This window comes from Ctenopharyngodon idella, chromosome 8 (assembly GCF_019924925.1).
Source record: "Ctenopharyngodon idella isolate HZGC_01 chromosome 8, HZGC01, whole genome shotgun sequence".
Lineage (NCBI taxonomy): Eukaryota > Metazoa > Chordata > Actinopteri > Cypriniformes > Xenocyprididae > Ctenopharyngodon > Ctenopharyngodon idella.
In genome coordinates, this window is record NC_067227.1 from 808,736 (window position 1) to 1,097,093 (window position 288,358).

A 288,358-nucleotide genomic window follows, 5' to 3' on the forward strand; every position below is an offset into this window, starting at 1 on the left:
ATGAGCAGCAAGCTGTGATCATCAAAATGAAAACAAAAAAGTCTGGAAATATTTTACTTTATGTTTAATAAATCTAGAATATATTTAAGTTTTACTTTTTGAACTAAATTACAGAAAAAAAAAAAAAAAACTTTTTCATGATATTTAATTTATTGAGATGCACCTGTATGTGAATATATAGTAAACTGTAATTTATTCCTGTGATCAAAGCTGAATTTTCAGCATCATTACTCCAGTCTTCAGTGTCACATGATCCTTCAGAAATCATTCTAATATGATGAGGGGTTATGATGCTATTTCATGTATTCTGACTTATTTACACTGTTAAAGAGTTGGATTCTCATGCTAAACATGGCCAAAGTTTCATGAGTTGGACGTATGACGGAGTATTTCTGTTCTAAAAATTCTCTTCCAAATCGTCACAGGAGGTTTCGGATTTTTTTTTCGTCAACGGGGGTGGAATTCCTTGTACGGGCACTTCTCCCGGAAGGGCGTGCGCGCACACGTCGACCAGAGCGAGAGAGCAAAAGCACGCCCATCAACTCGCGTTCGGGTTTGCGGAAGTCGTCGAAAGCGCTGCACAGGTTACGGGACTTCACGAAATCAACAATGTCACCAAAGAAGTGTGTTTTTGGTTGTGAGGGAAAGATAACCTTGCTTCCCAAAGAACCCAGCGGAGCTGAGAGTTTTGTGCTCACACATTACATTGACGCGCTCTCTATATTTTGTTATTAAAATAACCATAGAAACTGATAGTTGCAATCGCGTTTATATTGGTTAAAACGAATGGAGAATATCTCGTGTTTTTCCGTGGCTGTTCGGGCCCTCAGGATCGGTGCTTACGGTTTTATAAACAAGGCCTAGTTCTACACTGGATTTACAGATCGTTTAAAACTGAAAGATGGAGCGGACACAGCGGGAATTATCCCGGTCATGAGACGGAACCACAGATGGTGAGTAAAACTGCTTCAAATGTCTGTTTTGTTGACTATAGGCGCCTAAGTGCATATAATGTAAACAACACGAAGGTAGTGAATTAATAAATTCATTATTCATCATTCACTATACGCTATATTCATTATAATGATTCAAAAGTTATCCATGGATAATGCGATGGTGTATTGTGTTTAAATACATATATTTAGCTGACCATTGATAGCTTGTACACAATCTCTACGCAAAAGCTGCGCGTATTCGTGACTCTAGCTCCACAGGATATGCCTCCAGTCGCTCGGCTGTTTTCGGAAATACTCGGTACAGCGTATGTATCTTTTATTCTCCTAACTGAAATTCTTAATTTATTTGGGAAATACAAAATACATGTCAACAAATGGTAGACTGATTTTTTTTAATTTTTTTTATGACTCTTTAATCGCATTAAAGAACAATAGATTATAGACATGATGGTTTTATAGTGGCTGCAGTGGCGCAAAAATGGGGTATGCAGTGCATAGGGGCGCCGCACGGAGGGGGCTGTTACGAACAGTCACATGTCCAAAATGGACAGAGGAGGGAAGCGTTTCTGGGGCGCAAAACAGAAAACGCAAAAAAGAAAATGAAAATGAAAAACAGTGTCTTAAAATGAGGACATCGATGTCCATGTGGACAAGAAATTGGTAAGCGTAACCTATATCACTGTAAGTCTTTGATGTTATACACCGGTCGGTCTGCGTGTAGCGCCGCTTCAAGTCTTTTATGAATGATCCGCTGAATCACTTCTGTTAAATTCAAAACGCAAATGAAACACTGCTGTGTGTTGCGTGGAGACGTGCTTTGTCTTTATAGTTTCATTGGCAAAATTGAACAAACCAGACAATATTTTGTCTAAAATAACACAATATAAAGTTATTTTAAACTTACGTATAAAATAAGTATTGCATGTTGCACTCATTTTATTTGGGACAAAAACAGCACTCGTGTAATATTGAAATCCGTTACTTTTGTGATACTGCTTAACTCATATGATAAATATGAGACAAAAACTCAATAAGGGGCATTTTTGCTCCAGTATCTTGAGTTTTATGGCCATTCTAACTGCATTCTGTAAGCTCTATCCATCGCATAGTGAGTTGTTGCCCTGCATTATATTCCTCATCAGATGACCTACATAGGTTTGGGGCGGGGCAAGTGCATTCAAAAATGTAAAGTTTTTTTTTATTTTTTTTATCGTAATTAATTAATCTAATTAACGTGTTAAATCGACAGTAAAATGCAGGAAGTTTTCTGTGTGTGAGGGTTAGGGGATCTAGAGTGGCAAGAATATTGAAAAATTAATTAATTGATCATATCAATTGCTCAATGTCATAAACATTAAAGTCACAAGTAGACAAAACACAATGTAGGCTAGGAGGGGCGCCAACCATGATCTTGCATACCCCTCAGCAAATGTGCAGTTGCGCCCCTGAGTGGCTGTATCATATGATATGAAAAATTCTGTTAAATATGATTTAATTTGTAATCAGAACAAGAAATGTAATTTCAAAATTTTTTACAAAAATTTATCTTAAAATTCCCTTTAATGCCCAATGGTAAAGAAATTCATCTTAAAATTTTAAATGGTATATATCCATCCAGTGAATTAAAAAGATTTGGAACTGATAATTAATTTTTTTATGACAATACTGAAACTACCGATCATTTGTTTTTCTATTTCCTATGTGTCATGATTCCTGTCTTGTGTTTTGAGCCATGTTTTGTAGTCCTGGGCCTATGTAGTTTTTCTTGTTGATTATGGTGCGCAAGTCCTCCTGGGAAGTTCGTATTACAGCAGGTGTGTTCTAGAGATCGACCGATATATCGATTTACCGATATTTCCCCTGATATTTAAGCATTTTACCATAATCGGATATCGGTTTTGTAATATCGGATTTACCGATAAACGCCGCCATCTTGTGGGTATTTTGAGAATTACGCGCAGGATCGCCATTACAGCGCATCTAAGGGGGGAGACGAGACAATGGCGTGCACAGGTAAAGCATACTTACCTGCTTTGCTGTAATTAGTAAACTTTATTTAACATGACATCCATTAATGCACAAATTAGATGTTACATAAATGCCTGAAATGTAGCTAGTTTATGCAGTTTGTTTTTAAGAATTGGAGACAAGCTCATGGAGTCACAAGATAAGCCGTCAAGTCCTGTCACAATAAAGATGTAACTTTGCATGAATTAAATACTACAGCCATGAATGAGCACATGTTGGAAATAAAAGCGCTGAATTTAATTGTCTCTCTGTTGTCTATGCTCATCATTAGTCTCGTGAAGTCATCTGCAGTTTGCTGTTCACTCAGCGGGTTGATGCTCAGCCAGAACGTGATTGTTAAATAAAATGGTTTGTTCAGTTCAGTGGTGTTGTAATCGTGTCAAAAACAGAAGCATAACAGTAAATAAACATCAGTTCTGCATATCGGTTATCGGTCACATAAACACACAAATTATCGGTATTGGTATCGGTTCTAAAAAATCAATATCGGTCGATCACTAGTGTGTTCAAGTCACTTTCGTCGGAGTAAGATGGCAGTGTACCTTCTCTTAAGTAATTACACAAAAATACAGCACTTCTAGAAACTGAAGAACAAAGAATGTGCCTCAGGTGCGTTTTGCTTTTTATGTTTTTAATTAATTTATGAAGCCACTGTACTTTATCGCAGTGGTGGAAAGAGTACTGAAAAATTGTACTTAAGTACAAGTACTGTTACATTGCTGAAATAATACTCAATTACAAGTAAGAGTACTGGTGTCAAAATAGTACTTAAGTAAAAGTACAAATTACTAATTACTTTTTAGCCGGCGATATTTAATAAATTATCAAAAAATATTAAATCAAATCATAGATGTAAGTAGAAAATAGCTACTTTAAACAAAGCACTTTCACCTTATTGACGAAGTGCATGAATTAGTGGTCACAATACTGGAATTTCTAACTTCAATACAATGCCTTGAAAATGATCAATATTTAGTATCATTTTAAATACCATGGGGAAAACCACCACGTACTGTATACCGTAGGTATTTTAATATCTAACTTTTTTGTCCATCCATTTTGTCAAGTCAATCATTATTTTCAAGCTTCAAAAAGCACAAGACTCGAAACAGTGATCAACTTAAATGGAGCGGTTTAATTCAAGTCTTCTGAAGAGACACGTCCTTCATTCATCTTCAGAACACAAATTAAGATATTTTTGATGAAATCGAGAGCTTTCTGACCCTCCATAAACAGCAACATTATTACCACATTCAAGGTCTAGAAAGGTACTAAAATTATTGTTAAAATAGTCCACGTGACTACAGTGGTTCAACCTTAATGTTATGAAGCGACAAGAATACTTTTTGTGCGCAAAAAAATAAAATAAAATAAAATAAATAATGATTCTTTATTCAACAATTTCTTCTCTTCCATGTCAGTCTCTGATGCTGTTGATGTAGTAAACACAGTGCAGCACTTCCAGGTTCTACGTCAGAACGTCGGCTCATTATTGGCCGGATTCTGCGTCAGCATCACATGCATGCATCGTGATGATCACATGAACAGCAACAGAGAGTGACACGGAGAGAGGAAATCATTGAATAAAGTTATTTTTGCACAAAAAAAGTATTCTCGTCACTTCATAACATTAAGGTTGAACCACTGTAGTCACATGGGCTATTTTAACAATGTCTTTACTATCTTTCTGGGCCTTGAAAGTTGCAATTACGTTGTAGTCTGGGGTCAGAAAGTTCTTGGATTTCATCAAAAATATCTTAATTTGTGCTCTGAAGATGAACAAAGGTCTTATGGGTGTGGAACAACATGAGGGTGAGTAATAAATTACAGAAATTTCATTTTTTTGGTTGAACTAACTCTTTAAGAGCCATATAATATGTTGTTTATCTAGATAAAAAGAACATCAGAGGGGTTTGACCTGTAATGTCTGTACAATATAGTGATGCAGTTAGACAGACTAGGTTATTTGTATGTACAAATCATACAAATGCCCCATTCTGAAACATATATTTACATTGTAAAGAAATAAAAGATCCACCTTTGATTGTTGAGAGACTTTCTGGTGCATTTCACTTATTGCCAATAAGATTTCCTGTAGCATTTTCATTGGTCAGGCATGGAGTTCTATTCTGATTGATAACTTTTGACAACGATTAATTTAAGAGCACGGAGAGATTCGTAAGACGGCATAAAAAATAAATAAAGACGTACCTCATTGTTCCTCCTCGGCTAAATTCAATTCGACCATCAGTTTTCACACTTTTATGTGGAAAAAAAGCTTCAAAAATTAAATAGTTATTGTGCACTTTAGTTGGATTAATTGAATAAAATGTGTGTTTTTACAAGTGTGCTGAAATCATGATCTTGCGCTGCAATGACTGAGAGCTGCTGTAATTATGAAGGGAAAGCGCGGTGCTCGCTTTCTGTCATGAATCACAAGAAAAGTTATTGCTTTTCTTAAGATTTTTTGAGTATTTCATACTTCACGTTGACAAAATGTATTTTTAAACCTAGTTATTTTATAATGTTTAATATTTAGTCAAAAACGAAGTGAAAAACGATTAGAGGAAATGGCTGATAGGCGCAAATAAATGCTACTTTGCCGCCACCTGCTGGTTAAAGTGGTAATTATTGTCTTTTTTATTTTTAAATGTGTTTTCTATCAAATGTTGAATTTCCTACATTTTGAAACGTTCTGTTTTACAATGGGGACAATCTCAGAAGGATGAACAAATAATGTTTGTGGTCATCACATTAAAAATAACATTTGAAGTGCTGGGAGAAAAAATGTGTGTGCATGTCTAATTACAGACACAGCGTTTTTTAAACGGTCCCAATAGCTTCGTCTTTATTGCAATCAATAAAACTGGTTTATTGGAAAATTAGGTAAATGTGATAAGTGCATTAAAATATGAATACAACATTAAAAAGTCAACCGTTGATGGTTTTGTGTCAATGTACAGCGACTACAGAATGAACAGCTAACAGTTCACCGGAAATGCCCGAGCTGGCTTAACGACAACCAGGAAGTAACCGTGCATATAGCTCATTATGCGCAATACCTGCAATCTTGCGCTGACATTCAGGCTCTGTAACTGAAACATGTGAGTGACAGGAGGAGGCGGGTGTGTGTCAAACTCGCTGTCTGGGAGATTATGAGAAATGAGAATGAGAATGCGCCGCTGGTAAAATATCAGGGTTTTCATTGGTCCGTTTATGATCGGATTTCTTTATTGGCTACCGATATGCCGGTCAAAGGTTTGAATATTCAAATTGTTGCTGTACTCAGTAATGGAATGTGATTTTACAAGTAGCAAAGTAGATTACTTAGCTTAATTTGTACTTACAAGTACAAGTACAATTACAGATTTAAAAATGTACTCAAAAAAGTACAAAAACCTGAAAAAGCTACTTAATTACAGTAACGTGAGTAGTTGTAATTCGTTACTTCCACCTCTGCTTTATCGTTACATATTATTATTATTATAATGCTATATATTTTGTGCAGGTAATTAGCTTACTTCGTTGTAAATAGAAAAGCCAGACAATGTCACTGCTAAATACCTATATATTGTTTTCCGCCATGTTTCTCACTGACACGCCCCCAACTCATACAGGTCCGGGCTTATAAACAAAAACTCGTGCTTCCCACTCATATTTATGGCATTGTGGTGGCATTCATGTGCGTTCAGCTTGTGAATACAATCTTTCCGACATGATTTGAAAGCACTTGTGTGTCTTGTTTGCCAGTCACCCCTTGTGTTGTGTATAGAGGGTATGCATTGACGTCACTTTCCCGCCAAAACACGCCCCCTCAGCCGGACTGAGTGGCAAAAGAGCCTGCTGCATGACTGGATTTAATAGGGGAAACTGCAAAAACATGAGTAAAACAAACGATTAAACTAAAAGTTTATGATGTTGACATGCAGCCAGGAATCGTGTGTTTCCTTACATTTATATGTGCCTGATTTCGACGCCGGGTAAATACATAAAGCAAATTTGCCTGTGAACGTTTTATATAAATAGAATATAGGTAGGTCTAAATCCGGTCGTTCACTTATATCAATGATATATACACTACCGGTCAAAAGTTTGGAAACATCGCTATTTTTAATGTTTTTGAATGTTTTTGAGTCTCTTATGCTCATTAAGGCTGCATTTATTTCATAAATACAGAAAAAACTATAATATTGTGAAATATTATTACAATTTAAAATTATGGTTTTCTATTTTTATATATTTTAAAATATAATTTATTTCTGTGATGCAAAGCTGAATTGTCAGCATCATTACTCCAGTCTTCAGTGTCACATGATCGTTCAGAAATCATTCTAATATGCTGATTTATTATCAATGCTGGAAACAGTTGTGCTGCTTAATATTATTTTATAACCTGTGATACTTTTTCAGGATTCTTTGAAGTGGTATCATAGAACCAGGAAGTCAAACCGGCCATTCAAATGACAATGGAAACAGCGGTGTAGAATAAAGGTCAAATATATGAAAAATACAGCGTTTTTTTTTTTGTTTTTTTTTTTTAAACGAAGCATTAAGACATGTTAAACTGCGTCCCATGAACACAATCAAGGCTAGAAAAAAAAAAAACAGTGAACCACCCCTTTAATTAAACAGCATACTCCATATTATGGGGAAACATCCACCTGGATTCTGTGAGCATTGTCAGACCCCAGAAACGGTTGAGCATGTGCTTGTTAAATGCAAAAAAATGTGAAACAAGGAGAGAGGACTAAAAATATGAAAATGACTAACTGGACGTGGACTAAAGGACATACTGGAATGTAGTGAAAGAGAACAAGGAAATATCTGTTTTGCTTTCTAATAAATACAGGACTAGGATTTGACATATTTCTGTGTGTAGGAGTTAGTTAATTCCAGAAGATGGCAGTAGTGAAACATGAAAAATGCAAGCTGCCATTAATTTGAAGACATTGAAGAAGAAGAAAAGAAGAAGAAGAATGTTCATGGTTTGGTGTTGTCCTTCTATGAATGTTACCTGCTTGTTGTCAGTTTTGTTTGCCTTCCCTGCCTGTGTCTTTGCCTGGACTTACTATTATTATATTTGTTTTGTTTGAATAAATAATTGCTGCATCTGGATCCTACTCTCGTTCCTCTGAAACAGCCAATGATACAGAACACCAGACAACTTAAATGGATCCAGCAATAAAGTTTATGTGTCTGCTGAGTGGGTCTGCTTTTACTATGTGTGTCGTGGAGGACGAACACGACATTCACGCTGTACCCGCCACGCCAGAGTCTCCAGCTGTCACGACTGCCATGCCAGAGTTTCCTGTTGTCACGTCTACCATGCCAGAACTTCTTCAGTCCCGTCTGCTCTACTGTGGGGGTCTTCTGCTCCACCGTGGGAATCTTCAGTCCCATCGGCTCTGCTCTGGTGGTCTTTTGCTCCGCCGTGGGGATCTTCAGTCCTGTCTATTCTGATGTGGTGGTCATCTGTTCCGCCATGGAGATCTTCAGTCCCGTAGGCTCTGCTGTGGTGGTCATCTGCTTCACCATGGGGATCTTCAGTCCCATCTGCTCTGCAGTGGTGGTCTTTTGTTCCACCATGGGGATTTTTAGTCCCATCGGCTCTGCTCTGGTGGTCTTCTGCTCTGCCGTGGTGGTCTCCATCCCCACTGAGATGGTCTTCAGTCCCGTCACCTCAGGCCACCCAGTCGGCCCCACCCTGGCGACCTGCTCTGCCTGCTCTACCCTGGCGACCTGCTCTGCCTGCTCTACCCTAGCCACCTGCTCTGCTGACTCCTTCTTGGCCACCTCCTCTGCTGGCTCTGCCCTTGCTCTCTGAGCCTCCTTAGTCTCCTGTTTCACCACACTGGCCTGGCGCTCCATCCCTCCCCCTGTTCCACCTCCACGCCACCTCCCCCCTGGACTTATGTGTTTGTTGAGAAGCATCTGGAATTCGCTTCTTATAAGGGGTGGGGGCTCTGCCATGATTCCTGTCTTGTGTTCCCCTGGTCTGTGTGGACTTCAGTCCCATCTGCTCTGCTGTGGTGGTCATTTGTTCTGCCGTGGTGGTCTCCAGCCCCACTGAGATGGTCTTCAGTCCCATCACCTCTGCCCAGGCCACCTGCCCTGCCGACTCCGCCCTGGTGCCCTGCCCTGGCCGTTCCGCCCTGGCCACCTGCTTTGCCGATTCCACCTTGGTGCCCTGCCCTGCCCTGCCGACTCCGCCCTGGCCACCTGCCCTGCTGTTTCCATCCTGGCCACCTGCTCTGCCGGCTCCGCCCTTGCTCTCTGACCCTCCTCAGTCTCCTGTTTCACCACACTGGCCTGGCGCTCCACCTCTCCCCCTGTTCCACCTCTCCCCCTGTTCCACCTCCACGCCACCTCCCCCCTGGACTTATGTGTTTGTTGAGAAGCATCTGGAATTCGCTTCTTATAAGGGGTGGGGGCTCTGCCATGATTCCTGTCTTGTGTTCCCCTGGTCTGTGTGGACTTCAGTCCCATCTGCTCTGCTGTGGTGGTCATTTGTTCTGCCGTGGTGGTCTCCAGCCCCACTGAGATGGTCTTCAGTCCCATCACCTCTGCCCAGGCCACCTGCCCTGCCGACTCCGCCCTGGTGCCCTGCCCTGGCCGTTCCGCCCTGGCCACCTGCTTTGCCGATTCCACCTTGGTGCCCTGCCCTGCCCTGCCGACTCCGCCCTGGCCACCTGCCCTGCTGTTTCCATCCTGGCCACCTGCTCTGCCGGCTCCGCCCTTGCTCTCTGACCCTCCTCAGTCTCCTGTTTCACCACACTGGCCTGGCGCTCCACCTCTCCCCCTGTTCCACCTCTCCCCCTGTTCCACCTCCACTCCACCTCCCTTTTGGACTTATGTGTCTGTGTGTTGAGGAGTTTCTGGAATTCGCTCCTTATATGGGGGGCTCTGTCATGATTCCTGTCTTGATCCGCTGGTCTTGTGTGGACTTTTATGTTATTTCCTGTTTTGAGCAATGTTTTGTAGTCCTTTGTAGTTTTTCTTGTTGATTAGTTCTTTGATTGTTCCCAGATGTGTCTTGTTTGCCAATCATCCCTTGTGTCATCACTCCAGTGTTTCTCATGTTCCTGGTCTGGTGTTGTCCTTCCATGGATGTTACGTGTGTGCTTGTTGTCAGTTTTGTTTGCCTTCCTTGCCCGTGTCTGGATTAATCAGTTTTGCCTGGATTTACTACGTCTTTAATCTTCTCATAATCACAACCAGTGTGAGAAACCTGAGGAGAAACAGAGAAATTATTTACAGCTCTGAAGATTGTCAGGATGGAAGGCATTAGACATTAATAACATTTTATACAGTAACTGGACTCACCACTTCATGTTTTCTTGGTCCAGTCTGAGATGACGAATCACTGCCTGCCAAAAACAAGCGTCCTAAATTAATTACATTATATCGCAATTCAACACTGATGTCTATTGTAAGTTCTTTCACACAATCATAAAATATCTGTATTTTGCTCATGTATCATTGCAGCCTACAGGTGATGACAGAAAGTGGGAAAACAGATCAAGAAATCTGTTTTAATCTCAGTATAAATGATGAATTTCTGCATCTAAAGAAGTTAACAATGAGTTTTACCTTGAGACTGACGCTTCTTACAGAAAAACAGTAATAAGAGTCCAGCTGTGATCAGAACCAGAAGAACCAGAACCAGAGGGATGATCAGAGAAGAGCCTGAAAACACATGAGAAATAATGTTAGAATCTGATCACTGTTAGCTAAATATCAGATCAGATCATTGACATTTGAAATAGGATTGGCCAGACCATGATACTGGATTTCAGGGTTGCCAGGTCTGCGTAACAAAACTAGCACAATGACCAGCCAAAACTAGCCCAAAAACTAGCCCAAATGACCATACACAGTTTTATCATTGGTAGAATGTAGAATATTTCAATATAAGCTTTTCAGTCAAACACAATATATGCAATATGCCAAACTTTTAACAAAAATAAATAAATACATATAAATAATAATAATAATAATAATAATTGGTACTGAGGTTTTAAATTTTAGTACTGATTCAGGTGAATTCAAACCCCTGCAGACAGTCAGTCAGAAATGTATGATGATTTCTGATTTGAAGAATTCACTCCAGGCTACAGAATGTCATTAAAGCGTTTACTGAAGGCAAAGTTTTGGTTCTGGAACAAAATACAAAATAATCTTACACAAGTAATTATTTAAGTAAGACTTTACAATCACAAAGCCAATAAGAATCTTTATAAGTATAAAATTTAACCACAAAATAAGACAGTTTAACACCATGTCTGTGTAAATAATAAGAGCAGTCATTCTATGACTGCCCATAAGATGGCGGCATTACCACATTAGATGCGACTGAGGCACATTTATATGATATGGTAAACAGGTAGTTACTACTCACAAAATAGCTCGTTAAAACATTAACATCTGTCATGGTAAATAATTTACATTACATGCATCAGCTATAATGAACATGAAAGCAAGCCTAACGGTGACAAAACAATAAGCATCAAGTCAGTTAAACTCCTGGGATATTGATCTGGGCAGCGTTTCCCAAAAGCTTTATAAGCTTAAGTTGATCGTAGCGCCATTGCCACCAATGAATCTATGATCAACTTAGGCTTACGATGCTTTTGGGAAATGGAGGAGATTCCAGGAGACAGGCAGAATGTCTGTGAATGTCTCTGACCAAACAATCAGAAACAGACTTCATGAGGGTGGCCTGAGGGCCTGACGTCCTCTAGTGGGCCCTGTGCTCACTGCCCGGCACCGTGGAGCTTGATTGGCATTTGCCATTGAACACCAGAATTGGCAGGTCCGCCACTGGCGCCCTGTCCTTTTCACAGATGAGAGCAGGTTCACCCTGAGTACATGTGACAGACGTGAAAGGGTCTGGAGAAGCCGTGGAGAACGTTATGCTGCCTGTAACATCGTTCAACATGACCGGTTTGGTGGTGGGTCAGTGATGGTCTGGGGAGGCATATCCATGGAGGGACACACAGACCTCTACAGGCTAGACAATGGCACCCTGACTGCCATTAGGTATCAGGATGAAATCCTTGGACCCATTGTCAGACCTTACGCTGGTACAGTGGGTCCTGGGTTCCTCCTGGTGCATGACAATGCCCGGCCTCATGTGGCGAGAGTATGCAGGCAGTTTCTGGAGGATGAAGGAATTGATTCCATTGAATGGCCCCCACGCTCGCCTGACCTAAATCCAATAGAACACCTCTGGGACATTATGTTTCGGTCCATCCGATGCCACCAGGTTGCACCTTAGACTGTCCAGGAGCTCAGTGATGCCCTAGTTCAGATCTGGGAGGAAATACCTCAGGACACCATCCGTCTCACTAGGAGCATGCCCCGATGTTGTCAGGCATGCATACAAGCACGTGGGGACCATACAAACTACTGAGTACCATTTTGAGTTGCTGCAATGAAATTTCAGCAAAATGGACTAGCCTGCTGCATCATTTTTGTAGGCTGATAATTTTCATTTCCATCAAACGATGTGGCATTCTTTCATTCCTAACACATTACCCAGACCATATCAGTATAGATATCCAGCATGATATTTTCCCCTATTGAGATCTGATGTGTTTTCCAAGTGTTCCTTTAATTTTTTGAGCAGTGTACATATGACGCTATGGCACTGGATGTGTCTCACTCGCGGCATGAGAACAATTGGCAGATTTAAATGAAGAACAACCATATACACTTACTTTATATGCACGCACAGCTATATTACATCAGTAACTTTGGGATGCTGCAGACAAACGTGAGATGAAGCGGATTACTCATGAAAAGATTTCCCATTCTGCATGTCTGCTCAGCGCAATGACAGAAATATCTGAAGAGGTGTAACCAAGAGGTTTTGAGTTGAAAATCTCTTCAATTTCAGTCAAGACTATTCTCAGGACTTCTTCCGTCACAGTCTGCGCGCCAATGGTAACTTGGAGAGCTGTTTTGATTGAACGGATCTCCCTCTCCCAGCATCCACCACAGTGGATTAAACACAAACTTGATTTGCTGGGAAGTGAGGTGACCTTGTAGCTCATGATGCAAGGCAGCAAAGGATTCATTCAGTTCTCGTTCTCCACCCTTGAAGTTAGTGCCTTGATCACATAAGGTTTCCCAAATCGAAAGATGAAGGGCCATCAGGAAGGAGTCTGAATCTATGCTCGCCAACAGAGCTATATACACTGCCCTGGTCATAATTAATAATATGCCCCACCTCTTCTCATTTTGGCGTCCTACCTTAATCATGTAGGGACCAAAACAGTCCATGCCAGTTGAGAAGGCAGGCAGGCTTAAAGAGCTGTTGTCTCGCAAGTGGCAAGTCAGCCATACGAGGAACTTCTGGTTGTCCCTTCCATCTTCGACACTCCACACAATGTCGCTGGTGTCGCCAAACTGCTTCACGGCCCTGCAATACCCAGTAGGTTCTCCTTATCTCTGCGAACACTCGTTCTGACCCAGGGTAGTGCAGCTTCTCATCATAATCCTTGATAATGAGTTTGGTCACAGGATGTTGAAGAGCAAGGACGATGGGATGGACACAATCCAATTCTGTCTCACTGCAGCATCTTAAACAGCCACCCACACAAATAAGTCCAGTGATAGGGTCAAACTCAGGAGAGAGAGAAGCCAGCCTGCTTGCACCTGATACTGGTTTCCTGAACTTCAGTTGGACCATCTCGGTAGGGAAGGACACAATCTGCATGTGACAAAGCACTGTTTGTTCTACCGCTCTGTGTTTGTCAGTGCATGTAATGTTCACCACCCCGTAAAGCTGCTGACTGCATCTCTTTATGAAATCGGCCAGTGTGTCATACTGCTGTGGATTTGGCAAAGGTATAACTGTAGTCGATCCACAAAATGCAGACTGCCTTAGCTCGTTACTCTCTTCTTCAGCAGGCCAGGAAGGTTGCTCGGGACAATTCGCTGGTGGCAGTTTGAGAAAATGAAGGACTTTGATTCCACTGGCTTCCTTAAACTAGGTCACACAAGTATTTTATCTTGTGATGCTGTCAGCAGGATTGTCCTTGGATCATATGTAACAGGTAACAGATGCTGTGAGCTCTTGTATTTCCGCCACCTGAGTTCCCACAAACACCTTGTAACAACAAGAACTTGACAACAGCCAGGCAAGCACAGTCGTAGAATCTGACCAGAGTGTTAAGGAACAGATGGGGATGGTGAGTTCTGTGACAACGACCTTGGAGGGCTAGGCACCACTCAGAGCTGCACATAGTTCAAGGCGAGGTATAGACTGTTCCCACACAGCAAAAGTATTCTGTGGCGGATCGGCCACGGTGGTATCGCGTACGGAACGTATGGAACGTATACGCGAATGGACCCGTATCGGCGTCCACTTGCACGCAGTGACGGATCTGCAATGAAGGCGGATCGCGGACCCGCCGTGGCTCCGCGCTGCATCCGCTCCGCATCCACGATTAAAACCTTACTTCCGCGGCGGGTCCGTTTGGGATCCGCAAATTGATACAACCGTTACAGTAAAGGTGTGTGCGCGTCTGCGGATCCGACATGGGTCTGCTCAGGATCCGCTGATTGACAATAGAATTTACGGTGCCGCCCGGAGGCGGAGCTGATCCTCTGGGCGGTGCCAAAACGAATGTGACAGTCACACGGGTTTGGCGACTTGAATGCGGATCCACCTAGGAGTCTCCTGCTGTGTGGGTTGCTTTCGGGGGGGTAACACGTGATCTGGCCACTCAAAATGCAACTTCAACTTGGCCTTCTGTGTTTTCTATTCACAAATCTGCCACAGATTCATAGGCCTGCTCAGATGAGTCACAGAATACGTGTATATCACATCTGCTATTTGGGAAATCCATGTATGGACTGGAATAGCATCTTGGCAGTGATATTTTTCCAGATTACCCAGTTTCTTCTCCCATGAACTCCATAAGCTGAGCAGATCTTCTGGCTTTTTATCCCATAGGCGCTGCACCAGTGTTTTCGCTCTGATTCACTTCCCTGTGTAGTGCAAAGTGTCTGACTCACAATGCAAGAGCAGTCCAAGGGTAGATTCATTGGTATCTTGCAGTCCCTGACGAAGTCGCAAACCGAATGACACAATCCACTTTAACTGTCACCATTTTGTCTTGTAAAAGTCTGATGGCCTCTTGATCAAGTTGACTGCATCAATACTTTCTCACTGTTGTATGGAATTACATCCACCTGCCATAGCTTTGCCACTTGGGCAAACAGATCAGCATTGGGGGAGATGGCAAGGTGAGTGTTGAGCCTGTGCTTGATCTTGTGTAGGGCCTTGTAGCATCCAGACTAGCCAAGTTTAAACTGCAGCAGGTCCACCTGGAGAGCCTAGGCGAACAGGCTCAACTGGGGTAACAAGGTGTGGACACTGTGAGCCAATTAGCAGTATAGGCTGAACTCTGTCTATTTGCTGCAAAGGCAATCCAGCCAACAACAGGGTGAGTTTGCTCAGCGAGACCAAGCCTTTCGGCTGTAAAGGCACCTTGAATGGGGAATTTCTTGTGTCGGTTAGTGACAAGAGACACAGTGAATGAGACTGCCATCCCATGAAGGACCTCTTGGTCCTGCCTCACCGTTCGCAGTATTAGGTCCTCAGGCTGCCCCTTCAGATTTAACTGCTGTGCTGCTGTATGGAGCAGTATGGTCCTCTCCACCCCATCGTCTAATACAGTATATGCCTCAATAGATTTGTCCCTGTTGATGATGACTTTGCTCACCTTTAGAAGAACCTTGTGGCTGTAGATAGAGCGATCTACATACAGGGTGTCCTTGGTGGTGTTAACCAGACAGGAGTTGTCTTTAGTGTCCATTTCAGTTTTGCTATATGCAGTCCATCCATTTACATAATGAAGTATATACAGAGGTGTTTCCTATAGCACGTCTTACAGGGTGCTTTCAGGTTGCATTTTGAGGCATGATGACTCTGTCCACAGCACCAGCACTGATTGTTCTTACGGATCCAAGATTCCTTTTGTTCTTTAGTGAGCTCTTTAAAATTGGCACACCCATTTAAGAAGTGATTGGCATTGTCACAATAGGGGCAATATGCACGCAATCTCCCTTTGAATCTGACAGATTTAGATATTACCTCTGGAGCGGCTGCTTGGATTTCACTCCCAGTCATGGGTTTCTCTGTGCCCAGCAAGATGCAGGTTGGTTATCTAAAAGCCCTTGGGTTACGGTGGTCCTGCCTTTTCTTACTACTGTGTTCTGCTGGGAGACCTGTCCTCCTGGAGCTATAATCTTGTACTTGGAGCTCGTACTCCAACCAGTTAGAGGAATCAAGGAGAGTAGGTATAGTTACCCTCAGTGAGTGTATGTATCTCTCGAAGCTAGTTCTCAGCTCATGAGGGAGTCTACTTTGAAGTCATGACACATGTGACCCACAGTCTAATTGTAGATGATCTGTGAGGATCTGATATGTGAAACGAGGGTTCTCTAATGCCATGCACAACCTTGAAAACTCTCTTGGATCTGATGTCGTCATGGAGGGTATAGATGGCTTCGGTCCTCTGTAGGTTCTCTCCTGGAAGCATGGCACTGCAGATCTGGGTTCATCCTCAGATCGTCGTGTAGGATAGGATTCTCTGACACCCAAGTATAGATAATAGTTGTCTCAGTCTGGACTCTTCCTCATCACAGTGGATGGTTTCAGCATATGGATGAGGCTGAGCATGAGGAGGAACATCGAATCTCTGAGCAGGGGTACGATACCTTGACGTAGCTTGAGGCTGATCATCTGGTATAGGTGAAACAGTGCAGTCCCTCACCTGCTCTGTTATCTGCCTGATCTGCACAGAGAGGTGCTGATGGAAGTCTCTGCTTCATAATAAGGCAGTTTAACACCATGTCTGTGTAAATAATTATTTATAAAGCATACAGATGAGCAGAAGAACCCAGAATATGAAAGCAACAAGCTTAACTGGACTAAAATGTTTAACATGCAGTTGAGCTTGTTGCTTTCATATTCTGGGCTCTTCTGCTTGATTGTACAAAGTATGCTTTTTTTAATAAGTTGTGTACTAAATTTGTTTTTTTTATACTGTCTTGATGTACGCGCTTTTGTGTCTGTCATCAGATCTGTTGAAGATGCCATTTCTGTTCATGTGTGCCAAGACAGTTTAGAAATCCTGACTGGACGATTTTTTATGGCCATGTCCAGGATAAAGAGTATGTATGATCACCATATAGGCTATACATACAGTTACGGTGATATTAAATTACTTAAACCGTGATATAGGAATTTGGCCATATTGCCCATCTAGTCATTCATCAAGTCATTCATTCCCTGTGTAACTTGCAAAGGCATGTCCACAAACCACTTGCATTTCGTTTGGTCACACCACAAGTGTCACTGTGGCCTCAAAGCTTCCCCCTTGAGCTTGATTGCTATGTCTGAAGTAAAACGCGCCCCCTTCATTACCATACGGACAAAGAAATGTATAAATAAATAAATGTGGAAAAAAAAAATGAATAAAAACATATTAATAAATATAAATGAAAAAATAAATAAATGTGGGAAAATACAATTAAACAAATAGGGAAATACACATTTATTTTATTATTTTTTTACATTTCTTTTGACTATTTCTTTATGTATTTTCAGGCCTCCTCACAAGCTACACCCATTGATCATGTTTGTATTTCAGCACAAGATCACCTGCTGATGTGTTTGGAGACGCCAGTGATGTAGAAGTTCTGGAAACGCCTGTGCTTGGTGAAGTTTTGACTGATGAATGGCTTGTGATGATGATGTTTCTGAGAATTTTTAAATTCTGAGAATTTAAAAATGAAAAAATGAATTTCTAAAGAATGCTTTTTTTTTTCTTTTTACATACAGAACTTGACACCACTTTTCTCATGATACAGATACATGTTTCTGATGTCAGAATTCATGTTTGCTGATGCACAGACACTTAGAAAACAGAACTGCAAGCTGTTTGAGTTTTCAGAATTTAAGCTTGTGGTTTCACACTGAATAATACAGTGCATTGCAGGGTCACTGGATAAGCACCATTAACTGCAGTTAACTACAGTACAAGTGTGGTAAAAGGACTCACAGCAGCACTAAAACCTGCACTTCTACTCCATCCAAATGACCACACTAATGCTGCAACACCAGACACTGCAGTGATCCGAGATTAACAGACACAGAGAGAACTAAACACTAAACGCTTTCAAACCACAAGATCTTCGAGTCCTGCATTCATATACTGCTGTAGAATGACAACAAAAACAGCCATTTGCAGATGCTGACAAAGACAATATAAGTTGCATGAACAGTAAAAAATTAGTATATAAATGTGGAATGAACAAATAACTATAACTGTATAAAAATATTAGAGTGTATTAAGAAGTATTAGAGTTTTTTATACTTCCTCTTTTTAACTGTAGTTTGTGGTTTTGCTCTGTTAAACAGACATATCATCTAAATTAATAATAATCCTACTTGAATAGAATCTGCTTCAAACTTCAATGATTTTAAGCAACATGATAAATAACACAGTGATCTGCTGAATAGAAATTAGTCATGGTTTTCAATAAACTGATGATTAATATCACTGAGAAAATCATCTGGACTCGTGTGATGAAGCTCTATCTTCTGCTCTCCTTCACAGACGTCTCTTCAGCACAGGGATCAGCTCCAGATCTTTTATTCATAAAATTTTAGAAATTTTATTCATAAGGTTTCAAATTGTAGTCTTGTTTAACATTATGTAATCCTCCGAAACGAGCAGCACAAGTCACGAACAGAAATGTTATTTCATATTAAGTAGCTAGATGAGTAAACTGCTTTCAATAAATTCGACTAAAAACATCATTAACGCCACGATTTTAATATTAATACATAGGAATTCATATACATTCACACTTTACGTTACATGATGTACGTTTTATTTTTTGCTGTTAATAAAGTATTTTTACGTTTTAGCGATATAAATACGTCAATATTTTTTGTGTATGAAAACGTAAGTAAATGTACGTGTGGTAGAGCCACAATTACGTAAAAATACACACGTATTCCCATGAGATCACGTTGGACTGACACACAAAACTCCCGTTTTATTCAACGAATCTCTTAATTATATCGCGTTTGTACTGTTAGTGAAGATGAAAGCATTTGTTAGTGTGCAGAAATTGAGTCGCAATGACGAGATCACTGCTTTCATGCGCTCAACATGTCTGTGATAGGCTACAATGTTCATCACTGCAACCTTTCATGCCACAATCTAAATATAATGCCATAGATCTAAATGTAATGAAGTACTTTTCTATGGAAGCATATGTATAGCAAATTTCAGTTTGAAATGTAATATGCAAAATGGCAATGCAATATGTAAAATGGCAATGCATTTCTGTATTTGAATTTAAACCATTATTTTTTTTTTGGGAATAGAAATTATTATTATTATTACATAAATAATACTCATTAGCATCCTGGACTATATCGTTTTATTAATATGATGGATAAACAATCAGAACGATAAAAAGAGAAAAATATACAACCATACTGAGCAAGCAATAATCTCGGACAACTTGTCTAAGATTATTTCTCTGAGTAAAGGAACCTGCTGTAAATCACCGCTCACTCGACGCGTCTGTTTCAGCATTTATACAGACACGCAAGCGCGCTCACCTCACGATAAGGTGCACGAGCACCAGGCGCGTTCTCTACGAGTCGTCCTAACAACAATAAATATCTATGCCTCTAATAACGTACCTTCTATCACTGACGGACGCGCATAATCTTCAGAAACACTGACATTTCTCTGTTTTTGCTCAGCTTCATCAGTTTATGCCTCGCTCTTCTTAGCTCTGCTGCCGCCATGTTTCCAACACCTGGCCCCGCCTTGACGCAGTGATCGACAGGGCGGGGCGGAGACGTGATCGGCTCAGAATGCATTTTCAAATTCACATTGAATTTTGCTACATTCATTGCGGGACATTTAATGAAAATGCAATCGCAAGTGTCTTAACCGTGAGTGCAAATGCAATTAAAAAAATAACATTTAAATGATAATTTTGCTACAATTTTTGCTTGAACGTGTTAAACATATATAATAATTTCTGTAATACATTTTCATTTTAATTTTGCAACTTATAAAGCGTTAAAATATATGTTTAAATTATATGTTAAAACTATGTTAGGAAATAGCAAATGTAAATTATATTGTTAAATTTGAATTATCATTTTGCTCCAAACATTGCACATATGGTATGGAAAATGTAAATTCAAATACAGAAATGCATTGCCATTTTACATATTTCATTTCAAATTGAAATTTGCTACACATGTTTCCATACTTTTCACGATTAGTTAACCTTGAGAGCTGTAATAGTAAAAACGCGCTAAAAGAGAGAGTAATACTTAAATTCTATTTCAAATGGAAAGATGTCAGCCAATCACAGCAGTGGGCGTTTACACTGAAGTCTCACAGCAGACACGCCCCTTAAAACAGAGCGTTCAAATCAGAGGATAAATCAGGGTAGGAAAAAATTTCTTTTATTTATAAATTATAACAATTTTGGATGTAAAAAGCATACTATCATTATAAGTGCACCCTAGGAAACATTATAAAACAATAAAACAACACAGTTCGTGACCCCTTTAACTCCAACTCGCCTCAACACACCTATATGGAAGTTTCTAGTACACCTAATCAGACCTTGATTAGCTGCTTCAGGTGTTTAAATGGGGTTGAAGCTAAACTCTGCAGGACAGTGGCCCTCCTGGAGCAGGATTGGACACCCCTGCACTATGGAATACCAAAGCTGCCAAAATAATAAATAAATATATACATAAATAAATATAGAAAGAAATGGAAAATAATAATAATAAATGAATAAATACATAAATATTTAAAGTGTAAAAAAAACAATGTGTATGTATACCTTTTATACATTTTATATTCTTTATACCTTTTATATACTTTATATATGTATTTATGTCTACATTTATTTATTTCTACATTTCTTTGTCCATATGGAAATGAGGGAGGTGTGTTTTCCATCAGACATCAGCAATCGAGCTCAGAGTGGCAAGGGTGAACCTTTGAGGCCACAGTGACACCTTGTGGTGTGACCAAACAAAATGCAAGAGGCACGGGTTTGACTGCTGTTCTAGTGCACTTTCATGGGTAGAAGGTTGGAAAAACACGGGTTACGGGTTGCCTGGAACGCGGCATTAGCCCAAATCTATTTTGTCCAATGACATTTTAATTTTCTGGTAACAGCTTTACTGAAATGAAAGGAGCTTGTTGTAGTATTCTTGAGTAAAGTTCATAAAATGTCCATTGTCCGTCGCAATATGATATGTTATAAGCTATAAGTATTATTATTCAGTAATAACCAGTTACCACTTTTATGCACATACATGTTCAAATGAAGTAACTGGTAAACATCTACAAGGACTTAAAACAAATTGACCTTGGATATTGGATTGATATTTGAGCATATGTTTACTATTTAAAAGTGGACACGCCTAGAATTAATTGCTGCAAAAGTGTCAATAATGTCATCATAGGACATCTGCCTGGAAACATCCCTGTTTATGCTCATACAATCAGACATGGCATTGCCACATACCATTTTAAACCCTTTTGAATCTATTCTATATAGCTAAAGCTGTAAACACTTACAGTTAGGACTGGGGCGTGCCTCTGATGCTTGTCTTCCTACAGTAGCATCTGCCTTGTGATTCTCCAGATATTTGTTTAGTGCACCTGTCATGATTGTTTGTACCATTAATATAAATCTCTCCAGCATAAACAGATTCTCATAATCTGCACTCCCACAACACAATGCCTGTCTGTCTGTGACTTCAACTGCACTATTACAGCATAAAGAAATGCATTTATTTTATGTTTTTAATTTATTTCTTGATATGCACTGAATTCATGTAAAACTAATTTTTATTTATTTTTTTTCTGTTGAAACTATGTTCGTTTGGCAGGTCCACGCTGGTTGTCGAACTTGTCATAGTTATGACACAATCACTTGGTCATTTTACACTAAACAGCCATCTCTGATAATGATTTTTCATTCAACTTTGCTATGCTATAATATTCCGCTTCTGAAATGACCATGACGTGGTAAATCTGTCCCGTGCTAACATGCAGTGTCATGTTTTGCTCGTGATGATGGAACGACTAGCTTGTAGTAGAACAGAACAATTAACCACTTAGTAACCAGTGGTGTGCGATGGTGTTTTAAAATGAGGAGGCAAAGTCCTCATTTATGTCCTGTTACACAATTTTAAGTTAACATTACACTGTAAAAAATATTCCGTAGTTTTTACAAAATAATTTTGGCAGCTATGGTTGCCAGAATAATTTTGCAAAAAAAAAAGAAAAACTGTAAACACATTTACAGAACTGTCAATTTTACAGTATAAAACTGTAATTTACAAACAAGAAAATTTGAATGTAGACAAGTAAATTCAACAATGCATACTACTACTAAAATCTGTTTTGTACCTTTAACATCTATTTGTTACATACAGAAGGGAGCGGAGACACAGGTAAGGATTAACAGGTTTATTTCAGGTAATGCAGAGCGTGAGCAGAGTGCAGGTGAGTGATGGCAGATGAATAGATCGATGAGCCGATGAACTGGAACTGATACTTGTCTGTGTATTCTTAGGGAGCGTGGATGTCAGGAGACGTGGAACAGACAACACACCGGAGAAGCACAGGAGACGAGGAGACACTGGGAATCACTGAGGACGCTGGAGACAGGTAAGTAGATGAGCAAGGGAGTCCTGGAGGTAAGTGAACACTGGTATGTGTTAACGAGACCAGACAGTGACTGAGTGATCTGGAGTGTCTTTTATGTGGCTGTGGTGATGAGTGCAGAATGAGCGTCAGCTGTGGCTTGTTAATACTCAGGAGAGGGAGTGCGTTGTGATTGGGTGAGTGTAGAGCCTGGCGTGTCTGTGACTTTACCCCCCCCTCCACGGTCCGCTCCTGAGGACCGCGGACCCCGACGTCGTGGTGGTCGACCTCTGCCTCGGGGAGCTGGCTTGCTGGGATGTCTGGCGTGGAAGTCGTCAAGGAGGCTGGGATCTATAACATCATTCCTCGGGACCCATGAGCGTTCTTCGGGGCCATAACCTTCCCAGTCGACCAGGTATTCAAGGGACCCACCACGACGCCGGGAGTCCAAGATGTCTTTCACCTGGTAGGCTACTCCGTCTTCTGCGATGAGTGGAGGAGGGGGATCTTCGGGGTTGCCAGGCTCTGTGGAGGGAAGGACAGAGGGATGGTGAGGCTTCAGGAGTGATACATGGAAAACTGGGTGAATGCGATACTCAGGAGGGAGTTGCAGGTGATAGGTGACGGGGTTGACTTGCCGGATGATGGTGAAGGGGCCAACGAACCTAGGACTCAGCTTCCTACAGGGCAGGCGCATCCTGAGGTCCCTGGTTGACAGCCAAACTTTCTACCCTGGCTGGTAGTTGGGTGCGTGGGAGCGTCGAAGGTCGGCTGTCAACCTGCGCCTGCGTAGGGCTCGCTGGAGTTGCAGATGTGCTGAGTCCCAGACCCTCTCGCTCTCCCGGAACCAGTAATCCACCGCCGGAACGTCTGATGGTTCCCCATCCCAGGGGAAGAGTGGGGGCTGGTAGCCGATCACGCATTGGAAAGGTGTAAGGCCTGTAGTGGGTTGACGGAGTGAGTTCTGGGCGTACTCGGCCCAGCCCAGGAACTGGTTCCAGGAGTCCTGGTGGCCGTGACAGAAGGTACGTAGGAAACGGCCGATCTCCTGTATCTTCCTCTCCATCTGCCCGTTCGTCTGGGGATGGTTTCCGGAGGAGAGACTTATGGTCACACCTAGGAGTTTGAAGAAGGCCTTCCAGACTCGGGAGGTGAATTGGGATCCACGGTCTGATACAATGTCTTCAGGTAATCCAAAGTAGCGGAATACATGGTTGAATAATAGCTCTGCCGTTTCCATGGCAGTGGGGAGTCCAGGCAGGGGAATTAAACGACAGGACTTGGAAAAGCGGTCGACGATTACCAGTACACATGTGCATCCATCGGAGACGGGAAGGTCGGTAATGAAGTCCACTCCTAGGTGTGACCAGGGACGAGTGGGAATGGGCAGAGGCTGGAGTTTTCCGGAGGGAAGATGGCGTGGACTTTTGGAGACGGCACATTCCCTGCACCCTTGTACGTACCTCCTGACGTTGGATGTCATGTTGGGCCACCAGAAGTGCTGTTTTAACAGCGAGAGGGTTTCGTTGACCCCGGGGTGGCCAGTGCCCAGTGAAGTATGAGTTGAGTGGATGAGGGGTGTGCGTCGTGACCGGGGTACATACTTCAATCCGGGGGGACAACCCGGCGGAATGCTGGTGGAGGCATTGGACTCGGGGAGCGTCTCTTCCGACCAGGAGATGGGACTCATTACGAGTCGTTCGGGGATGATGGGCTCTGGATCCTCGTTGCTCTCATCGAGGCTGTGGATACGGGAAAGGGCATCGGCTTTCACATTCTTTGATCCGGGGCGGTAGAAGATGGTGAAATTAAATCTCGTGAAGAATAGAGCCCATCTGGCCTGGCGGGGGTTTAGTCTCTTGGCTTCTCGTAAGTATCCTAGGTTCTTGTGGTCTGTTAAGACTACAAAAGGGTGTTTAGCTCCCTCAAGCCAATGCCTCCATTCTTCCAGGGCAAGTTTGATGGCGAGGAGTTCGCGGTTGCCGATGTCATAATTAACTTCCGCCGGGTTGAGTTTCCTGGAGAAGAAAGCGCATGGATGGCGTCTGCTGGGATTCCCCTGCTGCTGGGATAACACCGCTCCCACTCCGGTGGTTGAGGCGTCAACCTTGACGATGAAGGGGAGCTCTGGGTCAGGGTGAGCCAGGAGGGGAGCGGTCGTGAAGGCGGTCTTGAGGGCCTCAAAGGCTTGGGTGGCGGCTGGGGTCCAGGACAGAGACTTGGGCTTACCACGGAGGAGGTTGGTGAGTGAACCGGTGATGGAACTGTAGTGCTGGATGAAACGGCGGTAGAAGTTGGCAAATCCTAGGAATCTTTGTAATTCTTTAATAGTGGAGGGAATGGGCCATTCTTTTACTGCAGTGACCTTCCTCTCGTCCATGCGGACGCCACTGTGGTCGATGTTGTAGCCGAGGAATTGCACGGAAGGCTGATGGAAGGTGCACTTCTCGGCTTTCAGGAAGAGGTGGTAATCTCTCAGGCGTTGGAGGACCTCCGCAACGTGTCGGCGATGTTCGGCCAGGCTCCGGGAGTAGATCAAAATGTCGTCAATGTAGACCAGGACAGACCGGTGCAGGAACTCCCGGAGCACCTCATGCATGAAGTCTTGGAATACGGAGGGGGCGTTGACCAGTCCATACGGCATGACGAGGTACTCATAATGGCCAGTAGGGGTCACGAAAGCCGTTTTCCACTCGTCCCCCTCACGTATTCTGATGAGGTTGTACGCGCTGCGGAGGTCCAGCTTGGTGAACACAGTGGCGCCGCGTAGATGTTCCAGGGCTGCTGGGACGAGAGGAAGGGGGTAACGGAACTTAACGGTGATTTGGTTGAGTGCTCGGTAATCAATGCAGGGCCGCAAGCCTCCGTCCTTCTTAGCCACGAAGAAAAAGCTAGAAGCAGCAGGGGAAGTGGACGGTCGGATGTAACCTTGCTTGAGAGCCTCGTCGATGTACTCCTCCATGGCTTTCTCCTCCGGAACGGACAGGGAATATATCTTCCCTCTGGGCACTGGCTCACCTGGGATGAAGTCAATGGCACAGTCCCATGGCCGGTGGGGGGGCAGCTTGGAGGCTTGTTTAGGACAGAAGACATCTCTGAAGTGGGAGTAACAGGCTGGGATGTCCGTGGAACGTTTCTCGAGAGGGCTTTCCACTGTAGTAGCCCCGACTTGGATTTCTTGGGAACTTGGAGAACTGGACACGGGGAGTTCGGGGAAACAGTCATGGAAGCACTGGTTACCCCACTTCAGGATTTCTCCTGTCCTCCAGGAGATGGTGGGGTTGTGCTGCTCAAGCCATGGGCGCCCTAGGATCACGTCAGATGTAGACTCCTCCAGAACCAGCAGCTGAATCTCCTCGGTGTGGAGCACTCCCACTTGGAGACGGAGGGGTCCCATGCTGTAATGTACTTTCCGTAATGGTTTTCCTGTTATCGCGTGGATCTGGTAGATCTTCTGCGTTGGGGTGGTCTTGAGATGCAGCTGGCGACAGAGGGCTCCGGAGATGAAGTTTCCAGCTGACCCAGAATCGAGGAGCGCACTGGCTGAAAGACAAAGTTCATGTCACAGACACGCCAGGCTCCACAGTCACCCAATCACATCGCACTCCCTCTCCTGAATACTAACAAGCCTCACCTGACGCCAATCCACACTCATCACTACAGCCACATAAAAGACACACCAGTTCACACAGTCACTGTCCGGTCTCGTTGACACTTACCTGTGTTCACTTACCTCCTGGACTCCCTAGCTCTCGAACTACCTGTCTCCAGCGTTCTCCGTGATTCCCTGTGTCTCCTCGTCTCCAGTGTTTCTCCAGTGTGTCTTCGTTCCCACGTCTCCTGGTATCCACGCTCCCTGAAAGAATCATCCAGTCAAGTATCAGTGCCAGCTCTTCAACATTCTGTTCTGTTCATCTGCATTCACTTACCTGCATCCTGTTCACGCTCTGCATTCCCTTCAATAAACCTGTTAACCCGTATCTGTGTCTCCGTCCCCTTCTGTACGTAACAGTTCAGCGGCAGTAAGTGTTATTACAATTGTGAGCGGTTTCATTTTATTCAGAGTGGGCAGGATGGCACTCACCAAAGGCCGGGCAGGACGTAGGGGGCATTCAGCGATATAATGCCCGGCACCACCACAATACAGGCAGAGATTCTGGGTCAGCCTCCTCTGTCGCTCAGCTGCTGAAAGGCGTGAGTGCTCAACTTGCATGTTGTCGTTTGCTGGTTCTGGGGAGCTGACAGACTCTGGCTGGCGGGGAAAGGAGGGGAATAGCGGCTGGCCCTGGTGCTCTTCTAAGCACAGCTGCATACGAGTGGCAAATCTGATGGATAGCTGAATGAATTTCTCGAGCCCGATGGAATCCTCGTATGCAGCGAGATGCAACCGCACACGTGGATCGAGGCCTTGACAATATGTAGTAATCAAAGCCTGCTCGTTCCAGCCACTTGCAGCAGCGAGGGTACGAAACTGGAGGGCATAATCAGACACAGTTAGTGCACCTTGCTTTAAATTGCATAATCTCTCACCAATCGACGAGTCCCAGGCGGGTTTACCAAAAACTTCCTTGAAGTGGGTTGTAAAACTTGACAAGGATGATACTACGGGGTTGTTTAAGTTCCAGAGAGGTTCAGCCCATCGCAGTGCTTTTCCGTGAAGCTGAGAGATTATGAAAGCCACCTTTGAACGATCGTCGGGATATAAGTGCGGTTGCATCTCCAGGACCAGCGAACATTGCAGGAGAAAACCGTTGCAATCCTCCGCCAGACCAGAGAAGGGCACCGGTTTGGCCATGGGACTGGCGACCACGGGAGGTGAAGGAGCTGCGGCGGTGGATGCGGAAGTGTTCGCTGGTGTCGTTGTCGTGGAGGTGCTGGCGAAGGTGCGACGAAGTGCAGTGACCAGCTCTTGAATGGGATCCGGGGTGCTCATGCTGTTACCTGGGCGGTGTAGGTCCGGTCTTCTGTTACATACAGAAAGGAGCGGAGACACAGGTAAGGATTAACAGGTTTATTTCAGGTAATGCAGAGCGTGAGCAGAGTGCAGGTGAGTGATGGCAGATGAATAGATCGATGAGCCGATGAACTGGAACTGATACTTGTCTGTGTGTTCTTAGGGAGCGTGGATGTCAGGAGACGTGGAACAGACAACACACCAGAGAAGCACAGGAGACGAGGAGACACTGGGAATCACTGAGGATGCTGGAGACAGGTAAGTAGATGAGCAAGGGAGTCCTGGAGGTAAGTGAACACTGGTATGTGTTAACGAGACCGGACAGTGACTGAGTGATCTGGAGTGTCTTTTATGTGGCTGTGGTGATGAGTGCAGAATGAGCGTCAGCTGTGGCTTGTTAATACTCAGGAGAGGGAGTGCGTTGTGATTGGGTGAGTGTAGAGCCTGGCGTGTCTGTGACACTATTGACAACCACCATAATAATTCAGGTGGTAAAAGAGAAAGCCACATGAAGAATCAGAGTTCATCACAAGTAGCTTTTCCACGAGCTGAAGTATATACTAATGTAAAGAGGGTGCAAAGAGTCATTCACGCAAACGCAAAACACCATCACGGTAACCCACAACACTTACATAATGCAATAAACATTCATTAAACAACAGAAGATGTAACATAAAACCCTAATGTACATAACTGATAACAAAAACTATAAAGAAACATGATTTTTTAAACAAAATACTTTCAAATATGGAGTGTCACACAGGGAATTGTGGGAATATCAGTTTACAGTTTTTGACTGTAAATTATACATTGATTTGTTCTTTTTTACTTCTAAAAATTGTAAAATTTACAGCATTTTACTGTGAAAATTACATAAAATGTCTGGTAAGAGCTTTTACAGTTTTTCCCTGTATATAGTACTGGAACTTACTGTTAACCTATTTACATTTTTTTTCCGTAGCGTTTTTACAATATTTCACTGTTAAAATCACATTCATTTTTTACAGTGTACATAAAAAGAGAGACCAAATACAATTCTATTTTGTTATTTTTACACTGTATAATGTTCTATTTATTAAAACCAAGTATAAATTTCATCAAGTTAGTGTTTCTACTCATTTTTACACTTATTCCAAAATAATAACCTTAAGGCAGTAACAATTTAAACTATTATTTATATTATTATTAACAAAAACCCTTCAACTGGACCGAACGAGAGTCTCGAGGCCTGCCGCTGCTCTGAGTGAGTGACAGGAGGCGTGGCTCTGTACAACTGCAGTGTGCGTGAACTCACTGTCGGAGAGAAGAGAGAGAAAGCGCTGCCGGTGTATGGATACTGTAGAAAAGCGGTATTGAACTGTTTAACATATTTTAATAGAGAGATATGTTTAGAAAAACTATATTTTGACAGCACTGTTAAGAAACCTCAAACCTGAAAAGATTCAGGGCTTTTGGAAAAACATTCGGGGCTCCAGCCCCCTTAGCCCACCCAAACCTACGTTTTGCAATGTAAAATAGCAGACAGGGACCATCTACAAAGTACAAAACGAAGAGGGAAAAAAAACGCTCAGTTGTTTCATCCATATGCTTTACTCTGGAAAAAAGGCGAACAAACTGAGCACACAAAGCCTTGAAACATAAACACACTCAGTCTCACCTGGTAAAAACACTGTAAATGTTACATATTGGAAAGAATAAAACTAGTAGTAATAGTAATGTTATTGAGAAAAAGAAGTTTTACATTTTAGTAAAAACCATTAATTCAATCCCAAATTCAAATCGTGTGATCTATTACTATGTCATAAAAGAACTGCTTTCAGTTGGTTTTACTATCATAAGTGATGCAAAAACAATGCTATTGACATTCAGATATGATTATAAATTTGTATAAAATACATATAGAGTATTTTTTTAAATATAGAGGTGTTCTAACTCAACTTTAAATGCCGTGTGTCATTACTGGTTGCTAGAAAAACAATTTGATGTTGGTTTTACTGTCAAAAGTGATGCTGAAGGTATGTTATTGAAAGCAACAATTGCGAAAAATCTCACAAAGCCTCCTAAAGACTGAGCGATATTACTGCCCCCTAGAGGAACATGATGCAGTTGTCTTGACTGAGTTTGATATTCAACATTTAAATAAATTCTTTATAAATTCATACAGTGCTCAATCTTAGCTTCACAGGGTGTGTCTTGTTACTGGATCCATTGTGGGATTGACAGCGGACCGGAGAAAGCTTTGAGAGCGGCCGAGAGCGTCAAAAAGGTTGGGCAGTTCTGGACTTCATGCAAATAGCAAGCGGAAAACGCAGGCGGCAGCCAATCTCTGTGAGGTTCAGGTGGTGACGTCTGACTTGAGCGTTTAAAAATATGCAGACTTGTTGGAGTTTATGCTGATTTAGTGCGTAAATCATATTGTTTACACAGTGGACGTTTTGCAGTCGTTATATGTTAAATATTGCCGTTTGGATGCTTTCATTATGATTATACTGGCTGGGTTTATAAAAGTTTACAAAATTGACAGGATATCTTTAATTGGGACATTTGGAAACAAAGCTTGCCTATTTCCAAATGTAATCTTGTGCATCTCTGATGATTATATTGTCCGTGCTTTGAAAAAAAAACATAGATTAAACACACTTGCTGCAGACACACCCCAAAGTGGAGGTGTTATAGCGTTGCCAGCGGCACTGAGCGGAGTTTTCCCACTGTAGTGGACACCCACCGTAAGGACTGTGCGGTATTACTGCCCCCTAGAGGAACATGTTGTAGTTGTTTTGACTGAGTTTGATATTCAACATCTAAATAAATTTATTTAAAAATCATAGTGTTCAATCTTAACTTCACAGGGTGTGTCTTGTTACTTGGACCTAAAAAGAACATTTCTTTTCATATATTTATATCATTTGTAATTCAGGATAAATGCTATTGAATTAAATAAAAGCCAGTTAATGAATTCATTTTAACCAAAATTAACAAAGCTTATTAGCTATTTAAAGGAACACTCCACTTTTTATGAAAATAGGCTCATTTTCCAACTCCCCTAGAGTTAAACAGTTGAGTTTTACCATTTTTCGAATCCATTCAGCCGATTTCCGGGTCTGGCGGTACCACTTTTAGCATAGCTTAGCATAGTTCATTGAATCTGATTAGACCGTTAGCATCTCCTTAAAAAATGACCAAAGAGTTTCAATATTTTTCCTATTTAAAACTTGACTCTTCTGTAGTTACATCGTGTACTAAGACCGACGGAAAATGAAAAGTTGCAATTTTCTAGGCCGATATGACTAGGAACTATACTCTCATTCTGGCGTAATAATCAAGGAAATTTGCTGCCGTACCATGGCTGCAGCAGGCGCAATGATATTACGCAGCGCCTGTGACCCCCTGTTCGCTTTCATAGGGGGCACACATTTTTTTGATCCGAGAAACAGACTCACCAAAACAATAATATCCCATATTTATTGTTAATGAAATAGACTATATTAACACCAAAACACAAGATAGTCCATCCTAATTTGACCAAACTATACCAAAAACTAGAGAATGACTCTATTTTATTACATTTGGTGTAAATGGGGATCGATAGTGCATAATAATGTAGGCCTTGCACTGTTGAGGCTCACACAGCTCATCTCGAGCAGAAATCAAAACAAATGAGAACAGCACACACAAAGAAACTCAGTTAACATGTGGTAAAAATTCAAAATGTGGAGTTTTTAAATTTATAACGTATGATACAGTTAAACAACATCACACGACCAAGAGTGCTGTGCTCCCGATCACGATTGAAAATGTGACACTGCTTTCACGACAAGTAAGCTTACAAAAAACGCATGTCACTTACAAAAAAAACCCCAATATTGACTGTTTTTTCTATTTCAGCAGCAAAAACAGATCCAAACAAAGATCACAGCAGAACCATTGTGCACATACTTCACAGCAACACTCAGCCTAGTGATGGGGAGTCGACTCCAAAAGAGTCGATTCCTCGACTCTGAATAGCCCCAGAGTCGGGGTCGACTCCAGCACAGGAATCGACTCTCGGTGTCGACTCTGTTGCTGTGTCCGGAATCGCTCACTTGTTTACTGATACTCGAATCCATAGCCTACATAATGCATGGCATTTAAGTGCATAATGTCTATGGTTAAGTGCACTAAGCAAGGAGTGAACGAAATGAAGCGAGGAATTCGGACATTGACGAATCGCGCCAGAGAGCTGTCGCAGAAACTTTGTCACATACATTTATGTAGTTTACTTTAGAAATAGATAACAGTCATAGTGACTTTAGTTTGTAATTATACATACCTCTGTGTCAGCTTTAGTATTGATGGTAGCTTATATTATTGCAATAAATATAGATTTGATTTTCCATAGTTAACCGTGTTCATTAAACTAACCATACATAAAAATAATAAAAAACTCACATGAACAATAAACACATTAATAAGTGTACATTGTATGCATTTTTTATGTATTGTATTAATTTTAGTATCTTTAACTCTCGTGTCCAAGCACTTTTAAGACAGCGATCATGTGCGTTAGCGCCATCCCTCTACCATTATAATGAGATTAATTCATTAAAGAATTCCTGCTTTCTCGTTTATTTAATTCTGACATAATATTCGACCACAGATGTTTTTCATGACTTTTCTCTCGGTAAAATTAGGTATCGGCAATTAGCAACATTGATAGGCTACTCATCAAGTCATCTCTAAACTGGACTAATTTGGACAGTCTTGCTAAACGTTTGTTGTTTTAATGAGGGGATTTTAAGGCTTCGCGTTGGGGAAAAATAAATGAAGTGTGTAAGGACTGCCATCTTGCCTTATTTATGACCATTTTGATGTACAGTAAATGGAGTCGAGGAGTCGATTCCATTGACTCCTACAGTGGGAGTCGGGAGTCGGAGTCGACTCCAAAAAACCTGGAATCGAACACCCCTAACTCAGCCGTCTTTCCTTACTGAATGACTCAGCGTTTTGAACGAATCAGTTGAATCAAAGATTCAATGACCCATTCATAAACAACTGCCTCATTCTTGAATGAATCGGCCATTTGAACGAATCGTTTGAATGAATGACTCAATGACTCAATCATGAAGGTGGTCAAATGCCGCCACCTACTGGCGGTTTAGTTTCATGTTTAAAAGTCATAATTTTCTCCCCAATATTTCTTATTTGTATTTTCAAAAAATATTAAAAAAATCTCTTATTTAAAGCAGCTGTCATTTATAAATGTCAGTGATTTGATTTGATTTGATTTGATTGATAATAGCCCTGTGTGTCTAATTATTCTAATTGAATTTATTGATCAAATAAAAAAAAAATAAAATTAAAGATGCAGCATACATTTAATAAGGTTAGGGGGGAAATACCCTTTATAAAGGTAAAAAAAAAAAAAAAAAGTCTTCGGGGTGAATATCACAAAAATGCAGATTTAAAAGTTAAAGTTGACAGAACACTGATGAAATATTGCTTCAGAATAAGTTATATTTACACCACACACAAAAAACGTCCTGCATTTGTAACATATTAATGTGCAACAAAGATTTTGAGTGTACTCACTTTTAAAATAGTTGAAGGTGACGGGTCTCAAGTGATAGTCATTTATAAATATAGCCTAATTATGTTTCAAGTTCCGTTTTGTGTAATAATCTGTTAACTATGAATTTTCTGATCATAGGCGGAGGGTGAACCAACTCCAGGGTAAAGAGGTGCGATTCCCATTTAAAAACACATTTAAATAGATTTCCTTGAAATAGTTTTAAGTTACTTGCCTCTGTACAACCTACATATCCCAACATAAACACTGCTGATAAATTTTTTGTTAATAAATCATCAACGTTCACAAACCACTGTTAATTTGAACAAATTACTTGCTCAGGATTTGGCAGAAAGCGTGCAAAGGGCGCTCCCTAAAACTCATTAAATTTAGATCATCTCGGATAATGTGTTATTTAAAGATACCGTTGTAGAGATAGTGTTCCTGTGAGATACATGCTACTGAAGACATTTCGTTATGGAATACGTGAATGGCCAGATCCACAGAAATAAGGTTTTTGCTCTCAATCGTAAATTTGCTGAACAACCATAAGATTAGGGGGGCACGTTGTGGGGCACTGCCCCCTAATGCCCCTCTTGGCGATGGGCCTGTACCCTATTGTTATATATTGTGTTGACATCTCATCAATTAAATATTTACCATCTTATATTCTGCATAATTGGGTGTTTTTAAATAAACACTGACAAAAACTATACAAGGTTTAGGGCTGGACGATATGACGAAATATATAACGTTGATATAAGTGATCACTCCGATTTAGACCTACCTATATTGTGTTTATATACAGTGTTCACAGGCAGATTTGCTTTATATATTTCCCCGGCGTCGAAATCAGGCACATATAAATGTCAGAAAACACGATTCCTGGCTGCATGTCAATATCCGTGGATTAGGTTTCTTTGACATGTTATAAGAAACACTTTCGAGCCCAACCTTTAGCGTATCATTTGTTTTACTTGCGTTTTCGCAGTTTCCCCTATTAAATCCAGTCATGAAGCAGGTTCTTTTGCCACTCAGTCCAGCTGAGGGTGCGTGTTGCGGCGGGAAACTGACATCGATGCATACCCTCTATTGGCTGATTCAGAGGTTGAGGGCGGCCATTTTGTGTTGACATCATTGTAGTCCTTAGTTCACAACACTTAAGTCAGCACTTAAGAATCAGTCTTAAACTTTTAGTAAAGTTGCTTTTAGCTTCTTTATAAAAAGTCTCCTACTCTTAGAAAAGTCCTACTCTTTACTAAGAATTTTTTGACACTTAAGTCAAAACTTAAGACTATTCTTAAGAGCATTTCTGAGAAGTTTTATACATACGGGCCCAGATCGATGTACTTTGTAGACGGTCCCTATCTGTTCTAAGCGCTAGCGTGTCACCGCTAGAGATAAAATACTGTAATGGCACTCTTATCCAAGTTTGAAAATGTACCATTCGATCAAAGCAACCAGTCTGACAAGTTGTTATATTCCTTTTTGATTCTTGTTTATTTTGTACTGCAAAGCAGGAACAACCTTTTAAACTTTATATAACAACACAACATGGAACGACAGTGTTACGTGTGGTGCTGCAGGGATCAGGCAATACACGGAAATCCACAAAGTAAGGGTCTTTAATGAACGTAGGAGCAGAAACAACACTAACACACAGAAGGCTAACAATATAACGGACAAGGAGTGCAGGGAGTGAGTCCAACTTAAAGGGAGTGCTGACGAGGACAACAGGTGCTGGGAATCCGTGGAGATGGCTGGAAGACTGATGAGGGAAGTGCAAACAGGAGTGCGGAACAGGAGGATTCTGGGAAACGGAGTCCGGGAAGGCGTGGATGTGACATTACCTCCCCCTCCCCGGAAGGCGTGTCCTCACGCCTCAGATGAAACAGCGGGGAGGGGGGGTGGGCACCCTGGAGACCTACAGGCAGGTGCGGGGGGTGCAGGCGGGTGCGGAGGTCTCCAGGGCGGGTCAGGAGCCCTGGCAGGCCACGGAGGGTCAGGAGCCCTGGCAGGCCACGGAGGGTCAGGAGCCCTGGCAGGCCACGGCGGGTCAGGAGCCCTGGCAGGCCACGGCGGGTCAGGAGCCCTGGCAGGCCACGGCGGGTCAGGAGCCCTGGCAGGCCACGGCGGGTCAGGAGCCTTGGCAGGCCACGGCGGGTCAGGAGCCTTGGCAGGCCACGGAGGGACAGGGGCCGTGGGCGGCCCTGGCGGGTCTCCTAGCCCACCCCCATCTTTCCCACCCACAGATACCCTTCCCCCCCCAAAAAAAATATTTTGGGAGACTCAGGGGTTCAAAGGGCTCGTGGGCTACTGGAGTGGGTTCAGCGGCGGTTGGGGTGGGCTCGGCGGCGGCTGGAGTCGGAGCGGGCTCGGCGGCGGCGGCGGCGGCTGGAGCGGCTGGCTCGGCGGGAGCGGGCTCTGGGGCTGTTGGAGCGGGCTCTGGGGCTGCTGGAGCGGCAGGCTCGGCGAATACTGGAGCGGCCTCGTCGGCAGCCGGGGCGGCCTCGTCGGCAGCCGGGGCTGGCGAGGGGTCTGAAAGCGGGGTCCAGTCCATCCCCTCATACTCCACCAAAAGACCCACTGACACTGGAACGGGCTGCTTGGAGGCAGAAAACTCAGAAGACTGGGGCTGCACGGAGGCAGAAAACTCAGGAGACTGGGGCTGCATGGAGGCAGAAAACTCAGGAGACTGGGGCTGCACGGAGGCAGAAAACTCAGGAGACTGGGGCTGCACGGAGGCAGAAAACTCAGGAGACTGGGGCTGCACGGAGGCAGAAAACTCAGGAGACTGGGGCTGCATGGAGGCAGAAGACTCAGGAGACTGGGGCTGCACGGAGGCAGAAGACTCAGGAGACTGGGGCTGCACGGAGGCAGAAGACTCAGGAGACTGGGGCTGCACGGAGGCAGAAGACTCAGGAGACTGGGGCTGCACGGGGGCTGCACGGAGGCAGAAGACTCAGGAGACTGGGGCTGCACGGAGGCAGAAGACTCAGGAGACTGAGGCTGCACGGAGGCAGAAAACTCAGGAGACTGGGGCTGCTTGGCGGCCTTCTTCCTTTTCCTTCTTGGCCGTTTCGGCCCGCAGAGGATCTTTCATAGCCCATCCGGGGTTTTGGGTCCGGCAGGACACCAGGGGAATGCTTACTGGAGGGGCAGGCGGAGGAAAATGGAGATTGGCGAACTGGCCAGGCCGCCTGTGTTTCTGGGGTGACTGGACGAGGAACGTATGATCTATCACGAACCTCCTCAATTACAAACTCTGAACAATTTAGAAACAAAATCAGATTGATTGCATCGACTAGGGAAAAATAACAGGCAGGTTCCTTAAAACGAATCATGTCCTCATCCAGCCCCGCCAGAAAACAGGCGTTCAAACATGCATCTGGCCAATTCGCCAAATAAGCAAGCTCGACAAATTCCTCCACATACCTCTCCAGCGAACGACCGTCCTGCCGGAACCCAACGAGGCGATCCGAGGCTGTCACCGGCTTGGGAGGCATGGGAGACGCAGGGATCTCAGAGACGGTGAACAAGCCCATCTTTGTTGCAGATTTCCAGTGGTTTTCGGTCCGTTATTCTGTTACGTGTGGTGCTGCAGGGATCAGGCAATACACGGAAATCCACAAAGTAAGGGTCTTTAATGAACGTAGGAGCAGAAACAACACTAACACACAGAAGGCTAACAATATAACGGACAAGGAGTGCAGGGAGTGAGTCCAACTTAAAGGGAGTGCTGACGAGGACAACAGGTGCTGGGAATCCGGGGAGATGGCGGGAAGACTGATGAGGGAAGTGCAAACAGGAGTGCGGAACAGGAGGATTCTGGGAAACGGAGTCCGGGAAGGCGTGGATGTGACAGACAGTCAAAAACTGTATTGCTCCGTCCTTGCTTACGATCCACTAACCCGGATGTGACGTTTTTAATCACCTCATCAGTTAGCAAGGGCATAATAAAAGCATATATAATTATAGTATAAACGTTCTTAATCTTTACAAAAAATACAAGTACAATAAGTAATAATCTAACAACACTTAAATATTATCAGATTTGCACCATATGTATTATGGCTCTAACAAATACATTGCTACACATTGAAAAGTATTAAAACTCATAAACTGCAATGTGTGTGTCACGATCACTGTCTGTTCCTGGACTCCATTTCCCATAATCCTCCCTTCCAATCACCTGCACACTCCACACCAATCACCAAGTGCCACACACACCTGCAAATCATTACCTGGACTATAAAAGACACACACACACACACACCCTTTGCGAAGTCTTGGTTTGCCCCGGTGATCACTTCTGAGCGTTTTCTTGTGGATTGTATTTCTGTTGCCATTGGACTGTTTATTGGACTGTGTTTGTTTGCCGCCTGCCCTGATCCTTGCCTGTTATTTGGACTCTGCTTGTCTGCCGCCTGCCTCGACCATTGCCTGTCCCTGTTTGTGTCTCTGCCTTTGCCCCTGTCTACTCTGTAAGTACTTTTAATAAACAAGCTGCAAATGGATCCTCACGCATTCGACCCATCATTACAGAAGACTTCGCCATCAAACGATCCAGCAGCTTCTACGAGCGCTTCCAGCCTTAGCATGGACCCAGCAATACGTCTCGTCCGCCTTCGGCAAGGTAATTGTACACTCGAGGACCACATTCAGAAGTTTCTAGACATTGCCTATTTCTCTGACCTGCCTGACTGTGCCCTCATTGACTTCTTTGGCTATGGATTAAACGAACCATTGAAGGACTACTTACTTATTAATGGTCCCCGAGGGTCGTTCGTGGAATTTCTGGACTTTGCCCTGCTTACTGTTGGTTCACTTTTTACTGTGGGTGTCGCGGAGGAACGCGACACCTCGTCCCCCCATGTAATGGCTGCCTCTAAAGAGAGCATTCACAAAATGGCAGCCACAACATCATCACATCATGTCTCCGTTGATCTTCCAGAGCCAAGTCAAGTCTCCGTTGATCTTCTAGAATTACATCACGTCTCTGGATCTGTTTGGGAGCGGAGTGGGTTGCGTTCCAGTGTGGCTGATCCAGCGCTGACTTCAGTACGAGCGGCTGGCATTCCTAAGCCTCCGCCGGCCGCTTCACACTCAAGCTCGCCGGTTGCTACGCACTCAAGCTCGCCGGTTGCTACGCACTCAAGCTCGCCGGTTGCTTCACACTCAAGCTCGCCGGTTGCCACGCACTCAAGCTCGCCGGTTGCCACGCACTCAAGCTCGCCGGTTGCCACGCACTCAAGCTCGCCGGTTGCCACGCACTCAAGCTCGCCGGTTGCCACGCACTCAAGCTCGCCGGTTGCCACGCACTCAAGCTCGCCGGTTGCCACGCACTCAAGCTCGCCGGTTGCCACGCACTCAAATTCTCTGGATGCTATGGACAAGATGGCCGCTTTGCCAGTGCCCACGGGCAAGATGGCCGCCCCGCCAGTGTCTGGGAACATAGGGGTCGTTCCAGCCAGTGAGCCCGCTGCAGCGCCCTCAGAGGAGGTAGGCAAAGAGCCACCGCCTCAACCATGTAAACGGAGGAGGAGGAGGAAGAAGGCTTCCTCCATCCCTCAAGGCCCGGAGGCCTTCCCAGAGCCCGCTGTAGGCCCGGAGGCCGTCCCAGAGCCCGTTGTAAGCCCGGAGGCCGTCCCAGAGCGGTCCGCTGCCGTCCCAGAGCAGCCCGCTCTTCCTGATACGGCCACGGAGGCCGTCGCCGAGCTCCTCGCCCTGCCGGCGCCACCCGAGCTCCTCGCCCTGCCGGCGCCACCCGAGCTCCTCGCCCTGCCGGCGCCACCCGAGCTCCTCGCCCTGCCGGCGCCACCCGAGCTCTTCGCCCTGCCGGCGCCACCCGAGATCCTTACCCACGAAACCGCCACGGCCTCCGTTGAATTCCCCAAGAACTTTTTTGGGGGGGGCCATATACCTGAGGGTGGGGAGCTTGTGGGTGGGGACCCTGCACGGCCGCGATCATCAGCGGCCTCCGAATTGCTTGAGCTTGCGGGTGGGGACCTTACACGCCCACGGCCTTCAACCGCCTGTGAACTGCTGTGGCCAGCTACGGACCCTGATCTGCCGTGGTCGCCCAAGCCACCTGACCCGCCGTGGCTGCCCGTGGCACCTGACCCGCCGTGGCTGCCCGTGGCACCTGACCCGCCGTGGCTGCCCGTGGCACCTGACCCGCCGTGGCTGCCCGTGGCACCTGACCCGCCGTGGCTGCCCGTGGCACCTGACCCGCCGTGGCTGCCCGTGGCACCTGACCCGCCGTGGCTGCCCGAGTTCCTGGACCTGCATTGGAGACCCCGTTCCCGTCTGCCAACAGGTCTCCAATGCACCCACCCCCCCTCCCTATCTGGGCCATTTACGCCGCGAGGACGCGCCTTCCGGAAGGGGGCGTTATGTCACGATCACTGTCTGTTCCTGGACTCCATTTCCCATAATCCTCCCTTCCAATCACCTGCACACTCCACACCAATCACCAAGTGCCACACACACCTGCAAATCATTACCTGGACTATAAAAGACACACACACACACACACCCTTTGCGAAGTCTTGGTTTGCCCCGGTGATCACTTCTGAGCGTTTTCTTGTGGATTGTATTTCTGTTGCCATTGGACTGTTTATTGGACTGTGTTTGTTTGCCGCCTGCCCTGATCCTTGCCTGTTATTTGGACTCTGCTTGTCTGCCGCCTGCCTCGACCATTGCCTGTCCCTGTTTGTGTCTCTGCCTTTGCCCCTGTCTACTCTGTAAGTACTTTTAATAAACAAGCTGCAAATGGATCCTCACGCATTCGACCCATCATTACAGTGTGTTTAGTTCTACGCTATAATACTTTTCAAATAAGGCACTTTCTTTACATTTATAATTATTCACAAAGAATCTATTGAAAATTTTTGTGGCTGAATATCTGTCGAATATCCAACATCCAACATCAAACCAACTTTATATCGGTGACAATGTGTAGCCGCCGGCGCTGGACTACTGCATTATGATGAGGCAACGGCAGAAACATAGGAGGCTGTTATGGGCGGCTTTATTCTGTGCTGTCGTCTCCCCCGGTCTCAAAATATGTCTCAGTTATAGCCTATTGCTAATTTCTGCTTATCCGGCAATTTGCAACAACACAGCCTTGTTTCTGCAGTGACTTTCAGCATGTTTCCTAACGTCTGACGTTTACATTTTACATTGCGTGAGAAAGTCACATAAACCAAGCAAAATCTGATCAGAGCGGTCAGACTGAAACAGATTTCCAGAAATGCGATTTGAATAGGATTCCAAGCCACATATGAATGTAGTTATAAACTTGTGATTTTTGGCCGTCGTTCAGACTTGATAAATCTGATCGGATTTCAATCAGATATGCACAAAAATCGGATTTGGACTGACAGTCTGAACGAGGCTTTAGAAAACAGAATTGCAAGCTGTTTGTTTGAGTTTTCAGAACTGAAGCCTGTGATTTCACACTGAATAATACAGTGCATTGCAGGGTCACTGGATGAGCACCATTAACTGCAGTTAACTACAGTACAAGTGTGGTAAAAGGACTCACAGCAGCACTAAAACCTGCACTTCTACTCCATCCAAATGACCACACTAATGCTGCAACACCAGACACTGCAGTGATCCGAGATTAACAGACACAGAGAGAACTAAACACTAAACGCTTTCAAACCACAAGATCTTCAGCCATTTGCAGATGCTGACAAAGACAATGTAAGTTGCATGAACAGTAAAAATGAGGACAGTTCAAAGAAAACTGAGTATATGAATGTGGAATGACTATAACTGTATAAAAATATTAGAGTGGTCACATTTATAAAATGAAGTGAAGAATAAATTGGTTAAACAAACATTGACAATTGCTTTACTATGTGCGCCGTGCAGTTTCTCACTGTGAAAGTGACATGACGTGTGGTCAAGTATCTCACACTCAGAATTCGTGCTCAGCATTTGGAGAGGAAGAACACGATATTCATTCGACTCTCTAACTTACTTTTTGCCCAGGGCTGTTTGTGTATTACGACTTCTAAGGATCAGCTGCGTATACCCACTTGTTTGTTTGCTTCGATAGTCCATAATCTATTGTCATGTTAGCTTCACCTTTAACTGTGTGTCCAATGCTGTTGTGATTCTTTGATGTAATTGGTGTATTAAGCACTTCCATCATTCTACCTTTTCCCGCCCATCATCGACTAAAAAATCAGCCTTGAGAGAACTTCGATCAAAGCCGCTCGGTGTTTTGAGCTTTGCATTGAGTGCAGTTCTCTCACTGCAGCGGACACGGCGTGAGAAATATGGTAGTGAGCGAATAAGACTATTAATTAATTATATACATCATGAGTTCGGAGCTTTTATAAGCGCTAAGTTCCCGTATACGAACTGAAAAGACCAATTATCAGCGCAACTGAAGCCCGGTTTATTTAATGCGTCAGTGGCGCGCGAATCATAAATCTTATCACGCTCCAAAAGTGTGATAAGATTTCCACGAGCCTTTCCTATCGTGACACTGATGATAAAATGTGCGATCCATTTGAATTCTATTGAGAGTTAAACACTTTAAAACGCTATAGAGAGAAAACATGATCTAGACTGATGAACAAAATGAACAAAAGACTGATGAAAAGAGGGAAAAACATCATCTTGGGCCAACAATTATTAGAAAGATTTTTAAACTATTCATGACCCACCCTTACTAGAATTTATCACGTTTTATTGTATTAATTGTGGTCAATTTGGCTAACTTGTAGAATTTATAATCTATTAAGGGAATATATTTTCACTAGATTTATATTACAACTGTGACATGTTGTAGCTATTGTTTCTATAGGCTATTGTTTCTAAGGTTGCAGTTTTTCATAACAAATGCTATGATAAAAAAAGGGAAATATTATAGTTTGATTTCTCATGGCACATTGAAGTAGAAAATTCTGTCAAACTGATAAGCTTACGGGTGCTGAAATAATATAAAACATCATATAAACCATGATGCAATCTCTGACGGTTAGCATATCACAGTTTAATATTTTTAATCATCATTAAAATGATGAAAGTAAGCAACAGTCTCACGCAGACACAGGCATGTAGCGTATGTGTCGTTTCGTTTAAAAAATGACGGAAAGGAGGAGAGGTTTTGCAAGCGAGTGCTGAGGAGAATTATATGAATTAAAGTAATGAATTCTATGAATGTATCTCTGAAGGGAAATGACTGAGTTGAGAAAAGTTTCGATGGCATTTTCTTTTCATCTTCCCTCCATGTAACGCATATGTGTTTATCCACAAGTTTCCTACGCCCCATTAGGGCCTTGCGTCAAAACTGGGAGTGTCTTCTGGTTCGAAGTAAACAAGCGGTACCTGACACTCTTTTATTCAACTGTTGACAGTCATTCAAGATTTAGTGATCCAAACTTGCAAACGTTTGGCTTTTACTTAAAGATTTAAGATTCCAGTATCAATATTTGAACAATTTTAAAACACTTAGCCTATTTGCTAATTAGCACCAATTAATTAGGTGGGGGGGGGGGACCTGGGTGTGCTCTTTGATACCAATCTTTCATTTGAAGGCCATGTTTCTAGCATCTGTAAAACTGCTTTCAGTTTGTTTTTATACTTCCTCTTTTTAACTGCAGTTTGTGGTTTTGCTTTGTTAAACAGACAGAACATCTAAATTAAAAATAATCCTACTTGAATAGAATCAGCTTCAAACATCAATGATTTTAAGCAACATGATAAATAACATACAGTGATCTGCTGAACAGAAATTAGTCATGGTTTTCAATTAACTTATGATTAATATCACTGAGAAAATCATCTGTACCTGTAACGCTGATCTGGACTCGTGTGATGAAGCTCTTGTGTCCTTGATCAGACTGAACTCCACACCAGTATTCTGAATGTTGTTCAGTCACATGACTGATTCTTCCCGTCAGGAGCTGCTTTTCTCTGTCATCATACAGCTGGATCTTTCCCTCATGGATCCATCTTCTGCTCTCCTTCACAGACGTCTCTTCAGCACAGAGATTATCTCCAGATCTCCAGCAGAGAAACTTCACATCACTAATGTGGGATTGTGGGTATTTGCAGCTGATGTTCACAGATGCTCCTGCAGCAGCTGATAGACTGATGCTCTTCACACAACAATCATCTGTTTCAGATCCAAATCAAGTGCAGCAATGTTACAATTACCAGATATATTCATGGATTCTGTCAAATAATGCAGAAATGAATGAAAGCGTCTCACCGTCTCTGATGTCCAGATTAAACTCAGAGAAGATACTGTAGTCTTCAGAAACTTTGACTGTAATGTTATATTCTCCAGAGTCGTTCTCATTCAGCTCTCTGATAAACACATGTAAGAGACCTGCAGATCTGTTATTATAAACAGAGAATCGTCCGTCATGTTTCTGTTCTGCTGCTCTGTTAGTGTTCATTACAGTAAAACATTGATCTGCTGCAGTTTTACAGACTTTCACATGTTTCTTGTGTTTCATCTTATATTTGAAGTTTATAATGACGTTTCCTCCTGAATATCCTCTCACACTCCTGTTTTGTTGATCTGTTAAACACAAACTCAGATAATTTGTCATTTTGTTCTCAATATAAACACATATCTGCTCACTGCTGCAACATTTATGAATGAAGTCAAGATTATGAGTGTAAATCTTACATCAGGAGATCAAAAGGTTATTGATGGCGTCTGTTATGAGTTTCACGTGTGAACGGCAGTAATTACAGTCAGTGTTGAGTATCGTGATGTTGTGGAGATCATCATGGGTTTGAGCTCTCAGTTACTCACCTCTTATAACCTTCAGAATCACTTCAGTGTAGGAATCTTTTCCTCTAGTTCTACCAAATGTACAGTTGTACGTCCCAGAATCCTCTTCACTCAGATTTCTGATGGTCACTTTCAAGACTGCTGAACTTGTGTTGTCATACAGAGAGAATCTTCCAGAATTAACCCATTTATCTTTAGTCTCAGTCTCGATGAGGTCAGAGCATGTGGACCTCTGATCACCTCGACAAAAAGACTTTGCTGTATTTTTTGTCTCATATTTGCATGTGATCCTGACTCCTCCTCCTGAATATCCTGTCACACTCATGGAGCTCACGACACCTACAACAAACCAGCATCTTAATACAACACTAACATATACTGGAGTGAGTTATTTTAAAGTGTCCCTAAAGGTAATTTCACCATATTAGGTGAAGATAAAAGTTGCGTCCCAAATGACACACTATACACTATGCACTATGCAGCCTACTAAACCGTGTAGTGTGTGAATTTTATAAGGTTATTTTGTCATTCAACATCAGAGTCTGATGCCCCTCCCCCTCCACTACATAATTAAAGCTGCGACAGTCGAGTGCATGAAGTGTCCAAGGCCCCATTTACACTAGTGCGTTTTTGTTTTAAAACGGCGTTTTAAAATGAAAACGATCTCCATCTACACTAAACGGCCGAAAACGCACGTCACATGACCATTCATGCACACTGGGAATGCGTATATAAGTGTAAACAGTTGCCTCTTGCACATGTAGGCAGCTGCAGTATTAAAAAATGCAGAGTTTAACTGCACAATGGCTGCTAAAAATGACAACAAAGCCAGCAAAGATTGCAGTTCAGTCTCCATGTTATTGTTTACATGGTCGTCAAGGATACGCAGAGCGAACGTGGGCAACCAAGGCATCGCTTTCAAAACTCTCTGATTTGGTCCGTTTATACTGAAACACAAAACCAGCGTTTTCAAACTAAAACAGGATCTGCAGCGTTTTTGAAAATCTCCTTTTTCGAAAGTCTTTCGGTTCGAAAATGCCGGCATAGTGTAAACGACAGGTGTAACCGTGGCAAAACTTACGAAATCTCACTAGTGTAAATGGGGCCAAGATTCTGTATTTAAAGTGCACTATTTCTTTTTGAATTTTCAGTGTGAACATACTCATGCTATTTATGGAAGTAAATGAATGACAAATGTTTGGAAATAAAACAGCTTGTTGAATTGCACTAACTAAAAAAATATGCATTACTGTCACAGACACGCCAGGCTCCACAGTCACCCAATCACATCGCACTCCCTCTCCCGAATACTAACAAGCCTCACCTGACGCCAATCCACACTCATCACTACTGCCACATAAAAGACACACCAGTTCACTCAGTCACTGTCCGGTCTCGTTGACACTAACCTGTGTTTACTTACCTCTTGGACTCCCTTGCTACCGACTTACCTGTCTCCAGCGTCCTCCGTGATTCCCAGTGTCTCCTCGTCTCCTGTGCTTCTCCGGTGTGTCTTCGTTCCCACGTCTCCTGGTATCCACGCTCCCTAAAGAAACATCCAGAAAAGTATCAGTGCCAGCTCATCTGCTCAGCGATCCATTCATCTGCATTCTCTTACCTGCATTCTAATCACGCTCTGCATTACCTTCAATAAACCTGTTAACCCGTATCTGTGTCTCTGTCCCCTTCTGTATGTAACAGAAGACCGGACCAACACCATCCAGGTAACAGCATGAGCACCCCGGATCCCATTCAAGAGTTGGTCACTGCACTTCGTCGCACCTTCGCCAGCACCTCCACGGCAACAACACCAGCGAACACTTCCGCATCCACCGCCGCAGCTCCTTCACCTCCCGTGGTCGCCAGTCCCATGGCCAAACCGGCGCCCTTCTCTGGTCTGGCGGAGGATTGCAACGGTTTTCTCCTGCAATGTTCGCTGGTCCTGGAGATGCAACCGCACCTGTACCCCGACGATCGTTCTAAGGTGGCTTTCATAATCTCTCAACTCCACGGAAAAGCACTGCGATGGGCTGAACCTCTCTGGAATTTAAACAACCCTGTAGTATCATCCTTGTCAAGTTTCACAACTCACTTCAAGGAAGTTTTTGGCAAACCCGCCTGGGACTCGTCGATTGGTGAGAGATTATGCAATTTAAAACAAGGTGCACTAACTGTGTCTGATTATGCCCTCCAGTTTCGTACCCTCGCTGCTGCAAGTGGCTGGAATGAGCAGGCTCTGATTACGACGTATCGTCAGGGCCTCGATCCATGTGTGCGGTTGCATCTCGCTGCATACGAGGATTCCATCGGGCTTGAGAAATTCATTCAACTATCCATCAGATTCGCCACTCGTATGCAGCTGTGCTTAGAAGAGCACCAGGGCCAGTCATTATTCCCCTCCTTTTCCCGCCAGCCAGAGTCCGTCAGCTCTCCAGAACCAGCTAATGACAACATGCAAATTGAGCACTCACGTCTTTCAGCAGCTGAGCGACAGAGGAGGCTGACCCAGAATCTCTGCCTGTATTGTGGTGGTGCCGGGCATTACATCGCCGAATGCCCCCTACGTCCTGCTCGGCCTTTGGTGAGTGCCATTCTGCCTGCTCTGAATAGAATGAAACCACTCACAATTGAAGTAACACTTACTGCCGCCGAACTTTGTTTTTCAGCCTGTGCGCTCCTCGATTCTGGGTCAGCTGGAAACTTCATCTCCGGAGCCCTCTGTCGCCAGCTGCATCTCAAACTCACTCCCACGCCGAAGATCTACCAAGTCCACGCGATAACAGGAAAACCACTACGGAAAGTGCGTTACAGCGTGGGACCCCTCTGTCTCCAGGTGGGAGTGCTCCACACAGAAGAAATTCAGCTGCTGGTTCTGGAGGAGTCTACATCTGACGTGATCCTAGGGCGCCCATGGCTTGAGCAGCACAACCCCACCATCTCCTGGAGGACAGGAGAGATCCTGAAGTGGGGTAACCACTGTTTCCAAGACTGTTTCCCTGAACTCCCCGCGTCCAGTTATCCAGATTTCCAGGAAATCCAAGTTGGGGCTACTACTGTGGAAAGCCCTCTCGAGAACCGTTCCACGGATATCCCAGCCTGTTACTCCCACTTCAGAGATGTCTTCTGTCCTAAACAAGCCTCCAAGCTGCCTCCCCATCGGCCATGGGACTGTGCCATTGACCTCATCCCAGGTGAGCCAGTGCCCAGAGGGAAAATATATTCCCTATCCGTTCCGGAGGAGAAAGCCATGGAGGAGTACATTGACGAGGCTCTCAAGCAAGGCTACATCCGTCCGTCCACTTCCCCTGCTGCTTCCAGCTTCTTCTTCGTGGCTAAAAAGGACGGAGGCTTGCGGCCATGCATTGATTATCGAGCACTCAACCAAATAACAGTTAAATTCCGTTACCCCCCTTCCTCTCGTCCCAGCGGCCCTGGAACATCTGCGCGGCGCCACTGTGTTCACCAAGCTGGACCTCCGCAGCGCGTACAACCTCATCAGAATACGTGAGGGGGACGAGTGGAAAACAGCTTTCGTGACCCCTACTGGCCATTATGAGTACCTCGTCATGCCGTATGGACTGGTCAACGCCCCCTCCGTATTCCAAGACTTCATGCATGAGGTGCTCCGGGAGTTCCTGCACCGGTCTGTCCTGGTCTACATTGATGATATTTTGATCTACTCCCGGAGCCTGGCCGAACATCGCCGACACGTTGCGGAGGTCCTCCAACGCCTACGAAGCCACCACCTCTTCCTGAAAGCCGAGAAGTGCACCTTCCATCAGCCTTCCGTGCACTTTCTCGGCTACATCATCGACCACAGTGGCGTCCGCATGGACGAGAGGAAGGTCACCGCAGTCAGAGAATGGCCCATTCCCTCCACAATTAAAGAACTTCAGAGATTCCTAGGATTTGCCAACTTCTACCGTCGTTTCATCCAGCACTATAGCTCCATCACCGGTCCACTCACCAACCTCCTCCGTGGTAAGCCCAAGTCTCTGTCCTGGACCCCAGCCGCCACCCAAGCCTTTGAGACCCTCAAGATCGCCTTCACGACCGCTCCCCTCCTGGTTCACCCTGACCCAGAACTCCCCTTCATTGTTGAAGTAGACGCCTCAACCACCGGAGTGGGAGCGGTGTTATACCAGCAGCAGGGGAATCCCAGCAAACTCCATCCATGTGCTTTCTTCTCCAGGAAACTCAACCCGGCGGAAATAAACTATGACATCGGCAACCGCGAGCTCCTTGCCATCAAACTCGCCCTAGAGGAGTGGAGGCACTGGCTTGAGGGAGCTAAACACCCCTTTACGGTCTTGACAGACCATAAAAACCTAGGATACCTACGTGATGCCAAGAGACTCAACCCCCGCCAGGCCAGATGGGCTCTCTTCTTCACCAGGTTCAATTTTACCATCTCCTACCGCCCCGGTTCTAAGAACGTGAAAGCTGATGCTCTTTCCCGTATCCATTGCCTCGAAGAGAACAACGAAGATCCAGAGCCCATCATCCCCGAACGACTCATCGTGAGCCCCATCTCCTGGTCGGAAGAAACGCTCCCCAAGACCAATGCCTCCACCAACGTTCCGCCGGGTTGTCCCCCCGGATTGAAGTATGTACCCCGGTCACGACGCACACCCCTCATCCACTCTACGCATACTTCACTGGGCACTGGCCACCCCGGGGTCAACGAAACCCTCTTGCTGTTAAAACAGCGCTTCTGGTGGCCCAGCATGCTATCCAACGTCAGGAGGTACGTACAAGGGTGCAGGGAATGTGCCATCTCCAAAAGCCCACGCCATCTTCCCTCCGGAAAACTCCTACCTCTGCCCGTTCCCACTCGCCCCTGGTCACACCTAGGAGTGGACTTCATCACCGACCTTCCTGTCTCTGATGGATGTACCTGTGTACTGGTCATTTTCGACCACTTTTCCAAGTCCTGTCGCTTAGTTCCCCTGCCTGGACTCCCCACTGCCATGGAAACGGCAGAACTGTTATTTAACCACGTCTTTCGTTATTATGGGTTACCTGAGGACATTGTTTCGGACCGTGGTACCCAGTTCACATCCCGAGTCAGGAAAGCCTTCTTCAAGCTCCTAGGTGTGACCGTAAGCCTCTCCTCCGGTTACCATCCCCAGACAAACGGGCAGACGGAGAGGAAGATACAGGAGATTGGCCGTTTCCTACGTACCTTCTGTCACGGCCACCAGGACTCCTGGAACCAGTTCCTGGGCTGGGCCGAGTACGCCCAGAACTCCCTCCGCCAACCCACTACTGGCCTTACACCTTTCCAATGCGTACTCGGTTACCAGCCCCCACTCTTCCCCTGGGATGGGGAACCATCAGACGTTCCGGCAGTGGACTACTGGTTCCGGGAGAGCGAGAGGGTCTGGGACTCAGCACATCTGCAACTCCAGCGAGCCCTACGCAGGCGCCGGTTGACAGCCGACCTTTGACGCTCCCACGCACCCAACTACCAACCAGGGCAGAAGGTCTGGCTGTCAACCAGGGACATCAGGATGTGCCTGCCCTGTAGGAAACTGAGTCCTAGGTTCGTTGGCCCCTTCACCGTCATCCGGCAGATCAACCCCGTCACCTATCACCTGCAACTCCCCCCTGAGTATCGCATCCACCCAGTTTTCCACGTATCACTTTTAAAGCCTCACCATCCCTCTGTCCTTCCCTCCACAGAGCCTGGCGATTCCGAAGATCCCCCTCCTCCACTCATCGCAGAAGACGGAGTGGCCTATCAGGTGAAAGACATCTTGGACTCCCGGCGTCGTGGTGGGTCCCTGGAGTACCTAGTCGACTGGGAGGGATATGGTCCCGAAGAACGCTCATGGGTCCCGAGAAATGATGTTCTAGACCCCAGCCTCCTCGACGACTTCCACGCCAGACATCCCAGTAAGCCTGCCCCCCGAGGTAGAGGTCGACCACCACGACGTCGGGGTCCACGGTCCTCAGGAGCGGACCGTGGAGGGGGGGGTAATGTCACAGACACGCCAGGCTCCACAGTCACCCAATCACATCGCACTCCCTCTCCCGAATACTAACAAGCCTCACCTGACGCCAATCCACACTCATCACTACTGCCACATAAAAGACACACCAGTTCACTCAGTCACTGTCCGGTCTCGTTGACACTAACCTGTGTTTACTTACCTCTTGGACTCCCTTGCTACCGACTTACCTGTCTCCAGCGTCCTCCGTGATTCCCAGTGTCTCCTCGTCTCCTGTGCTTCTCCGGTGTGTCTTCGTTACCACGTCTCCTGGTATCCACGCTCCCTAAAGAAACATCCAGACAAGTATCAGTGCCAGCTCATCTGCTCAGCGATCCATTCATCTGCATTCTCTTACCTGCATTCTAATCACGCTCTGCATTACCTTCAATAAACCTGTTAACCCGTATCTGTGTCTCCGTCCCCTTCTGTATGTAACAATTACATAACCGTGCTTGCATTTTAATGGACTGAAATTCAACATGGTTGTATATTTAAACAGTGAATATTTCAATTCAAAACATTTCATGCACATTTTCATTATTAAAAATTCAATGATCCATATTCACCTTTCAGATTTCACTTCCACAATATTTGGTCTGTTTAAAAATACAACCTATAATATCTAACAGGCAATTTCTAACAGGCATGTGTTCTTGCAGTATTAAATAAGGTTATGACACTCAATATTTTAGATCCCAGTGAAATTTAACAATTCTCGATTCCATTTTCGGTACCACAGCTAAAACTACTAATATAAGTTTCAAAGATTATTAAAGACAAGTAAACAGTCATTAATAAAAAAGAACAAATAACTAAACTACAAGCAATAGCACAAATAAATAAATACAACAGAACAAAGATACGGGTGTGAGCGCTGCGCACACAAATCTCCTCACACAGCGTGCGCGAGTTCTCCCTAACCCGCTGTAAAGTGTTCATGTAGGTGTATGTAGATTTTGTATTTTTATTAAAATAAATATGAGCCCATATGCTAGTGTAAAAATATTTACACAAGATTTGACAGTTTATTTCTATTAAATATCAAAAATCTAAAAGGTATGAATGATACTTGACATCTACATGAACACTTTACAGTTGGTTTTGTGACTGTAAGTCATTCTCCTAAAATGCTGTTTAAAGTTAGAAACGTGTATACCGATGTTGTATGTATTTTTAATAATGAAAATGTGTGTGAAATGTTTTAAAATGAAATATTCATTGTTTAAATATACGACCATGTTTAATTTCAGCCCATAAAAATGCAAGCCTTAAAAATACATTACATTAAAATACAAGCACGGTTAATGCAACACATTTTTTTCCATTAGAGCAATTCAACAAGCTTTTTTTGTTTCAAAAACATTTGTCATTATTTTACTTCCATAACTACTTACTCTACAAAATGGCGTATAGTGCATAAGTACACAAATTGAGACGCACCTAAAGATTTTTGGTCATTCTTTAATCTCTGTTCTAGTTCTTCTGATGTGATTGTTGGATCAGAACGTGATTCTTACCAGGAATCATCAGCAGAGTGAAAGTCAAGATGATCCTCATCCTTCTCTCTTATTAAATGATCTTCTCTGTTGTCAGTAGATTCAGTTCTTCTGAAGCTCTTCTGAAGTGTTCAGATGAGTTTGAATGTTTCCTGGAAGCATCCTTAAAATGAACTGCTAAATGTGACAGAGATGCCCACTTCCTCTGAGAGAGATAAAGTGAGAGAGAGAGAGAGAGAGAGTGTGTTAATAGAGAGGGAAGTAAAACTATTTCACACATTTTTAATGAACACGCAAACCCAGACAGAACAGACACGAGCAGATAAAACTCATTATTAAGTGTTATTTTACACAGATTTTCACAGAATGATTCTATTATTTCAAAGGCTTAGTTTTACAGGGTTTTTTTTTTTTTTTTTTTTTTTTTTTGTCAGAACCGTAATTTTTAATGTTTTTAACTGACTCAAGAGTTTAATGAAGTGTTTCTTCAGTGCATCACAATCATTTTAAAGATAGAGATCAGCGGTTCCCATGGTAACTGTATAAATACACTGCTGACTGATTCATTTTGCACATTTATAAAATGAGGTGTCACTCATCTTTAGCTGTGTGCTGATCCATCAATTATATATTATGTTTATAGATTTTATTATTGTGATCTCTATTATCCCAATGTGACCTTTAATAGTTTCTGCTGGTATTTTCTAAAGTGCTTTTGACTAAATTAATTTATTCTCTATGTCAGAATCAATCAATCAATCGATCAATCAATGATTAAAACAGGAACTTTAGAGTTTAAATTGACTGAGCTCTGCACATAGACTGTAAAAAATATGGACGAGGACGACACACCTCCACTCTCTTCCATAGGCCTTTAGCCAAAGACTATAGAATAACACAAGACGTGTCACTCGTATTGTTTTGAATGGGAGAAAGTGCAACGCGCAATATGGCGGAATAAGTCCCGCCTTCTAAATAAGAGCCAATCACCGATTGGTAAAGTCACTGCAGCGGCCGTTAGAAGCTCCGGTTTCTATAGAAACAGTCAGAGGCGCGCCTCCGAAATAAGGCACACGAGACGCGCATTTAGGACTGGGCATGTGCATTAGCTTGATCCAGCCTGAAAAATACAGTTTTTTGTCATGATTTGAGCGTTTAGAAACAACATTTATGAGACAGTTGTTATCAGATTTCATTGGTGATTTCAAATATGAAATTTAATCGAAAGCTTGGCAAACAGCTTTGGAGAATTTGATGTTTCCCCATTCAAAGAGAGATAGGAGCTGCACTTGGATGCCCGAGAGGCGTTTCAAAGATGGCCGCCGAGTGAAATGACTTGTCTTAAAGGGACTTTGCTTTAGCACAGTACACGTGTCGTCACATCCGGCTTTGATTAGAAGCGTAAAGGAATTTCCGCCTGCATTATTGTCAATGGACAGGCGCCAGTTTTGAGAAGAAAATTATACTTGCTTAGTTTAACATAACAATAAACTTCAATATTTAAAACTGTTTATTTAGACTTACATGTTATTCTACTATGTATGTCATCTTTCATATTAATGTGTAACATTATCTGAGCGAGGCGATCATCAGCGCTGCCGGTGTACTGACTGCATGAGATTAACGAGCAGCGCGCAGCTCGAGTTACTGCCAGAGGAATCAGCGGACTGATTTCATTTTATTTGATATGTTATTTTGTTTATTTTTGCAATATATAACCACCCATTATTGTCTACAGCATAATGCTATCCAATATTGCACTCAAACACGGAGGATATGATTTGTTTACAATAATCAATAATCGTCTTTGCCTGGACATATTCCTTTATTTAAACAACTTCAGTTTGATGGCAGAATCGTAAAGTAAATCCATGAAAAAAATGTGAACATTTTTGTTTAATAGGCTAAAATTTTCCCCAAACCTTTTATTTAATTCACCCAAAATAGACTTTAGTCGTAGTTAATAATTTAAGCTTTGTCTAATTGAAGCTCTTTAAAGTGATATGTTGTTTGTATTCTATTTTTGCAGTTCTGTGATAAATTAAGGTGATAAGACTCTGAAGTTTTGCGCATACAGATACAGAATGGCTTGCGCTCCCATTTAAATAACGAAATATGCATCGGAATATTATGACGCCTTTTTTCTTTGTTTCACAATACTCAATAGGCCTATTTCACACTTCCGGCTTTTTGGGTTCCGGAATGATCCACACCGGGTAAAAGGTTTTCCGGTTACAGTGATAGATAGCCTCGATCAGAACCAGCTCGGGAATCAAAGTTGTTTTACGAATTAAATGTCATGAAAATGTTTGAATGGTCTTGGTGAATTATTGGTGAGACTACAGAGCTCTCATTAAGAGCTAAATTTAATAAATAATTCGAAGTTATGGCGGTTAAACTGATTATATTCTCCGTGTCTGTTTGGCGCGGCTGTAGATTATTGCGCTCCATGTGCTGTAAAGACAGTGCCTGCGTGCATACTATCCATCCTAAATAGTCTATGTGACATTAGTAATATTCAGTACTATTTAGGGTGGATAGTATGCACATTGGGATAGAGTGTTTTTCGCGACGTGCTGGGGAAATGATCAGCTGGCAGCTCCATCATGCAAGCCTGATCCTCTGATTCATGAAACAGGACCGCTCGCACCCTGGATATTTCTGGATATATATAAACACTTCAGTCATCTCTCACTCATACTTTCCTGTCCTCATCATCTTAAAGAGTGTTTTATGCACGTTATTGTGCTGTTGCAACATTAATGCAAAGACTGATAGTTGTGTACAGTGTGGTGTTGAAATTAATTATGTCTTAGTTTAATCATTTTAATCCATCAGGATTAGTTATAACATGCTTGAATGTGGGATGTAATGCCATATGAGATTAATACATGCTATATATTTTTAAAACGTATTAAACTCACAACAATATTATGTATCTCACGACTTTATCCCCCATTGAAGTATATATTGGGAGTTAATTTTTTTTTAATGAATAAATTATATAAATAATGTTGAGTATATATTATTATATTATATAATGTTGAGTATATATTATATTATATAAAATACGTGATACGATCGGGGAATTGCTGAATGAGTAGCTGCGTAGCCTTTACTGTATGACAGCTGGTAAAATAAATCCAGCTGCCGGTAAATTCGAGCAACGGTCTGAGTGGCCGTATAAGCTACAAACAAGTAGAAAATAATTTCTTTGTAGATTATACAACAGCAACTTGGAAAACAGACAAAACAGAAAAGGTAAGAAGCGATATTTGAGAAAAGAGCATATCAATCTAATAGCCGTAGACTCATAGCGGAACTAACTTTACCCCACGTGATTTCCGATTCTTGTGAAAAAGGCCTATTAATGGTAGTAAACAGAGGTTGGTATCTTTAGAATAAGTATCTGTGCTAAATTTTACAAAAATAAATCACAACATTCCTGTGCTATGGGCACGGCCAATGTTAAAGGCTGCAGCGGAAGTTATTTTACACTAATACTTGAAGCTTGTGATAAAGGCCTATTGTAGAAAAGTGAAGCCGTCAGTGTCTCAATATGGCACTGATTTGGGATCCGATTCTGCGGAGTAGTAAACGAGAAGTGGAGCCGTGTGCTATAAAGGTCGCGCCCACACTCCCCACAGGATCGTTTAGTACAGTTTACTGCAGAACAACTCATTATGTCGGTGTGAAATAAACAGTTCTGGAAATGTAGAAATTGAAGTTGAAGCTCCAATCTCCTCCTGAAAATCCCGAAAAAAGTCAGTTGGTGCCTCAGTGACTACTTCGCTCAGAGAAGCTGTCAATCACAGCTGTCAATCATGATGTCAATACCTATGATTTTATAGCATCAAATAACTAACTAAAAACAAACATACTTAAAAAAAAAAAAAAGCGAGACAAATCGCGGAAGAACGAACCTTTCACATCAAACGCGAAACGACTGATCCAACACTATCTCACGACCAATTTGTACGTATTTTACGAGGTGGCTAATTTGTGTGAATTCATACGATTTGTCTTTAGGGGCGGGGTTTGGGGTAGGTCATTCGTACGAATTCATATGAATTTGTCAACTCGTAAAATATGTACGATTTAGCAAAAAACGTATGAATTCGTACGAGTGAGGTCATATGAATTTGTACGAATTAGCCACCTCGTAAAATACGTACGAATTGCCGTGAGATCGGGTTGACTGACCATATTCTGCTAATTCACGCCTGCACGCTAGGTGGCGCGATCAACAATGCATTTGTCCTCATGTATGTGTCTCGTATATGGCTTTAACATCAGCGTTAAATTAAGATGAATAAAGTTTGGTACTACATTAGAAACACAAACTATCTATAATGCTTACAAGAATAGATCTTAAAATATAATTAGAGGTACAATCAAGCTACATTTTAAAATTAATTTGATTAATGTCTTTGCTCAAAACGCACTTTAAACTATCATCGAGTTATTGTAATAACAGACATGCATTCTTTGTATGTTTTATAATGGATTGAACGATAAATCTGCTTATCATTTGTCACAAACATCCTTTATTGTTATAAAAATACCATGAGCTGCATAAAACACACAGAAAACATGCTGTCATGATCATATATCTATTTGCCTTCATATTTCATCTGTAGAAAAATGTTTCTCTCAAGGCGGGATCCCGGCAGAGTTATTTCTTAAATATTTTGATTTACTCGGTCCAGTCTTCCTGACGGCCATCCACAGCAGTAGAGGTTGGTGTCTCTCACCCACAGATGAATACGGCACTTATATCGTTGATACCCAAAAAAGGGAAAGATCATTTGGACTCTGAAAATTACAGACCCATTAGTTTGTTAAATACAGATATAAAAATGTATGCCAAACACACCCAAAATCGGTGAATCTCACAGCCAAATCAGAAGCGCAATAGAAAACTTCTCAAATTAAGTCATCATTAAATTTTAAACAAGTTATTACTTCTACGAATCCATTTTGGACTTTCCGTGAGAGCGCCCTCTGGCTTCGAGTATGAATTAAACATACACTACACGAGAGTGTGCGCTCCGTAATGTTCAGATAGCCTTGTTGCAGATAAGAATAAAACGACTATCTTGTCTCTTTGAATTTAAATCTAGATTTATTTACATTGGCCTCTAAGTGAACACACTTGCCTGAAAAAAGTACCGGTGACAAATTTACATTTAATTAAAAGTGCGTGGATGGCTGAGTAACGCGAGACCTCACGAGACCCGGTGCGAGATCTAAGATGGCGGCTCCTGTCTGCTAGATTGTAAAAACAACTCCAGCTGAAATACCTACAACATTTTGTTTTGTTTCATTTTGTTTTTCTCTCGTCCCCCCCCCCCCCCCCCCCCCCCCCGTTTCTCCGTTTCAAAACCGGATTATAATATTATACAACCTGGATCATCTCGAAGAATATATCGACGCACACTACAACACATTCTGCTGCACCATGAACAGGGACAAACCAGATCACAACAAAAAAAGTAAAGGTAACCCCACTCCAAACTCCAAGAGACCTCGTCCCGATTCACCTTTCAGCCCAAGTACAACACCATCCACATCACCCAAACCGCCGTGCTGCACTGAGGTAAGCGACATTTTGCTCTCAATTGAAAATAAACTCACCGGACTTGATACAAGGATTGCACTTATAGAAGTCATACACAAGGAATTCCAGGAATTGCGGCACAGCTTAGAATTCAGCCAAGAACAGATCGACACTCTCACTAAAGAAAATAACTTTTTAAAGGACTCCGTTCAAGCACTTACCATTCAACTCACTTCCGTTGTCACCGAATATAAAACCATGAAAGAAAACATTTTGGACTTGCAATCGCGCAGCATGAGGGACAATTTAGTTTTTACAGGCATCCCGGAACAAACTCCAGACGACCCCGAAAAATCAGTCAAGGACTTCATGATAAAACAACTCAAATTACCAGCAGAAACAGTACAGAGCATCACCTTTCACCGTGTTCACCGTATCAGATCCAAAAACAACAACAGCCGACCACGAGCGATCATCGCAAAATTCGAACACTATAAACACAAAGAACTGGTTCAGAGGCAAGGCAGACAACTCAAAGGCACAAACTATGGACTCAATGAACAATATCCAAAGGACATTCTCGAACGCCGGAAACAACTCTTTCCAATCAGAAAACAAAAAATAAATGAAGGAAAAAAGGCAATCATTACAGTGGACAAATTACACATAGATGGACAACTATATCGCGATAAGGACATTACTCCCTGGCTTTTCTGAACACTTCACTTCTATTCCTGAGTCAATAACTGCCATAATCATAAACTGAACTAAACACACTCACTTCTTTCTTTCTTTCGTTAATCTATTAGATGTGCTCCTTCTTTTGCACCTAGGTCTCGTGTCCCCCTTCCCATGTTCCACCATATGTTTGTATTTAATGGTTTCTGTTTTGTTGTTGCTGTTCTGCTGTGTATATTCTGTCAGTTGTGTTTCTGTATTTTTGTTAGTCTGCCAACAACATTGCATTGTTATGCACACACACATATACACTACTACACCCACTCGAGTACATACACTCACATGTATACATGTACAGTACTAACAGGCCCACACATGTACATTTGTCTATTTTTCACTAAAACATGTCATCTATCACTTTTGTAACCTGGAACGTTCGTGGATTTGGTTCTCAGACAAAGAAGGTCAAAGTTTTTAATCATTTAAATAAACTACAAGCCGACATACGTCTCCTGCAAGAAACGCATCTATCAGAATCAGATTACAACAAAATTAAATCATCAAATTACAGTCATTTATTCTCTGCTCACTACAACACAAAACAAAGAGGAGTATGCATTCTAATAAATAAAAAAATCTCTTTTGTTCATAATACCACCATTACAGACCCTGAAGGACGTTTCATTATCATAAACATCTCCATTAATAATAGCCCAGTCACAATTGGCAACTTATATGGCCCAAACACAGATGACCCATCCTTTTTCCAGACCTTTTTCTCCTCAATTTCAAATTTTTCTAATTGTCCAGTCATAATTGCAGGTGATTTCAATACAGTTCTGGATCCAACAATAGATAGATGTAATAGTTTAGGCAATAAACGCATTCGGAAATCTGCAGAAACCATAAAACAGTTCATGAGTGATTTTGGTCTTGGCGATAGTTGGCGTCTACAGCATCCTAACAGTAAAGAATACTCATTTTTCTCACCAGTCCACCACTCATATTCCCGCATTGACTTCTTTCTCACCAGTAATTCTATCATATCAAATATTTCTGAATCAAAGATCCATCCAATAGTCATTAGTGATCATGCCCCAGTAACATTAAAATGGAACACAACTAGTCAACATAAACCCACTACCAGATGGCGATTTAACACATCTCTTCTGAAAGACCATGATTTTGACAGTTATTTCAATAGAGAGTGGGCATGCTTTCTAGAGATGAATGACTCCCCAGAAACATCTCCATCTCTTCTGTGGGAAACAGGGAAAGCCGTAATAAGAGGAAAAATAATTTCATTCTCCGTTTACAAAAAAAGGAAAGAAAAGAATCAACAAGTAGAATTGAAACAAAAAATTAAACAACTAGAAGACATTAACATAAATAACCCAACAGAAGAAACACAGGATTCATTAAGAAAATATAAACTCAAATTGAACGAATTAATCAATAAACATACACAATTCCTAATTCATAGGCTAAGACAAGAAAACTTCCATCATTGTAACAAATCTGGTAAATATTTGGCAAATCAAATCAAACAAAATAAGGAAAAAGCTACAATACCACTGATTACAGACACAGCAGGGAAATCCACCAACTCACCAGAAGAAATAAATCAAATCTTTTAAAATTTTTACAGTAAATTATATTCCTCCAATAAAGACCCAGATCAGAAAGACATTGACTCATTTCTCAACAATATCAACTTACCTCAGTAAACATCAAATAAATACTCTGGATTCTCCCTTATCAGAACATGAACTTTTTAATGCCCTTTTTAATAAAATCATGCCAAACAATAAAGCACCAGGCCCCGACGGATTCCCTGCTGAGTTCTACAAACACTTTTGGTCCATTTTATCACCACTCTTCATCCGTATGATTACTGAATCAAAACAAAAATCAAAACTCCCAGATAATATGAACACAGCCACAATTTCACTCCTTCTTAAACCAAATAAAGACCCAACATTACCGTCAAGTTATCGTCCGATTTCCCTAATCAATGTAGACATTAAAATCATCGCCAAAGCACTAGCACATAGAATAGAAAAAGTCACACCATTTATAATCCATCCAGATCAAACCGGTTTCATCAAAGGTAGACTTTCATCCAACAACACGCGTAGACTTTTTAACTTAATGCATTATTCATCAACTCAAAAAAACAAAACCATCATAGTTACTCTCGATGCAGAAAAAGCTTTTGATAGGGTCAACTGGAAATTCCTGTTTTCCACATTAGAGAGGTTTGGTTTTGGGGAGTCATTCATTAATTGGATCAAAATTCTGTATACATCACCTTCAGCCAATGTCATCACCAATGGACTAACATCACATATCTTCACACTGCAACGGGGGACTAGACAAACACTAAACATGCACCACAAAATTAGTCTTTACGCTGACGATATATTACTATATTTACAAGACCCACCATCATCATTACAAGAAACGATTAAACTCATTGATTCATTCTCAAATATCTCTGAATACTCGATCAACTGGAGTAAATCTGCCATACTCTCATTACATTCCAACAGCTTGGATGTGGCATCCCAGACACCACCTATTCCTTTGTGCACCAACTATATCACATACTTAGGTATTAATGTTTCCCCCAGGCTGTCAGAGCCGTTTGGACTCAACTTTACTCCATTACTTAAAACAATAAATGATGACCTTCATCGCTGGATGAATTTACCACTATCCATTATGGGCAGAATATCAGTAATTAAAATGACTATACTCCCTAAATTAAACTATTTATTTACAATGACTCCAGCACTACCCACCCTCACCTGGTTTAAATCACTAGATTCAATCGTCACTAAATTTTATTGGAAAAATAAGACCCCAAGAATTAAATTAACTACACTACAGAAACCAAAAACACAAGGAGGACTGGAAGCACCACATTTCTACCACTACTTTTTGGCCAATCAGCTCCAAAATATATAAAAATGGATTCACCCAAACCCATCAGAAAGCACATGGCAAGATGTTGAACAGTCAATTTGTAAAGACATTAAAATTTCAGAATTACCTTTCTATAATCAGACAATCAAAAAGCATCACTGTTTTAAAACCCCAACAATAGCCACAGCTCTGACAGCCTGGTGGAAATTTCATCAAATCACGAACACCCCTCTTGCACCATCTAAATACACCCCAATCTGGAATAACCCAGATTTTATAGTTAACAAGAAGCCACTCAACTTACGCACATGGGTAGATAAGGGCATCACACAACTTCAACACATCCTGCTTAATAACAACTTGGCACCATTTTCCCACTTGGTCCAGAAATACGGCATGGGAGTAATTGTTTTTTGGAATATTTACAAATCAAATCATCTATTCAATCAAAAATCGATACTCAGACAATTAATCTAGACCTTCCCCCTTCAATCTCAGAGCTAATTAATATAACCTCCCCAAAAAAACTACTCTCCAAAATATATAAAATAATATCCAAATCAGACAATACATTAAGCCTACCCAGTGCAAAATGGGAATCAGACTTATCCATTGCTCCCAATGCCGCTTTCTGGACACAAATCTGTAAAAATATCTACTTCATGACAAAAAACGCCAACTTACAACTTATACAGTATAAAGTACTTCATAGATTTCACCTAACTGGATGGAAATTATTTAAAATGGGTTTTTCTTCAGAAACATGCTCACATTGCGCACAAAACACTCCAGACACCTATTTACATGCTATTTGGGATTGCACCTCAGTTAAATTCTGGGAAAACGTTACTGACTCACTATCCAACCTTATGGGATGTCACATCCCGCTGTCTCCCTCCCTCTGTATATTAGGTGACATATCCATAATCAATTTAAACAGTACACACAGTCAATTACTCCTAGTGGCTCTAACTATCGCCAAGAAAACTATCCTCATGAACTGGAAATCAAGGAACACCATACACATTACAACTTTACTAATAGAGTACATCTCCATGGAAAACTTGTCTACCTCCACTCAAAATAATACATCAGAATTACACCCTTCTTGGTCATCTCTCTTTAACTTCCAACAGTCATGAATCCATTGACCTTCTTTGTCTGAAGCCATCCTCAATGGTACACCATCAATATTCACACATGATTGGGGGGAGGGGGGTCAGGAAGAGGTAGCAACACCGACTAATATCAAATATAAATAAAATACTTATAAGATTATATTTAAATCTCTCTCTCTCTTTTTTTTTTTTTTTCTTTTTTGCTGCTTCTGGACCCTGGTTGGCTGTGGCATACCAGTCCCTGCCATGTGCGGTTTTGATTAGGTGTGGGTGGGTGTGATGTGGGGCCGGGGGCCTTGGGCTTTCGCCCTCCAGCTTGTACTTTCACCTGGGATTTCTTGTCTCTGGCTGGCTCAGCACTTGTCTCGCTGTTTTAATGCTTCACATATTAGATGAGGTGCACACACACATTCATTTGGAGCATAAAACAAGTTTAAAGCAAAAAAAAAAAAAAAAAGCACACACATAGGGTAAGTGTGGCGTGGGCGTGGCGGCCTGGGCTTTGCACTGGGCTGGTTCCATGCTGCACGCCATGCTTTTTTATTGCATCATACACTAGTTGACATAAACATATCATGAGTATAACAATGAAAGCAGCCATATTTATTAAAAAAAAAAAAAAAAAAACACAGACAGGACCGCACCTTGATAGCCCGTTGCAACATGACGCTGACGGGGGTCTATCCTATGCCATGGCCATGAGGGGAACAGAGGCAGCTTTATAATATCTTATTATTAATAGCTGTATCAATATTACCATTATTAATACTATTATTAATACTATTATTATTATTATTATTATTATTATTATCACTGCCATTGCAACTACTACTATTATCATTACTATTAATGGCTGTATCAATATTACCATTATTATTATTATTATTATTATTGCTATTACTATTATCTTTATTTTTCTTCTTCCTGATCCTTTAACCTCCCCCTCATTCCAGATGAAATGAGTATATTTGTTAATGTTTATCATTACTACTACTGCTAATACTATTATTACTATTTGTCATTTCTTATTAATTGGATTTATCATTATTATTATTGTTGTTATTGTTTTTAATGTTATTATTAATACTGCTATTACTGTAGCTATTGTCACCTTCCTCATTTTTTGTGTGTGATACTATTATTATCTTCATCATTATTATTGTCAATTTTTTTATTTTTTTTTATTATTATTTATTTTTTTTTCCCTCTTTGATATATATTTTTTTCTTAACTCTGGTTATGTCTGTTGTACTTTCCTACATGCTCCTTTATTCATATATTTAAACTCCAACACCAAGTCACACTTAGTTACACACACACACACACACACACACACACACACACACACACACACATACACACACACACACACACACACACACACATACCCAAATCATACTGGCTGTTATGTATGTTTTGTTGGTCTTTGTATTTGTATTTTGCATTTAATTTCTTTTCAGCAACCAAGCAGCATCCAAGATGAAATATCTGTCAGAAATATCTTACCAGAGCAGCTGAGATTTAATTGGAGTTAATCACTTCAGGTGAAAAAATGTGTGTACTATTTCACATGAGCTTGATGATTCTTGAGAGACGAGAGTTTGATGGTAGTTCATTCTGAACACAGAGGCCTACCCAGTTATTAACCCTCATATGCTCCTAGTTTCCTGTTTACACTCCGTGTATTTGGGGTCAGTATTACCCCCAAAATGTAGAGTGATTGTTATATATATACATTTTTAATAATACAAATAATATATCAATTTTTTTTTTGTTAGTTACTTCTCATCTCTACATTAATGTTGTGTTTTGGGAGATACAAAGTACTTTTGTACCTATTTACCACAAAATTCCTCAACTACACCATTAGCTTGCCTGTGAAATATTACATTTTTATGAAAAAATCACTTAAATGATGATCTAAATTAAATATACAATATAAGCTGTTTCTGGATATTGATCCAGGTGTTAGGTGTAGAATTCTGCCATCTGCTGGTTAGAGATTAACCTAAAAGAATTACAGTTTAAGAAAGAAATTGTTTTGACCAGCAGGGGGCCATAGAGAGCCATTCATTTTACTGGATGTGGCTCATCATAACTTCTGTGATACATTTTGTGATTGTTTATATATATTTTTTACAGTTTTTGATGCGTTTTAAAATATGTTTTTACAAAATACCACAGAAATTTGACAAAAAAATGCCACATAAGAAACACTTAAAGGACAAGACTTAGAGTCGGATTGTAGTTGCATATTATTTATTCTAATGAACCAAATGTGAAATAATAATAATAATTACCTTTAGAATTAAGAAGAAATTAATTACAGATTTTACAATCGCTAGGACCCATTTCTCAATACTTGAGAAACAGAAATCTCTGTGGGCTAAACTATGAGTCATTTATCATTTCTTTGGCACAGGGGTGTAGTTTGTGGGGGGGATGGGGGTAGGTAACCCCTCCAATATTCAATTCCATCAGTTACATATTCAAATCCCCCCGTTAAAAAGAATAAAACATGTACTGAAAAAGAGGTATGAGAATATTGTGTAATAGCTACACTCCACATATATTTTAGCTAGCTAATCCATTGCAATGCCATAACTATCAGTATAACAAGTTACCAAAACAGCCGTCTGGTATGTTAGTTCACTCTTCAATAGTGTCTGTAATTATCAATGACAAAATTATTCACATCCGTGTTTGTTTTCTTTCTTTTGAACGAATTGTCTGAATGAACGATTTAAGTGGCTCACTTATTAAAACAGCGAATCGCTGCCGCCTACTGGCAGATTAAATTTTTAACATAATTTCTTTCTTTTTAGAAACTCTATGTTAGAATTTGATGAATGATTATACATAAATTTCATAAAGTTATGAGGTGTATAAGCTCAAAATAATTGTTACCTTTCATATTTGTATATGTTGAATTTGTAATCAGTTAAAGCATGTGTTCATTTCAACTCATTTTAATCATAAATGCTTGTAGATAGATAGATAGATAGATAGATAGATAGAAAGGAAGAAATAAATTATCCAATAACACTACTCATAAAACAGATTATTATTATTTTAATAAAAAAAATAAAAATAATAACAGGCAGCGTTTGACGTTTAACCCACCTAATGTTCAAACCAAATCTACGCCCCTTGCTTTGGCACAAAAAACATTCAATGACTTCATCTTTCAAATTACATTAATTCTTTTCTCACTTCGACACAACAAACGGCAAAACTCAGTGTACCTACAGGCCAATTTGCACATGCTTATATACTGTTTTCAAAACTTCAAAAGATCAAAACAATAGCATAATACAAAACTGAATAAGACAGAAATATGCTGCATTTCTACAGTAATACTGTAATGAAATATATTCTGAATCTAAAAAAAATCAAACAGCATCAAAGCAATTAGATGAAACTGAACACCTACACAAGTGTTAGACTTTCAGTTTCATCATCCATTTAAAGGGGAAAACTTCAGAATAATTTTGTACTGTTTTTTTTATATGTAAACATGGTTCATGTAACATAAACTGCAGTGAATTATAAACAACAGAGAGTGTTATTCTTTTTGTGGCAGTTTTTTTTTTCAACTGCTTTCACACAACTTTGCCTCTTTTTTTCAAAACTTTACACACAAATCCAAGAATTGCACAAACAAAATTCAAATTGCCTCACTTCTCTTGCAAAATGCACTGCATTTAAAATATCACAAACACATCTCAAAAGCAAACATTTGTCTTACGCAGCAAACACTTTTGCCATCATATTCTATTTTTGGATATATCATACACACAGTTATTCAAAACCTAAAGCTCTTCTTTCATGAGATTGAAGATTGAAAGTAATTGGCAGAGAGATGCTGAAAAATTCACAGTAAACATGAAAGCAAGATTGAAACCAAACTATTTATTGTTTTACTGTAAGCATTTGTGGTTGTGAATACAGTATTACAGTATGAAAGAAAAGAAATACATCATCCGTGTGTAGTTGGACAGAAACAATGGTTGTGTTTGAAAAGGAAATCAAGATTTTTGTGTGTTACATAGAGAATTGTGTGTTGTGTTTTGTGTTGTTGTGTTTTATGAAATTGAAAACTGAGTCGAAGGCTGAAAATTAGTGTATGGTTTTGCAGATCTGGTGTGTGGTTCTGGTGTTTGAGTGTCAGGTTTCAGAAATTGTGTGAATTTTTGTTTTTTATGAGGACACAAACTTGTATAATGACATGGGTATTTCTGTAATGAAGGGTCGGCAGAATGGGGATCCATTTGCAGCTTTATTTAGAATAAACACCAAGGCAGACAGGGGCAAAGGCAAGGACATAAACAGGGACAGGCAATGGTCGAGGCAGGCGGCAGACAAACAGTATCGGGTCACAGGCGGAGATCAGGACAGGCGGCAAGCAAACACAGTCCAGTACACAGGCAAAGTTCAGGGCAGGCAGCAGAGAATCACAACGAATAAACAGTCCAACGGTAACAGAATAAACAGTCCACAAGAAAACGCTCAGAAATGATCACCGGGGCAAATCAAGACTTCGCGGTGAGTGTGTGTGTGTGTGTGTGTGTGTGTGTGTGTGGCTTAAATAGTGTGAGTGTGATGGGGTGCAGGTGTGTGCGCAATCAGTCCCAGGAATGAGGGCCTATGGGAAACGTAGTCCGAATGGGAACAGTCAATATTCGGGTGATGGCTCCCTCCGGTGGTGCAGAGAAGGAGGCGAGGGAGCCACATTCGTGACAGAGCCCCCCCTGCGAGCGGCTCCAGACGCGAGGAAGCGGGCGCCGGGGTCTACCACGTGGTCGAGGGGCCGGTCTCTCCGGATGCGTTCGGTGAAACTCGTCTATGAGTGATGGGTCCAGGATGTCATCCGCATTGACCCAGGATCGCTCCTCCGGGCCATACCCCTCCCAGTCGACTAGGTACTGTAGTCTTCTACCCCGGCGCCGGGAATTGAGTAACTCTCGAACCTGATAGGCTTCCTCGCCTTCGATCATCAAGGGCAGGGGGTTGTGGGCCTCGGCTCCCTCCGGCTCTCCTCTCGGACCACCAGAGGGGTTCAGCAGCGACACATGGAAAGTGGGAGAAACACGGTAGTTAGCAGGTAAATTTAGACGAAAGGATACAGGGGTAATTTGTTTGGTAATTTGGAAAGGCCCTACAAACCTGGGACTGAGCTTTTTGCATGGAAGTCTTAGACGCAGGTCCCTCATTGACAGCCAGACCCACTGCCCCACGGAGTATTCAGGATTGGGGCGACGATGTCGATTGGCCTGTATTTCTTGCCTTCTCACAGCACGTTGAAGATGATGATGGGCCAGGTCCCAGGTCTCCTCTCTTCGTTGCAACCACTCGGTTACCGATGGCAGGTTGGATGGTTCCCCGGACCAGGGAAAGAGAGGCGGTTGAAAGCCCAGGACGCACTGGAAGGGTGTAACACCAGTGGCAGGTTTCCGCAGGGAATTTTGAGCATACTCGGCCCACAACAGGTAACGGCTCCACTCTGATTGATTCCGCTGACAGTATGTGCGTAAGAATCTGGTGAGTTCTTGATTCATGCGTTCGGTTTGTCCATTGGATTCTGGGTGGTACCCTGAGGTGAGGCTGATGTTGATGTTCAACTGCTTAAAAAAGGCTGTCCATACCCGGGATGTGAACTGCGGGCCCCTGTCAGACACGATGTCCTCTGGAAGACCGTAGAAGCGGAAGACGAAGTTGCATAGGGTCTCTGCTGTCTCGAACGCGGTGGGTAGCTTGGGCAGTGGTATGAGTCGGCATGCCTTGGAGAATCGGTCGATTACTGTGAGGATCGTGGTGTGGCCACGGGATTCAGGGAGGTCGGTGATAAAGTCAATGGCTATGTGGGACCAGGGGCGTTGTGGAATGGGCAGCGGTTGTAATAGCCCTGCTGGGGCTTGGTGTGAAGTTTTGGAGGTTTGACAGTCTGTGCACTGGTTGATGAATTGGGTGGTGTCTGCTACTAAGGTGTCCCACCAGAACCGGTTCTGTAGTAGGTGTAGGGTGGCAGTAATGCCTGGATGGCCTGAGCTGGGGAAGTCGTGAACTTGGTGAAGCAGTTTGTTGCGGAGGTGCACAGGGACAAAAGTGCGGTTAGGTGGACTGGTTGGTGGTGGTGCGGTTTGTTCGTTGGCCTGTGTGATTTCGGTCATGATGTCCCACTGGACTGGAGCGAGCAGCAGCTTGGCAGGAATAATGTTCTCTTCACGCTCCGTCCGCTCCACCACCTCTGCCTGGCGAGATAATGTGTCTGCTTTGGCGTTCTTTGAACCGGGTCTGTAAGTTACCGTGAACTGGAAACGGGTGAAAAACATGGCCCATCTTGCTTGCCGGGGGTTCAGACGCTTAGCAGACCGGAAGTATTCCAGGTTCTTGTGATCTGTGAGTATGGTGAATGGATGTTGAGCTCCCTCCAGCCAGTGGCGCCACTCCTCCAACGCCGCCTTCATAGCCAGAAGCTCCCGGTTGCCTACATCATAATTGTGTTCTGCTGACGACAACTTTCTGGAGTAGAATGCACACGGGTACATTTTTGGTGGATTACCTTGGCGCTGTGAGAGTATAGCCCCGATGCCCGTGCTGGAGGCGTCGACCTCGACTACGAATGGGAGTTCTGGGTCTGGGTGGCGGAGAATGGGTGCAGAGGTGAATCGTTCCTTCAGTGCTTGAAAGGCGCGCACTGCCTCGTGGGTCCAGGAGAGGCGTGTGGATTGTCGCTTAGTCATGGAAGTTAATGGGGCCGCAATACCACTGAAGTTTCGGATGAATCGCCTGTAGAAGTTGGCGAACCCCAGGAATCGTTGTAGTTCTTTCAGCGTGCGTGGTTGCGGCCACTCCAGCACCGCCCTGACTTTGCTGTCGTCCATCGCCACCCCCTCCTGACTGATGACATAGCCCAGAAATGAAGTAGAAGTACGATGGAACTCACATTTCTCCGCTTTGGCATATAATTTGTGCTGGATGAGTCGCTGCAGTACGGCCCGGACATGTTGGACGTGTTCCTCGAAGGTTTTGGAATATATGAGGATGTCGTCGATGTAGACGATGACCCAGCGATTGAGCATATCCCGAAAGATGTCATTAATGAATGATTGAAAGACGGAGGGACTATTGGACAGCCCGAACGGCATAACAAGGGTCTCATAGTGGCCAGTGGCAGTGGAAAAGGCCGTCTTCCATTCATCACCCTCTCTGATGCGAATCAGGTTGTAAGCGCACCGGAGATCTAGTTTAGTGAAGTACTTGGCTTGCCTTAGCTGTTCCAGGGCTGCGGGGACCAATGGCAGAGGGTAGCGAAATTTAACGGTGATGTCGTTCAGTCCGCGGTAGTCTATGCAGGGTCGAAGACTGCCATCCTTCTTTTTGACGAAGAAGAAGCCAGATGCTGCCGGAGATGTCGAGGGTCGGATGAACCCCTTGGCCAGTTCTTCCTCTATGTATGCTTTCATAGCTGCTGATTCTGGTTGAGACAGGAGAAATATTCTGCCCTTGGGGGGGCGTGGTACTTGGAAGCAGATCTATGGCGCAGTCACTGGAACGGTGAGGAGGTAATTCGGTCGATTTGCTTTTGCTGAAAGAAACCGCCAGATCGGCATACTCAGCGGGAATGTCGGGCTCGTCAGGGTTGGGCTCGTGAACTGAAACGGCCTGGACTGGTATGGGAGTGATCTGTTTCAGGCAGTGCTCGTGACAGATGGCGTCCCACTGAACGATCTGGCCCTCCTTCCAGGAAATAAGCGGGTTGTGAGTTCTGAACCACGGGAGACCAAGGATAACTGGATTGTTGGGTGAGTGGATTACGTCAAATCGGATGCGTTCGTGGTGAAGTATTCCCACTTGCAGTGTGAGTTCAGCGGTGATGTGCGCTATCCTTCCTCCTCCGATGGGTCTCCCATCTAGCGCCTCCACTGTCAATGGAGAATTACAGTCCGTTAGTGTGATATTGTGTTCACGGATGAATGTATCTGACATGAAGTTACCCGCTGCCCCAGAGTCCAAAAGTGCGTGCGTAGTTATGGATAGATCATTCACCGTTACTTGAATGGGTATTTTGAGGCAGTTGAAGGAATAGTTGGTGGAGAGTGGAGGACTCACCGCTTTCGGGTTGGATGGATTGGGTCGGATGGGGCAGTTGATCTTGACGTGGCCTGCTTGGCCGCAATACAAACACAAATGAAGCTGTCGTCTCCTCTCCCTCTCCTCTGGATGAAGTGGGGTGTATCCGAGTTGCATGGGTTCTGACGTGGGAGTGGTCAGAGTGGGAAGACGGACAGAGCGTCGAGATCGGAGGAGATTATCGATGTGAATGGCTAGTTCAATGAAGTTGTTGAGCGATTTTCCCTCGTCGCGGCACGCGAGCTCGGCTTGAAGCTCCAGTGACAGTCCCTTGCGAAACAACAGTTTCAGCGTGTCTTCGACCCAGTTTGTCTGTGCGGCGAGGGTTCGAAAGCTGAGAGCGTATTCGGCGGCTGTGTTTTTACCTTGACATAGCGACAGCAGTTGATCTCCCGTGCTTTTGCCTCCCTCAGGATGGTCGAAGACCTCTTTGAAGCTTTGCAGGAAGGCCGAGAAGGTGGGAAATACAGATCCATCCTCTCTCCATACGGCCGTGGCCCAATCCAGCGCTCGTCCCGTCAACAGGGAGCAGACCAAGGAAATCCGACTGGACTCGGTGGGGTAGAGAGTGGGTTGTTGGTTGATGAACAGAGAGCATTGCAGGAGGAAACCCTTACATCTCGCGGGGGTACCGTCAAACTTCTCCGGGAGAGCGAGGCGTGGATTTACGGCAGGAACGGCTGTGACGGCCTGGCTGGCGGGAGTCGCTGGCGGCAGCGTGGCGGCCCTGGCGGCGTCGAATCGAAGACTCTGCAGGGTTCTCACCAGCTCCTCGGTAAGAGAAGTCAATCGATTCAGTTGGTGTTGATGTACCGCGAGCTGGTTGGCCTGAGCAGACAGCTCGGTGGAGATCTGCATGATTGCTGCTGGATCGCTGTTTGGCGAAGTCTTCTGTAATGAAGGGTCGGCAGAATGGGGATCCATTTGCAGCTTTATTTAGAATAAACACCAAGGCAGACAGGGGCAAAGGCAAGGACATAAACAGGGACAGGCAATGGTCGAGGCAGGCGGCAGACAAACAGTATCGGGTCACAGGCGGAGATCAGGGCAGGCGGCAAGCAAACACAGTCCAGTACACAGGCAAAGTTCAGGGCAGGCAGCAGAGAATCACAACGAATAAACAGTCCAACGGTAACAGAATAAACAGTCCACAAGAAAACGCTCAGAAATGATCACCGGGGCAAATCAAGACTTCACGGTGAGTGTGTGTGTGTGTGTGGCTTAAATAGTGTGAGCGTGAGTCCGAATGGGAACAGTCAATATTCGGGTGATGGCTCCCTCCGGTGGTGCGGAGGAGGAGGCGAGGGAGCCACATTCATGACAATTACACTGGTATTACGACATAAACATGAAATATGGGGACATTTCATGAGTCCTCATATTTAAAATAGCTTTAAAAACATACTAAACAATGTTTTATTAAATGCAGACAGTTTTCTGTGATGGGTAGGTTTAGGAGTAGGGGTAGTGTACGGGGACAGAGTGTACAGTTTGTACAGTATAAAAACCATTTCATCTATGGAGAGTCCTCACTTTGATAGCAAAACAAATCTGTGTGTGTGTAAAGATAGATAATTTAGAAAAAGTCACAAAATCTTACTGAGATGAAGGGAACCATTTTTTTAACTAAAGAAAAGTCGATTAGGGTCATATTGATTCATCTTTTTAAAGAAATCAGAGTGATTTCTGTCCCTCCATAGACTGAAACTTTGACGCTTCAAAAAGTTCATAAAGAGATCGTAAAACTAATCCATATGAATTGGTTTAGTCCAAATTCTCTAAAGAGACACGATCACTTTATATGATGAACAGACTGAATTTTAGGTTTTTATTGACATATAAACATTCATCAACTCACATCAGTTATGATAAACAACAGCTCAAGCATGTTCCCTTGAAAGAACCAATTAGGTTCATTATTCTTTAAAAATATCTTTATTTGTGTTCTGAAGATGAACGAAGGTCTTACGGGTGTGGAACAACATGAGGGTGAGTAATAAATGACAGAAATTTCAATTTTGGGTGAACTATCCCTTTAAATTGTGATTAAATTATATACAAAGCAATCAGAGAACCATCCCTTTTTATAAATCCTGGAGCTGTCAAACAGCTGTAGTTTATCAGTGACTCCCATTATAATCAGTGAAGAAATAGAAGGCCATTTTCTACCCTGATTTTGTCCCTCTGCTTTGAACGCTCTGTTGGAAGGGGCGTGTCCGCTGTGAGACTTCAGTGTAAACACCCACAGCTGTGATTAGCTAACATCTTTGCATATTAAATAAGTGTTACATGTGGAACTGAGAGGGAGAGGAACAGTGGACGAGGTAGAAGGAGATGAGAGGAAAGGATAGAGGTATAGGAAGAGGAGATGAAGCAAGAAGAGCTGAGGATGTAGGAAGACGAGAAGAGGCCGGAGTAGAGGGAGAAGATATGGCAGAATGGACGGCAATGGAATTAGTGGAAAGAGCAAGAGAAGAACATATAAAAAGACATGGACAGAGGGAAAGAGAAGAGCAAGGTGTAAGAGGGAGGAGAGTTAGAAGAATAGGGTACAGACAAGTTTCAAATGAAATCAGAGCCAACCTAATTGCCCATGTCATAAATTATAGTTTTTCCTTGAGAGAAGCTGGACAGAGAGTTCAGCCCAATATAAACATTGTGCCACAGTCAATGTCCCTGGACAACAAGTGCTCCAATCCACTGATGGTGTGGCACACAACGCTGTCTTGGGGCCGCACAACACAGAAAGGCTTCTAAATTGTTTAAACTCCCTCAATGAAATCAACTTTCCACAGGGTGATCAGGAGCAAACTGAGCAAAATTGTGTAGTTGTGGGACAATGTCCACTTTCACCATTCAGCACCGGTACAAGAGTGGTTTGAGCATCACCCACATTTCAGGATGGTGTTTCTTCCAGCATATTCTTCTTTTGTAGATGGAAAGCATATGATCACAACCCTTACAACCAAGTAAGTCTTCTTCAAGTGATAGAAGAGGCTTGTGGAGAAGTCGAGGCACAAGGATGGATCTAACATTCATTGCTTTTTTCTCCACGATGCATGACTCATGAAAATATATGCTGAGATGTTGACTTGCCAAATTCTTTGGCCAGATGTAAATGAGAGGCAAGATCTATAAAGTTCATTGATTCAATGATTACAGTACATTTAATTATTTACTCACTCATTTATTTTTTGCTAAAACTCATCATTATACAACTAAACTTTTCATTAAAGAACATTTTTAATGCGGATACCAAACGTACCTGAGAGCGAACTCCACCACAAACATGCCACCAGCTCTGCTATAATTAAACTATAAATAGTTCATATTAGCCTTGAGCTGAACACATCATTACTCCGTCAGCAGAGTCTCAACATACCTGAACACGTACAAAAACGGGAACGGAAATGCCAGGGAGAGGAGAACCCAGAACCAGCAGGACACGTACACACTCGCAAAAATAAGGGTCCTTAAATAGTATGGCTGCTTCTACCTCATTGGTCTGCCCAAAACCATACCCCAAACAGGCCAATAAGATAAATCACTTATCCTGCCACATATGGATCTCAAGCTGAGCTCAAACGAGTCTCCGTTACATTACAATTACATCAGTGGGGAGTCCATTTTCTGGAATAAACATTTTTAGGTCAAAAGCTAAAAAGACCTCAGGCTTCACAACGGACACTCATAAAGCTCAGACATTGTGCTTTTATGTGCATTTCAGCTTTCCATAATTCATGCATATCACATTTGCAAACAATATCACAACCTCATCTGGATTTTTTTTAAGTTATCAGGTTAAGTTATCTGTTAAAATGAAAACTGAGAAAAAAAAAACAACAGTTGCTGCATGTGCTAAAGTTATAAAATTGAGCACAGCTGTATATTCTGCTTTAATTTTACACTTTTGTCTGAAACATTCTGTACTTATTTACATCAAACTCTGACCAAAAGCTTCTGATAATTTCTTTCATTGTCATCTGCAGAACAAAACACTGCGCTGTCATTTAAACATTCATCAGACTTCATGCCAACAGTCAAAAGTCTGATTCACAAGACTGACTAAAATATAAGGAAAAGGAGCATCACTGAAGACTAACAAAAAACACCAAACACACAAACTTAATACCAAAGACAAGGTGATAAAACATTCAGCTCATTTATATTCTCTGCTGTTGTTCGTCAAGCGGTGAGATGATTGACAGCAGCGTATTCACTGTAATCCTGATTATTCCTGATACTGACACTGTCATGACAGTCAGATTTCTTGTGGAAATTCACCACTGCGTAATTCAGATCCTCAGCAGATGTGATGCAGCACTGAGAGTCACCAGTGGCTTTCTGAACTGTAGCGTAAACGCAGTTAGAAGAATCAGAGGGGTTTGTGGGTAACTGTTTGTGAGTGACTTTAATCTCCTCATAATCACAACCAGTGTGAGAAACCTGAGGAGAGACGGAGAAATTATTTACAGCTCTGAAGATTGTCAGGATGGAAGGCATTAGACATTAATATCATTTTATACAGTAACTGGACTCACCACTTCATGTTTTCCTGGTCCAGTCTGAGATGACGAATCACCGCCTGCCAAAAACAAGCATCCTAAATTAATTACATTATATCACAATTCAACACTGATGTCTAGTTTTAGGGTGTTTTCACACTTAGTCCTTTTCAGGGGTCTGAGCGCGGTTCGTGTGATTTTTGGCCCATATGTGAACACTCCAAACGATCTCAGACCCCTCAAAAACGAACCGAACCGAGACCATCTCGGGAGATGGTCTGAGTACGGTTCAATTTCATCTTATGGTACGGTTCGCTAAAAACATGCAATCTGAACACAAACCGCTCCGGGCTCACTTGATTTTTTCCATTCGCGAATTCCAGTGTAGATTGGTCATTCCAGTGTATTCCAGTGTAGATTGGTCAGTGTAGACTGGTTCGAATAATTGCGAACGAATAATACACTTGTTTATTGTGATTTTTACTGCTTTCAAACTGTGTAAGGGAGACACGCCTGCATGCCTTGACAGTTTTTATATATGGTTTTACGAGCACACACACCTAGCACATGCACAGAAAACCAGCCGTCATAGCGCGTGTACTGAACTGAATTATCTGTAGCGTCTTATGCGTTTAAAGTGTCAAAACACTCTAGGTTCACATAAACAGGCTTTGTCTTAAGTGAATGTATCTGGGAAAGAAATCGTGTAGGTTTATCAGTATATTCGATCCATACATTAGGCTATTGTATATCTTAAAGTGCCAGCCTAATAAAACAATCAGTAGAATCAGTATACGTTTTATTCATACAGTGAAACTGATTATTACGTTTCTTACTTGAATGCTGCTATTCCTATTTTACCTGAAAATTTAAAGCAGTTTCATTTGCATCTTTCATTTATTGTATTTGTCCATGTTTTTTTCTATGCTAATGTAATTGCCTTCTGCAAAAAAAAAAAAAAAAAATGATTCAAGGAAAACAATTCAAAACAAATGTTTTTTACAAAGATGAATCTGTGATATAGTGTAAGAATACGTTGTAATTAATGTTTTTGTTCAGAGGATAAATAAAGGGTTAGTTCACCCAAAAATGAAATCTCTGTCATTAATTACTCACCCTCATGTGGTTCCAAACCACAAGACCCCCATTATACCGTCGTTCATCTTCGGAACACAAATTAAGATATTTTTGATGAAATACAAGAATGTATATTTTTCTTAATTTGTGTTCCGAAGATGAACAAAGGTCTTATGGGTGTGGAACGACAGGAGGGTGAGTAAATAATGACAGAAATTTCATTTTTGGGTGAACTATCCCTTTCAGCTCATTCAAAAGCATTTGTAGCAGTGTCGTTTTACAAAATAATAATTAATAATTATATACAGAGCCCTGCACATTATATGCAGTAAAAAAAAAGTAAATTGTGGTCATGATGTAGCAAATTGAGGGAACGAATTAGTAAATCGTGCACGATTTAGCCTATGATTTTTTTTCCCTGCATGTCAGGTGCAGGGCTCCATAATAATAATAATCTTTACAAACAAATTTCTTGTTTAGTGAGGCACATGCAATGTAAGTGAATGGGATCAAATTTTGAAGGCCATCCAAAAAGCACCAGTATGAACACAAAGAGGTCTGAGACCGTATTCCTCCTTAAGTGGACCAAAAAAGGATCTGAGTCCTCTTTCAGGGACAAGAACAGTGTGAACGTAAAGAGAACTGGGTCCTTTTTCACTGGGTTCACCTCTTGGTCCAAATAAAGGGGTCTGAGTTTGGTTCTTTTAAAGAGGACCCAAGTGTGAAAACACCCTTAAATTCTTTCACACAATCATCAAATATCTGTCTTTTGCTCATGTATCGTTGCAGCCTATGGGTGGTGACAGAAAGTGGGAAAACAGATCAAGAAATCTGTTTTAATCTCAGTATAAATGGTGAATTTCTGCATCTAAAGTAGTTTTATTTAAAGGAGTTTTACCTTGAGACTGACGCTTCTTACAGAAAAACAGTAATAAGAGTCCAGCTAAGATCAGAACCAGAAGAACCAGAACCAGAGGGATGATCAGAGAAGAGCCTGAAAACACATGAGAAATAATGTTAGAATCTGATCACTGTTAGCTAAATATCAGATCAGATCATTGACATTTGTAACAGGATTGGCCAGACCATGATACTGGATTTCAGGGTTGCCAGGTCTGCATAACAAAACTAGCACAATGACCAGTCAAAACTAGCCCAAAAAGTAGCCCAAATGACCATATATCAAATATCAAAACTCATAATATGCCATTCCCATACCTAAAATACATATTTTACAGTCAGTGTTATGCAAATTGAAAACCACTATATCTTAGCGATTATAAACACAACTCAAAGGCTCCTACCAGTGGCCCTCCTTCACAAAACTCTCCATCTAGCACAGTTTTATCATTGGTAGATTGGCGGCATTACCACAATAGATGCGACTGAGGCACATTTATATGATATGGTAAACAGGTAGTTACTACTCTTGAAATAACTCGTTAAAACATTAACATCTGTCATGGTAAATAATTTACATTACTTGCATCAGCTATAATGAACATGAAAGCAAGCCTAACGGTGACAAAACAATAAGCATCAAGTCAGTTAAACTCCTGGGATATTGATCTGGGCAGCGTTTCCCAAAAGCTTTATAAGCTTAAGTTGATCGTAGCGCCATTGCCACCAATGAATCTATGATCAACTTAGGCTTACGATGCTTTTGGGAAACGCTGCCCTGATCAGTTAAGTAGCAGAGGGGGTTGTTAATCAGTTTCAGCTGCTTCGGTGTTAATGAAATTAACAACAGGTAACAACAGGGCAACAATGAGACGACCCCCAAAACAGGAATGGTTTTACAGGTGGAGGCCACTGACATTTTTTTCCCTACTCATCTTTTCTGATGTTTTTCACTAGTTTTGCATTTGGCTAGGGTCAGTGTCACTACTGGTAACATGAGGCGATACCTGAACCCTACAGAGGTTGAACAGGCAGTCCAACTCCTCCAGGATGGCACATCAATACGTGCCATTGCCAGAAGGTCTGCTGTGTCTCCCAGCACAGTCTCGAGAGCATGGAGGAGATTCCAGGAGACCGGCAGAATGTCTGTGAATGTCTCTGACCAAACAATCAGAAACAGACTTTATGAGGGTGGCCTGAGGGCCCGACGTCTCACTGCCCGGCACCGTGGAGCTCGATTGGCTTTTACCATTGAACACCAGAATTGGCAGGTCCGCCACTGGCGCCCTGTGCTTTTCACAGATGAGAGCAGGTTCACCCTGAGTACATGTGACAGACGTGAAAGGGTCTGGAGAAGCCGTGGATAACGTTTTGCTGCCTGTAACATCGTTCAGCATGACTGGTTTGGTGGTGGGTCAGTGATGGTCTGGGGAGGGACGCACAGACCTCTACAGGCTAGACAATGACACCCTGACTGCCATTAGGTATTGGGATGAAATCCTTGGACCCATTGTCAGACCCTATACTGGTGCAGTGGGTCCTGGGTTCCTCCTGGTGCACGACAATGCCCGGCCTCATGTGGCGAGAGTATGCAGGCAGTTCCTGGAGGATGAAGGAATTGATACCATTGAATGGTCCCCACGCTCGCCTGACCTAAATCCAATAGAACACCTCTGGGACATTATGTTTCGGTCCATCTGACACCACCAGGTTGCACCTCAGACTGTCCAGGAGCTCAGTGATGCCCTGGTCCAGATCTGGGAGGAAATACCCCAGGACACCATCCGTCTTCTCACTAGGAGCATGCCCCGATGTTGTCAGGCATGCATACAAGCATGTGGGGACCATACAAACTACTGAGTACCATTTTGAGTTGTTGCAATGAAATTTCAGCAAAATGGACTAGCCTGCTGCATCATTTTTTCAGGGTGTCTTTGAATTCAGTCCTCTGTAAGTTGATCATTTTCATTTCCATCAAACGATGTGGCATCCTTTCGTTCCTAACACATTACCCAGTCCATATCAGTATAGATATCCAGCACGATATTTTTCCCCATTGAGATCTGATGTGTTTTCCAATTGTTCCTTTAATTTTTTAAGCAGTGTACATATGACGCTATGGCACTGGATGTGTCTCACTCATGGCATGAAAACAATTGGCAGATTTAAATGAACAACAACCATATACACTTACTTTATTTGCACGCACAGCTATATTACATCAGTAACTTTGGGATGCTGCAGACAAACGTGAGAGGAAGCGGATTACTCATGAAAAGATTTCCCATTCTGCATGTCTGCTCAGCGCAATGTCAGAAATATCTGAAGAGGTGTAACCAAGAGGTTTTGAGTTGGAAATCTCTTCAATTTCAGTCAAGACTATTCTCAGGACTTCTTCTGTCACAGTCTGCGCTCCAATGGTAACTTGGAGAGCTGTTTTGATTGAACGGATCTCCCTCTCCTAGCATCCACCAAAGTGAGGTGCTCCTGGTGGATTGAACACAAACTTGATTTGCTGGGAAGTGAGGTGACCTTGTAGCTCATGATGCAAGGCAGCAAAGGATTCATTTAGCTCTCATTCTCCACCCTTGAAGTTAGTGCCTTGATCACATAAGTTTTCCCAATTCGAAAGATAAAGGGCCATCAGGAAGGAGTCTGAATCTATGCTCGCCAACAGAGCTATATACACTGCCCTGGTCATAATTTATAATATACCCCACCTCTTCTCATTTCGGAATCCTTTCTTGATCATGTAGGGTCTAAAACAGTCCATGCCAGTTGAGAAGGCAGACAGGCTTGAAGAGCTGTCATCTCGCAAGTGGCAAGTCAGCTATACGAGGAACTTCTGGTTGTCCCTTCCATCTTCGACACTCCACACAATGTCGCTGGTGTCGCCAAACTGCTTCACGGCCTTGCAATACCCAGTAGGTTCTCCTTATCTCTGCAAACACTCGTTATGACCCAGGGTAATGCAGCTTCTTATCATAATCCTTGATAATGAGTTTGGTCACAGGATGTTGAGGAGCAAGGGCGATGGGATGGATACAATCCAATTCTGTCTCACTGCAGCATCTTAAACGGCCACCTACACAAATGAGTCCAGTGGTAGGGTCAAACTCAGGAGAGAGAGTAGCCAGCCTGCTTACACCTGATACTGGTTTCCTGGACTTCAGTTGGACCATCTCGGTAGGGAAGGATTCAATCTGCATGTGACAAAGCACTGTTTGTTCTACCTCTCTGTGTTTGTCAGTGCATGTAATGTTCACCACCCCGTAAAGCTGCTGACTGCATCCCTTTATTAAATCGGCCAGTGTGTCATACTGCTGTGGATTTGGCAAAAGTAGTAGTTGATCTACCTTTGTATCAATGTCACCATGCTATCTGGGTTACCACCACCATCACCACCATCACTATCATCACCACCATCGCCACCATCATCACCACCATCACCATCATCACCACTGTAGTTGATCCACAAAATGCAGACTGCCTTAGCTTGCTACTCTTTTCTTCAGCAGGCAAGGAAGGTTGCTCGGGACAATTTGCTGGTGGCAGTTTGAGAAATGAAGGACTTTGATTCCACTGGCTTCCTTTAACTATGTCACACAAGTGTTTTATCTTGTGATGTTGGGGTGTAACACATGATCTGGCCACTCAAAATGCAACTTCTACTTGGCCTTCTGTGTTTTCTATTCACAAATATGCCACAGATTCATAGGCCTGCTCAGATGCGTCACAGAATACGTGTATATCACATCTGCTATTTGGGAGATCCATGTATAGACTGGAATAGCATCTTGGCAGTGATAATTTTCCAGATCACCCAGTTCCTTCTCCCATGAACTCCATAAGCTGAGCAGATCTTCTGGGTTTATATCCCATAGGTGCTTTACCAGTATTTTCGCTCTCATTCACTTCCCTGTGTAGTGCAAAGTGTCTGACTGACAATGCAAGAGCAGTCAAAGGGTAGATTCATTGGTATCTTGCAGTCCCTGGCAAAGTCGCATACCGAATGACACCATCCACTTTAACTCTCACAATTTTGTCTTGTAAAGTCTGATGGCCTCTTGATCAAGTTTTGACTGCATCATTACTTTCTCACTGTATGGAATTACATCCACCTGCCATAGCTTTGCCACTTGGGCAAACAGATCAGCATTGTGGGAGATGGCAGTAAAGAGGCATTGGTGAGTGTTGAGCACATACTTGATATTGTGTAGGCCAATGTAGCGTCCAGACTAGCCAAGTTCAAACTGCAGCAGGTCCACCTGGAGGGCCTAGGTGAACAGGCTCAACTGGGGTAACAAGATGTGGACACTCTGAGCCAATTAGCGGTACAGGCTGAACTCTGTCTATTTGCTGCAAAGGCAATCTAGCCAACAACAGGGTGAGTTTGCTCAGCGAAACCAAGCCTTTCGGCTGTGAAGGCACCTTGAATGGGGAATTTCTTGTGTCGGTTAGTGACAAGAGACAGAGTGAATGAGACTGCCGCCCCATGAAGGACCTCTTGGTCCTGCCTCACCATTTGCAGTATTAGGTCCTCAGGCTGCCCCTTCAGATTTAACTGCCGTGCTGCTGTATGGAGCAGTATGGTCACTGGTTCTCCTCACACAACTCAGTATGTCTCCTCTGACCGTTGTTCTGTCTAATCCTGGCCTGTCCTGCTCTCTTGGCCGCATAGCAGGGTAATTGTATGGCTGTAGTCTGTCATATGAGTATGAATAAACATTTAGAATTTCCTCAACGTCCGAACTGTCATTGCGATCCATTGTTTTCCTATTGTTTATATTGACCGCACTCCCTCCTGTTACGTCACTTCCGATTTTTCAGAAGCCTCAGTAGCGTATTTATACGTGTATTTTAAAGAAAATCTAGTTCCTACATTATTTTTCTATACATTGAGTCACTGAAGCTCTAACCTGCAATATGCACTTTAAATTACTTAAACCGTGATATAGAAATTTGGCCATATTGCCCATCTAGTCATTCATCAAGTCATTCATTCCCTGTGTAACTTGCAAAGGCATGTCCACAAACCACTTGCATTTCGTTTGGTCACACCACAAGTGTCACTGTGGCCTCAAAGCTTCACCCTTGAGCTTGATTGCTATGTCTGAAGTAAAACACGCCCCCCTCATTACCATACGGACAAAGAAATGTAGAAATAAATAAATGTGGAAATAAATGTATACATAAAACATATATAAATAAATAAATGTGGATATAAATAAATAAATGAAAAATAAATAAATGTGGGAAAATACAATTAAACATAAATAGGGAAATACACATTTATTTCTTTTGTCTATTTCTTTATGTATTTTTGTATTTATTATTTCAGCAGCTTTGGCATTCCATAACAAACCACCAAAATGCAGATTCAACTCAATATGCAAACAAGAATGATTAGGTTATACAGGTGCTGGTCATATAATTAGAATATCATCAAAAAGTTGATTTCACTAATTCCATTCAAAAAGTGAAACTTTATATTCATTATATATTATATATTATATTATATATTATATTCATTCATTACACACAGACTGATATATTTCAAATGCTTATTTCTTTTAATTTTGATGATTATAACTGACAACTAAGAGAATCCCAAATTCAGTATCTCAGAAAATTAGAATATTACTTAAGACCATTACAAAGAAAGGATTTTTAGAAATCTTGGCCAACTGAAAAGTATGAACATGAAAAGTATGAGCATGTACAGCACTCAATACTTAGTTGGGGATCCTTTTGCCTGAATTACTGCAGCAATGCGGTGTGGCATGGAGTCAATCAGTCTGTGGCACTGCTCAGGTGTTATAAGAGCCCAGGTTGCTCTGATAGTGGCCTTCAGCTCTTCTGCGTTGTTGGGTCTGGCATATCGCATCTTCCTCTTCACAATACCCCATAGATTTTCTATGGGGTTAAGGTCAAGCGAGTTTGCTGGCCAATTAAGAACAGGGATACCATGGTCCTTAAACCAGGTACTGGTAGCTTTGGCACTGTGTGCAGGTGCCAAGTCCTGTTGGAAAATGAAATCTGCATCTCCATAAAGTTGGTCAGCAGCAGGAAGCAGGAAGTGCTCTAAAACTTCCTGGTATACGGCTGCGTTGACCTTGGACCTCAGAAAACACAGTGGACCAACACCAGCAGATGACATGGCACCCCAAACCATCACTGACTGTGGAAACTTTACACTGGACCTCAAGCAACGTGGATTGTGTGCACCTCCAGCTTCAGTCCACTCTTTGTGAATCTCCCCCACATTTTTGAATGGGTTTTGTTTCACAATCCTCTTCAGGGTGCGGTTATCCCTATTGCTTGTACACTTTTTTCTACCACATCTTTTCCTTCCCTTCGCCTCTCTATTAATGTGCTTGGACACAGAGCTCTGTGAACAGCCAGCCTCTTCTGCAATGACCTTTTGTGTCTTGCCCTCCTTGTGCAAGGTGTCAATGGTCATCTTTTGGACAACTGTCAAGTCAGCAGTCTTCCCCATGATTGTGTAGCCTACAGAACTAGACTGAGAGACCATTTAAAGGCCTTTGCAGGTGTTTTGAGTTAATTAGCTGATTAGAGTGTGGCACCAGGTGTCTTCAATATTGAACCTTTTCACAATATTCAAATTTTCTGAGATACTGAATTTGGGATTTTCCTTAGTTGTCAGTTATAATCATCAAAATTAAAAGAAATAAACATTTGAAATATATCAGTCTGTGTGTAATGAATGAATATAATATATTTTTCACTTTTTGAATGGAATTAGTGAAATAAATCAACTTTTTGATATTCTAATTATATGACTAGCACCTGTAATTGCTATTTATTTTCACATATTAAATGTAATATTTATTTTAGAATGGAAAATATAATTTATTTTTATGTTTAGTAATATATTTCAGCCTCTAGGGGGGTCAGGCCTCCTCACAAGCTACACCCATTGATCATGTTTGTATTTCAGCTCATGTTTGTATTTCAGATCACCTGCTAATATGTTTGGAGATGCCAGTGATGTAGAAGTTCTGGAAACGCCTGTGCTTGGTGAAGTTTTGACTGATGAAAAAGAAGAAGATAATGATGGTGGAGATGATGGAGATGATGGTGGTGATGGTGGTGGTAATGATAGTGATGGTGGTGATGATGATGGTGGTGATGGTGGTGATGATAGTGATGGTGGTGATGATGATGGTGGTGATGGTGGTGATGATAGTGATGGTGGTGATGTTGGTGATGGTGGTGATGGTGGTGGTAATGGTGATGGTGGTGATGGTGGTGGTAATGGTGATGGTATTGATGTTGGTGATGATGGTGATGGTGGTGATGATGGTGATGGTGGTGATGATAGTGATGGTGGTGATGGTGGTGATGATAGTAATGGTGATGATGATGGTGGTGGTAATGGTGATGACGATGGTGGTGATGATGGTGGTGATAATAGTGATGGTGGTGATGGTGGTGGTGATGATGGTGGTGATGATGATGGTGGTGATGATGGTGATGGTGGTGATGATGGTGGTGATGATAGTGATGATAGTGATGGTGGTGACGATAGTAATGGTGATGATGATGGTGGTGATGTTAGTAATGGTGATGATGATGGTGGTGATGATGGTGATGGTGGTGATGATGGTGATGGTGGTGATGATGGTGGTGTTGATAGTGATGGTGGTGGTAATGGTGATGATGATGGTGGTGATGATGGTGATGGTGGTGATGATAGTAATGGTGATGATGATGGTGGTGGTAATGGTGATGACGATGGTGGTGATGATGGTGGTGATGATGGTGGTGATGATAGTAATGGTGATGATGATGGTGGTGATGATAGTAATGGTGATGATGATGGTGGTGATGATGGTGGTGATGATAGTAATGGTGATGATGATGGTGGTGGTGATGGTGGTGATGATGGTGGTGATGATAGTAATGGTGATGATGATGGTGGTGATGATAGTAATGGTGATGATGATGGTGATGATGATGGTGGTGATGATGGTGGTGATGATAGTAATGGTGATGATGATGGTGGTGATGATGGTGGTGATGTTAGTAATGGTGATGACGATGGTGGTGATGATGGTGATGGTGGTGATGATGGTGGTGATGATAGTGATGATAGTAATGGTGATGACGATGGTGGTGATGATGGTGATGGTGGTGATGATGGTGGTGATGATGGTGGTGATGATAGTAATGGTGATGATGATGGTGGTGATGATGGTGGTGTTGATAGTGATGGTGGTGGTAATGGTGATGATAGTGATGGTGGTGGTAACCCAGAAAGCATGGTGACATTGATAAAATGTTGAGTTTTGATCCAAACCATCATTTTGGTTGAGATTGACATTTTAATGTTTAATGTATGTTGGATCAACATTGAAATTTTGATAAAAGTCGACAGCACACATGGGTGGAAGCAAGTCTGTTGAAAAATGGTTGAAAAACATCCACTGTAGTTTGAAATTGGCCACTAATTGGTAAAAGCCCATTTTGGTTTTGCATGTGCACTTCTCAGTAGTCCAATCAATTCCTCCTCATTCGAGAGAAAATGTCCTATACAGTAGTGTTGTTTGTTGAACCACCTGACTTCTCTGGGTTTCAAACAATGGTGCATCTTTCTTATTATTTCTATGTTCTTTTGTTTGTTTGTTTTTTGTGCTTGTTATTTGCATTTGAATTATTGTTACTGAATCTAATAAGATATTATATTTATATTTATTTAAAAATTATTAAAGTTTGAATAAACCATCCATTTTGTAAATTCTTAAAAAGTGCATGCATCTTGCTTTAGTAATATTTATTAGGATATATTTATTTATTAGTGCAAGTGACATAAACGTGAGCAAGAATAGCATACTTTATACATAGCACATTTTGCATTCTATTATCAGTATTGCATCTATTACTCAATGCTTGCAGAGCACCTTGACTTCTTTACTTTAATAGGAATGAAGGCAGATGAGGATGGACAATAAAAATAAATAAATAAATAAAAAAATGAGAAGCACCCTCTTGATAAATGTGACATTGATAATATATTGAGTTGTAGTCTATAGGATTATGACCTGACCTGGGACTTGACTGTGCCCTAACTCCTGCTCCCTCATTACTGCTTGATCAGGTAATCATTCGTATTCCTGAATCTAAATTTGAGGAATGCAACTAATCTCCATTCTGTTTAGCCCGTTTCCACTGAATCAAAAAAAAAAAAAAAAAAAAAAACTACACCTTGTGTTTGAGAATGTGACTGGCATGGCTATTTTATGATATTTAAACAGATTAAGGTCTACATAAGGTGAATCTACAGCTTTAAAGAAATTTTCATTAAAAGTCAACCTAAGCTTTTTTATTTACAAAATAAACTTGTTACTTGAATGCAATGTAGTTTCACAGAAAATGAACTGAGATTTATGTAATGGCCATAGTTCAGAGGTGTTTATTCCTCTTCATGAGGAGTTTAGCTCAACACTCCTGCCTGGAAGTTTTCATTGATCCTAATGACCTTGATTAACTGCTTCAGGTGCGTTTAATTAGAGCTGGAGATAAACTTGGGTGGAAAGATTAGACACCTTCCCATAGTGTTATTGAAGTGTTGATAAATAGATTATACATAATTTAAGTATTATAAATATAGTTAGAATATTCTGTGTTTAGCAATTTATAAAAAGTGAATCATATTGTGTTTAGCATATTAACAGTGTTGAATGTGACTGTATGTATGACAACTGAATTGACTTGCTCTTAAGTAACATCATGCTTTCTTTTTCAGATTTCAGAGAACCCATAGGAAGAGAGGCAGTAGTCTGATGCAAGCCAGATTTTGAAAACTTGAGCCATTGGACTACTTGTAGTAATGATAACATAAGACTTCTGTAATGTTATGTTATTTTTAAAGATAAAGTAATGTTATTTTTAAAGGTTGTAATGCTTTTGTCCTTTTTGCCCCACTCTTAAAGAATTCAATTTTCCATCTCTTTGTCCCTGATTGTGTTAAACTGTCAAATAAAAGAAACTGACTCAACTGCTGGAAAGGTGTCATTTATGTTTTAAAAGGTTTTCCCAAAACTTCAGAATTTTCATGGTCAGAAATTTGTTGACGTACCATTGAAGTGTAGCTGAAATATTAATGTTGTTCAGAACATTATTTTATGTTGACTTTTCAGTTCAATCAACATCACGTTAACATTGATCATACAATATTACTAATAATGTTGATTCACTGACGTTACCGTTGATCATTTATGTGAATTTCAGTATTGATTTCACAGCAGTGATGTAGAATCAACATCATAGTTTAATGTTGATTCAACAATATTACCGTTGATTATTTTTGTCAATTTCAATGTTGCCTCAACATCAGTGATGTAGAATCAATCATAGTGTAATGTTGATTCAATAGCATTATCATTGATTATTTTGTTCACCATTGTTTCAACATTAAATGCGGGTGCAAACGTGATTTTGAACCAACGTCACTTCATAATGTTGATTCAATGATATTATCATGGATTTTTTGTTGAAATCTCAACATTGTTTAAACATTAACTGGGGGTGCAAAAGTGATGTTGAAAAAATATCACTTTATAATGTTAAATCAATAATATTACCATTGATTTGAGGTTGAAATCTCAACATTGCTTCAACATTAACTGAGGGTGCAAGAGTGATACTAAAGCAACATCACTTCGTAACGTTAATTCAATCAACACAGTCGACACATCAACACTGACTCAACATTGTTTTAAGGATTACATGCTATCTGGGAATGATGATGGTGGTGATGATGATGATGTTTCTGAGAATTTTGTATGTAAAAATGAAAAAAAGAAAAAAAAATCTAAATGATGTTTTTTTGTTTTGTTTTGTTTTTTACACACAGAACTTGACACCACTTTTCTCATGATACAGATACTTGTTACTGATGGCAATCACTACCCAGAATTCATGTTTGCTGATGCACAGACACTTAGAAAGCAGAATTACAAGCTGTTTGTTTGAACTGAAGCCTATGATTTCACACTGAATAATACAGTGCATTGCAGGGTCACTGGATGAGCACCATTAACTGCAGTTAACTACAGTACAAGTGTGGTAAAAGGACTCACAGCAGCACTAAAACCTGCACTTCTACTCCATCCAAATGACCACACTAATGCTGCAACACCAGACACTGCAGTGATCCGAGATTAACAGACACAGAGAGAACTAAACACTAAACGCTTTCAAACCACAAGATCTTCAGCCATTTGCAGATGCTGACAAAGACAATGTAAGTTGCATGAACAGTAAAAATGAGTATATGAATGTGAAATGAACAAATAACTAAAAAAATGAAAATAACTATAACAAATAACTATAAAAAATATTAGAGTGGTCACATTTATAAAATGAAATGAAAAATAAATTGGTCAAATACAAACTGACAATTGCTTTACTATGTGCGCAGTTCAGTTTCTCGTTGTGAAAGTGACGTGACGTGTGGTCAAGTATGGTGTCTCATACTCAGAATTCGTGCTCTGCATTTTGGTTGCGGTTGGAGGTTAGGTGCCTTGCTCAAGGGCGCCTCAGCTGTGGGTAATGAGAGAGGAAGAACACGCTATTCATTCCGACTCTCTAACCATTAGGCCACGACTGCCCCAACAGCATCACAAACACAAGGCTGCAGTTTGTTTTTATACTTCCTCTTTTTAACTGCAGTTTGTGGTTTTGCTTTGTTGAAGAGACAGAACATCTAAATAATCCTACTTGAATAGAATCAGCTTCAAACATCAATGATTTTAAGCAACATGATAAATAACATACAGTGATCTGCTGAACAGAAATTAGTCATGGTTTTCAATAAACTGATGATTAATATCACTGAGAAAATCATCTGTACCTGTAGGGTTGATCAGGACTCGTGTGATGAAGCTCTTGTGTCCTTGATCAGACTGAACTCCACACCAGTATTCTGAATGTTGTTCAGTCACATGACTGATTCTTCCCGTCAGGAGCTGCTCTTTTCTGTCATCATACAGCTGGATCTTTCCCTCAGGACTCCATCTTCTGCTCTCCTTCACAGACGTCTCTTCAGCACAGAGATTATCTCCAGATCTCCAGCAGAGAAACTTCACATCTCTTTTATGGGATTGTGGGTATTTGCAGCTGATGTTCACAGATGCTCCTGCAGCAGCTGATAGACTGATGCTCTTCACACAACAATCATCTGTTTCAGATCCAAATCAAGTGCAGCAATGTTACAATTACCAGATATATTCATGGATTCTGTCAAATAATGCAGAAATGAATGAAAGCGTCTCACCGTCTCTGATGTCCAGATTAAACTCAGAGAAGATACTGTAGTCTTCAGAAACTTTGACTGTAATGTTATATTCTCCAGAGTCGTTCTCATTCAGCTCTCTGATAAACACACGTAAGAGATCTGCAGATCTGTTATTATAAACGGAGAATCGTCCGTCATGTTTCTGTTCTGCTGCTCTGTTAGTGTTCATTACAGTAAAACATTGATCTGCTGCAGTTTTACAGACTTTCACATTGTTCTTGTGTTTCATCTTATATTTGAAGTTTATAATGACGTTTCCTCCTGAATATCCTCTCACACTCCTGTTTTGTTGATCTGTTAAACACAAACTCAGATAATTTGTCATTTTGTTCTCAATATAAACACATATCTGCTCACTGCTGCAACATTTATGAATGAAGTCAAGATTATGAGTGTAAATCTTACATCAGGAGATCAAAAGGTTATTGATGGTGTCTGTTATGAGTTTCACGTGTGAACGGCAGTAATTACAGTCAGTGTTGAGTATCGTGATGTTGTGGAGATCATCATGGGTTTGAGCTCTCAGTTACTCACCTGTTATAACCTTCAGATTCACTTCAGTGTAGGAATCTTTTCCTCTAGTTCTACCAAATGTACAGTTGTACGTCCCAGAATCCTCTTCACTCAGATTTCTGATGGTCACTTTCAAGACTGTTGAACTTGTGTTGTCATACAGAGAGAATCTTCCAGAATTAACCCATTTATCTTTAGTCTCAGAGCATGTGGACCTCTGATCACCTCGACAAAAAGACTTTTCATTTGGTGCATATTTTGTCTCATATTTGCATGTGATCGTGACTCCTCCTCCTGAATATCCTGTCACACTCATGGAGCTCACGACACCTACAACAAACCAGCATCTTAATACAACACTAACATATACTGGAGTGAGAGTTATTTTAAAGTGTCCCTAAAGGTAATTTCACCATATTGGGTGAAGATAAAAGTTGCGTCCCAAATGACACACTATGCACTATGCAGCCTACTAAACCGTGTAGTGTATGAATTTTATAAGGTTATTTTGCCATTCAACATCAGTCTGATAGCCCCTTCCCCATTTGTTCACACATTTACTATTTTCTACATGGTGAATGGCTCATAGTGCACTATATAGAGGATAGAGAACGATTCAGACAGGGTAAATATGTTTTCCATTGACACGAATCAAGTCCATTTTCGTGTGTCACATGAACCACTGCAGCGCGAGCACAGTCTTTTCCTGTCCAGACACACAAGAGCACAAAGCGGATCATATGTGCGAGTCGGCACAGACCACAAAACGTATCGAACCCATTTGAATTCTGTAAAGAATGCTGTATTTTAAAGTGATATAGAGGAGAAACGGTTAGAGATTAGAGGGAAACCAAAGCTTTACCGAGCTCAACAGCACTGGCTGAGCTGTGATATAAACAAAACGCTATTGGCTATTTTAAAAAAGGGGCGGGGCTGTTCAGTATATCCCGACTTGTCTTTCTGTTTCAGTTGAAATTACGTCAACACACTGAATAATGCTGCGCGTTCCAAGACACTTCAGTGGGCCTTTAAGCCCTGAATAGGGGTTTTGCGCAATCCAACTTCCGTGTAAAACAGATCAGATCGCTTCCGGTTTAGGTCTTTTGTATGTGCTTCATTAAAAAATTAGCTGTTTTATTCAAGATAACTTAAAAGGAGCGAGCAAAGATGAGCATAACTGATTTCCCCCGCATATGCAGATTGATATTTAAAAGCTTTTTTTAATTTTTCTTCTTCATGCTAACGTTTTGATATTTAATAGAATAAAACACCTATAACAATGTGAACTAGGTGGTTTCGCTGATTACCTTAAAAGTCCATAGATATGCCGTCAGTTCATACTGCTGTTAACACTTTCTCTGACAAGCGGATGCAATGAGACCAGTTTTCCGGTTTGGTCATGTGACGTTCGACATATACCCTATGAATGACAGGGTCCCCGCTGTAACATCACGCAAGGTAAATAAGAGGATGACATCTAGTGGAGACTAGTAATAAGATTAACGTCAATCTGATATTATGTTCAGTGTTTGCAGAAATATATACGGAAAAAATCGATTCATGGCTTTTGCGAATTGATATCAAATCGACCATATTTTAAAAAACGATTAATCGAAAAAACTATTATTTTGCCCAGCCCTAGTATCAACATAATGCACAAAGTTTCACACTAAGCGTTTCCCAGTGAAATACTGTCATAAAGTTGACGACGCTGGAAGTTTTATATTTGCAAATGTAGGGGCCGTCTGTGAAGTTACATACGATAAACGATTCCAGCTTCAATAGCATTTAAAGAGAATGACTTCCTGTCATAAAACCAGCTGTAAAGTGTTCATGTAGGTGTCAGGATTGACGCACACCTTTTAGATTTTTGATATTTATTAAAATAAATAAGAGCCCATATGGTAGAGTAAAAATAGCAATATTTACACAAGATTTGTGGACCTCTGATCACCTCGACAAAAAGACTTTGCTGTATTTTTTGTCTCATATTTGCATGTGATCGTGACTCCTCCTCCTGAATATCCTGTCACACTCATGGAGCTCACGACACCTACAACAAACCAGCATCTTAATACAAGACTAACATATACTGGAGTGAGAGTTATTTTAAAGTGTCCCTAAAGGTAATTTCACCATATTAGGTGAAGATAAAAGTTGCGTCCCAAATGACGCACTATACACTATACACTATGCAGTCTACTAAACTGTGTAGTGTATGAATTTTATAAGGTTATTTTGTCATTCAACATCAGAGTCTGATGCCCCTCCCCCTCCACTACATAATTAAAGCTGCGACAGTCGAGTGCATGAAGTGTCCAAGGCCCCATTTACACTAGTGCGTTTTTGTTTTAAAACGGCGTTTTAAAATGAAAACGATCTCCATCTACACTAAATGGCCGAAAACGCACGTCACATGACCATTCATGCACACTGGGAATGCGTATATAAGTGTAAACAGTTGCCTCTTGCACATGTAGGCAGCTGCAGTATTAAAAAATGCAGAGTTTAACTGCACAATGGCTGCTAAAAATGACAACAAAGCCAGCAAAGATTGCAGTTCAGTCTTCATGTTATTGTTTACATGGTCGACAAGGATACGCAGAGCGAACGTGGGCAACCAAGGCATCGCTTTCAAAACTCTCTGATTTGGTCAGTTTATACTGAAACACAAAACCAGCGTTTTCAAACTAAAACAGGATCTGCAGCGTTTTTGAAAATCTCCTTTTTCGAAAGTCTTTCGGTTCGAAAATGCCGGCATAGTGTAAAGGACAGGTGTAACCGTGGCAAAACTTACGAAATCTCACTAGTGTAAACGGGGCCAAGATTCAGTATTTAAAGTGCACTATTCCTTTTTGAATTTTCAGTGTGAACATACTCGTGCTATTTATGGAAGTAAATGAATGACAAATGTTTGGAAATAAAACAGCTTGTTGAATTGCACTAACTAAAAAAATATGCATTACATAACCGTGCTTGCATTTTAATGGACTGAAATTCAACATGGTTGTATATTTAAACAGTGAATATTTCAATTCAAAACATTTCATGCACATTTTCATTATTAAAAATTCAATGATCCATATTCACCTTTCAGATTTAATTTCCACAATATTTGGTCTGTTTAAAAATACAACCTATAATATCTAACAGGCAATTTCTAACAGGCATGTGTTCTTGCAGTATTAAATAAGGTTATGACACTCAATATTTTAGATACCAGTGAAATTTAACAATTCTTGATTCCATTTTCGATACCACAGCTACTAAACTACTAATATAAATTTCAAAGGTTATTAAAGACAAGTAAACAGTCATTAATAAAAAAGAACAAATAACTAAACTACAAGCAATAGCACAAATAAATAAATACAACAGAACAAAGATACGGGTGTGAGCGCTGCGCACACAAATCTCCTCACACAGCGTGCGCGAGTTCTCCCTAACCCGCTGTAAAGTGTTCATGTAGGTGTATGTAGATTTTGTATTTTTATTAAAATAAATATGAGCCCATATGCTAGTGTAAAAATAGTTACACAAGATTTGACAGTTTATTTCTATTAAATATCAAAAATCTAAAAGGTATGAATGATACTTGACATCTACATGAACACTTTACAGTTGGTTTTGTGACTGTAAGTCATTCTCCTAAAATGCTGTTTAAAGTTAGAAACGTGTATACCGATGTTGTATGTATTTTTAATAATGAAAATGTGTGTGAAATGTTTTAAAGTGAAATATTCATTGTTTAAATATACAACCATGTTGAATTTCAGCCCATAAAAATGCAAGCCTTAAAAATACATTACATTAAAATGCAAGCACAGTTAATGCAACACATTTTTTTCCATTAGAGCAAGTCAACAAGCTTTTTTTGTTTCAAAAACATTTGTCATTATTTTACTTCCATAACTACTTATACTACAAAATGGCGTATAGTGCATAAGTACACAAATTGAGACGCACCTAAAGACTTTTGGTCATTCTTTAATCTGTGTTCTAGTTCATCTGATGTGATTGTTGGATCAGAACGTGATTCTTACCAGGAATCATCAGCAGAGTGAAAGTCAAGATGATCCTCATCCTTCTCTCTTATTAAATGATCTTCTCTGTTGTCAGTAGATTCAGTTCTTCTGAAGCTCTTCTGAAGTGTTCAGATGAGTTTGAATGTTTCCTGGAAGCATCCTTAAAATGATCTGCTAAATGTGACAGAGATGCCCACTTCCTCTGAGAGAGATAAAGTGAGAGAGAGAGAGAGAGAGAGAGAGTGTGTTAATAGAGAGGGAAGTAAAACTATTTCACACATTTTTAATGAACACGCAAACCCAGACAGAACAGACACGAGCAGATAAAACTCATTATTAAGTGTTATTTTACACAGATTTTCACAGAACGATTCTATTATTTCAAAGGCTTAGTTTTACGTTTTTTTTTGTCAGAACCGTAATTTTTAATGTTTTTAACTGACTCAAGAGTTTAATGAAGTGTTTCTTCAGTGCATCACAATCATTTTAAAGATAGAGATCAGCGGTTCCCATGGTAACTGTATAAATACATTGCTGACTGATTAATTTTGCACATTTATAAAATGAGGTGTCACTCATCTTTAGCTGTGTGCTGATCCATCAATTATATATTATGTTTATAGATTTTATTATTGTGATCTCTATTTTCCCAATGTGACCTTTAATAGCTTTCTACTGGTATTTTATAAAGTGCTGTGAAACGTCTGTAATAGGAACACAGTCCCACAAAGGCTCTCACCTTAGAAGGAGAACGGGGAATTGGCCTGAAGACCTTTTTGAGAAATGATATGGCCCAGAAAGACCATGTGATGTCTGGCAAAGTGACATTTGCTTGGATTTAGTCTCAAACCAGCAGATTGGATTCTCGAAAACACCTCTTTCAGACTCAACAGGTGCTCTTCAAATGTTTTGTTATAAATCAAAATGTCATCGAGATATACCATGCAGATGTGCCACGGGAGCCCCCTGAGGACCAGCTCCATCAAACGTTGAAATGTGGCGGGGGCGTTGGATAGGCCCATCGGCATGGACCCCCACTGATAAAGGCCCTGTCCTGTCGTAAATGCTGTCTTTTCTTTGTTAGTTTTATCTCAGGTCCATTAAATAAGTTCTTTTGATTTTAGTAATGTTATTAAACAGTAACTAAGAAATTAACATTAACTAAGAATAATTAATGCTTTATAAGTATTTTTCATTGTCAGTTTGGTAATAATGATTTAACATATTAACTAATGAAGCGTATGTCTCAAAGTTTTACTGAACAATAACAAATAATCAGAACATTTCTAATCATTAGGGCATGTTGTAGTCCAGATTAAAATATAAAAATGTTTAAGTTTGAAAATAAATAGCCTATTAAGTCTTTAAGTACTAAGTATTTGGTGCTGTGATGAACAACACTGAGATTACAAAAAAATGAATGGCTGTTTGAAGCATTTTAAAAACTTCACTAGCGCAGTTGCTTTGTTTACGGGGTTTCCGGGGTAACCGCTGCACTTCTGCTGTTCTATCAGCGCCCTCTGCTGTCAGAGAGTGAACGTGCACTTTCATTCAGCGCGTCTCCTTCACTTGTTCCGCCATGTGCTTCTCAAGCACGTTGGGATTGTTTACGTCTGAGCGCGTGTTCTTTTGACGCAGAATACAGCGGTGTTGTGCATTTTATACGGTTGATGGGGAAAGTATTCTTAAATGAATTATAAAAATTTTATAAAATTGGTAATAAATTATTATTTATGGTATTTTGAAGTGCCCACGATAACAATATCGTGCATATTCATTATCGCGATATCGCATTACCGAATATCGGCACAAGTCTAGTAGAAATTAAAGTTAAAGCTCCAATCTCCTCCCGAAAATCCAGGAAAAAGTCTATTGATGCCTTAGTGACTAATTCACTCAGAGAAGCTGTCAATCACAGCTGTCAATCATGACGTCATATCACCGTTTTTATAGCATCAAATAACTAACTAAATCCAAACTTAAAAAAAAAAAAAAAACAACAACAACAAAAAAAACCGAACACTTTAACTTACATCAGTGTGATAAAAACTACAAAAAATGACAGAGACCCTCTTTGGAAAAAAATTATTTAAAGTGTAATTTAATTGTTTAGTTTGTCTCATGTCACATTAAATTAAATGTTGAGGACCTATACTGGGATCAACCACCTGGGGGCGATCGAGACACTTTTGAAAAGTGTTCAGGACTTGTGCGGCATTTTTGGGCTCTACATAACTTTGGCTCAACCAATGGTGTGATTTTGGGGCGGGACTATCAGTTTGTCTGACCAATGGGCATGTTTGAAACTTGTTTGCAGTGATGCCAACTTAGGAATTTTGTTTAGATTTAGGAACTTTCAAACTGCCCTGGTAAGAGCTATTATTGTCCTGTTCTCCTTCCGCCGTGTGCGAGATGGCATCTGGTGGGCTGCAAGAAGAAGCGAGTATCTGGAAGACAATGGCCTGCATCTTACAGAACCACTGTCTCCAGAAGACAGGGCAGCGAGGGAGAAACTCTGGCCTCTAGTTAAAGCAGCAAGGGATGCTGGTAAGAAGGCTTCCTTCCGCTTCTCGTTCGCATTGATTGATGGAAAGAAACACTTCTTTTCGGATGTAAAGTAGTGTTGACTTTGTTCTTCGAGGAATATCTCTTTGATTAATAAGCAATGCAATAGTTTTATAATTACATAACTTTGACTTAAAGGTGCAATATGTAAGAATTTTGCAGTAAAATATCCAAAAACCACCAGGCTAGTGTTATATATTTTGTTCACTTGAGTACTTACAATATCCCAAATGTTTCCAACTATTTGTAAATGGTGAGAAAATTGCAATTTTAACCAAGGCTCCGGGACGTGTGAGGAGTCGCCTGTCAATTGCATCATACCCGCGTTACCATCGGTTTCCGGTTTTATTTTGTAGAAACCATGGAAACACCAAAGACGTTTTAATATTTACATGTTTTAATAGACAAGGCAACAACTGTTTTGACATATTTATAGACAGAAAACTAATTATTGTTATATAGCTCAACACGTTTAGTCTTATGGTTTAAATCTAATTTTCTTGATTTTTTGCGAGTACCATGCTTTACCATGCCTCAGAGAAAAACACAATTTTGTGAAGTAGCTAACATAGCATAATCAGATGCAGCTTTATTTTTAGTAACAGTAATACAGCATTTTCTCCATCATACAATACGTTTTAAAATGAATTGCATGCCATTTATCAACACAAGCCATCCAGCATTTAATGATATTCTAAAATCGATCTATCTTACTAACAGTGTCTCACAGCAGCCGCCGAGCGAACGCACAGAGTAAAGTTATAACATCATTTTCAACACACTCAAATAAACAGAGCTGTGTTACCTCATACTCATGACCTGAAAAGCAGAAGCAGCGCCGGCGACTGTGGCATAATAATAGTTCCGCTGCTCGCGGCGTGTGTTGCGCAATCGCTCCAGCGGCCTCGTTCAGCTCCCACAACACTCGGTCCTGCTCTGCTTCATACTACAATACCATTAATAATTGCATCCATGACCATGATTTTGTTCCCGAGTCCTATCCCAATTCTTTTCCACCGGCCGTTGAGGTGAATACCACATGTCCCAAGATTCCATTGTTCACCTCTCCGTTGTTGTTTGAATTAAGAATTTCTTAAATTCTTGGGGGTTTTCTTATCTGTTGTGAATTTTAAAAATATTCTTCCTTTCAGTTTCCAGGTTTTTCATATTTATTTGTTTTAATGGATTATATGTTTAGGTCTTTGTCTGTTCTGTCTCTAAATGCCAAAGGGATAACGTGACATGGTTAAAAGGAAAGCAATTTTTTTATTTTGTAAGAGACGTGATGCAGATTTTATTTTTCTGCAAGAAACTCACTCTGAAGATGCAGATCTAAAATTTTGGAAGACACAATGAGGAAATATGATTTTTGCCAGTCATGGCAGTAGCCATTCTGCAGGGGTCATGACTCTCATACACAAATTTAAAGGGAATATTCTAAAAGTGGTGGAATCAAATGATGGCAGGTGGATCACAAAGGTTATTAAACAAGACAACACTTTTTCATTTTATGCAACATCTATGTGTTTAACTCTCACTCCTGTAATGAGATTCTTTTTTCTCACATTTCTGCTAAAGTCAAAGAACTACTTACTGAATATAAAGGTTCTTATGTTATTTTAGGAGGGGACTTTAATGAGTGCATGGATGATGCTTTAGCATTGCAATGTTGCACAACAAAATGACTTAATTCTCTCTTTGTGTTCTGATCTTTCTTTGACTGATGCATGGCGATTTTACCACTCAGATTCCCAGGATTACTAACAAAAATGTATCTCTTCATTCTAAAATAGATTTTTTTTTTTTTTTTTATCTCCTCTTCAATTCTCCATCTTACTCAAAACATTTCTCATGCCTTTGAGACTATCAGACCATAAGCAAATTTTCTTAAAACTCGGCGGCCTGCAGTCTAATTCTAAATTGCGGGGCTACTGGAAATGTAATATTACTTTATTAAAGGACAGCAAATTCAATAATAGTTTTATAAACCTCACAAAATATTTATGTACTGATGTACATAATGTTTACAAAGAAAAATGGGAATATTTCAAATATAAAATTAGACTAATTGCTATTACAAGATGTAAAGAATTGAAAGCCTGAACTCTATTTAGATTTAGCCAAGGGGGCGTTTATAAAATCTAGAGCCAAGTGGCTAAAAGAAGAAGAAGAAAATTTCTTTGTGCTTGAAAAAAGAAATGGAAAGAAAAAAGCTCTTACTGCCCTTAATATTGATGGAGTAATTTGTAAAGATCCTATTCAGATTTCTAAATTTGTTACAAAATTTTATAGTAACCCTTACTCTTCTAATTTCAATGCTAATATAAATTTATTGACAAAATACAGTGCTTTATCCCTGCTATTAATGATCATGATAAATCTTATTATGAATTGGATATTAATTGTGATGAAGTGTGGAAAGCACTTCATTCGATGAAAAAAGGGAAATCTCCGGGCATCGATGGCCTTACCATAGAATTTTACACTCACGCGGGGCACAAACTAACACGGGGTTAGTTGTAACACACAGTTTAAATACTTCCACACACGCTAGCATAAAGAAACTTAGTGTATTTACTAGTTGCCATATCGACAATGTATAGAGAAAAAATTGCGCCAAAATTCAAAAATCTTTGGAAGATATCACTGAACATTTATTTAACAATAGCAAAAGTAAATTTCTTACTTAAGCTATTTTTTCATCTATATTTTTTGTTTTTATTTAAAATTAGACAAATCTGATATTATTTTAATATCCAATCGTTTGGGTAGTTCTGTAATGCTTCACTAACTATCAGAAGACACTAACCAGGTTTAAAGTCCAGTGTCGCAGAGAGGGTTCGTTGTAACACTGCGTTACAATCTGCCCCGCTATTACAACTATACTATTCTATACAGTTACGATACAACTGGCATAATCAACTTTTATGAATTTCTGTTGATAAACTATGGAAAAAAAGGTGAATAAAGACTGAGAGGAAGAACCTGAACATCCAGAAAATATTATTTCAAGAAATGTTCAGCATTTGTACTGTCTCGTCTATTTGTCTGGTGTTCTGTGAGAGCTGTGAGTGGAGTTAGGAGTGTTTTCTTCAGCTCTGTGTTTTTCTGAATGTCTAATATATTTCTTCATCAGTTTGCCTGTATTGTTTTGACCAGTGCTGTATGTGTTTTGCAGTGTTCATTGTCAAACTACAAAATTATTTAAATTTTAATTTCTAAAAAAATGCTATTATTTTATATGAAAAAAATAATTATTGTCTTTTATTGACAAAATATTTTAGTTTGTCATGTATATTTTTTTTAATTAAGTCAGATACAATTTTTGGCTGTCATATGGTCATGATACAACATACCCCATCACATGTTACAATGTGCCCCACCTATGGGCATGTTGTCACATTTCCCTTCCCTTCTTTCGGGGTAAATAAAGAAAAAAGTATACACTGTATTAATGAAACAAAGCCACATATTGTACCAGACATGTGTGAAATGAATGTGGAACAAAAGAAATTCCCTGAACCCTAAGTAGATTTACACAACTGAGAAAGTCAAAAAGCGTTAGGTTGCGTACGGTCTCCCCTATTATTAAATGCCCTTTACTCAATATGTGTCAGAGATCGGCCAGGCTCCATCACCCAGTCACAGAGATCACTGTCACCAGAGAACTAATCAGCCGCACCTGATCGTCATCTCCTCATCATCACTGCAGCATATAAGCACACACTTCACCCTGGCACATTGTCTGGTCTCGTTCTTGAGTTGGACTCACTTACCTGCTCTACTTACCTCCATGTGTTGTTGCTCCATCGTCTCCCTGATCCTCTGTGTCTTCAGTGTCTTCATTCCCCCGGACTCTTTCTATGCTCCACTCACATCACCGAAGCGTGTGCTCGGCTGCTCACGTCCGCGACCTCCTCAAATCACCTGCAAAACAAAGAACTGTCAGTATTACCATTCATTATTGCATTGCTGCTTTGACTTGCTTTACCTGCCACGTCCAATAAACTCTCATATTCATTTCTACATCGTTGTGAGTCTGTGTTCTGTAACAATATGTATAAAGAATGCATCACTCAGAGAGATGAGAGTAACTATGAAACAAGGGATTATTTCCCTCATCCCTAAACCCAACAAGGATACTCTTTCTATTGACAATTGGTGCCTTATTACACTTCTTACTGTAGGTTATATTTATAGATTATATTGCTAATAGATTAAAATTGAATATGAATTCTATTAAATCTGAAACACAATCTGTTTTTTAAAGGCTGTCATATATCCAACAATATAAGATTGGTCCTGGATTTGTAAGCAGATTCCATGCACTCTCAAGGTCTTATTCTTTTTCTTGATTTTTACAAAGTCTTTGAAATGATTGAACAACATTTTCTTTTAAAATCGCTTAAGTTGTTTGGTTTTGGGGATTCTTTTATTTCCACTATTTCTATGTTTTATAAAGGAATCAACAGTTCTGTTGTTATTAATTTTGACACTTCTCATAGATTTGATGTACAGCGTGGTGTTAGGCAGGGCTGCTGTTTTTCTCCTTTTTTATTTTTATTAGTCACTGAGTTGTTATCTGTGAGCATTGTTCAGAATCAGAATTGAAAGGAATTTCTGCTTTCAGGAGGGAAATTAAAATTTCACAGTTGGCAGACGACAGCACGTTGTTCTTAAAAGATGAAAAATATGTGTCAAAGGCTTTAGATTTAATTAACCAGTTTTCTTGTGCTTCTGATTTAAAATTAAATATCTCAAAATGTGAGATCATGATTTGGTCCGATTTGAACTATGATTCAATAGAAAATATTCCTGTTAAGCCCACGGTGAAATACCTAGGTATTTATATTACTAAAAATCTTCTGGAAAGACAACACTTAAACTTTTCAGCTAGGATAATTAAATAAAAAAATATTCTTAATATCTGGCTACAGCGGGACCTGTCGTTATATGGCAGAGTCCTATCAAAGGCAGAAGGTCTTTCTCATTTTGTATATCCATCTTTATCTTTATTTGTTGAGAACAGAATTGCCAAAGAAGTCAATAATATTTTTTTAGATTTCATTTGGAAAAAGAAAAAAGATTTTTTAGATTTTTCTGACATGATAAACATCTTTAAAATAAATTGGCTTAAATGTCTTGCCAATCCAAGATCCATTTGGTATACTTTATCCCCAACCAAATATTTGAAAAAATTGGTAGCCTTTCCTTTATTTTAAACTGCAGCTATTTACCTTCTAAGCTACCTATTACCTTGTCCAAGTTTCATCAGCAGTGTCTCTTTGTTTGGAAGCTGTTATGTTCATAGTTTTTCACCTCATAAAACAGTGTTATGGAATAACAGTGATATAAATCTTTATTTTTCCCAGGTGGTTCCAAAATAATATTAAAGGTATCCTCTCCTTTGATGACTCGGGTAACCTTTTTACTTATGAGCAAATTATGACTTACCACAATTTCCCGATTCCTCCAAAAGAATTTAACACAGTGGTTGAAGCAATCTCACCTGGGTTAATTCATCTTGTTAAAAGCCACTCCCTATATAATCCAAGGAGAACAGTCACAATACAATCTACTTTGTTCTCGGATGGAATTGATCTTTTGGACAAGAAATGTACCAATAGACATGTACGCCATATTTTTCAATTCAAGAAAAAAATTCTCCAAGAGGAAAGGGCCTGGCTTTCACCTGGAAAATACTGTATGTCCAATAAAGCTAAATAAATACATTTCAAAATTTTACATAAAATATATCCTGTCAACACTAATATTTCTAAATATCTGGACATTGACAGCTCATGTTCTTTTTGTAAACCATCAGAAGAGACATTTGCACATCTGTTTTATGATTGCCTATATCCAAGCAATTTTGATCCGACCTTGGCTCCTACATATTCCATTCTGCCAATGTTACTCATTCTTTCAGTCTAAAAGACATTATTTTTTTATTATATTAATGATAAAAATAGACCCCTAGAGTACATTGTTGTCACGATTGAGTCACCTGCACCAGATCTCCTGAACCGCCAGAGGGAGCCGTCACCCGAATATTAGCTCTCATTGGACTACATTTCCCATGCACCCACATACCTGGGACTGATCACCCGCGCACCTGCAGCCAATCATCTCTCTCACTCTCACTATTTAAGCTGCTCTCACACTCACTCTCATTGCGAAGTCTTGATTAGCCATGGTTGTCATTTCTGAGCGTTATTCCCTGTTTGATTTATTGATACTGACTTGGACTGTTACCTGTTTTGTGATTCTTGCTGCCTGCCTCGAACTTTGCCTGTTTCTGTTCATGCTGTCTGTCGCCTGCCACGACCCTTTGCCTGTTACCTGGTTTATGTCTTTGTCTGAGCACTTCAATAAACTGCAAATGGATCAACACCGTTCTGACTCGTCACAATTGTTATTTCTTTATTTTATATGGCAAATTCTTTATTCATAAACAAAAGTTTGCAAATAATATTCCATCCTATCCCCATTTTAAAACTGAATTAATACCACTTCTTAAATCTCTTTGTTATATAAATAACAAAATCCCTAAGATTTATAAAATATTATGAAGAAATGTTTAAAGAAAATACATGTATTTAAAAGCTTTCCCTGTATATTAATGTTTGTATGTTATTGTATCAATAGTGGTAGTGTATGCATTCTTGTGTCTCTTTGTCTTGTCATCTTTTATTTTTATTTTTGTATATTCCTTGTTTTGTTTTTGTTTTTTATTATGTATTTGTATGTAATTCCTAGACAATGGTCTTATGTTATTGAGCATTAATTAAAAAAAAATAATAATAAAAAAAGGCAGCAGGAGCAGCAATCATGTCTGACTGCAGCAGGTTACTGTATGTGTTCGACGATACAAATGTTCAGTTCAGAGCATTAAACAGTACAATTGTTTGGTTAGGAGATCACAATTAAAAGGCCAATTTACATTTTAACAAATAAAATTGTGATGATAAAAAAACTAAATATTTCACGTATATTTTGCACCAAGATGAACAGTTCATTTGAGAAATGTCATTTGCCATGTCTGAAATTGCATACTGTATAGTAGCTACTACATTTACTTTTGCGAACGTTAAAGTATGTTCTATATCAGGGTGTCCAAACTCGGTCCTGCAGAGTTCAGGTTTAGAAGTGGTTTAGAAGTGTTTAATTGGGGCTGGAGCTGAACTCTGCAGGACAGAGGCCCTCCAGGAGCAGGACTGGACACCCCTGCTCTTTATAGTATGAATGTGTAGTATGAATGAAATTCGGACTACATCTGCCATGTTGTCATTGTCATGTGACCTCCTACGGCATCAGTTGCGTCGCTTTACCACCATCATGGGATAGTCAAGGCCCAATTCAGAGGCTGCATCATTCGTACATTAACAATTCATACATTATACATTAAGGTCGAAATGTCAGGTGTGCCCTTCTGTGCTGCGCGATTGTGCCATTGTGATTTAATGTGCTGAGGCGTGGGCATTATCAATAAGGCTTCGAGATAGGAAATTAAATTCTTCTGTCCAGCTGTTGTTAAATTTACATGTATATTTTGATTAGTTTTTTCCGGCGGAGCACCACCGAGTCTTCTATTCCCATTTCTACCAGTGATGCTTGATTCAACTTCCCGCTTCTACTACCTGCGCAGACATCAACAGCGCAACTGGGGCAGGAGATGGGTGTGAAACATGGGAGACTCCCAGGAAAAACAGGAGTGTTGACAGGTGTATGTGGAAGTCTTTCCTGTTGAGAAACCTGACACACGTATAAATTCTCTTCCACCTTCACATCCGTCACATTCATTTTAATTTATGTTTTGCCTTTGCAGTTTAAATAAACCATACATCTCATATATTTCAACAGCATCTTGATTTATTAATATTTATTATGCATTTCTCAAATAATCACACTTCAACAACATAAGAGCAGATCGCTTGAGCGCAGCTGAAGTGACGCTCGAGTGATCAAGAATATTCCAGTATACAAATGAGATTTCCTTCGATTCCTCCGTCCTCATTTTCTTTCCTTGCATCTTTCTCTCACATCCTGAGAGGGGCGGAGCTGAGGAGCGAGGGAAGGAAGTGAGGATGCACAAATAAGAAATGAGAAGCACTCTTATGTATTCTGACATACTCTTGGTGCACTGTTTCCACACACTACATAGTATGGAAGTATTCAATTTCCATTTTCCACCTTGAACCAAGAGTCGCGGGATCTTTGTAACACTCAAACGCAGGAATACCTGACTTTTCCATCGCGTGCAATCAGTGCTAACATCCAGGCTGCATCCTCGTCGCCAATGTTGTATATCTGTTCTTAGTGCACTCAGATGTCTCTCATACGCTCTACTGAATTAAATCAGTCACACACTTGACAGTTTTCTGGATGGCAACATTTACTTCCTTATGCGCACCTCATAAACTTAACATCCGGTCACATAATGCATAGTGCACTTAGATCTTAAAGATACAGACCATCATTCTAATATATGACAACAACCATGTAGTTAAACAAGCCAAAACGAATTTATTTGAAAGGTAACTGAAGGTAAACCTGCGTTGCTCTCATGGTGGTTATACCTCTCTCTTTCGGTGAAGTGGAGCAGTGCTATTGCTGAATGGCACGGATTGCACTACGGACTATTGTACCTTTTATGTTTTTTTTTTTTTAACTGTATTTTATTTTTTATAATGAACAAGCTGAGATGTCATGTTTAAAGTGCTTTGTTGTGTGTGCGTGAGGCGCGGGCGCGATCAAACAGCTGTTTTTGTAGGGGACTTGCCTTATCCTCATAGCAACGGTTCGTGGCCAGGTCAGATTACTTCAGAGTTTGTTGCCGTTTGTTGGAAAACTGTTCACTCCGCTCAGACATTCCACGACATTCCATGGAAGCTGCATAGGTATCCTTTTAATTATAATTTGACTAAAATTATAATTGTATTCATATCAGCAGGCACGTGCACAGGTAGGGCTCAACCTGTGCAGAGCACATGCCCTTTTTGTCCTTACACTCCGAAGTGCCCTTTTTTTTTGGAGGAGTTTTGTTTTATTTATTTATTTTCTTCAATAAATCAATGCTATTGGTCACCTTTACGTCTGTCTGTCTGATTTACAAATATATTTAGCCAATTAAAGGTATTAAAAAGAGCTTGTGACAAAATCTTTTTGGATCCGCTCAAACTGTCAGTCAAACCTCTTAACTCCGCCCCCTCAGTGCAGCGAACTGAAGTTCCACAGCAGAGCAGCTGAACGTCTTGCAACGGCAAATAAATATCTTGTTGTTTGAATAAGTACAACGTTGTCTTTACGGAAGAAACACTAGTATGTCTATTAAAGGCTCATATTTTATGCATTTGAGGCCTGAGACCGGACCGGCGGCGGAGAGAGAGGGAGGGGGGCTAGCATTTGCCAGCTAAGTTAGTCATAGCCAATACCCTACAAATAGCCTTAAATAGCCTGTGCATCAGCGTCGCCAAGGAATTAAATACATTCTAATAATGTTCTAAATAAATAACGGTTGCCTCAAAAAACTCACCCTGGTGGCTAATATATAGAGCCCATAGAATACAGAGATATCCCCAGCCAACACAAACAAATTCAGGAATAGTGATTCAAGGTTTCTCTGAAGAATAAAGCTACGTTTTTCAATTGCGGTTTTGCACCCACACAGAAGACCGCTTGCACTACTTGAATTAGGTCTTTCGACACGTAAATGTTGAAATGTTCTAAAAACTTGGAAATGTCCAGTTTGCTTAACGTTGCTGAAACGTTATCTTAAGGTTAGCATAACGTTCCTGCAACGTTCTTTCCATCTAAATTTTACCATCAATACAATGTTCCGAGAACGTTGATTTGTAACGTTCAAAGAATGTTAAAATATCCAGGTTTTTTAATGTTAGCAAAACGTTCCTGCAATGTAATTTCCACCTACATTTCATTAACAACAAAACAGTCAAAGAACGTTGATTTGTAATGTTCTAAGAACGTTAAAATGTCCACTTTCTTTAATGTTAAAATGTTATGTTAAGGTTAGAATAATGTCCCTGAACCATTCTTTCAACGTTATTTTTTTGATTAACACAAGGTACAAACATTTCAAGAACACAACGTGAATTACAAAAGGTAATTATATAACTGCACACTTAAAAAAAAACTCATTCATATATAAATTAAGCTTAATCAGTAAGAATGTGTGTGTGTGTGTGTGTGTGTGTGTGTGGTGGGGTGGGGTCTGCCAAACTAGCAGGTCCAGTCTCTTCATGCTCCGTCTGTAAAGTGAACAGATTGACTGATGTTACTAATGGTTATTTATTATTTCATAAGCATTTAGTAATAACATTCATTCATTTACTTTATTTATAGAGCACGTTACAACTGCACCTGCAGACCAAAGTGCTGTACAATCAAGAAACACTTCATTAAAACAACACACATCCTACTAAACAACAAAGAATAGCCCGCCCTCTCAAAGGCTAAAGAGAGTGTGGCTACTCCATAAAAGTTAACCCTTAAGTTATTCAGGGTACTTAAGTACTATAAATATTAAACTACACAAGATTCAAAGGTAGCTTCCAAATGTTATACAATGTAAAATTTCATAACAGATTGTAAAGGATTACACTTGAGGTAAAGTGAGGTAATATGCATATGTACATATACAAATAAAAAAAAAACGTAACAATACTTTGTTGATTAAACTGCCAGTAGGGGGTGGTAATGAGTGAATCAGTAGGTTCGACTTAAAGCAGTGCTGTGCAATACAATTGGTGATTAAAAGATTAATATGAAGCAGAAGTACAGAATGACACATTTTATTATTGGCTGTTTCAACACAATTTTTTTTTACCAACTTAAGGCTGATTTATACTTCTGCATCAAGTGTACGCCGTAGCTACAGCGTAGGCTGTGTGTACCACACATAGCCTACGACGTAGCCTGATGTGCACCTCTTCAAAAATGTAACAACGTGTCAATTCTACGCAGACCGCAAGCGCTGTGATTAGTCTGCTAGAACCCCTCCCTCAGGTTAAAAAACTGGCACGGAGTATTCGGAGAAGAGCGAGCATTTTCAACTTCCATGGGAATGAAAAAAAAAGCTCTGATTCAGAGGACACATGCAGTCAAACTGCAACAAAAGTCATTACATATTTGCCGCTTCTCTGCTGCTTCTGTTTGTAAGTGTCTCTGACAACGTACATGACGAGCTGCTTCTTCTTCGGCTTTTGCCTTGATACTCAACATGACCACGGACGCTGCCCACTAATGGTCTGCATGCACGTCGACGCGGACAACGATGCAGAAGTATAGATCAGCCTTAAGAAGAACAGCACTTTTACAGTTTCATCCCACTGCCTAATGTGAGCTTAAGTATTGGGACAGTTTAACTTAAAGTAAATGTAAAAGAGCAAAAGCTAATATTTAGTTGTAAATCCCTTGCAAGCAAACACAGGAGTGAGTCTGTGACCCAGAGACATCACCAGACTCTTGTACAGGAAAAACGTTAATGCCCTGTATACATGATAAAATCCAAGGTAACTCGTCCATGGACAGCAATATAATCAACACTTTCAAGGTCCAGAAAGGTACTAAAGACGTTGTTAAAACAGTCGATGTGACTGCAGTGGTTCAACCTTAATGTTATGAAGTGACGAGAATACGTTTTGTACGCAAAAACAAAACACAAAATGACTATAATGACTTCCCTGTCATTATCCTTACACAGTAAGCACAGTGAAGGCTTCCATGTTTACGTCCGTATTGGCCGACGCTGATCATGTGATCAGCACGACGCGTGCGTGTGATGCTGATGCAGGAGCCGGCCAATAATGAGTCGGCGTTCTGACGTAGAACCTGGAAGCGCTGGACGTAAACAACGTATGAGAATGACACAGAAGAGAAGATATTGTTGAATAAAGTCGTTAATTTTGTTTTGTTTTTATGCACAAAAAGTATTCTCGTCTCTTCATAAAATTAAGGTTGAACCACTGCAGTCACGTCGACTGTTTTAACATGTCTTTAGTACCTTTCTGGACCTTGAAAGTGTTGATTATATTGCTGTCTCAGATTTCGTCAAAAATATCTTGATTTGTGTTCTGAAGATGAAAGAAGGTCTTACGGGTGTGGAACGACATGAGGGTGAGGAATTAATGACAGAAATTTCATTTTTGGGTGAACTAACTGTTTAAGATTTTTCAGATTCTGCAATGTGATGTAAACTTTTGAGCACAACTGTATGTGTGTGTGATACAGTCAGTACAGCAGGCTAACATCAGTGAGATATCAATAGGGGTCTATCATCCTCTACCATGTCCTTTCTCATCCGGTGGAAACTGCCACTTGTGGTTCAAAGGGTTCCCATCGCCGCAGTTCTTCAGATGAGTGGTTGGAGCTGGGAATGGAGGATCCTGTGACCAAACAAATAAATAAAAACATTTTCTTTAAATACATTACAGTTCTCATTGTTTAAGCACAGGTTAGAATGATGCAACATGACATGTCATAGTACAATGTAATGATAATACAAAACAATTTTGTTAGTTAGACAGCAATAATAATGGAAAAAATCAAAACAAGTAAAAGTGCTTTCTTGTCGTTTCAGTAGCTGAATAAAATACAAGGTAACTTGTGTAACTGAATGGTATTCAAACAAAAGATTTTCAATGTGCAAGTTACCTGACTGATGACTGTGTTCTTTCAAGAGCAACAGTATTAGAGAAGAATAGCAGCATTTACCACCTGGCCTAAAAACAGTCATATATATATATAGCGAGATATAAATTACATTATAATATGACAAAGTAAATTGTAGATTTCTACACTTAAACAAGAACAACAGGAGTGAAATTTACACTTTAACAAATATGATATATTTTATTGTAAGTATGTTGGTAAAACACCTTTTCTGTCCTTGTCTGCCTCACAAGAATCAAGTCAGCTGCAGCTCTTCCTTCAGTGCTGTATTTGAAGCATCTGTGGACAGTTGAGAAGAAAGTGTTTGCTGATTTGTCAAAGAGAGAAATAAGATAGCAACTCAAGCACACTAGCTAGACTAGCATTAATTAATAAACGTTAATATTTTACTAATAGCTAACTTCTTATAAATGTGTGTGGCAGTTGCTAAGTACCAGTTAGCACAACATACACACACTCAATTTATATCAACAACGCGTAATCTTATGTTTTGGTAACAACTCTATTTAAAATTGTTTTATGAATTTGCACTTATCGCTTCGTCTGATATAAACCTCTGAAAATACAGGACGCTGTCAGCGCACGCAATAACTGAAAGACAGCGGTCTAGAAAATGCGGTTCACAAAAAAATGATTTAACACTGAAAAACTTTTGATGTTGTGTTATATAAACATGTTATTTACAATTATTTTGTGAATTCACACTTACCTTCTTATGATGTAAATCTCTCTATGATGAAAATACCGGACCCTGTCAGCGCGCGCAAGATTTGAATAGAGCAGGAGCGTATGGAAGGCCAAAAGGGCCAAAAACACGTGAATTTTAACACGTTAAATACGTGTGGAATACGCGTGAAAAATCAACGCGTTAAATACGTGTATTTGACATGTATTTCACGCGTAAAATATGTGTTAAATACGCGTGAAATACGCGTTAAAAATCTGTTTGAACGGGTCAGTGTCATTGGCTGCTGAAAACTTGGGTCAAACCATTTCTGTGAGCTTAAGGGGGTGTACCATTCATTTACTAGGATGCCACCATTTAACATGCTAGATCAGCTTATTCAACCCTTTTATTTATTTTTTTATATAACCTATAGAAATAATATATTTAAATTGCCGTTTCATGAAAAAACTAGATTTAATTTTTCCACTTATGCCATTTATTTCTTTCTTTATTTATTTATTTTTAACAACGCCCTTACCCTTACTGACAATAAAATGCGGCATTGTAAGCTCACTGAATGTGAGTATGCTCTCTCTCAGCCATATGACCTGCAAAGTTTTTTCTCTGGTGTGTGTTGGGGTGGGACACTAGCTGAAGAAGATTGGGGTGTGACTAGAGATGATAGACCTGTAAAGTTTTGTTCTAAAGAAATAGTGCAGGTTAGTCGTACACAAATAAAAATTTAAACTGATAATAATGTACGATACTCTGTGTGTGTTTGTGTCAGAACATGGGAGCGGAGCGCAAGATCAAACCCTTGTGACATACTGGATCGAAAATATGTGAAATTATTTCTAGTCGACTAGTAGTAGTTCATTTAAGCCAATAGTTGACTAATCACATTTATATTAATTTAATTTCTTAAATACTGGAGAGAATAAACCATACTAATGAGCGTTTACGTAATATCTATATAGCAAGCGCACGCATAAAGCTTGCCATAAAGAACCGGCAAAAGTTATGATTATGAATGTGACAAAAAACAGCGAGGAGACATTTTTTATTGTTTAATAATAAACAAATGTTTTCTGAATCAGTGTCGGCTGCAAAGATGTTGCCATTACTGACTCCGCAGAGATGCACATTTCATTCGGATTAGGCCTACATAATCAGAGAGTAGCTTTTCGTTTTGAATTATTTCGTTTAAAAGTAGACATTTCACGCTTTCTATAGATATATTTCTCATGTCTGTGAGGCAAGCAGCCTGAGTTTCGGTTCATTTAGCCTACAAGACTCGCTCCAGTTCACGCGCCAGTGATCGCGCCCGCGCCTCCATGTCAGGATTATATTGTCAGCTATACTTGCTTCTTATTTATTAAATACAGGCAATTGGTTGATGAAACATTGATTAAAATTAAGATACAATTTTTACAGAACGAAATTCACTTTAAAGAAAGGATTTCTACAAAACAAAACTTAATGAAGTGGTCAAAATCATGTCTGACCCACTCCATGTCTCCAGATATATTGCGCATCAATAAAAAAACTCTTATAACTTAAAATACTCCGTCATACAGATACGAGTAATACATCATAAAACTGTATATAAAAAAGGCCTAAATATCTACTATTTGTGTATGCCTATACTCACAATAACAACAAAATGTCGTGCTTTTGTAAAATAAAGCAATCAAGGATGCGCTTTCTGACGTCTGTCTCCATGTGAACTTGAGCGCGCCACTATAGGCCTAAATGAACCGAAACTGAGCGTATATTTGCCCCACAAACTTAAGAAATATATATATCTATTGAAAGCTCTAAATTTCTAATCTTAAATTAGAAAACAGTTGCATTTCTCTCCAAAGGCGTGTCCTGCGGACATGAGAGCTTCGTCAACTCAAAATTATGCAGAAAATAAGAGTATGCATGTGCATGAATTAATAACGATCTATTTGCTGAAAATGTGACTTTCGTAGAGCAGTATATATCACGACCTCATGTCCGCTTTTAAGCATTCTCCGTGACGACATGAATGGCTGTGTGCATTGCCCTTTTGCCAAGTTAAAAAAAAAGGCTGATACAGTAAAAAGTGCTCAAAATGTGTTATAATGTTATTTTTTATTTTCATCTATTTGATTATGAAAAGTGAACTGCATGACTAAGACCAAAATATCATAAGATGCGCAATATATCTGGAGACATGGAGTGGGTCAGACATGATTTTGACCACTTCATTAAGTTTTGTTTTGTAGAAATCCTTTCTTTAAAGTGCATTTCGTTTTGTAAAAATTGTATCTTAATTTTAATCAATGTTTCATCAACCAATTGCCTGTATTTAATAAATAAGAAGCAAGTATATCTGACAAAATACAGGTGCTGGTCATATAATTAGAATATCGTGAAAAAGTTCATTTTTTTATTGTAAATTATTTTAAAAAATGAAGTTTTTTTTTTTTAAATTTGTTGATTAGAGCGTACAGCTAATGAAAGTCCAAAATCCAGTATCTCAAAATATTAGAATATTTACATTTGAGTTTCATTAAATGACCATCCCTACAGTATAAATTCCGGGTATCTTTTGTTCTTTGAAACCACACTAATGGGGAAGACTGCTGACTTGGCAATGGTCCAGGAGACAATCATTGACACCCTCCACAAAGAGAGTAAGTCACAGAAGGTCATTACTGAATGGGGTGGCTGTTTACAGAGTGTATATCAAAGCATATTAAATGCAAAGTTGACTGGAAGGAAGAAATTGGGTAGGCAAAGGTGCACAAGCAACAGGGATGACCGCAAGCTTGAGAATACTGTCAAGTAAAGCCGATTCAAACACTTGGGAGAGCTTCACAATGAGTAGAATGAAGCCGGAGTCAGCACATCAAGAGTCACCACACTCAGACATCTTCAGGAAAAGGACTACCAAGCCACTTCTGAACCAGAGACAATGTCAGAAGCATCTTACCTGGGCTAAGGAGAAAAAGAACTGGACAGTGAACAGTGGTCGAAAATCCTCTTTTCAGATAAAAGTAAATTTTGCATTTTATGTTGAAATCATGGTCCCAGAGTCTGAAGGAAGACTGGAGAGGCACAGAATCCAAGCTGCTTGAAGTCTAGTGTGAAGTTTCTGAAGTCAATAATGATTTAGGGGGGCCGTGGCGTCTGCTGGTGTTGGTCCATTGTGTTTTATCAAGTGCAAAGTCAATGCAGCCATCTTCCAGGAGATTTTGGAGCACTTTATGCTTCCATCTGCTGACAAGCTTTATGGAGATGCTGATTTCCTTTTCCAGCAGGACTTTAGCATCTGCCCACAGTGCAAAAACCCCTTCCAAGTGGTTTGCTGAGCATGATATTACTGTGCTTTATTGGCCAGCCAACATGCCTGACCTGAATCTATGGGATATTTTCAAGAGAAAGATGAGAAACAGTCGATCCAACAATATACAGATGATCTGAAGGCTCAATAGTGCCTCAGCAGTGCCACAGGCTGATCACTTCCATGCCACACTTCACTGATGCAGTAATTTGTGCTAGGAGCAAGTCGTTTGCTGTAATATGTCCTGCCGATCAAGTATTGAGTGCACAAAAGAACATACTTTAAAGAACTTTAACTTTTCTGTTTTGCAAATCCATTTTTTGATTGATCTTAGGAAATATTCTAATATTTTGAAATACTGGATTTTGGACTTTCATGAGCTGTACGCTCTAATCATCAAAATTAAAAAAAAAAAAAACTTTTGAAATGTTTTACTTTACATGTGGGGAATCTAGAATATATGAAAGTTTCATTTTTAAAAATAATTTATAATAAAAAAATGAACTTTTTGATGATATTCTAATTATATGACCAGCACCTGTAATCCTGACATGGAGGCGCGGGCGCGATCACTGGCGCGTGAACTGGAGCGAGTCTTGTAGGCTAAATGAACCGAAACTCAGGCTGCTTGCCTCACAGACATGAGAAATGTATCTATAGAAAGCGTGAAAAGTCTACTTTTAAACGAAATAATTCAAAACGAAAAGAAATAGGCTACTCTCCTAATCCGAATGAAATGTGCATCTCTACGGAGATGATGAGAGGCAGTAATGGCAACATCTTTGCAGCCGACACTGATTCAGAAAACATTAGTTTATTAATAAACAATTAAAATGTCTCCTCGCTGTTTTTTGTCACATTCATAATCATAACTTTTGCCGGTTCTTTATGGCAAGCTTTATGCGTGCGCTTGAGTGCTATATAGCCTGTATTACGTAAACGCTCATTAGTATGGTTTATTCTCTCCAGTATTTAAGAAATTAAATTAATATAAATGTGATTAGTCAACTATTGGCTTAAATGAACTACTACTAGTCGACTAGAAAAAACTTATTTCACATATTTTCGATCCAGTATGTCACAAGGGTTTGATCTTGCGCTCCGCTCCCATGTTCTGACACAAACACACACAGAGTATCGTACATTATTATCAGTTTAAATTTTTATTTGTGTACGACTAACCTGCACTATTTCTTTAGAACAAAACTTTACAGGTCTATCATCTCTAGTCACACCCCAATCTTCTTCAGCTAGTGTCCCACCCCAACACACACCAGAGAAAAAACTTTGGAGGTCATATGGCTGAGAGAGAGCATACTCACATTCAGTGAGCTTACAATGCCGCATTTTATTGTCAGTAAGGGTAAGGGCGTTGTAAAAAAAAAAAAAAAAAAAAAAAATAAGTGGAAAAATTAAATCTATTTTTTCATAAAACGGCAATTTAAATATAATATTACTATAGGTTATACAAAAAAAAGACAAAACAAAAGGGCTGAATAAGCTGATCTAGCATGTTAAATGGTGGAATCCTAGTAAATGAATGGTACACCCCCTTAAGCTCACAGAAATGGTTTGACCCAAGTTTTCAGCAGCCAATGACACTGACCCGTTCAAACAGATTTTTAACGCTTATTTCACGCATGAAATACACGTATTTAACGTGTTGTTGACGTGTTAAAATTCACGTGTTTTTGGCCCTTTTGGCCTTCAGTAGGAACGGGAACGAACGTCTAGTAACGCCAGGTTAAAAAATAAACAGTTTGGAAAAAGAAAAAAAAAGAAAAAAACATACAACATTGAAATTCTGATGTTATGTTCTGGCATATATGTTATTTAAAATAGTATTACGAATTCACGCTTACCATTTACGTGTTCTCAGCCTCAGAAAATAACGGACGCTCTCTGCTGCTGCGCGCGCAAGAGCTGCAGTGAGGGGAAAGAACAGACTCGAGAGTCAAGACAGTAAACGATTCCAAAAAGATTCGATTCAGTGGCGTCAGGAATTGAGTCTCGTGATTCAGCTCAAAATGCGAGGCCTGAAATGTCCGTGCGTGATATGAAAACATAAATACTAATAACATTATATGAACGTTCTGAGTATGTTGTTCTAAGAACGTTTTCTATCAACATTATGAGAACGTTCATCAAGTACAAATAACGTCCTAAAGATGTTCCAAGAACATGTTCCCAGAACGTTTTATTATAACATTATGAAAACATTCAGAAAATACTAATAACATTATAAGGACGTATAAGGAATGTGTAATTGTAATTCTGCTCAATTTTGTCTGAAATATTCTGAAATATTTCATTGTCATCTGCAGAACAAAACACTGCGCTGTCATTTAAACATTCATCAGACTTCATGCCAACAGTCAAAAGTCTGATTCACAAGACTGACTAAAATATAAGGAAAAGGAGCATCACTGAAGACTAACAAAAAACACCAAACACACAAACTTAATACCAAAGACAAGGTGATAAAACATTCAGCTCATTTATATTCTCTGCTGTTGTTCGTCAAGCTGTGAGATGATTGACAGCAGCGTATTCACTGTAATCCTGATTATTCCTGATACTGACACTGTCAGGACAGTCAGATTTCGTGTGGAAATTCACCACTGCGTAATTCAGATCCTCAGCAGATGTGATGCAGCACTGAGAGTCACCAGTGGCTTTCTGAACTGTAGCGTAAACGCAGTTAGAAGAATCAGAGGGGTTTGTGGGTAATTGTTTGTGAGTGTCTTTAATCTCCTCATAATCACAACCAGTGTGAGAAACCTGAGGAGAGACAGAAATTATTTACAGCTCCAAAGATCCTCAGGATGGAAGGCATTAGACATTAATATCATTTTATACAGTAACTGGACTCACCACTTCATGTTTTCTTGTTCCAGTATGAGATGACGAATCACTGCCTGCCAAAAACAAGCGTCCTAAATTAATTACATTATATCGCAATTCAACACTGATGTCTTGTGTACATTTTTTCACACAGTCATCAAATATCTGTATTTTGCTCATCTCGTTGCAGCCTACAGGTGATGACAGAAAGTGGGAAAACAGATCAAGAAATCTGTTTTAATCTCAGTATAAATGGTGAATTTCTGCATCTAAAGAAGTTAAGAATGAGTTTTACCTTGAGACTGACGCTTCTTACAGAAAAACAGTAATAAGAGTCCAGCTGTGATCAGAACCAGAAAAAACAAAACCAGAGGGATGATCATAGAGGAGCCTGAAAACACATGAGAAATAATGTTAGAATCTGATCACTATGAGCTAAATATCAGATCAGATCATTGACGTTTGGAATAGGATTGGCCAGACCATGATACTGGATTTCAGGGTTGCCAGGTCTGCATAACAAAACTAGCACAATGACCAGCCAAAACTAGTCCAAAAAGTAGCCCAAATGACCATATACCAAATATCAAAACTCATAATATGCCATTCCCATACCTAAAATACATATTTTACAGTCAGTGTTATGCAAATTGAAAACCACTATATCGTAGCGATTATAAACACAACTCAAAGGCTCCTACCAGTGTCCCTCCTTCACAAAACTTACCATCTAGCACAGTTTTATCATTGGTAGAATGTAGAATATTTCAATATAAGCTTTTCAACACAATTTATGCAATATGCCAAACTTTTAACAAAAATAAATAAATAATAATAATTGTGACTGAGGTTTTAAATTTTAGTACTGATTCAGGTGGATTCAAACCCCTGCAGACAGTCGGTTAGAACTGTCTAATGATTTCTAATTTGAAGAATTCACTCTAGACTCCAGAATCTCATTAAACTCATGAAAAGATTTCTCATTCTGCATGTCTGCTCAGCACAATGTCAGAGATATCTGAAGAGGTGTAACCAAGAGGTTTTGAGTTGAAAATCCCTTAAATTTCAGTCAAGACTGTTCCAACATGCCAGTTGAGAAGGCAGGCAGGCTTAAAGAGCTGTTGTCTCGCAAGTGGCAAGTCAGCCATACGAGGAACTTCTGGTTGTCCTTTCCATCTTCAACACTCCACACAATGTCGCTGGTGTCGCCAAACTGCTTCACGGCCTTGCAATACCCAGTAGGTTCTCTTTATCTCTGCGAACACTCGTTCTGACCCAGGGTAGTGCAGCTTCTCATCATAATCCTTGATAATGAGTTTGGTCACAGGATGTTGAGGAGCAAGGACGATGGGATGGATACAATCCAATTCTGTCTCACTGCAGCATCTTAAACGGCCACCTACACAAATGAGTCCAGTGGTAGGGTCAAACTCAGGAGAGAGAGAAGCCAGCCTGCTCACACCTGATACTGGTTACCTGGACTTCAGTTGGACCATCTCGGTAGGGAAGGATTCAATCTGCATGTGACAAAGCACTGTTTGTTCTACCTCTCTGTGTTTGTCAGTGCACGTAATGTTCACCACCCCATAAAGCTGCTGACTGCATCCCTTTATGAAATCGGCCAGTGTGTCATACTGCTGTGGATTTGGCAAAGGTATAACTGTAGTCAATCCACAAAATGCAAACTGCCTTAGTTCGCCACTCTTTTCTTCAGCAGGCAAGGAAGGTTGCTCGGGACAATTCACTGGCGGCAGTTTGAGAAATGAAGGACTTTGATTCCACTGGCTTCCTTAAACTAGGTCACACAAGCGTTTTATCTTGTGATGCTGTCCGCAGGATTGTCCCTGGATCGTATGTAACGCCAGGTAACAGATGCTGTGAGCTCTTGTATTTCAGCCACCTGAGTTCCCACAAACACCTTGTAACAACAAGAACTTGACAACAGCCAGGCAAGCACAGTCGTAGAATCTGACCAGAGTGTTAAGGAACAGATGGGGATGGTGAGTTCTGTGACAAGGACCTTGGAGGGCTGGGCACCACTCAGAGCTGCACATAGTTCAAGGCGAGGTATAGACTGTTGCTTTCGGGGTGTAACACATGATCTGGCCGCTCAAAATGCAACTTCAACTTGGCCTTCTGTGTTTTCTATTCGCAAATATGCCACAGATTCATAGGCCTGCTCAGATGCGTCACAGAATACGTGTATATCACATCTGTTATTTGGGAGATCCATGTATGGACTGGAATAGCATCTTGGCAGTGATATTTTTCCAGATCACCCAGTTCCTTCTCCCATGAACTCCATAAGCTGAGCAGATCTTCTGGGTTTATATCCCATAGGTGCTGCACCAGTGTTTTTGCTCTGATTCACTTCCCTGTGTAGCGCAAAGTGTCTGACTGACAATGCAAGAGCAGTCCAAGGGTAGATTCATTGGTATCTTGCAGTCTCTGACTAAGCCAGAGCTCACACCTGTTCGATCTTGTATCGGAGGGAAGGTGAGCAACCACTGTTGAGCAATTGCTGACTCACTGTCGCAATTCAAAGCCTCCCTCATTTAGGAGGGCACAGAGCTGATCAACAAGGTCTTTGGCGACATATGTGGATGTGAGACTGCGTAGACAATTGTCAACATAGAAGGACGTCTTTCTATCACCACCCCCATCTGATCTCCTGGTTGACTGTGGTCTAGCACATGCTTTTGCAGGGAGAATGTTGCACAACAGGGACTGCAGGGGAGTCCCAAAGGGAAGTATCTGCCACTGGTACACATCTGGTGCTTGATCTAAGGTTATATCTCTCCACAGGAACCGAAGTAAAGGTTTGTCATCAGGAAGTGGGACCTGGAAGAAGCAGCTCATTCAAGTTTTGGCCCTCATAATGGAATGAGAAGTTGTAAACAACACGATTCTTGCCATTATGCATGACCATATGGTGAGGGATGTACCATGATTTTTGTAATGTCTCAGCCTCGCATGGTTGCAGTTTCTCCACATAGCCAGCATTCTTAAGTCTCTCAATCTCAGTTTTGTAAGCACAGGCCTGATCAGGGTTCTTCATCAGCTTTCGCTCAATGCTTCTTAGCTGCAGCATAACAGCTTCTTTTGACATGTGCAGAGTTGGCATGTGTTGTATGCGAAGGAATGGCGTCGCATACAGAATGACACCATCCACGTTAACTCTCACAATTTTGTCTTGTAAAAGTCTGATGGCCTCTTGATAAAATTTTGACTGCATCATTACTTCCTCACTGTTGTATGGAATTACATCCATCTGCCATAGCTTTGCCACTTGGGCAAACAGATCAGCATTGGGGGAGATGGCAGTAAAGAGGCATTGGTGAGTGTTGAGCCTGTGCTTGATCTTGTGTAGGGCCTTGTAGCATCCGGCCTAGCCAAGTTTAAACTGCAGCAGGTCCACCTGGAGGGCCTAGGCGAACAGGCTCAACTGGGGTAACAAGGTGTGGACAATCTGAGCCAATTAGCAGTATAGGCTGAACTCTGTCTATTTGCTGCAAAATCCAGCCAACAACAGGGTGAGTTTGCTCAGCGAGACCAAGCCTTTTCAGCTGTAAAGGCACCTTGAATGGGTAATTTCTTGTGTCAGTTAGTGACAAGAGACACAGTGAATGAGACTGCCGCCCCATGAAGAACCTCTTGGTCCTGCCTCACCGTTCGCAGTATTAGGTCCTCAGGCTGCCCCTTCAGATTTAACTGCTGTGCTGCTGTATGGAGCAGTATGGTCCTCTCCACCCCATCGTCTAATACAGTATATGCCTCAATAGATTTGTCCCCATTGGTGATGACTTTGCTCACCTTTAGAAGAACCTTGTGGCTGTAGATAGAGCGATCTACATACAGGGTGTCCTTGGTGGTGTTAACCAGACAGGAGTTGTCTTTAGTGTCCGTTTCAGTTTTGCTATCTTCAGTCCGTCCATTTACATAATGCAGTATACAGAGGTGTTTCCTATAGCACGTCTTACAGGGGGCTTTCAGGTTGCATTTTGAGGCATGATGACTCTGTACTTACGGATCCAAGATTCCTTTTGTTCTTTAGTGAGCTCTTTGAAATTGGCACACCCATTTAAGAAGTGATTGGCATTGTCACAGTAGGGACAATATGCATGCAATCTCCCTTTGAATCTGGAAGATTTTGATGTTATCTCCTGAGCGGCTGCTTGGATTTCACTCCCAGTCATGGGTTTCTCTATGTCAAGCAAGATGCAAGCTGGTTTCCTAAAAGCCCTTGGGTTACGGCGGTCCTGCCTTTTCTTACTTCTGGGTTCTGGTGGGAGACCTGTCCTCTTGGAGCTATCATCTTATACTTGGAGCTCGTACTCCAACCAGTTAGAGAAATCGAGGAGAGTAGGTATAGTTACCCTCAGTGAGTGTATGTATCTCCTTAAGCTAGTTCTCAGCTCATGAGGGAGTCTTACTTTGAAGTTGTGACACATGTGACCCACAGTTTAATTGTAGATGATTTGTGAGGATCTGACACTTGAAACGTTCTGTGGCTTGGTCAGGGAGGAGGTTCTCTAATGCCGTGCACAACCTTGAAAACTCTCTTGGATCTGATGTCATCATGGAGGCTATAGATGGGGTACGATACCTTGACGTAGCTTGAGGCTGATCAAGCTTGGTGAAACAGTGCAGTCCCTCACCTTCTCTGTTATCTGCCTGATCTGCGCAGAGAGGTAATGATGGAAGTCTCTGCTTTGTGTGGTGGTGACTGGCTGACTACAACATGTTTCTGGCAAATAAAAATGAGGAGCTGGTACTGGAGACACTGATTTGCATGGGGTGGCCATGTTTGTGGCTAGGATCTCTCCTTTCATGACAGCATTCTCTGTTTTAAGGCCTTGTAATGCACTTTAAATTTAAAAGTTGTCAAATGCACCTGCAAAGCTCATGATTCTCCCTCGGCATCTCCTCCCAGGTAGAGTGTCGAGCCCGAGGATGCAGCTTGTCCTTTGTATCTTGCCATTTATCCTGTAGCACCAGATCACTGGAGGGTGAACACTGACTTATTGATGTGGAGACACTGGACTCACGGTTTGAAGACAAGTGGAGGATCTTCAGCATTAGCTTCATCATCACTGGAACATGCAGGTTGCTTGGATCTCCTCTCAGATCCAGGTCTTTGCACTTGGAAGTCTGCTAGATATGCAGATGGCTTTACAAGTCGTCTAGGGCAGATAACTGCAAGCTCTGACTCTCAATTCTCTGTAGTAATTCGAGCTCTGGCTCGAAGGACCACTTGTGACTGAGGTTTTAAATTTTAGTACTGATTCAGGTGGATTCATACCCCTGCAGACAGTCGGTCAGAATTGTATGATTTCTAATTTGAATCCAGGCAACAGAATCTCATTGAAGCGTTTTGCTGAAGGCAAAGTTGTGGTTCTGGAACAAAATACAAAATAATCTTACATGGAGTAATTATTTAAGTATAAATATTAGGTTTTGGATTACATGTACATTGGTTACATGTGTCTACCAAATTTCATACCTGCGCTTAATTGAAATTTTGTAGGTGGCGCTATGAAGCCATTTTGCCAGACCTAATTCTGAAACCCATATCAGATGTCAATTTTCACCACTTCTGACGCATGTGCAAAGTTTCATGAGTTTTCAAACATCTTTATGCCCTCAAAAATGTGATATATTTCGGAGAAGAAGAAGAATCGACTGAGCAATTACAACAGGGTCCTCACACTATCGGTGCTCGGGCCCTAATAAGGTAGTTTAACACCATGTCTGTGTAAATAATTACATTCTATGACTGCCCACAAAATGGCGCTATTAACACACTATACGACTGAGGCACATTTATATGATATGGTAAACAGGAAGTTATTACTCATGAAATAACTTGTTAAAACATTAATATTTGTCATGGTAAATAATTTACATTAATTGCATCTGCTATAATGACAATGAAAGCAAGCCAAACGGTGACAAATCAACTATATAATGCCGTAAACATAAATATACATATGGTGCTATGTGTCTCATTCGTGGCATAAGAACAATCGGCAGATTTAAATAAAGAATAACCAAATACACTTACTTTATAAGCACGCACGGCACAACTATATTACATTAATAACTTCAGAATGCTGCAGACAAACGTGAGATGAAGCAGATTACTCATGAAAAGAGTTCACGTTCTGCATGTCTGCTCAGTGCACCTGCTCCACTTCCTGACAGCACATGATGCAAGTGATTGTGACGTTGCAAATGTTGATTGATCACATGAAGAAAGTTCAAGAAGCCTTTTGAACAGTAATAATAAAAAAAAAAAAAAAAACGGTTTCTAGGTACATTGTACATTCATGCGAATGATTTAAATAACAATCTTGTTTTGCGCGTGCACATCAGTTTAACTGAATGTACCAGCCAGTTTGTCATAAATAGACTTTTTGAACCATATGTAACAGCAAGTATGTAAAAATGGCATATTCTTCACTTAAATCAACAAGTTTTCCACTATGGAATGCCAAATCTGTCGAAATAAGAAATAAGTAAATACATAAATAAATATAGAAATAAATGGAAAATAATAATAATAAAATACATAAATAAATATATAAAGTGTTTATATACTTTATACCTTTTTTCACTTTTATTTTTTCATTTATTTATACATTATTTATTTATATATGTCTACATTTATTTATTTGTTTATTTATATATTTCTTTGTCCTTATGGAAATGAGGGGGGCGTGTTTTACCTCAGACATAGCAATCGAGCTCAGAGCGGCAAGGGCGAACCTTTGAGGCCACAGTCTGATTAGTCAACCCTCCCCGTCCTCTTACATACATTTTCAGTAGGAGAGACACGGCAGACATGCCAAGCTGTTCACGAGAATCCTGCGCTTACAGCACAAGATTAAAAAATTAAGATTATACAATGAAACTTTTTGTATGGAAGAAAACAGGAAGAAATGCACTTTCGCTAAAGATTTATCAGTTATGCCACGCAGCGATTTTGACTTGCACATATCAGAGGATTATTATGAACCACGAAGGCAGCTGACATTAATGGAGGAATTTTGCAGCTTTACTCGCAAACTACAATTCCTGTTCATCAATAAGGTGAGAACCAGACCCGTTATAAACCCAAATACACTCTAATTTAGTACATGAATTGAAAAGTGTACTATCAAAGTAGTAATAAAGATGTTTGCCGTCGTAATGATGACAATAGCGCACACAAAAGTAGTAGCTGTTCCGTGCTCCAGCATGGTTAGTGCTCACACTGCATGCGAACCGCACTCAAGCCCAACCGAACGGTGCTCTTCCAAACGGGCCAGGGACGGCTAAACGAACCACGCTTGGGCACGAAACAGAGCGATCACACTTGTCAAACGAACCAGGCTTTGGGGGTCAAACGCGCTCGGGCACGGTTCAGAGCGCCTGTGTGAGTACACACTAAGTCATTCATTCCCTGTGTAACTTGCAAAGGCATGTCCACAAACCTCTTGCATTTAGTTTGGTCACACCACAAGTGTCACTGTGGCCTCAAAGCTTCACCCTTGCCACTCTGAGCTTGATTGCTATGTCTGAAGTAAAACACGCCCCCTTCATTACCATACGGACAAAGAAATGTATAAATAAATAGATGTGGAAATAAATGTATACATACAAACATATATTAATAAGTGTGGATATAAATAAAAGTGGAAATAAATAAATACATCTATAAATAAATGTAACGCCACGCCAGCAGAGGGAGCCCTCTCCCGAGTACTGACTGTATGCCGCTCCCTCTGCTTCACCTGTTTGGTGGACATTTAAGCATGGCCTTGCTCCTAGTACTTTGCGAAGTATTGCCAGCCTGTCTGCCTTACCGAGCGTTTACCCATTGCTATTATTTGCCTTATTGTGTATGATCATTGCCTGTTTCACCTGTTTACTGCCTTTTGGATTGCCCACTGTTCTGTTGCCTGGTTTGGACTGCCTTATTGTGTTTGTACCTCTGCCTGCCTCACGTTTACGATTATTTGCCTGCTGTTTTGGATTTGTTTGCTGTGGATACATTAAACACTGCACATGGATTCTAATGCCGCCTCAGCGTCCTTACATAATACTTCGCCACCAAAGAATCCAGCAGATGTTACGAATCTATAGGCCGCGTTCGCTTATCAGAGCGACGTTCTCAAGGAGTACCGTGATCAACTGGCTAAAGCTCAAGCGGCTAATGACTACCTCACTCAGTATTTGCGATCGCTACCACCGCCTATGCCCAGAAAGGTAAGCTTTGCATTACCTGACAAGTTTAATGGTTCTGCTGAGCAATGCAAAGGTTTCATCCGCCAAGTAGAAATCTTTTTCATGCATCAGGGATGTGACTTTGATTCTGACGAGAAGAAGTGTGCATTCCTCATGTCATTGCTAACGGGCAAAGCGATCGAGTGGGCCGCTGCAGTTTGGGAAGCTGATCGCTTGTTCCAAACATCCTACCCGTACTTCATAAAACAACTTAGAGATGTGTTTGAATACCCAGCAGGGGGCAAGGATGTTTCCACTCGTTTAATGCAACTAACTCAAGGCCGCAAATCCGCCGCTGAATATGCTATTGAGTTCAGAACGCTTGCTGCTCAGAGTGGTTGGAACGATGTGTCACTCAAGGCCCTGTTTCGTCGCAGTTTGAATATGGAGTTACAGGCAGAGCTTGCATGTAAGGGTGAGGAGCACTCCTTTTCTGAGTATGTCACATTAGCCATCAAGATTGACAATCTCATGCGTACTCATCGCCCTCAAAGCAAGTCAACAAAGCCCATGCATACCTCGCAAACTACACAGATTTCCGACTCAAGCCACGCCAATGATCATGCCAGTCCTGAGCCCATGCAGCTAGGGGTCACGAGATTATCTACTGATGAGAGATCAAGACGATTGATTCAGAATCTATGTTTCTACTGCAGTAATGCAGGCCACCGCAATGCAGTCTGTCCTCTCAAAGCCCGGAGAAACTATGCTGACAACAGCCAAGTAAGTGTGGACAATATTTCCGTTACCAACGCTAAATCTCTCACTACTACTGTCACGATTACTGCTGAAAATGGCTCCTTTGAATTCACAGCGCTGATTGACTCTGGCTCAGCATTAAACCTAATTCATCAGGACCTCATTACAACATTCAACATTCCCGTCTAACACTGTGAACCTCCACTCAAGGTAAACACCGTTAACAACAAACCCATCGGAGATGGCATCACTCAACTAACTCTGCCCATGAAAATGCAAGTAGGACTATTTCACCAAGAAACCATCACCTTCTACGTCCTTGATTCTCCGTGCCATGAAATCATCCTTGGATATCCATGGCTATCTGTTCACGACCCAGTCATCTCTTGGCAACATGGTGAGATCATACATTGGTCACAATTCTGTTTTTCTAATTGCCTGAGTAACACCATTACCAAGTCTTGTTTTACCACCAGCATAGAGAGTCCAGAATGTAAGCCGGTCACCATACCATCATGCTACCAAGAACTTCAGGAAGTCTTCAGCAAAACCAGAGCCACTCAACTGCCACCTCATCGTCCATGGGACTGTGCCATAGATCTCCTACCAAATGCCATACCACCGAAAAGTAAAGTATATCCTCTGTCACATCCAGAAAGTCAAGCTATGGAAGAATACATCGAGGAAGCTCTCAATTCTGGCTTCATTTGTCCATCCACTTCCCCAGCAGCTGCAGGCTTCTTTTTTGTCGAAAAGAAGGATGGAGGACTTCGTCCATGCATTGATTATCGAGGTTTGAACAATATCACAGTTAAGTTTCGCTATCCTCTACCACTAGTTCCTGCAGCACTTGAACAACTCAGAGAAGCTAAAATATACACCAAGCTAGATCTTAGAAGTGCTTATAACCTCATTAGAATCAAGGAAGGTGACGAGTGGAAGACTGCATTTTTGACCACTAGGGGGCACTATGAATACCAGGTCATGCCGTATGGGCTAGCCAATGCACCTGCGGTCTTCCAGTCCTTCATTAACGAGATCTTCAAGGACATTCTGAACCAATATGTTGTGGCCTACATAGATGACATCTTAATTTATTCAAAATCTGAGGAGGAACACAAGGGTCATGTCAGAACTGTACTCACCAGGCTGTTAGAGAATCAACTCTATGTCAAGACAGAAAAATGTGAGTTCCATGTCCAACGAACATCTTTCCTTGGGTACAACGTCAGTCATCAAGGTGTGGAAATGGACAACTCCAAGATCACGGCAGTCACTGAATGGCCCCAACCCACTACAGTCAAGGAGCTTCAGCGCTTTCTGGGGTTTGCCAATTTCTACCAACGCTTTATACGCAACTACAGCATCACAGCAGCACCACTAACAACCCTACTGAAAGGTAAACCGTCAAAGTTGAAATGGACAGATCACGCTACACAAGCATTTGCCAACCTCAAGCACAGCTTTACGACTGCACCAATCCTAAAGCATCCCGATCCCAATTTACCATTCGTCCTGGAAGTCGACGCATCCGACTGTGGAATAGGTGCAGTGCTCTCCCAATGCCACGGACAACCAGGCAAGCTTTTCCCCTGTGCTTACTTTTCTAGAAAACTCACGGACGCTGAGCGAAACTACGATGTTGGCAACAAGGAGCTTCTAGCTATGAAGGCAGCCATCGAAGAATGGAGACATTGGTTGGAAGGCTCCACTCACCCCTTCCAGGTAATCGCAGATCACAAGAACCTTGAGTACATAAAAAGTGCAAAAAGATTAAATCCTCGCCAGGCTCGTTGGTCCTTGTTCTTTACCAGATTCCAGTTCACCGTGACCTACCGTCCTGGTAGTAAGAACAGCAAAGCTGACGCTCTCTCCAGGAGACATGATCATCCACAGGCAGAGAACCAACCTGAATCCATCTTGCCGCCATCCATCATCATCGCACCAATCACTTGGGATCTGATGGATGAAATCCAAAGAGAACAGAGCAATGAACCCACACCACAAGGCTGTCCTGCTAACAAACATTATGTTCCTTCCAGGCCTCGACTCCGAGTCATGCAATGGGTCCACACGTCACTTTGCTCTGGGCATCCAGGTATCTCACGAACACTACACCTCACGCAAAGTTCCTTCTGGTGGCCATCTATGGTTAAGGATATAACAAATTACGTCAAGTCATGTTCAGTGTGTGCCCAGTCTAAAACTCCCAAAGAACTTCCATCTGGTCTATTACAACCATTGCCCATCCCTCAAAGACCTTGGTCACACCTTTCAGTAGACTTTGTCACCGACTTGCCCCTATCTAATGGGTTTACCACGATCCTTGTAATCATTGACCGCTTCTCTAAAGCTTGCAGACTCATTCCTTTAAAGGGTCTTCCCACAGCTATGGAAACTGCTCAAGCGATGTTCCACCACGTCTTCAGGGTTTACGGTATCCCCGAGGATATTGTTTCTGACCGAGGAACCCAGTTCACGTCTCAGGTATGGAAAGCATTCTGCAAACAACTTGATATTAATGTCAGTCTAACTTCAGGCTACCATCCGGAATCCAACGGACAAGTGGAGAGGCTGAACCAAGAGATCGGCAGATACCTCAGATCATACTGTGGGCGTGAACAGCATCGGTGGTCAGAGTTTCTACCATGGGCAGAGTATGCACAGAACTCATTGAGGCACTCATCCACTGGTCTTACACCATTCCAGTGTGTCCTAGGATACCAACCCCCTATGTTCCCGTGGTCTGGAGAACCGTCCCTTGTACCTGCAGTCGATGACTGGATTCGCCGTAGCGAGAGGGTGTGGGACAGCGCTCACGTACGTCTACAAAGAGCTGTCAGGAATCAGGAGATTCAAGCCAACCGACGACGTCGCCCACATCCTCCCTACCAACCTGGACAAAGGGTCTGGCTCTCTACACGGGACCTCAAGCTACGGCTGCCCAGCAGGAAGCTCAGCCCAAGGTACGTAGGCCCATTCAAGATCTTGAGACAGATTAATGCGGTCACTTATGAGTTAGAGCTTCCTGTTAATTATCGCATCTCTCCCTCCTTCCATGTTTCCCTCCTGAAACCGGTCCACCCGGATGCTGACCCCAACGTCGAGAACCGAGAGCCACCTCCACCGCTGGACATTGATGGAACCCCGGCATATGCGGTAAAGGAGTTGTTGGACTCCAGACGGAGAGGGGGTCAGCTCCAATACTTGGTGGACTGGGAGGGATACGGACCTGAAGAGAGATCCTGGGTAGCCGCTCACGACATTCTGGATCCATCACTAATTGAGGAATTTCATCGAGCCAGACCCGATCGTCCAGCACCGCGACCACGGGGACGTCCACGTAGAGCGCCAGGAGTCGCTCCTGGGGGGGGGGGGGATTCTGTAACGCCACCGCCAGCAGAGGGAGCCCTCTCCCGAGTACTGACTGTATGCCGCTCCCTCTGCTTCACTGGTTACTTCCTGTTTGGTGGACATTTAAGCATGGCCTTGCTCCTAGTACTTTGCGAAGTATTGCCAGCCTGTCTGCCTTACCGAGCGTTTACCCATTGCTATTATTTGCCTTATTGTGTATGATCATTGCCTGTTTCACCTGTTTACTGCCTTTTGGATTGCCCACTGTTCTGTTGCCTGGTTTGGACTGCCTTATTGTGTTTGTACCTCTGCCTGCCTCACGTTTACGATTATTTGCCTGCTGTTTTAGATTTGTTTGCTGTGGATACATTAAACACTGCACATGGATTCTAATGCCGCCTCAGTGTCCTTACAATAAATAAATGACAAAAAAATAAATCAATGTGGGAAAATAAAATTAAACATAAATAAGGAAATACACACTTATTTTTTATTATTATTATTTTTTACATTTCTTTTGTTTGTTTATTTATTTATTTATTTATTTTACATTTCTTTTTACATTTCTTTATGTATTTCTTTATTTCTTATTTCGGCAGCTTTGGCATTCCACAGCAAACCACCAAAATGCAGATTCAACTCAATATGCAAGAATGATTAGGTTATAATTGCTATTTATTTTCACATATTAACTACTTAAAATGTATTAAATGTAATATTTATTTTAGAGTGGAAAATATAATTTATTTTTATGTTTAGTAATATATTTCAGCCGCTAGGGGGGTCAGGCCTCCTCACAAGCTACACCCATTGATCATGTTTGTATTTCAGCTCAAGATCACCTGCTGATGTGTTTGGAGACGCCGGTGATGTAGAAGTTCTGGAAACGCCTGTGCTTGGTGAAGTTTTGACTGATGAAAAAGAAGAAGCGGATGATGGTGGTGGTGATGATGATGATGATGTTTCTGAGAATTTTGTATATAAAAATGAAAAAAAATTATTTCTAAATTATGCTTTTTTTTACACACAGAACCTGACGCCACATTTCTCATGATACAGATACTTGGGTAACACTTTACAATGAGGTTAGTTAACATTAGCTAACCATGAACAACACCTCTGTTCAGCATTAGTTCATCTTTGTTAACGTTAACTCACACATATATTAATGCATCTATTCATGCTAACAGTGCAATTAGTTAACATTAGTTAATTCATTAGATAACATGAACTAATCATGAATAATGCCTGTAAATAGCCTTAATGTTTGAAGGTTAATGTACTGTACATATTTACATTAGTGTTATCATTGATTTTTTGTTGAAATCTCAACATTGTTTAAACATTAACTGGGGGTGCAAAAGTGATGTTGAAAAAATATCACTTTATAATGTTAAATCAATAATATTACCATTGATTTGAGGTTGAAATCTCAACATTGCTTCAACATTAACTGAGGGTGCAAGAGTGATACTAAAGCAACATCACTTCGTAACGTTAATTCAATCAACACAGTCGACACATCAACACTGACTCAACATTGTTTTAAGGATTACATGCTATCTGGGAATGATGATGGTGGTGATGATGATGATGTTTCTGAGAATTTTGTATGTAAAAATGAAAAAAAGAAAAAAATTCTAAATGATGTTTTTTTTTTTTTTTTTTTTTTTTTTTTTTTACACACAGACACCACTTTTTTGACACCACTTTTCTCATGATACAGATACTTGTTACTGATGGCAATCACTACCCAGAATTCATGTTTGCTGATGCACAGACACTTAGAAAGCAGAATTACAAGCTGTTTGTTTGAACTGAAGCCTGTGATTTCACACTGAATAATACAGTGCATTGCAGGGTCACTGGATGAGCACCATTAACTGCAGTTAACTACAGTACAAGTGTGGTAAAAGGACTCACAGCAGCACTAAAACCTGCACTTCTACTCCATCCAAATGACCACACTAATGCTGCAACACCAGACACTGCAGTGATCCGAGATTAACAGACACAGAGAGAACTAAACACTAAACGCTTTCAAACCACAAGATCTTCAGCCATTTGCAGATGCTGACAAAGACAATGTAAGTTGCATGAACAGTAAAAATGAGTATATGAATGTGAAATGAACAAATAACTATAAAAAATATTAGAGTGGTCACATTTATAAAATGAAATGAAAAATAAATTGGTCAAATACAAACTGACAATTGCTTTACTATGTGCGCAGTTCAGTTTCTCGTTGTGAAAGTGACGTGACGTGTGGTCAAGTATGGTGTCTCATACTCAGAATTCGTGCTCTGCATTTTGGTTGCGGTTGGAGGTTAGGTGCCTTGCTCAAGGGCGCCTCAGCTGTGGGTAATGAGAGAGGAAGAACACGCTATTCATTCCGACTCTCTAACCATTAGGCCACGACTGCCCCAACAGCATCACAAACACAAGGCTGCAGTTTGTTTTTATACTTCCTCTTTTTAACTGCAGTTTGTGGTTTTGCTCTGTTAGACAGAACATCTAAATTAAAAATAATCCTACTTGAATAGAATCAGCTTCAAACATCAATGATTTTAAGCAACATGATAAATAACATACAGTGATCTGCCGAACAGAAATTAGTCATGGTTTTCAATAAACTGATGATTAATATCACTGAGAAAATCATCTGTACCTGTAGGGTTGATCAGGACTCGTGTGATGAAGCTCTTGTGTCTTTGATCAGACTGAACTCCACACCAGTATTCTGAATGTTGTTCAGTCACATGACTGATTCTTCCCGTCAGGAGCTGCTTTTCTCTGTCATCATACAGCTGGATCTTTCCCTCAGGACTCCATCTTCTGCTCTCCTTCACAGACGTCTCTTCAGCACAGAGATTATCTCCAGATCTCCAGCAGAGAAACTTCACATCACTAATGTGGGATTGTGGGTATTTGCAGCTGATGTTCACAGATGCTCCTGCAGCAGCTGATAGACTGATGCTCTTCACACAACAATCATCTGTTTCAGATCCAAATCAAGTGCAGCAATGTTACAATTACCAGATATATTCATGGATTCTGTCAAATAATGCAGAAATGAATGAAAGCATCTCACCGTCTCTGATGTCCAGATTAAACTCAGAGAAGATACTGTAGTCTTCAGAAACTTTGACTGTAATGTTATATTCTCCAGAGTCGTTCTCATTCAGCTCTCTGATAAACACACGTAAGAGATCTGCAGATCTGTTATTATAAACGGAGAATCGTCCGTCATGTTTCTGTTCTGCTGCTCTGTTAGTGTTCATTACAGTAAAACATTGATCTGCTGCAGTTTTACAGACTTTCACATTGTTCTTGTGTTTCATCTCATATTTGAAGTTTATAATGACGTTTCCTCCTGAATATCCTCTCACACTCCTGTTTTGTTGATCTGTTGAACACAAACTCAGATAATTTGTCATTTTGTTCTCAATATAAACACATATCTGCTCACTGCTGCAACATTTATGAATGAAGTCAAGATTATGAGTGTAAATCTTACATCAGGAGATCAAAAGGTTATTGATGGCGTCTGTTATGAGTTTCACGTGTGAACGGCAGTGATTACAGTCAGTGTTGAGTATCGTGATGTTGTGGAGATCATCATGGGTTTGAGCTCTCAGTTACTCACCTGTTATAACCTTCAGATTCACTTCAGTGTAGGAATCTTTTGCTCTAGTTCTACCAAATGTACAGTTGTACGTCCCAGAATCCTCTTCACTCAGATTTCTGATGGTCACTTTCAAGACTGTTGAACTTGTGTTGTCATACAGAGAGAATCTTCCAGAATTAACCCATTTATCTTTAGTCTCAGAGCATGTGGAGCTCTGATCACCTCGACAAAAAGACTTTTCATTTGGTGCATATTTTTTCTTATATTTGCATGTGATCGTGACTCCTCCTCCTGAATATCCTGTCACACTCATGGAGCTCACGACACCTACAACAAACCAGCATCTTAATACAACACTAACATATACTGGAGTGAGAGTTATTTTAAAGTGTCCCTAAAGGTAATTTCACCATATTGGGTGAAGATAAAAGTTGCGTCCCAAATGACACACTATACACTATGCACTATGCAGCCTACTAAACCGTGTAGTGTATGAATTTTATAAGGTTATTTTGCCATTCAACATCAGTCTGATAGCCCCTTCCCCATTTGTTCACACATTTACTATTTTCTACATGGCTCATAGTGCACTATATAGAGGATAGGGAACGATTCAGACAGCGTAAATATGTTTTCCATTGACACGAATCAAGTCCATTTTCGTGTGTCACATGAACCACTGCAGCGCGAGCACAGTCTTTTCCTGTCCAGACACACAAGAGCACAAAGCGGATCATATGTGCGAGTCGGCACAGACCACAAAACGTATCGAACCCATTTGAATTCTGTAAAGAATGCTGTATTTTAAAGTGATATAGAGGAGAAACGGTTAGAGATTAGAGGGAAACCAAAGCTTTACCGAGCTCAACAGCACTGGCTGAGCTGTGATATAAACAAAACGCTATTGGCTATTTTAAAAAAGGGGCGGGGCTGTTCAATATATCCCGACTTGTCTTTCTGTTTCAGTTGAAATTACGTCAACACACTGAATAATGCTGCGCGTTCCAAGACACTTCAGTGGGCCTTTAAGCACTGAATAGGGGTTTTGCGCAATCCAACTTCCGTGTAAAACAGATCAGATCGCTTCCGGTTTAGGTCTTTTGTATGTGCTTCATTAAAAAATTAGCTGTTTTATTCAAGATAACTTAAAAGGAGCGAGCAAAGATGAGCATAACTGATTTCCCCCGCATATGCAGATTGATATTTAAAAGCTTTTTTTCATTTTTCTTCTTCATGCTAACGTTTTGATATTTAATAGAATAAAACACCTATAACAATGTGAACTAGGTGGTTTCGCTGATTACCTTAAAAGTCCATAGATATGCCGTCAGTTCATACTGCTGTTAACACTTTCTCTGACAAGCGGATGCAATGAGACCAGTTTTCCGGTTTGGTCATGTGACGTTCGACATATACCCTATGAATGACGGGGTCCCCGCTGTAACATCACGCAAGGTAAATAAGAGGATGACATCTAGTGGAGACTAGTAATAAGATTAACGTCAATCTGATATTATGTTCAGTGTTTGCAGAAATATATACGGAAAAAATCGATTCATGGCTTTTGCGAATTGATATCAAATCGACCATATTTTAAAAAACGATTAATCGAAAAATCTATTATTTTGCCCAGCCCTAGTATCAACATAATGCACAAAGTTTCACACTAAGCGTTTCCCAGTGAAATACTGTCATAAAGTTGACGACGCTGGAAGTTTTATATTTGCAAATGTAGGGGCCGTCTGTGAAGTTACATACGATAAACGATTCCAGCTTCAATAGCATTTAAAGAGAATGACTTCCTGTCATAAAACCAGCTGTAAAGTGTTCATGTAGGTGTCAGGATTGACGCACACCTTTTAGATTTTTGATATTTATTAAAATAAATAAGAGCCCATATGGTAGAGTAAAAATAGCAATATTTACACAAGATTTGACAGTTTATTTCTATTAAATATCAAAAATCTAAAAGGTATGAATGATACTTGACATCTACATGAACACTTTACAGTTGGTTTTGTGACTGTAAGTCATTCTCCTAAAATGCTGTTTAAAGTTAGAAACGTGTATACCGATGTTGTATGTATTTTTAATAATGAAAATGTGTGTGAAATGTTTTAAAGTGAAATATTCATTGTTTAAATATACGACCATGTTGAATTTCAGCCCATAAAAATGCAAGCCTTAAAAATACATTACATTAAAATACAAGCACAGTTAATGCAACACATTTTTTTCCATTAGAGCAATTCAACAAGCTTTTTTTGTTTCAAAAACATTTGTCATTATTTTACTTCCATAACTACTTACTCTACAAAATGGCGTATAGTGCATAAGTACACAAATTGAGACGCACCTAAAGACTTTTGGTCATTCTTTAATCTCTGTTCTAGTTCTTCTGATGTGATTGTTGGATCAGAACGTGATTCTTACCAGGAATCATCAGCAGAGTGAAAGTCAAGATGATCCTCATCCTTCTCTCTTATTAAATGATCTTCTCTGTTGTCAGTAGATTCAGTTCTTCTGAAGCTCTTCTGAAGTGTTCAGATGAGTTTGAATGTTTCCTGGAAGCATCCTTAAAATGAACTGCTAAATGTGACAGAGATGCCCACTTCCTCTGAGAGAGATAAAGTGAGAGAGAGAGAGAGAGAGTGTGTTAATAGAGAGGGAAGTAAAACTATTTCACACATTTTTAATGAACACGCAAACCCAGACAGAACAGACACGAGCAGATAAAACTCATTATTAAGTGTTATTTTACACAGATTTTCACAGAACGATTCTATTATTTCAAAGGCTTAGTTTTACGTTTTTTTTTTTCAGAACCGTAATTTTATAATGTTTTTAACTGACTCAAGAGTTTAATGAAGTGTTTCTTCAGTGCATCACAATCATTTTAAAGATAGAGATCAGCGGTTCCCATGGTAACTGTATAAATACACTGCTGACTGATTCATTTTGCACATTTATAAAATGAGGTGTCACTCATCTTTAGCTGTGTGCTGATCCAACAATTATATATTATGTTTATAGATTTTATTATTGTGATCTCTATTTTCCCAATGTGACCTTTAATAGCTTTCTACTGGTATTTTATAAAGTGCTGTGAAACGTCTGTAATAGGAACACAGTCCCACAAAGACTCTCACCTTAGAAGGAGAACGGGGAATTGGCCTGAAGACCTTTTTGAGAAATGATATGGCCCAGAAAGACCATGTGATGTCTGGCAAAGTGACATTTGCTTGGATTTAGTCTCAAACCAGCAGATTGGATTCTCGAAAACACCTCTTTCAGACTCAACAGGTGCTCTTCAAATGTTTTGTTATAAATCAAAATGTCATCGAGATATACCATGCAGATGTGCCACGGGAGCCCCCTGAGGACCAGCTCCATCAAACGTTGAAATGTGGCGGGGGCGTTGGATAGGCCCATCGGCATGGACCCCCACTGATAAAGGCCCTGTCCTGTCGTAAATGCTGTCTTTTCTTTGTTAGTTTTATCTCAGGTCCATTAAATAAGTTCTTTTGATTTTAGTAATGTTATTAAACAGTAACTAAGAAATTAACATTAACTAAGAATAATTAATGCTTTATAAGTATTTTTCATTGTCAGTTTGGTAATAATGATTTAACATATTAACTAATGAAGCGTATGTCTCAAAGTTTTACTGAACAATAACAAATAATCAGAACATTTCTAATCATTAGGGCATATTGTAGTCCAGATTAAAATATAAAAATGTTTAAGTTTGAAAATAAATAGCCTATTAAGTCTTTAAGTACTAAGTATTTGGTGCTGTGATGAACAACACTGAGATTACAAAAAAATGAATGGCTGTTTGAAGCATTTTAAAAACTTCACTAGCGCAGTTGCTTTGTTTACGGGGTTTCCGGGGTAACCGCTGCACTTCTGCTGTTCCATCAGCGCCCTCTGCTGTCAGAGAGTGAACGTGCACTTTCATTCAGCGCGTCTCCTTCACTCGTTCCGCCATGTGCTTCTCAAGCACGTTGGGATTGTTTACGTCTGAGCGCGTGTTCTTTTGACGCAGAATACAGCGGTGTTGTGCATTTTATACGGTTGATGGGGAAAGTATTCTTAAATGAATTATAAAAATTTTATAAAATTGGTAATAAATTATTATTTATGGTATTTTGAAGTGCCCACGATAACAATATCGTGCATATTCATTATCGCGATATCGCATTACCGAATATCGGCACAAGTCTAGTAGAAATTAAAGTTAAAGCTCCAATCTCCTCCCGAAAATCCAGGAAAAAGTCTATTGATGCCTTAGTGACTAATTCACTCAGAGAAGCTGTCAATCACAGCTGTCAATCATGACATCATATCCCCGTTTTTATAGCATCAAATAACTAACTAAATCCAAACTTAAAAAAAAAAAAAAAAAACAACAACAAAAAAAACCGAACACTTTAACTTACATCAGTGTGATAAAAACTACAAAAAATGACAGAGACCCTCTTTGGAAAAAAATTATTTAAAGTGTAATTTAATTGTTTAGTTTGTCTCATGTCACATTAAATTAAATGTTGAGGACCTATACTGGGATCAACCACCTGGGGGCGATCGAGACACTTTTGAAAAGTGTTCAGGACTTGTGCAGCATTTTTGGGCTCTACATAACTTTGGCTCAACCAATGGTGTGATTTTGGGGCAGGACTATCAGTTTGTCTGACCAATGGGCATGTTTGAAACTTGTTTGCAGTGATGCCAACTTAGGAATTTTGTTTAGATTTAGGAACTTTCAAACTGCCCTGGTAAGAGCTATTATTGTCCTGTTCTCCTTCCGCCGTGTGCGAGATGGCATCTGGTGGGCTGCAAGAAGAAGCGAGTATCTGGAAGACAATGGCCTGCATCTTACAGAACCACTGTCTCCAGAAGACAGGGCAGCGAGGGAGAAACTCTGGCCTCTAGTTAAAGCAGCAAGGGATGCTGGTAAGAAGGCTTCCTTCCGCTTCTCGTTCGCATTGATTGATGGAAAGAAACACTTCTTTTCGGATGTAAAGTAGTGTTGACTTTGTTCTTCGAGGAATATCTCTTTGATTAATAAGCAATGCAATAGTTTTATAATTACATAACTTTGACTTAAAGGTGCAATATGTAAGAATTTTGCAGTAAAATATCCAAAAACCACCAGGCTAGTGTTATATATTTTGTTCACTTGAGTACTTACAATATCCCAAATGTTTCCAACTATTTGTAAATGGTGAGAAAATTGCAATTTTAACCAAGGCTCTGGGACGTGTGTCAATTGCATCATACCCGCGTTACCCTCGGTTTCCGGTTTTATTTTGTAGAAACCATGGAAACACCAAAGACGCTTTAATATTTACATGTTTTAATAGACAAGGGAACAACTGTTTTGACATATTTATAGACTGAAAACTAATTATTGTTATATAGCTCAACACGTTTAGTCTTATGGTTTAAATCTAATTTTCTTGATTTTTTGCGAGTACCATGCTTTACCATGCCTCAGAGAAAAACACAATTTTGTGAAGTAGCTAACATAGCATAATCAGATGCAGCTTTATTTTTAGTAACAGTAATACAGCATTTTCTCCATCATACAATACGTTTTAAAATGAATTGCATGCCATTTATCAACACAAGCCTTCCAGCATTTAATGATATTCTAAAATCGATCTATCTTACTAACAGTGTCTCACAGCAGCCGCCGAGCGAACGCACAGAGTAAAGTTATAACATCATTTTCAACACACTCAAATAAACAGAGCTGTGTTACCTCATACTCATGACCTGAAAAGCAGAAGCAGCGCCGGCGACTGTGGCATAATAATAGTTCCGCTGCTCGCGGCGTGTGTTGCGCAATCGCTCCAGCGGCCTCGTTCAGCTCCCACAACACTCGGTCCTGCTCTGCTTCATACTACAATACCATTAATAATTGCATCCATGACCATGATTTTGTTCCCGAGTCCTATCCCAATTCTTTTCCACCGGCCGTTGAGGTGAATACCACATGTCCCAAGATTCCATTGTTCACCTCTCCGTTGTTGTTTGAATTAAGAATTTCTTAAATTCTTGGGGGTTTTCTTATCTGTTGTGAATTTTAAAAATATTCTTCCTTTCAGTTTCCAGGTTTTTCATATTTATTTGTTTTAATGGATTATATGTTTAGGTCTTTGTCTGTTCTGTCTCTAAATGCCAAAGGGATTACGTGACATGGTTAAAAGGAAAGCAATTTTTTTATTTTGTAAGAGACGTGATGCAGATTTTATTTTTCTGCAACAAACTCACTCTGAAGATGCAGATCTAAAATTTTGGAAGACACAATGAGGAAATATGATTTTTGCCAGTCATGGCAGTAGCCATTCTGCAGGGGTCATGACTCTCATACACAAATTTAAAGGGAATATTCTAAAAGTGGTGGAATCAAATGATGGCAGGTGGATCACAAAGGTTATTAAACAAGACAACACTTTTTCATTTTATGCAACATCTATGTGTTTAACTCTCACTCCTGTAATAAGATTCTTTTTTCTCACATTTCTGCTAAAGTCAAAGAACTACTTACTGAATATAAAGGTTCTTATGTTATTTTAGGAGGGGACTTTAATGAGTGCATGGATGATGCTTTAGCATTGCAATGTTGCACTACAAAATGACTTAATTCTCTCTTTGTGTTCTGATCTTTCTTTGAATGATGAATGGCGATTTTACCACTCAGATTCCCAGGATTACTAACAAAAATGTATCTCTTCATTCTAAAATAGATTTTTTTTTTTTTTATCTCCTCTTCAATTCTCCATCTTACTCAAAACATTTCTCATGCCTTTGAGACTATCAGACCATAAGCAAATGTTCTTAAAACTCGGCGGCCTGCAGTCTAATTCTAAATTGCGGGGCTACTGGAAATGTAATATTACTTTATTAAAGGACAGCAAATTCAATAATAGTTTTATAAACCTCACAAAATATTTATGTACTGATGTACATAATGTTTACAAAGAAAAATGGGAATATTTCAAATATAAAATTAGACTAATTGCTATTACAAGATGTAAAGAATTGAAAGCCTGAACTCTATTTAGATTTAGCCAAGGGGGCGTTTATAAAATCTAGAGCCAAGTGGCTAAAAGAAGAAGAAGAAAATTTCTTTGTGCTTGAAAAAAGAAATGGAAAGAAAAAAGCTCTTACTGCCCTTAATATTGATGGAGTAATTTGTAAAGATCCTATTCAGATTTCTAAATTTGTTACAAAATTTTATAGTAACCCTTACTCTTCTAATTTCAATGCTAATATAAATTTATTGACAAAATACAGTGCTTTATCCCTGCTATTAATGATCATGATAAATCTTATTATGAATTGGATATTAATTGTGATGAAGTGTGGAAAGCACTTCATTCGATGAAAAAAGGGAAATCTCCGGGCATCGATGGCCTTACCATAGAATTTTACACTCACGCGGGGCACAAACTAACACGGGGTTAGTTGTAACACACAGTTTAAATACTTCCACACACGCTAGCATAAAGAAACTTAGTGTATTTACTAGTTGCCATATCGACAATGTATAGAGAAAAAATTGCGCCAAAATTCAAAAATCTTTGGAAGATATCACTGAACATTTATTTAACAATAGCAAAAGTAAATTTCTTACTTAAGCTATTTTTTCATCTATATTTTTTGTTTTTATTTAAAATTAGACAAATCTGATATTATTTTAATCTCCAATCGTTTGGGTAGTTCTGTAATGCTTCACTAACTATCAGAAGACACTAACCAGGTTTAAAGTCCAGTGTCGCAGAGAGGGTTCGTTGTAACACTGCGTTACAATCTGCCCCGCTATTACAACTATACTATTCTATACAGTTACGATACAACTGGCATAATCAACTTTTATGAATTTCTGTTGATAAACTATGGAAAAAAAGGTGAATAAAGACTGAGAGGAAGAACCTGAACATCCAGAAAATATTATTTCAAGAAATGTTCAGCATTTGTACTGTCTCGTCTATTTGTCTGGTGTTCTGTGAGAGCTGTGAGTGGAGTTAGGAGTGTTTTCTTCAGCTCTGTGTTTTTCTGAATGTCTAATATATTTCTTCATCAGTTTGCCTGTATTGTTTTGACCAGTGCTGTATGTGTTTTGCAGTGTTCATTGTCAAACTACAAAATTATTTAAATTTGAATTTCTAAAAAAATGCTATTATTTTATATGAAAAAAATAATTATTGTCTTTTATTGACAAAATATTTTAGTTTGTCATGTATATTTTTTTTAATTAAGTCAGATAAAATTTTTGGCTGTCATATGGTCATGATACAACATACCCCATCACATGTTACAATGTGCCCCACCTATGGGCATGTTGTCACATTTCCCTTCCCTTCTTTTGGGGTAAATAAAGAAAAAAGTATACACTGTATTAATGAAACAAAGCCACATATTTGTACCAGACATGTGTGAAATGAATGTGGAACAAAAGAAATTCCCTGAACCCTAAGTAGATTTACACAACTGAGAAAGTCAAAAAGCGTTAGGTTGCGTACGGTCTCCCCTATTATTAAATGCCCTTTACTCAATATGTGTCAGAGATCGGCCAGGCTCCATCACCCAGTCACAGAGATCACTGTCACCAGAGAACTAATCAGCCGCACCTGATCGTCATCTCCTCATCATCACTGCAGCATATAAGCACACACTTCACCCTGGCACATTGTCTGGTCTCGTTCTTGAGTTGGACTCTCTTACCTGCTCTACTTACCTCCATGTGTTGTTGCTCCATCGTCTCCCTGATCCTCTGTGTCTTCAGTGTCTTCATTCCCCCGGACTCTTTCTATGCTCCACTCACATCACCGAAGCGTGTGCTCGGCTGCTCACGTCCGCGACCTCCTCAAATCACCTGCAAAACAAAGAACTGTCAGTATTACCATTCATTATTGCATTGCTGCTTTGACTTGCTTTACCTGCCACGTCCAATAAACTCTCATATTCATTTCTACATCGTTGTGAGTCTGTGTTCTGTAACAATATGTATAAAGAATGCATCACTCAGAGAGATGAGAGTAACTATGAAACAAGGGATTATTTCCCTCATCCCTAAACCCAACAAGGATACTCTTTCTATTGACAATTGGCGCCTTATTACACTTCTTACTGTAGGTTATATTTATAGATTATATTGCTAATAGATTAAAATTGAATATGAATTCTATTAAATCTGAAACACAATCTGTTTTTTAAAGGCTGTCATATATCCAACAATATAAGATTGGTCCTGGATTTGTAAGCAGATTCCATGCACTCTCAAGGTCTTATTCATTTTCTTGATTTTTACAAAGTCTTTGAAATGATTGAACAACATTTTCTTTTAAAATCGCTTAAGTTGTTTGGTTTTGGGGATTCTTTTATTTCCACTATTTCTATGTTTTATAAAGGAATCAACAGTTCTGTTGTTATTAATTTTGACACTTCTCATAGATTTGATGTACAGCGTGGTGTTAGGCAGGGCTGCTGTTTTTCTCCTTTTTTATTTTTATTAGTCACTGAGTTGTTATCTGTGAGCATGGTTCAGAATCAGAATTGAAAGGAATTTCTGTTTTCAGGAGGGAAATTAAAATTTCACAGTTGGCAGACGACAGCACGTTGTTCTTAAAAGATGAAAAATATGTGTCAAAGGCTTTAGATTTAATTAACCAGTTTTCTTGTGCTTCTGATTTAAAATTAAATATCTCAAAATGTGAGATCATGATTTGGTCCGATTTGAACTATGATTCAATAGAAAATATTCCTGTTAAGCCCACGGTGAAATACCTAGGTATTTATATTACTAAAAATCTTCTGGAAAGACAACACTTAAACTTTTCAGCTAGGATAATTAAATAAAAAAATATTCTTAATATCTGGCTACAGCGGGACCTGTCGTTATATGGCAGAGTCCTATCAAAGGCAGAAGGTCTTTCTCATTTTGTATATCCATCTTTATCTTTATTTGTTGAGAACAGAATTGCCAAAGAAGTCAATAATATTTTTTTAGATTTCATTTGGAAAAAGAAAAAAGATTTTTTAGATTTTTCTGACATGATAAACATCTTTAAAATAAATTGGCTTAAATGTCTTGCCAATCCAAGATCCATTTGGTATACTTTATCCCCAACCAAATATTTGAAAAAATTGGTAGCCTTTCCTTTATTTTAAACTGCAGCTATTTACCTTCTAAGCTACCTATTACCTTGTCCAAGTTTCATCAGCAGTGTCTCTTTGTTTGGAAGCTGTTATGTTCATAGTTTTTCACCTCATAAAACAGTGTTATGGAATAACAGTGATATAAATCTTTATTTTTCCCAGGTGGTTCCAAAATAATATTAAAGGTATCCTCTCCTTTGATGACTCGGGTAACCTTTTTACTTATGAGCAAATTATGACTTACCACAATTTCCCGATTCCTCCAAAAGAATTTAACACAGTGGTTGAAGCAATCTCACCTGGGTTAATTCATCTTGTTAAAAGCCACTCCCTATATAATCCAAGGAGAACAGTCACAATACAATCTACTTTGTTCTCGGATGGAATTGATCTTTTGGACAAGAAATGTACCAATAGACATGTACGCCATATTTTTCAATTCAAGAAAAAAATTCTCCAAGAGGAAAGGGCCTGGCTTTCACCTGGAAAATACTGTATGTCCAATAAAGCTAAATAAATACATTTCAAAATTTTACATAAAATATATCCTGTCAACACTAATATTTCTAAATATCTGGACATTGACAGCTCATGTTCTTTTTGTAAACCATCAGAAGAGACATTTGCACATCTGTTTTATGATTGCCTATATCCAAGCAATTTTGATCCGACCTTGGCTCCTACATATTCCATTCTGCCAATGTTACTCATTCTTTCAGTCTAAAAGACATTATTTTTTATTATATTAATGATAAAAATAGACCCCTAGAGTACATTGTTGTCACGATTGAGTCACCTGCACCAGATCTCCCGAACCGCCAGAGGGAGCCGTCACCCGAATATTAGCTCTCATTGGACTACATTTCCCATGCACCCACATACCTGGGACTGATCACCCGCGCACCTGCAGCCAATCATCTCTCTCACTCTCACTATTTAAGCTGCTCTCACACTCACTCTCATTGCGAAGTCTTGATTAGCCACGGTTGTCATTTCTGAGCGTTATTCCCTGTTTGATTTATTGATACTGACTTGGACTGTTACCTGTTTTGTGATTCTTGCTGCCTGCCTCGAACTTTGCCTGTTTCTGTTCATGCTGTCTGTCGCCTGCCACGACCCTTTGCCTGTTACCTGGTTTATGTCTTTGTCTGAGCACTTCAATAAACTGCAAATGGATCAACACCGTTCTGACTCGTCACAATTGTTATTTCTTTATTTTATATGGCAAATTCTTTATTCATAAACAAAAGTTTGCAAATAATATTCCATCCTATCCCCATTTTAAAACTGAATTAATACCACTTCTTAAATCTCTTTGTTATATAAATAACAAAATCCCTAAGATTTATAAAATATTATGAAGAAATGTTTAAAGAAAATACATGTATTTAAAAGCTTTCCCTGTATATTAATGTTTGTATGTTATTGTATCAATAGTGGTAGTGTATGCATTCTTGTGTCTCTTTGTCTTGTCATCTTTTATTTTTATTTTTGTATATTCCTTGTTTTGTTTTTGTTTTTTATTATGTATTTGTATGTAATTCCTAGACAATGGTCTTATGTTATTGAGCATTAATTAAAAATAATAATAATAATTAAAAAAAGGCAGCAGGAGCAGCAATCATGTCTGACTGCAGCAGGTTACTGTATGTTTCGACGATACAAATGTTCAGTTCAGAGCATTAAACAGTACAATTGTTTGGTTAGGAGATCACAATTAAAAGGCCAATTTACATTTTAACAAATAAAATTGTGATGATAAAAAAACTAAATATTTCACGTATATTTTGCACCAAGATGAACAGTTCATTTGAGAAATGTCATTTGCCATGTCTGAAATTGCATACTGTATAGTAGCTACTACATTTACTTTTGCGAACGTTAAAGTATGTTCTATATCGGGGTGTCCAAACTCGGTCCTGCAGAGTTCAGCTCCAGCTTGCCTCAACACACCTGCCTGGAAGAGTCTAGTTTGTCTAGTGAGAGCTTGATTAGCTGGTTTAGAAGTGTTTAATTGGGGCTGGAGCTGAACTCTGCAGGACAGAGGCCCTCCAGGAGCAGGACTGGACACCCCTGCTCTTTATAGTATGAATGTGTAGTATGAATGAAATTCGGACTACATCTGCCATGTTGTCATTGTCATGTGACCTCCTACGGCATCAGTTGCGTCGCTTTACCACCATCATGGGATAGTCAAGGCCCAATTCAGAGGCTTCATTATTCGTACATTAACAATTCGTACATTATACATTAAGGTCGAAATGTCAGGTGTGCCCTTCTGTGCTGCGCGATTGTGCCATTGTGATTTAATGTGCTGAGGCGTGGGCATTATCAATAAGGCTTCGAGATAGGAAATTAAATTCTTCTGTCCAGCTGTTGTTAAATTTACATGTATATTTTGATTAGTTTTTTCCGGCGGAGCACCACCGAGTCTTCTCCTCCCATTTCTACCAGTGATGCTTGATTCAACTTCCCGCTTCTACTACCTGCGCAGATATCAACAGCGCAACTGGGGCAGGAGATGGGTGTGAAATATGGGAGACTCCCAGGAAAAACAGGAGTGTTGACAGGTGTATGTGGAAGTCTTTCCTGTTGAGAAAACTGACACACGTATAAATTTCTTTCCACCTTCACATCCGTCACATTCATTTTAATTTATGTTTTGCCTTTGCAGTTTAAATAAACCATACATCTCATATATTTCAACAGCATCTTGATTTATTAATATTTATTACGCATTTCTCAAATAATCAAACTTCAACAACATAAGAGCAGATCGCTTGAGCGCAGCTGAAGTGACGCTCGAGTGATCAAGAATATTCCAGTATACAAATGAGATTTCCTTCGATTCCTCCGTCCTCATTTTCTTTCCTTGCATCTTTCTCTCACATCCTGAGAGGGGCGGAGCTGAGGAGCGAGGGAAGGAAGTGAGGATGCACAAATAAGAAATGAGAAGCACTCTTATGTATTCTGACATACTCTTGGTGCACTGTTTCCACACACTACATAGTATGGAAGTATTCAATTTCCATTTTCCACCTTGAACCAAGAGTCGCGGGATCTTTGTAACACTCAAACGCAGGAATACCTGACTTTTCCATCGCGTGCAATCAGTGCTAACATCCAGGCTGCATCCTCGTCGCCAATGTTGTATATCTGTTCTTAGTGCACTCAGATGTCTCTCATACGCTCTACTGAATTAAATCAGTCACACACTTGACAGTTTTCTGGATGGCAACATTTACTTCCTTATGCGCACCTCATAAACTTAACATCCGGTCACATAATGCATAGTGCACTTAGATCTTAAAGATACAGACCATCATTCTAATATATGACAACAACCATGTAGTTAAACAAGCCAAAACGAATTTATTTGAAAGGTAACTGAAGGTAAACCTGCGTTGCTCTCATGGTGGTTATACCTCTCTCTTTCGGTGAAGTGGAGCAGTGCTATTGCTGAATGGCACGGATTGCACTACGGACTATTGTACCTTTTATATGTTTTTTTTTTTAACTGTATTTTATTTTTTATAATGAACAAGCTGAGATGTCACGTTTAAAGTGCTTTGTTGTGTGTGCGTGAGGCGCGGGCGCGATCAAACAGCTGTTTTTGTAGGGGACTTGCCTTATCCTCATAGCAACGGTTCCTGGCCAGGTCAGATTACTTCAGAGTTTGTTGCCGTTTGTTGGAAAACTGTTCACTCCGCTCAGACATTCCACGACATTCCATGGAAGCTGCATAGGTATCCTTTTAATTATAATTTGACTAAAATTATAATTTTATTCATATCAGCAGGCACGTGCACAGGTAGGGCTCAACCTGTGCAGAGCACATGCCCTTTTTGTCCTTACACTCCGAAGTGCCCTTTTTTTTGGAGGAGTTTTGTTTTATTTATTTATTTTCTTCAATAAATCAATGCTATTGGTCACCCTTTACGTCTGTCTGTCTGATTTACAAATATATTTAGCCAATTAAAGGTATTAAAAAGAGCTTGTGACAAAATCTTTTTGGATCCGCTCAAACTGTCAGTCAAACCTCTTAACTCCGCCCCCTCAGTGCAGCGAACTGAAGTTCCACAGCAGAGCAGCTGAACGTCTTGCAACGGCAAATAAATATCTTGTTGTTTGAATAAGTACAACGTTGTCTTTACGGAAGAAACACTAGTATGTCTATTAAAGGCTCATATTTTATGCATTTGAGGCCTGAGACCGGACCGGCGGCGGAGAGAGAGGGAGGGGGGCTAGCATTTGCCAGCTAAGTTAGTCATAGCCAATACCCTACAAATAGCCTTAAATAGCCTGTGCATCAGCGTCGCCAAGGAATTAAATACATTCCAATAATGTTCTAAATAAATAACGGTTGCCTCAAAAAACTCACCCTGGTGGCTAATATATAGAGCCCATAGAATACAGAGATATCCCCAGCCAACACAAACAAATTCAGGAATAGTGATTCAAGGTTTCTCTGAAGAATAAAGCTACGTTTTTCAATTGCGGTTTTGCACCCACACAGAAGACCGCCTGCACTACTTGAATTAGGTCTTTCGACACGTAAATGTTGAAATGTTCTAAAAACTTGGAAATGTCCAGTTTGCTTAACGTTGCTGAAACGTTATCTTAAGGTTAGCATAACGTTCCTGCAACGTTCTTTCCATCTAAATTTTACCATCAATACAATGTTCCGAGAACGTTGATTTGTAACGTTCAAAGAACGTTAAAATATCCAGGTTTTTTAATGTTAGCAAAACGTTCCTGCAATGTAATTTCCACCTACATTTCATTAACAACAAAACAGTCAAAGAACGTTGATTTGTAATGTTCTAAGAACGTTAAAATGTCCACTTTCTTTAATGTTAAAATGTTATGTTAAGGTTAGAATAATGTCCCTGAACCATTCTTTCAACGTTATTTTTTTGATTAACACAAGGTACAAACATTCCAAGAACACAACGTGAATTACAAAAGGTAATTATATAACTGCACACTTAAAAAAAAACTCATTCATATATAAATTAAGCTTAATCAGTAAGAATGTGTGTGTGTGTGTGTGTGTGTGTGTGTGGTGGGGTGGGGTCTGCCAAACTAGCAGGTCCAGTCTCTTCATGCTCCGTCTGTAAAGTGAACAGATTGACTGATGTTACTAATGGTTATTTATTATTTCGTAAGCATTTAGTAATAACATTCATTCATTTACTTTATTTATAGAGCACGTTACAACTGCACCTGCAGACCAAAGTGCTGTACAATCAAGAAACACTTCATTAAAACAACACACATCCTACTAAACAACAAAGAATAGCCCGCCCTCTCAAAGGCTAAAGAGAGTGTGGCTACTCCATAAAAGTTAACCCTTAAGTTATTTAGGGTACTTAAGTACTATAAATATTAAACTACACAAGATTCAAAGGTAGCTTCCAAATGTTATACAATGTAAAATTTCATAACAGATTGTAAAGGATTACACTTGAGGTAAAGTGAGGTAATATGCATATGTACATATACAAATAAAAAAAAAAACATAACAATACTTTGTTGATTAAACTGCCAGTAGGGGGTGGTAATGAGTGAATCAGTAGGTTCGACTTAAAGCAGTGCTGTGCAATACAATTGGTGATTAAAAGATTAATATGAAGCAGAAGTACAGAATGACACATTTTATTATTGGCTGTTTCAACACAATTTTTTTTACCAACTTAAGGCTGATTTATACTTCTGCATCAAGTGTACGCCATAGCTACAGCGTAGGCTGTGTGTACCACACATAGCCTACGACGTAGCCTGATGTGCACCTCTTCAAAAATGTAACAACGTGTCAATTCTACGCAGACCGCAAGCGCTGTGATTGGTCTGCTAGAACCCCTCCCTCAGGTTAAAAAACTGGCACGGAGTATTCGGAGAAGAGCGAGCGTTTTCAACTTCCATAGGAATGAAAAAAAAGCTCTGATTCAGAGGACACATGCAGTCAAACTGCAACAAAAGTCATTACATATTTGCCGCTTCTCTGCTGCTTCTGTTTGTAAGTGTCTCTGACAACGTACATGACGAGCTGCTTCTTCTTCGGCTTTTGCCTTGATACTCAACATGACCACGGACGCTGCCCACTAATGGTCTGCATGCACGTCGACGCGGACAACGATGCAGAAGTATAGATCAGCCTTAAGAAGAACAGCACTTTTACAGTTTCATCCCACTGCCTAATGTGAGCTTAAGTATTGGGACAGTTTAACTTAAAGTAAATGTAAAAGAGTAAAAGCTAATATTGAGTTGTAAATCCCTTGCAAGCAAACACAGGAGTGAGTCTGTGACCCAGAGACATCACCAGACTCTTGTACAGGAAAAACGTTAATGTCAAGCCCTGTATACATGATAAAATCCAAGGTAACTGACTCGTCCATGGACAGCAATATAATCAACACTTTCAAGGTCCAGAAAGGTACTAAAGACGTTGTTAAAACAGTCGATGTGACTGCAGTGGTTCAACCTTAATGTTATGAAGTGACGAGAATACGTTTTGTACGCAAAAACAAAACACAAAATGACTATAATGACTTCCCTGTCATTATCCTTACACAGTAAGCACAGTGAAGGCTTCCATGTTTATGTCCGTATTGGCCGACGCTGATCATGTGATCAGCACGACGCGTGCGTGTGATGCTGATGCAGGAGCCGGCCAATAATGAGTCGGCGTTCTGACGTAGAACCTGGAAGCGCTGGACGTAAACAACGTATGAGAATGACACAGAAGAGAAGATATTGTTGAATAAAGTCGTTAATTTTGTTTTGTTTTTATGCACAAAAAGTATTCTCAGCTCTTCATAAAATTAAGGTTGAACCACTGCAGTCACGTCGACTGTTTTAACATGTCTTTAGTACCTTTCTGGACCTTGAAAGTGTTGATTATATTGCTGTCTCAGATTTCGTCAAAAATATCTTGATTTGTGTTCTGAAGATGAAAGAAGGTCTTACGGGTGTGGAACGACATGAGGGTGAGGAATTAATGACAGAAATTTCATTTTTGGGTGAACTAACTGTTTAAGATTTTTCAGATTCTGCAATGTGATGTAAACTTTTGAGCACAACTGTATGTGTGTGTGATACAGTCAGTACAGCAGGCTAACATCAGTGAGATATCAATAGGGGTCTATCATCCTCTACCATGTCCTTTCTCATCCGGTGGAAACTGCCACTTGTGGTTCAAAGGGTTCCCATCGCCGCAGTTCTTCAGATGAGTGGTTGGAGCTGGGAATGGAGGATCCTGTGACCAAACAAATAAATAAAAACATTTTCTTTAAATACATTACAGTTCTCATTGTTTAAGCACAGTGTGGCGGGGGGGGCGTGGTTCAGCGGAGTCGGCAGCGGGAGAGAAAGTCAGGAGACGAACGGTGAGTGAGTGGGTTAAATGCAAATGACGAACACCTGTCTCTTGTTTCAGTAATTGGTGTGGAGAGAGTATATAACACCAGGAGAAACAGGAGTGGGGGAGAGAGAGACGGACTACTGACTGCTGCCCCGCTGGTGATCTACGAGTGCGAGAATTGTGAATGATTTGTGACCGCTTTGTGCCTGTCTGCACCCCTTTTGTTTTGAATTGTGAGAATTAGTGCAAATAAAAAGCAGTCAGTAGTCAAGCCGACCCTGTCCTCTTCCTTCCTGAATACTGAACTTTGCTACACACAGGTTAGAATGATGCAACATGACATGTCATAGTACAATGTAATGATAATACAAAACAATTTTGTTAGTTAGACAGCAATAATAATGGAAAAAATCAAAACAAGTAAAAGTGCTTTCTTGTCGTTTCAGTAGCTGAATAAAATACAAGATAACTTGTGTAACTGAATGGTATTCAAACAAAAGATTTTCAATGTGCAAGTTACCTGACTGATGACTGTGTTCTTTCAAGAGCAACAGTATTAGAGAAGAATAGCAGCATTTACCACCTGGCCTAAAAACAGTCATATATATATATATAGCGAAATATAAATTACATTATAATATGACAAAGTAAATTGTAGATTTCTACACTTAAACAAGAACAACAGGAGTGAAATTTACACTTTAACAAATATGATATATTTTATTGTAAGTATGTTGGTAAAACACCTTTTCTGTCCTTGTCTGCCTCACAAGAATCAAGTCAGCTGCAGCTCTTCCTTCAGTGCTGTATTTGAAGCATCTGTGGACAGTTGAGAAGAAAGTGTTTGCTGATTTGTCAAAGAGAGAAATAAGATAGCAACTCAAGCACACTAGCTAGACTAGCATTAATTAATAAACGTTAATATTTTACTAATAGCTAACTTCTTATAAATGTGTGTGGCAGTTGCTAAGTACCAGTTAGCACAACATACACACACTCAATTTATATCAACAACGCGTAATCTTATGTTTTGGTAACAACTCTATTTAAAATTGTTTTATGAATTTGCACTTATCGCTTCGTCTGATATAAACCTCTGAAAATACAGGACGCTGTCAGCGCACGCAATAACTGAAAGACAGCGGTCTAGAAAATGCGGTTCACAAAAAAATGATTTAACACTGAAAAACTTTTGATGTTGTGTTATATAAACATGTTATTTACAATTATTTTGTGAATTCACACTTACCTTCTTATGATGTAAATCTCTCTATGATGAAAATACCGGACCCTGTCAGCGCGCGCAAGATTTGAATAGAGCAGGAGCGTATGGAAGGCCAAAAGGGCCAAAAACACGTGAATTTTAACACGTTAAATACGTGTGGAATACGCGTGAAAAATCAACGCGTTAAATACGTGTATTTGACATGTATTTCACGCGTAAAATATGTGTTAAATACGCGTGAAATACGCGTTAAAAATCTGTCGTCACGGAGAATGCTTAAAAGCGGACATGAGGTCGTGATATATACTGCTCTACGAAAGTCACATTTTCTCCGTGACGACATGAATGGCTGTGTGCATTGCCCTTTTGCCAAGTTAAAAGTGCTCAAAATGTGTTATAATGTTATTTTTTATTTTCATCTATTTGATTATAAAAAGTGAACTGCATGACTAAGACCAAAATATCATAAGATGCGCAATATATCTGGAGACATTGAGTGGGTCAGACATGATTTTGACCACTTCATTAAGTTTTGTTTTGTAGAAATCATTTCTTTAAAGTGCATTTCGTTTTGTAAAAATTGTATCTTAATTTTAATCAATGTTTCAACCAATTGCCTGTATTTAATAAATAAGAAGCAAATATAGCTGACAAAATAATCCTGACATGGAGGCGCGGGCGCGATCACTGGCGCGTGAACTGGAGCGAGTCTTGTAGGCTAAATGAACCGAAACTCAGGCTGCTTGCCTCACAGACATGAGCAATATATCTATAGAAAGCGTGAAAAGTCTACTTTTAAACGAAATAATTCAAAACGAAAAGAAATAGGCTACTCTCCTAATCCGAATGAAATGTGCATCTCTACGGAGATGATGAGAGGCAGTAATGGCAACATCTTTGCAGCCGACACTGATTCAGAAAACATTAGTTTATTAATACACAATTAAAATGTCTCCTTGCTGTTTTTTGTCACATTCATAATCATAACTTTTGCCGGTTCTTTATGGCAAGCTTTATGCGTGCGCTTGCTATATAGATATTACGTAAACGCTCATTATTATTGTTTATTCTCTCCAGTATTTAAGAAAATAAATTAATATAAATATGATTAGTCAACTAATGGCTTAAATGAACTACTACTAGTCGACTAGAAAAAACTTATTTCACATATTTTCGATCCAGTATGTCACAAGGGTTTGATCTTGCGCTCCGCTCCCATGTTCTGACACAAACACAGAGGGAGTATCGTACATTATTATCAGTTTAAATTTTTATTTGTGTACGACTAACCTGCACTATTTCTTTAGAACAAAACTGTGCAGGTCTATCATCTCTAGTCACACCCCAATCTTCTTCAGCTAGTGTCCCACCCCAACACACACCAGAGAAAAAACTTTGCAGGTCATATGGCTGAGAGAGAGCATACTCGGATTCAGTGAGATTATAATGCCGCATTTTATTGTCAGTAAGGGTAAGGGCGTTGTAAAAAAGAATAAAATAAAAAATAAAAAAATAAGTGGAAAAATTAAATCTATTTTTTCATAAAACGGCAATTTAAATATAATATTACTATAGGTTATACAAAAAAAAAGACAAAACAAAAGGGCTGAATAAGCTGATCTAGCATGTTAAATGGTGGAATCCTAGTAAATGAATGGTACACCCCCTTAAGCTCACAGAAATGGTTTGACCCAAGTTTTCAGCAGCCAATGACACTGACCCGTTCAAACAGATTTTTAACGCGTATTTCACGCATGAAATACACGTATTTAACGTGTTGTTGACGTGTTAAAATTCACGTGTTTTTGGCCCTTTTGGCCTTCAGTAGGAACGGGAACGAACGTCTAGCAACGCCAGGTTAAAAAATAAACAGTTTGGAAAAAGAAAGAAAAAAAAAAAACATACAACATTGAAATTCTGATGTTATGTTCTGGCATATATGTTATTTAAAATAGTATTACGAATTCACGCTTACCATTTACGTTTTCTCAGCCTCAGAAAATAACGGACGCTCTCTGCGGCTGCGCGCGCAAGAGCTGCAGTGAGGGGAAAGAACAGACTCGAGAGTCAAGACAGTAAACGATTCCAAAAAGATTCGATTCAGTGGCGTCAGGAATTGAGTCTCGTGATTCAGCTCAAAATGCGAGGCCTGAAATGTCCGTGCGTGATATGAAAACATAAATACTAATAACATTATATGAACGTTCTGAGTATGTTGTTCTAAGAACGTTTTCTATCAACATTATGAGAACGTTCATCAAGTACAAATAACGTCCTAAAGATGTTCCAAGAACATGTTCCCAGAACGTTTTATTATAACATTATGAAAACATTCAGAAAATACTAATAACATTATAAGGACGTTCTGAGTATGTTGTTCTAAGAACGTTTTCTATTCACATTATGCGAACGTTCATCAAGTACAAATAACGTCCTAAAGATGTTCTAAGAACGTTTTCTCTAAATGTTACAAGAAAGTTAATGACGTTATTAAAATAATGTTTTTGGAACGTTCTTATAACAATTTGTACTAACCTTTACACAAATTTTAAAGAACGTTAGTGAATGTTCTGGGAACGTTCTTTCCATCTATCCTATTCTTTTTTATGCGGTTAACACGTCATGCGCTGTATTTTAAAGTGACAAGAGAGCACGCTCACGTTCACTTCTTTCTATAATTCACAGATTTAAATTTTATTTTACTACAATATTATTGGTTAACGTTTTTGTGCATGTAAGAAGAAAAAAAAAAATCACACACACACAAAGAAAAAAATCCAAAGTCGTGATTTAGGGCCCCCTAGCGTCCGGGGCCCATATGCCTGGCGTACTCTTCACCCCACCTAACGGCGCCCCTGCATATTAGCCTCGAGCTGAACACATCATTACACCATCAGCAGAGTCTCAACATACCTGAACACAAACAAAAACAGGAATGGAAATGGGAGAGGAGAACCCAGAACCAGCAGGACACGTACACACTCGCCAAAATAAGGGTCCTTAAATAGTATGGCTGCTTCTACCTCATTGGTCTGCCCAAAACCATACCCCAAACAGGCCAATAAGATAAATCACTTATCCTGCCACATATGGATCTCAAGCTGAGCTCGAACGAGTCTCCGTTACATTACAATTACATCAGTGGGGAGTCCATTTTCTGAAATAAACATTTTTAGATCAAAAGCTAAAAAGCCCTCAGGCTTCACAACGGACACTCATAAAGCTCAGACATTGTGCTTTTATGTGCATTTCAGCTTTCCATAATTCATGCATATCACATTTGAAAACAATATCACAACCTCATCTGGATTTTTTTTTAAGTTATCAGGTTAAGTTATCTGTTAAAATGAGAACTGGGAAAAAAAACAACAGTTGCTGCATGTGCTAAAGTTTGTTAGCTTTATAAAATTGAGCACAGCTGTATATTCTGCTCAATTTTGTCTGAAATATTCTGAAATATTTCATTGTCATCTGCAGAACAAAACACTGCGCTGTCATTTAAACATTCATCAGACTTCATGCCAACAGTCAAAAGTCTGATTCACAAGACTGACTAAAATATAAGGAAAAGGAGCATCACTGAAGACTAACAAAAAACACCAAACACACAAACTTAATGCCAAAGACAAGGTGATAAAACATTCAGCTCATTTATATTATCTGCTGTTGTTCGTCAAGCAGTGAGATAATTGACAGCAGTGTATTCACTGTAATCCTGATTATTCCTGATACTGACACTGTCAGGACAGTCAGATTTCTTGTGGAAATTCACCACTGCGTAATTCAGATCCTCAGCAGATGTGATGCAGCACTGAGAGTCACCAGTGGCTTTCTGAACTGTAGCGTAAACGCAGTTAGAAGAATCAGAGGGGTTTGTGGGTAACTGTTTGTGAGTGTCTTTAATCTCCTCATAATCACAACCAGTGTGAGAAACCTGAGGAGAGACAGAAATTATTTACAGCTCCGAAGATCCTCAGGATGGAAGGCATTAGACATTAATATCATTTTATACAGTAACTGGACTCACCACTTCATGTTTTCCTGGTCCAGTCTGAGATGACGAATCACCGCCTGCCAAAAACAAGCATCCTAAATTAATTACATTATATCGCAATTCAACACTGATGTCTTGTGTACATTTTTTCACACAATCATCAAATATCTGTATTTTGCTCATCTCGTTGCAGCCTATAGGTGGTGACAGAAAGTGGGAAAACAGATCAAGAAATCTGTTTTAATCTCAGTATAAATGGTGAATTTCTGCATCTAAAGAAGTTAAGAATGAGTTTTACCTTGAGACTGACGCTTCTTACAGAAAAACAGTAATAAGAGTCCAGCTGTGATCAGAGCCAGAAAAAACAAAACCAGAGGGATGATCAGAGAAGAGCCTGAAAACACATGAGAAATAATGTTAGAATCTGATCACTATGAGCTAAATATCAGATCAGATCATTGACGTTTGGAATAGGATTGGCCAGACCATGATACTGGATTTCAGGGTTGCCAGGTCTGCATAACAAAACTAGCACAATGACCAGTCAAAACTAGCCCAAAAAGTAGCCCAAATGACCATATACCAAATATCAAAACTGATAATATGCCATTCCCATACCTAAAATGCATATTTTACAGTCAGTGTTATGCAAATTGAAAACCACTATATCGTAGTGATTATAAACACAACTCAAAGGCTCCGACCAGTGGCCCTCCTTCACAAAACTTACCATCTAGCACAGTTTTATCATTGGTAGAATGTAGAATATTTCAATATAAGCTTTTCAGTCAAACACAATTTATGCAATATGCCAAACTTTTAACAAAAATAAATAAATAATAATAATTGTGACTGAGGTTTTAAATTTTAGTACTGATTCAGGTGGATTCAAACCCCTGCAGACAGTCGGTTAGAACTGTATAATGATTTCTAATTTGAAGAATTCACTCTAGACTCCAGAATCTCATTAAACTCATGAAAAGATTTCTCATTCTGCATGTCTGCTCACCGCAATGTCAGAGATATCTGAAGAGGTGTAACCAAGAGGTTTTGAGTTGAAAATCCCTTCAATTTCAGTCAAGACTGTTCCAACATGCCAGTTGAGAAGGCAGGCAGGCTTAAAGAGCTGTTGTCTCGCAAGTGGCAAGTCAGCCATACGAGGAACTTCTGGTTGTCCCTTCCATCTTCAACACTCCACACAATGTCGCTGGTGTCGCCAAACTGCTTCACGGCCTTGCAATACCCAGTAGGTTCTCCTTATCTCTGCGAACACTCGTTCTGACCCAGGGTAATGCAGCTTCTCATCATAATCCTTGATAATGAGTTTGGTCACAGGATGTTGAGGAGCAAGGACGATGGGATAGACACAATCCAATTCTGTCTCACTGCAGCATCTTAAACAGCCACCTACACAAATAAGTCCAGTGGTAGGGTCAAACTCAGGAGAGAGAGAAGCCAGCCTGCTTACACCTGATACTGGTTACCTGGACTTCAGTTGGACCATCTCGGTAGGGAAGGATTCAATCTGTATGTGACAAAGCACTGTTTGTTCTACCTCTCTGTGTTTGTCAGTGCACGTAATGTTCACCACCCCATAAAGCTGCTGACTGCATCCCTTTATGAAATCGGCCAGTGTGTCATACTGCTGTGGATTTGGCAAAGGTATAACTGTAGTCAATCCACAAAATGCATACTGCCTTAGTTCGCCACTCTTTTCTTCAGCAGGCAAGGAAGGTTGCTCGGGACAATTCACTGGCGGCAGTTTGAGAAATGAAGGACTTTGATTCCACTGGCTTCCTTAAACTAGGTCACACAAGCGTTTTATCTTGTGATGCTGTCCGCAGGATTGTCCCTGGATCGTATGTAACGCCAGGTAACAGATGCTGTGAGCTCTTGTATTTCAGCCACCTGAGTTCCCACAAACACCTTGTAACAACAAGAACTTGACAACAGCCAGGCAAGCACAGTCGTCGAATCTGACCAGAGTGTTAAGGAACAGATGGGGATGGTGAGTTCTGTGACAAGGACCTTGGAGGGCTGGGCACCACTCAGAGCTGCACATAGTTCAAGGCGAGGTATATACTGTTGCTTTCGGGGTGTAACACATGATCTGGCCGCTCAAAATGCAACTTCAACTTGGCCTTCTGTGTTTTCTATTCGCAAATATGCCACAGATTCATAGGCCTGCTCAGATGCGTCACAGAATACGTGTATATCACATCTGTTATTTGGGAGATCCATGTATGGACTGGAATAGCATCTTGGCAGTGATATTTTTCCAGATCACCCAGTTCCTTCTCCCATGAACTCCATAAGCTGAGCAGATCTTCTGGCTTTATATCCCATAGGCGCTGCACCAGTGTTTTTGGCTCTGATTCACTTCCCTGTGTAGCGCAAAGTGTCTGACTGACAATGCAAGAGCAGTCCAAGGGTAGATTCACTGGTATCTTGCAGTCTCTGACTAAGCCAGAGCTCACACCTGTTCGATCTTGTATCGGAGGGAAGGTGAGCAACCACTGTTGGGCAATTGCTGACTCACTGTCGCAATTCAAAGCCTCCCTCATTTAGGAGGGCACAGAGCTGATCAACAAGGTCTTTGGCGACATATGTGGATGTGAGACTGCGTAGACAATTGTCAACATAGAAGGACGTCTTTCTATCACCACCCCCATCTGATCTCCTGGTTGACTGTGGTCTAGCACATGCTTTTGCAGGGAGAATGTTGCACAACAGGGACTGCAGGGGAGTCCCAAAGGGAAGTATCTGCCACTGGTACACATCTGGTGCTTGATCTAAGGTTATATCTCTCCACAGGAACCGAAGTAAAGGTTTGTCATCAGGAAGTGGGACCTGGAAGAAGCAGCTCATTCAAGTTTTGGCCCTCATAATGGAATGAGAAGTTGTAAACAACACGATTCTTGCCATTATGCATGACCATATGGTGAGGGATGTACCATGATTTTTGTAATGTCTCAGCCTCGCATGGTTGCAGTTTCTCCACATAGCCAGCATTCTTAAGTCTCTCAATCTCAGTTTTGTAAGCACAGGCCTGATCAGGGTTCTTCATCAGCTTTCGCTCAACGCTTCTTAGCTGCAGCATAACAGCTTCTTTTGACATGTGCAGAGTTGGCATGTGTTGTATGCGAAGGAATGGCGTTGCATACCGAATGACACCATCCACGTTAACTCTCACAATTTTGTCTTGTAAAAGTCTGATGGCCTCTTGATCAAGTTTTGACTGCATCATTAATTTCTCACTGTTGTATGGAATTACATCCACCTGCCATTGCTTTGCCACTTGGGCAAACAGATCAGCATTGGGGGAGATGGCAGTAAAGAGGCATTGGTGAGTGTTGAGCCTGTGCTTGATCTTGTGTAGGGCCTTGTAGCATCCGGCCTAGCCAAGTTTAAACTGCAGCAGGTCCACCTGGAGGGCCTAGGCGAACAGGCTCAACTGGGGTAACAAGGTGTGGACAATCTGAGCCAATTAGCAGTATAGGTTTTGTCTATTTGCTGCAAAATCCAGCCAACAACAGGGTGAGTTTGCTCAGCGAGACCAAGCCTTTTCAGCTGTAAAGGCACCTTGAATGGGTAATTTCTTGTGTCAGTTAGTGACAAGAGACAAAGTGAATGAGACTGCCGCCCCATGAAGAACCTCTTGGTCCTGCCTCACCGTTCACAGTATTAGGTCCTCAGGCTGCCCCTTCATATTTAACTGCTGTGCTGCTGTGTGGAGCAGTATGGTCCTCTCCACCCCATCATCTAATACAGTATATGCCTCAATAGATTTGTCCCCATTGGTGATGACTTTGCTCACCTTTAGACGAACCTTGTGGCTGTAGATAGAGCGATCTACATACAGGGTGTCCTTGGTGGTGTTAACCAGACAGGAGTTGTCTTTAGTGTCCGTTTCAGTTTTGCTATCTTCAGTCCGTCCATTTACATAATGCAGTATACAGAGGTGTTTCCTATGGCATGTCTTACAGGGGGCTTTCAGGTTGCATTTTGAGGCATGATGACTCTGTACTTACGGATCCAAGATTCCTTCTGTTCTTTAGTGAGCTCTTTGAAATTGGCACACCCATTTAAGAAGTGATTGGCATTGTCACAATAGGGACAATATGCATGCAATCTCCCTTTGAATCTGGCAGATTTAGATGTTACCTCTTGAGCGGCTGCTTGGATTTCACTCCCAGTCATGGGTTTCTCTATGTCAAGCAAGATGCAAGCTGGTTTCCTAAAAGCCCTTGGGTTACGGCGGTCCTGCCTTTTCTTACTTCTAGGTTCTAGTGGGAGACCTGTCCTCTTGGAGCTATCATCTTATACTTGGAGCTCGTACTCCAACCAGTTAGAGAAATCGAGGAGAGTAGGTATAGTTACCCTCAGTGAGTGTATGTATCTCCTTAAGCTAGTTCTCAGCTCATGAGGGAGTCTTACTTTGAAGTTGTGACACATGTGACCCACAGTTTAATTGTAGATGATTTGTGAGGATCTGACACTTGAAACGTTCTGTGGCTTGGTCAGGGAGGAGGTTCTCTAATGCCGTGCACAACCTTGAAAACTCTCTTGGATCTGATGTCATCATGGAGGCTATAGATGGGGTACGATACCTTGACGTAGCTTGAGGCTGATCAAGCTTGGTGAAACAGTGCAGTCCCTCACCTTCTCTGTTATCTGCCTGATCTGCGCAGAGAGGTAATGATGGAAGTCTCTGCTTTGTGTGGTGGTGACTGGCTGACTACAACATGTTTCTGGCAAATGAAAATGAGGAGCTGGTACTGGAGACACTGATTTGCATGGGGTGGCCATGTTTGTGGCTAGGATCTCTCCTTTCATGACAGCATTCTCTGTTTTAAGGCCTTGTAATGCACTTTAAATTTAAAAGTTGTCAAATGCACCTGCAAAGCTCATCATTCTCCCTCGGCATCTCCTCCCAGGTAGAGTGTCGAGCCTGAGGATGCAGCTTGTCCTTTGTATCTTGCCATTTATCCTGTAGCACCAGATCACTGGAGGGTGAACACTGACTTATTGATGTGGAGACACTGGACTCACGGTTTGAAGACAAGTGGAGGATCTTCAGCATTAGCTTCATCACCACTGGAACATGCAGGTTGCTTGGATCTCCTCTCAGATCCAGGTCTTTGCACTTGGAAGTCTGCTAGATATGCAGATGGCTTTACAAGTCGTCTAGGGCAGATAACTGCAAGCTCTGACTCTCAATTCTCTGTAGTAATTCGAGCTCTGGCTCGAAGGACCACTTGTGACTGAGGTTTTAAATTTTAGTACTGATTCAGGTGGATTCATACCCCTGCAGACAGTCGGTCAGAATTGTATGATTTCTAATTTGAATCCAGGCAACAGAATCTCATTGAAGCGTTTTGCTGAAGGCAAAGTTGTGGTTCTGGAACAAAATACAAAATAATCTTACATGGAGTAATTATTTAAGTATAAATATTAGGTTTTGGATTACATGTACATTGGTTACATGTGTCTACCAAATTTCATACCTGCGCTTAATTGAAATTTTGTAGGTGGCGCTATGAAGCCATTTTGCCAGACCTAATTCTGAAACCCATATCAGACATACATTTTCACCACTTCTGACGCGTGTGCAAAGTTTCATGGGTTTTCGAACATGTTTATGCCCTCAAAAATGTGATATATTTCGGAGAAGAAGAATAATCGACTGAGCAATTACAACAGGGTCCTCACACTATCGGTGCTCGGGCCCTAATAAGGTAGTTTAACACCATGTCTGTGTAAATAATTACATTCTATGACTGCCCACAAAATGGCGCCATTACCACACTATGCGACTGAGGCACATTTATATGATATGGTAAACAGGAAGTTATTACTCATGAAATAACTTGTTAAAACATTAATATTTGTCATGGTAAATAATTTACATTAATTGCATCTGCTATAATGACCATGAAAGCAAGCCAAACGGTGACAAATCAACTATATAATGCCGTAAACATAAATATACATATGGTGCTATGTGTCTCATTCGTGGCATAAGAACAATCGGCAGATTTAAATAAAGAATAACCAAATACACTTACTTTATAAGCACACACGGCACAACTATATTACATTAGTGGAGACAAACGTGAGATGAAGCAGATTACTCATGAAAAGAGTTCACGTTCTGCATGTCTGCTCAGTGCACCTGCTCCACTTCCTGACAGCACATGATGCAAGTGTTGATTGATCACATGAAGAAAGTTCAAGAAGCCTTTTGAACAGTAATAATAAAAAATCAAACCGGTTTCTAGGTACATTGTACATTCATGCGAACGATGTAAATAATAATCTTGTCTTGCGCGTGCACATCAGTTTAACTGAATGTACCAGCCAGTTTGTCATAAATAGACTTTTTGAACCATATGTAACAGCAAGTACAGGTGCTGGTCATATAATTAGAATATCGTGAAAAAGTTCATTTTTTTTATTGTAAATTATTTTTAAAAAAATGAAACTTTCATATATTCTAGATTCCCTACATGTAAAGTAAAACATTTCAAAAGTTTTTTTTTTTTTTTTTTTAAATTTGTTGATTAGAGCGTACAGCTCATGAAAGTCCAAAATCCAGTATCTCAAAATATTAGAATATTTACATTTGAGTTTCATTAAATGACCATCCCTACAGTATAAATTCCGGGTATCTTTTGTTCTTTGAAACCACACTAATGGGGAAGACTGCTGACTTGGCAATGGTCCAGGAGACAATCATTGACACCCTCCACAAAGAGAGTAAGTCACAGAAGGTCATTACTGAATGGGGTGGCTGTTTACAGAGTGATGTATCAAAGCATATTAAATGCAAAGTTGACTGGAAAGAAGAAATTGGGTAGGCAAAGGTGCACAAGCAACAGGGATGACCGCAAGCTTGAGAATACTGTCAAGTAAAGCCAATTCAAACACTTGGGAGAGCTTCACAATGAGTAGAATGAAGCCGGAGTCAGCGCATCAAGAGTCACCACACTCAGACATCTTCAGGAAAAGGACTACCAAGCCACTTCTGAACCAGAGACAACGTCAGAAGCATCTTACCTGGGCTAAGGAGAAAAAGAACTGGACCGTGAACAGTGGTCAAAAGTCCTCTTTTCAGATAAAAGTAAATTTTGCATTTCATGTTGAAATCATGGTCCCAGAGTCTGAAGGAAGACTGGAGAGGCACAGAATCCAAGCTGCTTGAAGTCTAGTGTGAAGTTTCTGAAGTCAGTAATGATTTGGGGGGGCCGTGATGTCTGCTGGTGTTGGTCCATTGTGTTTTATCAAGTGCAAAGTCAATGCAGCCATCTTCCAGGAGATTTTGGAGCACTTTATGTTTCCATCTGCTGACAAGCTTTATGGAGATTTACATCCATCTTTCCTTTTCCAGCAGGACTTTAGCACCTGCACACAGTGCAAAAACCACTTCCAAGTGGTTTGCTGAGCATGATATTACTGTGCTTTATTGGCCAGCCAATATGCCTGACCTGAATCTATGGGATATTTTCAAGAGAAAGATGAGAAACAGTCGATCCAACAATATACAGATGATCTGAAGGCTCAATAGTGCCTCAGCAGTGCCACAGGCTGATCACTTCCATGCCACACTTCACTGATGCAGTAATTTGTGCTAGGAGCAAGTCATTTGCTGTAATATGTCCTGCCGATCAAGTATTGAGTGCACAAAAGAACATACTTTAAATAACTTGAACTTTTCTGTTTTGCAAATCCATTTTTTGATTGATCTTAGGAAATATTCTAATATTTTGAAATACTGGATTTTGGACTTTCATGAGCTGTACGCTCTAATCATCAAAATTTAAAAAAAAAAAAAAAAACTTTTGAAATGTTTTACTTTACATGTAGGGAATCTAGAATATATGAAAGTTTCATTTTTAAAAATAATTTATAATAAAAAAATGAACTTTTTGATGATATTCTAATTATATGACCAGCACCTGTATGTAAAAATGGCATATTCTTCACTTAAATCAACAAGTTTTCCACTATGGAATGCCAAATCTGTCGAAATAAGAAATAAGTAAATACATAAATAAATATAGAAATAAATGGAAAATAATAATAATAAAATACATAAATAAATATATAAAGTGTTTATATACTTTATTACCTTTTTTCACTTTTATTTTTTCATTTATTTATACATTATTTATATATGTCTACATTTATTTATTTGTTTATTTATACATTTCTTTGTCCATATGGAAATGAGGGGGGCGTGTTTTACCTCAGACATAGCAATCGAGCTCAGAGCGGCAAGGGCGAACCTTTGAGGCCACAGTCTGATTAGTCAACCCTCCCCGTCCTCTTACATACATTTTCAGTAGGAGAGACACGGCAGACATGCCAAGCTGTTCACGAGAATCCTGCGCTTACAGCACAAGATTAAAAAATTAAGATTATACAATGAAACTTTTTGTATGGAAGAAAACAGGAAGAAATGCACTTTCGCTAAAGATTTATCATCATTTATGCCGCGCAGCGATTTTGACTTGCACGTATCAGAGGATTATTATGAACCACGAAGGCAGCTGACATTAATGGAGGAATTTTGCAGCTTTACTCGCAAACTACAATTCCTGTTCATCAATAAGGTGAGAACCAGAAATACACTCGAATTTAGTACATGAATTGAAAAGTGTACTATCAAAGTAGTAATAAAGATGTTTGCCATCGTAATGATGACAACAGCGCACACAAAAGTAGTAGCTGTTCCGTGCTCCAGCACAGTTAGCGCTCACACTGCATGCGAACCGCACTCAAGCCCAACCGAACCGTGCTCCGAACCTCTTCCAAACAGGCCAGGGACGGCTAAACGAACCACGCTCGGGCACGAAACGGAGCGATCACACTTGTCAAACGAACCGGGATTTGTCGGTTCAGAGCGCCTGTGTGAGTACACACTAAGTCATTCATTCCCTGTGTAACTTGCAAAGGCATGTCCACAAACCTCTTGCATTTCGTTTGGTCACACCACAAGTGTCACTGTGGCCTCAAAGCTTCACCCTTGCCACTCTGAGCTTGATTGCTATGTCTGAAGTAAAACACGCCCCCCTCATTACCATACGGACAAAGAAATGTATAAATAAATAGATGTGGAAATAAATGCACACATAAAAACATATCAATAAATAAGTGGAAATAAATAAATAAATACATGTATAAATAAATAAATAAATAACAAAAAATAAATGTGGGAAAATACAATTAAACAATGAAATACACACTTTTTTTTTTTTTTTTTTTTTTTTTTTTTACATTTCTTTGTGGGAAAATACAATTAAACATAATGAAATACACACTTATTTTTTTTTATTATTTTTTACATTTCTTTTGTTTATTTATTTAACATTTCTTCTTACATTTCTTTATGTATTTATTTATTTCTTATTTCGGCAGCTTTGGCATTCCACAGCAAACCGCCAAAATGCAGATTCAACTCAAGATTGATTAGGTTATAATTGCTATTTATTTTCACATATTAACTACTTATAATGTATTAAATGTAATATTTATTTTAGAGTGGAAAATATAATTTATTTTTATGTTTAGTAATATATTTCAGCCTCTAGGGGGGTCAGGCCTCCTCACAAGCTACACCCATTGATCATGTTTGTATTTCAGCTCAAGATCACCTGCTGATGTGTTTGGAGACGCCAGTGATGTAGAAGTTCTGGAAACGCCTGTGCTTGGTGAAGTTTTGACTGATGAAAAAGAAGAAGCGGATGATGGTGGTGATGATGATGATGATGATGATGATGATGATGTTTCTGAGAATTTTGTATATAAAAATGAAAAAAAATTATTTCTAAATTATGCTTTTTTTACACACAGAACCTGACGCCACATTTCTCATGATACAGATACTTGGGTAACACTTTACAATGAGGTTAGTTAACATTGGCTAACCATGAACAACACCTCTGTTCAGCATTAGTTCATCTTTGTTAACGTTAACTCACACATATATTAATGCATCTATTCATGCTAACAGTGCAATTAGTTAACATTAGTTAATTCATTAGATAACATGAACTAATCATGAATAATGCCTGTAAATAGCCTTAATGTTTGAAGGTTAATGTACTGTACATATTTACATTAGTGTTATCATTGATTTTTTGTTGAAATCTCAACATTGTTTAAACATTAACTGGGGGTGCAAAAGTGATGTTGAAAAAATATCACTTTATAATGTTAAATCAATAATATTACCATTGATTTGAGGTTGAAATCTCAACATTGCTTCAACATTAACTGAGGGTGCAAGAGTGATACTAAAGCAACATCACTTCGTAACGTTAATTCAATCAACACAGTCGACACATCAACACTGACTCAACATTGTTTTAAGGATTACATGCTATCTGGGAATGATGATGGTGGTGATGATGATGATGTTTCTGAGAATTTTGTATGTAAAAATGAAAAAAAGAAAAAAATTCTAAATGATGTTTTTTTTTTTTTTTTTTTTTACACACAGACACCACTTTTTTGACACCACTTTTCTCATGATACAGATACTTGTTACTGATGGCAATCACTACCCAGAATTCATGTTTGCTGATACACAGACACTTAGAAAGCAGAATTGCAAGCTGTTTGTTTGAACTGAAGCCTGTGATTTCACACTGAATAATACAGTGCATTGCAGGGTCACTGGATGAGCACCATTAACTGCAGTTAACTACAGTACAAGTGTGGTAAAAGGACTCACAGCAGCACTAAAACCTGCACTTCTACTCCATCCAAATGACCACACTAATGCTGCAACACCAGACACTGCAGTGATCCGAGATTAACAGACACAGAGAGAACTAAACACTAAACGCTAGGGCTGGGTAAAAAATATTGATTTCTCGATTTTAATCGATTCTCATTTTTACGAACCGATATCGATTCTTAAATCCCAAGAATCGATTAGTCTAGTCTGTTTTCAGTTGATGAATGAACAGAACATGTAGCGCGCCTCCCATCCAATAAATCGCAATAATCTTTGTGCTTTGTTACTTTTGATATGAAGCAAAGTCTCATTCAAATGATGTACATCTTATTATGAGATTCAAAAAATAAATACCGTTTTGCCACTGTTTAATGTGGCGTGACAGATCGCTTTAGCGCCTCAGTTAAAGAGAAGTGGCAGCACGAGTGCATGTGAACATCCTCTCCTCCGCTTTAATACCAGTTACAGCGCGAAATAAACATGACTAAACATCTGAAGGTATGTTAAAATATACAGTACAACTTACCGAAATCCGTATCATGTCTCGTGTAATAGCTCAATCAGTGTTTCAACCTCGGAAAGACGTCAATAAAACAGCTTGTAAACAATGTCACGTAACGTCACATTTACCTCAGAAAAACACATTCAGTGACCATAAACTCGTTAGTCATCTAGAAAAGTGAACTATAGAAAGCAGCATTCTGATAAATATAGATATGCACCGTTACATATTCATTATAATGTTCTTCAATATTTAATGCATGTTTGAATAAATCAGTTATGACAGCCACGATTTAAATGTTGAAATTTATAAAAAAAAAAAAAAAACGAATTGGAGTAGAAATATGATTATGTAATTCTAAACTTTATTTATTAAAAAAAAATTCATTGAGTGTAATTTAAGTGTTTGTATATAAATAGGTTAATTTTAACCTTCAGTATTATAGTAAAGAAGTACCAAATGACTCCCATGTGTAGTTTACAGCATCAGTTGAGAGATTTTTTTCCTCTAGAAAATTTGCCATGTACTGTAACTGATATACTACATCCACAAATAATCGAAATCGAATCGAATCGTAATCGAATTGAAAGCATGTGAATAGAAATCAAATCGAATCGTGAAAATTGTGTCAATACCCAGCCCTACTAAACGCTTTCAAACCGCAAGATCTTCAGCCAGTTGTAGATGCTGACAAAGACAATGTAGTTGCATGAACAGTAAAAAAAAAAAATTAACAAATAACTATAACTGTGTAAAAAATATTAGAGTGGTCATATTTATAGAATGAAATTAATAAATTGGTTAAACACAAACATTGACAACTGCTTTACTATGTGCGCAGTGCAGTTTCTCATTGTGAAAGTGACGTGACGTGTGGTCAAGTACGCTGTCTCATACTCAGAATTCGTGCTCTGCATTTGGGTTGCGGTTGGGCGTTATGTGCCTTGTGGTAATGAGAGAGGAAGAACACGCTGTTCATTCTGACTCTCTAACCATTAGGCCACGACTGCCCCAACTGCATCACAAACACAAAGCTGCACTTGATAGACTGCAATTGTACAAACTGCAATTTTTTATACTTCCTCTTTTTAACTGCAGTTTGTGGTTTTGCTCTGTTAAACAGACAGAACATCTAAATTAAAAATAATCCTACTTGAATAGAATCAGCTTCAAACATCAATGATTTTAAGCAACATGATAAATAACATACAGTGATCTGCCGAACAGAAATTAGTCATGGTTTTCAATAAACTGATGATTAATATCACTGAGAAAATCATCTGTACCTGTAGGGTTGATCAGGACTCGTGTGATGAAGCTCTTGTGTCTTTGATCAGACTGAACTCCACACCAGTATTCTGAATGTTGTTCAGTCACATGACTGATTCTTCCCGTCAGGAGCTGCTTTTCTCTGTCATCATACAGCTGGATCTTTCCCTCAGGACTCCATCTTCTGCTGTCCTTCACAGACGTCTCTTCAGCACAGAGATTATCTCCAGATCTCCAGCAGAGAAACTTCACATCTCTTTTATGGGATTGTGGGTATTTGCAGCTGATGTTCACAGATGCTCCTGCAGCAGCTGATAGACTGATGCTCTTCACACAACAATCATCTGTTTCAGATCCAAATCAAGTGCAGCAATGTTACAATTACCAGATATATTCATGGATTCTGTCAAATAATGCAGAAATGAATGAAAGCGTCTCACCGTCTCTGATGTCCAGATTAAACTGAGAGAAGACACTGTAGTCTTCAGAAACTTTGACTGTAATCTTATATTCTCCAGAGTCGTTCACATTCAGCTCTCTGATAAACACACGTAAGAGATCTGCAGATCTGTCATCATGAACAGAGAATCGTCCGTCATGTTTCCGTTCTGTTGTTCTGTTAGTGTTCATTACAGTAAAACATTGATCTGCTGCAGTTTTACAGACTTTCACATTGTTCTTGTGTTTCATCTTATATTTGAAGTTTATAATGACGTTTCCTCCTGAATATCCTCTCACACTCCTGTTTTGTTGATCTGTTAAACACAAACTCAGATAATTTGTCATTTTGTTCTCAATATAAACACATATCTGCTCACTGCTGCAACATTTATGAATGAAGTCAAGATTATGAGTGTAAATCTTACATCAGGAGATCAAAAGGTTATTGATGGTGTCTGTTATGAGTTTCACGTGTGAACGGCAGTAATTACAGTCAGTGTTGAGTATCGTGATGTTGTGGAGATCATCATGGGTTTGAGCTCTCAGTTACTCACCTGTTATAACCTTCAGATTCACTTCAGTGTAGGAATCTTTTCCTCTAGTTCTACCAAATGTACAGTTGTACGTCCCAGAATCCTCTTCACTCAGATTTCTGATGGTCACTTTCAAGACTGCTGAACTTGTGTTGTCATACAGAGAGAATCTTCCAGATTTAACCCATTTATCTTTAGTCTCAGTCTCGATGAGGTCAGAGCATGTGGACCTCTGATCACCTCGACAAAAAGACTTTGCTGTATTTTTTGTCTCATATTTGCATGTGATCGTGACTCCTCCTCCTGAATATCCTGTCACATTCATGGAGCTCACGACACCTACAACAAACCAGCATCTTAATACAACACTAACATATACTGGAGTGAGAGTTATTTTAAAGTGTCCCTAAAGGTAATTTCACCATATTAGGTGAAGATAAAAGTTGCGTCCCAAATGACACACTATACACTATGCACTATGCAGTCTACTAAACTGTGTAGTGTATGAATTTTATAAGGTTATTTTGTCATTCAACATCAGAGTCTGATGCCCCTCCCCCTCCACTACATAATTAAAGCTGCGACAGTCGAGTGCATGAAGTGTCCAAGGCCCCGTTTACACTAGTGCGTTTTTGTTTTAAAACGGCGTTTTAAAATGAAAACGATCTCCATCTACACTAAATGGCCGAAAACGCACGTCACATGACCATTCATGCACACTGGGAATGCGTATATAAGTGTAAACAGTTGCCTCTTGCACATGTAGGCAGCTGCAGTATTAAAAAATGCAGAGTTTAACTGCACAATGGCTGCTAAAAATGACAACAAAGCCAGCAAAGATTGCAGTTCAGTCTCCATGTTATTGTTTACATGGTCGTCAAGGATACGCAGAGCGAACGTGGGCAACCAAGGCATCGCTTTCAAAACTCTCTGATTTGGTCCGTTTATACTGAAACACAAAACCAGCGTTTTCAAACTAAAACAGGATCTGCAGCGTTTGCGAAAGTCTCCTTTTTCGAAAGTCTTTCGGTTCGAAAATGCCGGCATAGTGTAAAGGACAGGTGTAACCGTGGCAAAACTTACGAAATCTCACTAGTGTAAACGGGGCCAAGATTCAGTATTTAAAGTGCACTATTCCTTTTTGAATTTTCAGTGTGAACATACTCATGCTATTTATGGAAGTAAATGAATGACAAATGTTTGGAAATAAAACAGCTTGTTGAATTGCACTAACTAAAAAAATATCCATTACATAACCGTGCTTGCATTTTAATGGACTGAAATTCAACATGGTTGTATATTTAAACAGTGAATATTTCAATTCAAAACATTTCATGCACATTTTCATTATTAAAAATTCAATGATCCATATTCACCTTTCAGATTTCACTTCCAAAATATTCGGTCTGTTTAAAAATACAACCTATAGCCTAATATTTGACAGGCAATTTTCCGTCCATTTTATTTCACTTTACGAATTCGCTTCCACAAATTCAGTGGTTCAAATTCAAAATAAAATTCAACATTGCACATCTGGGAACTGCAGGAATAGCAGTAGATTGCCGATGCATGATCTCCATCTGCTGTTAATGAAGACCCAAACAACAGCTAGAGAATCATTCATTCACAAAAACAGATTTACAGAAATGGAGCAAGTGTACATGATGATTATCAGGGCCAGTATATATACCCGGAAAAGCTGATGAAGACACACAAGTTGTGTTTACGTTTAATTCAATGTCTTCACGGTTTCTTTCCCTGTGTAGCTTACATGTAAGCAGCCTTCTCTAATGCAACCGAGATTATAACGATATTCCCCTCCCCGACGCTGATGTACAGATCAAACATTACATCTTAAGATATATTGCTCTCGGCTGTTTATATTGATTCAGATGTCCCAATTCGATTCACAAGATTCAATTCGATTACGATTTTCGATTCTATTCTCGATTTTCGATTCAATTCAATGAATTCAATGATTACATTTTCACTGGCCCCACCACAAAAAAATTAATAAATGAATAAAATGGTTATTGTTTTGTTGTTTTTGACCCATGTGTTCTTGCAGTATTAAATAAGGTTATGACACTCAATATTTTAGATACCAGTGAAATTTAACAATTCTCAATTCCATTTTCGATATCACAGCTACTAAACTACTAATATAAGTTTCAAAGATTATTAAAGACAAGTAAACAGTCATTAATAAAAAAGAACAAATAATTAAACTGCAAGCAATAGCACAAATAAATAAATACAACAGAACAAAGATACGGGTGTGAGTGCTGCGCACACAAATCTCCTCACACAGCGTGCGCGAGTTCTCCCTAACCCGCTGTAAAGTGTTCATGTAGGTGTCAGGATTGACGCACACCTTTTAGATTTTTGATATTTATTAAAATGAATATGAGCCCATATGCTAGTGTAAAAATAGCAATATTTACACAAGATTTGACAGTTTATTTCTATTAAATATCAAAAATCTAAAAGGTATGAATGATACTTGACATCTACATGAACACTTTACAGTTGGTTTTGTGACTGTAAGTCATTCTCCTAAAATGCTGTTTAAAGTTAGAAACGTGTATACCGATGTTGTATGTATTTTTAATAATGAAAATGTGTGTGAAATGTTTTAAAGTGAAATATTCATTGTTTAAATATACAACCATGTTGAATTTCAGCCCATAAAAATGTAAGCCTTAAAAAATACATTACATTAAAATACAAGCACGGTTAATGCAACACATTTTTTTCCATTAGAGCAATTCAACAAGCTTTTTTTGTTTAAAAAACATTTGTCATTATTTTACTTCCATAACTACTTATACTACAAAATGGCGTATAGTGCATAAGTACACAAATTGAGACGCACCTAAAGATTTTTGGTCATTCTTTAATCTGTGTTCTAGTTCATCTGATGTGATTGTTGGATCAGAACGTGATTCTTACCAGGAATCATCAGCAGAGTGAAAGTCAAGATGATCCTCATCCTTCTCTCTTATTAAATGATCTTCTCTGTTGTCAGTAGATTCAGTTCTTCTGAAGCTCTTCTGAAGTGTTCAGATGAGTTTGAATGTTTCCTGGAAGCATCCTTAAAATGATCTGCTAAATGTGACAGAGATGCGCACTTCCTCTGAGAGAGATAAAGTGAGAGAGAGAGAGAGAGAGAGAGAGAGAGAGAGAGAGAGAGAGAGAGTGTTAATAGAGAGGGAAGTAAAACTATTTTACACATTTTTAATGAACACGCAAACCCAGACAGAACAGACACGAGCAGATAAAACTCATTATTAAGTGTTATTTTACACAGATTTTCACAGAATGATTTTTTTTCAAAGGCTTAGTTTTACAGGGTTTTTTTTGTCAGAACCGTAATTTTTAATGTTTTTAACTGACTCAAGAGTTTAATGAAGTGTTTCTTCAGTGCATCACAATCATTTTAAAGATAGAGATCAGCAGTTCCCATGGTAACTGTATAAATACACTGCTGACTGATTCATTTTGCACATTTATAAAATGAGGTGTCACTCATCTTTAGCTGTGTGCTGATCCAACAATTATATATTATGTTTATAGATTTTATTATTGTGATCTCTATTATCCCAATGTGACCTTTAATAGTTTCTACTGGTATTTTCTAAAGTGCTTTTGACTAAATTAATTTATTCTCTATGTCAGAATCAATCAATCAATCAATCAATGATTAAAACAGGAACTTTAGAGTTTAAATTGACTGAGCTCTGCACATAGACTGTAAAAAATATGGACGAGGACGACACACCTCCACTCTCTTCCATAGGCCTTTAGCCAAAGACTATAGAATAACACAAGACGTGTCACTCGTATTGTTTTGAATGGGAGAAAGTGCAACGCGCAATATGGCGGAATAAGTCCCGCCTTCTAAATAAGAGCCAATCACCGATTGGTAAAGTCACTGCAGCGGCCGTTAGAAGCTCCGGTTTCTATAGAAACAGTCAGAGGCGCGCCTCCGAAATAAGGCACACGAGACGCGCATTTAGGACTGGGCATGTGCATTAGCTTGATCCAGCCTGAAAAATACATTTTTTTGTCATGATTTGAGCGTTTAGAAACAACATTTATGAGACAGTTGTTATCAGATTTCATTGGTGATTTCAAATATGAAATTTAATCGAAAGCTTGGCAAACAGCTTTGGAGAATTTGATGTTTCCCCATTCAAAGAGAGATAGGAGCTGCACTTGGATGCCCGAGAGGCGTTTCAAAGATGGCCGCCGAGTGAAATGACTTGTCTTAAAGGGACTTTGCTTTAGCACAGTACGCGTGTCGTCACATCCGGCTTTGATTAGAAGTGTAAAGGAATTTCCGCCTGCATTATTGTCAATGGACAGGCGCCAGTTTTGAGAATAAAATTATACTTGCTTAGTTTAACATAACAATAAACTTCAATATTTAAAACTGTTTATTTAGACTTACATGTTACCCACTGTATGTCATCTTTCATATTAATGTGTAACATTATCTGAGCGAGGCGATCATCAGCGCTGCCGGTGTACTGACTGCATGAGATTAACGAGCAGCGCGCAGCTCGAGTTAAAATAAATCCAGCTGCCGGTAAATTCGAGCAACGGTCTGAGTGGCCGTATAAGCTACAAACAAGTAGAAAATAATTTCTTTGTAGATTATACAACAGCAACTTGGAAAACAGACAAAACAGAAAAGGTAAGAAGCGATATTTGAGAAAAGAGCATATCAATCTAATAGCCGTAGACTCATAGCGGAACTAACTTTACCCCACGTGATTTCCGATTCTTGTGGAAAAAAAAGGCCTATTAATGGTAGTAAACAGAGGTTGATATCTTTAGAATAAGTATCTGTGCTAAATTTTACAAAAAATAAATCACAACATTCCTGTGCTATGGGCACGGCCAATGTTAAAGGCTGCAGCGGAAGTTATTTTACGCTAATACTTGAAGCTTCCGCTTTTCGAACATGGAAGTGTGATAAAGGCCTATTGTAGAAAAGTGAAGCCGTCAGTGTCTCAATATGCCGCTGATTTGGGATCTGATTCTGCGGAGTAGTAAACGAGAAGTGGAGCCGTGCGCTAACAAGGTCCCGCCCACACTCCCCACAAACGTATTTAAAAAAAAAAAAAAAAAAAAAGTGAGACAAATCGCGGAAGAACGGACCTTTCACATCAAACGACCGTTCATATTCTGCTAATTCACGCCTGCACGCTAGGTGGCGCCGATCAACAATGCATTTGTCCTCTTGTATGTGCCTCGTATATGGCTTTAACATCAGCGTTAAATTAAGATGAATAAAGTTTGGTACTACATTAGAAACACAAACTATCTATAATGCTTACAAGAATAGATCTTAAAATATAATTAGAGGTACAATCAAGCTACGTTTCAAAATTAATTTGATTAATGTCTTTGCTCAAAACGCACTTTAAACTATCATCGAGTTATTGTAATAACAGACATGCATTCTTTGTATGTTTTATAATGGATTGAATGATAAATCTCATTTGTCACAAACATCCTTTATTGTTATAAAAATACTATGAGCTGCATAAAACACACAGAAAACATGCTGTCATGATCATATGTCTATTTGCCTTCATATTTCATCTGTAGAAAAATGTTTCTCTCAAGGCGGGATCCCGGCAGAGTTATTTCTTAAATATTTTGATTTACTCGGTCCAGTCTTCCTGACGGCCATCCACAGCAGTAGAGGTTGGTGTCTCTCACCCACAGATGAATACGGCACTTATATCGTTGATACCCAAAAAAGGGAAAGATCATTTGGACTCCGCAAATTACAGACCCATTAGTTTGTTAAATACAGATATAAAAATGTATGCCAAACACACCCAAAATCTGTGAATCTCACAGCCAAATCGGAAGCGCAATAGAAAACCTCTCAAATTAAGTCATCATTAAATTTTAAACAAGTTATTACTTCTACGAATCCATTTTGGACTTTCTGTGAGAGCGCCCTCTGGCTTCGAGTATGAATTAAACATACACTACACGAGAGTGTGCGCTCCGTAATGTTCAGATAGCCTTGTTGCAGATAAGAATAAAACGACTATCTTGTCTCTTTGAATTTAAATCTAGATTTATTTACATTGGCCTCTACGTGAACACACTTGCCTGAAAAAAGTACGGGTGACAAATTTACGTTTAATTAAAAGTGCGTCCCCGCGTATTCTACGCCATGGATTACTGTCTTCACTGTGTCCCATTGTCTCTCTAATGCAGGGGTACTCAACAGGCGGCCCGTGGGCATTAAATTTGTTGTAACTATTTGAGCGAAAAAGACTAGACAAGCATGAATCTCTCTAGCGCGCATGTGTTGAGCACTTGTGTTCGTGAACGCTGTCAAAGGTAAAAAACAAAGTAACCTTATTTTTTCCATCATGTAATGCAGTTGACATTCCTCAAACTTCGCAGTGTGTAAGTTGCCGATAGTCCTCTTAGCAGCATGAAAAACAAAACTTATATTCTTAATGTCAATGTGTTATAAACAGAAAGCAAGCAGAGAGCGCTCCCATTACAGATCTGTCGTCACATCATTGAGCTAAAGGAGAATATCTTATTTATCATGTTTACAACGTTGGCTATAATTAGAGAATTCATGAGATTGTGATTAAACAAAAAAAAAACAAAAAAAGATTTTTGGATTCTGACCAAATTAAAAGGTAGGTAATAATAATTCAAATAATAAAACCTTTGAGCGACCCTGAGTATAAATAGGCGCTATAAAAAGTGTTAAAAAGGTGCAATGGAGTATAAAACGACTCTAAAAAAGTGCAATGTTTTCGTCTTACTGATAAACTCTCTCATCAGCCAGTGAACAACAGCCAGACTTGAAATTACTTGTGAAAACAATGCAGACATTTCAGTATGAATAAGGACTTCTTTTCATCAGATCTTGTTTTTCTTTATGCATTTGTACATTAAGAATACAGCAAGACAAGCCATTAATCCTTTTTTTAAATGCCATTTATCATGTTCAGTGACACTTTAAATAGGACAACCATTAAAGTACAAGTAAGACTTAGCTAGATAATAAACTGCACTTTTAGTAAATACTCAGTAAAACTACAAATATTGTCTTAAGTAGGCCTAAATAAAAGTCTTACGATCCAAGTTATAATTTGTGGCACTTTGCATTTCATGTGGTTAAAATGCGGCCCTCTTGGCCTCCGAACTTGAGTACCCCTGCTCTAATGCCTTGGAAATTTTGTGTACCCATGAGCTGAGCAATACCTTTCAACAATGAGATCTTGTTGATGCTTCGTAAGCTCTTTGTGGCTCTTGGAGAAGCAGCAACCAAGATGGTGTTAGAAATATCTTACCAGAGGCCTACCCAGTTATTAACCCTCATATGCTCCTAGTTTCCTGTTTACACTCCGTGTATTTGGGGTCAGTATTACCCCAAAAATGTAGAGTGATTGTAATATATATATATATAAATTTTTAATAATACAAATAATATATCATTTTTTTTTTTTTTTACTTCTCATCTCTACATTAATGTTGTGTTTTGGGAGATACAAAGTACTTTTGTACCTATTTACCACAAAATTCCTCAACTACACCATTTGAAATATTACATTTTTATGAAAAAATCACTTAAATGATGATCTAAATTAAATACAGGTGCTGGTCATATAATTAGAATATCATCAAAAAGTTCATTTTTTTATTATAAATTATTTTTAAAAATGAAACTTTCATATATTCTAGATTCCCTACATGTAAAGTAAAACATTTAAAAAGTTTTTTTTTTTTAAATTTTGATGATTAGAGCGTACAGCTCATGAAAGTCCAAAATCCAGTATTTCAAAATATTAGAATATTTCCTAAGATCAATCAAAAAATGGATCTGCAAAACAGAAAAGTTCAAGTTCTTTAAAGTATGTTCTTTTGTGCACTCAATACTTGATCGGCAGGACATATTACAGCAAATGACTTGCTCCTAGCACAAATTACTGCATCAGTGAAGTGTGGCATGGAAGTGATCAGCCTGTGGCACTGCTGAGGCACTATTGAGCCTTCAGATCATCTGTATATTGTTGGATCGACTGTTTCTCATCTTTCTCTTGAAAATATCCCATAGATTCAGGTCAGGCATATTGGCTGGCCAATAAAGCACAGTAATATCATGGTCAGCAAACCACTTGGAAGTGGTTTTTGCACTGTGGGCAGATGCTAAAGTCCTGCTGGAAAAGGAAATCAGCATCTCCATAAAGCTTGTCAGCAGATGGAAGCATAAAGTGCTCCAAAATCTCCTGGAAGATGGCTGCATTGACTTTGCACTTGATAAAACACAATGGACCAACACCAGCAGACATCACGGCCCCCCCAAATCATTATTGACTTCAGAAACTTCACACTAGACTTCAAGCAGCTTGGATTCTGTGCCTCTCCAGTCTTCCTTCAGACTCTGGGACCATGATTTCAACATGAAATGCAAAATTTACTTTTATCTGAAAAGAGGACTTTCGACCACTGTTCACTGTCCAGTTCTTTTTCTCCTTAGCCCAGGTAAGATGCTTCTGACGTTGTCTCTGGTTCAGAAGTGGCTTGGTAGTCCTTTTCCTGAAGATGTCTGAGTGTGGTGACTCTTGATGCGCTGACTCCGGCTTCATTCTACTCATTGTGAAGCTCTCCCAAGTGTTTGAATCAGCTTTACTTGACAGTATTCTCAAGCTTGCGGTCATCCCTGTTGCTTGTGCACCTTTGCCTACCCAATTTCTTCCTTCCAGTCAACTTTGCATTTAATATGCTTTGATACATCACTCTGTAAACAGCCACCCCATTCAGTAATGACCTTCTGTGACTTACTCTCTTTGTGGAGGGTGTCAATGATTGTCTCCTGGACCATTGCCAAGTCAGCAGTCTTCCCCATTAGTGTGGTTTCAAAGAACAAAAGATACCTGGAATTTATACTGTAGGGATGGTCATTTAATGAAACTCAAATGTAAATATTCTAATATTTTGAAATACTGGATTTTGGACTTTCATGAGCTGTACGCTCTAATCATCAAAATTAAAAAAAAAAAACTTTTGAAATGTTTTACTTTACATGTAGGGAATCTAGAATATATGAAAGTTTCATTTTTAAAAATAATTTATAATAAAAAAATGAACTTTTTGATGATATTCTAATTATATGACCAGCACCTTTATACAATATAAGTTGTTTCTGGATATTGATCCAGGTGTTAGGTGTAGAATTCTGCCATCTGCTGGTTAGAGATTAACCTAAAAGAATTACAGTTTAAGAAAGAAATTGTTTTGACCAGCAGGGGGCCATAGAGAGCCATTCATTTTACTGCATGTGGCTCATCGTAACTTTTGTGATACATTTTGTGATTTATATATATATATATGTGAGTCATTTATCATTTCTTTGGCACAGGGGCGTAGTTTGTGGGGGGGATGGGGGTAGGTAACCCCCCAATATTCAATTCCATCAGTTACATATTCAAATCCCCCCGTTAAAAAGAATAAAACATGTACTGAAAAAGAGGTATGAGAATATTGTGTAATAGCTACACTCCACATATATTTTAGCTAGCTAATCCATTGCAATGCCATAACTATCAGTATAACAAGTTACCAAAACAGCCGTCTGGTATGTTAGTTCACTCTTCAATAGTGTCTGTAATTATCAATGACAAAATTATTCACATCCGTGTTTGTTTTCTTTCTTTTAAATGAATTGGCTGAATGAACGATTTAAGTGGCTCACTTATTAAAACAGCGAATCGCTCTCGCCTACTGGCGGATTCAATTTTTAACATAATTTCTTTCTTTTTAGAATCTCTGCTATGTTAGAATTTGATGAATGATTATACATAAATTTCATAAAATTATGAGGCGTATAAGCTCAAAATAATTGTTCCTTTTCATATTTGTATATGTTGAATTTGTAATCAGTTGAAGCATGTGTTCATTTCAACTCATTTTAATCATAAATGCTTGTAGATAGATAGATAGAAAGGAAGAAATAAATTATCCAATAACACTACTCATAAAACAGATTATTATTTTAATTAAAAAAAAAAATAACAGGCAGCGTTTGACGTTTAACCCACCCAATGTTCAAACCAAATCTACGACCTTGCTTTGGCACAAAAAACATTCAATGACTTCATCTTTCAAATTAAATTAATTCTTTTCTCACTTCGACACAACAAACGGCAAAACTCAGTGTACCTACAGGTCAATTTGCACATGCTTATGTACTGTTTTCAAAACTTCAAAAGATCAAAACAATAGCATAATACAAAACTGAATAAGACAGAAATATGCTGCATTTCTAGAGTAATACTGTAATGAAATATATTCTGAATCTAAAAAATCAAACACCATCAAAGCAAATAGATGAAACTGAACACCTACACAAGTGTTAGACTTTCAATTTCATCATCCATTCAAAGGGGAAAACTTGGGAATAATTTTGTACTGTTTTTGTTGTATGTAAACATGGTTCATGTAACATAAACTGCAGTGAATTATAAACAACAGAGAGTGTTATTCTTTTTGTGGCAGTTTTTTTTTTTCAACTGCTTTCACACAACTTTGCCTCTTTTTTTCAGAACTTTACACACAAATCCAAGAATTGCACAAACAAAATACAAAATGCCTCACTTCTCTTGCAAAATGCACTGCATTTAAAATATCACAAACACATCTCAAAAGCAAACATTTGTCTTACGCAGCAAACACTTTTGCCATCATATTCTATTTTGGATATATCATACACACAGTTATTCAAAACCTAAAGCTCTTCTTTCTTGAGCTTATGTGTTCATTTCTGTACAAGATTGAAAGTAATTGGCAGAGAGATGCTGAAAAATTCATGGTAAACACGAAAGCTAGATTGAAACCAAACTATTTATTGTTTTACTGTAAGCATTTGTGGTTGTGAATACAGTATTACAGTATGAAAGAAAAGAAATACATCAACCGTGTGTAGTTGGACAGAAACAATGGTTGTGTTTGAAAAAGGAAATCAAGATTTTTGTGTTACATAGAGAATTGTGTGTTGTGTTTTGTGCTGTTGTGTTTTATGAAATTGAAAACTGAGTCGAAGGCTGAAAATTAGTGTATGGTTTTGCAGATCTGGTGTGTGGTTCTGCTGTTTGAGTGTCAGGTTTCAGAAATTGTGTGAATTTTTGTGATTTATGAGGACACAAACTTGTATAATGACATGGGTATTACACTGGTATTACGACGTAAACATGAAATATGGGGACATTTCACGAGTCCTCATATTTAAAATAGCTTTAAAAACATACTAAAAATGTTTTAAAAATGTAAAAATGCAGACAGTTTTCTGTGATGGGTTCGAACCCCCCCTCACTGCCAAAGGTCCAGAATTTAAGTCGTTTTTTTTTTTTTTTTTTAATGTGATTATTGTCATCGTTGTTTTAATCAATGCTTGTGACAAATATTCTGGGTTGCTGTTTCAAATTAATATGATACATTATTGTAGCTGGACGTGTGTGTGTGTGTGCCGCGTGTGCAGTTCAGAGAGAGTTCTCGCAATACACTTTTCAAAGCAACAGTGAAGAAGCATCGCCTCTGAATGATGGGGGGGAGGGGTTATATATATATATATTTTTTTTAATTAAAAGGATTTCTATATTTTATCCACTCAATAGTCTACAATATAATAACCATATAAACGTAGCATAATTATAATAATAAAACATAGTGGGATATTCAGTGATATTGACTGTGCAATATCGACTTTTGTGATTGGCCAATACCGGCAGACTGGAGCCAATGGAAATGCTTCTCCTTCGGTGCGCGTCTTATTCCACTGAGAACTTCAAAGCAGACCACTTGAGGTAAATTATCTGGAATGATTAGTATATTAATTGATTCACAATGCCTATATGAGAGTGTTATGTCTGTAGCGTTAATGATCCGTTCTGAGCTCATGGTTAGCATGAAGGTGCTTGCTGGTGATGCTGAGTGTTTTTTATGCGTGTCATGTTATCCTTTATTTATTAACTGTTATGAGTTTATTTTGCACCAATTCACTGATAGTGTGAGGATGTATGACATCACGAGTATGTACTAGTTGAGTGAACTTGGATGTTCATACATCTAATGAATGAAATTGGAGTGTTTAGTCATTGACAAAGCTTCAAAAAAAGGTATTTTGACTGTTTTTATGTCAGGCGGTACAACCAAATAGTGAGTATGGGGCGAAAAGAGCAGGAGAGACGGAAGAGAAAGCAGGCAGCAGCGTCATTGTCGCAGAATATTGAACAACTGGCAAACAGGGTAAGGTTGTTATATTTACTACATAACCTATAACATTTGATAGCTAACAGTCGTCAACCCCACTGGAGCAGAAGGTAGCTGAGGTTGTTCCTGTTATACAGTGAATTTTCTATCTCTATGATTTACTCACTCGTATGTTCTCTAAAATTAAACACATATTTATAAGAAATGGATTTATCACTTAAACAAAGACATTAAAATTACTGTTTTGTATTTTACACACCTTTTTATTGATATATGCATTCAATTTGATCCATAAGAACTATAAACCACAAAATGATAAAAACAAAATATTTTTAATTTATGTTATAGGCTAGGCTAAACTGCTTCTAATCATACATATAAATCATGTGAAACTATAGTTATTTTTTTGTTATTAATATAAAAAAAATATATATTTTTTTTAAATGTACCTTGTTTGTCTTCCAAAAAGTACGAAGCCAACTGTTACTGGATAACAGGAACATATAACTTTGTGGTGATTTTTTTTGTAGGGAAGTTATGGTTATCCATGCCAAATAATATACAAGTGTATTTCAGATAATGAAACGCGACAGCTCAGCGAAGGTCAAGGTGAAATGTGACAGCTCAGCGAAGGTCAAGGTGAAATGTGACAGCTCAGGGAAGGTCAAGGTGAAATGCGACAGCTCAGGGAAGGTCAAGGTGAAATGCGACAGCTCAGGGAAGGTCAAGGTGAAATGCGACAGCTCAGCGAAGGTCAAGGTGAAATGCGACAGCTCAGGGAAGGTCAAGGTGAAATGCGACAGCTCAGCGAAGGTCAAGGTGAAATGTGACAGCTCAGCGAAGGTCAAGGTGAAATGTGACAGCTCAGCGAAGGTCAAGGTGAAATGTGACAGCTCAGGGAAGGTCAAGGTGAAATGCGACAGCTCAGCGAAGGTCAAGGTGAAATGCGACAGCTCAGCGAAGGTCAAGGTGAAATGCGACAGCTCAGCGAAGGTCAAGGTGAAATGCGACAGCTCAGCGAAGGTCAAGGTGAAATGCGACAGCTCAGCGAAGGTCAAGAGGACCCACACCCTGTCATGGAAGGTCAGGAGAAGGAGATATTTAATGATATAGGATTTTTCATTCAGGCCACAAAATCGGTTGAAGAAATCTTAGAGAGTGTGCGTAAGATGTCTGATGGCCAGAAATACCATTTACTCAGGAACCACAACAAGCCTTCTAAAAACTTCATTTTTCCAACACAATTCCTTGCTGGCTGCAAAAGGGCATTCAAACTCGGGTGGTTGGAGGAATATGGCTGGTGGTTGGTGTATGGTTCCAACCTTGATGGTCACTTCTGTGTGTGCTGTGCCCTGTTTTCAATGCCAAAGAGAGAAAACAAATGGGAGTGTTAGTAAATGCCCCATTCACAAAATGGCACAAGAAAAGCATGGTAATAGGCAGCCATTCAACAAAAGCATATCACTTGGCTGCAGTTGAAAATGCTCAGTTGTTTCTCCAGTCAGTTGAAAAACCTCAGACCCAAATCTCTGTCCTTCTGGACAGTAAGAAGAAAGCCAATATCAAAGAAAACAGGCACATACTCAAGTCTGTAGCAGAGAGTGTACTATACTGTGGTCGCCAGTGCATTGCACTTAGAGGTACATCTGAGAAGCAAAATTCTACTGGCAATCCTGGAAACTTTTTGGCCCTGATGAAACTACTTGCAAACCATGATGAGAAGCTGAAGCAGCACATGGAACAGCCAAAGCTCAGAAATGCCACCTACCTCTCGCCCCAAACCCAAAATCAGATGATTGACGTGATAGGAAAGCGAATTATTCAGGCCCAGATTGTGGACGAGGTCAAAAATGCACAGATCTATACAGTCATGGCTGATGAGGTGACATCCCATAATGTAGAGCTGATGCCATTGTGTGTAAGGTTTGTGGACAAAGACCTAAATATCAGGGAGGAATTGCTGGAGATTTGCTCTCTGCCACGAATCACAGGCAGCCACATTGCAACCGCAATTAAGGATGTGCTGAGTCACCTCAACATAGAGATTGGTGATTGCAGAGGCCAGGGGTATGATGGTGCCAGCAACATGAGCAGTGAAAATGTTGGTGTCCAGGCTCTGATCAAGAAGGACACACCTAAAGCAGTGTACATGCACTGTAACGTGTCATTGCACGCTCCTGTGCTCTTCCAGTTGTGCGCAACATGATTGACAAGATGAAGTCTACCATCATATTCTTCACCTACAGCCCAAAGAGGGAACAACTACTCATGGAGGTTGTACATAAGGATGCACACTCTATGGGACAGAGGAAACCACTGATTGACATATGTCGCACAAGATGGGCAGAAAGACATGACGCATACAGCCACTTTTATAGTGCCTTCGTCTTTATTGTTAAGGCTCTTAGAAGTCATCGCACTTGGTCTCCATACAGAAGATTACAGCCAAGATGTCACCACTGGATGGCAGGGCAAGTACAAAGCAGAGGCCTATAGTCTCTTGTCTGGGCTCCAAAACTTCAGTTTCATCCTGACCTTCCTCACCGTCTATCAAGTCTTGTCCCACCTTACAGGCATCACAGTGAAGCTGCAAAAAACCTCAGCTGACATCGTGGAGGCATTTAGCATGGTAGATGAGGTCAAGAATATCTACAAGGAGCTACGTGAGACAATTGAGGATGACTTCAACCAGATCTACAAGCAAGCCATCAGGATGGCTGCTCAGGTCAATGTTCAGCCTACCAGTCAACCACGCGTTGCTGGAAGGCAGACACACAGAGAAAATGTACCTGCTGAAACTGTGAAGGACTACTATCGTCGCAACATGGCTATACCTTTCCTAGACCATGTCATCTTGGAGTTTGAATCCAGATTCAGTCCTCTATCTGTAACCGCATCAAGGCTCCTGGGTCTAATTCCATTTGTACTGTGCAACTCAGGTGTGACAGTGGACATTTCTGAAGTAGTCCAACTTTACCAAGATGACTTACCTTCACCAGAGCTGATTGACCAGGAACTGAAACGCTGGACACTGAAGTGGCAAAACAAGCCATCAGAACAAAGGCCAACTTCATGTGCTGAGGCAATCAAACAATGTGATGCGCTGATCTACCCAAACATCTTCAAGCTTCTCAAAATAGCTTGTACTCTGCCAGTCACCTCATGTGAATGTGAACGGTCGGCCAGTACTCTCCGGAGACTGAACACATTCATGCGTAGCAGCATGGAAGAGGACCGCTTGTCATCCCTGGCCCTCATCCATACACACTATGACATGGCAGTCAACCTGGAAGCTGTGAACATATTCTCCAAATTGCACCCAAGAAGATTGGAACTGACCAGTGTACTAAATCCATAAGTGTCAAGACAAATACAGCAAAGAGGCATTGACAGAGAGTCAAGAAATGATGATGAGAAGAATTATTATTAATATTTCAGTAAAGTTCATTAAATCTATTCTGTTGTTAGTGTGGTCTTTAAACTTATGAACTGTGTATGGACTGACAAAGGTGGTACATGAGGAAGCAATTTGACAACAATGCAGTAAATATTTTTGGTGCATCAAAAAGCATGCTCATTAAGATACCATCAGACAAGCTAATCCAGCACAAATAAAAGGTCACCAAAATGAAGTATTTGAACCTCAAAATTAAATACAAAAGGAGGAGAAAAACTGCAAAAAGGTCCACTTTTTGAAAAAAAGAACCGGCCCTTTCAATAGGCTGGCTACGGACCTGGTTTAGGGGCTAGGGGTAGTGTACGGGGACAGAGTGTACAGTTTGTACAGTATAAAAACCATTACGTCTATGGAGAGTCCTCACTTTGATAGCAAAACAAACGTGTGTGTGTGTGTGTGTGTGTGTAAAGATAGATAATTTAGAAAAAGTCACAAAATCTTACTGAGATGAACCATTTTAACAAAAATTTTTTCTTCTTTAAAAATATCTTCATTTGTGTTCTGAAGATGAACGAAGGTCTTACGGGTGTGGAACGACATGAGGGTGAGTAATAAATGACAGAAATTTCATTTTTGGGTGAACTATCCCTTTAAATTGTGATTAAATTATATACGAAGCAATCAGAGAACCATCCCTTTATAATTGCTGGAGCTGTCAAACAGCTGTAGTTTATCAGTGACTCCCATTATAATCAGTGAAGAAATAGAAGGCCATTTTCTACCCTGATTTTGTCCCTCTGCTTTGAACGCTCTGTTGGAAGGGGCGTGTCTGCTGTGAGACTTCAGTGTAAACACCCACAGCTGTGATTGGCTAACATCTTTGCATATTAAATAAGTGTTACATGTGGAACTGAGAGGGAGAGGAACAGTGGACGAGGTAGAAAGAGATGAGGGGAAAGGAATAGATGGTATAGGAAGAGGAGATGGAGCAAGAAGAGCTGAGGATGTAGGAAGACGAGAAGAGGCCGGAGTAGAGGGAGAAGATATGGCAGAATGGACGGCAATGGAATTAGTGGAAAGAGCAAGAGAAGAACATATAAAAAGACATGGACAGAGGGAAAGAGAAGAGCAAGGTGTAAGAGGGAGGAGAGTTCAATGAAATCAACTTTCCACAGGGTGATCAGGAGCAAACTGAGCAAAATTGTGTAGTTGTGGGACAATGTCCTCTTTCACCATTCAGCACCGGTACAAGAGTGGTTTGAGCATCACCCACATTTCAGGATGGTGTTCCTTCCAGCATATTCTTCTTTTGTAGATGGAAAGCATATGATCACAACCCTTACAACCAAGTAAGTGATAGAAGAGGCTTGTGGAGAAGTTGAGGCACAAGGATGGATCCAACATTCACTGCTTTTTTCCCACGATGCATGATTCGTGAAAATATATGCTGAGATGTTGACTTGCCAAATTCTTTGGCCAGATGTAAATGAGAGGCAAGATCTATAAAGTTCATATCAATGAATATCAATGATTACAGTACATTTATTTATTTACTCGCTCATTTATTTTTTGCCAAAACTCATCATTATACAACTAAACTTTTCATTAAAGAACATTGAAGAACACAATTAAAGAACAAGAAAAATGTATTTTCATTCATGTATTTGTGTGTCTACAGCTGAATTTGTTATCAAATCAGCAGAGAACACACTTGTAGTTTTGTTGTTAGTATTTAAATGCATTAATAGAAAAAACTGCAGAGCTTCATTATGCATTGAATACTGAACTGTTTTGCCAACATATGAGTGTGTTTAGTTTGATGTGTTAAATGTTTTGAGAGCAACTACATTCATTTGGAGAAACGCGTCAAATCGATTGAGAAAAACTGTAATACATTTAAACTAATACTTTACAACTTGCGAAATTAAAGTCTCAAAATCCAAATGAATCAAATAGGATCGACTCAGAAACGAGTCAATGAATGCACGTGTGTCACCAGATCCATAAATGCACATTATAACCACCTTCCTAATATTGTTTTGTTCTCCCTTTTGCTGCCAAAACAGCCCTGATCCGTCGAGACATGGACTCCACTAGACCCCTGAAGGTGTGCTGTGGTATCTGACACAAAGATGTTAGAAGCAGATCCTTTAAGTCCTGTAAGTCTGTGAGGTGGAGTCTCCATGGATCGGACTTGTTTGTTCAGCACATGTGGTGTGGTGTGGTGGCTATAGCACTCAGGCCCCACTGACGACACCACATGCAGTGTCTTCAGCTAGGGATGGGGCTTAAATATTGTGATGTTCCATTCCCCCTTTACCTTTAATAAAAATATCAGAGCATTAAACTAAATCTACCGAACCCCAAATGAGAAAGAGGGAGAGGTGTACTAACTTGGGTTGAACAAACACCAGACCCAAAGCTGTTTGGTTACTCTCAACAGGTGCCATGGCTCAGTCTACCGGCCAGCATTCACACACCTGCTAACGTCGCTGTTACTATGAACAACACAAAAATTACCTCCACCATAAGTGTTCAAGAAATTGAATGCAGATACCAAACGTACCTGAGAGCAAACTCCACCACAAACTTGCCACCAGCTCTGCTATAATTAAACTATAAATAGTTCAGATTAGCCTTGAGCTGAACACATCATTACTCCGTCAGCAGAGTCTCAACATACCTGAACACGAACAAAAACGGGAACAGAAATGCCAGGGAGAGGAGAACCCAGAACCAGCAGGACACGTACACACTCGCCAAAATAAGGGTCCTTAAATAGTATGGCTGCTTCTACCTCATTGGTCTGCCCAAAACCATACCCCAAACAGGCCAATAAGATAAATCACTTATCCTGCCACATATGGATCTCAAGCTGAGCTCGAACGAGTCTCTGTTACATTACAATTGCATCAGTGGGGAGTCCATTTTCTGGAATAAACTTTTAGATCAAAAGCCCTCAGGCTTCACAACGGACACTCATAAAGCTCAGACATTGTGCTTTTATGTGCATTTCAGCTTTCCATAATTCATGCATATCACATTTGAAAACAATATCACAACCTCATCTGGATTTTTTTTAAGTTATCAGGTTAAGTCTATTAAAATGAGAACTGGGAAAAAACAACAGTTGCTGCATGTGCTAAAGTTTGTTAGCTTTATCAAATTGAGCACAGCTGTATATTCTGCTTTAATTTTACAATTTGTCTGAAACATTCAGTAGTTATTTACATCAAACTCTGACCAAAAGCTTCTGATCATTTCTTTCATTGTCATCTGCAGAACAAAACACTGCGCTGTCATTTAAACATTCATCAGACTTCATGCCAACAGTCAAAAGTCTGATTCACAAGACTGACTAAAATATAAGGAAAAGGAGCATCACTGAAGACTAACAAAAAACACCAAACACACAAACTTAATACCAAAGACAAGGTGATAAAACATTCAGCTCATTTATATTCTCTGCTGTTGTTCGTCAAGCAGTGAGATGATTGACAGCAGCGTATTCACTGTAATCCTGATTCTTCCTGATACTGACACTGTCAGGACAGTCAGATTTCTTGTGGAAATTCACCACTGCGTAATTCAGATCCTCAGCAGATGTGATGCAGCACTGAGAGTCACCAGTGGCTTTCTGAACTGTAGCAGCAGAATCAGAGAGGCTTGTGGGTAATTGGGCAGTGACATAAACAGTGTTAGAAGAATCAGAGGGGTTTGTTGGTAATTGTTGGTGAGTGTCTTTAATCTCCTCATAATCACAACCAGTGTGAGAAACCTGAGGAGAGACGGAGAAATTATTTACAGCTCTGAAGATTGTCAGGATGGAAGGCATTAGACATTAATATCATTTTATACAGTAACTGGACTCACCACTTCATGTTTTCCTGGTCCAGTCTGAGATGACGAATCACCGCCTGCCAAAAACAAGCGTCCTAAATTAATTACATTATATCACAATTCAACACTGAGTCCATTGTAAATTCTTTCACACAATCATCAAATATCTGTATTTTGCTCATGTATCATTGCAGCCTACAGGTGATGACAAAGTGGGAAAACAGATCACGAAATCTGCATCTAAAGTAGTTAAGAATTAGTTTTACCTTGAGACTGACGCTTCTTACAGAAAAACAGTAATAAGAGTCCAGCTGTGATCAGAACTAGAAAAACCAGAACCAGAGGGATGATCATAGAAGAGCCTGAAAACACATGAGAAATAATGTTAGAATCTGATCACTGTTAGCTAAATATCAGATCAGATCATTGACGTTTGGAATAGGATTGGCCAGACCATGATACTGGATTTCAGGGTTGCCAGGTCTGCGTAACAAAACTAGCACAATGACCAGTCAAAACTAGCCCAAAAAGTAGCCCAAATGACCATATATCAAATATCAAAACTCATAATATGCCATTCCCATACCTAAAATACATATTTTACAGTCAGTGTTATGCAAATTGAAAACCACTATATCTTAGCGATTATAAACAAAACTCAAAGGCTCCAACCAGTGTCCCTCCTTCACAAAACTTATCATCTAGCACAGTTTTATCATCGGTAGAATGTAGAATATTTCAATATAAGCTTTTCAATCAAACACAATTTATGCAATATGCCAAACTTTTAACAAAAATAAATAAATAAATATAAATAATAATAATAATAATTGTGACTGAAGTTTTACATTTTAGTACTGATTCAGGTGAATTCAAACCCCTGCAGACAGTCGGTCAGAAATGTATAATGATTTCTAATTTGAAGAATTCACTCTAGACTCCAGAATCTCATTAAACTCATGAAAAGATTTCCCATTCTGCATGTCTGCTCAGCGCAATGTCAGAGATATCTGAAGAGGTGTAACCAAGAGGTTTTGAGTTGAAAATCCCTTCAATTTCAGGCAAGACTGTTCTCAGGACTTCTTCTGTCACAGTCTGCGCTCCAATGGTAACTTGGAGAACTGTTTTGATTGAACGGATCTCCCTCTCCCAGCATCCACCAAAGTGAGGTGCTCCTGGTGGATTGAACACAAACTTGATTTGCTGGGAAGTGAGGTGACCTTGTAGCTCATGATGCAAGGCAGCAAAGGATTCATTCAGCTCTCGTTCTCCACCCTTGAAGTTAGTGCCTTGATCACTTAACTCGTACGGCATCCTAAGTCGGGCGATAAAGGGCCATCAGGAAGGAGTCTGAATCTATGCTCGCCAACGGAGCCCTTTGTAACACTGCCCTGGTCGTAATTAATAATATATTAATAATATACCCCACCTCTTCTCATTTCGGCGTCCTATCTTAATCATGTAGGGTCCAAAACAGTCCATGCCAGTTGAGAAGGCAGGCAGGCTTAAAAAGCTGTTGTCTCGCAAGTGGCAAATCAGCACTGCGAGGAACTTCTGGTTGTCCCTTCCATCTTCGACACTCCACACAATGTCGCTGGTGTCGCCAAACTGCTTCACGGCCTTGCAATACCCAGTAGGTTCTCCTTATCTCTGCGAACACTCGTTCTGACCCAGGGTAGTGCAGCTTCTCATCATAATCCTTGATAATGAGTTTGGTCACAGGATGTTGAGGAGCAAGGGCGATGGGATGGACACAATCCAATTCTGTCTCACTGCAGCATCTTAAACAGCCACCCACACAAATGAGTCCAGTGGTAGGGTCAAACTCAGGAGAGAGAGGAGCCAGCCTGCTCACACCTGATACCGGTTTCCTGGACTTCAGTCGGACCATCTCGGTAGGGAAGGATTCAGTCTGCATGTGACAAAGCACTGTTTATTCTACCTCTCTGTGTTTGTCAGTGCATGTAATGTTCACCACCCCATAAAGCTGCTGACTGCATCCCTTTATGAAATCGGCCAGTGTGTCATACTGCTGTGGATTTGGCAAAGGTATAACTGTAGTCGATCCACAAAATGCAAACTGCCTTAGCTCGCTACTCTTTCCTTCAGCAGGCAAGGAAGGTTGCTCGGGACAATTCGCTGGCTGGCAGTTTGAGAAATGAAGGACTTGATTCCACTGGCTTCCTTAAACTAGGTCACACAAGCGTTTTATCTTGTGATGCTGTCCGCAGGATTGTCCTTGGATCGTATGTAATGCCAGGTAAAAGATGCTGTGAGCTCTTGTAATTCCGCACCCGAGTTCCCACAAACACCACAACTTGATAACTGCCAGGTCAGCACAGTCGTAGAATCTGACCAGAGTGTTAAGGAACAGATGGGGACGGTGAGTTCTGTGACAAGGACCTTGGAGGGCTGGGCACCACTCAGAGCTGCACATAGTTCAAGGCGAGGTATAGACTGTTGCTTTCAGGGTGTAACACGTGATCTGGCCGCTCAAAATGCAACTTCAACTTGGTCTTCTGTGTTTTCTATTCACAAATATGCCATGGATTCATAGGCCTGCTCAGATGCATCACAGAATACGTGTATATCACATCTGTTATTTGGGAGATCCATGTATAGACTGGAATAGCATCTTGGCAGTGATATTTTTCCAGATCACCCAGTTTCTTCTCCCATGAACTCCATAAGCTGAGCAGATCTTCTGGCTTTTTATCCCATAGGTGCTGCACCAGTGTTTTTGCTCTGATTCACTTCCCTGTGTAGTGCAAAGTGTCTGACTGACAATGCAAGAGCAGTCCAAGGGTAGATTCATTGCTATCTTGCAGTCTCTGACTAAGCCAGAGCTCACAGCTGTTCAATCTTGTATCGGAGGGAAGGTGAGCGACCACTGTTGGGCAATTGCTGGCCCACTGTCGCAATTCAAAGCCTCCCTCATTTAGGAGGGCACAGAGTGTGTAGGGCCTTGTAGCGTCCAGACTAGCCAAGTTTAAACTGCAGCAGGTCCACCTGGAGGGCCTAGGCGAACAGGCTCAACTGGGGTAACAAGGTGTGGACAATCTGAGACAATTAGCAGTACAGGCTGAACTCGGGCAATCCAGCCAACAACAGTGTGAGTTTGCTCAGCGAGACCAAGCCTTTCGGCTGTGAAGGCACCTTGAATGGGGAATTTCTTGTGTCGGTTAGTGACAAGAGACAGAGTGAATGAGACTGCGCCCCATGAAGAACCTCTTGGTCCTGCCTCACCGTTCACAGTATTAGGTCCTCAGGCTGCCCCTTCATATTTAACTGCTGTGCTGCTGTATGGAGCAGTATGGTCCTCTCCACCCCATCGTCTAATACAGTATATGCCTCAATAGATTTGTCCCCGTTGGTGATGACTTTGCTCACCTTTAGAAGAACCTTGTGGCTGTAGATAGAGCGATCTACATACAGGGTGTCCATGGTGGTGTTAACCAGACAGGAGTTGTCATTAGTGTCCATTTCAGTTTTGCTATCTTCAGTCCGTCCATTTACATAATGCAGTATACAGAGGTGTTTCCTATGGCACGTCTTACAGGGGGCTTTCAGGTTGCATTTTGAGGCATGATGACTCTGTTCTTACGGATCCAAGATTCCTTCTGTTCTTTAGTGAGCTCTTTGAAATTGGCACACCCATTTAAGAAGTGATTGGCATTGTCACAATAGGGGCAATATGCATGCAATCTCCCTTTGAATCTGGCAGATTTAGATGTTACCTCTTGAGCGGCTGCTTGAATTTCACTCCCAGTCATGGGTTTCTCTGTGCCCAGCAAGATGCAAGTTGGTTTCCTAAAAGCCCTTGGGTTACGGCGGTCCTGCCTTTTCTTACTTCTGGGTTCTGGTGGCAGACCTGTCCTCTTGGAGCTATCATCTTGTACTTGGAGCTCGTACTCCAACCAGTTAGAGAAATCAAGGAGAGTAGGTATAGTTACCTTCAGTGAGTGTATGTATCTCTTGAAGCTAGTTCTCAGCTTATGAGGGAGTCTAATTCGAAGTCGTGACACATGCGACCCACAGTCTAATTGTAGATGATTTGTGAGGATCTGACACTTGAAACGTTCTGTGGCTTGGTCAGGGAGGAGGTTCTCTAATGCCGTGCACAACCTTGAAAACTCTCTTGGATCTGATGTCATCATGGAGGCTATAGATGGCTTCGGTCCTCTGTAGGTTCTCTCCTGGAAGCAAGGCACTGCAGATCTGGGTACGTCCTCAGATCGTCGTGTAGGATAGGACTCTCTGACACCCAAGTATAGATAGTAGTTGTCTCTGGACTGATCACAGTGGATGGGTTCAGCATATGGATGAAGCTGAGCATGAGGAGGAATTTCGAATCTCTGAGCAGGGATATGATATCTTGACGTAGCTTGAGGCTGATCATCTGGTATTGGTGAAACAGTGCTTGTCCTATGTATCTTGTCATTTATCCTGTAGCATCAGATCACTGGAGGGTGAACGCTGACTTATTGATGTGGAGACACTTGTTTGAAGACAAGTGGAGGATCTTCAGCATTTGCTTCATCATCACTGGAACATGCAGATTCCTTGGATCTCCTCTCAGATCCAGGTCTTTGTACTTGGAAGTCTGCTAGATATGCAGATGGCTTTACAAGTCGTCTGGGGCAGATAACTGCAAGCTCTGACTCTGGTCGAGATGTCAGTTCTCTGCAGTAATTCGAGCTCTGGCTCGAAGGACCACTTGTGACTGAGGTTTTAAATTTTAGTACTGATTCAGGTGGATTCATACTCCTGCAGACAGTCGGTCAGAATTGTATAATGATTTCTAATTTGAACCCAGACAACAGAATCTCATTGAAGCGTTTTGCTGAAGGCAAAGTTGTGGTTCTGGAATAAAATACAAAATAATCTTACATGGAGTTTTCGAGCATGTTTAGGCCCTCAAAAATGTGATTCATTTCGGAGAAGAAGAAGAATCGACTGAGCAATTACAATAGGGTCCTCACACTATCAGTGCTCGGGCCCTAATAAGGTAGTTTAACACCATTGCTGTGTACGAAATCGCCCCCTATACCCTCATTCACTATTCCCTACATTAGTCCACTAATATAGTCCACTTGAAGGAGTGAATGAAACGAGTGAGTGAATTCGGACACTGAGCGCGCCGGAAGGGCTGCCGATTTTGCATAGTTTGTGCTGCTGTTTAATAATCATTTAAAATGTAGCAAACTGGCAGCTCCAGTAGTAATGAATATTTATGTTAAACTCTGCCATGAAAACTAGCATGTACAAACCTTAATTAAACGATTTAATGATCAATTAAAAAGGAAATTATACCTGTATGATATTATACTGGACCAGCGCGGTTTGGAAAATGAATGGATGATTGATTCAGCTGTGGGCGCCATCTCCTGGCGAGACGCGGGAATTCATTCAGCACGCGACTCTCACAGTGCATTATGGGTATTCTCTAGCCGTTGAGCGTGTATCGGTTGTACACTCGTTATTGCGGTGCATTGTGGGATTGAATGAGTGCACTCAACATCGTCCACTATGGTTTCGGATACTGTGAGAAAGCCCTAACACGCCCCCTAGTGGTATGTAATATACGCAGCTCATTCAGGCGTGGACGTGCAGAATCGCCAGCTGAATCACGAATATGAATCAGGCTGGCTGGACTGTTTATTCCACTTTGTATATGTTTTCGCCCGTGCGTGAATGATTGCTGGTGAGTTTTCAACTGTATTTTGCCTTTGTGATTCATATTGTAGTTCTGAATGTTGATATTTGCCCGTGGATTGAGCGCATTTGGAACTGCGTCACAAAGTGAAACCAGGGTGTTTTCATATCGGACTTTGATCCTGAAAATAAGTGTTTTTCCATTGAAGTATGGATACTATGTTCACTTACTGGTTGCATATCACCCAGTTTGTTCAGTATTTGTTTGAAAATGTTGAATTTGATGACGTTGCATATTTTCTTTGTAATATTGAGCATATGCAACGATCGTGTGATCTGATTTTCATTGTTTATTTAATTATTTATTAATATAATTAGTAAGCAGTTAAACCATGTATGTTAATTAATATATTACTTAATAACTGAATGTTTGTCATTTTACTGATATATTTACAACTGTTTTCCTTGTTTCTCTTCTGTTTATTATTAACTGTCCATCTGGCCGATTATGACGTCCAGCTCCCGCCTAACCTACATCCAGAGCCACCTCCTGCTGATTCGTCTTTGCAGAGACCATCCAGACCATCATGACATGCGTCTAGATCCATTTCTTCTGGCACGGTTTCCAGTACTTCATCCAGATCACATCGCAGCGCACAACGCAGATCTCCCAGACATGGACTCTCTGATCTTCAAGCTGCCATGTTGGAGGAAAGGCTAAAGACTCTAGACTTGGAAGAACTTCAACAGCAGATCGAGGAGGATGCCATTGTTGATAAAGAGTGTGAGAGACTTGATGCTCAGGCTAGAGAAGCTCAGTATAGGCAGGAACAAGCCACTAAGGCTAGAGAGTTGCTCGCTAAGCAGGTAGAGACCCGGCGGCATCTCAAAAAAGTTCGAAATGAGCTTGAGGCTGCTAAATATGTTTGTGCACTTCTTAAACAGGAATCTCAAGATGTTAATGTTCCTGATTCACAGTCCAGCCATGCTGTTGATCCTCTGTTTGAGGTAAGCGCTCAACAACACAGTTGCTGCTACTGTTGATCTTAAATCATCCGACCACGTAATGCCTAGTCATTCTACCCCTTGCCATGTTAACCTTATATCTGTGACATCAGTAATGCCTTCCCCTGTATTACCTGCTGTACACATTACCCGTTCAGTTCTGTCACCTCAGCTGCCGAGGTAACCCAGCCCAGCATAGTTACAAGGTCATTGGCTTCGCTAGTTACTGCACCGCCCACCTTAATGTCTAGGCCAGATTATGCTGCTCCTTTACCCTTTAACCCAGCTGCGGTGGCCAGACCACACCATTACCCAGATACCTCTGTCACATATAGTCAGACACCCTTTGTTAGCGTCCTACCTACAGCTCCACCTACAGTTCCTGTAACGTTAGGGGCTCCCTTACAAACTCAGTCCTACCAAACCACGAATCCTAGCCCTCATTGGACAGCAGTACCGTATCCTGTTCCCCTGCCTGACGCCTCTCATAGTCAGCCAGCATTGTACCCCTCCCCAGCCCAACCACCTGGTCTGGAAATGCTAGCTGCCTCAGCTTATGGTGCCCAAAGCCAGCTATCCCATACTTTGACACTGGCTGGGAAAGTGACTTTGCACTACTGAAGATGGCCTTAGACAATGTAATGAATAACCAGCCTAATTTGAGTGAACATTACAAATATCAGGTCCTTTTAAGTCACTTAAAACTTCCTAGCACTCTCCAGTTGGCCAAAGCATACATGCATGACCCCAGGCCATACACAACCGCATTACAAGCGCTCCAGGATAAATATGGCCAACCTCGTCAGCTGGTACAGTCCGAATTAGGTGTCATACTGAATGCACCAGCAGTAAAGTTCGGTGATGCAGAAGCGTTTGACTCCTTTTCCTTGTCTATCCAAACTCTAGTAGGGATGCTCAGAACGTTGGAGGGCCCAAACGGATACGAGCTACGCTGTGGTTCTCATGTTGATCGCTTGTTAAGCAAGATGCCACCATCATATCGCAATGGGTTCGTCGAGTACTGTTTCAGCCGAGGTATTCTGCAAAATGGCACAGACCGCACGTATACATTAACTGATCTGTCTGCATGGCTGCAGATGAAGTCACAGGCGAAGCGCATCTCCGATAAAGCAGCTACACTGTATCAGGCTGATACTGCCAGATCTGCCAAGAAAGATCAGCAAAGGTCAGTACCTTCTCGCCCAAAAGAGAGATCCACATCTATCTTGTATTCAGCTGAGGCTAGTTCAGTCTTGCAGGGACAGACGAAATCTAAGACTCCTTCTAAGATTCAACCCTTTTGCCCATACTGTAACACCAGAGACCACTTCCTTAATGCTTGTCCCAAGTTCAAGAAACTGACCACAGAGCAAATTGTACAGTGGATATCCAAAGAGAAGCACTGTTGGAAATGTGGGCAAATGCATACTCCAGACAGTTGTACTCTGAAAAGAACCTGTACAAATTGTAAAGAGTTACATCTGACCATCTTGCATGATGCAGCCTTACAGATCCACAAGAGTGTGCTGTTGGTCAATGTTCCGACCCCTCAGGTCTATTTAGACCGGCCCAACCGATCTCAAAAGAGTAATGTTGAAGATAGTCAAGGTCTTACTGCACAATCAAGAGAAAGTCATGGAAACATACGCAGTGCTGGATGATGGTTCAGAGCGTAGTATTGTTCTGTCACAGGCTGTAGACCAGCTGAATCTCCCTACTGAACCAGAAACACTCACACTACACACTGTCCATCAGGATGTAGTTAATCTGCATGGAGCCACTGTTTCTCTTCATGTGTCACCCTTGCACAAACCAGGCCGGAAATACCTGATTCATCATGCCTTCACCGCAGATAACCTGAGACTTTCCGAACATTCTTACCCTGTGTCTGCTCTTCAGCGCAAGTATGAGCATATTAGGTCCTTGCCATTACCCTTGATCGACCGAGCCCAACCTCTGTTGCTCATCGGGTCTGACATGCCTCACCTGCTTACTCCTGTTCAGCCAGTGTGCATGGGACCCGCCAAAGGACCGATTGCTGTCTGTACCAGACTTGGTTGGACCCTCCAAGGTCCCATTGGGCTCAGTCAAATCACTCTTTCCTCCCCACGGTGTTTCCACATAACCACAACCACACAGAATACCGAGTTATTCAAGAACGTGGAACGCCTCTGGCAAATTGATACTCTGCCCTACGTTAATGAGAAGACAGCCACTTGTTCCAAACAAGACCAGTATGCCCTTGCTCTTCTCCAGACACATACAACAAGGGTAGAAGTCAGCGGAGTTATGCAATATGCCACTCCCTTGCTTAGACGGCCAAATGCTGAACTTCTTAAAGCCCCAAAGGAAGCAGTAATGGCGAACCTTCGAAGCACTGAGCGTAAACTTGCTAAAGACCCTAGGCGAGCTGAGTCTTATTGTTCTGAAATGAGAAAACTGCAAGAAGCTGGCTATGTGGCAGAGATATCAACACAAGAAGCTGAGCAGTCTCCTGAGTCATGGTACATCCCTCACCATATGGTGACGCATAACCACAAGGACAGAATCATTTTCAACTGTTCTTATTCATACCAAGGCCAAGCTCTAAATGACACCCTCCTCCCTGGGCCTGTTCTTGGTCCGTCTTTACTTAATGTCTTGCTGAGGTTCTGCGAATACACTGTAGCCATCAGCGGAGATGTGAAAGGCATGTTCCACCAGGTTCGCCTCTTGCCAAGTGATAAGCCTATAGTGCGCTTTCTGTGGAGAGACATGCAGAGGACAGAACAGCCTAAGATCTACGAATGGCAAATCTTGCCATTTGGCACAACGTGCAGCCCGTGCTGTGCCATATATGCACTCCAGGAAATCGCTCAGAACCACCCGCAAGTAGACCCAGCTCTGGTTAGAACAGTCAAAAGTTCCTTTTATGTAGACAACTGTTTACATAGCCTTCAAACGGTTGCTGAAGCTAGAGCATTAGTAGACGACCTACAGCAACTTTTGCTCACCGGTGGATTCGAGCTCCGCCAATGGGCCAGCAACAGGCCCGAGGTAATCCAGCATCTTCCCTCTGAAGCAAGATCACAGAATAGTGAACTCTGGCTATCACAAGAGAGTACTGACCTTCTGGAAGGTACACTTGGGCTTATGTGGAACTGCCTCAGAGACTCATTCAGCTACAAACCCAGTCAATCTGGATGCCTTGAACCCACTCTGCGTAATGTCTACAGAGTTTTGGCATCACAATATGACCCTCTGGGTTATCTAATTCCATTTACTACCCGAGCCAAAGTGCTGGTCCAGGATTTATGGAAGAACAGTCTTGGGTGGGATGACCCAATCACATCTGACAGCCTGTTAACCAGATGGAAAGACTGGCAACAAGAGCTCCAAAGTTTGAATCAGATCGCAATCCCAAGGTGTTACACTCCATTTGAGGGGCATGGAGAAATCCTCAATTGGGATTTACATATATTCTGCGACACATCGGAGAGGGCTTATGGCTCAGTGGCCTACATGCGCACAGAAAACAATGAAGGACATGTGCATGTCTCATTTGTGTTAGCCCGTTCACGAGTGGCGCCTCGTAAGCAAATGACAATTCTTCGGCTGGAGCTTAGTGCGGCATTACTGGAGCGCATGTGGCTAATATTCTTCAAGCTGAACTAACTGTTGACATTAATCGTGTCATTCTCTGGTCAGACTCTTCTACCGTCCTCCAGTAAAGGATTTAACCCCACCTTGTCACTGGATTAATGCACCAAATTTCCTGCATCAGCCAGAATCATGTTGGCCCACTTTGCCAAACGATGAACCTTAACCAGAGGCAGAGTTGAAGAAGTCAGCAATTTGCCTGCATGTATGCACTAGTTCAGACATTCCCCTTCCTGATGTCAACCAATTTAGTACCTGGACTGAGCTACTAAAGGCTACAATGACATCCCTTCATGGGGCGGCTACATCTTCCACGCAGTCAACAGATGATTCAGATAGTTACATCTCAGCAGAGAAGCTCCTACTACAAAAGGCTCAGAAAGATTCCTTTCCTGAGGAGTTTAAGTCTCTCGCTTCTGAGCGACCATTACCATCCAACAGCAGATTAGCATCCTTATCTCCAGAGTATGACAAAAACATTGGACTTATCAGGGTTGGAGGGAGATTAAGACATGCTAAGCATATGGAATTGGATGCAATACATCCCATTGTGCTTGATCCGCAACACAACCTAACCAAGCTTCTGATCAAGGACTATGATGCCTCCCTTTTACATCCTGGAGCAGAAAGAGTCTTTGCCGAGCTGAGAAGACAATACTGGATTCTGCGAGGAAGGGAAGCTATCAAGAAGCATCAGTATACGTGTATGGACTGCCAGAAATGGCGTGCCAAGCCTAATATACCCAAAATGGCCGACCTCCCACCAGCACGTCTACGTCTGTACAAACCCCCATTCTATTCCACTGGAATGGATTGCTTTGGTCCATTCACAGTGAAGATCGACCGACGAACAGAGAAAAGATGGGGAATAGTTTTCAAATGTCTGACCACACGTTGTCTCCATCTTGATCTCTTAGAGAGCCTTGACACAGATGCATTCTTGATGTCTCTCCACAGATTCATAGCTCGAAGAGGGAAACCATTTGAGCTTCTTTCCGATAATGGTACCAACTTTGTTGGAGGAGACAAAGAGATGAGAGCAGCCTATGAAGCCATGACGCCTCAACTAAAGGAACAACTCGCAGAGCAACAGATTTCATTCAGATTTATTCCACCTGGTGCCCCTCATTTCGGGGGAGCTTGGGAGCGGGAAGTTAAGTCAGTAAAGCAGGCCCTAAAGGTAGTACTGAAGGATCCAACAGTGACTGAAACTGTACTGCGTACTGTGCTCACTGAGGTAGAGGGCATCCTAAATGCTAAGCCTTTGGGATACGTGTCCTCAGACGTGTCGGATCCAGATCCAGTTACGCCTAGCATTCTCCTAATGGGCCGACATGATTCCTCACTCCCACAAGTGCTCTATGATTCAAGTAATCTTTTGGGAACCAGAAGATGGAAACATAGCCAGGTACTTGCTGGCCATTTCTGGTCTAGATTCATCCATTACTATCTCCTGAATCTGCAAGAAAGACAGAAGTGGCGTAAAGATGGAGGAGAAATTGGTCTAGACCAGGTGGTACTGATAGTGGACCCACAACTTCCACGTGCATGTTGGCCAGTAGGTAAAGTGACAAATATTTTCCCTGGACTTGATGGGTGTACCAGAACAGTTGAAGTTCAGGTACACAATTGCACATATGTGAGACCTGTATCCCGTATAGTCCCACTCCCTAAGCTTTCTGATGATGACCCTATTGAGCCTACCAATTAGTTAGGGTTTCTCACTATTTCAAATGTCCTTACTCACATTTGGGGGCGGCTGTGTGAGAAAGTGGTACGTAATATACGCAGCTCATTCAGGCGTGGACGTGCAGAATCGCCAGCTGAATCACGAATATGAATCAGGCTGGCTGGACTGTTTATTCCACTTTGTATATGTTTTCTCCCGTGCGTGAATGATTGCTGGTGAGTTTTCAACTGTATTTTGCCTTTGTGGTTGATATTGTAGTTCTGAATGTTGATATTTGCCCGTGGATTGAGCGCATTTGGAACTGCGTCACAAAGTGAAACCAGGGTGTTTTCATATCAGACTTTGATCGTGAAAATAAGTGTTTTTCCATTTAAGTATGGATACTATGTTCACTTACTGGTTGCATATCGCCCAGTTTGTTCAGTGTTTGTTTGAAAATGTTGAATTTGATGACGTTGCGTATTTTCTTTGTAATATTGAGCATACGCAACGATCGTGTGATCTGCTTTTCATTGTTTATTTAATTATTTATTAATATAATTAGCAAGCAGTTAAACCATGTATGTTAATTAATATATTACTTAATAACTGAATGTTTGTCATTTTACTGATATATTTACAACTGTTTTCCTTGTTTCTCTTCTGTTTATTATAGACCACATGTGTGTAGTAACATATACAAACCTCCTTTGATTAAATAAGTTAAACTGGGATTCCCTCTCCTGTTTCTCTTACCGGAAACACACACACCCCATCTTTGGTACACTACACCTGAACCCCCTGAGCGTCCCATACGCTCGTATAAAGCAATGCCCCGGTTTCACCAATATGTAATATCTAAATCAAACTGTAATATCCATGATGTCCAAAACGTCAGTTTTTCATAAATACAATATTTGTCTCTGAGATGGAGTGCAGTTGAATAAAATCCTAAAGTACTGTACTTTAAATTTAGACGTAAACACAGCTTAAATACAGAGTAAATGTATAAATATGAATGTATATATTTTCACAGTTAACGTTTCATTTAACATAAAAAACAAACAAGGTTAACTAGTTGCTAACGATATAAAACTAACATTACATAGTTTAACCATACATATTTTGGTCCAGTGTCCCGTCGTCGCCGGCAGTGAAGCATGTCAAAACCCAATAGAAAGTCATAAAACTTTAAAACGTCAACTGTCAGCTGTCTGTCACACATCCGCTAGCCATGTAACGACGCTCGGCTCATTGTTGCCACGTCTGGGATTGGGATACTTTTACACTTGTGCTGTGATTACGCTACTTTTGGGATGGTTTTGTTGCGCAGACCTGGCAACCCTCCACTCCAAAGCCCCGCCCCTTTCATGCACTCCGAAGTGCGCAGCCCCTGAATTGGGACACAGCTACAGTGTCGCCTCTTGGGTTCATATTTCATGGATTAATAAGTTAAATTCTGCTCTGTACCCTATAAAAACTATTACCGCAAGAGAGAACTGTGACTGCAACTCATCGTCATTTGAACTACTTCTGGTACCACTTTTGACATTTTCGCAAGAAATAAATTATTGTGATTACGCTTGTTTGTCTGTTATTCTTTTATTTATAACAGTAGTTTTAAGGAATGGTTATGGGTAGGTTTAGGGGTAGGCTAGGTGTAGGATTAGTTGCTCAAAATATCGTTTTAATGTTATATTTTTACTAAAATTGTCATTTTCCTAAACATTTATGTCCATTATGTTTTATTCTTTTAACATTCTGTATAAAATGGGTATGTTTAGGTTTGGGGTGGGGTTTAGGGATCTTACATTTATCTACTAAACGATAAAAGGGAAATTATACATATATCTTTATGACATGAAAGATTCGTAAATATTTTACGTTTTTTCGCTGAAAAAGTATTTTTATGTTTTAGTGCTATAAACACATCAATATTGTACGTATCAGCACCTTTATAAATGTACAAAAATGTACGTTTTGTGTCTGAAAGTTATGTATTAATACCTATGTATTAACAATGAGACCAGGCTGGTAATAAAGGTTCTGAAAATGTATTTGATGAATGGCTTTCACTCATTTAAGGTTCAGTAAAATCAATAAAGTTCACAAATTCCATTAATGAATGCTTTGTTAATGGTAAGTCATGTTAATACAGGGTCTACAAATGTTAATAACACATCAGTTAATGTTGAAATAGTGTACACTTTACAATAAAGTTCACAAATTCCATTAATGAATGCTTTGTTGAATGTAAGTAATGATAGTAAAGTGCATATAAACATGAACAACATGTCTGTTAATGTTCAGATGGTTTCCACTTCAGAATTATGTTTACAGCCCAAATCAATGCCTTATTAATAAATAATTCTGATAAGGTACACAATGGCATTTTTAGCTTTAGGGTAAGATGGTGAGTTAGAAATGTTCACCCTTAGTGTGTCAACTGCTACATACACTAATGTAAATATGTACAGTACATTAACCTTAAAACATTAAGGCTATTTTGTTCATGATTAGTTCATGTTATCTAATGAATTAACTAATGTTAACTACTTGCGCTGTTGTGCTACAGCACTAAAACCTGCACTTCTACTCCATCCAAATGACCACACTAATGCTGCAACACCAGACACTGCAGTGATCCAAGATTAACAGACACAGAGAGAACTAAACACTAAACGCTTTCAAACCACAAGATCTTCAGCCATTTGCAGATGCTGACAAAGACAATGTAAGTTGCACGAACAGTAAAAAAAAAAAAAAAATGAGTATACGAATGTAAAATGAACAAATAACTATAACTGTATAAAAATATTAAAGTGGTCACATTTATAGAATAAAATTAATAAATTGGTTAAACACAAACATTGACAATTGCTTTACTATGCCCGCAGTGCAGTTTCTCGTTGTGAAAGTGACATGAGGGTTGCGGTTGGGGGATATGTGCCTTGTGGTAATGAGAGAGGAAGAACACGCTGTTCATTCTGACTCTCTAACCATTAGGCCACGACTGCCCCAACTGCATCACAAACACAAAGCTGCACTTGATAGACTGCAATTATACAAACTGCAGTTTGTTTTTATACTTCCTCTTTTTAACTGCATTTTGTGGTTTTGCTCTGTTAGACAGAACATCTAAATTAAAAATAATCCTACTTGAATAGAATCAGCTTCAAACATCAATGATTTTAAGCAACATCTGCTGAACAGAAATTAGTCATGAGTTTTAATAAACTGATGATTAATATCAAAACTGTCCTCCAAAAAAACCCTATAGGTCGTTTTTCAAGCACCTTATTACGACCTATATTTAGTGTCGTGTTACGTCATGAAATGACTTATGACTGTCGTTACCTATCAAAATGCGTGTTTATTTAAATGCAGTGTGTGGAGTTTTTACACAATTTGTTCTATTTCCATTTAGCAAAACTCATTTTTTTTATTAACGACTACACCTACCCCACCCCTGAACCTACCCTTAGTGATTTATAGTGCATATACTCTTTATGAGCACATGCGTTCCCTGGTATCGAACCCACAATCGCATGATCACATGATTGCATATTGTTATTGCAATGCTCTGCCAATTGAGCTACGCAAAACCCTAAATATCATGCAGATAAAAGGGAACAATGCATTAAAATGAAAGTGTCCTGTTGTTTATAGGGGCGGCACTTTAGTAAACGCTCTTATGGGTCGTATTTCAGGGAAGTGACAAACGACCTATATAGGCATATTGGTTGGAGAACATGTTGTTAATATCACTGAGAAAAACATCTGTACCTGTAACGCTGATCTGGACTTGTGTGATGAAACTCTTGTGTCCTTGATCAGACTGAACTCCACACCAGTATTCTGAATGTTGTTCAGTCACATGACTGATTCTTCCCGTCAGGAGCTGCTTTTCTCTGTCATCATACAGCTGGATCTTTCCCTCATGGATCCATCTTCTGCTCTCCTTCACAGACGTCTCTTCAGCACAGAGATTATCTCCAGATCTCCAGCAGAGAAACTTCACATCACTAATGTGGGATTGTGGGTATTTGCAGCTGATGTTCACAGATGCTCCTGCAGCAGCTGATAGACTGATGCTCTTCACACAACAATCATCTGTTTCAGATCCAAATCAAGTGCAGCAATGTTACAATTACCAGATATATTCATGGATTCTGTCAAATAATGCAGAAATGAATGAAAGCGTCTCACCGTCTCTGATGTCCAGATTAAACTGAGAGAAGATACTGTAGTCTTCAGAAACTTTGACTGTAATCTTATATTCTCCAGAGTCGTTCACATTCAGCTCTCTGATAAACACACGTAAGAGATCTGCAGATCTGTCATCATGAACAGAGAATCGTCCGTCATGTTTCCGTTCTGTTGTTCTGTTAGTGTTCATTACAGTAAAACATTGATCTGCTGCAGTTTTACAGACTTTCACATTGTTCTTGTGTTTCATCTCATATTTGAAGTTTATAATGACGTTTCCTCCTGAATATCCTCTCACACTCCTGTTTTGTTGATCTGTTGAACACAAACTCAGATAATTTGTCATTTTGTTCTCAATATAAACACATATCTGCTCACTGCTGCAACATTTATGAATGAAGTCAAGATTATGAGTGTAAATCTTACATCAGGAGATCAAAAGGTTATTGATGGCGTCTGTTATGAGTTTCACGTGTGAACGGCAGTAATTACAGTCAGTGTTGAGTATCGTGATGTTGTGGAGATCATCATGGGTTTGAGCTCTCAGTTACTCACCTGTTATAACCTTCAGATTCACTTCAGTGTAGGAATCTTTTGCTCTACAGTAGTACGTCCCAGAATCCTCTTCACTCAGATTTCTGATGGTCACTTTCAAGACTGCTGAACTTGTGTTGTCATACAGAGAGAATCTTCCAGAATTAAACCATTTATCTTTAGTCTCAGTCTCGATGAGGTCAGAGCATGTGGACCTCTGATCACCTCGACAAAAAGAGTTTGCCGTATTTTTTGTCTCATATTTGCATGTGATCCTGACTCCTCCTCCTGAATATCCTGTCACATTCATGGAGCTCACGACACCTACAACAAACCAGCATCTTAATACAACACTAACATATACTGGAGTGAGAGTTATTTTAAAGTGTCCCTAAAGGTAATTTCACCATATTAGGTGAAGATAAAAGTTGTGTCCCAAATGACGCACTATACACTATACACTATGTAGTCTACTAAACTGTGTAGTGTATGAATTTTATAAGGTTATTTTGTAATTAAACATCAGAGTCTGATGCCCCTCCCCCTCCACTACATAATTAAAGCTGCGACAGTCGAGTGCATGAAGTGTCCAAGGCCCCGTTTACACGATCTCCGTCTACACTACATGGCCGAAAGCGCATGTCACATGACCATTCATGCACACTGGGCATGCACGTAGAAGTGTAAACAATTGCCTCTTGCACATGTAGGCAGCTGCAGTATTAAAAAATGCAGAGTTTAACTGCACAATGGCTGCTAAAAATTACAACAAAGCCAGCAAAGATTGCAATTCAGTCTCCATGTTGTTGTTTACATGGTCGTCAAGGATACGCAGAGCGAACGTGGGCAGCCATGCCATCGTTTTCAAAAGTCTCCGTTTTTGTCCATTTATACTGAAACACAACCCCGGCGTTTTCAAATTAAAACAAGGTCTGCAGCATTTTCAAAAGTCTTAGTTTTCGAAAGTCTTTCGGTTCGAAAACACTGCAGACCTTGTTATAGTTTGAAAACGCCGGCGTAGTGTAAACAACAGGCGTAACAATTGCAAAACTTATGCGTTTCAAAATGAAAACACACTAGTGTAAACGGGGCACAAGTTTCTGTATTTAAAGTGCACTATTTCTTTTTGAATTTTCAGTGTGAACATACTCTTGCTATTTATGGAAGTAAATGAATGACAAATGTTTTTGAAATAAAAAAAGCTTTTTGAATTGCACTAATTGAAAAAAATATTTTTAAGGCTTGCATTTTAATGGGCTGAAATTCAACATGGTTGTATATTTAAGCAGTGAATATTTCAATTCAAAACATTTCACACACATTTTCATTATTAAAAATTCAATGATCCATATTCACCTTTCAGATTTCACTTCCAAAATATTTGGTCTGTTTAAAAATACAATCTATAATATTTAACAGGCAATTTTTAGTCCGTTTTGTTTCACTTTATAAATTCACTTACACAAATTTAGTGGTTCAAATTCAACATAAAATTTAACATTGGACATCCGGGAACTGCAGAAATAGCAGTACATTGCCGATGCATGATCTCCATCTGCTGTTAGTCATCCTCACCAGCAGGTGCCGCTAACGGCTGTTGACGAAGACCCAAACAACAGCTGGAGAATCATTCATTCACAAAAATGGATTTACAGAAATGGAGCAAGTGTATGTGATGATTATCAGGGCCAGTATATATACGCGGAAAACCTGATGAAGACACACAAGCTGTGTTTACATTTAATTTAATGTCTTCACGGTTACTTTCCCTGTGTAGCTTACATGTAAGCAGCCTTCTCTAACACGATTGAGATTATAATGTTTTTCCCCTCCCCAACGCTGATGTACAGATCAAACATTACATCTTAAGATATACAAGTGCATCTCGATAAATTAGAATATCATGAAAAAGTTATTTTTTTTCTGTAATTTAATTAAAAAAGTAAAACTTAAATATATTCTACATTTATTAGACAAAGTAAAATATTTCCAGACTTTTTTGTTTTCATTTTGATGATTACAGCTTGCTGCTCATCAAAATAAAAAAATCAGTATCTCAAATTATTAGAATATTTAATTTCAAGTTCTATTAAATTACCATTCTCTGGGTATAAATACTGGGTTTAGGTCAGTAATCCCAACAGCAGTCATGGGGAAGTCTGCTGACTTGACAGTTGTCCAGAAGACGATCATCAAGACCCTCTACAATGAGGGTAAGCCACAGAGGGTCACTGCTGAAAGAGCTGGCTGTTCGCAGAGTGCTGTGCCAAAGCATATTCATGGAAAGTTGACTGGAAGGGAAAAGTGTGGTAGGAAAAGGTGTACAAGTGAAAGGAATGACCACAGGCTTGAGAAGATTGTCAGGCGAAGCCGATTTAAGAACTTAGGAGAGCTTCAAAAGGAGTGGACTGAAGCTGGAGTCAGTGCATCAAGAGCCACCACACACAGATGTCTTCAGGAAATGGGCTACAACTGTCACATTCCACGTACCAAGACACTTCTGAACCAAAGACAACGTCAGAAGCGTCTTACCTGGGCTAAGGAGAAAAAGAACTGGACTGTTGCTCAGTGGTCCAAAGTCCTCTTTTCAGATGAAAGTAAATTTTATTTGGAAATCAAGGTCCCAGAGTCTGGAGGGAGTGGAGAGGCACAGAAACAATGTTGCTTGAAGTCCAGTGTGAAGTTTCCACAGTCAGTGATGATTTGGGCTGTCATGTCATCTGCTGGTGTTGGTCCAATGTGTTTTCTGAAGTCCACAGTCAATGCAGCCATCTACCAGGAAATTTTAGAGCACTTCATGCTTCGGTCTGCTGACAAGCTTTATGGAGATGCTGATTTCATTTTCCAGCAGGATTTGGCACCTGCCCACACTGCCAAAGGTACTAAAAGCTGGTTCAGTGACCATGGTGTTACAAACCCGATTCCAAAAAAGTTGGGACACTGTACAAATTGTGAATAAAAAAGGAATGTAATAATTTACAAATCTCATAAACTTATATTTTATTCACAATAGAATATAGATAACATATCAAATGTTGAAAGTGAGACATTTTGAAATGTCATGCCAAATATTGGCTCATTTTGGATTTCATGAGAGCTACACATTCCAAAAAAGTTGGGACAGGTAGCAATAAGAGGCCAGAAAAGTTAAATGTACATATAAGGAACAGCTGGAGGACCAATTTGCAACTAATTAGGTCAATTGGCAACATGATTGGGTATAAAAAGAGCCTCTCAGAGTGGCAGTGTCTCTCAGAAGTCAAGATGGGCAGAGGATCACCAATTCCCCCAATGCTGTGGTAAAAAATAGTGGAGCAATATCAGAAAGAAGTTTCTCAGAGAAAAATTGCAAAGAGTTTGAAGTTATCATCATCTACAGTGCATAATATCATCCAAAGATTCAGAGAATCTGGAACAATCTCTGTGCGTAAGGGTCAAGGCCGGAAAACCATACTGGATGCCCGTGATCTTCGGGCCCTTAGACGGCACTGCATCACATACAGGAATGCTACTGTAATCGAAATCACAACATGGGCTCAGGAATACTTCCAGAAAACATTGTCGGTGAACACAATCCACCGTGCCATTCGCCGTTGCCGGCTAAAACTCTATAGGTCAAAAAAGAAGCCATATCTAAACATGATCCAGAAGCGCAGGCATTTTCTCTGGGCCAAGGCTCATTTAAAATGGACTGTGGCGAAGTGGAAAACTGTTCTGTGGTCAGATGAATCAAAATTTGAAGTTCTTTTTGGAAAACTGGGACGCCATGTCATCCGGACTAAAGAGGACAAGGACAACCCAAGTTGTTATCAGCACTCAGTTCAGAAGCCTGCATCTCTGATGGTATGGGGTTGCATGAGTGCATGTGGCATGGGCAGCTTACACATCTGGAAAGGCACCATCAATGCTGAAAGGTATATCCAAGTTCTAGAACAACATATGCTCCCATCCAGATGTCGTTTCTTTCAGGGAAGACCTTGCATTTTCCAACATGACAATGCCAGACCACATACTGCATCAAGTACAACATCATGGCCGCGTAGAAGAAGGATCCGGGTACTGAAATGGCCAGCCTGCAGTCCAGATCTTTCACCCATAGAAAACATTTGGTGCATCATAAAGAGGAAGATGCGACAAAGAAGACCTAAGACAGTTGAGCAACTAGAAGCCTGTATTAGACAAGAATGGGACAACATTCCTATTACTAAACTTGAGAAACTTGTCTCCTCAGTCCCCAGACGTTTGCAGACTGTTATAAAAAGAAGAGGGGATGCCACACAGTGGTAAACATGGCCTTGTCCCAACATTTTTGAGATGTGTTGATGCCATGAAATTTAAAATCAACTTATTTTTCCCTTAAAATGATACATTTTCTCAGTTTAAACATTTGATATGTCATCTATGTTGTATTCTGAATAAAATATTGAAATTTGAAACTTCCACATCATTGCATTCCTTTTTTATTCACAATTTGTACAGTGTCCCAACTTTTTTGGAATCGGGTTTGTAACTTTTATCTGACTCCATTTTATTATGACCTCAAATTTAGGGTAGAATACCAATTTATTATTGACCATTTATATGATAATTTATCTAGACATTTGATTATTCTATTTAACTCTTTACTCTTATTGTACTCGTTCATTCGGATTCCTATAGCACTTTGAGTCTCGCACCGGCCGGGCATACGATCTCATACTCACAATCTCGTCAGTCTTGGTCATTAGACAGAAGCAATGACTAATATTCTAGAGGCTGTACCCACTTTGCTTATTCTAGAATATGTTTATTTAGTCCCCATAGATCTGAACACACTGAATTAAGGTAAGATTACTTTTAACCAGAGGCCATGACCATTACCATAAAATCAGGCTGACCAATTTAGCTTCCTCTAGTGGTAACTTTACATAATCACGCAGTGGTTTACCCACAAACACTTAGTTAGAATAATCTTACCATAACCAGAGGTTGAGGCCCACCCTGTTAAGATTGGTCTAGCAACACTCTGTTGCTCTAAAAGGAAAACCCATTATTAGCCTACACAGTCTAAGTATACATAACTAATGCCAATGTGTTAGTCGGAGCTCCAAAATATCAGTTAGTGTGCCCCACTGCTCCACCTAAACTGTACTTTAGTCCGTTACTATCCTGAACGTAGATTTGTGGGGTTATGGACTTAACGTAATCTGCTAGAGTCAATAATTTCAGAGTAAGTCAGAATAAAATCAAATGACAATTTATTAGTCAGGTAAATGTATCATGCCAATTACATAATCAATTCAAAGATGATCAATACAAAACATCAAATGCTTAGAAACAGAGTAAAAGATGAATACCTGACATTAGAAAAATGCACATTGCTGAGTGTCTGAAGGATCTGATCTGATTAAAGAATCACGCCCTGAGCCTCCTGCAACATCTCTTTAAATACTCAGACCAAGGCAGAAACTTCTTTCAAATGGAAACATGAGTTCACAATGAGAATTTGCATTAATCAGGGTCCTAGACTAGTTTACACCTTTTGGGGACAGAAGGCCATTTGCATGAAAGACCCTGTGAAGGTAGACACACCCATTACAGAGAGCAAAATATTTCTAAAATCTTAAAACCTTTATTACCTTCTGGTTTACTTCTGTGGGAATGAGACCTTTGTACCAGTCGAGACATTTCAAATGATACCAAACATGTATAGTGTTGTATAACTGTTCACATTAAACCATATAGATTTTGGGTAAGTTTCAGGTCATCTCTGCATGTAGAGAGAAGTGATGGGGGAAGAGGGGGTGAAGGAAAGGAAATGTAGATTAAGGCAATGCTGAGGTGTGATTGACTCAGTGTGATTGCGTCTCGGATGGGAATGCTAATTTTGCAAGAGAGAGTTCAAATGTTAATTTTCTTTGTTTTCTCAGAGTAGCCCTCTCTTGGTCTAGACGGTCCAGCATCAGTCTTACAGTTGAGATAGTGAAGTGGTGGATTTTTGTTAAATGTGAACCAAAATCATCACAATTAAAAGAACCAAAGACTTAAAGTACTCCAGTCTGTGTGCATTGAATTTATTTAATACACGAGTTCCACAATTTGAGTTGAATTACTGAAATAAATGAACTTTTCCACGACATTTTAATTTATTGAGATGCACCTGTATTGCTCTCGGCTGTTTATATCGATTCAGATGTCCTAATTCGATTCTGATTCACAAGATCTCAGTTCGATTCCATTACGATTCTCGAATCTATTCTCAATTTTCAATTCAATTCAATGAATTCAATGATTAAATTTTCACTGGCCCCACCACAAAAAAAGTAATTAATGAATAAAATAGTTATTGTTTTTGTTGTTTTTGACCCATGTATCCTTGTATAGTATTAAATAAGGTTATGACACTCAATATTTTAGATACCAGTGAAATTTAACAATTCTCGATTCCATTTTCGGTACCACAGCTAAAACTACTAATATAAATTTCAAAGATTATTAAAGACAAGTAAACAGTCATTAATAAAAAAGAACAAATAATTAAACTACAAGCAATAGCACAAATAAATACAATAGAACAAAGACACAAATGAAATAATCAGTGTTTTTCAGGTAGATCTAACAGTAGTTTTCAGGTACAGAAACTGAGTAAAGTAATCAAATGTAAAATAACACTGCATCTAATCTTCACTGTACAAATTAAATACAGGTTAAACCTTATTAAAGTTACAAAAGATTTGACAGTTTATTTCTATTAAATATCAAAAATCTAAAAGGTATGAATGATACTTGACATCTACATGAACACTTTACAGTTGGTTTTGTGACTGTAAGTCATTCTTCTAAAATGATATTTAAGATAGAAACGTGTATACCGATGTTGTATGTATTTCTAATAATGAAAATGTGTGTGAAATGTTTTAAAGTGAAATATTCATTGTTTAAATATACAATGTTTAATTTCAGAACACAAAAATGCAAGCCTTAGTACAATTCAACAAGTTTTTTTTATTTCAAAAACATTTGTCATTATTTTACTTCCATAACTACTTATACTACAAAATGGCGTATAGTGCATAAGTATGCAAATTGGGACGCACCTAAAGACTTTTGGTCATTCTTTAATCTCTGTTCTAGTTCTTCTAATGTGATTGTTGGATCAGAACGTGATTCTTACCAGGAATCGTCAGCAGAGTGAAAGTCAAGATGATCCTCATCCTTCTCTCTTATTAAATGTCCACTTTAAAATTACTGCAAGCGTCTTTAAAATAAACTGCTAAATGTAACAGAGATGCCCACTTCCTCTGAGAGAAAGAGAGAGTGTTAATAGAGAGGGAAGTGAAACTACTTCTGTTGGGGATTGCCCCACTGAAAGCTGGTGTATATGTTATTGACCGCTGTAGAACTCTGGTCAAGGAGTTGGAGTCATCAGATAGAATTTAGTCGTTTATTGCACAAGGGTGACCACATACACATAGTAGTGTACTTGAGGTAGTTTTCTGAAATAAATAAAATAACAGAAATAAATACTCATTTTCTAAATATAATCAACAACTTAACAGATTACAAACTCAAAGATAAACAACCTTACATAATGAACGGATATATAAATATGACCAAGAAATATATCAGCATGAGTCAGCAATATTAAACTGCGTAGTGTAATAAAGATTACAAAACCCACCAAATATGAATTATATAGGGAAATGAGACTGTGTTATTAATACAGGCAGTAATAATGGCGACCACAAAATTATATTATCTTACTGAGAGATGTTACACTTTAAGCGAATAAGTTTAGTAAACATTAACAATACTAGCCACGATGCTAGCGGGACAAATCTGCTCGTTAAACAGGATCAAATTACACTCAGAAAGATCGCGAAACATAAAGAACATAATGAACACTGTAAGCTAATGCTACTGCAATACAGTGTAACAATCTGCATTAACAACATTATACATTGAATTAAAACTTACTTGTCATCAACTTTCTCTTGCACATAAACGTTGCACTTTAGTGAGAGCATGCGATCTGAATGCTCTGCTGGAGTGATAGTGAATAGGCAGTTACGCAAAGCTCATACATGCAGGAACACTGCACTACGTTACTTACGTAAGTCATAACTTAAAACGTCACACAAATAGCGAACTTAAACTTAAAAGAAGAGAATTCACAACAGCCACCCCCACATTTGAGCAGCAAATGGGTAATCAAAGGAATTCTCTAAATGTCTTTAGTGTTACCTTCTAAAGTAGGCAACTCTATCAGGCGAGCAACTGGTCTGAGATAAGTTTTACCGTCAATGAGAACTTCAGCAGTCCGCACACATCCATCACTACTGGGCAATGTCTTCCGAACTTTGCCTATTGGCCACTGACCTCTTGGGAGTTGTGGATCTACGATCAGTACAACAGAGTCTACTTCCAGGTTTTCTGAAGCTTTTCGCCACTTCTGCCGGGTCTGGAGAGCAGGCAAGTAATTTCTTGTGAACTGTATCCAGAATTGGTCCACCATGTTCTGACAGTGACGCTACCTCCGCCGCCCCATATTTCCTGGAGCATACGCCACCTGAGGGAGCGATGCATCCCGCCGCCCCATAAGGAGAAGATTTGGAGTGGTCGGATCAATGTCAGCGACGTCTGTTGAAACATATCCCAGCGGTTTTGAGTTGAGGATCCCCTCTACCTCTACTAGGATGGTGGACAGGACATCCTCTGTGATAGCTTGGGTTCCGACAGCTACCTGGAGAGCATTCTTTATGGAACGGACCTCACGCTCCCAAATTCCTCCAAAATGTGGAGCACTGGGTGGATTAAACTTAAAGCTAATTTGGTATTCCAAAAGCTGGGTTTTGAGCTCTGGCTCCATAGTGGAGAAAGCTTCTCGTAATTCTCTGTCAGCTCCGCAGAAGTTAGTGCCACAATCAGAACAGATCTCGTGTGGTTTACCTCTTCTGGCAATGAACCAGCGGAGTGCAAGAAGGAAGGCATCTACATCCATTGAATTAAGGAGCTCAATGTGAACTGCCCTAGTTGTGAGACATTTAAGGATCAGACCCCAGCGTTTCTCATTCCGCCTTCCTATTTTGACCAGGTATGGTCCAAAGCAGTCAACGCCTGTTGAGTAGAAAGGAGGACAGAGCACTCGGAGGCGTTCTGGTGGCAAATCTGCCATTTGGGGGACCTTTGGCTGTGCTCTCCAGCGCTGACAGGACAAACAATGTCCAAAGTTGATGGTGCTTTATGGCCTGGCATCCTCTGAGAATCCAGTACTGTCTTCGTATCTCAGCATAGACTCTCTCTGATCCTGGGTGTAACAGACGCTCATCAAATTCTTTGATAAGGAGCTTCGTTACTGCGTGTCTTGGGTCCAGCACAATAGGGTGGATTTGTTCCGGGTCTGAGTTTGCCAGCCTCCTTAAACGGCCTCCAACTCTGATCAGGTTGGTCAGTGGATCCCATTCTGGAGCAAGACTGACTAATCGGCTGTGGGCAGGAACTGGTTTCTGTGCCTTGAGAGCAGCAACTTCTTCGGGAAAGCTCTGGAGTTGGCATGCTCTTAGCAGAACAGCTTCAGCTTCTCTACTGGTCACAGGCTCACTGTTTGCAGAGTTTGATGTGGCCACCCCTTGACAGGTTTGTTGAGTCGCCTCCACTAGTTTACTCCATGTGTTGAAATGGGTGGCGTCAGGGAGGTTGAAAGCAGTTTCAACTGTCATTAGGCAGTAGTAGGATAGGCCTTTTAATTCGGATACTACTTCTGACTGTACGACTTCAGGTTTCTTTGGCCAGTGCTTTGGGTTCTGTTTCAAGAATGGAGGCCCTAGACTCCATCGACTGCGCTTGGCCAGACTTTGGAGGGTTTTACCTCTCGTTATGTCATCAGCGGGGTTATCTTGCGAATTTACATACCTCCATGATCTGTGGTCTGTTAATTCTTGTATCTCACAGACTCGTGTTCCAACAAACACCTTATATCGACAGGAGTCTGATTGAATCCACTCTAGCACAGTCATGGAGTCTGTCCACAGAACTGTCTGACCGATGGAGAGAGTCATCTCATCCCTCACCAGTTTGGCCAGCTTAGCTCCAGCTAAGGCAGCGCAAAGCTCCAGACGAGGCATAGACTGCTGCCTCTTAGGAGCGACCCTCGATCTGGCCATTACGAAGGAAACGTGAATGTCACTTATGGTTTGAACTGCCAAATATGCTACTGCCTCATACGCTCTTTCAGAGGCGTCGCAGAACACATGGAGGGAACTGTGCTGTTCTGCTGCAGTTGCAGAGGATGGTAAGTAACAGCGAGGAATGGATACTGCACTGAGATGTTTAAGCTCATTTTCCCAGTTGAGCCAGGCAGCCTGAAGGTTTGGTGGTAGATCTGGGTCATCCCAGTCTCTCTTTTTAGCCCACAACTGTTGGATGATCACCTTCGCTCTAGTAGTGAATGGTAGTATGAACCCCAGTGGATCATATTGGGATGCCAACACCTGGTAGGCAGCTCTCATAGTCAGTGTTGCATGCCCAATGGGCCGATAATGAGAGCCGAGGGTATCGGTTGCACAATTCCACCTGAGGCCCAACGTGGGCTCCATCGGGTCAACGTGGTTTTGAACTAACCACTGCTCTGTGGCAGAGGAGCGGGCTTCAGTAGGAAGATGAGCTACCACCACTGGATGACTGCTAGCCCACTGTCTGAGATCAAACCCTCCTTCTGCTAACATGCTGCGTAGTCGGTCCACTGTTTGTTTAGCTGCTGCAACAGTAGGAAAGCTTGTTAGGCAGTTGTCCATGTAGAAGTTCTGGTGTACTATATCTTGCAACCCTGGATATTTGGCTTCAGAATTGCGAGCATGATGCTGCAGAGCGAAGTTGGCACAGCATGGACTGCTTGTTGTACCGAATGGTAGAACCTGCCACTCGTATACATCTGGAGGGTTCTCACTCTGCAGATCTCTCCAAATGAACCGGAGAAAGGGTCTGTCCTTTGTCAGGAGACGGATCTGATGGAACATACCCTTGATATCGGCACTTACAGCCACATGATGCTGCCTGAATCTTAGCAGGACGCCCAACAGTGATGGTCCAAGCACAGGACCTGGCAGGAGTTGATCGTTAAAAGATAGACCTTGGTGTCTGAACGAACAGTTGAAAACCAGTTGTGGCTTGTTGTTATGGTTCACCAGATGGTGGGGCAGGTACCATGACTCCTCTGACTGGGCTGCTTCACTTTGGTTGAGCTTGGTGACATATCCTGCCTCGATAAGCTTGGTTATCTCTCCTGAATAGATTAAGGCCTTCTCAGAGTCTTTACAGAGTCTCCTCTCAGTACTCCTCAGATTTGCAAGAACGGATTGCATGGAGCCTTTGAGTTTAAGTGCACCTGATTTCCACAGAAGAGGGGTGGCGTAACGTTGTACTCCCTTTACATTGACTTGCTCCGTTTGGGATTCAAGCAGATCCATAGCCTCTTTGTCTTGCCTAGACCGGACAACCAGTTTCTCATTGCGGAAGGGCAGCACATCCAGTTGCCATAACCGTTCCACATTTCTGAAGAGAAGATCATCTGGGTGGGAGGTGGAGAGGAAGAAACACTGCTGCACTGGTGCATGGTCTGTAGTACACATTGCTGCTCCTTGGAGAGCCCACCCGAGAGCTGTACGGACTGCTACTGGACCCCCTCTGGTGCCTTGGCGAATAGGCTCTTTAGCGGTAATGAGGTGAACTTGGTCTGAACCTATGAGCACCAGCGGACGTACCCTGTGAAATGGATGTATTGGAACTCCCCTTAGATGTGCATACCGTTTCTGAAGAGTCTTAACAGGGTATCACTGTTCCACCAGATCAAGACCAGAGGCTGTGAATGCTCCCAGCACCTGACATCGTTTCTCTGGGTTACCTCTTGGGGAGATTTTATCGCTGTGTCCGCTCCATCTTTCAGTTTCAAACGATCTGTAAATCCAGCGTAGAACTGGGCCTTGTTTATAAAACAATAAGCACCGATCCTGAGGGCTCGAGCAGCCACAGAAAATATGAGATATTCTCCATAAAGCCGAACGAAGCGCGTTGATGGGCGTGCTCTTGCTCTCTCGCTCTGGTCGACGTGTGCTCGTACAAAGAATTCTGACCTATATGACGTCAAACAGCCCCACACTCGGAAAAAAGACCGCAAAGTTTATGAGGACTTGGAAGAGTATTTTTGGTACAAAAATACATCCAACTTGTGTTAAAACTCATGTTTAGCATGAGAAATGAATCCAACACTTTAACAGTGTCAAAAGTCAGAATATATGAACTAGCATTATACCCCCCTTTAAGCCCTGATCTGTACAAGTTGAGGGCGCGTCAGTGAGAAACATGGTGGAATACCACAATATTATAGGTATTTAGCGGTGACATTGTCCAGCTTTTATATTTACAACGAAGTAAGCTTATTGCCTGCACAAAATATGGTAGCATTATAATATAACAATATAATATGTAATGATAAAGTTTACAGTGGCTTCATAAATAAACTAAAAACAAAAAAGAGCAAAACACACCTGATGCTCATTCTATGTTCTTCATTTTCTATAAGTAAAAGTGCTGTATTTTTGTGTAATTAATTAAGAGAAGGTAAATACGAACTTTCCAGGAGGACTTGAACGCACCATATAAGACCCTTTCACACTGAACGCGACGCGAAAAAGCGAGGCGAATCGCGGAAGTACTATGGAAGGCCAAAAGGGCCAAAAACGTGAATTTTAACACGTCAACAACACGTTAAATACGCGTATTTCACCGTTAAATACGTATTGTTTGCGTGTGAAAAATCAGCGCGTTAAATACCTGTATTTCACGTGTGAAATATACGTGAAATACATGTGAAATATGCATTAAATACGCGTGAAATAAGCGTTAAAAATCTGTTTGAACGGGTCAGTGTCATTGGCTGCTGAAAACTTGGGTCAAACCATTTCTGTGAGCTTAAGGGGGTGTACCATTCATTTACTAGGTGCCACAATTTAACATGCTAGATCAGCTTATTCAGCCTTTTTATTTTGTCTTTTTTTTTTTTTGTATAACCCAGTGGTTCCCAACCTGTGTGCCGTGGCCCACTAGAGGGCCTCAGTGATCCTCCAGGTGGGCCGCGAGATAAATTAAAATTAATTTAAATATATTAATATAATTCATTAATTTAATTATTAATACGTTACATTTAACAAATTAAATTAAATTAATTAAAAATACATTTAAAACAAGGCACCACCTCTCTCATACGTATTCTGTCTGTGATTGTTTCGGTTCAGCCCAGTCTGTTTCTCATTGTGCTGCTGTGAAATACAGACTGAACGGTGGCTCAAAATGCAAACTCTCTCAGTTGGAAAAAGAAAACCTGTGTCGCAAAAAAGGTTTTGATGGATGACGATTGTAATGAAGGTAAAGACGATTACAGTCACATACAGGAGTCGTACATAAGGCATGCGCGAGTCCGCAATTATTGATGCGCAAACAAACCGTGCATGTGCGCTCTCGACTCACTGATCGCTATAACATCGTATTTCTGCATGAACACAGTTCAATATATTCGCGTAGTTAAAGTAATTAATGTACTGTGAGTGTTTTATAACGGATGCTCGCCGAACTAGCATGTTTTGGAGAAGTTTGAGAGGATCAGTGGTGTTATATGTGTTATATGTCAACAATTTTGAATGGATCCGCATAGTTTTTAAATTCAGTCCTTTAGTATCTCCCTGTGGTCTTATTTTGTATGGCAGGTTGACTTGTGCTTATTTAAGTTACTGTATTACTGAGCAGAGTAAGTACTTGTTGGTGGGTCGTGCCGTATTGATTCGGAGAGGAGGTGGGCCTTGGCGTAAAAAAGGTTGGGAACCACTGGTATAACCTATAAAAATAATATATTTAAATTGCCGTTTTATGAAAAATTTAATTTCATTTTTCCACTTATGCCCTTTTTTTTTCAACGCCATTACCCTTACTGACAATAAAATGCGGCATTATAATCTCACTGAATCCGATATGCTCTCTCTCAGCCATAGGGCCTGCAAAGTTTTTTTTCTCTGGTGTGTGTTGGGGTGGGACACATAGGCTAGCTGATGAAGATTGGTGTGTGACTAGAGATGATAGACCTGTAAAGTTTTGTTCTAAAGAAATAGTACAGGGCAGCGTTTCCCAAAAGCATCGTAAGCCCAAGTTGATCGTAGCTCCATTAGTGGCAACTTAGGCTTACAATGCTTTTGGGAAACGCTACCCAGGTTAGTCATACACAAATACAATTTTAAACTGATAATAATGTACAATGCTCTGTGTGTGTGTCTGTGTCTGTGTCAGAGCATGAGAGCGGAGCGTGAGCTCAAACCAATACCCTTTGTGACATGCTGGATCGAAAATATGTGAAATAAGTTCTTTCTAGTCACTAATAGTAATTCATTTAAGCCAACAGTTGACTAATTACATTTATATTAATTTAATTTCTTAAATACTGGAGAGAATAAACCATGATAATGAGTACGTATAGTACGTAATGTTTACGTATAGGCTAGCACTCGAACTCACACATAAAGCTTGCCATAAAGAACCGGCAAAAGTAGGCTAATGATTATGAATGTGACAAAACACAGCAAGCAGACATTTTAATTGTTTATTAATAAACTAATGTTTTCTGAATCAGTGTCGGCTGCAAAGATGAAGTTGACATTGCTGACTCTCATCATCTCCGCAGAGATGCACATTTTATTCGGATTACATAAGCAGAGAGTAGCCTATTTCTTTTCGTTTTGAATTATTTCATTTAAAAGTAGACATTTCAAGCTTTCTATAGGTATAATTCTCATATCTGTGAGACAAGCAGCTGGGGAGAGCAGGGCATATGGGGGTAGAATTGTAGCAAAATTCCAAATAAATAGATTATGATCCACAAATAAATGTAAAGATATTCACAAAAAAATAATCGTAACCACAAATGAATAGAATGAGATCCACAAATATATGTTAGGAGTTTCACAAAAATTAACTAAATTCACAAATAAATAAAATGAGATTTACTAATAAAAACACATTCACAAATGTGTTTTTATGTCACAAGCATAACTCTGCCTGCATTTATTTGTGAATCACCACCTGTACATTTGTGAATTGCTTTCTGTGCATTTGTGGATCTTTTCCTCCGCATTTGTGAATCACCTCGCGCATTTGTGAATTCTGAAATAATTCTAGCGTCATGACTGCAGACAAATCCACAAATAGGTCGACTCCACCCACCAACTACTCAAGCCAATCAGATAACGTCCACGTGGCGCTGACCAATCACAGTACACTTTCGCTACAACCAATCACGTTTTGCTTTACAATCGGGGCGGTCTCGTCCTGCATTGACTTGGAAAGGAAGTAGAGGGTTCTTAAACAATGGTACAGTAAAAAGAGGTTTAAAATTTATATTTCGTTAGACCATTAGACTGTGTGTCAAGACAAGCCAAACTATTATATTTTATGCGCCATTTAAAAATGCCACAGAAACAGTGCTCTCTGTTATGGCAACAACAAAGGTATACTGGATACAGATGCGTTATGGAAGAGTCACGTTATTCACGACTGAACAGAAAGCCTCAATAATTAGCTATTAACTTATCTAACCGAATAACCTTGTGATAAACATGCGAGTTTGCAAAATAGATGAAACTTTCGTCACATAACAGCATTTCCCAGTTTATCAATCAAACATCGACTGATCCAGCTATTAAACATTAACAGGCCCTTAAATAATATTTTAAACATTGATTAAACGTTTTAACGTTATTTAAGAAGATAGACTTTTTAAATGTGACAGGTTATGGAATTACATAGCCTATAGATGCATTTCATTTAAAAGTAAAATGTCCAGCAGTCAAACACTTGATCACGCAAATGTTTCAGATGAATCAGACTTAATAGTTTTTTTATTGTAAAAGTTATTTAGAGCATCCAATATATATATATATATATATATATATATATATATATAAGCATTGCAACGTTTATTTGCAATATCCAAAACCATAGCTGCAGTGATGCTGAGGCTCGTAGCTTACTGGTACATCAATGATGCTCATTCAGGCTCATTTGGTATTGTATGGTATTGTGCAAGTTATAGCTACTGTAGAACGGGACATCCGTTTACTGCCACTGACTTTCCGTTTCTCACCATGCCGCTTGTAGACAGTAGCTATAGCTGCATGTACATGGACACTAATAATGTAATCCGTTTGTTTATAATGATTATAATGCCTCTATTTGCTGCATAGCGCGGTGCCGCGCCGCTCACGTCTGGTAGACGTGTTATAGCTCGGGATCTGTGTATGATCATAATTCATGCATACCCTTTATCCCGATTCACTGATCCTGATGGCAATATATACTCCAAAAATCATTCCCGTCTGAATGATGGCTGAAACTTTACTGATGAGTTTCATGAAGTTTTATTGTACATTAGCTACCATGAAATGACCGGTTTTAACTCCAGATAATCACTGTAAGAGCTGATGCCTTTTCAGTTGCTTAACAAACTGGTAAACTTTCTATCCATAAGAAATCTCAGATGAACCGTAATAATGTGCACGACACGTTCTCTTATTCATTACTGCAGTGATCAGTAACACTCAGACCATAACACCCATCAAAATAATAGAGTCCCTCTTTGTAAGACAGATAATGCAGACCTTATATATAATTACACCCACAAAAAATATGTACAAAACAAATTAAAAGATTAATCACAATAAAGTCTGTTACATTTTGTAAACGGGGTGTTTTTATCAAACAAACAGCACTTCAGCTCAATTCGAATGATGCGCCCATGGTGGAATAGTACGAAGCTCCTTTCAGAGTCTGTTCCCGCCCCTGATTGTAAAGTGTGCTGCGATTGGTCAGCCCAACGCGGACGTTATCTGATTGGCTTGAGTAGTCGGTGGGTGGAGTCGACCTATTTGTGCATTTGTCTGCAGTCATGATGCTAGAATTGTTTCAGAATCCACAAATGTGCAGAAAGCAATTCACAAATGTACAGTTGATGATTCACAAATAAATGCAGGCAGAGTTATGCTTGTGACATAAAAACATATTTGTGAATGTGTCTTATCTATCTCATTTTATTTATTTGTGAATTTAATTGATTTTTGTGAAACTCCTAACATATATTTGTGGATCTCATTCTATTCATTTGTGCATACGATTATTTTTTGTGAATATCTTTACATTTATTTGTGGATCATAATGTATTTATTTGTAGATTAGCTAAACTGAGCGTGTATTTGCCCCACAAACATAAGAAATATAGCCTATCTATTGAAAGCTCGAAATTTCTAATCTTAAAGACCAGTTCAAATCGAAAACAGATACTTCCTGATTATGTAGTTCTTGTTATGCAGAAAATGAGAGTATGGATGTGCATGAATTAATAACGATCTATTTGCTGATTAAATTAAGATGAATAAAGTTTGGTACTACATTAGAAACACAATGCTTACAAGAATACATCTTAAAATATAATTAGAAGTAGGCTACAATCAAACTACATTTCAACATTTAAATGATTATTAATGTCTTTGCTCAAAACGCACTTTAAACCATCATCGAATAACTTCTGATTATAATCTATTATGTGGGTTTTGATTCAATAATGGGCAGACATGCATTCTTTGTATGTTTTATAATGGATTGAATGATAAATCTGCTTAGCTATTTGTCATAAACATCCTTTATTGTTATAAAAATACCATGAGCTGCATAAAAAACACACAGAAAACATGCTGTCATAATCATATGTCTATTTGCCTTCATATTTCATCTGTAGAAAAATGTTTCTCTCAAGGCGGGATCCCGGCAGAGTTATTTCTTAAATATTTTGATTTACTCGGTCCAGTCTTCCTGACGGCCATCCACAGCAGTAGAGGTTGGTGTCTCTCACCCACAGATGAATACGGCACTTATATCGTTGATACCCAAAAAAGGGAAAGATCATTTGGACTCTGCAAATTACAGACCCATTAGTTTGTTAAATACAGATATAAAAATGTATGCCAAACACACCCAAAATCGGTGAATCTCACAGCCAAATCAGAAGCGCAATAGAAAATTTCTCAAATTAAGTCATCATTACATTTTAAATAAGTTATTACTTCTACGAATCCATTTTGGACTTTCTGTGAGAGCGCCCTCTGGCTTCGAGTATGAATTAAACATACACTACACGAGAGTGTGCGCTCCGTAATGTTCAGATAGCCTTGTTACAGATAAGAATAAAACGACTATCTTGTCTCTTTGAATTTAAATCTAGATTTATTTACATTGGCCTCTAAGTGAACACACTTGCCTGAAAAAAGTACGGGTGACAAATTTACGTTTAATTAAAAGTGCGTCCCCGTGTATTCTACGCCATGGATTACTGTCTTCACTGTGTCCCATTGTCTCTCTGATGCCTTGGAAATTTTGTGTACCCATGAGCTGAGCAATACCTTTCAACAATGATATCTTGTCGATGCTTCGTAAGCTCTTTGTGGCTCTTGTAGAAGCAGCAACCAAGATGGTGTCAGAAATATCTTACAAGAGCAGGTGAAAAAATGTGTGCACTATTTCACATGAGCTTGATGATTAGTTCTTGAGAGACGAGAGTTTGATGGTAATTCACACAGAGGCCTACCCAGTTACAGTTTTTTATGATTGCTTACACACTAAAATTAAAAATAACACACAGTTACTGAAACTCTACACTCAAGGAGCAAAACCTCAGCCCAGATCTGCACAACTATAAGCACATTCTCAGCCTCACACTTTTTGCAAAACACTACACACGTTGTTTTGCACAACACTAAACACACTTCTCTACATTAGACACAGAAATCTAACCAAATGTCACTTCTTTGCCATTTCAAGACACTGCTTTCCAAAATACCACCCATATAAACCAATTGATCAAACACAGCCGTCAGGTGTGCAGACATTTAGGTGCTTAACTGTAAACTCAACAATCAGGTGCAAGTACTATAAAAAGGCAAAAGGTGAGTTCATGTGTCTTCACCAAAATGGAAGGCAATGTTGTAGTGAGAGGGAGTGGGAGAAACATCATTTTGAATGTCCCGGGCCAACGTGGTGGCAACATCACAATGTATGTTGCAATCACACAGAATGAGGTCCTCCACCAGCATGCCAACTTATGGTATACAACACAGCCCACATATTCGCATTTTAGAAATACTACAGAAAATCGTCACAGCAGAAGACCAAATGGATGCAGAGCAGATGAGACACATTGTCATATGGGACAATGTAAATTTCCACCTATCTGCTCTGGTCCAAAACTGGTTTCCACAATTTTCACTCCAATACCTCCCACCATACTGTCCCTTCCATAAACCCATTAAGGAGGGTTTTTTTTTTTTTTTTTTTTTGGCATTGAAGATCTCCAGCCCTATGTCAGGATATGCCTCATTCAAGCCATGGAGGAGGCCTGACCTAACTGATGTCTGGATTCGCCATTCAAGAAGATGATCACCTGTGATGTGGATGAAGTGCTATGGCCAGATCCAGCTAGGCCAAGAGATGATGCTTAGGTGTTTTTTCTATTTTTTTATTATAATTTTTTTTTTCATTTACAGTTTTTTTGGATTGCTTACACACTAAAATTAAAAGTAGTACACTATTAGCAAAACCTTACACTCAAGAAGCAAAACATCAGCCCATATTTGCACAACTACAAGCACATTGTCAACCTCACACTTGTTGAAAAACTCTACACACAGTGATTTGCAAAACACTAAACACACTTAACATACATTACACACAAAAATCTATCATGAAGTCACTTCCTTGCAATACCAAAGCACTGACTGTCAAATTACCGCACCGTCCAACCAATTGGTTCAACACAGTCATCAGGTGTGCAAACACTTGTTTGCTTAATTGTAGACACACCAATCAGGTGTATAAGCACTATAAAAAGCAGCAGGTGAGTTCATCGGTCTTCAAGCACAATGGAAAGAGTCAGAGAAAGAGTAAGACGAGGAGGAGAACGAGGAGGAGGACAAGGAGGAGGAGGAGGAGGAGGACGACGACGAGGAGGAGGAGGAAGGGGAGGAAGAGGAATCAACAAAGGAAGAGGAAGAGATGGAGGCCATGCTGGAGGTAGAGGTAGAGGAAGAGGAAGACAAGAAGGTGCTCAAAGAGGACCGAATCTGACAAATGAGATCCGCGCAACACTGACCACGTTGACCACGTTGTCAACCACGGCCTGACGCTGAGGGAGGCTGGACTGCGAGTACAGCCAAATCTAAGCCGATACACATTGGCAAGTGTGATAAGAACATTTCGACTGGAAAATAGGTATTGTAAAAATATCATCATATCAAAAACATCTGCACGGTTTCAGTAACTGCTTACAGTACTGTATTCTATGCACTATCAGCACTTCTGTGACCTTTTTCTGTGAAATTACTGTAGTATTGTATACTGTTTTTTTTTTTTGTTTTTTTTTACAGTAAACTTACAGTACAATACGTAAAGTGACATTTTGTTACAGTATTATGAATCTCCATGTCAACATTTTGGGCGTGTTGAGAAATAAATGAGTTTCTTCAGTCTGCAACATTGGTCTTGTGTAGTGTTTGGTGAATTTACATTATATTTGTACTTTGTTGATGGTAGCCTACTCTAATCATAGGGAAGTAGAAGTGCTAAAAGTGTTTTAGGTTTATCACAGCAGAGTGTAACTCGTGCAAACAGAGTATAGTAATGTGAAACGTGTGTGTTTCATATGGTAACAAAGTGTGGTTTTTAAACAGAAGTGTATAGTTTTTACAAGAGTGTTTAATTATGCAAAGGATCTGTAGTGTTTTGCTAATTGGGTGTGTGGTTGTGCTAATTGTGTGTAGTGTTTTGAAAACACGGGCCCTGTTTTGAAAATCGTGCTTAAGCAATCCAAAAAAACTGTAAAATTATGCTTTTTTGTCTCCACAATTTTTTTTTTTGTTTTGTTTGTGTAATATATTGTATTTAGAATATGTTCTGATTTTCAGTGCAAAATGCAACCTTTGGAAAGGCGTGGATGTACTGAATGGTTTTACAATGTGGTGAGAAATAAATATTTTCATCAATGTGCAGTACTGATCTCGTGTGTGTGTGTGTGTTGTTGTTGTTGTTGTTGTTTTTTTGTTGTTGTTTTTTTTTGTCAATATATTCATGTACTTTACTCTAACAATATCTCTGAAAATAATCAAACCCAGACTACATCATTAGAAAAGTATAAACAATACAAGTGTTTAAGATTGAGCACAGCAGTGTGTAAATGAATCAAACAGAATCAGAATGTATGATCCATGTGTGTTCCATACGGTGTCAGAGTTGGGTTTTGTTAAATTAATGTAAAGTTTTGAATGAAGTGTTTCATTTTGCAAAAGAACTGAGGTTTTTAAAACTGTGCTTAAGCAATCATAAAAAAAAAAAAACTGTATTAACCCTCATATGCTCCTAGTTTCCTGTTTACACTCAGTGTATTTGACCCCAAAAATGTATAAAGTGATTGTAAATATATATATATATATACATTTTTAATAATACAAATAATATCTTTTTTTTTGTTTGTTTGTTTACTTCTCATCTATACATTAATGTTGTGTTTTGGGAGGTACAAAGTACTTTTGTACCTATTTACCACAAAATTCCTCAACTACACCATTAGCTTGCATGTGAAATATTACATTTTTATGAAAAAATCACTTAAATGATGATCTAAATTAGTTTTCTTCAACTGCTTACACACAAAATCTTTACTTGTCACACAATTTCTGAAACCTGACACTCAAACAGCAGAACCACACACCAAATCTGCAAAACCATACACTAATTCTCGGCCTTCGACTCAGTTTTCAATTTCATAAAACACTTTTTGCAAAACACAACACACAAAAATCTAACAGAAAGTATCTTGATTTCCTTTTTCAAACACAACCAATCAAAATGCCACACAAATTCATCAGTGCCTCACACTAACTCCTCACATGTGCAAACACGTATTGCTTTACTTAACACCAACCAATCATGGCTTTAGAATAGGCCTATAAATAGGCCAAAGGTCAAGTTATAGATTTTGAACAACTTTTCTGTTGTTTACTTGCTTCCATATTCATCATTTCTAAATCCTATTGAGGATTTTTTCTCCACATGGTTGCTGGAAAGTGCATGATCGTCATCCCTATGTCAACATAACACTTCTCCAGGCAATGGAAGAGGCATGTGGAGACACTGACGCTGCCTCCATCCAAGGTTGGATACGCAAGAGAGAACATAACATGTGACGTGGATGAAGTATTGTGGCCAGACCAAGCCAGGAGGAGAGATGAAGCCTAGATACACCCAACCATCTCGCCTACCAACAAACACACACGCACACAACACACACATGTTGGGTTTCCATGCTCTATGGGGACACTCCATAGGCGTAATGGTTTTTATTCTGTATATTCTGTATATAAATGTCCCCACAAAGTCAAAATGCACTGGTATTACTATACTTGTGAGGACATTTGGTCCCATACCAGGACACACATACACACCATTCCTTTGGAATATTCACCTTTTTCAAAAATTATGCTAGTTTTTTTTTTTTTTTTTTTCAACAACACATGGTTGATGTATTATATTTTATTCTGTACTGTGCAATACTGTATTCACAACCACAAATGCTTACAGTAAAAAAAAAAAAAATTAATTCAAAAAATTTCAAAAAGTTTCAATCTTGCTTTCGTGTTTACTGTGAATTTTTCAGCATCTCTCTGCCAATTACTTTCAATCTTGTACAGAAATGTACATAGCAGCTTATGAAAGAAGAGCTTTAGGTTTTGAATAACTGTGTGTATATGATATATCCAAAAATAGAATATTATGGCAGCTGTGTGTGAAAAGTAAGACAAATGTTTGCTTTTGAGATGTGTTTGTGATATTTTGAATGCAGTGCTTCATTTTGCAAAAGATGTGAGGCATTTTGCATTTTGTGTGTGCAATTCTTGGATTTGTGTGTAAAGTTTTGAAAAAAAGAGACAAAGTTTTGAAAATGTGTGTAAGCAGTTGAAAAAAAACTAAATATAAAATATAAGTTGTTTCTGGATATTGATCCAGGTGTTAGGTGTAGAATTCTGCCATCTGCTGGTTAGAGATTAACCTAAAAGAATTACAGTTTAAGAAAGAAATTGTTTTGACCAGCAGAGGGCCATAGAGAGCCATTCATTTTACTGGATGTGGCTCATCATAACTTTTGTGATACATTTTATATATATATATATAAACATTGTAAAAGACATTAAAAATAAATATTCTTTCAAATAGTAGAATTTTGTAGTTTTTGATGAGTTTTAAAGTATATGTTTTTGCAAAATACCACAGAAATTTGACAGAAAAATGCCACATAAGAAACACCTAAAGGACAAGACTTAGAGTCAGATTGTAGTTGCATTTTATTTATTCTAATGAACCAAATGTGGAATAATAATAATAATTACCTTTAGAATTTAGAAGAAATCAATTATTTTTATTTTTTATTTTTTTTACAATTGCTAGGACCCATTTTTCAATACTTGGGTCACTTTTTCAAACCTCTTCACACAGTGAGCACAATAAATCTCTCATGATCATTTATCATTGCTTTGGCACAAAATGCATTCAAAATTACATTAATTCTTTTCTCACTTCGACACAACAAACGCCAAAACTCAGTGTACCTACAGGCCAATTTGCACATGCTTATATACTGTTTTCAAAACTTCAAAAGTTCAAAACAATAGCATAATACAAAACTGAATAAGACAGAAATATGCTGCATTTCTACAGTAATACTGTAATGAAATATATTCTGAATCTAAAAAAAATCAAACAGCATCAAAGCAATTAGATGAAACTGAACACCTACACAAGTGTTAGACTTTCAATTTCATCATCCATTCAAAGGGGAAAACTTCAGAATAATTGTATACTGTAATGTAAACATGGTTCATAAACTGCAGTGAATTATAAACAACAGAGTGTTATTCTTGTTTTGTTACAGTTTTTTTTTTTTCAACTGCTTTCACACAACTTTGCCTCTTTTTTTCAAATCTTTACACACAAATCCAAGAATTGCACAAACAAAATACAAAATGCCTCACATCTCTTGCAAAATGAAGCACTGCATTTAAAATATCACAAACACATCTCAAAAGCAAACATTTGTCTTACGCAGCAAACACTTTTGCCATCATATTCTATTTTTGGATATATCATATACACACAGTTATTCAAAACCTAAAGCTCTTCTTTCTTGAGCTTATGTGTTCATTTCTGTACAAGATTGAAAGTAATTGGCAGAGAGATGCTGAAAAATTCACGGTAAACACGAAAGCAAGATTGAAACCAAACTATTTATTGTTTTACTGTAAGCATTTGTGGTTATGAATACAGTATTACAGTACGAAAGAAAAGAAATACATCAACCGTGTGTAGTTGGACAGAAACAATGGTTGTGTTTGAAAAAGGAAATCAAGGTTTTTGTGTGTTACATAGAGAATTGTGTGTTGTGTTTTGAAAAAAGTGTTTTATGAATTTGAAAACTGAGTCGAAGGCCGAGAATTAGTGTGTGGTTTTGCAGTTTTGGTGTGTGGTTCTGGTGTTTGAGTGTCAGGTTTCAGAAATTGTGTGACAAGTAAGGATTTTGTGTGTAAGCAGTTGAAGAAAACTGTAAGAATTTTTACTATAGTTTTTGCCCATTGCTTACACACTAAAACCGAATGCTTAGACCAAAGCCTCAATACCTAAACTTCTTGTAGCATACCTTAAACACAGTGTAACCATAGCTTAAACACATTGTCAACTTTGCACTTTGTTTGCAATTCTGTAACACACTTATTGCGATACACTACACACGTTTTCTTACATTAGACACTTTGTTCAAAAACGAAATCACCTGTTATCATTGGGAAAACACTCTGTTCAAAATGCAAAACTCATCTGGCAATTGTAGACACTTACATACACACCTGGCCTGTAGCTTGTAGTTTTTGTCTATACTGACCCAACCCAGCCCCTATTTGTGTGAAAATATAGACATTGTAGTTACTGTATGTGTTTTCAGTAACACTATTCAATATTTTCTGTTACAGACAGTTCTAGATTTTGATGCCGCCAAACTGCCACATGAGTTCATCTATGTGGATGAGGCAGGCTTCAATCTGGCCAAAACCAGGCGTCGGGGCCGTAACGTAGTTGGACAAAGGGCTGTTGTAAATGTCCCTGGGCAGCATGGGGGAAATATCACCTTGTATGCTGCAATTACTGTCCAAGGAGTCCTGCATCACCATGCCACTCTAGGTCCCTACAATACAGGACAGTCATTGCATTTCTAGATGCACTACATACAGTTGTGCAGGACAGACCACAGCAGCCCAGGTTTGTTGTCATCTGGGGTAATGTTAGTTTCCACCGGGCTGCTCTGATCTGAGATTGGTTCAACAACCATAACCATTTCACACCTGCCTCCTTACAGCCCCTTTCTAAATACAATCGAGGAATTCTTTTCAGCGTGGCGGTGGAAAGTATATGATCAGCAACCACACGCCCGCATGAGGCATGCGGAGACATTGAGGTGGGATCAATCCAAGGGTGGATTCGGCACACAAAGCGATATTTTCCCCGATGCCTAGCCCGCGAGGACATCGCCTGTGATTGTGGCCAGATCCGAACAGAAGGCGGGATCCATAAGCCTTGTTTGATTACTGCAGAAATTCTACTTTTGAGTTTTACAGAAGACAATAAAAATATAAACACAAAGACTGTAGTGTTTTATATAAAGCCCATCAGTGTGTTGCTGGTGATATGAAAGAGTAATTCAAATGGTGCTTGTGTGTATGGTTTTGTTGCAAGAATTTCATTTTTATAAAGGAGTGTTAAGTTTTGATTGCAGTGTTTCATTTTGGCATAGATGTGATTTGTTTATCTCCAAGTGCTATGTCTGATTGGCTTGTGTGTAGAGTTTTGACATAATGAGCCAAATTCTGCAAAAAGTTTTTAGGTTTGTGTTTTATTACTGACAAAGTGTGTTTGTTGATTGAAAACCTTTGCTAGAGTTCTGGAAGAATGAGTTGATTTGAAGTGTTTTGGTAGATTTATTGATTTTGTTTGCCACATTCTGTACAAATGCTCTCTGTGGCAGTCATGTGTGTGTGTGTGTGTGTGTGTGTGTGTGTGTGTGTGTGTGTGTGTGTGTGAGCATGTCTTTTCTACACTGCATTTGTGCTCTAGCACCAGGCCTTCATTTCTGTGTGGAAATTTTCAGATTTATGCTGGATTTATTATTTTTTTTTTTTTACAAATGAAAAATAAATAACACTTTTTTTTTTCTTTTTTTTTCGCATTTCCCATTCATTTTCAAAGTGGGGCCACACTGACCCCAAAGTTGAGGAGTGTGACTTTTTTTTTTTTTTTTACATACCTTCAGAATAACTGAATCAAGCCCTGTTTTGTGTGTGTGTGTGTGTGTGTGTGTGTGTGTGTGTGTGTGTGTGTGTGTGTGTGTAAAGATTACAAAATCTTACTGAGATGAAGGAAAGCTTTTTTCTTTTTTTTTTTTTTTTAAATAAGGAAAAGTCGATTGTGATCATATTGACCCCAATGCACAAATGAGGTTAAAGGGTGTGCACACTTATGCAGTTGGGTTATATTTTTTTCTCTGTAGTGTCACTTTGGTTTTCAGTGGCATTTCTTAGGTTGTAACTTTTACATTAAAGGTGCAAAAAGTTCTGATATGATTTATCTTTGTTTCATTTTTTTTAAATCACAAAAAACAGCCGTGGTAACAGGGGTGTGTAGACTCTTTATTTAACTGTAGACACACAAAACCTGAATACATCGATTTACATTTACAATATTTACTGATAAGACAAGTGGATCGATGAAGGTGTTGAAAGCAAGTCAATTTTATTTATATAGCACATTTCGTACACTATGGTAATTCAAAGTGCTTTACATAAAGAGGAAACAAATACATAAGTATAAAAATGTAAAGCATAAGAAATAAAAATAACAGTAAAAACAGAGAATACCCCCATCTGGATGGAAGAGTCAGGGAGTTTCAGTCAGAATATTTGTAGCCACCAGGGCTAACTCAACTTTGTTGTCCGTCAGAGCGGATCTAAATGGATCATCCTCACGTGGAGGGATAACTCTAAAAATATTTGTCAGGTAGCTGTGCGTTTAAACAGTACCCTTACAGACAAATCTTCCTGGACTAACTCTGTCCAGAGCTCTATCTGGGATAACAAAAGTACTGGTGGTAGAAGTACTGTGATGAATACCTCAACACAACTATTACAGTCAAAGCAGATAGATGAAAATATTCAGTTTGAAGACTGTTAGTTACACAACACTACAATATGATGTTAGTAGATGTATTTGTGATCACATATGATCAGCTGAGCACAAACCAAAGCAGAATGTGAATTTTTTTTTCACTACATACAAAATAAAGCCCACAACACTCACCCTGTGGCTCCACCACCTTCATGTCTGAAGCCAGCAGATCTTCATCTCTTGGCTCTGAGGGCACAAAATTGAAAATGTGCTGTCTGTGGCTGCTGGAATGATAAGATTTGGATGGAAAGAAATATTCACTTTTTAATTACAAGTACATAAAAATAAAACCTTTAAAATTAACTTCTGAAAGCAGTTTTTACTCTGGCTGCTGTTTCATACAACTGCAGCTTTAAAATAAAAAGCACATTTCATATTAAATTCATGGTGTCATAGACTAATCATTTAGGAGATTTTACATGGTTTATTCAGGTAGATTCCATTAAAGAAACCTGGAATCTGCCTAAACTGCACTACTAGTGAGTCGATTCCCAGGAGAATGTCTGCTGTGATCAAAAACAAGGGAGAACCAACAAAATAGTTAATAATAGTTAAATAAAATAGTTAAAAATAGTTAATTTTTTTTTAATGCCTTTTTTGCCTAATACAACAAAACCTATATTTAATTATATGCTAGAGTTTGCCTTTCTTGCCAAATTGTCATTTTGCCATTGTCATTTTAATACCTTAGCAAGTTTCTTCTTCCCAATATAACATGCTCCTCATATTTGGATTGTTTACTAGAACCTGAAGTGTCATGAAAAGCAAATATTGTGCAAATATCCCCTTTGGATTTGGCTACTACTGTATGTAATACCTTTTAAAAACTATAAAAATCAGCTTTTTGTCTCTCTGAATTGTGATTTTGGTCAATTATTTTAAACATAAATGCAGATTTATTTTTTTTTAAATTATTTATTTATTTACTTGTTTATTTAATTAATATAAGTAGTTTTGTTGCTTCTGGATTATCTCATTAATGTGGGGGAATAACATTGTTTAAAAAATATTTATTAGGCATATGTCTTTAAGTAATGAATATTCATTAGCCAAGCCAAAGCCCGCCTTTCAGAATGATCCAATGGGCGCAGAGGTTTGATGTCATCTCAAGGAAGTGCTCCGCTCGTGTATATATGACAGCTGAAGAGAGACTGTTGAACCCGGTTACCCCTTCACCCGTCCTGAAACATACAGCGATGGAAGTATTAATATTCTACATTCAGAGTCAAAGAGGATAACGCCTGCTGTATTGCTAGTCATATAGTGGGCTAAATATCCGCTTTTTTGTTTGTTTTTTGAAAGGATCGGGATCGAGCCTGTCTGAGGTACAGTACTGTTACTCATCCAGCACATTAGCGGCTAACTCGTTAAACCGGTGCTTAAATGCATTCTGTCAAACCGAGCCGTTTATAACGATAGCGTATTATGACTCGTGCATGACTGTGGTCATCGCAGGTGTATGTATTGTTTTTGAGTAGGATCACAACAAAAATGCTGCCTAGACAGCTTAGAAACAAGATTTTCCACTAAAGAACAATCAGTGTGTAAACCTCCAGGCTTTGTGTATTGAATGCAAACTCTACAGACCTTCGTTTTGTACGTTAATATGTTACAAGGGAGTCACTTTGTTTTAAAAAGTGTTTGAGTGACACATTTCATAAACTTCAATTGTTTCTCATTAATGCCCTTCTTTATTTATTTAAGCAGGGACAATGCACATTTATAATAAACGGAGTCAATGTAAAATGTGCCTGATCTGGCAATTTCATCAGTATTCCTTGGGCAGATTAATGCAAAAAAAAAAAAAACAAATAATAAAAAGATGTCAATACATAAATTCAGCATTGTTACAGTAAAATCCCTATAATGCTCACAGTTTAAATTTTTGACAAACTTTTTTCTCTTTTTAATTTCTAGAGAAACCACAATGACTTTTAGTTCTGTCAGGGGTCTACAAACCCGATTCCAAAAAAGTTGGGACACTGTACAAATTGTGAATAAAAAAGGAATGCAATGATGTGGAAGTTTCAAATTTCAATATTTTATTCAGAATACAACATAGATGACATATCAAATGTTTAAACTGAGAAAATGTATAATTTTAAGGGAAAAATAAGTTGATTTTAAATTTCATGGCATCAACACATCTCAAAAAAGTTGGGACAAGGCCATGTTTACCACTGTGTGGAATCCCCTCTTCTTTTTATAACAGTCTGCAAACGTCTGGGGACTGAGGAGACAAGTTGCTCAAGTTTAGGAATAGGAATGTTGTCCCATTCTTGTCTAATACAGGCTTCTAGTTGCTCAACTAGAAGCGCAGCCATGATGTTGTAATTGATGCAGTATGTGGTCTGGCATTGTCATGTTGGAAAATGCAAGGACTTCCCTGAAAGAAACGACGTCTGGATGGGAGCATATGTTGTTCTAGAGCTTGGATATACCTTTCAGCATTGATGGTGCCTTTCCAGATGTGTAAGCTGCCCATGCCACACGCACTCATGCAACCCCATACCATCAGAGGTGCAGGCTTCTGAACTGAGCGCTGATAACAACTTGGGTTGTCCTTGTCCTCTTTAGTCCGGATGATATGGTGTACCAGTTTTCCAAAAAGAACTTCAAATTTTGATTCGTCTGACCAAAGAACAGTTTTCCACTTTGCCACAGTCCATTTTAAATGAGCCTTGGCCCAGAGAAAACGCTTGCGCTTCTGGATCATATTTAGATATGGCTTCTTTTCTGACCTATAGAGTTTTAGCCGGCAACGGCGAATGGCACGGTGGATTGTGTTCACCGACAATGTTTTCTGGAAGTATTCCTGAGCCCATGTTGTGATTTCCATTACAGTAGCATTCCTGTATGTGATGCAGTGCCGTCTAAGGGCCCGAAGATCACGGGCATCCAGTATGGTTTTCCGGCCTTGACCCTTACGTACAGAGATTGTTCCAGATTCTCTGAATCTTTGGATGATATTATGCACTGTAGATGATGATAACTTCAAATTCTTTGCAATTTTTCTCTGAGAAACTCCTTTCTGATATTGCTCCACTATTTTTCGCCACAGCATTGGGGGAATTGGTGATCCTCTGCCCATCTTGACTTCTGAGAGACACTGCCACTCTGAGAGGCTCTTTTTATACCCAATCATGTTGCCAATTGACCTAATAAGTTGCAAATTGGTCCTCCAGCTGTTCCTTATATATACATTTAACTTTTCCAGCCTCTTATTGCTACCTGTCCCAACTTTTTTGGAATGTGTAGCTCTTATGAAATCCAAAATGAGCCAATATTTTGCATGACATTTCAAAATGTCTCACTTTCAACATTTGATATGTTATCTATATTCTATTGTGAATAAAATATAAGTTTATGAGATTTGTAAATTATTGCATTCCTTTTTTATTCATAATTTGTACAGTGTCCCAACTTTTTTGGAATCGGGTTTGTATTTAAGTTGTGGTAACAGGTAACCTGAATTACTTTTTAGAGTGATTTGTGAACTGACACTCGTATTTTGCTTTTTTGTTCCACCTTTGGCACCCAGATGGAGAATCCTGGAGAGTCTAAATGGACAAAGTCAGATGCGAGCTCAGAGCCTTTTCCCTACTGTTGCTCAGCCTGTGATAGTAGTGAGGAGCCTTTCCGTGGAAAAGTCTTCCGGAACAGAACTAAAGCCAGGAGTATGTCTACGCCATCAGCACCTTGCTCTGCTAAGTTCAGGTAAAACAAGTCTGTCAGGGTAAAGACTAAAGTTAGACTTAAGGCCCCAATATACTCACTGCAAAGTTCTTTTTCATTCAATGATTTCCACAACAAAGAAGGCGAAGCCTCAGAGCCACACCCAGAGCGAACTTTTCTGGAAGGTTTGATTTGGCAAGCTGTTTTGAACTCCAGAAACAGTACTTGGCTTTGGCCTGAATTTGTGTGAAATGACGTTACACCAGTTCATTCTTCAATTTCGATTGAAGTATATTGGGGCTTTTAGACTCAAAGTGCCTTTTAATCTTGTCTGTTAGTATGTATTTCAGTTTTCCTGTACTGATTCAACTGCAAGTTACTTTAGGCAAAATTTGGTCAAAATTATTTAAAAGCCATGGACATGGTAGAACTGAATGGATGGTTCCAGTCTTGATCTACAGTATTCAGCTTTCCAAAATACACAATACTAATAGCTATGACAGTAAAACACATGCTTGGATGGTGTAATACGATGTATTCCATTGTCACTCAGTGTCTCTCAGTAGTAGTTTCCTGGTAAGAAAGTGATCTATAGCCTGATTTCACCAATTGTGTGTATATATAGTTTAATCTACACATGAAACACATGATTGCCTTATCTTACCACATAGTTGACACAACTGCATCACAGTCTACACACTTGCAACACTTCTGCTTTACGAAATGTTGTACTAGTTCTGCACTACTGTGATATTGAATGTCATGTCGGTAAAGGGGAAGATAGTTTTTATTTTTACTTTCCCATACTCTACATTCTATATATACCACTGCAGGATTCCAACAGTTTAATGCACCATTTTAAAAGTTCATAACTTGTATGTATTGGCCAATATTTGGACACCAAACAGTTATCAGTATCACTTGGCCAGTTAATAGCATTGCCTTGCCAGTGGATAATGTACTTTTACCTCAAATATACACTGCCCGGCCAAAAAAAATGTTTGGAAACAGTTCTTCAAACCCTAATTGATGGAGTGTGTAGCTTTTCACTTCTTAAACAACCATGTAGGAAGACGTATCATGGCCATATTCCAGGATGACAATGTCAAGATTCTTCAGGCTCAATTTGTGAAAGAATGGTTGGAGGGAGCATGAAGAATCATTATTGTGATGTTATTTCCATCATGAGGTGCATCAATTTCTGGTCAAGATCTTGTATTTACAATGCAAGAGTCAAGAGTTCATGCTCCCTCCCATCCATTCTTTCACAATTTGAGCCTGATGAATCTTGACATTGTCATCCTGAAATATGACCATGATGTGTCTTCCAACATGGTTGTTTAAGAAATGAAAAGCTACACCCTCCATCTGTTAGGGTTAGAAGAACTTCAAATTATGTTTTATAATGAAAGTTCGGGAGGAGCCCGTTCAAAAGGTCTATCTAATCAGCTAGAGAGGAGGCATGTATATACACAGCCGACTCACCTAGTCACCTCGACAGTTTTCTGCATCCCTCCGCCACCCCAACTCCTCACTCTCGGCTGGTTCCTATTCCCAGGATATGGGGGAGTACTCTGGGTTTGGGCTAAATTCCGAGCTCGGAGCCTCCTCGCGGACAGCACGGGATCGGTAAAGGTCCACGAGCCGGAACTCGAACTTGAACTTGTTTTTTTTTTCTCCATCATTCAATAAATTTTGCCTGTACATAAATGAACCTTTATGTCATCGCAGATTAAAATCTATAAATCAAAATATTTATTGCATTTATGAAGAAAAGGCTCAGCACCCATCTCTATCGGCTATTGCAACAAAGATACAGTGTGTTTGGGCGGATTGCTGAGGTGGATTGCCGGCAACAACCATTTTAGGATTGTTTTTTTTTTTTTTGCTCTTAGTGACTTAGGAGTCCTCTTGACTACTCCTAACTTTTCACAGATTTAAGAGCTAGTTTTAGCACTAAAATGCTTTGTGAAATACTCTTAGAGCAAAAATTTAGGAGTACTAAATTTAGGACTGACATGCCCATTATTTTTAAGAGTTTCTTCTAAATCTGCAAGTTAGGAGCTACTTTTAGCCTTAAGATGTTTTGTGAATACGGCCCCTGATCTATAAGGGCCCAAGCACAGGGGCCTATTTTTTCCTAAGGACTTACAAAAGACTTTGAAACGATCCCCTTATAGCTACCTAAATTGCTTCATACTTGGTCAGAATAATATTGAGACAAGGCTGATGTAAAATTGCAAAATGATACTTGATATCTTAAATAATGTTGCCATGGTAATGCATCAAACTTTAATACTCTATTGGGGTGTTTTTGAGGCTCTTAGCATGCTTAAAATTTCATGAAACTCGACACACATCAGAATTGACCGTTGTTAGGCATTGGCAAAACCAAAAGAATGTAGCGCACCTCTTTGAGTAATGTGGCAGGCGGGGCTGGTTCTAGGCATTTGGAGGCCCTAGACAAAATTTGTGTTAGAGGCCACCTGCGCCACAACCCTCCTAATAAAAAAGCACTTGAAACAAATATGACCAAGACTTTTGCTTCTCGTCTTGATTGGTGGACTAGCGTAGAGGGAGTTGTTATGGTTATGGAGGCCCCGCCTCAAAGCCTGAGGCCCTAGGCAATTACCTACTCCGCCTATAGGTAGCTCTGGCCCTGGTGGTCTGGTTAGTTTTAGCTGCATTCATCAAACTTTGTACATATATTGTTTTCATCAAGCCGGACAACTTTCAAAATTACAGTCATTAGCTCCGACCAGCAGGAAGTCTGACATTTTGCATTTAATGTTTGTGTGTTTTTGAAAATGTCAGGCTTTGACATTGACGTTGAAAATGCTAAATCGCTGGCAGATTTTTATAATTATAATATCTCAGACGATGTTGGCAAGAGATTAAACAGGGATGTGATTTTTCCAGATTTACACGGATTCACGTATTATCCAACCTAAAAATTATGACCCATGTGAATTGTGTAAATCTGAGAAAAAAAAATGTAAAAATTGTGAAATGGCTTTAAATAATTACCGGTACTAAATGAACTGCAAAATGTGACGTTTTCTAATACATTTATTTCATGCACGGATTGCTTCTGACAGCGCCGCACATTTTGCCAAATGCGAGTAAAATTCGTTGTTGAAACTGTCGCCAGTCAGTGTCTTTTTTTTTCTTTTCTTTTTTTCTTTTTTTTTTTTTTTTTTTTTTTTTTTTTAAATGAATTTTGATAATGCATGTTTGAGAGAATGTGATATGGCTTAGTGCGATCATCAAATCGCAACAGTTGTGATGTAATTATATAAATATACAGTCTGATGCACTATGTTTCATAGTAAAGCACAGTACTGTGCTCATTTTCAGTTTCAATTCACAGTAAATGCTTCTCTGCAAGTGCTGTGTGATTGATTCATTTATAATGTGCATTTGGGAACACAAAATGCGGCAACCATCTTCCCAAATTCGTAATGAGAATCGTTTATAAATCTGTTGTCAACAAAGAGAAGCGTTTAGGTCTCCCTGCGGTTTTGGCTCAATGGTTTAACATTTGAGAGCAAAGAAATTAAGGCAACCATAAATGTGTTGGTATTGTAATTTTACTGTTATTCTGTAAAATAAAATAGATATTTTATTTTATTTTACAGATATTGATACAGTCCTCTTATATTTATCCATTTAAATGCATGTGCTCACTGTGCATTGTTTTTCAATTTGCGATGGTGCCATAGTGCTTGGGCCCGTCATCGCTGCTTGCAGCTATATTATATACTTTAAAATTAGAGATTAATGCTGAAGACATGTCTGCCATCTCTCTGTTCTTTTAAAGGAGGACACAGTCACTTCATGGACCAAGCCCTGTCACCACGTTTGGGCCTAAAGCCTGCATGCTGAAGAACCCTAAAGCTGTCATGTGAGTCATTTTACTACGGTTGCCTTTTACAATAGATGCCGAGATTAAATAATTGTGAAGAATGACTATAATATGCATGAAAGGTTGCAGCACTGAGCACTGTAGCCTAGCACAGTCATGTCTGTTATGGGCATGAATGCAGTGGTACATAACCAACACAATGTAAATAAGAGATTCATTGTGAAGCCCCATCATTGATTATAATGGGGGTTCTGGCGAGAGCCCGCACTGAACTGAAGTGCTTTTCGTAACAGATGATTTTCATTTCTACTAAGAGGAACAATTTGATGGTTTAGTCACTGGCTTGATTTATGCCTGGTTTCACAGACAAGGCTTATCCTAGTCCCAGCCTAAAATGCATGTTTGAGTTTGCACTGAGATATCTTAAAATATGTCAGTGCCATTGTGTTGTCTCAAGATGCACACCAGTAATGTTTTTTAAGGCATGTTTATAAAAGCTACTTAAATGTCTTAATTTAACTAAGGCCTAATCCAGGCTTAATGTAAGCCTTGTCTGTGAGCTTTGTCTCAGGTCATAGTGATGCTTAAACAGCATTAAAGGGGTCATAAACTGCATTATTTTATTATTTTATAATGTTTCCTGGGGTGCACTTGTAATGTTTATGTACATCAAAAATGGTCATAATTTAGAATTTTTTTTCCTACCCTGATTTTAGCCCTCTGATTTGAATGCTCTGTTTGAAGGGGTGTGTCTACTGTGAGACTTAAGGGTAAACGCCCACTGCTGTGGTTGGCTAACATCTTTGCATATTAAATATAACTAAGTATTACATGTGGAATTCTCTCAAAAACTTTTAGCACGTTTTTACTATTACAGTTCTCAAGGTTAACTAATCGTAAAAAAGAAATGTGTTGATTATGGCATTATATTTAGATCATGGCATGAAAGGTTGCAGTGATGAACATTGTAGCCGATCACAGACATGTTGTTGAGCGCATGAAAGCAGTGATCTCATCATTCCAACTCAATTTCTGCACACTAACAAATGCTTTCATCATAACTAACAGTGCAAACACACTGTAAATAAGAGATTTGTTGATTATAACGGGAGTTTTGGCGAGAGTCCAGGACTCAGTCACTGATAAACTCGTGCTGTTTGATTGACAGCTCAAGCGATTGTAAAATGAGCGTTCTTTGATCGCCTTATCTATTTATTCACAGTTAAAATAACAGATTATTTTCATCCTATGAGAAACAATGTAAAGTTGACCTATCATAACATATCAGAAATCGCTGGTCACTGGTGATTTTTGGTTAGACACGTAGGCTACACATAATCCATACATATCAAATGATCTGTAACAAAGCAATAGTGACACAGTTGACACACAAAATGACACACAAACATTTTTACTCACATAAGTGTGTTGCGTCATTCCTGTCGGATCCAATATAGAATTCACAGCATCGTTTTTTAACAAATCCAATGCAACTACTGTGTTTTTCCACAACCTGGCGTTGCACAACATTTTGCACTCTTCAAAGGCAAGTTTATCGCGTAGTTGCTCGATCCAGTGTTAGCGTCACATGTTATTTACCTACTACTTGTCATGCGCGAAATCAGTGGGTGGGGCTACAGGGGTAATGATGTAGAAGTATGCGTTGATCTTCTTCTGCAGAGACGCCATTTCACCTCTCTATAAAGTGATAAAGAGGCACATTCCAAAACGTGTTGTTCTCTGGGCTTGGTTTCAATAAAACCTGTTTTTGGACTAACAAGAAAGTTTTCAGTTCTGAAACTTACAGGATATTCTTATAGCATGATGACCTCTTATATGTCAAAAGCTCAAGGAAAATTTGATTTCTCAGTTCATGACCCTTTCAATTGATTTTGTGACTTAGAACGTCTGGCTGTACTTGAGTCTTTACATATCAAATATCACCGATCAATAGGTGTTGTTACTCACAGGCAGACTGATGTTCATCTCTAGTACATTATAAAAAGACAAGGAAGTAGAAAACGAGTAGATTTGACAGCTTGGTTTGAAAGCTGTTCTTGGATGTATAAGGAAGTCAGTTTTTATAGAATATTTTGTGTTTTACAGCACATTGAACACTTGCAGGTCAAAAGATCAAGGAAATTGAGAAATTGATTTCTCAATTGACCTCTTTAATCTTTAACATGTTATTAAAGTTATTTTTTCATCACCCAATGAACTCAAATGTTAAATGTAACAATACTACACTGACAAAAGTGTTGGTTCATATCTGTGCATTCAGGCATATTCAGGATCCAGCCAGTCAGAGGTTGACATGGAACAAGCCACCCAAAAGTGTCCTTATTATAAAGAAAATCAGAGACGCCAGTCTGCTACAGCCTTTCAAAGAACTCTGCATTTTTCTGACACAGGTGAGAGCATAAAACATTACAGAATAAAAAAAGAAGAAATGCAGATGAGGCCATTGAGACTGTGCATCAAAGTGAAAAGGATCGTTTGATGGCACGTTCAGACACAGGAAAGCAGTGCCGATGATCTGCTTGGCCAGTGAATCTGTAAACCTCTCTCAGAACTGTGTTGCAACAAACGAATTGAAATATCCATGATTTAATCATTAATAGCATTTTCATGTTTGTCATGCAAATCGACGTGCATTATTGTATGCGTTTTTATCACACTCTCCTTGTCTTATGCACAATTTACTACCAAAACAATGACACCATCATTTTTGGTAACACTTTATTTCGATGGTCCACTTTAGTCATTCTACTAACTATAAGTAGCTTTGCAACTGCATGTCAATTAGCAGTCATTAGAGTATTAGTAGACTCCCTGCTTTATATCTGCTAACACTTTATTTTGATGCTCCCAACAGACATTCAACTGACTATAAGTAACTTTGCAAGTACATGTCAGCTTATTTTACTAACCCGAACCTTAAAGGGGACCTATTATGTCCCTTTTTACAAGATGTAAAATAAATCTCTGATGTCCCCAGAGTGTGTGTGTGAAGTTTCAGCTCAAAATACCCCACAGATCATATATTATAGCATGTTAAAATTGCCACTTTTTGGGGGTGAGCAAAAACGTGCCATTTTTGTGTGTGTCCCTTTAAATGCAAATGAGCTGCTGCTCCCGGACCCCTTTCCAGAAGAGGGCGGAGCTTCAAGAACTCATGCTCTGGCATACCAGCAACAACAAAACAGGACAATCTCACGCACTGAAAATGTCAGAAACTGTCAGTAGCAGTGTTCAGCCTTATATGTTCGGTCATCTGACTGTACTGTGCATAATAAATTAACATTTATGAATTACACTGATGGTGAGCATGGCGGTATAAAAATGATGACATAGCTCTGGTCTCCTGGTACCTTCACAGAAAATTGTGAGCTCGTCGGATTCAAGTGGGCGACTTCGAAGGGCGTTCATGTGTAATTTTTAACCAGGAAAATCATATTTACGATAATCCTGATAGCCCATGAGGGCAGTATCAGTGAAAACAGGCAGAGACAGTGGTAACTTTAGCAACATTAGCCGTATGTGCCAACAAGCTCTTTCAGACAGGCAATTTAGAGGGACACAACATGTAATGCCTCTTTGGCACAGACATTTTTTACAACTCCAGCTGCTACAGCAAGGACACAGAAATGGTGGACTTTGTGCTTCTTACTCAGGGCTGTGTCTAGTGAATTTTGCATAATATGTCCCCTTTAGGAGTCTACTAATACTCTAATAACTGCTAATTAACATGTAGTTGCAAAGTTACTTATAGTTAGTAGAACGTCTAAAGTGAACCATCGAAATAAAGAGTAACTTTTTTTTTTTTTATCTCCTATTAAAAACTAAGGACAGCTGTCATGACAGACAAAATGAAGAGCCCATAATCTAAAAGCAATGCACAAAATATTACATTACATTTACATTGTCTATTTACACTAAGTGCAAATAGCCCATGTTTTTGCCAAAGGTCAATGCTATCTCACGACCAATTCGTATGTATTTTACAAGGTGGCTAATTCATACGAATTTGCACGACTTCACTCGTACAAATTTATACGATTTGTTTAAATACCAGTGATGGGTAGGTTTAGGGGTGGGGTTAGGGGTAGGTCATTTGTAAGAATTCATATGAATCTGGCAACTCGTAAAATACATACAATTTAGCAAAAAACTTAAAATGGTATGAGTGACGTTGTACGAATTCGTACGAATTAGCCACCTCGTAAAATACATATGAATTGCCGTGAGATCAGGTTGCAAAGGTTGGTTTATACTAATTGAACAAACAAAACCAATCTGATAAACAAGAGAATGGCATGGAGAAAATCTGTGTTTAGGTCTCTGAGCCTGATATTAGAAAAAAGTCTGACTTTTAAAAAAAAAAAAAAAAAAAAAAAATCTTTAGATATTCCAAGACAACCTAAACCATTGCAAGTCTTAAGAAAGAAAAACATTGTTTTCTAGTAAATTCCAGTATTTCTGTTATAATTTCTTCCAGTTAAACTGAACTTTTATTTTGACGGGTTCTCGTGAAGATCTTTGAATTTCTCGCATGCTTCATTCACACAGAGACAAGCAGAACAAGCAGACTTCAGAATTCAGTAGCAGTCTTTTTGAGCTTTAATATTCACAGACACAAGTCCATATGGAGTTTTGATTCATTCTACAGCCCTACTTTTGATTTATTCATCCAAAAATTCTGACATTCCGCTTTATACAGTAAGTTCCATTAATGACTGGATTTCGTGATTCCGTCTGCATTTTCCGCATCGCTGAAATAATAGGGATCTACATGGTATTTGCAGTGTTAAAGAGAGTTTGTTTTGTGGGTTATTGTTGTGTTATGAAGTGATAACCATTAGTAAGAAGGGTATGCAGTTAATAGAGGTCCCCTCACAATATTGCGCTCTCGTGGCCGTTGAATAGATGCAGCAGTTGTTTCAGCTACACACCAGTATGGCGGTATTTTAAATCTACATATCGTACACGAAATTGAGACCGGTATACCAGATGAACCGGTATACCATCCAGCTGTGAAGTATGCACATTCTTAAAGGCCATCTGTTTGTGATTTTTTTTTTTTTTTTTTTTTTTTTTTTTTTTTTAATAAAGATTTACAATATGAGTATCTGTGGTATATCAATGATTGCATTAACATGCTTCCTTTTTAAAATGCCTTTGTAAAGTGTTCATTAATTTAATTCAATCAGTTTAGTGATATCAAAGCATAATGTTTCCTGAGATCTGTTTATATTTGCTCGTTTTTGACGTTGTGCGTGTTCTTTGTGTCACTGGCTTCTAGCAAAAAAATATGATTGTTTATGTGGAGAGAAAAGTCATTGAAGATCCAGCCATTGCTAATGAGAGCTTTGTCTCCGTCAAGAAGAACTTTTGCACTTTTAGAGAAGGTGAGATATTATCCAAAAGTATCCAAGTGTTGTTTGTGTGTGTGCTTCAGTGTACTGATGAATACATAATAGAATATTATTTAATTATGTACTGTAGTGTGAATATGGACAGTTGAATATATTTTCCACAGCTACATAATGTGCTACTTTGAAACTGTTAGTTATTTTAAACAGTTAATTGTAAAAGGTGAAATATGTCAAATTGATGTGACCTGTTGACATGTGTTTCATAGATTATGATGATATTTCCAATTGTGTCGACTTCATCATTTGCTTGGGAGGAGATGGGACTTTGCTGTATGCTTCCTCTCTCTTTCAGGTTTGACAATTTTTTTGTAAACTGATATAATATTGACAGAATAATGCACTGACAAACAAATAACATACTGTTAATATTGTTAATAATATTGTTAGACACCCATGCAAATTCCACACAAAAAAAGATCCTCCCAAAAATTACACAAACTTCCATAATGTTGGTAAAGGTCAAGGTGAAGGGAACCCTGGCTTTTGCTTGAAGTTGCAACGCTTTCTATCTGTGGTCTCTGCGATTATTTTAATATTTTCCCTCCCAAATGCCTTATGAAAGCATCATTTATGCAGTTTGGAATGCAGCATTTCTGATACACAAGAATCACTGACTGACAGACAGCTGCTTTTAGCTGTGCGCGTGTGTGTGTGTGTGTGTGTGTGTGTGTGTGTTTGTGTGTGAGAACTAAAGAGTGCTTGAGTAGTTAAAACATCTGATATGTCAAAGTAATCTGTGTATTGGTGTGAGTGCAACCTATTACGTCTGCCACTGTTTATGATGTCATTAATGATAATCAAACAGCAATAACGCTAAGAAAAAGAGAAAAATCACTCGCTTCTCTTTTCTAGAAAACTCTATGATAGTAATAGCATTCTTTGTTAACTGCTTGTAAGATGTTTTTTTTTCTGTTTTTTATTTCTGACTATTTGTATTTTATATATTTTTATATTTAAGTTCAAAATTACTTGATTTACAGTTTAATTTAGTAGTATTTTTTTATTTTTGGTATAAAAATTGAAGTGAAGAACTGTTGTATTTCACTGGTATTTATGACTACTCAAACTCCTAGTGTGTATTAATGAAGGACAAGATGAATCATGACACTTTGTAATTGAATTGCTACCTTTGAACCATAATCGAATCAAGTTTCTGTAACATGCTACAACCAAAGTCCAAAATGACCCAAACCTATTACTATCACTGTGCCATCCTACTATACCATAAAGACCTACCAGAAATTAATTCATTATCTTGATAATAATTAAGAAAAAGTAAAAACACATAACCTACTTTTTAAAAAAAAAAAAACACATAACCTACTTTTTAAAAAAGGTCTTAGTCACTTCACTAACCACCCGCAAACTAGTGTAATCCCAAAAGATTTTGGCATTCGTTTCCGCACAAACATCTTTTTTTTTTTTTTTTTTGTCTGTAAATTATGCTCATTAACAGGTTGCTTTTCATTCACAGAACCTGCTTATTATAAACTTACAACCACGTAATGTGCTACATAGACGCCTGCTTTCAAATGCTCCCGTGTGTATCTGTGTAAGCGCTCAGTAAAAAGTGTGTGTATCTGTATAATCACTCAGTGAACAACATGATCATTGTAGCCAATCAGACATATCTGTTGAGCGCATGAACACAATAGCCAATCAGAGGTGTTTAAGTTAGTCAGAATCCGTTCTACAGCGCTCAGAATGCTAGGGGGAAATGCTGGTATCATTACATTTTTAAAATTTCAGTACCGACTTGGTACCGAAGTGCCGGTACTTTTGACAACCCTGCTGTGAACAAACTTTAAAAGCATTAATATAAATGTGTGTGTGTGTGTGTGTGTGTGTGTGTTTTGTGTGTTTGTGTGTGTAGCAGAGTGTGCCTCCTGTCATGGCCTTCCATTTGGGTTCTCTGGGCTTTCTTACACCTTTTAACTTCGACACATACCAATCTCAGGTCAACCAGGTTATAGAAGGTAAGTCATTAGTCAATGAGAGGACGTCTGATTTTTCAGTTTATATTTTTGACATTTTTCTCAGGTTCCAGGTTGTCAAAAAAAAAAAAAAAAAAGGTCAGAAATTTTCCCATCTGGTTTCTTTCATAAATCTTTACACTTCTGCAGCTGTATTGTAAAGGACAGAAATGTCTGAAAAATCTGATGCATTGCTTTATGAGAACTGCTTTACCTAGGACCAACAATAGACATCAGATCAATCTAATACATTTTAGAAGGGGCTGAAACTATTTTACTGAAGTTCAACATGTAAGATCAAACGGTTACACTTATTTCAATGGTCCACTTTAGATATTCTACTGACTATAAGTAACTGACTATATGTCAACTTATTCTACTAACCCAAACTCTAACAGTCTCATACTCTAATGAGAGTTAGTTGACATGTAGCTGAAGTTACTTATAGTTGGTAGAATGTCTAAAGTGGACCATCGAAATAAAGTGATGAAACTCTTTATTATGTCTTGTTTGGGTTCACGCAGTTCCTCTTTCCATGAAAACCATAGCTGTATTTCAAAATATAGTTAGCTGCCTACCTAGACAGATACCTGTTTGCTTGCCTTGATGTTTTAGGTTTCATGCAGGGCATTTATTTAAAAAAGTTTGTAATTATTATATGTGTGGAGGATTTATGTAATATTTTCTTGTTCTTTTTGCAGGAAATGCTGCAATCATTTTACGCAGTCGTCTGGAAGTGAAAGTAGTGAAAGAATGCAGAGAGAAGGAACCGGTGGAAGAAACGAGTTTAATCATCACTAATGGAGACTCTGAACCCAAACACAAAACTATGCAGTATCAAGTGAGTGCCAAACTTCCTGTAATGATGTAAGGAATTACACTTCTTTTCCAGGAATCTCATTACACTAACTGTTCAGTAGCTACTTGCATTAGATATTGGATTTCAGTAAAGTATGTTTAATTTTAAATATTCCAACCAAATTAAAGTAATTGTCCTTTCGATATGTTGGCATTTGTGCCATTTAGCAAACCATTTAAAGTGGTCATGACATGGATTTTTTTTAAATTATTTTAATAGAGATTTCAATGTTTCTTGAGGTACACTTTATGTTAATAAAGTTTTTTTTCACACAAAAAACAAATATATATGAGGAAAAACGATTAATTTCAACCCCCATTCTGACCGTCTGTCTGAAGTGATCCGTTTTTAAGGCACAGCTCCTTTAAACGGCCACTGTTATGATTGGCTAACATCAGTGCATAGGAAACAGTATCAACACCCGCTCACTATTGCAAGTGTTTTGAAAACATTATCCATATAAAACCATCATTTAAAGACAAAGCGTTATGAAATCATTTACTCACGGTTTGTCATGCAGCTGCTGTTAGATCCATTACAGTCGCTGCTTAATCTTTCAACAAAAGTTTCTTTGCAAACTCTCATTACACTGTGCCTCTCTGAACAAACATATAATCCTCCAATGCAGGGCTCTGAACCGGTTCAAGGAACGAAAACGAAAACCGGAAACGAACGAAATAGGCCTATATTTAAGTGAAAATGAATGTCAAGTTTTGAAACCAGCGAAAATTGCAGGATATGTTCACACAACGTCACATCACGCACATGCAGCACTTCTGTGAACGGAGAAAACAGAATAAAACAATAGGGCCAGGCCTACATTACACATATACAATAAAAGGGAATATTTAGACCTATAGGCTACGTGATATTTCACTATATAATTAGGTCTACAGATTTACAAAACGAAAGTGATTCATTGTGGCGCACTCGAAAAGATCTAGGAAAGGAAACAGATATTCTGCTTGTTTTCGTTATTTAAGTGTCTTTTGTAAATGTATGTCTTGCTTTTACCTGTAGGCTATGACCATAAATTACGGAGTAGCCTACAGTTAGAAGGGAAAAAAAATCCCGTGGTCGCGCCGGCGCCTCGCGCGCACACACAAATTCTTGCATTGCTTACTTGATATCGCAGCCTGTTAAATAATTAAAATAAAATACAATCAACCAAACATATAAAACGTTACACTGCTTACATAGGGCAGTTTTGTTCATAATTTATGTTTACAAACATTATAATTATATTATATATTATATATAGGCTAGGCTATTTGTAAACATTTTATTTTATTTACCGATAAATTAGGCTACATTATTTCTGAATGTAATAATAAAATGCGATGTATACGCGACATATCTTTTATCCTCTCAGGAATGGCATCGGTATTTTTAACCATGCAGCAAACATTTTAAAATATATTGAAAAACTACTTTATAAACCGTTAATAGTTTTTCCTTTCGTTTAATAGGTTTACATTTGGACAGAATCTTGTTATAAAGATAATTGTATGCCTATTGGCTAAGACGGCAAATACTTTGTTTTTTAATAAATAAAATGCTGTAGGCCTACATATTATTATTATTATTATTATTATTATTATTATAATTATAATTATTGTTGTTATTGTTATTGTTATTAATAATAATAATAATAATATTAAGTAGGCTACATGCAAAAAAAAAAATGTCAATCGCCCCCAGTTAAAAAATAACGTTATTAACCGTTATTTTTTTCTAAACAAACCGGTTTCGGAACGTTAATAATACAGAAGGAACGCTGGAACAGAAACATTAAAATACCGATTCTGCTCGGAGTGAAACGATTAAATTTTGTTTTCGTTTTTAAGCCCTGCTCCAATGTGATCCAGAACGCCATTAAGATAAATCATCCACTTGTTTCCGACACTGGGATCCTTCTGAAGTCTGTACAGAGACTCAAACCAGCTGTTTAAACTGCTGTGTCAAAGTGAACGTTCTTTCACTCTTCCATTTGTCCTGTTGTCCACAGACTCAAGCGTGTGGAGTATGTCAGAACAGAAGTGTAGACAGTGTCAGTTATTATGACTTCACAAACCGAACGCACATCTGTATACTGTATCAGCGTAGACAGCGTCAGTGATTATAATGACTTCAGAAACCGAACGCACATCTGTATACTGTATCAGCGTAGACAGCGTCAGTGATTATAATGACTTCAGAAACCGAACGCACATCTGTATACTGTATCAGCGTAGACAGCGTCAGTGATTATAATGACTTCAGAAACCGAACGCACATCTGTATACTGTATCAGCGTAGACAGCGACAGTGATTATAATGACTTCAGAAACTGAACACATCTGTATACTGTATCAGTGTAGACAGCGTCAGTCATTATAATGACTTCAGAAACTGAACACATCTGTATACTGTATCAGTGTAGACAGCGTCAGTGATTATAATGGCCAATTGCTTTCAGCTGAAAGTAGCTAAAACTGGTTGCTAAATGTCGCTAGATGACCTCATACTGGCGTGTCCACTGATCTATATTAATATAAATATAGATCAGTGGGCGAGTCACGGAATCTTGATAAAGTTTGTCTAAGAAGCTGTTAGATTTGTTGCTAGGCTTTTGAAAAAAGTCTCAAAAGGGGTGGGAAAGTTGCTAAATCTAGCGACAAAATCGCTTAATTGGCAACACTGTCCAGTGAAGGCAAATGTCAGCCGTTAAGCGGCTGAATGCCAGTGGGCGGGGTCTATACCACTCTCTTACTGTAGGTTTTGCAGAGCATTTGAAATGCACTGAATACTTTAACAATCAGCGACGCTGTCTGCACTGCGACCAGGAAATGTTGCTACACTCACATTGCACAACAAAGCACTCCATGCTGTCGAACCATTTCTTAGAATAAAAGCAGTACTTCTGTAACCAATTTAATGAAGTGGTTTGCTCTGTGCAGTTCTCCTTTTCTTATGCAGAAATGACGTGTGTACGTGTGGACTGATAGTGTCATGCAATGAAAGGTTATTTAGCATATTTACTTGTTGAATATCAGTCAGAAGGACTAAGTTTAACAACTACAGTATATGCCACTATTATTGAGGAGCTGCGTTAAGCGTCCATGTCACTAAGAAATGCCTGATAAATATGACCCAGAATCATAAAAGGCATTCTCAACAACTACTTTCTTTCAGGCAATCAACTGACTAATTGATTTTGAAGGAGACCTATTATGCCCCTTTTAATAAGATGTAATATAAGTCTCTGCTCCCCAGAATGTGTCTGTGAAGTTTCAGCTCAAAATACCCCACAGATCATTTATTATACCATGCCCAAAATGCCCCTTTTTGGGTGAAAGCCAAAACACGCTGTTTTTGTGTGTGTGTGTGTGTATCTTTAAATGCAAATTAGCTGCTTTCCAGAAGAGGGCGGAGCCTTTACAGCTCATGCCTCGGATACTCTGGCAAACAACATTCACACACGCCTTTGTGTCTACAAAACACGAGACACAGGCAGTGGAAAACGCAAGGCGTCGAGACATGTTTTTAAAAGTTAAAATTTTTAACTTGAGTGCTGTGTTTTTGGAACGCCGTTTCCTGCGCGAGACGTGAATGCAATGGTCAAACACGTCCGTCTAGCGCGTTAACATAGAAAAGCAATGGACTAGTAGCACAGTGGGGTGGAAAAACACGTGTTCATTGATACAGGATCATGGGCACGGGGCCTGTTACATTGTCACACAATAATGAATAGAAAACACGAACAACCCATTTTGAGACGCAGTTTATGATTCATGGGGAATATAAAAAATAGGAGTGGGTGGATTTTTACCATCATAGTGTGGTTGTGTACACACACTGCCAACACATTTATGTTCAAACACCATGTAAAAGTGAATTTTGCATAATAGATTCCCTTTACATTTTTTTTGTACATCCTTAATCTGATATCATGTTAATAAAACCATCTTGAACACTGATATTCTTCACTTCAGAATGTTTACTTTTTTTGGCAATTATTAAATTGGGTTTCATTTGTTGCTTTCACATATTTTCATGTATAAAGCTGTTGTCTTATTTTCTGTAAATAATATATCTGTCTTCCTCTGTCAGGTGCTGAATGAAGTTGTTGTAGACAGAGGTCCGTCATCCTACCTCTCTAATTTGGACTTATTTCTGGATGGTCACCTGATCACCACTGTTCAGGGAGATGGTTAGTGTGAAACATAATCCATGTTGTGACAGTCTAACTATTATACTGCAAAACAACATCAGATGTTGTCTTTTCTGTTTGTTTCCTCTAAAAATACCTACATCCTTAATGGATTCATGCCCTATAGTGCCCCTATTATGCTATTTTAAAGGTTCCTAATGTTCTTCTGGAGTCTTCTACAGTAGGTTTACATGCATCCAAGGTCAAAAAAAATTTAATTTTCTCATAATGTACATTGCAGCATCAGCTCTTTTCTCACAGTGTCTGAAACAGTTCGATCAAGGATTTGGTCTCTCTAAACCCCGCCTTTCTGAGAGCCTGCTCTGCTCTGATTGGTCAGATGGCTCAGTCTGTTGTGATTGGTCGACTGCTTACCAAGCGGCCATTAGCATATGTGAATTTCGGCTCCGGAGGCTTCCTCAGCACTTGATACACAGTGATACGGTTTTATAATTTTTTTTTTTTTTTATCTGTAAATGTTAAAAATTCTTTTTTCATAAAGGCTCTTCCTGACAGCAAGCAAGTCACTGTTAAACTTCACAGACTTCAATTCATGTGCATCAAACAGACTGAGCGCAATAGAATGGAAGCACAATAATTCTGACTAGAATAATCTCTGCATTTGCTGTGACTTCAGATTGCTTATAACATTCATCTGGGAACGCAACGTGTGCCATTTCATCAGATTTGAAACATAAGTCATTATAAACCTACGCCAACGCAGCAGAATACATCAATATGTTTTTAAATAGTAGTTTATCACGATTTCAAAATAAAAGTTTAAACCTTTGCTCTGAGTTTGCATGTTTTGATGTCCAGATGTTGTATTTCTATCTTAAAGAAGTGGCCAAATATTAAATATTAAGTAAACATTTGAATTAAATGCCGTTTGGCCAGTATTAAACAAGGATTTGATCTGCTGTAAAGTGTAACAACAACAATCACAGGCCGTCACACCCTCTGCAGGCATTAGTTATAATTCATAATGTACATAAGATGATTACATTTATATTATGTAAATTACTTTATGTATTTTAAGTGTTGTTCAATAGAACCATATGATTACTTCCTTTTTATACTTTATTTGAACCAATTATTGCCTCATTGTTGTATGTATTTTAAGTAATTGTAAAGGCTATTGTTCACTTAAGTCTATTTTTATGACCACAAAAAAATACACAGTTAATTGTCAAAATAATCAACCGATTACTCAGTTACCAAAATAATTGTTAGCCACAGCTCTAAATTAGTTAAAACGTTTCAAAATCCACCTGCATTGTTTTGCATTTTGTGACTTTCAGTCGAATAAGACTTTTTTTTTCCAGTCATATATTTCATCAGTGAAGATTTCTTAAATCGTGTTAAAATATCGTCTCGTCTTGTGATATCGCATATTGTCTCATGAGCTAAGCGTATTGTCACACATTGTCACACTACTCATGAACACTCGCGCCACCAGCCTCGCTCCGTTCCCGTGGCTCTCGACCCCACGCTGCTCACCACAGCGTTTTGACTGTACCACTTCTGCACACGATGAGAATATATTTTTATAATGTCTTGGGTCAAGAAATAGTTGGAGTTTGCAATATATTTCCTCCTCCCCTACAGTGAAATGTTTGCTCTGTTTGGATGCTCTTAAATCAACAGTAAGCACGCTTTCCTGTCACATATCACACATGCGCACTTCAGTAAACCGACAGAAAGCAGGTTAATGTGTTTATATGCTGGGCGAAATTGGAGTAAGTTGCAAAAATGTAGCTGTATCGATCGGTTTATGCTTAAGCTGAAAATGGGTTAACACATTTACATGACCGCACACATTGTTGGCTTATTAAGCACAATCGGGTTACGAACGTGCATGTTGTGACTTCAAAACCTAGGTACATATCGAATCATCATTTTTACTGAAAAAGACAGAATACTGATGATGAAATTCAAGGAAAGTATTTTGTCCATCGTTCAGAGATTTGCCTTTCTAAACATTTCTTCTTGCTCTCTTTGCTCTGTCAGGTGTGATAGTGTCCACTCCCACAGGAAGCACCGCATACGCAGTAGCAGCAGGTGCCTCAATGATCCATCCTAACGTTCCAGCCATCATGATCACGCCCATCTGTCCTCACTCCCTGTCCTTCAGACCCATCGTCGTGCCTGCTGGCGTTGAGCTCAAGGTGATACACTGCACAGCCACTGCTCTTGGGCTTTGACTGCACGAGGACATTCACTGAACCCTGATATGATTTTAGATTATGCTGACCCGTGATGCCAGAAACACAGCCTGGGTGTCTCTCGATGGCAGGAAACGGCAGGAGATTGCATATGGGGACAGGTATGTGACTTCAGCAACAACATTAAAGAGATAGTTCACCCAAAAGTGAAAATTATCCCATGATTTACTCACCCTCAAGCCATCCTAGGTGTATATGACTATCTTCTTTCAGACGAACACAATTGGAGTTATATTAAAAAAAATCCCGACTCTTCCAAGCTTTATAATGGTAGTGAATGGGGCTTGAGATTTTGAAGCCCAAAAAAAATGAATCCATCCATCATAAAAGTAATCCATACGACTCCAGTGGGTTAATAAAGGCCTTCTGAAGCGAAGTGATGCGTTTTTGTAAGAAAAACATCCATATTTAAAACTTTATAAACTATAATCACTGGCTTTGGCCATACACAAGTCGAGTTCTGGTGGAAGAGTGACCTCTGATCCGATGTATGACGCAAGATTAGTATCGTAAGCTTAGATGCCTCTTGCGGTTCAAACAAATAGGGCTGGGCAACAAACTCAAGCTTCTCTTCTCTTATATCAAAATCCTCCGACATTTCTCTTTGAAAATTCTCGTTTTAGACTTCTAATTCATTAACAGTGTTTTGTTTTGCTCTATCCTCTGAGCTTCCACGTTCATCAATACAAAGTGTAATTCAAAGTCTTTTTTTAATATTTTTTTTAGTGTTTTATTTTTTTATTTATTTAAATTTTAATGATTTAATTACTTAATAGCTTTTCATTAAACTCACGAACACCAGTCTGGAAAACCCTGACATAATGTAATATTTACTGCACTTCATGTTATTAACAAAAAATGGAATAAATTTTCTTTCTCTTTGTATTTTTATATCAATATGATACAAGATTATCCTATTCAAATCAATTTGATAAATGAGTTGGGTCAATAGTAATCTAAAAGTATTCAGATTATATTACCTTAAAGGATTAGTTCACTTCAGAATTAAAATTTCCTGATAATTTACTCACCCCCATGTCATCCAAGATGTTTGTCTTTCTTTCTTCAGTCTAAAAAAAGAAATTAAGGTTTTTGAGGAAAACATTCCAGGATTTTTCCAGGAAAATCCTGTGTGTTTTCCTCAAAAACCTTCATTTCGACTGAAGAAAGAAAGACATGAACATCTTGGATGACATGGGGGTGAGTAAATTATCAGGAAACTTTAATTCTGAAGTGAACTAATCCTTTAAATGTGTAATGTAATGAATTATGTTACTAACTCCAATTTGTCATGTAATTTGAAATCAGTAACTGACTACAATTTGTAAGAATAGAATTTACCCAGCAATGTTGATTTGGCATGGAAATTATTTTTGTCTGTAAGCATGCATGTCAACGGAGTAAAGCACACTGGCATGCATTCTTGTAAACTTGATGTATGGCAAATAATTTTCCTCTCTACTTCCTAGTATCACCATCACATCGTCACGCTTCCCTGTTCCTTCCATCTGTTTCCGTGACCCAGTGAACGACTGGTTCGAGAGTCTGGCCCAATGTTTACACTGGAACGTTCGCAAGAGACAGAGCCATCTGAGTTCTGAGGAGGAAGAGTTCTGAACACATTCCCAGCTTTCCCAACACTATTACTGAACACATGTCCTTTTAACAGACTTTTAACAGTGAATCTCATAAAAAACAAACCGGTCTCATTTCATCCAATTACAATATTATATTTTGCTTAAAAAAAAAACTATTTTGAGGACCATTAAGACTTTTTGCATTGTGATATTTTTCCCCAGAACTTTTTGAGTGTGTGTAATTCTGATTATTCTCAGTACTGTAATAGTCTTTAATATTGTATGACAGTAGAAAACTACTGCAAAACAATGATTGTTTTATTTAAATATGCATAAATGAAAAACAGTACAACAACTACAGCCATGATGTATAAATACTTAAGAGGTTACCCTTTTTTTATTGGTAAATTTTCATTACAGGCAAGCAATTTTTTTGCATTACAGTAATAAGAATTTTGGGGAAAAGTGTGAAAAATTCTGAAGGCTTTGTTTGTTTGTTTTTCTTCAAATTTTGGGTGAAATATGACCCCATTATGCGTGGCCACATATTCTTGGCGCGTTTTATGAAAATTACTTTTTAATTGACATCTGTGCATTCCATTATAACTTTAAGTGAAGTAACATGTATTGTCAGTTTTTGTCAATTTAAAGCAATAACTGAATTTCAATCGATTATATTGTGCCTTATAGAGCATTGCATCAAAGTTAGTCATTTGGGGGAAATTTATTTATTTAGAATGTATCATACATCTTGGTTATCGATATAGTACATATCTGAGCTTGAATGTTCTTTTTTTTTTTTTTTTTTTCCTCAATCTTTATTATTTTTCTGGGTTTTTTCCACTGGACATTTTCCATTATTGTCTTACAGGCCAACAAGCTGCCTAATTAATAATGAATTCAATGAGTTTCTCATAAACGACCACAGGAAAAGTGCACACTACAAAAAAATTCATTGTATCCATGATCAATGTACAAAAATTTGTAATATTTTCAATCATAAAGACAAACATTTAAGTCAGTTAAGTCAGGGGTTTTTTTTTTTTTCAGTTCTGCTCTGAAAGTATTTAAAGATGGCCTGAAGCAAATCGATAACCATAGTACTTATCAAGGCACCTGAAAATCATTCAGGTTGATGTTTTTGTTTGCAATAGTCTATTGAATTGAAATGTAAGCTTTTTATATCAGAATATGAGATAAAACATTTTGTAACACCTTCACAATTTATCATTGACCTTTTACTCCGTTTACATCATATCTGACCTCTGCTTCTGTTTTACGACATGATGTCAGAAGCCAGGATTTATTTACTGTCAGAACTTTTTATTATTATTAAAAAGAACATTTTCATAGCAAAAAAAAATCTTTGTTGATCCTTCTCGTCTCTTTCTGTTTTTAAGGTTGGTGTTATCGCTGCAAAATGTGTATATTTGCCATAACATTTTGTAACTGACTAATATATTTTTAATGAACTTGAGACATAACTAAATCTCTATCCATTCATATTAAATAAGACTTTCCTGTTTTTATCTCTTACAAATTTAGAGAAATAATGCATTGTATTTTATAGACAAATTTCTTGTTTCTTTGATAGCATTTCTTCTTTTATTTTTGAAAACATTCTATTTTATGAATCATTATTTTTCATAATTCACATAACTACACTCATAGATAATACAACGAAACTCCACTTTATCAATGGCTTTCTCTTAGTGGTCAATTAAAGACAATCATGTCATGCATTATCTTTCTTTGGCATTTGTTTTCCTACGGCCTTGTCCCAATTGGCACACTTCATATGCACTTACAGTCTTGTGGACTTAAAGGGACAGTTCACCCAAAAATGAAAAATCTGTTATCATTTAGTCACCCTCAAGTTGTTCCAAACCTGTATGAATTTGTTTCTTCTGCTGAACACAAAAGAAGATATTTTGAAGAATATGGGTAACCAAACAGTTGATGGACCCCGTTGACTTCCATAGTATAGAGAAAAAAATATACTGGGGTCCATTTATGAATGGCAGTGCTGGTAGGTCACATGATAATGACAACATGGCGAATGTAGTACGTCTGGATTACATTAATCCTACGCAATTCATACTATATACCTTCTGATGGCTGCTGACAGTGTCATGTGCTCGGTTCTTGTACTCTTGGATCTCAGTGCTGCTTTTGACATGGTTGACCATAGCATCCTCTTAGAGAGATTGAGGTACTGGGTAGGGGTATACGCCACTGTTTTAGACTGGTTTTTATCTTATTTGTCAGATAGGAGGTTCTGCGTGTCCTTGAATAATTGCACGTCTTCTTATTCCACTGTGAAGTATGGTGTGCCACAGGGCTCGGTCTTGGGACCAATTTTATTTTCATTAGATATGCTTCCTTTAGGGTACATTATTCAAAGACATGGGGCCCTATTTTAATGATCTAAGCGCATAGTCTTAAGTGCATGGTGCAGGTGCACTTAGGGCATGTCCGAATCCACTTTTGCTATATTTTAACGATGGAAAAAATGGTCCAAAAGGGTTGTACCTAGTCTCTTAATGAGTCATGGTTGTGTTTTGGGAGTAACGTTGCTATTTACATGGCGGAATTAGGGAAGTTCACGAGTGTATGGCTGTGTTCGAAATTGCATCATAATACTCTTACTATTTCTGCAGTATCCAGTATGTATACTGTGTGTAGTATGCAAATATTCTGCATGCGTAGAATACCCGGATGACCTACTATATTTGACTATATATTTTACTGAAATCAGTATGGAAGCTGTGTTCGGAATCGTATACTACCATATTGCAGCATGCAATGTGTATACTGTGGCTGTGTTCAGAATGCACACCAACTTACTGCTTACTACCCAGTACACAGTGCATACTTCCTACTATATTTTTAAGAGTAGTGTGTAAAATAATATACAGTATGTCTGAAAGTGGAGTTAAACTCAGCCCACGAGTGTTTACAGTGCCATTTGGGCCTATAATCTCTTCCTTGTTCCTTGTTCCTTGTTCCTGCACTCTTTGTGTGGATTCTTTCACAGAAGAAAGAGTCAGGCTGTACAAAGATTAAACATTACACTTCTTTATTATATAATTGGGTGTTTTATTATGTAATCATGAGGTAAGGTTTTTTCACTAGAGTTTTCTTGTGTCATTGTAACTTTCCTTTTTCTTCTAATCTCTTACATTAAGCAACAATAGAGCAGTGTGTTAGACCCAGCAGGAAGTCTGAGAACATTTGAGAGAAACACAACGAATGAATGATGATCCATTTCAGTGATTTCTCTATGATTATTGTACAATCTTATTTCATTCAAATATAAAGATACAAAAATAAAATAGATTTTTCAATATCAACTAAAACGCCAGGGTATTAAAAAAAGAACAGATCTTTAAGCGGCGTCTCCCAACTGATTTCTCAGTGTTACACTGCGATGTGGATCTTAAATCACTTTTGTTGAAAAAAAAAAAAAAACGATAAAAAGTCTAGAAGCAAATTTCAAGATTTAAATTACTGTAAATACAGTTTTGTAAAATTACATGCAATAAACTTTAAAAATGCAGAGCGCATTTTACAGTCACAATTAATTAAATTACCATGGGCTATATTGTAGGTTATATTATAGCCTACTGTTGATCATTTTTCATTAAACAGTAGAAAAACAGATCAATTGTGTCAAAATAGACTACATTAAAAACAACCTTTCTGATTATTCTCTATAAATTTAGGTCTTTTTATTGAAGTGTGAATTCCAACGCAACACTTTAGTTTTAATGTAGTAAGAAGTAAGTATCTAAACATTTATTATTTGACTGTTTTATAATGGCCTAAAATGTTTAAAGGGGGACAATTATGCCCCTTTTACAAGATGTAATATAAGTCTCTGGTGTCCCCAGAATGTGTTTGTGAAGTTTCAGCTCAAAATACCCCACAGATCATTCATTATAGCTGGTCAAATTTGCCCCTATTTGGATGTGAGCAAAAACACGCCGTTTTTGTGTGTGTCCCTTTAAATGCAAATGAGCTGCTGCTCCCGGCCCCCTTTCCAGAAGAGGGTGGGGCTTTAACAGCTCACGCTTCGGTCGCTCAACAACAACAAAGCTGGAGAATCTCACGCAGACAAAATGAGGATTGTCAGTAACGGTGTTCAGCCTTACATTGTTCAAACCGGAGTCGACACTGATGGAGAGACTCAGGAAGAAGTTACAACTTTTAGAATGAAACTGGACGTTTCTGAATGGTTAGTGGATAAATTTATGTAGTTGCTGTGGAGTTGATTCAACTCATCCACTAGCATGTGTCGTCATGGTAATCTTTTGTGCAAATCCAGCGTTGAATTGACCCTCGTTTGTGAAGCAGTCCGGCGTAAGATGACGGCATGACAACAACACTCTACTACAACAACTCTTCCTCTTCTCTAAAGCAGCCCAACATGGCCTCACCCCCTTTGTTGTGTGTTCTCGGGGGCGGGGTTTATGTAAATTTCAGGGTTTGTGATGTCACCAACCCGGGAAGAAGCTCGTTGTAGTCCCTACCAGCCGTTTGTTGTAGTCCTTAAACAAAGAATTCTGTAAAAGAAAATATCTCCCTTTGCATTGAACTTTTTTGATCATCGTAACTTTGCAGATGTTGTTTCTGCTCAAACAGCAACATTACACACTAACTAAAGCTAAAAAAGTGAAATCATAATCAACCACCCCTTTAACGACCAACAGATATCCAGTGATGCAAAAAACTAAACTGTTTTATCAAATGTTGCCGTTTTGAAAATATATATATAATTTACATAAGTCATATAATTCATAACTGAATGTGACGAAGTTTGTGTTTTTGAGATATTACATATAGGAATAAGAGTGAATGTGTGCATATTTTAAAGTAAAATATTATTTGCAAATAATTTAAATTGATTACTTCACGAAAACAATTTGACAACAAAACCGTTTTTATTTATCCCTTAGATCCCCTTTGAACCTTATTTAATTCCTTTATATATTTAATAAAATTAAATAAATAAAGGAATATTCAAGACATCATTACAGGACAAATGCTCCACACTCCAGATCGGCAGGTGGCGATAATGTACCTTTAAGCTGTTTGACAATCGCCAATACACGTTAGAAGAGGAATTAGGCTACAGTCCTGTAAAACAAAAATGGCGGCGCCAATGCCGGAGGGTTTGCCGAGCACACACGTGGAGAAAAAGAATAAGAAAAAGGTAAACATTATCAATCACTGCTCTGGTTACAACAGTAGTCGCTTTTCACATAGCGCTATAAATGTCTTTGTTGATGTTGGAAACTCACTGTAAAGATACTGTAATGTTGTCATCATCGCTCAACTCATGGCTTCTTGATTTAACGGCTTTATAAAATTATACTTCTTGATCTTTTCGGCAGAATGTAAGATTAAATCTATCGCTTGCAATGTGTACCGTGTGGTTGATGGTATATCATATTAACCGAACTATATTATTTACATACTTCAGGGAGTTTCAGTAACATGAAAACACATCTTCTGTAATGAGCATGTTTTGAATTAATATTCATTAAGGAAAAAATCCTTATTGAATAATGAAGTTCTTGAAAAGAGAAATTAATCTTGCATCATTATTTATTAGAAGAAAAATATCTTAATAAAACATTTTCACTGCTTATTAATATTTAAAAAAGCCTTTTGTCCACTAAAACAAAAGCCACCAAATCATTTGCAGAGACTTATTACTGTTTTTATTTCTAAGAACTTGTTTTTGTTTTTTGTTTTTTTGGTTACACTTTATTTTCATACATTTAAGTACTGAGTAATATTAATTAAATTACTTATTACATGTAATTATATATAATTTATACATATTACATGTAATGTGTAACAAGGACACTGTAAAATAAAGTGTTGCCAGTTTTTCTTTATCATGGACAGTCTTATTTATCATTTATCCACCAAGGTAAACATTGTAAATACTGTATACCATTCAGAGACAGTTGTTGTCTTTGTCATTTGTATTTGTTTCCCATGCAAGACATTTATTCCTGATAGAAAATGTAAAAAAGAAAACATTTATGAACTGATTTCTGAAAACATTTATCGATGTGTTTGGCTTTTCCTCACTCAGCCCTTAAAACGCTATTGGGAGGAAGCAGAAAAACCCGACCAAAGGAAACCAGAGGAAGAACAGAGTAAAGCTGCGCAGAACCAGAATAAAGCAAGAGTACAAAAAAGGCCATTTGAAAGGAAGAATTATGAACGTTACAAACCAGAGGTAAGAGTTTGTTTCTCCATTCAGTGACTGTAGTTTATGCCATTAATATCTTGAAATCAGATCAATGCTTATAATGATTAACATTGTTTGTGGCTTTTAAAGGGGCACAAAGTCATTTTAGTTTGTTGCACCTGTCCTGACATCTATCAGCACATGTGGAGCATCACACAAATACTAGTACTCATGTGCGAGTAATTTGGATGAATTAATTTGCTGTTATTTCTTTAGAAAAACTTAATTTAAACTTTATTTAGGGCTTTCACAGTTTGATTCTTACATGTTTTGATCATGATTAATCTTCACAAATGAATACAACTTTTATGAATTTTGGAGCCTGAATACAATTAGCAGAAGTCAAAAGCTAAATGAAGGCTATGAACGAACAACACCACGGTCACATGCCCTTCTCATCGGATCATATTGTTTATTTAGGTACTGGACCCTTTTCCTGATCAGGCTCCTGTTCCAAGAGAACGGCTCCAGAAGTTTAAGAGAGGAGAGAAACACAAAATGGTGAGTCCAGATTCTACGTACATGGAGAATTATACTTCTGACCAAATGCAGTCCTGTGTATTTTAACATTGTCTGTTCAGCATATAGAAATAGATGTAAGTCGCAATCAGGGATGGGTAATATGATCAAACTTATATCACTTTGAGAATTAATAGGAAGTAATATTTTTACAATACCAAAATGATAGAGCCCAGTAAGGTTTCATACATCTCAAGACCAATTTCGATACCACAGAAATAAAATATTTACCTCAAAATATACTGAGAACCATCAGAAAATATAACACAAAACACCCTAATGTACATTACTGTTGACAACAATATAAAAGCGACAAAACTATTTCAATAAAATATAATCCTGTGAGATCACGCATGGACTTCTGGGAATGTCCTTTTACTGGTTTTCACAGTAAATTTATATATCACTGTTTCTAATCTTTTAGATTGTTCTGTCACATCAGTTTCTCATTCACCAAACGTTCATACGCCCTTGCTCGTGTGGTGATTTAGATTAGCTGATGCATTCGGCCCCCGTTCTTGGCAGATTTTGTGAGATTCACCCCAATAACTCTGACACATTGTCTGAATCTATATATAAGGACTGCATTTCTTTCTCTCTGTTGTGATGTGTCAGCCTCCAGGAGCCCTGAGGAAGCTGAAAACGGCCATCGTGTTCTCGGAGACGATGTCTAAACTCGCTCAGGATGAGGCAGCAAGATATGATCTCCTGCTTCCAGAGGATGCTGGGTAATGTAGTTCACACATTGTGGCAGATGAAAAGAAGAATGACAGAAATATGATTAACTCTTTCCCTACCATTGACGAGTTCTCTTGTCTTTTATGAGAAAGCCCTTCCCTGCCATAGACGAGATTTTACAGCTTTCCGTGTTTTCACTGTAATACAGTAGAGGGCGTTATTACACATCTTCTGAAAGAGTGCTGAATCTCCTGATCAAAACACAGGTGAAGAAAATGCAGAAACAAGCGATAGCATTTGTAGTCATAGGCATATGTAAAATAACGCGATCATCAAACATTAAACAGCATATAAATCAAATCTGCCTAACGTTACTGAATGAAATGAACACAGGAAGTGGTTAGGACTGTGAAGCTTTGAGGGTGTTGGACTCAATCTTCTACTCCATCTGTTTTTTGATCATCGTTTTGAATCCGATCCAGATGTAGTCTTTGACAAAAACGTGATTTTTCTCAGCTTTTTGCTCAATGTTGCTTTTTTATGAAACTCGCCCACATTTAAATGAAGAGTTCATTTGCAAAAACAGATAACTCCGTTTTTATTAATTCTCATAAATGTTTTTTTTTTATTATTATTGTGCATTCCAAGTAATATCAGTCAAACTGCAGTTGAGTTGTTTTGATTAAGTAATAATAACTAAAAAAAAATACAGGTAACTTACAAAATTAAAGTTAATTGAAAGTATTTTTTTTTTTTATGTATTAAAAGTTTGTCTTTTAGCAAAAGCAGATAACTCCACGTTTCATGTTTCGGAGTTAAATAAAACCAAGTAATTGCATTTAAAACACTCAAACACACGTGTACACACACACACACACTCTCACACACTAACAGATGAGAACACAAACATATGCGCACACACACGCAGGTTTGTTTTGCTATCTTAGTGAGGACATTGCATGGACTTCCATTGATTTTATATCAGGTCAATGATATTTTCTATCACCTAAACCTACCTATCACAGAAATGTGTGCAAAACACTAGATTTAAATAAAAACATAATTTGGTTAATTTATAAGCCTTGTTAACTAGTAAGGACTAGACAAATGTCCTCACCAGTGGGTTGTCAAAGTATTTCACAATATAAGTGAGAACAAAGTTTGAGCATGTAAGACTTGTATAGTGTACAGGGAGTTGCAGGAGTCGAAATTATAAATCCTCGATCACTTTTAGTCAGCTTTGACGAAACTCCCCTCAGCTAGCGCGTCTTTTCGAAGTGACTAGCAGCCTTTTCACCTGACCTGAATACTGCACGCTGATTCGCTAAAACTGGCTTATCGGGTTGTGTTCACAAAGAGCAAGGGTGCTTGTCGGTTTATGCTGTGAAATGTGAACTTGCTATGCCTTGACAGTGAACAATACCAGGTTTTCTGACAAAATGTATTTAGGGTTCAGAACGTGCTATATGTGGAGAATAACGCACAGCAGTTCATTTTTATTTATTTTTTTTAAATGAGGCATTTATCGTTTTTTGCAGTTTAACTATTCAAGTGTTGATACAAAAAACAATGCATGAAGCTAGAATAAAATATATATTTTTTTGTTTGTTTAAAAGCAGAGGGTCTGTTCTTTATTTTGATATATTGCATGTTCAGATATTTATACAAAATATTCTGTGTGGCATGAAACTCGCTCTCTCACTAATGCATTCATATAAATGTAATCTTTACTGTGCTACTTTATCTGTATCTGATTTAGAACGAGCAGAAATCTGTGAGAAATATAACGACCTAAAGACAAAAGAACCGATGAAAATGAGCTGTTATGTAGGAGCAATAGGCTGTGGGCAGCGCTGTCTCATATGTCATAGCTGTGCACAAGGCGACCCGTGTTCCAGTCTCAGCTCGAGGTTCAGGCTTATTTGTTCATTAATGATGCCATCAGCGACTTGTCAACGTCGACTCGACTTTCGTCACATAAATGTCGACTTAAAAAAATTCTGAAGTCGTTCAGTTAAGAAAACCCCAAGTGTGCTGTTATAAATGTTAATATCTGTGGAAACACATCATCACAGCCTGTGAAAAGGATCCATTATCCACCAGTCCTTCCAATGCAAAAGTGAGCTGTTTCCTGTGAATGTGCGAGACTTCTGATTCATTAGTCGCTATAGCTAAAAAAACTAGAAGGATAACAAGTGCAGTAAACTAAATTTGCACTACAAACCAGTGTGTTTATGATTTTGATAATAAAAATATGATGACAAATACCAGTTTGCAGTATCAAGCAGCATAACGGACAATGGAAAAGGTGGATAGGTAAATAACTAGAAGATGGATCATGTCTTAGGGTAGTTTACTTCAGAGGTATTCAGTGCCCTTATTGATGTGGATCCAGTAAGTGTGACATATACAACAAATGTGGAAACAAAACATCTTAACAAAAAAATAACCTTGTACAGCCATACCTTTGCAAGCACAGACTGTTTTTTTTTGTTCAATCAGTCATTAATTTATATATTTAGCATCAAACAATCTATCTAATCTTTTTTTTTTTTTTTTTTTTTAAACAGTAAAAAAAATGTTACGATAATAGAATAAAAGATCAAATTAAAAAATGATTGCACAACCACCCAGTAGGTGGTGATGCACACTAACAAAGTAAATTGTTGTTAAACAAAAGTACTGTAGTATGGCATCATGAGTAAGAAAGGTTTTGGTTAGTCAACTGAGAGTTTGAGGTTTATGTGAGGTAAGTTAACCCTGCTTTCTGTAATTTGCCCCAGAAGCCTCGCACGTTCAAGTTACAAACGTTGTTACAAACAAATGTCTTCAAGCACTTGAATCCCTAAAGACTGATCACCCCATAATTGTTGAAATCTTAACTAAATTCAATCTTTTAAAGAAGGAAAACTTTAATAATATTTTTTGCTGGGTTCCAAGTCACATTGGACTTACTGGTAATGAGAGAGCGGACACGGCTGACAGGACCTGGAAATATCTTACTGTCAAATACCACCTTCTGATTTTAAAGCAGTAATTAATTTATATATCACTAACAAGTGGCCGAAAGAATGGGATGGAAATAAAAATAAGCTGTATGAAATAAACCCTAGTATAAAAAGAAGTACCTTCCATAACTTCAAATCAAGACATGATCAAGTCGTCTTCACTAGGTGTAGACTGGGGCACTCAAGACTTACCCATGGGTTTTTATTAATAGGCGAAGTTCCTTCTTTATGTCTCTCATGTCAAGTTCCTTTGACCATTAAGCATATTCTGTTGAATTGTAATTTTTATGAAAGCGCTTTTATTCAGAAACATGCCTGCATGGAATATTTCAAAATGTATCACCTGAATGTATTTTTAGATTTTCTATCTTATGTTAAGTTGAAATGTTTTATATAATTATGTAAATTTTATTATATTTGATATTGACCTTTTTGTTTGCCATGTAAATAGCCATGATGCTAACATGGCGTAAAAACTTAATAAACAAACACACATAGAGCTAATATCTGTCTGCCTGTCATCAGCTTCCTGGAGGGAGACAAGGATGAAGACACATGTACAATCTCTCAAGATGACATAGCAGATGCTGTTGACATCACTTCTGGATCGAAGGTGAATTTATTTGAGCTCTAGAAACTGCAGCAAGGCCAATAATAAACAGTAGAGCTTGTTGACAATCAGTATGGTTAATCAAGTATGTAGTGCCCCTTACACATACAGTCTTTACTGGTAAATTAACATTTAGAGATTGTATGTGAACCGGATCTTTTCAGGAATACCAGTAAATCAGAATATGGTTACCAGTATGAGTATGTATGAGGTCAGGACGCGCTGACGTCTGAAGTCTGCTTTGGGCCAATCTTAACGCTCTGACGGAGATGTGATTACTCCGTGCTGTTTACACTGAACTCAGCTGCTTTTGAATAGTTTTTCATTTAGAAATATTTTTTGTTAAATATGATATTTAGAAAGTGAACAAGCATAAATGGTATTGCACAGATTTTTACAGACCTTTGCCAACTACAGTATTTATGTCCTGCTGCAGTCAGAGATTCACTTCATTTGGTGTGTTATTTCTTTTTCTCTCCCCACAGTACTTCAACTTGCATCTTTCCCAGTTTGGGCCATATAGGCTTGACTACAGCAAAAATGGACGGTATGTGCTAAAGGATTTATACGTATTATGTATTCTAGTTCAGAATGGATGAGTAGATACTTATATTAAAAGGGTGAGTAACGAATATGAATGTCTGATATGATGAAAGGGTAAAACCTTTAGAAATCTACTTAAACATGTCAAGTTAAAAAGTTATTTAATTTACCATTTAACAACCATAATTAATCTTATTAATCTGAGTCAAAATCAAATGATCAGATTTTAAGAAGAAAAAAAAGTCTGTTCTTTTTCTTTATGATCTCTGGACATCAATGTACTATGGACATTTTAATCCAGAAATTGAAAATGTGTTAATTATAGAAGAGGTTTATTAAAATTGCCTTTTTATTGTATTTATTTTTTTAAAATATGATCCATAACAATTATTTGTCTGCAACAGGCATCTGCTATTGGGTGGAAAGAAAGGTCATGTGGCCTGCATCGACTGGCATTCCAAAGACCTAATGTGTGAGATGAATGTCATGGAAACGGTGAATGATGTCAAGTAAGTGCACATTCATTAAGACGCATCTATTGATTTCTGTCGCACGTTATGAATTCTGATGCACAATTATGAATTGGTTTTTATCCCTTTCAGAATTTTCTAAGCTAAGCATTTTGTTGTTATTGTAAGTGCACGCAAATAAAAAATGCGCATTATTCTTATCTGTATGACCAAAAATTGAGTATTTTAAGTTGTTTCCGCTGTTATCAGGGGAAAAAAATGCCAGTGATCGCGCCTGCGCCTCCATGTCTTGCAGTAAGCACGCTATACTTCAGCTTCCACACTCCGTACAAACACTTGGATATGCGGCTAATAATAGCGCACAGAGTGAACGGCCATGTGAAGTTGCTACTACTTGCGTGTTTCAAATGATAAGCCATATTTGAGGTCGATAGATGATAGGCAAATGTTTAGATTTCCTGCCCGACATACTGTAATTACCACAAGGACCCCCCATTAACGATCTGTCCCTCACGGACTGCGTGACTTCACTTCCTGTGGAGTTCTCCTGTGGACGAACCAACTAATAAAATTTTGGTCGACTATTAGAAGGCAGCCTTACTTTTTAATCGCATTTCCATAAAAATGTGAATATTCTGATATATCGTTTTCGACCAAAATTTTCAGAATACTGTGGGGGGGTTTTTATACATTTTTACTGCTTTCACCCACCCCATCTGATCCGTTTCCTCAGCCAAAGCAAAGCTGCATAACAAAAACACTGACTGCATTCAAGCTTTTTTCTGGGCATCTCTTGAGGCAGAACAGGAAGTTCTTTTTATTGGACAGACACATTTGAAATCATTTTTAAAGTCAGTCCAGATTTAGTTTATATAGGGTTTTTATCACTATACATGCATGTCTTACACCCCTGTGAGTTAGTAATGAGTAATTCTCTCCGTCTGGTCCCATTTAAAGCTCACTCTGCTCATCGTTCTCCCTCCAGGTGGCTTCACACAGAGTCCATGTTTGCTGTGGCACAGAAGAGATGGCTCTACATCTATGACTCTAAAGGTGTGGAGCTCCACTGCATCAAGAAGTTCAACGACGTCTTGAAAATGCAGTTTCTGCCCTACCACTTCCTACTCGCCACTGCGGTGCGTCAACAAATGCTTTTGGCAAAACTTTGAACTTTTTTAAGTCTTTATTAACCTTGCAGCCAATTCCAATTAGATATTTCACTGTTATTTCAAAAGTAATGAAAAAGTGCGTTGTTCAGTTTCCATGTACAGCTTATTCAATTCAGGCTATTCCAGAGTTTAGGAGCCAAATGTGAGAAAGCTCTACCTCCTTCAGTAGACTTTGATATCCTCAGTCCTATGAACAGAGTTTTGTGACCTTAAAGAGAATGATGGATTGTAGCTTGATATAAGGCCCTAAATGGTCCTTAAACAATCTTCTAAGCAAGCTGCAATATTTCTAATCAATACAGAATTTAACAGGTACCCAATGTTGAGATTATAAAATTAGGGTGATATAATTGACCTGGTAAGAACTCTAGCAGCTGCTTTTTTGGACTAAATGTAGTGTGTTTATTGAAGATGTGAAGTGCATTGCAACAATCCAGTCTTGAGGACAGTTTCTGTCACATATTGCACCCTGATCTTTAAAGAGGATCTATTATGCCCTTTTACAAAGTCTTGATTTTGTTTGCCTGAATGTTCAAAAAACACATTATTTTCCCCAAATTCTCCATTGTTCCAGCTTGTCTCTTCCCTAGACTGAAATAAAGGCGTTTCAGGGAGTTTCAGACAATCCAAGTGTTTGTGTATGAAAAACAGATCTTTCCCATTTGTATTTCATCCTTACAGTTTTTCTATGTGTCAATAATAATGTTTTCACCTTTCAGAGTGCCACAGGGTTTCTGCAATATCTGGATGTGTCGATTGGTAAAGAGATCGCAGCCATCTGCACAAAAATGGGGCGGCTGGATGTGATGGCACAGAATCCCTATAACGCAGTAATTCACCTGGGTCACCCAAATGGCACCGTCACTCTGTGGTCACCCAACCAGAAAGAGCCACTCGTGAAGCTGTTGTGTCATCGGGGGGCTGTTCGCTCCTTAACGGTGGATAAAACCGGCATGTGAGTATCACTGGGTGAGAGTGGCAGTTCTTGTGCTTTCTGTGGGTATTGTAAACACTATATGGCAGTTTTTCAGAAAAAGAAATCCCACTATGATCATAGCTGGAAAAAAAAGTGAGACAAAACCGCAAAATTTGGACCAATTATCTGAGTGGCCCACTGTGGCCTTCACGTTTGCTTCACATTTTATTAAAGTTTGGCATGAAACAGAAGTCTTTTCTTACCTATTGTGATGTATATCCAAGTGAAACGACTTCTGGAACAAGAACACATGTACGGCGGGGCTTGATTTTGTCCATGGGGAATTGATTGGATGGTTGTGGTTTGCTATTGGTTGTTCTCATGCGAGTGACAGGTTGCCCCGCCCTCATCATCAGAGAAGAGATGTCGCTGCAAGAGGGAAGGGAAGCTAAATGATGAATTTAGAAAAATAATGATGTGCATGGGAAGTCATTTATAATAAATACTGAAATATTCCATAAACTACATTTTTCCATTTTGATTTCATGGTGACTTTAAAAGCTGCAGTACAGAAGATTTAGCCCTCTAGTGGTTAAGGTGTAAAACTGCAAAACTGTTGTTTTGACTCTTTGTAATAATAATGTTACAAAAGTTAGGCAGCGCTGATATTGGACGCAGTGATTGCTAGATATCTTTCTGTTGGGCAAGATAAAGGCCATCTCTGGGCAAAGATGAACAACGTGAGAATGACACTTCACATTTTGATATCTGCCCTTCGATCAAATTTTATTTCCTGTATTTTACTAAATGTTATTCCACATCCTGCCCAAGCTTATCTTCTAAACAATATGCAAATTAAAGGCTATGAAAACAAATATAGTGAATCTAGGAAGGCTACTATTTACATAATGTGCAAAAAAGGATCGAGTTTTAAACCTACATTCAATGTCATCAACAAATATTTTAGCAAAATGTATATTTTAGTCAGAATTATTGCGCTTGCATTCTGTCATGGTAGTTTTGGTGAAATCTGCAAAGTTTAACAGACCGTCAGGACGAGCATTTATGCAAAATGAAAATGGATAAGTGAATTTCTAACATTTACAGTTAGGGATATAACCGTAAAATGTAAGATATTAACTGGGTTAAACATTTAAAAGCACACCTGACAGTCAAGCAGAATTATGTTCTTTAAATATGTTTGTGATTCAAACAAAGAATTTTCATGTTTGGGACAATTTGGGTCGTGAACTTTTCCTGCAGCATCTCGTTCTGTGTCTTTGCTATTTTTCAGATGCGTTTTGTCCATACGTGACTATCGAATGTTTTCTGTGTCAAATTTGTCTGTTATTTTCATTATTGATTATTGATTTATTTGTTGCAGCCCTAGATCATACCTTACAAGACCCTTCATTTAGACTAATAAAATGCTGTATTTGTTTATTGCAGGTACATGGTGACGTCAGGTCTGGACAGGAAGCTAAAGGTGTATGACATCAGAGCGTTTAAAAACCTTCACTCCTGTTTCCTTCCTGCTGGAGCCTCTTGCCTGTCTCTGAGCCAGAGAGGACTGCTTAGTGCTGCTACTGGAGATGTCGTACAGGTAGTGTACATGCACACATGACACAATCAACAATCGCAATCAACTGTGGATCAACATCAACAGTCTTAACCCAAGCCTTAAAAATAACCTATTCCTGAATCAGACCAGCACATATTAATTTGCAATTATACCAAAACAAATCACAAGTCAAGTCACCTTTATTTCTATTGTTTCTAAGCAGCTTCACAATAATAAACAGGAAAATAACAGAATCAAATTCTGCTGTAAAGCAGCTCTAAAAAGACAGTAGTGTCATTATTTAGCTCAATTCAGTTCAGTAACTGTAATTTTCATCAATTATGAAAGTTCATTTCAGCGATCAGCAGCTCTACTGAAGACAATAGTGTCATTATTCACTTTGAGTCACTTCAGTGTTGATTCAGATCAATAACAGTGTCGATGTTGCAAAATTCATCACTTACCCCAACTAAGCAAGACAAAGTCAGTGGGGAACTGCTTCGCATTAAACTTTAGATAGAGACATTCCTTTATTTCTACACAAAGACAAAACAGCATGCAATATAAGATTGAACAGTATTGAATTAAATTGAATATGTTATATAGGAACAATAATAATATGAAAGAGATAAAGAGACCGCTGCACATACACATAAGTTGCAGTTAGGAACGGTACACAGTAATTCAGTATTGTAATATTAGATTAATTTCTAAATTGTAATATTGAAACAAGCATTTTCTATAAAGCTGCTTTGAAACAATATTTGTGAAAAGCACTATACAAATAAACTTGAATTAATATTGAATTAATAAAGCTGCTATTAAGCCTCGTTCAGACTGTCAGTCCAAATCTGATTTTTGTGCATATCAGATTGGAATCTGATCAGATTCAGTAAGTGTGAACAGAAAAAAAAAATCACATGAAATGCGATTTTTACAAATCCGTTTTGAAATTCTATTCAAATGGCATTTCTGGAAATCCGTTTCAGTCTGACCGCTCTGATCAGATTTCACATTTATTTCACGTTTATGTAACTTTCTCACACCATGTAAAACGTAAACATGTCAGACGCTGTTATATAGGAAACATGCTGAAAGTCTCTGCAGAAACAAGGTTGTTTGTTGAGCCGGTCAAGCGGAAAATTACAATATAATGGAGACGTTTTGAGACTGACGGAGACGACAGCACACAATTTGTAAATAAGAAACATCTGTATTGCACGTTGCTGTAGTTTTTATACCTACCAACACACCATCATTGCCATAGAAACCAATGCAGATATTCTGGAAAACGAAAACACGCCACTGGACACACAAATCTGATCTGGACAGTCAATAATAATCAATCAGATTTGAACTGACAGTGCATGTATCCATAGGTTTATCGGGACGTTTGTGGAAGCAATCCTTTATCCAAACCCTACATGGCTCACCGCCTTCGAGGGCAAGTTTGCGGTGTTGCATACTGCCCTTTTGAGGATGTTCTGGGAATCGGACATGGACAGGGCTTCACCAGCATGATCGTACCAGGTAAGACACAATACATCAAAGTTCACACAAAAGACATGTTCACTCCTTCATTCCTGGAGTCTTACACTGGACACATGCAGTTGTTAACTAAGCTTTTTATATCAAGAAAAGGAGACAGTCAGATTCCACCCTTGATTTGAGACTAGTAATAAACTCTTATATTAATAACAAGTGGCATATTGAATGGGATGAATGCCACGGAAATAAGTTATATGAAATAAATCCTACTTTAAGAAGGTTTTTGTTAGTAATTTGAAATCTAGGTATGATCAAGATGTTTTGTTAGGTGCCATTTGGGTCCTTCAGGATTCACACATGGCTATTTATTGAAAGGTGAAGAACTGTCATCCTTTCCTTGTCGAACTCCATTGACTGATGAACATTTTACTGGACAGTTTTTAATATAAATAGAAAACATTTTTATTCAGATATATTTGAAAGAGGATCACCTGAATGTTTTTTAGAATTGTCTTGTATTAATCTTAAATGTCTTATATAGCTTTTTGTTAAAGGGTTAGTTCACTCAAAAATGAAAATTCTGTCATTAATTCCTCACCCTCATGTCGTTCCACACCCGTAGGACCTTCGTTCATCTTCAGAACACAAATTAAGATATTTTTGATAAAAATCCGATGGCTCAGTGAGGCCTGCATTGCCAGCAAGACAATTAACGCTTTCAATGCCCAGAAAGCTACTAAAGACATATTTAAAACAGTTCATGTGATTACAGTGGTTCAACCTTAATGTTATGAAGACTCCTTCATAACATTACTCTGAACCATTGATTCGAAACAAAATACTCATAAATCTTCCAAGAGATAATCGGTGTAATTCCGATCTGGCATAACATTATGACCACTGACATGTGAAGTGAATAAGTCACTTCGCTTCAGATTCTTGAATGTGTCTCTCCAGGTGCCGGAGAACCGAATTTTGATGCCCTTGATGCAAACCCTTACCGCAGCTCTAAGCAGAGACAGGAGTGGGAGGTCAAGGCTCTGCTGGAGAAGGTGCAGCCTGAGCTGATATGTTTGGACCCGGGACAGCTGGGTAAAGTGGACCAGGCCACCTTTGAGGAGAAGCACAAGAGACGGGTTGAGAGGCTGGTAAGTTCAGCACTGGTAACTGCACCAAATACATATGGGGGAGAACAAAGTAAGCAGGAATTAGCAGTGGGCAAAATGACTGAAATTAACATTTTATTTCATGATATATAGCTTTTTTTTTTTTTTTAATTTGTTATTAAAAATATACAGAGCCCTAAAGGGACATGGTGAAGGAAAGCACATGAAATGGGGAAAAAATTAAGAAACAAATAAATATATGAAATATTTTTTCCTCCCATCTCATATTTTTCCCATCATGTCTCTTTTGAGGCTTCATAAAAATAAGAAGCAAATTACAAACAATAGAACAAAGATGCAAATTAGATCAAGTAAGTTTTTTTGTTTTTTTTTTTTAGGTTCAGTAGTTTTATTGAACATGTATTAAGAGATACTGCAGAAATTGAATAATCAGATGTAAAAATACTGCATAGTATGAATTATTTATCAATTGATTCTTACTAAAGACACAGAAGTTATTCAGTCAAGAGCAGTGAGTGTTTTTCTCTTTGTGGTTTAATTAACATTAATGACAGTTTTCACCCTGTTTGCGTTCCCTTCAGACATCACCGACTGTGTTTATGTGAATACTCCACACAGCTTATTGTGCTTTATAACTCTCTTTAACCTCAAGCACATTCATGCATGTTTCTTTATCACTCTAATTTGTCAAAAACTAAAGTAGCACTGTGCTACGCATATAATTACTTGGTGTAGAAGTTCACTGTGAAATATGTGAATAAATTACATTTTTAAATAAAAATATGAACATAAATCAGTTGCTTACACATAAAAACAAATTGACGCACTATTCTACTTCCAAGTCGAATCTTTAAATTTTCCATAAAGTAGCCACGGTTTAATATTCAGAGTATTTGAATGTTGTGAAAAAACAAAACATTATGGTTCCCTGTGGCGAAATAGGGTAGAATAGGTACATAACATCCCAATGCTGATCACAAGAAGTGACAAATGAGGCAACTTGTTTGCCGTAAGCTGCAACTTGTGAATGGAGATTCCTGGTATTTGTGGATGGGAATGTGGGCTGCTGCAGTTGCTGAATTTGTCTCTGAATTCATATACAGTAGACGAGAGGTCTGAAGGACCCGATCTAACCAATCGGCTACTCAAGATTTGCCATAGAGTGCCAATAGTGATAGGAATTTGGCCTGTGTGTTACCTTATATTCATACCCCAGTGAAACAAGACGTTATGGCTTCCTACTTATGGCCTGGAGTGTAATATAGACAATTCTATAGGGTTCACAAACATTCAAGCAGCACTGTATATACCAAGGGTGCCAATATTAGTGATAAAAATCAGTTTGATGTCATTAGTTCTGACTTTGTCTTGTCTTTGTTTCAGGGCTTTGATCCATTGGGAAAAGCGCCATTTAAACCCAGAGTAAAGCAGAAAGGAAGAAGCTCGGCTGGTGCCGTGGAAAAAATAAAGAGAAAAGTCGCCTATGAGGATCAGAGGGTATTTCCTTTTTTTTTTTTTTTTTTTTTTTTTTTTTTTGTGATGTATTTGCATTTTCTAGCTAAGAAACACCTGAAAATGTTTGCAAAGCAAATGCCACTTGATACTGAGGTTAGTTAAAATCACTAATACCACAGTACTAGACTTTGATGTGTTTGGAGGCGTCTCACACCGTTTGAGCCACAGACATGGTGACACCTCGTGTAGCTTGTTGAGCATGTTTGCTAAGGAGGAGAGGTTACTTCTCTAACCAAGCTGACTAAAATTTTTGGCTTGACAATAGTAAATTTTAGGGTACCATATCTAGAGGCCAGGATATGCACAGCAAAAAGTCTTTGTTAAACTTGCCCACAATCCTCTCTCAGTTTAGTGTTTCTCTTTTACTCTGTTCACATCACTTCCTCTCCATTTTGATTCTGCAGGATGTAATTCGACAGTCTATTCAAGAGAAAATGGAAAGACAGAAAGAGCTGGAAGAGAAGGCCAAAGAAAAGAAAGAGTTAGAAACGAAGACAACTCTTGACCGTTTCAGGAAGTAGAGCGAAGATCCCTGACTGCTGTGAACATGAGGACTAACTCATAGGAGAATACAGGATTCATACGGGCTCGTCTGTTGCGCGTTTGAGGATGCTGTTGTACAAGAAATTTTTATAACAAAACCTCTGGATGTCTTCTAGTGTTGCATGATTGTGTACAAAACAAAGCTTTTTGCTTGTTTAATAAAATACCTATTATATCTACAAGAAAATGCACATGAATTTATCTCTAAAGACCCAGTTTAAAACAACGCTCCATCCACACTAGCTTTTTCCACAAGCTTTTTGCAAAAGTTTTGTCCATATTGAGATCTTATTGCACATGTGTAAAATGTAATAAAATCGCCCTGAGATGATAGTGAGAGACGATAGTGATAACGTTTTTATCTGACATATTTAATATGAAATATGTCAAAATATGTTTTTACATTATAAATACTTTTTCACAACGTTGCAGAAATGTATTTATAACGTTTTTATCACGTCTCCTTGCAAAGTTTTAGAAATGTACTTACCACATCCAAACTGGTACTTCACATGCTGCCATCAAAATGTTTTCTTTACGGTGTTAGCTTTGTAAGTAAAATGACTTTAATATAAAACAATATTATAACTGCATAGTAAAAGAAATAGATTAATTAAGTGGCCTTTTTATATTTCTTTATTATTTGTCATGGGTTATGATGTCGCAAGTTAATATTTCTGCAAATCTGAATATTCATCTTATTACCAGCACACTTTTACAGTACCTGTAGGCTGACCTCTGGTTGCTGTCTATTTTATAAGCCTACATTAACATATGTAGGCCTAATAACTTATACTACACACAAATTTAGTCATTCATTGTATGCATTCACAAAATATAAAAAGCAATATGATAGAGGTAGTTCACAAAAAAAACAACTCATTTACTCATTCTTGCATTATTCCAATCTAAACCTGTATGACTTTCTTTCCTCTGTTGAACACAAAGAGAGGTGTTTTACAGAATGTTAACCGTAATTACCATTCACTTTCTTTGGTTCAAAAAAGTGAATGGTGAATAAGGAACATTATGCTTAATTTCTCCAGATCGTCTAACAGTCACAAGTTTGGAATAACAAAAGTGTTCAATGATAACTGCTTTTTCATTTAGCGGTTTTGGAAAGTAAAATGAAATTCCAGGACTTTTTTTAAGTTTTATTTTTTTTAAAGGACTTACAATCAGAGATCTCAAAAAAAAAAAAAAAAAAATTAAACAAGGTAAATAGATATATAAAAATACACCAATAAAACAAAATGGTACAAATAAAGTACAGCACATGCAAATTATGCAATGATGATGCAAATATGAGAACATTAACAAATTCCAAGAAATTTCAGTGCCAGATGTTATAACAAGAAAAAACAGCTTTTCAAGTATAAAATGTAAAGTTTTTCATTTTAACTAGTTACAAATCATTTTATAGCAATTATTATAATAATTACATTATCTAATTACTTGCTTGCACTAAAACTAATGCTTATATTTTAAAGATTTTTCTTCAACACAAATTAAGGGCATCCAAAATAATATTGGCATACCCGATTTTAAGAAACGGTCTGTGTTAGCGATTTTTCAGCGCTTTCATTGCAGGTTATGTTATGCCAGTAGGTGGCAGCAAGGGACCGTCTTAATGCTTGTTCGAGATGCATTGGCGCTGTGCAGACCCATCGGTGTATGATGTCAAAGTACCGCGAGAGCGATATAAAAGCATAAAGAGTCACATGCTTTTTTTTTCTGCCAACAATTACAAAACAGAAACAAAAAAGTGCTAGGGTTAAAGGCACAAAAATATATAATACAATATCAACCAAATGAGAAAGTAAATAAAAACAAAAGTAAATAAATAATAATAAAAGGCTTTGCTATTTCACAAAATCTTAAATGCAGCTCTGGAGATGAATACGAGAATGCTAAACTTTTTGAGGAAAACAGGGCTTTGTCACAGGATATGATGTTTTTTTTTTCTTCCCTTTATTCTCTTCCCTCACCAAGAAAGAGTTATATTGTAAACCTGAAATCTGATCCACACTCCAAAGCAGTGGGTGGCAGTAATGCACCAAAAGCTGGATGCCAACACTACGAGACAGTCCCACAATGAGCTTTCCTCAGGACGTGCTGTTTCTGGGTCTGTAGCTTTAAATGCTAATGAGGAGGAGAGAGGCGGGGCAAGGTGGAGGGTGGGTGTGGTCTTAACCAGCTTGCGGCCACGGTACCATGCGCTAATGTTGACAGTGGATGTATCGCAATGGCTCGTAGACACGCAGTCGTTCAAGCGTTTCAGTTCGACCCAGAGTCCGATCCGGATGGAGAAGCACCGGATGAAGAAGCTGCAACTCAGCGGCTACAGCAGGACGTCTCAGAGTGGTTAGTTTAAAATTAATTATCATTAAATTTTAGTTTAAAATGTATTAACATGTAGCTAATGCTAGCCTAAACAAACGAGCTTGATAAAAAATAAATAAATAAAACTCATTTTAGAAGATGATTTCAGACGGCACTTAGAGGCTTTTGCATCTGAAGTCTTCAATTACATCAAGCTCTGCAATCTGTAAATGTGGATATCGCGTGCACCATAACACCAACAGCAGAACGGTTATCCAAACAACAAAAAAGAAATGTACAATACTCACATTACAGTGTGTGTATTGAGACACATACTTGATGCTATCTACCTTTACATTATTAACTGGGCTGTTAGCGGCAGAGCTAATGGTACAACTACATTCTAAGGATAACAAGCTAGATAACCATATACAGTAAAGCAAAAGAATTGTATAGTGTTAGTTGACTTGTCCGAGGTTTGTAGCTGTGCCAAGAAGAGTTGGTATGGGGAAGATTCCAGATTCCAGATTGGGTCGTCTGAGCTTTCATTTTCTCAAACGCGAAGCAAAACACCCAGGGCTCGGTTTACACCCATCGCCTTTTCTAGCCACTGGGCGACCATAAGCAGGCTAGGGGAACTCATATTAATGTTAAAAAACCTCACAAAGTGAAATTTTCATGCCATGGGACCTTTAACATTTATGTTCGTGATAGAGGATTCCAGAGCTCATGGTCAGTGGCATTCGGACCGGAGTTTGAACCTCTGCTCAATGATATAAGCAGGAATCCCCTGCGAGCCGTCCCAGTGCAGTGCGCGGGAAAGCTCTACTCTATGACTGTGTTCTAAGAGATGGGGCTCGAGATTCGCAGGGTAGGAAGGGGGTAGTGATGCTGGGTGCAACTAAAAATGTCTGGTGAGGTCCGGTTGGCAAGTTACCGAAATATCATATCGCATCTTATCAACTGCTTATGTCCTGAACTGCCATTTTCTTGAGAAGGGAATGTCTGCAGCCCAGAGATTTCCAAATGGGGGTGGGAGCTCCAAAATAGGGCGTGGCTTCCTTCCATTGACAGACAGGCACATGACATGCACGTGATTTTTTTTTCCCCCAATCCAGTTAAGCACAAACTCCACCCCGCAGTTGATTCTAAAGATTTCATTGGTCATGTCAATCACAGAGCTGATTTCATACAGTGCTATGCTACAACAAATGCTAAAACCTAAACCTACCCTACACCCTAACCCTAACCAGTGCAATTTACTGCAAGGCGGGATTTGTGCTGAATAATGTGCTAAAGAAAATGGCAGTTTGCCTGAGGCCAAAGCCTGCTGCCGTCCACCATAATGGGCAGGAGCAAGGAACGGGGGACTCCTGCTGGCTGCCCAAACCCGCAGGAGCCGTCGCCATCCACCAGGCAGTGGAGGAGTGTCGAACCGTCCACCGAGGGCTATCCAGCATCGCAGAGGAGTTCACCCAGCTGGTGCACCACCAGCCTCGTTTTGTTCCCATGGCTCTCGGCCTCGCCATGCTTGCCACAATGTTATTGGCCAATATATAACTCTATAAAATCTTGGGTAACACTTTAATTTAAGGGGCCACTTCTCACTAATAACTGTTTATTATCATGCATATTACTAGCATATTGGCTGTTTATTAGTACTTATAAAGCACATATTAATGCCTTATTCTGCATGACAATATTCTACATCCCTTAATCCTACACTATACCTAAACTTAAACACAACAAAAACTACTAATAAGCAGTAAATTAGTAGTTTATTAAGGCAAACGTTGTAGTTAATAGTTAATTAATAGTCAGAACTGGACCTTGAAATAAAGTGTTACCAAATCTTCTAACTTGTAAAACTTGTTTAAAATTTTTAAAATAATAATAAAAAAACAATCTTATGTTTTTAAAAGTAAAATGAACATGTTTATTAAAAGCAATAATAATTGAAATAACTATATCATAATTTAAATAATAATGTAAATAATTGAAATCCCCAAAATATATTTTTATGTTTGGGTTTATTATAGACATTCCCATTTGTCATTTTCATAAATATGCACATTTAAATTATATATTATATATATATATATTGTTAATGCCTATGATCATTTTTTTTTTACATATCACATATTGATATTAATTTTACTAGGGGTATTTTATAAATGTAATAAACTTAGATCTTTATATATTCAAAGGATGTTTGTGTGATAATAATATATCAATATAATATAATGACACTCCTGTATTAAAAATGCAGTCGGCTCCGGTCCCACAATATGATGTCATATCCTTCACGGTCACAGGACATATCACCACACATGATGAACATCAGTATAAGTCACTGTTTGTATTTAATTACCAAGAGGAAACACATATGAGAAAATGATCCTGTTACCAAATCCTGTTCAAACAAACAGTACAAACTTTGAGATGTATGCGTTGATATTGATGGTTTGTGTGTGTTTAGCCAAATGATCCATCAAAAATAACAAGATCATTTATACTAAATACATTCAAAACTCTTTATTTATTGCTCAAAATGAATTTATACATTTCTTCACAATAAGTTATACAGTATAGTGATTAATACTTACCGAAACAAACATATTTACATTATCTGATGTAAATCTTGGTAAATATCAAGCAAAGATGTGGGATGTGTTTCTTTTGTTTGAACTTCAAATAATTGAATTTCAGGGAAATAGTAACGTGACCTCATGACACATGTACACAGAATATAAATCACAAAGGTAAATGTCAATCATGATTCCTGCCTACCCATAAACTATATAAAGCACAGCATTAACCTCCTCTCTGCAAACACTCTTCTTCGATTTCAGAGATTCACCATGAGACGTCTTCTTTTTCTTTTGTTACTTTCTTCTGTGTGTTTCTTCACTTTGAGTGAAGTTGTAGATAATAATTTTAGTAAATGCAAACAGTTCTTTTTGAACAACGCTCCTCCTGACTTCACACCAGCAAATGGCGTTTCAGTCAAGCCCATCTGCCAGTGTCTTTGGAATGACAAAGATGAGCAAGTTTATCTTTATGCAACTTTGTACAGCACCACCTGGAAGATCCCCGTCTACTCTGCGTATAGGTTTGGCAGCCCAAATATTGGGAGATGTGACGCTTGGTACATTGAACCTCAGGTAAATGCTGTTTAAATTTAGTGTGTAATATTTGGATATTAAAATACTTGCATATTCCAGTGTTTAATGTGCAGACAAACGTAATAAATCATTCATAGGTTGATTCTGAGGTTGCAGTCATGGGACTATCGTTTGTGTGACTAAAAGCAAATAGCAGGAGAGTTTGAGAAACCTGTTTTATTTAACAAGTAATTACTTGTCTTTTTTTTTTTTTTTCAATTACATCCCAAGGTGTGACACAGAAATTGCATATTTCTTAAGTTATTTGAAATAATAAGTTTTTTTTTTTTTTTTTTCTCATTCTGTTTAGCTGGATGGAGATGATGAGCCATGTATGCAGCCTACAGGCTATGGTACAAATATTGGCAACAATCAGGCTCTTTATAAAGACTATTACAAGTCTGGCTATGACAAAGGTCACCTCTATCCTGTGCTCCACACCAACAATCATCTGTCTATGCTGGCCACATCCACAATGACCAACGCGGCTCCGCAGGATAGAGCTTTCAATCAGAAACAATGGCTGGAACATGAGAAGACTGTTATTAAAGACCTGGAATCCTGTGATGATCCTCTGAAGGCTTATGTGGTGACTGGTGTAGTTCCTAATCTGAACAAAAACGTCCCAAAACTGAAAGGTAGAGTCACTGTGTCACTGTATTACTGGAGAGCCACCTGCTGTCTAAAGGGCGGTCTGTACACAGGAAAGGGCTACTATGGACCGGACAACGGCATAGTGAAGGAATTACCGATAACAGAACTTCAGGACATGCTCAAAGCTTTTTACAATATACAAATTTTTCCAAGCATACCGAAAGTTACACCGCCTAAAAGACCCAGAAGTGAAAATGCATGCAACTAAAAAACTGCAGCTAATCAAGTTTCTTTGCAGCTAATAGAGCAGAAACCAATGCTGATCATCTAATTTTCACATACTCTCCTATTCCCTCTGACTAATATATTTTTGAAAACTCTTGTGGGATGTCATATGAATATTTGTTTTTTTCAGACAGGCTGCAGAAGTATCTGGGGATTCAGGTGTGTTTTGAGCTCTTTGTCAGTTTCATCATTATATTTCCTACCATCTGAGGGAGACAGAGGCTAACAGAGCAGATTTCAGGCTCATTCAAGGACAGCCTTTAGTCAGTAAATAAGCGTTTCATATTTCCCTCACAGCTCAGTATACAGAAGAAAGCAGTGATTGGGGAGCATTATAACACTTTTTTTTTTTACCTATTTTGAGGTATATGTATCTCAAACCTTGATGGTTTACCCACATGATTTATATATTTATTGCTGCTTCAAATTATATTTGTTTTGAAATCTACTACTTAGAAACAGAAAGGTTTTCTTGTACTTTCTGTAAATTATTAGTTCATACACCAGATGTTTTTCATTAAGTTCCTCCTTATAATGTGTGATAACTGCGGTTCAGAAAGGATTGTTTTATTGTGTTCATCAACATGTTAACTTACGTCACACAGCTAAACCACTATTCTTCTTAAAACTGGACTAATCAGCTGTGAGAAAAATATCTGTCTGCTAATTATTTATTATTTGATTTAAATTTTTATTTTTACTTATATTAATGCATTAAGCTACACATAGGCAATCATACTTTGACAATTAATATGAAACTTTTAATTTTAATTACTGTTTTCTTTTAACCTCTTTGTGAACCTGTATATGTTATTAATTAAATAAATTTGGTGATTCACTTGCATTACTTTCTTTATGCCTTCTCAAACTTTTGCAGGCGTTTCTTCTTGCCTTGTAAATGCATTTTAATTTTAAAGCCTAAATCTAGTTGACTCATTCAGTTGTTCTCTCATCTTTAGTCTCACACATAAGGTCACACTCTTGATCTGGTGCTACTTTTAAGTCTTTCCTTTAGGTACATACTGCAAATATGTTAGACCCATAAAACTAATCCGGGTTTTCCAGGCAAAGTCCAGGCAGTTCATCTGTCATCTTCTTTTTCATATTGTGTACTTACAACCAGAGTTTTTTTTTTATGTTTTTGGTAGGTGTATATTTTCAGTGGCATTCTCATTTCACAGAATTTCACATTCTGCCCAATGCTGTCCTTCACACAAACATACCAACTGAGTGCAATGAAAACATGCAAATATATCTACCCTTACAAAAATTAACCATGGTTTTACTGTGAATAAAAAAAAAAAAAAAACATTGTTATTGTAGTTATTCCACAAATTAACCATGGTTTTACTTCAAAACCATAGTTTAACAATGTGGTTATACAAATGGTAATCAATATGCCAAAAAACAAACAAACAAACAAACATAATTTTACTGTTATGAAGCCATGGTTAATTTTCGTAACGGTATATCTGTGCTATGCTATGCTATGCTATACATTATGTGCAAAAAAGTTACTAAGCAAAAGGACAGTTTAAATTCCTACATTAAAATGATATTAAAGAAAAACAAAAACACAAAAAATACAAAACTCACTGTTAACAGATAAGAGGAATGTTCAGCAGGAACAAATGTAAGAAATGTCTTTCATTTATATTCTCTTATTATCCCTATTTTTACTACTCTCAAAAATAATTGAATTCTATGTTGATTTTAAATCTAAATTTATCGTACAACAACAGATATTTATATTTATAAATATAAGATATTTTAGATAATATTTGTCTCCATCTCTACTGCGTTCCGTCTGTTTGACGCATGTTCGCGCCCCTTCATGACGTGAGAAATAAAATTTTCATTGGTCTTTTGGCATATAAGAGGTCTTTGTATCATTATCACATCCTAAAAGTTCCATAACTTAAACTGTCCTTGTCATCTTATGCGCCAGAGAAACAAGCGCGCCGCCATCTTTATAATATTGTCTTTGAACTTCGGTTTTCACGGTACTGTATATTTCTATGGCATCACTGTCAAAGAATAATTAGCTGGTGAAGTGGATTTACTTGTTCTAGAGTTAATGAAAGTTATCGTGAGCACTAAAGCAGATGTCTTAACAAATGTCAGTCGACCGGGAAGATTTTAAAACGAGCAGTTCATTCATAAATACGTAAGTTCGCTGTTGGAATACAAACCGGAAGACAAAAGACAACGAGCGTAGCGCTGAAAAGGGGCGGGGCTATATAAGGTCTATATAATCAAGCTGTAAAATAGCTTCGTTTGAGAGAGAGAGTTGCGACAACTCCATTGACTCTAATGGAACGGTTTTTCTACATCAATGGCGGCTCGTGGAGCCTTACAATCCACCTTATTCCTCACTAGCCTACTGTGTTTCGAATTATGGGTTGCACTTCCGGTTTGGGGAACTTCCATTTAAAAAGACTGAAACGAATCGTTTCAAATCATAAGGTTGCCCTACAAATAAAGCGTATCCGTCAGTTTGAATGAATGAGCTGTCAATTTTTCTTTCATGTTTTATTTTCAGACATCATGAGAATAACGTAAGCTTGGTATTTTAACGTAACATGTTATAACAAGAATATCTATGGCAAGAGCTCTTTTCAGTCGCTGCTTTCTATCCTCGTGATTATTTTCTTTTGTCCCTTTGCATACCGCTGTAATGAAAATGACAACATATACTGCACATTTGTGGTCTGTTCTCCCGATATAATTTACGATATATCCCATTAATAATTCACTGGAATGCACGAAGAATCTCTCGTTATTGCTGTGGAAAGAATCGCGCTTTTACATGGTCTGTTGAAAGTACCTTGTTGATGCTTTTACACTTTTAAATGTCCTTTTAATGTTCGTTGGTTGAAGGGTGAGTACAATAATGTCATCTCATTGTACCCAGTTTAAAAAAACTTTATTTAAAAACATGCTTGCTGACAAAGCCACTGGAAGGCAAGCCTGCAACCTTTAGCCAAAAAAGCGTAACGGCTAATGCTGACGCTCCGCCCCTGGCGGTACGCAGGGAAGGAGACCAGAGGCAGATTTTTGAATGGATGTCAATGGATGAGCGGCTTCACTATGCTGATTGAACAGCTTTTGTGGGGAAATAGCTAATCATTTAATTAATTGACAGCCTGTTTGCTAATCTTCAGCATGTTTTACACTAAACAATACTTTCGTTGGGAACTATATGTAGATTTTAGCTTGATAAAAATGTATTTTTTTAAGAGAAGGCAGACTAGGGAATGTTGCAACTGATGTCACTGCCATCACACGATAGGCTGAGAGGTGCCGCACGTGATTGAGTTAGCCGTTATCTCCAATGGTAAGAGATACAGACCCTCTTATCTCCCAATAATAATACGATCTCTGTCGCTGATTATGATCTGCGCTGTGTATGAATACTTATCCACTTTTTCATGAGAAACGCTGTCCAAATGTCCTGTTTGTCATGATGACGTCTAAAGTCCCCGCCAAAGGAAGTAGTCCCTTTTAGCAAATTGTTAGCAACCGCCGTTTTTAAGACACAATAAAGGTTTAAAAAATCACAAGCGGGTTATAACTGGTGTGTTTTATGTCATAGATAAAAACGTGAAAATAGAGGCTTTGTTTAGAGGCTTTGTTAACCACAGACTTTATTTCAGGCGATTTAGCAAAAACCCGTTCAAAAAACCCATTGACCACGGGGTGATGGAACCGGAAGTCCTAAAATGCTAACTCGCTTCCGGGTGAGGTACTCTAGTTCCTCTCTCTATGGCTCTGGTTTGGAGCAGAGGTGGCATGTGACGTCACAGGGGCACACTCATTTGCATACGACTGCCTCTGGAGCAAGACAACCATGCCTACTTTCTGCGGGTTGAAACGACCTCAAAATAACATGATATTTAGCCCCTGGAATACGAATTTTACTGTTATTTCTAAACCTGCAATGACAGTTAAATTCATAATGAACAATCCTAGTATTTTTACTTCAATGATTACATTGAAGTAAAAAGATTAAAAAGATTACAGATTGTATAAAAACATACAACCATACCGATAAAGCAAGCAATAATCTTGGACAGCTTGTCTAAGATTATTTCTATGAGTAAGTAACCTGTTGTAAAGCACCGCTCACTCGACGCGTCTGTTTCAGCACTTCTACAGACGAGCCACCGCGTGCTCACGATAAAGTGCGCCAGTCTCTACGAGACGCCCATAACCATAAATATCTATGGTTTTAATTATGTACTGGTTCTATCACTGACGGACGTACATAATCTTCAGAAACACTGACATTTCTCTGTTCTTGCTCAGCTTCATCAGTTTATGCCTCGCTCTTCTTAGCTCTGCTGCTGCCATGTTTCCAACACCTGGCCCCGCCTTGACGCAGTGATCGACAGGGCGGGGCGGAGACGTGATTGGCTCAGAATGCATTTTCAAATCCACACTGAATTTTGCTACATTCATTGCGGGACATTTAATGAAAATGCAATCGCAAGTGTCTTAACTGTGAGTATTTTGCAATTAAGAAAAATAACAGTTAAATGATCATTTTGCTACAATTTTTGCTTGAACATGTTAAACATATATAATAATTTCTGTAATACATTTTAATTTTAATTTTGCAACTTATAAAGCGTTAAAATATATGTTTAAATTATATGTTAAAACTAGTGTAGGAAATAGCAAATGTAAATGATATTAATGAATTTGAATTATCATTTTGCTCCAAAAGTTGCACATATGGTATGGAAAATGTAAATTTAAATACAGAAATGTCTGTCTGGTGCAGTCTTAACAACCTGGAGCTCAACACGCTCAAGACAGTGGAGATGATCGTAGACTTCAGGAGAAACCCCCCTGCTCTCCCCCCACTCACCATCAAGAACAGCACTGTGACTGCAGTGGAGTCATTCAGGTTCATGGGCACCACAATCTCCCAGGACCTGAAGTGGGACAACCACATTGAGTCCATTGTGAAAAAGGCCCAGCAGAGGTTGTACTTCCTTCGCCAGCTGAGGAAGTTCAACCTGCCACAGGAGCTGCTGAAACGGTTTTACTCTGCCATCATTGAATCCATCCTCTGCACTTCTATATCTGTCTGGTTCAGCTCAGCTACCAAATCTGACCTCAGAAGACTACAGATGGTAGTCCGGTCTGCTGAGCGAATCATTGGTACAACCCTCCCCACTCTCCAAGAGCTGTACTTATCCAGAGTGAGAAAAAGGGCAAAGAAAATCGCTCTGGACCCCTCACATCCAGCACACTCCCTCTTTGAACTGTTGCTGTCTGGTCGACGCTACAGAGCTCTGAGCACCAGAACGACCAGACACAGGAACAGTTTCTTCCCACAGGCAATCCATCTCATGAACACTTGACAAACACAGAACACACAACACTATTATACATTATTTACTTAAAACACATACTTATTTATATTTCAAATTTGCACACATCATAACTGTACATACAAATTGTCTATATTATATAGTTTTTTGCTTTTTTTGCACTTGTCTATCTTGTATATTTGTATATTATTCTTTTATTGTCTTCTTGTCACTGTCACTCTGTTGCACTGTGGAGTTTCTGTCACTAAAACAAATTCCTAGTATGTGTAAACATACCTGGCAATAAAGCTCTTTCTGATTTTAAGGCATGAATACATTTTGTTTCCACAGAAAACGTTTAAGTATGCCATATTGGTGATCAAAGATGAGTTTTAATTAAATTATTGACTAAAGGGGGACTTAGAATAATAGAATAAAAATCATTTCATCACCGGCGCACATTGAATTCTGGGGTAGGGTAGGCCGTGGAGTGTCCATTGCTGTATCCTTTTTTTCCCAAGAAACAAAGGGCACATGGAGTCGCATTTGAATGAATTGAGACAGCCTTCGTTGCGCTGCTGTGACACAATCTCCCTTAAAATGCGGCCTTGAAACGTACTATTGACTTTCACTTCTTGTCAGTATAAGTTCTTTGGGTTAGGTGCTTCTACACTATTCTTATTCACCTATTTCCCTCTGATTTTAGTGATAGGTTATGGGTTTAGGAGTAGGGTTAGGGTTAGAAGTATGTTTTTGGACAGGAATCACAAAAGATGTTGATCCAGGAACATGTCTTACTTGGCAAAATCACGGAAAGCCACAAGGTACACATCCAACAACTTATTGTAAAGTTTTTCCAAATGTTTGTCATACTCAGTATATTTATCTTTCAAGATATAAATATGAAGATATTTACTTAAGCAAATTAAAATTTAAACCCCGGTTTCACAGACAAGATTTAAGCTAGTCCCAGACAGTTTGAGCTGTTTTAACTGAAAGCAACTTGAACTGACACATCTTAAAATATGTCAGTGTCATTGTTTTGTCTCAAGATTCACACCAGTAATGTTTTTTCTAAGGCATGTTTATAAAAGCTACTTACAGTAAATGTCCAAACTGAACTAAGACCTAATGCTGGGTCTGTGAAACCTACTTGTCAAAGAGTTTAACCATTGCTTTCAGAGAAATGTATCAATTTTATGAGATAAATGCTTCAGTAATCAAAAACACCTCATGAAAATTACATTAGAGAGTAATATTTTATTATAATAATAGAGAATAATCTCTTTTCTGGGCTGGCATTTTAGTCCAGATTAAAATGCAAAAATGTAAAGGACTAAACAAATGTTTGAAATAAAATGGCGT

At 39.4% G+C, this 288,358-nt stretch overlaps 6 protein-coding genes across 23 annotated transcripts; 4 read left to right on the forward strand and 2 right to left on the reverse strand.

The window, feature by feature from the left end:
- Window positions 1-14,079: 14,079 nt before the first annotated feature.
- On the reverse strand, window positions 14,080-211,222 carry LOC127517166 (polymeric immunoglobulin receptor-like). Of its 16 annotated transcripts, none has more exons than XR_007931201.1 (12): window positions 210,867-211,222; window positions 203,735-204,037; window positions 167,197-167,285; window positions 166,971-167,098; window positions 166,548-166,874; window positions 163,672-163,806; window positions 154,314-154,409; window positions 154,049-154,092; window positions 149,543-153,955; window positions 149,317-149,384; window positions 148,592-148,691; window positions 144,136-146,547 (listed from the first exon to the last, which is right to left on the reverse strand). XR_007931201.1 is itself a non-coding variant. In XM_051902405.1 (8 exons), exons 1-8 carry the CDS (start codon window positions 210,904-210,906, stop codon window positions 153,695-153,697), a joined length of 1,521 nt encoding a protein of 506 aa, XP_051758365.1. In that variant the 5' UTR covers window positions 210,907-211,184; the 3' UTR covers window positions 153,240-153,694. The 16 variants fall into 16 exon arrangements, 8 of the variants coding, with proteins under 8 accessions (XP_051758365.1, XP_051758364.1, XP_051758366.1 ...); XR_007931203.1 differs by lacking the exons at window positions 203,735-204,037; window positions 210,867-211,222 and adding exons at window positions 167,526-167,843; window positions 170,457-170,635; XR_007931196.1 differs by lacking the exons at window positions 144,136-146,547; window positions 148,592-148,691; window positions 149,317-149,384; window positions 203,735-204,037; window positions 210,867-211,222 and adding exons at window positions 155,025-159,416; window positions 160,084-160,256; window positions 167,526-167,843; window positions 170,457-170,635 and having other exon boundaries at window positions 153,240-153,955; window positions 166,971-167,285.
- On the reverse strand, window positions 73,060-116,810 carry LOC127517761 (uncharacterized). Its single transcript, XM_051903848.1, has 7 exons — window positions 116,791-116,810; window positions 89,232-89,252; window positions 88,677-88,804; window positions 88,254-88,580; window positions 76,374-76,469; window positions 74,435-74,478; window positions 73,060-74,339 (listed from the first exon to the last, which is right to left on the reverse strand). Exons 1-7 carry the CDS (start codon window positions 116,808-116,810, stop codon window positions 74,079-74,081), a joined length of 897 nt encoding a protein of 298 aa, XP_051759808.1. The 3' UTR covers window positions 73,060-74,078.
- On the forward strand, window positions 177,583-200,082 carry LOC127517167 (uncharacterized). 2 transcript variants are annotated; one of them, XM_051902413.1, is made up of 2 exons: window positions 177,583-180,848; window positions 193,177-200,082. In XM_051902413.1, the coding sequence occupies exon 2, from the start codon at window positions 197,582-197,584 to the stop codon at window positions 199,010-199,012; it is 1,431 nt and encodes a 476-aa protein (XP_051758373.1). In that variant the 5' UTR covers window positions 177,583-180,848; window positions 193,177-197,581; the 3' UTR covers window positions 199,013-200,082. Both variants share the same exon structure in this region, with proteins under 2 accessions (XP_051758373.1, XP_051758374.1).
- A 20,972-nt stretch (window positions 211,223-232,194) lies between the features above and the next one.
- On the forward strand, window positions 232,195-256,255 carry nadka (NAD kinase a). 2 transcript variants are annotated; one of them, XM_051903954.1, is made up of 12 exons: window positions 232,195-232,416; window positions 234,633-234,808; window positions 238,587-238,670; window positions 240,913-241,042; window positions 243,934-244,039; window positions 244,273-244,358; window positions 245,940-246,042; window positions 246,741-246,880; window positions 250,991-251,090; window positions 253,101-253,258; window positions 253,334-253,416; window positions 254,785-256,255. In XM_051903954.1, exons 2-12 carry the CDS (start codon window positions 234,633-234,635, stop codon window positions 254,930-254,932), a joined length of 1,314 nt encoding a protein of 437 aa, XP_051759914.1. In that variant the 5' UTR covers window positions 232,195-232,416; the 3' UTR covers window positions 254,933-256,255. The 2 variants fall into 2 exon arrangements, with proteins under 2 accessions (XP_051759914.1, XP_051759915.1); XM_051903955.1 differs by having other exon boundaries at window positions 245,943-246,042.
- A 3,705-nt stretch (window positions 256,256-259,960) lies between these two features.
- On the forward strand, window positions 259,961-275,494 carry wdr46 (WD repeat domain 46). Its single transcript, XM_051904119.1, has 14 exons — window positions 259,961-260,107; window positions 261,002-261,148; window positions 261,581-261,661; window positions 262,295-262,407; window positions 265,891-265,978; window positions 266,461-266,522; window positions 266,923-267,027; window positions 267,974-268,124; window positions 268,877-269,112; window positions 270,523-270,676; window positions 272,014-272,164; window positions 273,080-273,270; window positions 274,633-274,746; window positions 275,169-275,494. Exons 1-14 carry the CDS (start codon window positions 260,045-260,047, stop codon window positions 275,283-275,285), a joined length of 1,773 nt encoding a protein of 590 aa, XP_051760079.1. The 5' UTR covers window positions 259,961-260,044; the 3' UTR covers window positions 275,286-275,494.
- Window positions 275,495-280,356: 4,862 nt separating this feature from the next.
- Window positions 280,357-282,516, forward strand: LOC127517575 (endonuclease domain-containing 1 protein-like). The gene is made up of 2 exons (XM_051903413.1): window positions 280,357-280,793; window positions 281,104-282,516. The coding sequence occupies exons 1-2, from the start codon at window positions 280,491-280,493 to the stop codon at window positions 281,653-281,655; spliced, it is 855 nt and encodes a 284-aa protein (XP_051759373.1). The 5' UTR covers window positions 280,357-280,490; the 3' UTR covers window positions 281,656-282,516.
- The last annotated feature ends 5,842 nt before the right edge of the window (window positions 282,517-288,358 follow it).

What these genes read in the sequence shown, in the direction of transcription:
- nadka (XM_051903954.1), top strand. Translation starts at nt 234,633, where the DNA reads ATGGAGAATCCTGGAGAGTCTAAATGGACAAAGTCAGATGCGAGCTCA. An exon ending in ACAAAACTATGCAGTATCAA is followed by an intron (nt 246,881 to 250,990) that starts GTGAGTGCCAAA and finishes TTCCTCTGTCAG; the next exon opens with GTGCTGAATGAAGTTGTTGT. An exon ending in CACCACTGTTCAGGGAGATG is followed by an intron (nt 251,091 to 253,100) that starts GTTAGTGTGAAA and finishes TTGCTCTGTCAG; the next exon opens with GTGTGATAGTGTCCACTCCC.
- LOC127517761 (XM_051903848.1), bottom strand. Translation starts at nt 116,810, where the DNA reads ATGGTCCAACTGAAGTCCAG. An exon ending in TAATCTGGACATCAGAGACG is followed by an intron (nt 88,581 to 88,676) that starts GTGAGACGCTTT and finishes GATCTGAAACAG; the next exon opens with ATGATTGTTGTGTGAAGAGC. An exon ending in GACCAGGAAAACATGAAGTG is followed by an intron (nt 74,340 to 74,434) that starts GTGAGTCCAGTT and finishes GTCTCTCCTCAG; the next exon opens with GTTTCTCACACTGGTTGTGA.
- LOC127517575 (XM_051903413.1), top strand. Translation starts at nt 280,491, where the DNA reads ATGAGACGTCTTCTTTTTCTTTTGTTACTTTCTTCTGTGTGTTTCTTC. An exon ending in CTTGGTACATTGAACCTCAG is followed by an intron (nt 280,794 to 281,103) that starts GTAAATGCTGTT and finishes CATTCTGTTTAG; the next exon opens with CTGGATGGAGATGATGAGCC.
- LOC127517167 (XM_051902413.1), top strand. Translation starts at nt 197,582, where the DNA reads ATGACATCCCTTCATGGGGCGGCTACATCTTCCACGCAGTCAACAGAT.
- LOC127517166 (XM_051902403.1), bottom strand. Translation starts at nt 170,496, where the DNA reads ATGAGGATCATCTTGACTTTCACTCTGCTGATGATTCCTG. An exon ending in AGTCCTGATCAACCCTACAG is followed by an intron (nt 163,807 to 166,547) that starts GTACAGATGATT and finishes CAAAATTCTCAG; the next exon opens with AAACATCATCATCATCATCA. An exon ending in GACCAGGAAAACATGAAGTG is followed by an intron (nt 153,956 to 154,048) that starts GTGAGTCCAGTT and finishes GTCTCTCCTCAG; the next exon opens with GTTTCTCACACTGGTTGTGA.
- wdr46 (XM_051904119.1), top strand. Translation starts at nt 260,045, where the DNA reads ATGGCGGCGCCAATGCCGGAGGGTTTGCCGAGCACACACGTGGAGAAA. An exon ending in CTGCTTCCAGAGGATGCTGG is followed by an intron (nt 262,408 to 265,890) that starts GTAATGTAGTTC and finishes GCCTGTCATCAG; the next exon opens with CTTCCTGGAGGGAGACAAGG. An exon ending in GACTACAGCAAAAATGGACG is followed by an intron (nt 266,523 to 266,922) that starts GTATGTGCTAAA and finishes TGTCTGCAACAG; the next exon opens with GCATCTGCTATTGGGTGGAA.